Raw genomic sequence first — 256203 nt, 5'->3', positions numbered from 1 at the left:
CACAGCGGGCTCACAGTCTAGAAGGCTCATTTTATTCTCATTTTATTAAGCGCTTACTCTGTGCAAAGCACTGTTCTAAACCCAGTACGAATGAACGAACTAGACTAGACTGTAAGCCCACTGTTGGGTAGGGCCCGTCTCTACATGTTGCCGACTTGTCCTTCCCAAGCGCTTAGTCCAGTGCTCTGCACGCAGTAAGCGCTCAGTAAATACAACTGAATGAATGAATGAACTAACGGTTAAGGCAGCGTTGGAGGGAGTGGCGGCAGGGGGCGGCAAGGGCCGGAAGCCTGGGAGAGCCCGGAGGGAGGGGAGGGGGGGCGCGGAAGAGCCGGCGGGCCCCGGATGAGGAAGCGCGGGCGGGAACCATAGAGAGGAGGGGGCCGGGCAGAGCGGCCGGCTCCCGCGGAGAAGGGGGTGGCCCCGGATGGGGTGCGCATGCGCGCAGGCGGCAGCCAGCCGGCCGGGCGGGAGGGCGAGCAGGGGGGCGGGCGGGCGGCTGGACTCGGAGGGTAAGTGGGGCCTGAGGCGGGAGGGCCGGGGACGGCTTGGACCCGCACCACAAATCCTCCCTCACCCTCCTCACCCCCCTCATCCTCTTCACCCCCTTCATCCTCCTCACCCCCCTCATCCTCCCTCACTCCCTCACCCTCCTCATCCTCCCTCACCCCCCTCCTCCCCCCTCACCCCCCTCACCCTCCCTCATCCTCCCTCACCCCCCTCATCCTCTCTCACCCCCCTCAATCAATCAATCAATCGTATTTATTGAGTGCTTACTGTGTGCAGAGCACTGTACTAAGCGCTTGGGAAGTACAAGTTGGCAACATAGAGAGACGGTCCCTACCCAACAGTGGGCTCACAGTCATCCTCCCTAACTCCCCTCACCCTCCTCATCCTCCCTCCCCTTCACTCACCCCTCATCTCCCCTCACCCCGCATCCTCCCTCACTCTCCTTCACCCTCCCTCACCCTCCCTCACTCCCCCACATCCTCCCTCACCCCCCTCATCCTCCCTCACCCCCCTCACTCCCCCACCCTCCCTCACCCCCTCACTCTCTTTCACCCCCTTACCCTCCCTCACCCCATTCTCCTTCACCCTCCCTCACCCCATCCTCCTTCACCCTCCCGCACCCCCATCCTCCCTCACCCTTCTTCACCCCCTCACCCTCCCTCAATCCCTCTCCCTCCCTCACTCCCCCACCCTCCCTCACCCCTTCACCCCCCTCCCCCGTCCTCCCTCACCTCCCTCATCCTCCCTCATCCCCACCCATCCCCTCATCCTCCCTCACCCCCCTCATCCTCCCTCACCCCCACCCTCCCTCACCCCCATCCTCCCTCACCCCATCCTCCCTCACCTCCATCCTCCCTCACCTCCATCCTCCCTCACCTCCATCCTCCCTCACCCCCCTCCTCCCCCCGCACCCCTTCATCCTCCCTCACCCCCCTCATCCTCCCTCATCCCCGCCCATCCCCTCATCCTCCCTCACCCCCATCTTCCCTCACCCCATCCTCACCCCCATCCTCCCTCACCCCCATCCTCCCTCACCCCCATCTTCCCTCACCCCCATCCTCCCTCACCCCCATCCTCCCTCACCCCCATCTTCCCTCCCCCCCATCCTCCCTCCCCCCCATCCTCCCTCCCCCCCGCCCCGCTGCTGGCCCACACCTTCCCCTCCTCCAGGAGGCCTTCCTTCCTTCCTTCCTTCCTTCCTTCCTTCCTTCCTTCCTTCCTTCCTTCCTTCCTTCCTTCCTTCCTTCCCTCCCACACTGAGGCCCCCTTTTCCTCTCCGCCTCCTCCCCATCCCCCTCCCCCTCTGCCCTTCCCCTCCCCACAGCACTTGGGTATAGTTGTACAGGTTTACTATTCTATTGTACTAATCATTCATTCATTCAATCGTATTTATTGAGCACTTACTGTGTGCAGAGCACTGGACTAAGCACTTGGGACATACAATAATAATAATAATATATAATAATAATTTGGACAAGTCACTTCTCTGGGCCTCAGTTACCTCATCTGTAAAATGGGAGGGTGAAGACCGTGAGCCCCCCATGGGACAACCTGTCATCATCTTGTATATATGTATATACGTTTGTACATATTTATTACTCTATTTTACTTGTGCATATTTGTTCTATTTATTTTATTCTGTTAATATGTTTTGTTTTGTTGTCTGTCTCCCCCTTCTAGACTGTGAGCCCGCTGTTGGGTAGGGACCGTCTCTAGATGTTGCCAACTTGTACTTCCCAAGCACTTAGTACTCTGCACGCAGTAAGTGCTCAATAAATACAATTGAATGAATGAATGAATCTTGTAATAATGATAACAATGATACCATTTTATTAAGTGCTTACTATGTGCGAAGTACTGTTCTAAGCGCTGGGGAGGTTACAAGGTAATCAGGTTGTCCCACAGGAGGCTCACAGTCTTAACCCCCATTTTACAGTTGAGGGAACTGAGGCACAGAGGAGTTAAGTGACTTGCCCAAAGTCACACAGCTGGCAATTGGCGGAGCCGGGATTTGAACCCATGAACTCTGACTGCAAAGCCTGGGCTCTTTCCCCTGAGCCACGCTGCTTGGGTATAGTAGTACAGATTTACTGTCCTATTTTAGTAATCATTCATTCAATTGTATTGAGCGCTATGTGCAGTCCTTGCTCCACATAGGGCTCACAGTCTTAATCCCCATTTTACAGATGAGGTAACGGGCACAGAGGAGTCAGTTGACTTGCCCAAGGTTGCACAGCAGACAAGAGTGGGGATTAGAACCCAAGTCTTCTGACTCCCGGGTTCCTGCTCTTTCCACTAGGCCACACTCCTTCCTTCCACTCCTTTCCCCCCTTCCTCCATCTCTCCCCTATGGGAAATCAGATTTCCCACACTTTTTATTCCTCTTGTTAAGTTGTAGAATCTCCTTTCCCACTTCAATTGTTTGAAGTACTTCTTAGGAAATTCCTTCTTCCAGTTCCTTTGTGGAATAGCAGCGTCATCTTCAATTTACCTAAATCTTGGGGAGATGCACCCCTTTCCCCTGTTTCTCTGTTTAGAGACAAGGCCCAGCCCTTGAGGGCCTGACCATCGTGAGCATTTTTCATTTGGTTTGATAAGCAGCAGAGAAGCAGCGTGGCTCAGTGGAAAGAGCCCGGGCTTGGGAGTCAGAGGTCGTGGGTTCTAATCCTGGCTTCGCCACTTGTCTGCTGTGTGACTTTGGGCCAGTCACCTAACTTCTCTGTGCCTCAGTTACCCCATCTATAAAATGGGGATTAAGACTGTGAGCCCCACGCGGGACAACCTCATAACCTTGTATCTACCCCAGGGCTTAGAACAGTGCTTGGCACGTAGTAAGCACTTAACAAATGCCATCATTGTTACTGTTATAAGTTCACTTTATGATTTGGGCAGTAATAACTGACATCAGTCAATTGTTCAGTGGTGGTGCTGGATGCGAAACACTGTACTAAGCATCTAGGAGAGTACAGTACAGTAGAGTTGGTGGATAATAATAATGGCATTTATTAAGCGCTTACTATGTGCAGAGCACTGTCCTAAGCGCAGGGGAATTTGCAAGGTGATCAGGTTGTCCCACGTGGGGCTCACAGTCTTCATCCCCATTTTACAGGTGAGGGAACTGAGGCCCAGAGAAGTTAAGTGACTTGCCCAAAGTCACACAGTTGACAAGTGGTGGAGCCGGGATTTGAACCCATGACCTCTGACTCCAAAGCCCGTGCTTTTTCCACTGAGCCACGCTGCTTCTCTATCCCTGCCCTCATGTAGCCTACATTAGGACTCTAAAGGTCCCACTCTACCTATTCTGCTATGGATTGGTGTATGACTATACTGCTGCATGTAGTTTATTTTCTTTTTAGTGTTCGATAATCTTGTGGTATAATTTGTTACCTAAATTCAGAGGTGGCTTCTGCCCATCCTTTGAGATGTCTTCTGTTGCCACCTAATGAAACTCCCAAGAAAAGTTGAAGACAAAGAAGAGAGAGCCAGGTAGGAGGGAGATGACTTGAAAGAGTAAAATCATCATCAATCGTATTTATTGAGCGCTTACTGTGTGCAGAGCACTGTACTAAGCGCTTGGGAAGTACAAGTTGGCAACATATAGAGACAGTCCCTACCCAACAGTGGGCTCACAGTCTAAAATGAAAGGAGGGGAGAATAGAATTTGAGACAGTTGACTGGGAACTATGAGTGGCATCTGAAGAGTTGGTGTTTTGGAGCAGTTCTTGGTAACTCTGAACCCTCCACACATCTTAACATCAAAACCGCAATCCTTTCCGATACGATTTGTGAGCTGCTGCAGATTTTCTATAGCTCCATAGGTCTTTTGACTGAAAATAAATACCAGGTTGAGAGGATTTGTTTAATGTTTATAAAATGGCCTGTAATTCCCTTTTGTAAGTAGTGGGGGATCGCCGTGTGAAGTGGGTAAATAATATCTGACACGACCTCCTCACCCGGCTTCTCTCCCACATACCTCCTCCCCGCAAATCTGTCCTGTTCCCCCCCTGAGACCTCAAATTTTTTGACCCCATCAAGTCGTCATGCTCCACTTAGCCTCCTTACCCAAACTACTTTCCCATGATGACCAAATGGACAATGTCAGCACCGCCCTCTCCACTGAACTCAGCACACTTTCTCGAACCCCTATCCCTTCATCAGTATCATACCACAAACCCACAGTCCACTTCCTTCACTCCAGAGGATAAGCTGCACACCATTGCTGGTGGAAATCTGCATATCAGGCTGACCTGATCAGGCTGAAGCAGCGTGGCTCAGTGGAAAGAGCCCGGGCTTTGGAGTCAGAGGTCATGGGTTCAAATCCCGGCTCTGCCAACTGTCAGCTGTGTGACTTTGGGCAAGTCACTTAACTTTTCTGTCTCTGTTACGTCATCTGTAAAATGGGGATTAAGACTGTGAGCCCCCCGTGGGACAACCTGATCACCTTGTAACCTCCCCAGCGCTTAGAATAGTGCCTTGCACATAGTAAGGGCTTAACAAATGCCATCATCATTATTATTACCTCACCCACCCCAGGTTCATCCTTGCAGGCTTTAACTCTGCCCAGAAAAATTATTTTTTCATTGTTATTGACAGCCATGGCCGTTACCCTTGCCAGTCGCTCCAGATGTTTAACTCCCTCCTCAAACCCCTTGTCCTCCCGCCCCCTCAGCCCCTGCCCCTAATGACCTGGCTACCTATTTTATTGGGAAAATTGAAACAACTATAATGTGTGATCTCCCTAAAATCTCCCCTGCTCCTTTCCAGCCCCTCCTTATGCCCCTTCTTCAACTCTCTTGTCCTTCCCAGCAGTATCTCAAGAGGAGATCTCCTGCCTTCTCTCAAAATCCACCCCTTCCACCTGCACATCCTACCCCATCCCTTTGCATTTAATCAGAACACTTGCCCCCTCCCTGACCACCATCTTCAGCTGTTTGCTCTCTAATGACTTCTTCCCCACTGCTTTTAAACATGCTCACATCTTCCCATCCTAAAAATAAAAACCCTCCCTTAACTGCACAGCTCTCTCCACTTATTGCCCCTGTCTCCCACATACCATTCCTCTCCTTAAGCGAGTTGTCGGCACCCACTATCTCAAGGTCCTCTCCTCCACTTCTCTCCTCGACCCCCTCCAGTCTGACTTCCATCCCCCTCCCTCGAAGGCTGCAAATGATTTCTTCTTACCAAATCCAGTGGCCTCTACTCATTCCTCATCATCCTCGACCTCTCAACTGTCTTCGACCCTGTTGATTACCCCCTTCTCCTAGATACGTTATCCATCCTCGGCTTCTGCTCCTATCTCTCTGGCCGCTCATTCTCCTTCTCTTTCACGGACTCCTCCTCTGCCTCCCACCCCCTAACTATGGGGGTACCTCAAGGTTCAGTTCTGGGTCCCCTTCTAATCTCTACCTACACCCACTCCCTTGGAGAACTCATTCACTCACATGGCTTCAACTGCCACCACAGTGTGGGTGATTCGGAAATCTAAATCTGTAGCCCTGATCTCTGTTCCTCCCTACAGTCACACATTTCCTCCTGCCTTCAAGACATCTCTACTTGGATGTCCTGCCATCACCTTCAACTAAACATGGCCAAAATATGAACTCCCTTTACTTCCCACCCAAACCCTGTCCTCTCCTTGACTTTCTCATCACTGTAGACGGCCCCACCATCCTTCCTGCCTCACAAAGGTTATCCTTGACTCCTCTCACTCATTCAGGCCACATGTTCAGTCTGTCACTGCATCCTGTCAGTTCAACCTTCATAACATTGCTAAAATCTGCCCTTTCCCCTCCTTCCAAAGTGGTACCACATTAATCCAAGCACTTATCGAATCCTGCCTTGATTGCCGTGTGAGCCTCCTATCTCTCCCCTCTCCAGTCCATACTGCACTCTGCTGCCCGGATCATTTTTCTACAAAAAGGTTCAGGACATGTTTTCCCACTCCTCAAGAACCTCCAGTGGTTACCTATCCACCTCCACATCAAAAAAAACTCCTTACCATCATCACCTTGTCCCCTCCTATGTCACATCGCTACTTTCCTTCCTTCCAGCTCGCACATTTTTCTCCTCTAGGACCAACCTACTCACTAAACCTCAATCTCATCTCATCTGTCTTGCTACTGACCTCTCGTCCACATCCTACCTTCCTTTTCATATCCGACAGACAATTATTCTCCCCACATTCAAAGCCTTACTGAAGGCACATCTCCAAGAGGGCTTCCCTGACTAAGCCCTCATTACTTCTTTTCCCACTCCCTTCTGTGTTATCCTGACTTGCTCTCTTTATTTACCACCCCCAGCCCTACAGCACCTGTGTGCTTATTTGTAACTTATTTATAATAATAATGATGATGGTATTTGTTAAGCACTTAATATGTGCCAAGCACTGGGGTAGATACAAGGTAATCAAGTTGTCCCGCGTGGGGCTCACGGTCTTCATCTCCGTTTTACGGATGAGGTAACTGAGGCACAGAGAAGTTAAGTGACTTGTCCAAAGCCACACAGCTGATGTGGTAAAGCTGGGATTAGAAGCCACAACCTCTGACTCCCAAGCCTGGGGCTCTTTCCACTAAGCCAAGCTGCTTCTCAATAATAATTATGGTATTTGTTATTAGTGTCTGTCTCCCTCTCTGGACTGTAAGCTCGTTGTTGGCAGGTAATGTGTCTGTTATATTGTTGTCTTGTCCTCTCCCAAATCCATAGTACAGTGCCGTGCCTACAGTAAGCACTCAATAAATATGATTTGAATTACTGATTGATTGAAATAAGGGGGCTTTTGACAGACAGTTTTTGTAACCCTAGCCCTGTCCCTAAACACCTCCAAAGTGAATAAACTTTAAGACTCTCTGATTCTTAAAGGCAGCCATTACTATTGGTAACTTTTTCATTTAATAGACCCCCATACTAATAAAAATGGAGAGGTCTTAAAACTTATTTTCCCCCAAAACATAAATGGCCAGGGATTAAGTTGCCAGTCATTGTCAGTGGGTAGTTATAGTGATGCGTATTTGTTGCTTTGCGGTTAGCTGCCTTCTGTTTTTATGTAATTTTCCTTCGCTTTTGGTGTCTTTATTGAAATCCCTGGAACTCCCTCCACCTTCAAGTCCACCAGATGACAAATCTCCCCATTTTCAAATTCAGTTTGCTTCCGTGATTCATTTTTTTTCCTCCCCAGGACGTATCCTCCCGCCTACCGCCTCCACACTTTCATCCACCTGTCGTGCTTCTGTTCATATCAACTTACAGACTCCGTTGTTATCCATATTTACATCTTTCCTTTAATTTTGTCTAGCTGTAATTTATTTTGTGGGCAAGTCCCTCACTAAACTGTAAGCTTCTAACTCGAACCCTCGTAAGTGCTTCGTACAATGCTCTGCACTCGGTAAATCCTGTTGAGTATTATAGATACCTAAAAAACAACTGTGATACTGTGAGAGTTGCTCCTTGTGATCTGGAATTGTCTATACCTTCTCTTTTGTATTGAAATCTCCCAGCCACTTAGTACAGTGTTCTGCACACAGTAGGCGTTCAGTAAAAACCGACTGATTTTGAGCTGTAGTTGGCATGGCAACAGCTCTAAAATGGTGATTAGTTAGGAAGACTCTCCCTTCAGCCTGCCACAGCCCTTACTAACAGTGAAGAGGCCTATCAATCATTTAGTCAATCGGCGGTATTTATTGAGCGCTTTCAGTGTCCGGAGCACTGTACGATGCAGTCAAAATGTAGAGCATGTAAAATGTTATTTTCAGAAGCGCAACGAGAAGTATTGAGTGCAGAAATGGTGGTGCTGAGATGATAACAGGGAGAATGTGTCCTGGGGAGACTAGAAATGCTTGGAAAACCTCCTGGAAAAGGTGGGATTTCAGAAGTAGCTTTGAACAGGGAGGGAGTTCCTGGCAGGAGGAAAGACATACTCATCATCATCATCAATCGTATTTATTGAGCGCTTACTATGTGCAGAGCACTGTACTAAGCGCTTGGGAAGTACAAATTGGCAACATATAGAGACAGTCCCTACCCAACAGTGGGCTCACAGTCTAAAAGGGGGAGACAGAGAACAAAACCAAACATACTAACAAAATAAAATAAATAGAATAGATATGTACAAATAAAATAAATAAATAAATAGAGTAATAAATATGTACAAACATATATACATATATACAGGTGCTGTGGGGAAGGGAAGGAGGTAAGATGGGGGGGCTGGAGAGGGGGACGAGGGGGATGCATGCAGGATTTAAGTTGTCTAAGAATATTATTGACTTATTCAATCATAATTACCTCATCTCCATATGAGGATTGGTTTTGGATGTCAATCTTTGCGAAGTGGGAATGGACCCACTTGTATTAGAGGGTATTTGTTAAGCCCTTAGTATGTGCCAAGCACTGTTCTAAGCACTGGGGTAGATAGAGGGTTATCGTGCTGTCCCACGTGGGGCGCACGGTCTTAAATCCCCATTTTACAGATGGGGTAGCTGAGGCACAGAGAAGTTAAGTGACGTGCCCGAAGTCACACAGCTGACAAGTGGCGGAGTCGGGATTAGAACCCACGACCCCTGACTCCCAAGCCCGTGTTCTTTCCGCTAAGCCAGTCGGAGATGGAAGGGTTGAGAATGAGGCCCAGTGAGAAGGTGAGCTTGGGGGTGAACGGAGGGTGTGATCTAGGGTACAGTAGGATAGGAGAGTGGAGCGGTAAGAGAAAGAGAATTGACAAAATGCCACAAAGCCCCTGGTCAGGATTTTCTGTATGAGACAGAGATGAATGGATAATCATTGAAAGATTTGGAATAGTGGAGAGGTGAATGCAGATCGTTTTAGAAAGAATCGAGCAGCAGAGGGGAGAGGCTAGAGACAGGGAGACATGTAAGCAATCGGATATAGTAGTCGAGGCACAAGAAGCAGCGTGGTCTCGTGGATAGAGCCTGGGCATGGGAGAAGGACCTGAGTTCTAATCCTGCCTCTGTCACTGGTCTGCTGTGTGACCTTGGGGAAGTCACTTCACTTCTGTGAGCCTGTTCCCTCTTCTGTACAATGGGGATTAAGGCGGTGAGCCCGACGTGGGACAGGGATCGTTTCCAACCTGATAAGCTTGTATCTATCCCACTACTTAGTACTGTGCCGGGAGCATGGTCAGTACTTAACAGAAACCATTAAAATAAATACATAAATATGGGACTACTGCCTGGACCAGGTATGACCATCTGGATAGAGAGGAAAGGGCGGATCCCAGAAATTTTCTGGAGGAAAAACCAACAGGATTTAGCTGCACTTTGGATGTGACTGTTGAAAGAGAGGGAGGAAGCAAGGATAATGGCAAATTGATGCAGATAAGAGGAAAAGGGAATGGGAAGATGGATAGCTGAGTTAAATGTTTAAATAGAGTACATAAATCAATATATACAAAAGTGTGGGGGGCCTGAGTGTGTGTGTGATGAAGCAATATTTGATACCACCCATGGAGAAGAAAATCAATCAGGGAGAACCTCCTGGAGGAGATGGGATTTCAGGAGAGCTGTAGTTTAGTGAATTTGAAGCCCCTCCATGAGCAAAATCACCCATCTAACCAACTCTGTTGATGTCTCCCAAGTGCCTAGTACAGTATTCGACTCACAGTGAGCACTCAGTAAATGCAGTTGATTGATTTGAGGAGCTTAATCAATCAGTGGTACTGATTGAGTGCTTACCGTGTGCAGAGCACTGCACTAAGCACTCAAAAGAATACAATACAAGAGAGTCAGTAGACGATCTCCCTACCCACAAGGAGCTTACACGTTCTGGAGGTCCCCAGGAGGACTTTTCTTGAGCCTTCTGTGTTGTTATATAAAACCCACCTCTGCTCAGCCCTCACTCTTAGTTATCCAGGATTTTTGACCAACTCGAGGATGCCAATCAAAGCTTTGTCATATTTATTGAGCGCTTACTGTGTGCAGAGCACTGTACTAAGCGCTTGGGAAGTACAAGCTGGCAACATATAGAGACGGTCCCCCCCCACAACAACGGGCTCACAGTCTAGAAGGGGGAGACAGACAACAAAACAAAACATGTGGACAGGTGTCAAGTCGTCAGAACAAATAGAATTAAAGCTAAGTGCACATCATTAAAAATATGGAACGCTTCACGAATTTAATAAGAGTGAGTTCTGCCATAATGCCAGTTGACAGTCTGCATTTCGGGTGGAACAGTTGGGGATTTAAAACGTTCTTCCGACAGAGCGAGGCTGTTTGGATTCAGTGCAGTGTGCCGGGCACACGTGCACAGTTTCGAAAAAGGAAAGGACTTCGAGGTAAATTCTCTTTAACTGTGGCATTTCTCAAGAACGCAATCCCCTGCGTTACAGGAGAACTGGGGGTACGTGCTGTCCTTCTTTATCGTGTCCCTTTCTTTAGGGTGGGTTGCTTGGTGCTCAAGGTAGAAGACCCCCTGAAAAGCCATCTAGCTTAGAAGGCTAGGCAGTAATAGGAAGGCCGGGACTGAGACTTCTCATCGCAGATCTACCACTCACTTGGCTGCGTGAGTTTAACCTTTCTGAGTTTATATCAGCATGGGGACAGTCGAGCTATAAAACAGTGCTTGGAACATTCATTCATTCATTCAGTCGTATTTATTGAGCGCTTGGGAAGTACAAGTAGGCAACATATAGAGACAGTCCCTACCCAAAAACGGGCTCACAGTCTAGAAGGGGGAGACAGACAACAAAACAGGTAGACGTGTTCCCCTCCCCACAGCACCTGTATATATGTTTGTACAGATTGATTACTCTATTTTGCTCATACCTATTTACTATTCTATTTATTTTATTTTGCTAATTTGTTTTGTTGGCCGTCTCCCCCCTCTAGACTGTGAGCCCGCTGTTGGGTAAGGACCGTCTCTAGATGTTGCCAACTTGCACTTCCCAAGCGCTTAGTACAGTGCTCTGCACATAGTAAGCGCTCCATAAATACGATTGAATGAATGAATGAATGAATACCATCAGAATAAATAGAATTACAGCTGCTTAGCACATAGTAAGCACTTAACAAATACCATTACTATTAATAATAATAAGAAGAAAATTATTTCCAAGCATTCAATAAAGCATTCTCAAAGCTTTATTGAAGGCACGTCTCCTCCAAGAGGCCTTCCCTGACTAATGATAATAATAATAATGATGGCATTTATTAAGCGCTTGCTATGTGGAAAGCAGTGTTCTAAGCGCTGGGGAGGTTACAAGGTCATCAGGTTGTCCCACGGGGGGCTCGCAGTCTTCATCCCCATTTTACAGATGAGGGAACTGAGGCCCAGAGAAGTTAAGTGACAAGCCCAAAGTCACACAGCTGACAATTGGCGGAGCCGGAATTTGAACCCGTGACCTGTGACTCCAAAGCCCGGGCTCTTGCCACTGAGCCACGCTGCTTTTCTAAGCTCTCCTTTCCTCCTCTCCCACTCCCTTCTGCATCACCCTGACTTGCTCCCTTTATTCATCCCCCATCCCAGCCCCACAGCACTTACGTTCGTATCGTAATTTATATTAATGTCTGTCTTCCCATCCAGACTGCAAGCTTGTTGTGGGCAGGGAATGTGTCGGTTTATTGTTGCATTGGACCATCCCAAGCGCTTATGGTAAGCACTCAGTAAATACAACTGGCTGACTGAAAAGAAACCTCATTCGACTGTGTGTCTCCATAATAAATCCTCAGGTGTGGTTGAGTGAGAAAGAATTAAAATTTGGTTTGAACTGTTTGGATCGATCAGCCAAGCAGTGGTATTTATTGAGTGCTTACTATAAGCAATGCACTGTACTAAGCACTTAGGAGAGTACAATGCATTGGAGTTAGACACCACCATCATCATCATCATCATCAATCGTATTTATAGAGCGCTTACTATGTGCAGAGCACTGTGCTAAGCGCTTGGGAAGTACAAATTGGCAACATATAGAGACAGTCCCTACCCAACAGTGGGCTCACAGTCTAAAAGGGGAAGACAGAGAACAAAACCAAACATACTAACAAAATAAAATAAATAGAATAGATATGAACAAGTAAAATAAATAAATAAATAGAGTAATAAATATGTACAAACATATATACAGGTGCTGTGGAGAAGGGAAGGACACGTTCGTTCCCTGCCCACAACAGTCTAGGAGGGGAGGGAGGCGTTCATATAAGTAATTTATAATATATAAAATAAAGCGATGTACATAATGCTGTGGGGTTGAGGGTGGGGGGAATATCAGATGCCGAAAAGTCAAAGATCCAGGTGCGTAGACAATGCAGAAGGAGAGGGACCTGGGGGAAAGAGGGTTTAATTAGGGAAGGACTCCCTTAGGAGAGGTGACCTTAATAATGCTCTGAAGATGGGGAGAGTGGTGTACATAGACTTTCTTCATCTCCCACTCCCTGCTGTGTCACCCTGACTCGCTCCCTTTGCTCTTCGCGCCCCCCAGCCCCCCAGCACTTATGTAAATAACTGTAATTTTATTTATTTGTATTGATGTCTGTCTCCCCCGCCACTGGTGACTTAGTCTGATGATTGACACCTGTCCACATGTTTTGTTGTCTGTCTCCTCCTCCTAGACTGTGAGCCCGCTGTTGGGTAGGGACAGTCTCTATATGTCGCCGACTTGTTCATTCATTCATTCAATCAAATTTATTGAGCCCTTACTGTGTGCAGAGCACTGTACTAAGCGCTTGGGAAGTACAAGTTGGCAACATATAGAGAGGGTCCCTACCCAACAGTGGGCTCACAGTCTAGAAGGGGGCGACACAGAACAAAACATATTAACAAAATAAAATAAATAGAATATGTACAAATAGAGTAATAAATATCAATCAATCGTATTTATTGAGCACTTACTGTGTGCAGAGCACTGTACTAAGCACTTGGGAAGTACAAGTTGGCAACATATAGAGACAGTCCCTACCCAGCAGTGGGCTCACAGTCTAGACTTGTACTTCCCAAGCGCTTAGTACAGTGCTCTGCACACAGTAAGTGCTCAATAAGTACGATTGAATGAATGACTGTGAGCTCACTGTGGGCAGGGAATGTCGCTGTTTATTGTATTTTACTTTCCCAAGCTCTTAGTATAGTTCCCTGCACAGGGTAAGTGTGATTGATTGAATGAATGAATCCTTTGAGAGATTCATTCAGTCAGTTGTATTTACTGAGCGCTTACTGTGTGCAGAGCACTGTACTAGGCGCTTGGGAAGTACAAGTTGGCAACATATAGAGACGGTCCCTACCCAACAGTGGGCTCACAGTCTGGAAGGGGGAGAATGAATTATGTTACCATTTTCTGCCCTTACCATTAGAACTGAAACTCATTGTTGAGTACCACATACTTTATTAATCAGTGGTATTCATCGAACACTTACTATGTGCAGAGCACTGTTCTCAGTGCTTGGGAGGGTACAATACAATAGAATTAGCAGACATGTTCCCTGCCCATAACAAGCTTACGGTCTAGAGGGAGCTTCTAATATAAGGGAAATATGGGTTGAGGGGAAAGTAGCTTATGCTTAGATTCTATAACGTCCTATATCTACCAAGACTAATTGATGATGATGATTATGGCATTTATTGAGCGCTTACTATGTGCAAAGCACTGTTCTAAGCGAAAGGGATCAGGTTGTCCCTCGTGGGGCTCACAGTCGTAATCCCCATTTTACAGATGAGGTAACTGAGGCCCAGAGAAGTGAAGTGACTTGCCCAAAGTCACCCAGCTGACAAGTGGCAGAGCCGGGATTAGAACCCACGACCTCTGGCTCCCAAGCCTGGGCTCTTTCCACTGAGCCACGCTGCTTCTTTAGTGATTGGAATAATGTATTTAGCAGAGTGCATTGGAAACAAAATCCAAAGCACTTGAGAGCAAAAAGGAAAGATGTCTAGGCTTGAAAAACAAATTCCTGTGTCCTGCTGGTTTAGCCTTTAGCCAGAAATCCCCAGATAGTGAAGTCAACCCTCCCCGTCGTCCCCCTCTCCATCCCCCCATCTTACCTCCTTCCCTTCCCCACAGCACCTGTATATATGTATATATGTTTGTACATATTTATTACTCTATTTATTTTACTTGTACATATCTATTCTATTTATTTTATTTTGTTACTATGTTTGGTTTTGTTCTCTGTCTCCCCCTCTTAGACTGTGAGCCCACTGTTGGTTAGGGACTGTCTCTATATGTTGCCAACTTGTACTTCCCAAGCACTTAGTACAGTGCCCTGCACACAGTAAGCGCTCAATAAATATGATTGATGATGATGATGAATCAAAACTGTGTAAATGAAGAGTACATGTCTGGGAATTCCTGTATAGAGCAACAGAGTTTTGTGCCCCTGATTTCACGGATTAGCTGTTAGAGTCCTGGGTTTCCACAGACCGTCCAGAGAGATTTTAGAAAAATGGAAAAATGCCCAGAATTGGCACTGCCCTTGACTAATTTGGGCAGCCAGCCTAGCATCAATCCCAGCCGGTCTTGTGCACTCTAAATGCTTGGACTAGCGCCGCTCAGTTTGTGCTCACTCCAAGACCTGTGGCATTTAATAATAATAATAATAATAATAATGATGATGGTATTAATTAAGCACTTACTATGTGCAAAGCACTGTACTAAGCGCTGGGGAGGTTACAAGGTGATGGAGTTGTCCCACATGGGGCTCACACTCTTCATCCCCATTTTACAGATGAGGTAACTGAGGCACAGAGAAGTTAAGTGACTTGCCCAAAGACACACAGTCGACAAGTGGTGGGGCTGGGATTTGAACCCATGACCTCTGACTCCAAAGCCCGTGCTCTTTCCACGGAGCCACACCGCTTCTGACTTATAGTACAGGGCCCCCAGATTGGCAGGCGGATAACCTTCAATTCCCCCCCGCCACCAAGCCCACTGTTGGGTAGGGACTGTCTCTATATGTTGCCAATTTGTACTTCCCAAGCACTTAGGACAGTGCTCTGCACACAGTAAGCGCTCAATAAATACGATTGATGATGATGATGCTGTCTTGCTTACTCAGAAGAGGAAAGTATCCAAGTTTGGAGTACTGGTTTCCAACAACCATAATGCGAGTTCTTTTGTTTTGTTTTTTTTTTTATGGTATTTGTCAAGCACTTACCATGTGCCAGCGCGGTACTAAATGCTGGGGTAGATACAAGCTAATTGAGTTGGACACAGTCCCTAGCCCAAACAGACTCACAGTCTTAATCCCCCCTAATCTGGAACTCCCCCTCTACCCCTCTCCCCAAATATACCAGACCACCACTCTCTCCACCTTCAAAGCACAATTAAGGTCACATCTTCTCCACGAGGCCTTCCTTGACTAAACCCTCTTTTCCCCGGTTCGCGCTCCCTTCTGTGTTGTCTGTGCCCTTGGATCTGCGACCTTTGGGCATCTGATAGTCACTCCACCCCCAACCCCACACCACATATGTACGCATCTTTGAGTAATTTATTATAAATTGCTTATTTATTCACATTAATGATAGTCTCCACGTCTAGAATGTAAGCTCATTCTGGGCAGGGAACATATCGGCTAATTTTGTGGTATTATACTCTCCAAAGTGCTTAGAACAGTGGTCTGCACGTAGTAAGCACTCAATAAATCCTTTTGCCCAAGGAGTCCAACTTTTGTCCAAGACTCAATAATAAGTCCTTTTAGACTGTGAGCCCACTGTTGGGTAGGGACTGTCTCTATATGTTGCCAACTTGTACTTCAGCGCTTAGTACAGTGCTTTGCACCAGGTAAGCGCTCAATAAATACGATTGATTGATTGAATAAATACCATTGATTGACTGATTAATCGTTTCCAACAGGGGAACTTGGATTCTGCCCATTCATGTACCCCGAAATGCACATATTCTAAACCCTGCTAAGCCGTATCTGGGGCAAAGTCCCTAAGAGCCTTTAAGCTTTGCTCTTATTTTGTAGGAAAATATAAGCTTCTTTCAGGTGTCTTAAGACAAACCCAGAGGCGATAGGAAGGTAAAATCGGGTCATTTTCCACTTTTGCTTTATAATGTGGCTGTCCACTAGCGTTCAGCATTTGCACAGTCGCTCTTCCCCGTGTACCAGCTTTCAGGTGTAGATGGAGGCGAGGGAGAGAGGTTTTGCAAGGCATAATTCGAATTAAAATCTGACAGTCTTTGCTGGGTAGCTTAGACAGTGCTGACTCTAGCTGTCAGAACTGCCGAAGACCTTTGACGTCCAGGTTTCCTTTCGACCATCGTGACAGCATTTGACGTTACTGTTTTCCGGGTTTTAACATCAGCTCTAACTCCCCTGTTCCCTGTTGCTCTGTTTCAGGGTGAGAGACCTTTGTCTCGGGGTCACCAGCTGCTCTAATGCTGACATCCGGAGCCGGAACCAGGCCAGCCCCACTTGAATCCTCCATGTCTGGCGGGGCCCAAGAATTGTACAATGAACTTCCTGTAAGCATCTCCCCCGAGCTGCCTGCTGAGCGCGAGCCAAGTGTTAGTCCCCGTGCAAACCCCGAAGCCTCAAGCTCTCCGGTTGGGCCTGGCAGTAAACTGCCAGCAAAGCAGCACAAGACTCATGTGGTGAAAAATGGCGCTCAAAAACCCGAGACTCTGGACCGCGGGGACAAAGCCGGGGGTCCTCAGCTGGCAGAATCCACAGCCGGAGATCCGGTGGCTTCTGGCGACTTGGACAGTAAAGATTCCGAAACGTGGAGCGTGGAGAAGCCATATTTGTGGAATGGGGGGGAGCGGGAGGAAGGCCCTGGAATCGCAGAAGTCAGGAAGGAAGGCCCATCTGGGGACCATCTCAAACAGCATTCCGTGGATGCTGAGGAAAAGTGTTGTTCAAATCAGGTAAGATGCTGCGCTGGTAATATTACCAGGGAGACACTTAAGGGCCAAGCAAGGGCCAGACTTCTATTGGAGCGTAAAAATCAATCAATCAGTCGTATTTATTGAGCGCTTACTGTGTGCAGAGCACTGTACTAAGCGCTTGGGAAGTCCAAGTTGGCAATGTATAGAGACAGTCCCTACCCAACAGTGGCCTCACAGTCTAGAAGGGGGAGAGGTCGAATGCTTTGATCAAGGCCCTGAGGATTTGAAGGGTGCTCAGTCACCCCAGTAAGTTCCAGGTTCTCTGTTCCCTGCTGCTTGCATCACAAAAGCCCCGACTTCCATACTTAGGACTTTAAGGGTGCACATTAGAGTACCCCATATGAGTACTCTATACTCTGCCTTCCCTCATGTTGGAGAGAAGCAGCGTGGCTCAGTGGTAAGAGCACAGGCTTTGGAGTCAGAGGTCATGGGTTCAAATCCCGGCTCTGCCACTTGTCAGCTGTGTGACTTTGGGCAAGTCACTTCTCTGTGCCTCAGTTACCTCATCTGTAAAATGGGGATTAAGACTGTGAGCCCCAGTGGGACAACCTTATCACCTTGTAACCTCTGCAGCGCTTAGAGCAGTACTTTGCACATAGTAAGCGCTTAATAAATGCCATCATCATTATTATAGCACTAGGATGTTTGGGACTCATTCATTCATTCAATCGTATTGAGCGCTTACTGTGTGCAGAGCACTGTACTAAGCGCTTGGGAAGTACAAAGTTGGCAACATATAGAGACAGTCCCTACCCAACAACGGGCTCCCCGTCTTAGAAGGGGGAGACACACAACAAAACAAAACATGTAGACAGGTGTCAGAATCATCAGAATGAATAGAACTATAGCTATATGCACATCATTAACAAAATAAATAGAATAGTAAATATGTACAGGTAAAATAGAGTAATAAATCTGTACAAATATATACAAGTGCTATGGGGGAGCAATGGCTCATCTGGCCCAAGTCCTGCTTGGAAGTTGTCCCGCTCCTGACTCTGTCCACCTGAATCAATCAATCATCATCAATCATATTTATTGAGCGCTTACTGTGTGCAGAGCACTGTACTAAGCGCTTGGGAAGTACAAATTGGCAACATATAGAGACAGTCCCTACCCAGCAGTGGGCTCACAGTCTAAAAGGACTGAACCAAATCTGCGCTCTTAGCTCCAGTCAGTTTTCACTCCCTAATGATAACTTTTTCTGACCAGAATCCACGCAACATACGTTAAGTTCTTTTACTTTCAAATAGTTAATTTGAGTCCATGCGTGGAAGCTGAAGATGACCACCCCAATATTTCATTAGAATTTATTTGTGGTTCTTGGTTGATTTTTCTAGCTTAGTTATGGTGCTGATTAAGCACTTACTATATGCAAAGCACTGTACTGGACACCTGGGTAGATAGATCACAGTCGCCGTCATTTATTCATTCAATCGTATTTATTGAGCGCTTACTGTGTGCAGAGCACTGTACTAAGAGCTTGAGAAGTACAAGTTGGCAACATATAGAGACGGTCCCTACCCAACAGCGGGCTAACAGTCTAGAAGGGGGAAACAGACAACAAAACAAAACATATTAGCAAAATAAAATAAATAGAATAGATATGTACAAACATATATATAGGTGCTGTGGGGAGGGGAAGGAGGGGAGAGGGAGGAGGGGGAGAAATGATGACTATTATAATTAGTATCCTCATCATTACCTATACATATTCATTCATTCAGTTGTATTTATTGAGCATTTACTGTGTGCAGAGCACTGTAGTAAGCGCTTGGGAAGTACAATTCAGCGACAAATAGAGGCAATCCCTGCCCACAACGGACTCACAGTCTAGAAAGGGAGGAGACAGACAGCAAAACAAGTAAACAGGCATCAGTAGTATCATTATAAATAAACAGAATTATAGATATATATATACACATCATTAATAAAAATAAATAGAATTATAAATACCTATATACACAAGTGCTGTGGGGCAGGGAGGGATTAGAGCAAAGGAGCAGATTGGGGCAATGGGGAGGGGAGGGGAGGAGAGTAGTACTACTATTACTACTACTACTACTACTAATAATAATGATAACAATGATAGTAGTAATATTTGTTAAGCTCTTACTATGTGCCAGGCACTTTACTATGGGGCTTTGAGACCAAGGGTATGCTCAGTACCAGTGTAAAACCAGAAAGGGTTCTAATCCCAACTCTGCCATTTGTCAGCTGTGTGACCTTGGGCAAGTCACCCCACTTCCCTGTGCCTCAGTTACCTCATCCGCAAAATGGGTACCAAAACTGTGAGTCCCACATGGGACAACCTGATAGCCTCGTATCTACCCCAGCGCCTAGAGCAGCGCTTGGCACATAGTGAGCACCCAATAAATACCATAATTATTATTATTAAAAGCAACAGAAGAGAAGGAAAAATGGGTGAATTTATTTTCCTTCCTCTTATTCCACTTCCTATTTTCTTCCCTACTCAATGATATTTATTGAGCACTTACTGTGTGCAAAGTACTGTACTAAGTGCTTCTTTCCCTCCCTCTTTTCTGCTTTATCTGTCTTCTTTCTTCCTTTTCTCCCACCCCGTCAAAGCTCTACCTCCTAATGGTCCAACATACTATGCTACTGAATGTGCATTTAAGAGGAGAGAAATAATGATCATAATGATGGCATTAATAATAATAATGATGAAGGCATTTGTTAAGCATTTACTATGTGCTAAGCACTGTTCTAAGCACCGGGGGGGATACAAGGGGATCAGATTGTCCCACGTGGGGCTCACAGTCTCAATCCCCATTTTATAGATGAGGTAACTGAGGCCCAGAGAAGTTAGGTGACTTGCCCAAAGTCACACAGCTGACAAGTGGCGGAGCTGGGATTAGAACCCATGTGGGACTCGCAATCCAGGTGGGGGAAGGTAAGTGAAGACAGTGGTAGCAATGGATTGCAGCAACAAGAAACAGAAGGTGCGATAAACTTAGCCAACAATTCATCGGAACAGGATCTCCCCTGAATATTCTTTTTAGAACCTGGCGACAGCTCAGACTGATGCCCCCACTTCAAAAGTAGAGAGGTTGAAAATGAAAAGGCAACCAAATGAGGAGGCAGGGGACTCGAAAATCAAGGAAAAATAAGAGAAGAAACTGAATCGCGGGGAAGTTTTCACTAGTCGTACCACCTAGCTGATAATTTCAGTTCGATAAGAGATTTCCTTCGCCGGTCTGGGCGTGTTAATTCTGGTCATTTCCAGCAGCTGGGGCTGCAGGAGTTTTCCCTGGGGTCAGAGAAACTTCAGATGAAATGATCAATCGAAGCTTTAGCTGACCCTGAAACCCGGGTGACTCGCAAACTTTCTTATTTTAGGAGGAGCCTCTAACACAAAGAAGGACAGGATCTCTTTCAAGCACATTCTGTTCAGAAGGCCCTCTGAAGCGTAAAGGTATGTATGTCTCGAGGCAGTCTCCTCTTTCCCCATCCCATTGTACTCATTCAATCGTAGGACAGTGAGCATTAATGTCATTTTATTAATAATTCATTTTTTATCGTGATCCTTGAAATTGCTAATGCAATTTGAAGAGTTACTTGCCTCAGTCAGGACATGTTGGATTGCCACTGTGCAGTGCATCCCTGCTCAAAGGCGTGCTCATTCGATCAGTTGTATTTATTGAGCACTTGCAGTGTGTAGAGCACTGTACTAAATGCCTAGGAGAGTTAATAATTCATTTTTTATCGTGATCCTTGAAATTGCTAATGTAATTTGAAGAGTTACTTGCCTCAGTCAGGACATGTTGGATTGCCACTGTGCAGTGCATCCCTGCTCAAAGGCGTGCTCATTCGATCAGTTGTATTTATTGAGCACTTACAGTGTGTAGAGCACTGTACTAAATGCTTAGGCGAGTACATATAACAGAGTTGGTAGACACATTCCCTATCTACAATGAGCTTCCAGTCTCAAGGGAAGATAGATGTTAATATAAATTAATGATTTATGATTAAAGGGTGAACAGATGTTAATATAAATTATGAGTAAGTACTTAAGTTCTGTGGGGCTGAGGAAGGGGTGAATAAAGAGTGCAAATCCAAGTGCAAGGATGATGCGGAAGGGAGTGGGAAGAAGAGGAAACGAAGGCATAGTTGGGGAAGGCCTCCTGGATGGGATGTGGTTTTAATAAGGTTTTGAAGGTGGAGAGTGTGATCATCTGTCGGATGTGAAGAGGGAGGGTGTTCCAAGACGGGCAGGATGTGGGCTAGAGGTTGGCGGCGAGATAGAAGAGAATGAGATACAGTGAGTAGGTTGTTATTAGTGGAGCGAAATGTGCGGCCCGGGTTGTCTGAGGAAAGCAATGAGGTAAGGTAGAAGGGGACAAGGTGATGGAGTGCTTTTAAAGCTGATGGTGAGGAGTGTCTGTTTTATGCAGAGGTGGACGGGCAACCGCCGGAGCTTCTCGAGGTGTGGGGAGATGGGAACTGAACAGCTTGGTAGAAAAATGATCCAAGCAGCCGAGTGAAGTATGGACTCGAGTGGGTGAGACAGGAGGCAGAGAGGTCAACAAGAGGGCTGATCCAGTAGTCAAGGCATCTTGAGTTGAATACTTTCATTCAATTGTATTTATTGAGTGCTTACTGTGTGCAGAGCACTGTACTAAGCGCTTGGGAAGTATAAGTTGGCAACATATAGAGACGGTCCCTACCCAACAGCGGGCTCACAGTCTAGAAGGGGGAGACAGACAACAAAACAAAACATATTAACAAAATAAAATAAATAGAATAAATATGTACAATTAAAACTGGCTCACTCACGTTTGACATTTTTGTCCTAGGAATCTTAAAATGCGTATTTGAAAGTATAGAGCTAAAAGGGATGCTGGCCTCAATTTCAGAACTCTAATTCATTGTTGAGTTCTTGGTTAACGTTTTATACATCTGTCCTAGAAATCTTAAAGTGCTAGTTTTGAAAGGATAGACCTGAACGGGATGCTAGCCCTAGTTACAGAAATCTAATTCATTGTACTGAAGAAATGCTTGACATTAAGTCTACACTTTTCCCGGTAGTATTCTGGAGAGAGAGGGAGAGAGAGAGAGAGAGGAGAGAATGAATATGAATGAATGAATGAGAATTTTCTCTGGACAATTTCAGACCATCCGATTCTTACCCCAGACAGAAAGGCCCAAGAATTAGGCTGCTACTTGTACATCAAATGAACTTTGTGGAGGGAGACTATCTTTGGGCTCTCACTGTTCTGTGTTAGCAGATCAGAGTTCTTTTCCCCCCATCTCTACAAATTTTTCTTAGTTCTCACAGTGAGCTAAGCTTTTCTTGAGGCCTGATATAGGCCGCTGAGCCCATGTGCTAAAGGGAAATTTGCTAGGTCATCCTGCCTGGCATTCCAGCCTTTACCTATGTCAGTTGTTGCCATTTGTGATGCACTTTTAGGCTCTTCCCTTCCCTCTGCTTCTGCCATTTTCCCAGGCCTTCTGTCACTCTCCCCCAGCTCTCCCTGTCCTGTGGCAGGTCTAACATGGAGGCCTGAGAACAGAAGAGCAGGTGGTTCCAGTAGCATAAAAATCTGGAAGTGATACTGGCTACCACTCTGAACTTAGCCTGAACACACTCCCCTCACCCCCTCAAGGTCATCGTAACAACATGAAAATATAGTCTGTGCCATGCTTCATCAGGGCTCTAAGCTGGAAGATTTGAAATATGTTTTGGGTTTTTATTTAGAAGTTTCAGTCACTTAACTAATTTTGATCCGTGTAAGGACGTAACAATTGAATAGCAGTGTGTGTTATGGATTAATATTTATTTTCAAAAATCAAATCTTGACCCATTATGATGTTTTCCCCTTCAGAATGCTGAATTGCTGTAGCTGTTCTAAGAGTCCGCTTCAAACAGGGCTTTTAGCAACAAGAAGGCAGTAAGGATTGCTACTTCTCCAGGTTCATTTGTGACAGAGAAGAAGTAGGAACGAGGGAAACGAACATAAAACTTAGAGAAACCAGAGAAGCTTAGAGAAGCAGCGTGGCTCAGTGGAAAGAGCTCGGGCTTTGGACTCAGAGGTCATGGGTTTGAATCCCGGCTCCGCCACTTGTCAGCTGTGTGATCTTGGGCAAGTCCACTTCTCTGGGCCTCAGTTCCCTCATCTGTAAAATGGGGATGAAGACTGTGAGCCCATGTGGGACAACCTTATCATCTTGTATTCTCCCCCAAGCGCTTAGAACAGTGCTGCACACATAGTAAGCGCTTAATAAATGCCATTATTATTATTATTATTATTATAAAATTGGATTTTACCCAGGAATTGATCCCATGAGGGGAAGGGAATGTTGGTGAGAGGAAAAGGACAACGGGAAATGTATCTGCAAAGATGATCAGACTTTGCCTTTTATCTCACCTGGAGAGACTTCCATTATAGGATCACTTAGGAATCACAAACATTGTGCGCGCCACCCCAAGAACAAGGAAGAATGGGACTCAGTATTATAGGAAATAACCACCAGGGAAAGAGGAATGGGGTAGTTCAAGATGGATAGAGAAATTTTCCTTTGAATCAGAAAACACAGAATGTCTTAGAAAATGATAGCGAGAGACTCTGGGAACTCATACCCAATCATCTACAGTGCTGAAGATTCCAGTATTAACAGATGAGGGACTATTGAAATATGAAAGATGAGACATTACTGGGGCGTCCACGAGAAGCAGCCTGGCCTAGCCTGGTTAGAGCAGTGGCCTGGGGGTCAAAGGGATGTGGGTTCTAGTCCTGGCTCTGGCCATTCGTCTGCTGTGTGACCTTGGACAAGTCATTTCACTTCTCCGGGTCCCAGTTACCTCATCTGTAAAATGGGGATTAAAATTGTGAGCCCTGTGTGGGACAGGGACTGTGTCTAACGTGCTTGTCTTATATCTTTCCCAGCACTTAGTACAGTTCCTAGCACATAGAAAGTGCTTAACAAATACCATAAAAAAATTATCTGTCTCCCCCTCTTGTGAGCAGGAAATGTATCTGCCAACTTTATTGTATTGTACTCTCCCAAGTACTTAGTACAACACTTAGTAAGTGCTCAATAAATACCATTGATTAATTGATTGGTCCCCAACAGAATGGTAAAGTTTTGTAGGGATACTGGAGCCCCCTTCTGCCACCCACCTTTTATTTACAGTTTGAATAGGGCTGCATTTTGGACAACTCTGGGCAGCGACTCCTTCAAATTATTATTGGTACCCTGAGTTTCACACCCCACCGACAGTAGTGCCTAGACAAAGGAGCCGTTGTGCCGAGCCTCCCAAATCACTGTCTCTTCCAATTTTCCACTTCCTTCTAGGTAAGTTATAAAACGAAGACTCGAAAGCTGTTTCCTTGAAGCTGGAGAACAGCCATATCAAAAAAAACCTAATGGATCAATCAGTCAGTCATATTTATTGAGTGCTTCCTGTACAAGGCAGTATACTAAGCACCCGGGAGAGGACAGTGTGACAGATCTGGTAGACATATGCTCCCTTCTCTCAAGGAGTTTACAGTCTAGAAGATTTACATGAAAATAAAATAACCAGAACACTGTGGAAGGAGAGCTCTTAGTAAGCTCCTCTCCTGCACCTCTTTCCTCCCCATTTTCCGTTCCCTTCTCTTCCCAGATATAGGGAATTTGGCACTTTGAAAACAGGGGGCCATAGCTTTTACTCCTGAATAATTCCAGATGCCTAGTGCAGTGCCCAGTAGATAATGAAGATGGAATAGAAAGAGAATTACGAGTTGAGGTGTAGGGCAACCTAAGGGGGACAGAAAGAAGGGTGGTGAAATAGGGAAAGCCCAAGTTACTGTAGTTGGTAAATTTGAAAGATGACTTTTAGTATACATTTTTATAGGATTATATTCCTCCTTTAGGAAAAATGGGGCCTGTAAGATAAATCCGATATTTAAAACAGCCTCTTAAATCTAGACAAGTGCAGCATTATTGAGAAATTAGCGTGAATAAAGCCAATGTGTCGCTCTGTCCCTAGCATCAATCTCTATTTCAATCCTCTTCAATATTGCACCAGTTCAAAATAAGGTCTGATAACGATTTTGGAATTCCTTTCAAAGAATTAAGTATATCCTTCACGTAAGGATGTCTTCTCACTTATTCGTATCTCCTCTTTTGGGGGAGGAACTAGAGTCCAGTCCAGAACTAGAACTGAATGTAAAGTTTTTAAGATGGGGTCTCTAATGAGGAGACTCTGGATGTAAATATTGCATCCTAGAGCTGGAAAGAACTCCTGAGAAGACTTTAAGTCTATTCCCCTGTCTCCAATCTTCTCATTAGCCTTCTAGAAAGAGACAATTCATAAAATACCTATTGATTCCCATCCACTTTAAAGCATTTCTCTTCTAACAAAGTAGTTAAGAAGGAACCAAGAAGAAGTCATGTCTGTTTGTGATGAAATAATGGTAATTGGGATTCAATCATTACTAAAATAGAGCCTACGAAGCAATGATGGACATTTTAAATTTATATCTGGTGAGTCATGGCCCCTTTCTCACAGGATCTGCAAGTCTCTTCTTTAGATCCCTTTTTATTGGTAGGAAAGAAGTACTTTCAAATCCATTTTTGAAGAAATCTTTTAACTGCATGAATCTGTCGTACGACACAATTTCTGTTGTACTCTCCCAAGTGCTCGGTACAGTGCTCTGGACTTAGTGCTCCATAAATGCAATCGATTGATGAATATGAACATATTCTAAAAATGCAACTTGTGCTAGAGAACCAAAGGGTATTCTAAAGATTATAGGACATGGTTTTGTCATTATCAATAATTACTACTTTACAACTTAAAAAGAACCAAGAACTTACTGGTCCAGGCAGTCGCCTTCCAATCCAGTCTCATGGCAGCCACCTGACTCGCAAAACAGATTCAGATCAAGCTCCACTTTTTGTGAAAGCTTCCAAACCAAGTGCGTTGGGATTTTTTGTGTTCAAGAGTCACCTTGATGGTAAAAATTATATCGGGAGCAAGGTAGTGAACATTTTAAATGAATTCTCATGGTCCAGTTGCCTCCACTGTGCTGGCCATCTTCAGCCGGTTTCACAGTCTTGTCTTTACTGACAGGCCTAATGCTGAAAGTACATAGAAATTGGATTTCCCGATCAATATCCAGATCTTAACGGCACTTAAAAAATCCCAGAATATTTCACAGTGGGGGAAATAAACAATTTGCTTTCAGATGGGCATTGGCAGATCCTTTATTCCTCTTTTCCCACTCCATTCTGTGTCGCCCTGATTTGCTCCCTTTATTCACTTCTCCCTCAGCCCCACAGCAATTAGGTACATATCTTTAATGTATTTATTTATATTAATGTCCATCTCCCCATCTAGACTGTAAGCTCATTGTGGGCAGGGATTGTGACTACCAACTCTATATTGTACCCTCCCACTCACTTAGTACAGTGCTCTGCACACAGTAAATATGATTGATTCAGTGAAATGTGGTAGTAGAAACTGCCCGACAAACAAATAAGTAAATAATTGAGGCTAAAGGAAATGTTTATGTTGGAACCTAGTGGAAGCTCTTAAATCAGATCCATTTGGGCTGGCATAAAACCTCATATTTAAAAATTGATGGAGTTGGGTACTTCAAAGAGTTTGCCACATTCTCTTAACCCTCCTGTGGGAAAAGTTCACCCCTCAGTCCCCACCCAAGATGTTATAGAAGATCAGAGCTGGAAGGAACCACAGAAAATCATTTGGTCCAACCCGTTACCCCTAAACCATTCAGGACTGGTGGTTATCTACCCTTTACTTAATTTTAGATATCCAAGTGTGGAAACATCACAGTGTACCCTCAGGGCTTTTGTCTCACTGTTTGTCACCCTTCTGATGAAGGAGTTCTTCCTCATGTTTAAACCAAACTCCTTCTTGGTGCAATCTCAACCCGTTTCTGAGGAGGAAACCCCAAGTGTTGTCATACTCACCCTTTCCATATTGAAGACAGTTAAGTCTGTCAGTCGTATTTACTGAGTGCTTACCATGTGCAGAGCACTGTACTAACTGCTTGTCACCTCTTGGCCATAACTTCTAGGCTAAACAAATCTCGGTACTACCAGCGGTTTCCTCAAGACCCATTAGTCATATATCTCGATTCACTTCCATTTTCTTCAATTTTGCCAGCGACACTCCATTCAGAGGATTTCCTCTGCCCTCTGATTCCAAGGGCAGACAGTGTCCACAGGTGTCTCATAGCACAAATGGGGTTTTGTAGGTCTCAGAGCAGGTTTATTGAGGCCATCCCTGTAGGTGGACCGCATATATGACACTTTAATATCTGTAGAATTACTACAAAATTCTTTGTAAAATTATTAACTGGCCCACATCATCCCCCTGGCCTGGAATGCCCTCCCTCCCCACATCCACCGAGCTAGCTCTCTTCCTCCCTTCAAGGCCCTACTGAGAGCTCACCTCCAGGAGGCCTTCCCAATGAGTCAATCAATCAATTGTATTTATTGAGCGCTTACTGTGTGCAGAGCACTGTACTAAGCGCTTGGGAAGTACAAGTTGCCAACATATAGAGATGGTCCCTGCCCAACAGTGGGATCACAGTCTAGAAGGGGGCTCCCACACTGAGCCCCCTCCTTCCTCTCCCCCTCCTTTCCCTCTTCATCCCCCCCGCCTTACCTCCTTCCCTTCCCCACAGCACCTGTATATATGTATATATGTTTGTACATATTTATTACTTGTACATATTTATTCTATTTATTTTATTTTGTTAATATGTTTTGTTTTGTTGTCTGTCTCCCCCTTCTAGACTGTGAGCCCACTGTGGGTAGGAACTGTCTCTCTATGTTGCCAACTTGTACTTCCCAAGCGCTTAGTACAGTGCTCTGCACACCGTAAGCGCTCAATAAATACGATTGAATGAATGAATTAACAACCTAACCTTGTTATTAAATAGAACAATTTAAATGAACTTGATGAATAAAACCATGGGTTCTAATCCCGGCTCCGCCACTTGTCTGCTGTGTGACCTTAGGCAAGGCACTTCACTGTTCTGTGCCCCAGTTACCTCATCTGTAAAATGGGGATTAAGACTGTGAGTCTTATGTGGGACAGGGACCGTGTCCAACCCGATTTGCTTGTATCCACCGCAGTGCTTAGTACAGTGCCTGGCACGTAGTAAGCGCTTAAGAAATACCATAATTATTATTAATATTATTATTATGGGAAGCAGTATGGTAGAGCATGGGCCCGGGAGTCAGAAGGTCATGGGTTCTAATTCCGGCTCTGCCACTTGTCTGCTGTGTGACCCTGGGCAAGTCACTTCACGTCTCTGTGCCTCAGTTACCTCATCTGTAAAATGGGGATTGAAACTGTGAGCATCCCATGCGACAGGGACTGTGTCCCAGCTTGATTTGCTTATATTCATTCATTCATTCATTCAATCATATCGAGCGCTTCCTGTGTGCAGAGCACTGTACTAAGCACTTGGGAAGTACAAGTACAGAGAAGCAGCATGGCTAGAGAAGCAGCGTGGCTCAGTGGAAAGAGCACAGGCTTTGGAGTCAGAGGTCATAGGTTCGAATCCCGGCTCCACCACGTGTCTGCTGTGTGACCTTGGGCAAGTGACTTAACTTCTCTGGGCCTCATCTGTAAAATGGGGATGATAACTTTGAGCCCCACGCGGGACAAGCCGATCACCTTGTATCCCCCCCCCCCCAGTGCTTAGAACAGTGCTTTGCACATAGTAAGCACTTAATAATTGCCATCATTATTATTATTATAAGTCGGCAACATATGGAGACAGTCCCTACCCAACGACGGGCTCACAGTCTAGAAGGGGGAGACAGACAACAAAACAAAACATGTAGACAGGTGTCAAAATCGTCAGAACAAATAGAATGACAGCTATATGCACATCATTAACAAAATGAATAGTAAATAAGTACAAGTAAAATTAATAGAGTAATAAATCTGTACAAATATATATACAGGTGCTGTGGGGAGGGGAAGAAGGTAGGGCGGGGGGATGGGGAGAAGGAGAAGAAAAAGGGGGCTCAGTCTGGGAAGGCTTCCTGGAGGAGGTGAGCTCTTAGTAGGGCTTTGAAGGGAGGAAGAGAGCTAGCTTGGCTGATATGTGAAGGGAGGGCGTTCCAGGCCAGGGGAAGGACGTGGGCTGGGGGTCGACGGCGGGACAGGCGAGAACGAGGTACAGTGAGGAGGTTAGCGGCGGAGGAGCGGAGGGTGCGGGCTGGGCTGTAGAGGGAGAGAAGGGAGGTGAGGTAGGAGGGGGCGAGGGGATGGACAGCCTTGAAGCCCAGGGTGAGGAGTTTTTGCTTGATTCGTAGGTGGACAGGCAGCCACTGGAGATTTTTGAGGAGGGGAGTGACATGCCCAGAGCGTTTCTGCACAAAGATGAGTGAAGTATAGTGAGTGAAGTATAGACTGAAGTGGGGAGAGGCAGGAGGATGGGAGATCAGAGAGGAGGCTGATGCAGTAATCCAGTCGGGATAGGATGACAGATTGAACCAGCAAGGTAGCAGTTTGGATGGAGAGGAAAGGGCGGATCTTGGCAGTGTTGCGGAGGTGAGACCGGCAGGTTTTGGTGACGGCTTGGATGTGTGGGGTAAACGAGAGACGGAGTCGAGGATGACACCAAGGTTGCGGGCTTGTGAGACGGGAAGGATGGTAGTGCCGTCTACAGTGATGGGAAAGTCACGGAGAGGGCAGGGTTTGGGAGGGAAAATAAAGAGTTCAGTCTTGGACATACTGAGTTTTAGATGGTGGGCAGACATCCAGATGGAGATGTGCTGAAGGCAGGAGGAGACACGAGCCTGGAGGGAGGGAGAGAGAGCAGGGGCAGAGATGTAGATTCATTCATTCAGTCAGTCATATTTATTGAGCGCTTACTGTGTGCAGAGCACTGTACTAAGCGCTTGGGAAGTACAAGTTGGCAACATATAGAGACGGTCCCCACCCAACAGCGGGCTCACAGTCTAGAAGATGTAGATCCACCCCAGTGCTTAGTATGGTGCCTGGCACATAGTGAGTGCTTAACAAATACCATCAATATCATTATTATCCTATTTGCTTGTAGATATGGTGTTAGTGGACTCATAGGGCCAGGTACAGTGGTCTTAGAAAAGGGGAAAGAGAGTGGCAGGAAAGGGAGAAACAGATCTTACTGGTTAAAGGAAACAGACATATGGAGAGAAATACAGATCCTGTCCTTCCAACTACTACCTCAGCACATATACTCACAGCCACCCAAAGCACTTACATACATTTGCTTTTCTTTCTCTATCAATCAGTCCATCAATTTATTTATTGAGCACGTTCTATGTGCAGAGCACTGTACTAAGTGCCTGGGAGAGTACAATACAACAGAGTTGGTGGACAAATTCCCTGCTCACAATGAGCTACTAGCTACAGCATGGCTCAGTGGAAAGAGCCCAGGCTTTGGAGTCAGAGGTCATGGGTTCAAATCCTGGCTCCACCAATTGTCAGCTGTGTGACTTTGGGCAAGTCACTTCTCTGGGCCTCAGTTACCTCATCTGTAAAATGGGGATTAGGACTGTGAGCCCCCCCGTGGGACAACCTGATCACCTTGTAACTTCCCCAGCGCTTAGAACAGTGCTTTGCACACAGTAAGCACTTAATAAATGCTATTTTAAAAAACCTGATTTATACACTTATCCATCTTTCTATAGTTTTGTGTTTATTTCCCCCATTCAACTGTTAGCTCCTTAATAGCTTGGAAAGGTATTTACCCAGGGTGTGCACCTATTTCTGTTGGACTCTTCCCTTCTTCCTCATCTTTCCCACTTGCCTTATGTCCCACTCAGTGTGAAAGGGAAAAACAGAAGGAGCAGAGGCATCAGAATGCAGGACCAGCTTAGGAGGTTGTCTTTATTTTCTCTTCTCACAAGTTCTAGGCCTCTCTGCCCTGGAGGAAAGGAGAGCAGAAACACCAAGCTATGTGAAAGTGTAAATAATAGAGTGAAAGAAGTTGGACCTTTTTTTTTAAAAAAAAAGCAGATACGAAGTAATGATTTGTGTTTTGTTTTGTTTTTTGTGCAGAAGATAATCAAGGAAGTGAACAGGTTACAACAGAAACTCCATTAAAACCTACTGAAGAAGTACAAGGTACCAAGGTCAATGGGACTGGGACGATTAATAATTCAGGATGCAGGAGTAACAAAGTGAGTAGAGAATGCCCAGCTGAGCCCAGTGAATGCCCAGATGTAGACAAAACCATGGCCACTGGTGAGGTTTCAGAAACCAGCACCTTAGTTTCCCCAGAGCCTTTAACCTTTGCAGAAGCTGGGTTAACAGAAGCACCTTCCGAAGAAGAAGAAGAACGTGAAGCGGAAACAACACATCCTCCCTGTCTACTGCCAGTAGGAGATCGGAGTGTTCCTGCCATGGAGAGTGAAAAAGATTTGTCTAAATCGATCCTTCTCTCCGAAGCACTTGACAATCATCAACAAGATCCTTTCCTCCAGACTGAAGGCAGCCATTCTGCTCCTGCCGCCAAGACCAGTTCTGCGACTGTACTGTCTTTAAAAGGAAGCTGTTCAGTTGCCTGTTTAGCATCAGGGGAAGAACAGCTCCCGCATCCCACATGTGAAGATGGAAATCTGCTTAGTGCTGTTGCTGAGCAACGAGGAGGCAGCAATTTAGGCCACTCTGGCAATGGGGAAACCACTGACACCTCAGAAGTAATCAGCCCAAGGAACCTCCCTGCCAGGCAAGAAAGACAAGAAGGCGCCCACTTGAAGAACTCATGTATTCCCGTTGCTGAATCCACCGATAAAATTTCAGAGGAAGATGACAAAATCGTTCTAGAAAAGCAAGATAATTTGAAAAAGCAAGAGTGCCAGAGAAAAATCTGTACCAGCGGTACTCATCAAGTCAAAGACCTCAAAGAAGGAAATTTTTCAGCCAGTCACCAGAAGCGTTTGGATAACGGCTCTAAGTTAAAAGAAGCGTCTTCTAGCGAGCTCCCATTTCGAAAAGAGCCCCCTGCCAGTATAGGGGCAGACGAGCCACTCATTTCATTAATTAAGGTAGTGGAAAACAATCGAGCAACTTCCCAGTTGGAAGCATATAAAAACACTGACCTTGATGGCAGTCCTAAATCGAATGAAACTGGTATTCCAGAAATTGACAGACTAAACCTTACTAATGAAATGAGTGAACTTTCTTCCTGCCCTGTGGAGTCAGTCTCTAGTGGGATGAAGAACACAGATGCTTCAACTAGAGAAAAGTCTCCCCAAAACTCTGTACATCCGAAGTCCCCAGAGGACTCGCTCCTTCGTAACAGGGAGGAGTGGTCTGTAGAAAGTAAGTTAAAAGAAGTATATAATGAAGGAAGTATGGATTTTAGCCAAAACAGTTACTCTGCTTTAGAAGATAGTAAAGAAGTAATCACTCACCAGCAAGCCACCCTTATCAAAGCAAGTAGTCTAAAAGACCACTGTTCACCGGTTGTTAAAACTTGTTCCGTTCTTTCAAGTGGTCCCAGGGATGATAATGTCATACCAGTCAATAATTCTTCTGTAAAGGGGCTCGCCAGTATAGAGACAATTATCGATTCAGAGAGTGAAGACCCAACTTTAAATAACAGGGAGACATTTAACCATTTCCAAGAGATTTCTGTCAAGGAATGTGAAGCTTCTCCATCTGAAGATAATTTTGGCTACTTTGGTGGGGTTCAGAATGTACCGGATAGAACGTGTGTCTTTAGGGCCACGGGTTCCATTTCTGAGACCGGCAGAATCTTATCAGAAGCTGAGAATTCTTCCAAATGGACACCTAAGCATGCCACAGCATCCAGTGAACACTTCTGTGAAAGAACAGAAGACAGCTCGGATATCAATACTCCTGAAACTAGGAACCATACAAAGAACACAACAGAACAAAGTAACCAATGCACTTTAGGAAAAGATGAACTTGAGAGAATCAAAGTGGAAAATGATGTTCAGGAAGATCCCACCAGAGATGCAATGGGCGTGTGTTTAGTGGGCAGCCAGGCTGTAAACAAAGCCAAGTTTTCTGCCTCTCCAGCTCATTTCCTAGAAGGAGCAAAGGGAGAAAACCCAGAAAATAGACAGACTATAAATGGGAAGAAGACTTGTGAATTTAACCTCCCTAAGGGTGATATTTCAGAGAACGGTGAATCCTCTGGGATTCCAAGTCCGAAAATGTTGTTGGACCCATCTCTTCAGTTGGAATTCTTAGGCTTTAACAATGTGAAACAAGCAGATGGATCTATTATTCAGGTGGCAAATTGTGGCCTTGATGACCGAAGTGACCTCCTTAACCATTCAGCTGCCTACAGAAATGAAAATGAAGCATCATCGTCCGGTAAGCAGTCTGACCCGAGTGCCTGTGAAATAAAGCCGAAATCAAGTGATGTTAAAAGAAAGCGAGACGCAGTTTGTTTTGAAGAACCTACAGAAGGGATAAGCCTTATGCAGCAAGAACTGCAAGTTGCTAGAGATTTCAATAGCATGCAGCTGCCGCGTGACCTTTCGAATGCAGATATTCAAGGAAACCTTAAAACTGAGCTGACTTGTGAAAACTCAACATTTGGCAAGGTAAATATTCATCACCTAGATTGTATCAGGGATAACTCTGAAGAAGAAACATCAGAAGTAAAACTGCCCGATTCAATTGGTAGTAGGGCGGAGCAAGATGAATCTGCAGGGGCTCAGTTAGATGAAACGTCGAGACTCAACTGGCCTCAAAGAAATGAATTTAGTATTGTAGTTGAAAGTATGGTTGAGCGAGATTCAGATTTAACAGCTACTGTTTCTTCCAAGACTGAATCTCTTGAAGTAATACAATCATGGGAAGTCACAGGATCGTGTGAAAGAAGAACAAAAGATTCTGATAATGAATCGATGTCGAAAAGTGCAAAAAAAGTATGTGATAGTGTAAAAGAAGTGAAAGCTGAAATGCACAGAGATGCTCACGTGTCGAAGGTAGAATCTTTTCCCAATCATGAGCCAAGAAGAAAAAATTTGGGTACAGTTAATATTTTATTAAATAGCCCTCATCATGGAGAAATGCTTAGGGGCACACCTTCAGAAGAAATGCCAGGAACCCCTGACACACCAGGTCTTCATATTCATTCTGGTTGTGATAAAGAAGATTCTGTAACGATCTCTTCGAAAGAGTCTACATTTTCTGGTTGCCAGACTGAGAGAACTGTTTCCGACAAGAATTCACAACTGGTTGAAAATGAAGCTCGTGAAATACCTTCACAGTTCTCCTCCTCAGGGAAGAATTCGGAAACCAGTTTAAATAGAATCTGGATTGATAAAGTTGGACAGACAGGGTGTTCTGTACAAGCAGGTGACCGAACGCTTCCTGAAAACTCAGAGGTTAATGAAAAATTGCCGGAGGAAATGTTGAAAAGCTCCACAGCCGCACTCTGCGTAGGCAACGGAATACCTTCGAAGAGTGATAATTTAGAAATAACTGGTATTCATTTGCCTTCTGAGTTGAATTTGAGGAGCAAAGCAAATAGGAAAGAGATTGAAGGAACGCAACTGGGAACAGCGAATCATTCATCAGTTGGAGAAGTAGCTAGAGAAAGAATCACTAGAAAAGATGAATGTGATAAATGCAAGCAAACAAAGATAGGTAAAGACATTGCCCAAATTGCTTCCACCGGCGAGTCACAGGTAGCAGGCCGGGAGTCCACAATCCCCGAGAAATCTAAAGAACTGCAGCAGCAGACTGTGTTTAGTGCCGAGCCTTTCAATCAGGTATCCAGAGATATATCATCAGCCGACAAGGAGCCTGAGCATCTTTTAGGACAGGACTTTTGTAGCGGGAGTCACCGGAAACATATAAACAATACTCTGAAGGATATTCACAGGGCCAAGATTTTCAAGGATGATGCTGCGACATGGTCTCTGAGGATCAGAAATTCAGAAATGGCCTCTCTGGACCGCCGACTAGCGAATTGCGTCGATTTCCCCGCAGATCCTGGCCTCCCGGCTTCCCAGATGATACCTCAAAGCGACAACTCCGCAAGGGGTGATGAAAATCAAGGTGCCTTTGGGACTACCCCAGTTCCGGTAAAGAAACAGCCCGGTCGAAAATGTAAAAAAGTGACGTCTCAAGAGCCAATCAAGACCGTAAGAAAAAGGAAGATTCGAAGTTCAGGTTTTTTAAGAAGTTCTTCGGAAACGATTCTTAAAAGGGAACACGAACTCTTCAGCTGTTCTCTTGGGGCATCTAAGCCACCAGAAATAAACGCAGATACAGCCATAAGTTCGGTCGACCACATGCCAAAGCAGAGGACCACTAGCTGTAGCCTGTGGGCCAGAAGGAGACACAGGGACTCTACCAAAGAGCCGGCGTTGCTGAAGAAGTTGTCCGTCCTTGCCAGTAAACTACTGAATCCCGCCAAAAACACCTACAAGCCAACGCCTTCGCAGCGTTCCTCCGGGACTCTTCCAGTGGCCGAACGACACAACCAGCTCAGATTGAAAAATCTCCTGGATGTCTTTTCATGTATTAGTATGCGGTTGAACTCTCATCGGGCTGATGACAGGTGCAGCAAAATGCCTGACTTTCAGCCTCTGGCACTTTATCCCCCTGAAGCCATCCAGATATGCTTCTTAGACTTGAACGACAAACCGCCACCGTTGCTCTTCGATACCCCGATCGTCCCAATTTCCTTTCACATAAAACTGGAATCAGATCCCGCGGCCGAGATTTCGAGGACTGCTTCCGAGCACTGTGCACCCCCTAGACCTGCCTTAGGAGAAGCCCCCGCGAACTCACCTCAGCCGCCGAAATGGACCTTTTCTTTTCTCCTGTCCCGAAGTTCTTCAGGGGCAGCCACCGTCAGGGAAGAAATTGGCTTCAGCGGTGATTTGCAGCCCCCTGCTACTCGAGAGCCCCCACTTCCTGCTCAAGTCTGTAGAAGAAACACCGGAGCAACAAACAGAGCAAGTTGCTCCGTGCTTGGCCTTCATACCTTTTTAGCACTTTCTTCCCCTGGATGTTACAGGATCTGGACAAGAAGAAGAAGAAACTTCTCCAGTCACACCCTTTCCATCCAGAGGTTCTTCTTGCGGGGCTTAAAGGGGTTAAGATCGGCAGCTTCCGTATCAAATGATCTCGTCTCTTCACTGCCCTACTCCCTGGGAAGGGTCCTCTCCATATGGAGCCAGCATGGTCCTCCCACCTGCCCCCTCAATATCACTACTCTCCATTCCAGTCACAGCGAGTGGCAGCCAAGTCTGCAGCCAAGTCAGACCGCCGAGAACAGGTAAAATCTGTCCCTGTTCTTATGCCAATAGACGTTCTTTGTTTTTTGGAGGAAAGAGAGGCAGACCTTCCTTCTTTGACGGTGCTTTTTTGGTTAATCTTAATTCCCAGCCAAAAGGGACTGAACGAGAATTTGCGCATGGAACCGTCTTACTGAATCACTAATCTTCCTTGTGCCTGTTGTTCATCTCTTTGATTCTTTGCTTTCTATCCTCTCCCCCCTCCCCTTTTATCCACATACACGTATTATGCCACAGTATATGCTAGGAAAACTCAACTTATGTGGTGTGGTAATAATAATATTTCTGATATTTGTTAAACACTTACTACATGCCATGCAGTGTCCAGCCGTCGACCCCCGGCCCACGTCCTCCCCCTGGCCCGGAATGCCCTCCCTCCGCTCATCCGCCAAGCTAGCTCTCTTCCTCCCTTCAAAGCCCTACCGAGAGCTCACCTCCTCCAGGAGGCCTTCCCAAACTGAGTCCCCTCCTTCCTCTCTCCCTCCTCTCCACCCCCCCACCTCCTTCCCCTCCCCACAGCACCTGTATATATGTCTGTACAGATTTATTACTCTATTTATTTTACTTGTACATATTTACCATTCTATTAATTTTGTTAATATGTGTTGTTTTGTTGTCTGTCTCCCCCTTCTAGCCTGTGAGCCCGCTGTTGGGTAGGGACCGTCTCTGTATGTTGCCAACTTGTACTTCCCAATCGCTTAGTACAGTGCCCTGCACACAGTAAGTGCCCAATAAATACGATTGAATGAATGCACTGTACTAAGCGCTGGAGGAGATACGAGATAATCAGGTCTCTCATGGGGCTCACAGTCTTTAAGGAGGGAGACCAGGTATTGAATCCCCATTTAGCACATGAGATAACTGAGGCATAGAGAAGTCAGGTGACTCGCCCAGAGTCACACAGCAGTTACGAGGTAGAGCCGGGATTCGAATCCAAGTCCTCTGACTCCCAGGCGCCTTCCTCTAGGCCACACTGTTTCTGCTTTGCGGTTGAATTAGTACCTGTGCTCAGGACCCCACAAAACCTATCTTCCAAGCTAAATCAGCTAAATCCTCTCGCAGTCCTTAGTACAATCTCTGCAAACAATAAGTACTTAATAAATGTTATTACTACTACTAAACCTGAGGCATATGAACAACCCAAAAAGTGAAATACATGTTTTCTTTTACTGCCATTTGGCCTTGAATCTTCAAAAGTAGACCAGATTATTTCTGTTCCATTTAGGAACTACTGGAGAAAACCAGAATTACTTATTAGCACCATCAGTGATATTTATTGAGCATTTACTGCGTTCAGAACACTGCACTTAAGCATTTGGGAGAAAACCAGAATTACTTATTAGCATCATCAGTGATATTTATCGAGCATTTACTGCGTTCAGAACACTGCACTGAAGCATTTGGGAGAGTACGATGCGTCCAAGTTGGCAGATACGTTCCCTGCCCACAATGAGCGTTCAGTCTAAAGGAGTAACCCCGACCCTCCCTCCCTTTCCTCCTCGGCGGGACCCGGCTGGAAAAGTATTATTACTCTATTTATTTTATTTGTATCTATTTATTCTATTTATTTTATTTTGCTAATACGTTTGGTTTTGTTCTCCGTCTCCCCCGTCTAGACTGTGAGCCCACTGTTGGGTAGGGACCGTCTCTCTATGTTGCCAACTTGGACTTTCCAAGCGCTTAGTCCAGTGCTCTGCACACAGTAAGCGCTCAATAAATACGATTGAATGAAATAATGATAAAGCGTGCATTCATCCAGGTGAATAAGGCTCCGCCAGCCTCCTCCAGGCTTTGCCTCGTTGTGTTTGGTCATCTCATACAGGCTTCTTTTTGTACGTCCCGGACGTCGCTGGCCTGCTCAGCAGTTTTTACGGGCTCCTTGGCAAAACCTGCTGGGCTGTGCATAAAAATGGGGTAAGCGTACTTGTCCGAAGCAGGAAAATCCATCTTTGACTGAAACGTGCCCGGGCCAAAACCTCAGACTGAGATGTGTGTTGCAGTACGTTGGTTAACCCTTACAGACGAGATCAGTGATTTTTTGGAGCCGTGAACCACCAAGCAAGCCCTCCCCGGAAGCCCTGAAATCCATATACCTTCGTAATTACCGGACAGGATGCCACACTTTACCACATCCCTGACTCTCACCAACCCTCCTGGGTAGCAGTTGTCAGTTAGGCCAGTTCCCACTCAGGCTAATCAGAAGTGATTTGTATCTATTTATTCTATTTATTTTATTTTGTTAATACGTTTGGTTTTGTTCTCTGTCTCCCCCTTCTATCAATCAATCAATCATATTTATTGAGCGCTTACTGTGTGCAGAGCACTGTACTAAGCGCTTGGGAAGTACAAGTTGGCAACATATAGAGACGGTCCCTACCCAACAGTGGGCTCACAGTCTAAAAGACTCACAGTCTTCATCATCATCATCATCAAGACTAGAATAGTCTAGTCACTAGACTGTGAGCCCACTGTTGGGTAGGGACCGTCTCTCTATGTTGCCAACTTGGACTTCCCAAGCGCTTAGTCCAGTGCTCTGCACACAGTAAGTGCTCAATAAATACAATTGAATGAATATATACCTGTATATATGTTTGAACATATTTATTACTCTATTTATTTTACTTGTACATGTCTATTCTATTTTATTTTGTTAATACGTTTGGTTTTGTTCTTTGTCTCCCCCTTCTAGACTGTGAGCCCACTGTTGGGTAGGGACCGTCTCTCTATGTTGCCAACTTGGACTTCCCAAGCGCTTAGTACAGTGCTCTGCACACAGTAAGGGCTCACTAAATACAATTGAATGAATATATACCTGTATAGATGTTTGAACATATTTATTACTCTATTTATTTTACTTGTACATATCTATTCTATTTATTTTATTTTGTTAATACGTTTGGTTTTGTTCTCTGTCTCCTCCTTCTAGACTGTGAGCCCACTGTTGGGTAGGGACCGTCTCTCTGTGTTGCCAACTTGGACTTCCCAAGCGCTTAGCACAGTGCTCTGCACACAGTAAGCGCTCAATAAATACGATTGAATGAATGAATGAATGAAAGTGATGCCCAGGATGTTTCCTCATGGAATAATCCCAGCTTAATCTTGTTTATCCAGATCGACATTGTCAATATCAATGGTATTTATTGAGCACTTACTGTGTTCAGAGCACTGTACTAAGCACTTGGGAGAATGCAATACAACAGAGTTGGCAGACGTGTTCCCTGCCCACAGTGAGCCTACAGTCTAGAGATGGACAGGAATGGGCAGAACTTCGGCTACAGAAACCCAAATCAATCAATCGTATTTATTGAGCGCTTACTGTGTGCAGAGCACTGTGCTAAGCGCTTGCCCAAATAAGCCAAATAATAGACATTTAAATGGGTCCTAATAGGGTGAGATTATTTTCTTAACATCCAGGCAGGACAAAGCAAACTAACGACTCCTTGCTGGCAGTAGGTGATATCTGAGAATTTTCTTCTTATTATTATTGTAATATTTGTTAAGCACTTACTATGTGCCAAGCACTCTACTAAGCGCTGGGGTGGATACAGGCAAATCGGATTGGACGCAGTCCCTGTCCCGCATGGGGCACGCAGTCTTAATCCCCATTTTACAGACGAGTTACCTGAGGCACAGAGAAGGGACTTGCCCAGGGCACACAGCAGACAAGCGTCTCCCCCTTCTAGACTGTGAGCCCGTTGTTGAGGAGGGACCGTGTTGTTGCCGACTTGTACTTCCCAAGCGCTTAGTACAGTGCTGTGCACACAGTAGGCGCTCAATAAATACGATTGAATGAATGGAAGTGGCGGAGCCGGGATTAGAACCCATGACCCGTTGGCTCCCAGGCCTGGGATCTCTCCGCTGTGCCAGGCTGATCCGAACACGCTGTAAGGTACAAAAAATGATAGCAGCAACGGGCTTCCCGATAAATAAGGGCTGGTTTAACAAGGTTGTAGTGTGCTCTGCCAGCGACACTTCAACTTAACGTTTCCAAGGCTTCAACTTAACATTTCTATCCTATTTATTACATTTCTATCCCATTTATTTTATTTTGTTGGTATGTTTGGTTCTGTTCTCTGTCTCCCCCTTTTAGACTGTGAGCCCACTGTTGGGTAGGGACTGTCTCTATGTGTTGCCAGTTTGTACTTCCCAAGCGCTTAGTACAGTGCTCTGCACATAGTAAGCGCTCAATAAATACGATTGATTGATTGATTCTCGGTCCTGCGCTGAATTGCAACTGAAAGACAAGTTTTCAAGTCCCTCTCTCATCAACTTGCCGATAATAGTAACAGCATTTATTAAACGCTTACTGGTGGTGGTATTGTTAAGCGCTTAGTACGGTGCTCTGCACACAGTAAGCGCTCAATAAATACGATTGATGATACCACGTGCCAGGCACTATACTAAGCACTGGGGTTGATACACACCTAGGAGGCTGGACACAGTCCCCCACGGGGCTCCCATTTTACAGATGAAGGAACCGAGGCCCAGAGAAGCGAGGTGACTTGCTCAAGGTCACGCGGACATAAGCACCCCAACAACGCACCCCTCGGCCCGTAGCTCCCTGGTTTTCCCTTCCAGACTGTGAGCCCACTGTTGGGTAGGGACCGTCTCTATATGTTGCCAACTTGGACTTCCCAAGCGCTTAGTACAGTGCTCTGCACACAGTAAGCGCTCAATAAATACGATTGATTGATTGATTGGTTTTCACCGCCAAAGGGCTCTTTGGATTCCGACTCGACGTCCTGCCAGGATTGAACCTTATAAAGCCCCAAAACTGCAAGAACACCTGCCCGCGCCCAGCCTTACTTTACCTTGCTGTAACTTTACGGACGTTCCTCTTGAATCTAAGCTGCTTGTGGGCAGGGGACGTGACTCCCGACTCTGTCCTACTGTAATAACAACGATGGCATTTGTTAAGCTCTTACTATGTGTGAAGCACTGGGGGGATACTTGCTCTGCAAGGAGCAACTATACCAAGCCCTGGGAAAGAATATACAGCTGGAAATTGGTACATCAGCTGTCGTCACAAACAGCAGCGGGCCTGACGCTATTTCAGATGGGCATTACGTTTGCCGCAGTGAGACTAGAACTCAGTGCTCTGCACATAGTAAGCGCTCAATAAATACGATTGATGATGACTAGAACCCGAGAGTTATACTAGGAAACAGTTTCCGACTAGGCTAATTGTTGCTGGGGAAATGAAAGCCGAATTCCGGTTATGGGGCAGTCTTTGATTCAAACAAAATCGTATTTCATGAGTTGGGGCTACCATCTAAGAATGGATTTGGATATGTACTATAGTTTTAAACTCTTCTCAAAACTGCTGTCACCTATATATTGTTTAGGATTGAAAATTATGTGTTATGAGTCTACGGATATTTTGGGAAGGAACAGCTGTGAGCCTTTTAGACTGTGAGCCCACTGTTGGGTAGGGACTGTCTCTATATGTTGCCAGTTTGTACTTCCCAAGCGCTTAGTACAGTGCTCTGCACATAGTAAGTGCTCAATAAATACGATTGATGATGATGAACGGCTGAGCTCAATGTAGTGTAAATCAGGCATTTGGCAAATTTCCTTTCCCTATCTTCCGACCCTTTCTTCTGACTCCTTCCCCCAAGCATTCTCCCTTTCTTTCTCTCCTCTTCCTCTCCTCTTCCTCTCTCAGCCCTCCCCTCTTTCCCCACTGCTCTTCCTCTCATGGCCCTGAGTTCCTCCTCCTCATCAATCGTATTTATTGAGCGCTTACTATGTGCAGAGCACTGTACTAAGCGCTTGGGAAGTACAAATTGGCAACAATTTGTTGCCAGCCTTTCTTGTTTTTGCACATCCCTTAATTTAGAAAAAAGAAAAGCCTTTTGTGAATTTTTTTCATCCTGAAGTGGGACTGAATCCAAGGGATTCCTAGCCTTCATTAGTGATCCATTAAAGCAGCTGGGCCTTGGTCCCCGATAGGGAGGTTTTAAAAAAAATTATGGTAATTTTAGTTTTGTGCTTCAGTCAGTCAGTTGTATTTATTGAGTGCTTACTTTGTGCAGCGCACTGTACTAAGTGCTTGGGAGAGTACAACAATATAACAGACACATTCCCTGCCAAGACGAGCTTAAAGTCTAGAGGTTTCTTATCCTGGACATTTTCGTTTGTTTCCTGGGAAGGAATGGTTTCCCACTTTTTCAAAAGACTGGAAAAAGGTAAATCTTAGTGAGCATCTGGTAAACTGGTTTTCAATAGGTTCACTTCTGACGTGGTTAATCAAGCGATAAATCAGTGGTATTTAGTGAGCAGAACACTGTGTGCAGAACACTGTACTCAGCATTTGGGAAAGTACAGTACAATAAAGCCGATGATGGCGTCAACTAACCTAATTTATAAAGTGTAAAATGCATGTGTCATTGAGAGCATGCAAAATAACTGTAAGTGTACAAAGAGGGTACTAGTTTATAGTTTTCGGTGGCAGAAGCAGTCATATAATGGAGAGCAAAGAAGCCTGAAAAAGTTGCTAGGATCAGTTCTGTGATAAAGTACCAGCCTTTGTGGCTCAGTGAGCAAACAGAATTACTTTTTCTTTTCCCGTTTTTCATTATATCTTTGCTTTCCTCCATCCTTAAAAATAGAACGCAAAAACTAGTCTCTGGTTCACACAGGATTACCAAAAGTCTGGTCCATTCTGCAACACTTAGGCACACTGATATCAAGGAGCCCAGAGCACTTTTAGCCAAACTAGTATCAATTTTATCGCTGGGGCATTTATAACCTTCCAGTTAAAATTTTTCAGAGTATAATAATAATAATAATGGCATTTGTTAAGCGCTAACTATGTGCAAAGCACTGTTCTAAGCGCCGGAGGGGATACAAGATGATCAGGTTGTCCCACGTGGGGCTCACAGTCAATCCCCATTTTACAGATGAGGTAACTGAGGCTCAAAGAAGTTAAGTGACTTGCCCAAGGTCCCACAGTAGACGTAGCGGAGCCGGGATTCGAACCCATGACCTCTGACTCCAAAGCCCGTGCTCTTTCCACTGAGCCACGCTGCTTCTCTATACTTTGTATACTATGGCAACGGCTGTTCTGATTGTTTTCTTATACATGACACTGACATGACACTGGTGGCCCTGCTGAGAGCTCACCTCCTCCAGGAGGCCTTCCCAGACTGAGCCCCTTCCTTCCTCTCCCCCTCGTCCCCCTCTCCATCCCCCCCGTCTTACCTCCTTCCCTTCCCCACAGTACCTGTATATATGTATATATGTTTGTACATATTTATTACTCTATTTTACTTGTACATATCTATTCTATTTATTTTATTTTGTTAGTATGTTTGGTTTTGTTCTCCGTCTCCCCCTTTTAGACTGTGAGCCCGCTGTTGGGTAGGGACTGTCTCTATATGTTGCCAATTTGTACTTCCCAAGCGCTTAGTACAGTGCTCTGCACATAGTAAGCGCTCAATAAATACGATTGATTGATTGATTGATTGGTGCTATTTCTGCCACCTGGTAGTCTTAGAAAGATCAGTCATTGAATACATCAGCATGCATGCCCTCAACCCAGAAATCGGTTTGTGTCTATCAGCGTTTCGGGGTTAGGTGAAAGATTTTGTGAGAACAAATGAAAGAATACACTGCTTCTAGCACCCGAGGTGAAATTCAAGATGGTTGTGTAAATTGAAAAGCCTCCTAAATAAAGCTTGCTTCAAGTAGCTGGTGTTTTCCAGAATTTTCTCTGACATTCCTCCAGCACATTAACTCAGACCAATTTGCAACAGCTTAAAGTTACATCGGGATGCCTTTAATTCAGCTCGAAACAAAGAAGCATTCCTGTGTCATATTCTAACCATTCCATGGCTACGTTAAGGGGCTATGTTCTTCTGTTGTTTTTTGTCCAAATTGCCTGTTAAAACATTGTATTCTTCCAGGAATGCCTGTTTTCAGAACTGTTTGGTCTGTCGCCTTCTTGCCAATACTAACGATGTTATTTATCAAGCGCTTATGTGCCAAGCATTGAACGAACTAGAGAGTGGATACAAGATAAATCAGATCAGACACAGTCCTGGTCACACATGGGGCTCATAGTCTCTGAGAACACGCACCCTCAATCCTCTTTACCTGCAATTTATGTATGGTGGAATGATTTTTACCCTCTTTTAACTCTCAACACAAATTACAGAATTCCTGTATTAGACATAGCCCTAAGTACTGAGTAAGTAATGATACTGGTGCGCCCTTTGCAGAGCAACAGAAATCTGCTTTATCAATCAATCAATCAGTTAATCGTATTTATTGAGCGCTTACTGTGTGCAGAGCACTGTACTAAGTGCTTGGGAAGTACAAGCTGGCAACATATCATCATCGTCATCATCAATCGTATTTATTGAGCGCTTACTGTGTGCAGAGCACTGTACTAAGCACTTGGGAAGTACAAGCTGGCAACATATAGAGACAGTCCCTACCCAACAGTGGGCTCACAGTCTAGAAGGGGGAGACAGAGAACAAAACCAAACATACTAACAAAATAAAATAAATAGAATAGATAGGTACAAGTAAAATAAATAGAGTAATAAATATGTACATCATCATCATCAATCGTATTTATTGAGCGCTTACTATGTGCAGAGCACTGTACTAAGCGCTTGGGAAGTACAAGCTGGCCACATCTAGAGACAGTCCCTACCCAACAGTGGGCTCACAGTCTAAAAGGGGGAGACAGAGAACAAAACCAAACATACTAACAAAATAAAATAAATAGAATAGATATGTACAAGTAAAATAAATAGAGTAATAAATATGTACAAACATATATACATATATACAGGTGCTGTGGGAAAGGGAAGGAGGTAAGATGAGATTAGTGTGAAGGATTTTAATTCTAGGAATTACACAAATGTGCTATTAATTTCTAGGTTCAATAGTCCTAGTCTACGGTTTAGTCCCCTCGACTGTAAGATCACTGTGGGCAGAGACAATGCCGGTTATATTGTTTTATTGCACTCTCCCAGGCACTTAGTTACAGTTCTGTGCACACAGTAAGCGCTCTATAAATACAACTTACTGATTGAATAAGATGTTAATTTTTTATGTAGCTAGTGGGAAAAGGAAGATACTGAATCCTGAAGTGCACTGTATGTCTAGCAAGTAAGCAAATAAGTCCATTGCTAGACATACCAAACTATAGATGAGATTTGTGTGTGTGTGTGTAAGCACTCTTGGTGTACTTACAAAACCTGCAGCTTAGCAGTAAAGCCATAAAAACTTTTAAAGTTGCCTGCCCACTCTTACCCGAAACATTCAGCACACTTCAAAGAAAGGATTAAAATTGTTTCATCAGGGTAGAGAAATGTATACAAATTCCAATTTTGGAATTGGGCAGATTTCCCTTGTTAGGCAGTGAGAGAAATAAGTATTAGGATTTGGAGTCAGAGGTCATGGGTTCAAATCCTGGCCCTGCCAATTGTCAGCTGTGTGACTTTGGGCAAGTCACTTAGCTTCTCTGTACTTCAGTTACCTCATCTGTAAAATGGGGATTAAGACTGTGAGCCCCCCGTGGGGCAACCTGATCACCTTGTAACCTCCCCAGCGCTTAGAACAGTGCTTTGCACATAGTAAGCGCTTAATAAATGCCATTATTAGAGAAGCAGCGTGGCTCAGTGGAAAGAGCACGGGCTTTGGAGTCAGAGGTCATGGGTTCAAATCCCAGCTCCACCACTTGTCAGCTGTGTGACTTTGGGCAAGTCACTTCACTTCTCTGGGCCTCAGTCCCCTCATCTGTAAAATGGGGATGAAGACTGTGAGCCCCACATGGGACAACCTGATTACTTTGTATCTACCCCAGCGCTTAGAACAGTGCTTTGCACATAGTAAGCACTTAACAAATACCAACATTATTATTATTATTAATGGAACTTGATAATATATGTGGAGCTTTAAATTTACTTGATTTTTTTTTTGAGTTGGCCAAAAGAAGGCGTAGCTCTATTAGAAATGCTCGAAAGCTCAATGCTGAATTAATACCTCCTTTTCTCCCCACCTCTTCCCTTTGAGTTTCTGTTTGCCATCTTCCTTCTCCGTGGGTTGGAAGACAGGTGTATCCAAGCCTTCCGTCATATAAGGGGCTGTTCAGGGGGTTCTGTTTCTCTAGGTGACTGATATTTCTTGCCTTTTTAGGATTGTCAATTATGGTACATTTTTAAGAAACAACCCATGCCAGTTGTATTGTTGTTAGCCCTAACCTGCCATTTTTGTGCTTTTTCCTTTCTCCTTCAGCTTTGTTGTGTTACCACATGTGCCTTCCCCAGGCGTAGATGCTCCCAGCACCGAAGGCAAGAACATGAGGTAAATCTAGGCTCTCTGCTCTGGACAGAGAGAGATATTCATTCATTCATTCATTCATTCAGTCGTATTTATTTGAGCGCTTACTGTGTGCAGAGCACTGTACTAAGCGCTTGGGAAGTACAAGTTGGCAACAGATAGAGGTGGTCCCTACCCAACAGCGGGTTTACAGTCTAGAAGGGGGAGACGAACAACAAAACAAAACATATTAACAAAATAAAATAAATAGAATAAATATGTACAAGTAAAATAAATAGATTCTTTTAGACTGTGAGCCCACTGTTGGGTAGGGACTGTCTCTATATGTTGCCAATTTGTACTTCCCAAGCACTTAGTACAGTGCTCTGCACATAGTAAGCGCTCAATAAATGCGATTGATGATAAATAGAGTAATAAATCTGTACAAACATATATACAGGTGCTGTGGGGAGGGGAAGGAGGTAAGGCAGGAGGGATGGGGAGGAGGGGGAGAGGAAGGAGGGGGCTCAGTCTGGGAATCTATCTCACGGAAATGTGAAAAAGTCAGCTAGGAAATGATTATTGCAACAGTGTGACTGGTGGAGGGGTTTTGTTGGTTCTTAAAAAGCAAACGGACCAGCCACGGTAATAGATATCCTCTGTTATGCAGTTTTTCAACGTTATTTGTACTTATTCGGTCTCCTTCGTTCTCAGAAAGCAAAAAGACTTCACCTGCCATTTGTTCAACCACACCTTCAAAATAAGACTTCGGCCTGCACCTCAACTGGGGGCCAATAAACTGGAATTACTTCATTCAATCGTATTTATTGAGTGCTTACTGTGTGTAGAGCACTATACTAAGCACTTGGAAGGTACAGTTCCGCAGTAGAGACAATCCCTGCCCACACCAGGCTTATAGTCTAGAAGGGGGAAGACAGACATCAAAACAAGTAAACAGGCATCAATATAAATAAATAGAATTCTGCTTACTTAGAACTATTCCGGAATTACTAACCTATACCTAATTGAAGTCACTATCCAAATTCCAGAAGGGAACAAAAAGGGGTTTAGATTGTAGCCACTCTGTCTGAAACTAGGCGTGAACATAGGACAGGTGGGATAGATAAAGCAGCTTAATTCCATACTGTTCTCAGCCATATGCAAAATATATTTGAGGTGTGTTTCTTGCTGAGATTAGGGTGGATTGTAATCTGTAATGCTTTTTTTTATCTCTTGTTCCCCTTCCGTATATTTCAGGCTGGAACCTCCATTCTCTGCTGTGGTACCAAAGTCGTGTTTAGCTCCAGAACCAACTTTAATAACACATAGACTTTCAGCCTCCAACTTCCAGGTTCCTCCATTTGACGAGCTTGATGTCTCCACTACTGAGTGCCCCGGGCCGCAAAATGGTACCGAACAGAAAGAGGTGAATGGACAATGTTTCAGGCCCTTATCCGTGGTAGTATGTATTGTCATGGTCCTGTGAGCCCACTATTGGGTAGGGACCGTCTCTATATGTTGCCAACTTGTACTTCCTAAGAGTTTAGTACAGTGCTCTGCACACAGTAAGCGCTCAATAAATACGATTGATGATGATGATGAATTGTGGCAATAGGAGGGTTCAACTGAAACCAAACATAATCTGTGCTTTATGGGCCCTCAGATTTACCGATGTTTGAGGGTTGTTATGCCAAATTTAGTTTGCCAAAAAGTTCACGGGCATTTTTGATAAAAAAGTTTTTCAGTTCCTAGACTCTCAAGTACACCATTTGGAAAGTGTCAGGAATTCAGAGAGAGCTTTCAGTTTTGCCCTTATCAACTTCCTCCATGCCTATCGTCTCCCCAAATGCTAATGCGCTTAGTACAGTGCTCTGCACATAGTAAGCGCTCAATAAATACGATTGATTGATTGATTAAAGGGACACCCTCTGGCCTGCTTCCCCGTAAATTTGCGACCTTTTGTTTGTAGTACAGATCATAAAGGTTTCACGATCCATACTGAAGTTCATGGTGGTTTTCTCGACTGACCTCAAATTAGAGCCCCACGCAGGCCTGGCATTTGGCTTTTTTTATGGTATCTGTTAAGCACTTACTCTGTGCCAAACACTCTTCTAAGCGCTGGGGTAGGTACAAGTGAATTAGGTCGGACACAGTCCCTGCCCTGAATGAGGTTCCTGGTCTCCGTAGAAGGGAGAACGGGTATTTAATCCCATATTACGGTTGAGGAGACTGAGGCACGGAGAAGTTAAGTGGCTTGGCCGAGGTCACCCGGCTAACAGTTGGCCGAGCTGGGATTAGAACCCAGGTCCTTCCAACTCCCTGGCCTGTGGTCTTTCCACCAGGCCACACTGCTTCCCCTAGGCTTCGGACCAGAGAGCGGAGAAATGATCGAGGCTATCTGGGTTTGGGGGGCTTATGTCCCCTTCTGTTCAGTGTGCTGGGATTCCCAAGACCTTCAGATCAATCATTTGTATTTATTGACCGCTTGCTGGGATTCCCAAGATCTTCCAGATCAATCATTTGTATTTATTGACCGCTTACTGTGAGCTGTGCGCTGTGCGCTGTATTAAGCACTGGGTTGAGTACAGTATAACAGAAGCAGCGTGGCTCAGTGGAAAGAGCACAGGCTTTGGAGTCAGAGGTCACGGGTTCAAATGCCGGCCCTGCCAGTTGTCAGCTGTATCACTTTTGGGCAAGCCACTTAACTTCTGTGTGCCTCCGTTCCCTCATCTGTAAAATGGGGATTAAGACTGTGAGCCCCATGTGGGACAACCTGATCACCTTGTATCCTCCTCAGCGCTTAGAACTGTGCTTTGCACATAGGAAGCGCTTAACAAATGCCATCGTTATTATTACCCTCAGCGAGCTTCCAGTTAAGAGGGAGATACTTTGGATTTTACCTGGGGTCTCTCACTTGGGCTCTCCAACACTGCTTCTAGCACTCAAATCACCCAGGTAATTGTAGTACAGACTAGGATGCCATTGCCGGCTTTCTCAAAAACAGGGACAAGCGCCATCGGAACTGTGACTCTCAGATCGCTCTGATGGCTGGAGCCACATGGATAGGAATTTCCTTCCCAAGCGCTTAGTACAGTGCTCTGCACACAGTAAGCGCTCAATAAATACGATTGATTGCTTGATTGATTCAACCACGGTTTCCCTGGGGTCCTTGGGCCCAGCACTCAACTTGTTCCCTGTCTCCTGAGCCGTCATTTGATTTTGATTTCTTTTTCCTCAGCACCCCCCAGCCTGAGGATTCTAATAATAATAATAATTATGGTATTTGTTAAGCTTACTATGTGCCAAGCATTGTTTTAAGCACCGGGGTAGATACAGATTAATAAGGTTGGACACAGTCCCTGTCCCACGTGGGACTCACACTCTTAATGCCTATTTTACCGGTGAGGTAACTGAGGCACAGAGAAGCTAAGTGACTTGCTCAAGGTCACACAGAGCAGAGCCGGGATTAGAACCCAGGTCTTTCTGACTCTCAGGCCCAAGCTCTATCCACTAAACAGTGCCGCTTCTCAGGGGGCAAATAATTGCTTCACACACAGTTAAACTGTTTTCTTTTTCTGATCCCGTCTCTCCTCCATGCTCCTTGAAAATAGATGGAGCCCAAGAAGAAGCCCAAGAAGGTCTCTCAAATCCGCATCCGGAAGACAGTTCCCAAGCCAGACCCGAACCTCACCCCCATGGGGCTGCCTCGACGCAAAAGGTGAGCTCCTTCTCTGATCCATATACAAGACCGAAAAACCTAGAATTTCCTTTACTTCAAAATGCCACCGGTCCTTTCTTCTGTCTCAGCAGTTAAATATTCATTCATTCATTCATTGTCGTATTTATTGAGTGCTTACTGTGTGCTGAGCACTGTACTAAGCGCTTGGGAAGTACAAATCGGCAACATATAGAGACGATCCCTACCCGACAACAGGCTCACAGTCTAGAAGGGGGGGACAGACAACAAAACAAGTTGATAGGTGTCAATGCCATCAGAATAAGTAGAATTATAGCTATATATACATCATTAACAAAATAAATGGAGTAATAAATAGGTATAAATAAAATAAATAGCATAATAAATATGTACAAATATATTCAAGTACTCTGGGGTGATGGGGAGGAGGAGGAGGAGAGGGAAAAGGGGGGGCTCTGTATGGAAAGGCCTCCTGGAGGAGGTGAGCTCTCAGTAGGGTGGCAGACATTTCAGTGGCGAACCTCAGTCAATCAATCAATCAGAGGTATTTATTGAGCGCTTACTTTGTGCAGAGCACTGTACTGATACAACAGAATTAGGGGACACGTTCCCTGCACGGCGCTTGGCACAGAGTAAGCGCCCAACAAATACCATTCAAAAAAAATACGCAACACGAGTTTACAGTATAGAGGGGGAGACAGACATTAATACAAATAAGTAATTTATAATATATTTATTGAGCGCTTACTGTGTGAGTGGCACTGTACTGTACTAAGCACTGTAGTGTACTAAGCAGATGTGCGGTGGAGGCCGGATTAGAACCCAGGTCCTCTGACTCCTAGGCCTGTAGCCTTTCCGTTAGCCCTGCTGCTTCACTTACTCTACCGTCCTCTCCTCAGTGCTCTATACGGTGCTCTTCACACATCAAGTGCTCCTCAGGTAGCATCAGCGGATCGATAGACGCGTGGTAAGCTCCTAGAGGGCAGGATCTGGGTCTTCTACTTCCATTGTAGGAGTCCAAGGACCAAGGACAGTGCTCTGAACTCAGCCTTGTCTTGTCTTATGCCGTCGAGTCGTGTCCGACCCGTGGCGACCCCACAGACCCATCTCTCCCCGAACGCCCCGCTCTCCGTCCTCAGTCGTTCCGGTAGTGGATCCAGAGAGTTTTACACTCTAGAGCAATCCGAGCTTGAGACACTCCACTTCCCATTGTGGAAAAACCCTGGAGCTGTGAGTTTGGGGTTGAAGGAACAACTCTGAAGTACAGAGCTTCAGCACTTACTACAGTGTTTGGCACATGGTAAGCGCTTAACGAGCTTGAGAGACTCCATTTCCCATTGTGGAAAAACCCTGGAGCTGTGAGGTTGGGGTTGAAGGAACAACTCTGAAGTACAGAGCTTCAGCACTTACTACAGTGTTTGGCACATGGTAAGCGCTTAACGAGCTTGAGAGACTCCATTTCCCATTGTGGAAAAACCCTGGAGCTGTGAGTTTGGGGTTGAAGGAACAACTCTGAAGTACAGAGCTTCAGCACTTACTACAGTGCCTGGCACATAGTAAGCGCTTAACAAATACCATATAAAAAAAGGAAAAAAAACCTTCTGCTGTTCCTCTGTGCTCTCTTACACCCCACCAAGAGGAGACGTAATTTTCAGCAAATACCACATAAGAGGCTGGGATCTGGCAATTTAGATAATATAAGGAGGAAATTTTGCCAATATCCTTCCTAGGGATATGACCCAATAATAATAATAATAATAATAGTTGTAGTAATGGAAGTAATAGTAGCTGTATTTGTTGTTACGCACTTACTAAGTGCCAAGCACTTAGTTCAGTGCCAAGATAGATACAAGATAATTAGGTGAACACAGTCCTGTCCCACATGGGGACACATTGTACTTCCCAAGCGCTTAGTACAGTGCTCTGCACACAGTAAGCGCTCAATAAATACGATTGATTGATTGATGGGGCTCACAGTCTAAGGGGGAGGGAGAAATGATGATGATGGCATTTGTTAAGTGTTTACTATGTGCCAAGCACTGTTCTAAGCACCGGGGAGGATACAAGGTGATCAGGTTGTCCTACAAGGAGCTCACAGTCTTCATCCCCATTTTCCAGATGAGGGAACTGAGGCCCAGAGAAGTTGTGACATGCCCAAAGTCACACAGCTGACAAGCGGCAGAGCCGGGATTAGAACCCATGACCTCTGACTCCCAAGCCTGGGCCCTTTCCACTTAGCCACGCTGCTTCTTGGATCCCCATTTTACAGATGAGAAAATTGCAGCCCAGAGAAGATGAGTGACTTGCCCAAGGTCACAGAGCAGTCAAAAGGCAGAGCTGGGATTAGAACCCAGTTCCTCCAACTCCCAGGCCTGTGCTCTTAAGAAGTTGATGATGATATAAACTGCCTTTTCCATGAAAGAGAAATTCATCTGTTTCTGTTCTTTCAGGTTAAAGAAAAAAGAATTTAGTCTGGAAGAAATATACACCAACAAGAATTACAAGTCCCCTCCTGCAACCAGGTGAATTGTCCATGACTGAAGAGAGAGAAGAAGGGAGCCCATATTGTTATATGGCACTTTCCCAAATGCTTAGTACAGTGCTGTGCACATAGTAAGCTCTCAATAAATATGATTGATTGACCAAGATTAGTGGTTCTGAGGCCCAGGGAGATCGAAAATATCCACCTCTGTAACTCTTGAGTATATTCTGTTCTGTAGGTTCTGGCCCTGGGAAATGCAGAAATGGATTTGAAATCCTTCCAAGCTTCCATCCTTACGCCATGCTACTTGAGAGGTGGCAGATCAAGCAGAAAAATCTGTTTGAGAAGTTCCTGATTAATTTCGTGTTTGCTTGGAGCTAAAAATAAGGCTTCGTTTGAGCTAAATTATCTGCTCCCTGGGACTGACGACCCTTTGAGTAGAAAGCGATTCTGCTCAGTTTCCTTCTAGCCTGTAGGCATCTATCCACTTAGAAATGTCCCCCGACATTCCTTGGAACAAGCACAAGAGGTTTAAATCATAACGTGTGAAACCATACGTCATCATCCAGGCCAACTTGAAGTCCGGGGGTCTGAATGAAACTCACGGATGAGTCTCATCAGTCCTGCTTTTGTCTCCTCAATCCAGATGCTTAGAGACCATCTTCGAGGAGCCCAAGGAGCGAAATGGAGCGCTGATCTCGGTGAGCCAGCAGAAGAGGAAGCGGATTCTGGAGTTCCAAGACTTCACCATCCCTCGGAAGAGGAGGGCCCGTGGGAAAGTCAAGGTGATGGGCAGCTTCACACGGGCCAAAAAGGCCGCACTGCAAGGCAGAGAGCTGGATGCCCTTCTGCTTCAGAAGCTGATGGACCTGGAAGCTTTCTTAGCCGAAGAAGAGGGGAGGGAGCAAGGAGCAAGTTGCTGAGAAGAGTCGGTTGGTTGGGAACAGATGAATTGCTTTAGGGTTTTGTTTTTAACGTACCGGGGAAAGGTTCCGAAAATCCCCATCCCAGAATCCTCACTATCCAAATATCTAGTGCGCAAATTTTGACCCTTCTGAGTGGACAGTGGAATTGGGTTGCCGACGTCCACTGCTGAACCTCAAGAATGCTCTCCTCCTTCCCTGACCTCCACTGATATCCAACTCTCCTCCAACAGTCATGTCTCTGGGAGAGGGAAGGAGCCAGACCCTCAATAACACTGGGTGTTTAGGACTCGGAGGAGATTTTGCACGTCCATTTAAAAGCCCAACATGGTTCATGACAGTGTTTTTTATTCCAAGTATTTTCATTAGAAGCAGCTTACGTGGGAGGTGGACAAAAGAGTTTGCTCTGGGGGTACCACTAGCTCATTTCTGAAGGTGGAGAAAGACTTGGAGTTACGTTTTTTAATCCTTTGAGTCCATCCGCCCAAAACCCGTTTGTGGCTTCCCAACCCACCTTTTGGAGTTTTGGGTCAGTAGTGCCGGAGAAACCGGAGAAAGTCCCTTTCTGAATAAGTTGCACTTTTTTATGTTGTGAAGGTAGATTTTTAAATTATAATTATTGGGGCATGTTGGGAGCCTTTTAAACGTGACTTTTGTTTTTTAAACCATTAAGGGAGATAGTTCCATATTTTAAGCAAATATATTTTTTTCCAGTTTGTGCCATGTTTGACCCAGTTTATTGATGCATCATCACGGGGAACTGGAAACAAACTGTCATTATTCATCGATTTTTTAACAATCCTCTTGCCACCTGCAGAATTGCCTGGGTAAATGTTTGGGACTTGACCCAGAGAAATGGGCTCCCACAGTGGAATTGAGCCGACCCACTAATAATTTTATTTGCATTGGATTAGGGCCGGGGTTTTCTTTTTTCCTGTTCATTCATGAAAAACGAGTATTGGGCGAGAGTTTTGTCCCCGAACTGAACTCAAGACAGATGTGTAACTGAGTTGTACTCAGTGATGGGGAGTTTGTGGAAGAATTACCCTCCCAGATGATTGAATGAATGAATGAATGAATGACCAATAGGAGAGCCATCTGTTTCCAGTGTAAGGTCAGGGATCATTAATGGCTTAAGATCCACTAATAATTATTAGTCATGGCACCAGGAAATCAGGCCTTCGCCCCACTCCAGGGGAACTGGGCTGTCCTCTGGCTGCCATGTTAGATCTTTCTTGAAATGTCCTAGAGGCAGCACTGGCGTTAGTGGTAGTTCATTATTCAGAACCTGCGAGTGTCTCCCAGGTAATGTCCACTCTCTAATTCAATTAAGTCCCCAGTTTTTAATTCTCCGCTTACGCTAAGTATTTTTCTCCTCCAAAGTGGCTTTTCCTACCTGCATGCAGGACAAGAGCGCTCAGAACTGCTACTCCTGAGGTCACGAGGTGAACCTGGTTTCCTCTTAAATCCTCGGGAGGCTCCGACGTTGAGGACTCACGGTGCTATAGAATGAGCCTGCCAGAGGCGAAAGACAGTTATGGTCTGTCCATCCGGAAGCCCGAGCAGTTTGAATCTAGTTTTTCTTCTGTTCCTAGCCGTCAGCTGGGGCTCTGATCCCCTTGGGCCTTTCTTTCGTGGGTTGACCGAATGCCGTACTGGGGAAACTGGAAGAATGAGGAGGATAAAATGTCGAGGCCTTCTCCTTGAGTAAAGAAGGACAGGGACTGTTTGTGCCCAGGAACCCTAGCATTTGGGCTACTGAAGTGCAATCCCAGTTAATCCACAAGAGCATCTATGTAATCCCTCCAGACCTCTCATCTTCCTAAATCAGGGTTCCGTCCACAACACTAAAGCGCTCTTGTGGGGAGGAATTGGCTGGGCCGGCAGGCGGTTTATTGTCTTTTCAAGATGTCTCCAACAAGGTCCTGCTGGTTCCTGCTCCAAATGGCCAAATGTCTCTTGGGGTGACGTGGTCCAGCTTGTGAGCACGTGTGGGCGTGCATAAGTACACGTGCGTGTGTCAGGGGAGATTGCTTGGGGATGGAACTCCTTCAATTGGTTTGATGGATAGTAATGGGGAAGGAGGGAGAAATCTCAGGTCCAAACAGGGTTCTGCCTTTCGTCTTTTTCTCAAGGTTTTTATTGTCTGTCCGATTTTTACCTCCCCAACTAATCGTGTGTTGTCCCTTTCATTTCTCCTGGCTTCATAACTTCATTTTTCTGGTAGCTGCAACGTCCAGTACCTCATTCCTTCATTACAAGAGACTGTATATTTTTTTTCCTTACTGACCTTACCTCGAGAATTTGAACAGAGTGAGGTGCGGGGAGGAGATATGTAGCATTTGCCTTATTCGGAGCTGGACTTGCTCAGAAAAATCATGCTGTGAATCCCAAAACACGCTCCACTGAGCTGTGAAAGTCACGATCCTTCGTCGCGATTTTGCCTGAAGGGTTCTCCTGCATGGGGCAAGCTGTACTTACCGTTAGCTGAATTCTAAACCATCTTAACAATATAAACTTCTGGCCTGATCCTCATTCTGCCAGCGGGACGAGGTTACAGGCTGTTGTTAGCAGCAGCCTTAGGCTGCTTTAGATGCAGCGTTAGAGAGAGCTCCAAGCAGGAGCTCTCAGCCTCCAAGCTTGTGATTTCATCCTTCGTGATTTCATCGCGGGGGCCTAGAGAAACCACGGAGGACCGACTTTTAGGCAGCAATCCTTGTGTGCCCCTTCCGTCCCCCTTGAGTAAACATTTTGCTTTTCGGTGAGGTTTCCTCTGAGGGCTGTCGAAGGTCCTCGTCCGAACGACGTCCGGAGCGCGTAAAAAAAAATTGACAGAAGCTGCCAGGGTTCTTTTCTGGGTCTCCTCCCAGCAGAGAGCTCTGCCAAGTGAACTGAACTCCTTATTTACATCATAAGCTAACAAAACAAGGCTTCATTTGACCAGAATCCAAGTTCAATATTTCCACCTCGCCCTCAACCCAAGTAAGTGGCAAAGGCTACTCAGCGCATGCTTCCGCCCGTCCAGCACTCTGTACAGAATGGATGCCTGTAAGAGTTTTCACCGGGCCGGTAGCTGCCTGAACAAAGCGCTTCTGTGATGCGGTAAAGAGTTCAGTGAAATCTGTACAATTTTTTTGGTCACATGGACCTGAGTCACTCCCCCGCAGTTTCATTTCTGTTTGGTAGTTTGTGACTCAGATTCCCTCTGTGTGTGTTAATTTATGGAAATAAATTTTGGGGGGAAACCTTTCTAATAGCACCCTCAGTCTGTTCACGTTTGTGGATGAGAAAATAAGCGTGTTATCCTTTGTTCATCATCATCAATCGTATTTATTGAGCGCTTACTGTGTGCAGAGCACTGTACTAAGCGCTTGGGAAGTACAAATTGGCAACACATAGAGACAGTCCCTACCCAACAGTGGGCTCACAGTCTAAAAGACTATGTGTTGCACCCATACGGACACAATCTCAACGTCGGCAATGGTGTGCTTTTAATTATCTAAAAATTCCTAACAAAATCAAGAAATTAAATCTAGATCCCAGGAAAACGTGGCTGTTACATGAATGGCTCTATTGTGGGGAACGCATTATGAATTGGGATCTGTTCTGAGCCAAGGTCAAGAAGAGGAAAGAGTTTCCCCTTCATCATCACCAATTGTGTTTTTTGAACTATGTGCACAGCAGAGTACTGAGTGCTTGGGGGAGTACAGAGTCGGCAGACGCATACCCTCCCACGACTTCTGCATTCGTCGGAAGCCGTTGGAAAGAAATTCAAGCGGGAGCACCTAACGCTATAGCTGCAGTGAGATACAGCAGATGGACTTGCATCTATAATGCAGAGAATAGTTTCCAGGCAATTAGCTTTTATCAGCGTGGTCATGGGTTCAAATCCCGGCTCCGCCAACTGTCAGCTGTGTGACTTTGGGCAAGTCACTTTACTTCTCTGGGCCTCAGTTCCCTCATCTGTAAAATGGGGATTAAGACTGTGAGCCCCATGTGGGACAATCTGATTACCTTGTATCCCCCCCGTGCTTAGAACAGTGCTTCGCACCTAGTAAGCACTTAACAAATGCCATTATTATTATTATAGAGAAGCAGCGTGGCTCAGTGGGAAAGAGCACGGGCTTTGGAGTCAGAGGTCATGGGTTCAAATCCTGGCCGCGCCACTTGTCAGCTGTGTGACTTTGGGCAAGTAACTTCACTTCTCTGGGCCTCAGTTCCCTCGTCTGTAAAATGGGGATGAAGACTGTGAGCCCCACATGGGACAACTTCATCACTTTGTATCCCCCCAGCGCTTAGAACAGTGCTTTGCACATAGTAAACGCTTAATAAATGCCATCATCAGCAGCAGCAGCAGCATCTTTAAGACGGTAACCATGTAAACCGTAGTCCAGAGGTAACTCACTTTGCCATGGTAACGGGCTTAGGGTCTTGGCTTCGAAGGTGGGACCCTGCCACTGTTCTCTCCTTACCGGAAGGTCACAACTAGAGAAGCAGCGTGGCTCAGTGGAAAGGGCCCGGGCTTTGGAGTCGGAGGTCATGGGTTCGAATCCCAGCTCCACCACAAGTCTGCTGTGTGACCTTGGGCAAATCACTTAACTTCTCTGAGCCTGAGTTACCTCATCTGTAAAAATGGGGATTAAGACTGTGAGCCCCTCGTGGGACAACCCCAACGCTTAGAACAGTAATTTGCACATAGTAAGCGCTTAACAAATGCCATCAAAAAAAACCAACCAAAAAACTAATGACTGCACTTTTGTTTAGAACTCTGTTTCAAAGATAATAATAATTTTAATAATTTTGGTATTTGTTAAGCGCTTACTATGTGCAAAGCACTGTTGTAAGCGCCGGGGAGGATACAAAGTGATCAGGTTGTCCCACGTGGGGCTCACAGTCTTCATCCCCATTTTACAGATGAGGGAACTGAGGCACAGAGAAGTGAAGTGACTTGCCCAAAGTCACACCGCTGACAAGCGGCGGAGCTGGAATTTGAACCCATGATGATGATGATGATGATGATGGCATTTATTAAGCGCTTACTATGTGCAAAGCACTGTTCTAAGCGCTGGGGAGTTTACAAGGTGATCAGGTTGTCCCATGTGGGGCTCACAAGTCTTAATCCCCATTTTACAGATGAGGGAACTGAGGCACAGAGAAGTTAAGTGACTTGCCCAAAGTCACACAGCTGACAAGTGGCAGAGCCAGGATTTGAACCGATGACCTCTGACTCCCAAGCCCATGCTCTCTCCATTGAGCCATGCTGCTTGGGAGTCAGTTTTTCTGATAAGTTGAGTTTTTCTTTGGCAATGAAAATTAGGTGTTACCTCTGCAGAGATAAGCGTGGGCCTCATCAGATACTCAGTTTTCGTATGACCGGAGGACTCGGGAAACTCCCAAAGCTGCCTTTGGAGAGAATTGGAACCCGCTCGGATTCCCCTTCGCCCTTAGCCGGCCGGGAAGGAAGTTCACCTGGTAGAACAGCTTCCTCCCTTCCAGTCTCCTCTGTCGTCTTTGGCAGATGGAAGGCAGCGTGGTTGAGTGGAAAGAATTAGGGGTCAGGAGACCCTGGTTCTCATCATCATCAGTCGTATTTATTGAGCGCTTACTATGTGCAGAGCACTGTACTAAGCGCTTGGGAAGTACAAATTGGCAACGTAACCTCATCCTACCTCTGCCATTGGACGTCGCCCAAGGTCACACAGGAGAAAAGTGGCGGAGCAGTGTCATTGTCAACAGTTGTCGGGGAGCACCTTGGGCTTGTAAAAGCGCCTTACTGCTTTAAGGTTTGAGAGAAATTCATTCCTTTGTTCTCAGGGGTTCCTCGGGCCGGCTTCGGATCTATAATCTGCAAACTATACAGTGTTGAAAAGCCCAAAATATCTCCGTTGGGTCATGCAAGCCGCCTGTGAGACTGCTGGAAATAGCTCCTTCCCTTGGGAGATCCCTCCCCTCAACATCATCAATCGTATTTATTGAGCGCTTACTGTGTGCAGAGCACTGTACTAAGCGCTTGGGAAGTCCAAGTTGGCAACATATAGAGACAGTCCCTACCCAACAGTGGGCTCACAGTCTAAAAACAGAGCCAGGGGCTTTGGGTCTCCTCGCTCTACCATGGCCAATCCTCAGAGGAGCTTCTAATCAGCTGAAAAATCAATCAGTCAATCAATCGTATTTATTGAGCGCTTACTGTGTGCAGAGCACTGTACCAAGCGCTTGGGAAGTACAAGTTGGCAACATAGAGAGAAAACTGAAAAAGATGGTGATCGCCTCACTCCCTTCTGGTTATTGAACTGAGCTTCCCTCAGCTGTGCTTGAGGTGCTCAAAGTAATACTGGGGTCCTTTCATTCATTCATTCAATCGTATTTATCGAGCGCTTACTGTGTGCAGAGCACTGTACTAAGCGCTTGGGAAGTCCAAGTTGGCGACATATAGAGACGGTCCCTACCCAACAGCGGGCTCACAGTCTAGAATCAATCAATCAATCGTATTTATTGAGCGCTTACTGTGTGCAGACTACTGTACTAAGCGCTTGGGAAGTCCAAGTTGGCAACATATAGAGACGGTCCCTACCCAACAGCGGGCTCACAGTCTAGAAGGGGGAGACAGACAACAAAGCAAAACATATTAGCAAAATAAAATAAATAGAATAAATATGTACAAATAAAATAGAGTAATAAATACGTACAAACATATATACAGGTGCTGTGGGAAGGGGAAAGAGGTAAGGCAGGGAGGATGGGGGGTGGTCTGCTCCATGACCTAAGCATTAATTCCATCCCAAACAAGCAGGATGTTTTCTTTTTTTTAATCTTCCTTCTTCCTGAGATATGCCCTGCTCCATGACCTAAGCATTAATTCCATCCCAAACAAGCAGGATGTTTTCTTTTTTTTAATCTTCCCTCTTCCTGAGATATGCCCTGCTCCATGACCTAAGCATTAATTCCATCCCAAACAAGCAGGATGTTTTCTTTTTTTTTTAATCTTCCTTCTCCCTGAGATATAGAAAAGAATAGTAATAGAGGGAAAAGAGGAATGAAAGAAAGAGGGAGTGGTATTTATTGAGCACTTCATTCAATCGTATTGAGCGCTTACTGTGTGCAGAGCACTGTACTAAGCGCTTGGGAAGTACAAGTTGGCAACATATAGAGACGGTCCCTACCCAACAGTGGGCTCACAGTCTAGCACTTAACTGTATTCCGAGCACTTGCATCTTTTGAAGCAGCGTGGCTCAGTGGAAAGAGCTCGGGGTTTGAAGTCAGAGGTCATGGGTTCAAATCCTGGCTTCACCGATTGTCAGCTGTGTGACTTGGGGCAAGTCACTTCACTTCCCTCTGCCCCAGTTAACCTCATCTGTGAAAATGGGGATGAAGACCGTGAGCCCCCCGTGGGACAACCTGGTCACCTTGTAACCTCCCCAGCGCTTAGAACAGTGCTTTGCACATAGTAAGCGCTTAATAAATGCCATTATAAATAAATTATAACAGTCCTGTGCACATGGTAAGTGCTTAATAAATGCCATCATTATTGTTATGGATGAATGAATGATTAGCACTTAGAACAGTGCTTTGCACAGAGTAAGCGCTTAATAAATGCCATCATTATTGTTATGAATGAATGATCAGCGCTTAGAACAGTGCTTTGCACAGAGTAAGCGCTTAATAAATGCCATCATTATTGTTATAGATGAATGATCAGCGCTTAGCACTTAGAACAGTGCTTTGCACATAGTAAGCGCTTAATAAATGCCATCATTGTTATGGATGAATGAATGATCAGCGCTTAGAACAGTGCTTTGCACAGAGTAAGCGCTTAATAAATGCCATCATTATTGTTATGGATGAATGAATGAATGATCAGCGCTTAGAACAGTGCTTTGCACAGAGTAAGCGCTTAATAAATGCCATCATTATTATTATGGATGAATGATAGGCGCTTAGCACTTAGAACAGTGCTTTGCACATAGTAAGCGCTTAATAAATGCCATCATTGTTATGGATGAATGAATGAATGATCAGCGCTTAGAACAGAGCTTTGCACAGAGTAAGCGCTTAATAAATGCCATCATTATTGTTATGGATGAATGAATGATCAGCGCTTAGCGCTTAGAACAGTGCTTTGCACAGAGTAAGCGCTTAATAAATGCCATCATTATTGTTATGGATGAATGAATGAATGATCAGCGCTTAGCGCTTAGAACAGTGCTTTGCACAGAGTAAGCGCTTAATAAATACCATCATCATTATTATGGATGAATGAATGAATGAATGATCAGCGCTTAGCGCTTAGAACAGTGCTTTGCACAGAGTAAGCGCTTAATAAATGCCATCATTATTGTTATGGATGAATGAATGATCAGCGCTTAGCGCTTAGAACAGTGCTTTGGACAGAGTAGGCGCTTAACAAGTGCCATCATCATCATTATTATTATTATTGTTATTAATTGGGAGTCCCCCCTCACCGCCGCACGCCTGTCTCCTCGCGCCCAGCCGGCAGAGGGCAGCACCGAGGAGGCCCCGCCCACTTCCGGTGAGGCTCGGCGGCCCCGCCCAGCCCCGCGGCCCCGCCCCCTCAGGGACTGGCGGCTCGTGATTGGTCCCCGCGGCCTCGGGGGCGTGGCCTAGAGGAGGCGGGGAGGGGGTGAAGGGCGGGGCGGGGGGAGGAGGAGACAAGATGGCGGCGGCCGCGGGGTCGCGCGCCTGGCTGCTGCGCGGGGTCGCGCGCTGGACCACCAGGTACGGACGCCTCAGGGGCGGGAGGAGGGGGAGGAGCAAGAAGAAGATATTAATAAATAATAATAATGATAATAATAATGGTATTTATTAATAGCTTACTATGTGCCAAGCACTGTTCTAAGCGCTGGGAGGGGATACAAGGTGATCAAGGTTGTCCCACATGGGGCTCCCAGTCTTCATCCCCATTTTCCAGCTGAGGGAACTGAGGGCCAGAGAATAATAATAATAACAATAATGGTATTTGTTAAGCGCTTACTCTGTGCCAAGCACTGTTCTAAGCACTGGGGAGGGAAACAAGGTGATCAGGGTTGTCCCACCTGGGGCTCCCAGTCTTCACCCCCATTTTCCAGCTGAGGGAACTGAGGTCCAGAGAATAATAATAATAATAATGGTATTTGTTAAGCACTTGCTATGTGCCAAGCACTGTTCTAAGCGCTGGTGGGAGGGGATACAAGGTGATCAAGGTTGTCCCACATGGGGCTCCCAGTCTTCATCCCCATTTTCCAGCTGAGGGAACTGAGGTCCAGAGAATAATAATAATAATAATGATAATAATGGTATTTTTTAAGCGCCTACTTTGTGCCAAGCACTGTTCTAAACGCTGGGGGTGGGGGGATACGAGGTGATCAAGGCTGTCCCACCTGGGGCTCCCAGTCTTCATCCCCATTTTCCAGCTGAGGGAACTGAGGTCCAGAAAAAAATAATAATAATAATGGTGTTTGTTAAGCGCTTACTACGTGCCAAGCACTGTTCTAAGTGCTGGGGGGGGGGATGCAAGGTGATCAAGGTTGTCCCACGTGGGGCTCCCAGTCTTCATCCCCATTTTCCAGCTGAGGGAACTGAGGTCTGGATAATAATAATAATGGTATTTGTTAAGCGCTTACTATGTGCCAAGCACTGTTCTAAGTGCTGGGTGGGGATACAAGGTGATCAAGGTTGTCCCACATGGGGCTCCCAGTCTTCATCCCCATTTTCCAGCTGAGGGAACTGAGTTCCAGAGAATAATAATAATGGTATTTGTTAAGTGCTTACTATGTGCCAAGCACTGTTCTAGGCGCTGGGGGGGGATATGAGGTGATCAAGGTTGTCCCATTTGGGGCCCCCAGTCTCCATCCCCATTTTCCAGCTGAGGGAACTGGGGTCCAGAGAATAATAATAATAATAATGGTATTTGTTAAGCGCTTGCTATGTGCCAAGCACTGTTCTAAGCGCTGGTGGGAGGGGATACAAGGTGATCAAGGTTGTCCCACATGGGGCTCCCAGTCTTCATCCCCATTTTCCAGCTGAGGGAACTGAGGTCCAGAGAATAAGAATAATAATAATAATGGTATTTGTTAAGTTCTTACTGTATGCTAAGCACTGTTCTAAGCGCGGGGGGGGGATACAAGGTGATCAAGGTTGTCCCACATGGGGCTCCCAGTCTCCATCCCCATTTTTCAGCTGAGGGAACTGAGGTCCAGAGAATAAGAAGAAGAAGAATGGTATTTGTTAAGCGCTTACTATGTGCCAAGCACTGTTCTAAGCGCTGGGGGGGGGGGGGGGAATACGAGGTGATCAAGGTTGTCCCACATGGGGCTCCCAGTCTTCATCCACATTTTCCAGCTGAGGGAACTGAGGGCCAGAGAATAATGATAATAATAATAATAATAATGGTATTTGTTAAGTGCTTACTCTGTGCCAAGCACTGTTATAAGTGCTGGGTGGGGGATACAAGGTGATCAAGGTTGTCCCACATGGGGCTTCCAGTCTTCATCCCCATTTTCTAGCTGAGGGAACTGGGATTAAGAGAATACTACTACTACTACTACTACTAATAATGGTATTTGTTAAGCACTTACTATGTGCCAAGCACTGTTCTAAGCACTGGGGGGGGGATACGAGGTGATCAGGGTTGTCCCACATGGGGCTCCCAGTCTTCATCCCCATTTTCCAGCTGAGGGAACTGAGGCCCAGAGAATAATAATAATGATATTTGTTAAGTGCTTACTATGTGCCAAGCACTGATCTAAGCCCCACGGAGGTTACAAGGTGATCAGGTTGTCCCACGGGGGGCTCACAGTTTTCATCCCCATTTTACAGATGAAGGAACTGAGGCTCAGAGAAGTGAAGTGACTGGCCCAAAGTCACACAGCTGACAGTTGGCGGAGCCGGGATTTGAACCCATGACCTCTGACTCAAAGGAGGGAAATGACTTGCCCAAAGTCACACAGCTGACAAGTGTGGCTCAGTGGAAAGAGCTTGGGTTTGGGAGTCAGAGGTCATGGGTTCAAATCCCGGCTCCGCCAACTGTCAGCTGTGTGACTTTGGGCAAGTCACTTTACTTCTCTGGGCCTCAGTTCCCTCACCTGTAAAATGGGGATTAAGACTGTGAGCCCCATGTGGGACAATCTGATTACCTTGTATCCCCCCAGCGCTTAGAACAGTGCTTCACACCTAGTAAGCACTTAACAAATGCCATTATTATTATTATTGTTATCTATTTTGATGGTGTTGACACCTGTCTACTTGCTTTGTTTTGTTCTCTGTCTCCCCCTTCTAGACTGTGAGCCCATTGTTGGGTAGGGACCTTCTCTAGATGTTGCTGAATTGGACTTCCCAAGCGCTTAGTCCAGTGTTCTGCACACAGTAAACGCTCAATAAGTACGATTGAATGACTGAATCTGACAGATGTGGGAACTGAGGCTCAGAGAAGTGAAGTGACTTGCCCAGAGTTGCACAGCAGACAAGGGGAAGACGAGGGATTAGAACCCATGCCCTCTGACTGCCAAGCCTGGGCTCTTTCCACTAAAGCCATGCTGCGAAAATCGACTCCAAAATAATAATAATAATAATGGTATTTGTTAAGCGCTTACTATGTGCTAAGCCCTGTTCTAAGCGCAGGGGTAGATACAAGGTAATCAGGTTGTCCCATGTGGGGCTCACAGGCTTCATCCCCATAATAATAATAATAATAATGATATTTGTTAAGTGCTTACTATGTGCAAAGCGCTGTTCTAAGCACTGGTGTAGATATAGGATAATCAGGTTGTCCCACATGGGGCTCCCAGTCTTAATCCCCATTTTACAGAGGAGGGAACTGAGGCACAGAGAAGTGAAGTGACTTGCCCAAAGTCACACAGCAGACAAGAGGCGGAGTCAGGATTAGAACCCATGACCTCTGACTCCCGAGCCCAGGGTCTGTCCACTAATCCACGCAAAATCCTTTCCTCTGTGTCGGTTAGGAGACAGCGCAGACGGTCACTCCGGGCCTTTAACCGAGGACCTCCAGCTTCCTACCTGTTAGCGGGGATTTTTTTTCCGTTTTATCATAAATGGTATTTGTTAATCCTTACTGTGTGTCAAACACTGTTCTAAACGTTTGGGATGTCCATTCAGTCGTATCTGTTGAACGGTTACTGTGTGCCGAGCGCTGTACTAAGCGCTTGGAAAGGACAAGAAGCAGTGTGGCATAGTGGATAGAGCACAGGCTTGGGAGTCAGAAGGTCAGGGGTTTTAATCCCGGCTCCGCCACTTGTCTGCTGTGTGGCCTAGGGCAAGTCACTGCACTACTCTGGGCCTCAGTTAACTCATCTGGAAAATGGGGATTGAAACTGTGAGCCCCTAGTGGGACGGGGACTGTGTCCAACCCGATTTGCTTGTATCCATGCCAGCGTTTAGTATAGTGCCTGGCACATAGGGCACTTAATAATGCCATTATTATTATTATTACAATACAGCAGTGAAGTATTGTATGTATGTATATACGTTTGTACATATTTATTACTCTATTTTGCTTGTACATATCTGTTCTATTTATTTTATTTTGTTAGTATGTTTGGTTTTGTTCTCTGTCTCCCCCTTATAGACTGTGAGCCCACTGTTGGGTAGGGACTGTCTCTATATGTTGCCAACTTGTACTTCCCAAGCGCTTAGTACAGTGCTCTGCACACAGTAAGCGCTCAATAAATACGATTGATTGATTGAATCCCAACTCACAATGGGCTCACAGTCTAGAGATAGGTACAAGTTAAGTAGGACGGACACAGTCCCCGTCCCACATGGGGCTCTCACCCCGAGTAGGAGGGAGAACCGGTATCCCTCTTTGACAGTCGGGAAACTGAGGCACAGAGAATTTAAGTGACTCATCCAAGGTCACAGTGCAAACAATTGATAGAACCGGGATTAGATCCCAGGTCCTTCTAACTCGCAGGCCCGGGCTCTCTGCACCAGGACACACTGCTTCTTGATATTGGATATTGATATTGAATATTGGTTATTGAAGTTTTGTACATGGTAGAATTCTTGTCTTGATGATCCTGGAGAATAGCGCGGCTTAATGGAAAGAGCACGGGTTTGGGAGTCCGAGGTCTTGGGTTCTAATTCCGCTCCTGCCACTTGTCAGGTGTGTGACTCTGGCAAATCACTTCACTGCTCTGGGCCTCGGTTCCCTCATCTGTAAAACGGGAATGAAGCCTGTGAGCCCTACGGTGGGACACCCTGATTACCTTGCATCTACCCCAGTGCTTAGAATGGGGCTTGGCACATAGTAAGCGCTTAACAAAAACCATCATCATTATTATTATCTTATCTGAAACGGATCAGGTTCAGCAACTCAATAGAAGATTCTTATGGCCAGCGCTTAGTAGAGTTCCTGGCACATAGTAAGCGCTGAACAAATATCATTATTATTATAGCTATGGGTCAATTTACAGAGGCTACAGAAGCTCTAGGGAGAGTACTATATTACAGACTGAGCCCCCTCCTCCCCCTTCCCATCCCCACACCTTACCTCCTTTCCCTCCCCACAGCACCTGTATTTATATATATATATGTATATATGTTTGTACATATTTATTACTCTATTTTACTTGTACAGATTTATTCTATTTATTTTATTTTGTTAATATGTTTTGTTTTGTTGTCTGTCTCCCCCTTCTAGACTGTGAGCCCGCTGTTGGGTAGGGACCGTCTCTAAGTGTTGCCAACTTGTACTTCCCAAGCGCTTAGTACAGTGCTCTGCACACAGTAAGCGCTCAATAAATACGGTTGAATGAATGAAAGCTGATTGGAGTGCAGTTTCCAATAGTGTTTGGGGGCTACCTTTTTGGGAAGGAGAATGAAGTGGGTTTGGGAAGAAAGGGAGCAAAAACTTTGTGTTCTCAAATGAAGTGACCTTAATTCTTTTCACACAAGGTGCACTGATACCTGAGATCGGTAGTTGAGTCTTTTCCTCTCGAAGTTATGTCAGTGTAGTTGTACGTGGTAGGATTAGAGAATCCCTGCTCTGACCTTGTTTGCGGTTTATGAGGAAGTCAGAATCAAGTCTGACGTGAACGGTGAGTTGTTGGAACAGGGAACGTGTTTACTGAAAGTGTCGTGTTGTATCCTCCCAAGCACTTAGTACAGCGCTCTCCCCACGGTAAGCCCTCACTAAATACCATTGATCGATTGTTGGCAGAACTGAAAAGTACAGTGGTTACAGTCAAGGCACGCACTTGTGTGCAGAGCACTGTCCTAGGGTCCGGTGTGGGTGGGAAAGAGTATAGTTGTTAATGTCAAGGAGTTCATAATTCATTAGAGTATTGTATTTTTTGAGACAGTGCTGGGGAAATGCAGGGGTGATATTTCAGATACGTGTCATTCGTTCATTCAATCGTATTTATTAAGCGCTTATTGTGTGCAGACATTGTGTGTGTTCCAAGCACTTGGGAAAGTACAGTATAGCAATAGTGACAATCTCTGCCCACACCGAGCTCACAGTCTAGAGGTGAGGAAACAGACATCAATACAAATAAATATACAGATATATACATAAGTGCTGTGATACTGGAGGTTTGAGGAAGAGCAAAGGGAGCAAGTTAGGGCCATGCAGAAGGGAGTGGGAGATGAGGAAAAGTGGAGCTTAGGCTGGGAAGACCACCTGGAGGAGAAGTGCCTTTAATAAGGCTTTGAAATCAGGGGAGAGTAGTTTTCTGTCGGATTTGAGGAGGGAGAGTGTTCCAGGCCAGAGATAGGGTGTGGGAAAGAGGTTGGAGGCGAGATGGAGGCCCCGTGAGAAGGTTAGCACCAGAGGAGCAAAATGAGCGGGCTGGATTGTAGAAGGAGAGAAACGAGGTGAGGTAAGAGGGGGTGAGGTGTTGGACTGCTCTTAAAGCCAATAGTGAGGAGTTTTTGTTTGATATGGAAGTGGATAGGCAACCATTCGAGATTTTTGAGGAGGGGGAGGCGCCACGTCCTGAACGTTTTTGTAGAAAGATTATCCGGGCAGCGGAGTGAAGTACGGACTGGAGTGGGGAGAGATGGGAGGTTGGGAGTTTATCATCATCATCATCATCAGTCGTCTCTCAGCAGGGCCTTGAAGGGAGGAAGAGAGCTAGCTTGGCGGATGGGCAGAGGGAGGGCATTCCAGGCCCGGGAGAGGACGTGGGCCGGGGGTCGATGGCGGGACAGGCGAGAGCGAGGTACGGTGAGGAGATTAGCGGCAGAGGAGCGGAGGGTGCAGGCTGGGCTGGAGAAGGAGAGAAGGGAGGTGAGGTAGGAGGGGGCGAGGGGATGGACAGCCTTGAAGCCCAGGGTGAGGAGTTTCTGCCTGATGCGCAGATTGATTGGTAGCCACTGGAGATTTTTGAGGAAGGGAGTGACATGCCCAGAGCGTTTCTGGACAAAGACAATCCGGGCAGCAGCATGAAGTATGGATTGAAGTGGGGAGAGACACGAGGATGGGAGATCAGAGAGAAGGCTGATGCAGTAGTCCAGACGGGATAGGATGAGAGCTTGAACGAGCAGGGTAGCAGAATGGATGGAGAGGAAAGGGCGGATCTTGGCAATGTTGCGGAGCTGAGACCGGCAGGTTTTGGTGACGGCTTGGATGTGAGGGGTGAACGAGAGAGCGGAGTCGAGGATGACACCAAGGTTGCGGGCTTGTGAGACGGGAAGGATGGTAGTGCCGTCAGCAGAGAATGGTAGTGATCAGTAAATCAATCATATTTATTGAGCCCTTACTGTGTGCAGAGAACTGTACTGAGTGCTTGGAAGGAGGCTGATGCAGTAATCTGCAGTGCAGACATTGGATGGAAAGGAAAGGGTGGATTTTAGTGATGTTGTGAAGGTGGGACTGACAGGACTTGGGGATGGATTGGTGACTTGTCTGGCCCAAAGGGAGCTAACAGCCTATAAATAAGATCGGTGATGGATGCAGAAAGAAATATAAAAATATTTTAATACAGCAATGCAAATTAAGAAAGCAAGAACAAGTGTTTATGATGGCCAAAGGACTGGTTTTCCAGGTCTTCCACTGCTCCATTAGGGCAGTCCAATAATAATAATAATAATAATAATAATAATGGCATTTGTTAAGCGCTTACTATGTGCTAAGCACTGTTCTAAGCGCTGGGGGGGATACAAGGTGATCAAGTTGTCCCACGTAGGGCTCACAGCCTTCATCCCCATTATCCAGATGAGGTAACTGAGGCTCCGAGAAGTTAAGTGACTTGCCCAAGGTCACACAGCCGACATGTGGTGGAGCTGGGATTCGAAGCCATGACCTCTGACTTCAAAGCCCGGGCTCTTTCCACTAGGCCATGATGAGCTTCCCAATGTCCTAAATGTTGGGAAGGTGAATTGCCAGTGTGTCACCTGAAGGGAATCGAGGACGTGTACAGTGATGCTCAGATGCACAACGTGTACGTTACTTTCAGATGTACCACATATTGAATCGATGCACTCAGTTCTGCCAGAATGTTTGTTTTCACTAAGCATTTTGGATTAAGTGCATCCGAGAACCAGTGCAAGCACTTCTCCCAGGCAGGGGGCTTCCTGGGGTGGGCATGGGGAGGGCAGAATAGTAAATGGTATTGATCGTTTAACTATTATTTAACCTCTGCTTTCAGCAATGCCAGGAATAACTGGGTAAGAGCAGGCAGCATCCTGTGGAGCCCTGTATCTCCTCCCCTTCTTCCATCACCTTCTCACATCTCTGCCCAGAGATGTTTCCTGCTTCCCAATCAATCAATCAATCAATCAATCAGTCGTATTTATTGAGCACTGACTGTGTGCAGAGCACTGTACTAAGCGCTTGGGAAGTCCAAGTTGGCAACATATAGAGACAGTCCCTACCCAACAGTGGGCTCACAGTCTAAAAGTAAGGTCAGAGTCTGAGTGGATGTACTGAGAAGCAGCTACAAAGAAGCAGCGTGGCTCAGTGGAAAGAGCACGGGCTTGGGAATCAGCGTTCATGGGTTCGAATCCCGGCTCTGCCAATTGTCAGCTGTGTGACTTTGGGCAAGTCACTTAACTTCTCTGGGCCTCAGTTACCTCATCTGTTAAATGGGGATTAAGACTGTGAGGCCCCCATGGGACAACCTGTCACCTTGCAACCTCCCCAGCGCTTAGAACAGTGCTTTGCACATAATAATCGTTTAATAAATGCCATTATTATTATTATTATGTACTGGTACATCATTCCCTCATGTTTCTCCAATCAGTCAGTCAGTGGTATTTACTGAGTTCAAAGCAGTATACTAAGAAAAAGGCTGTGCATAAAATTCTAAATAAATTCAAATCAGCACAGTTATTGTAAGAATGAGTTGAGGTGCGTAAAATTATAAATAAATTCAAATCAGTACAGTTATTGTAAGAATGAGTTGAGAGGAAGAGTGGGCCGTGGACGATGCTGGTTGGTTGAGTCCGCATAGGAGCTTAAGCAATGCCCTTATTAGCTTCCTAAATTACCCCCTAGGAGCACATCATGGGCCTCAAATCTATGAATTTATTTCAGCCTTTTTTGAACCTAAAGCCTTGCCTGCACAATTTTATATAGACATGAATTCCACGTTTATTGTTTGTTTTGAACCTACCACCTTCAAGCTTCAAAGAAGGTCCCATTATCTTGATATTGTGGGTTTTAGTGAACTAATAATAATAATGATAGCATTTATTAAGCACTTACTATGTGCAAAGCACTGTTCTAAGCGCTGGGGAGGATATAAGGTGGTCAGGTTGTCCCACGGGGGGCTCACAGTCTTCATCCCCACTTTACAGATGAGGTAACTGAAGCCCAGAGAATAATAATAATAATAATGATGACATTTATTAAGCGCTTACTATGTGCAAAGCACTGTTCTAAGCACTGGGAGGTTACAAGGTGATCAGGTTGTCCCACAGGAGGTTCACAATCTTAATCCCCATTTTACAGATGAGGTAACTGAGGCCCAGTGAAGTGACTTGCCCAGTCACACAGCTGACAATTGGCGGGGCTGTGATTTGAACCCATGACCTCTGACTCCAAAGCCTGGGCTCTTTCCACCGAGCCACGCTGCTTCTCTAATTCTATAATTAGACTTAGAGAAGCAACTACAATTCTGGTTTCGTCCATTGAACACGTAGGATATTGGTCATGATGGCAAAGTAAAGCTGTGTAATAAGGGGCTGTAGGTGACACTGATGGAAAATATTTGGGAACTTCGGATGTAATTAAGTGGGTCTGAGAAGGCGTGTGTTGTGATGGCCAGTAAAGTGGCTAATGCATTTAGCTTCTTGACTTCCCGGAGACCGTATTAATCATGGCGTCTTCTCCCCTAGAAAAACAAGTTTTTCTAGCATATGCAAAGCCTCACTGTTCTGGTATATTAGATTGGAGTGCAAACTCTAATTGACAGTACAAGTCTTCCCGTAAAGATGTGGGCGAAATGATTTCTTGACGTTGAACCAGACCTTCCTCTAATCTATCGTGCCCTGCCCAGACCCGCCCAATCCCCGGGTCATGGTACTATCCCTGGCATGGAGCCGAAATGTACTTTGATTTGCTTTTATCAAAACCAGAACAATGGACATGTTTGTCGTTTTTGTTTGCTGCCGCTGCTGTTTGTTCCTGAATCAGGGCAGCTCATTGCAGAACTCAGCTCCCAAATCCCAAATTTGTAAAAGGGAAAAACTTCCAGCCCAGCAACAAATCTTTAAAAGCAGCGAGTCAGACTCAGATAGTTTTTACAAGAGTAATTATCATCAATCATCATCATCAATCGTATTTATTGAGCGCTTACTATGTGCAGAGCACTGTACTAAGCGCTTGGGAAGTACAAATTGGCAACATATAGAGACAGGCCCTACCCAACAGTGGGCTCACAGTCTAAAAGGGGGAGACAGAGAACAAAACCAAACATACTAACAAAATAAAATAAATAGAATGGATATGTACAAGTAAAATAAATAGAGTAATAAATATGTACAAACATATACATATATACAGGTGCTGTGAGGAAGGGAAGGAGGTAAGATGGGGGAGATTTACTAAAGAATTACTAAAGAATCGGTATGAACAAAAGTTTTTCCCATTTATGATCTTGTTCAAACACACCCAGTCCCTTCGTTTTATGGTTACTAATCCTCAAAGTGCACTAGTTTGGGCTTGGCAAACAAGAGGATCAATCTATCAGTGGTATTTATAGCATGCTTACCGCGCCTGCTTGGGAGAGTACAGTGTAATAGAGTTGGTATTCAATGCTCCCTGCCCACAAGGAGTTTGCAGTCTAGAGGGGGAGGCAATCATTAAAATAAGTTACAGATAGTGGAAATGGCAGAACCCAAGGATATGTTCATAAGGGCTGGGTTGGGGTGACTAACAAAGTGCTTAATCAATCAATCAATCAATCGTATTTATTGAGCGCTTACTATGTGCAGAGCACTGTACTAAGCGCTTGGGAAGTACAAATTGGCAACACATAGAGACAGTCCCTACCCAACAGTGGGCTCACAGTCTAAAAGGGGGAGACAGAGAACAAAACCAAACATACCAACAAAATAAAATAAATAGGATAGAAATGTACAAGTAAAATAAATAAATAAATAAATAGAGTAATAAATATGTACAACCATATTAAGCTTAAGGGGTAGAGACCTCCGTTCATAGGCGATGGAGAAGGGAAGGTGAATTAGGGGAAATGAGGAGTTTGTCGGGGAAGGCCTCTCTGAGGAGATGCGATTTAGGAAGGCTTTGAAGATGGAGAGAGTGATGGTCTGTCGGAAATAAAGGGGGAGGGAATTTCACGCCAGAGGAAGGAGTTGGCAATGAGACAGACAAGATCGAGATTGGGTTGTAGTGGGAGATGTGAGGTAAAATAAGAGAGAGACAGAGCTCTTTTTTTATGGCATTTGTTATGTGCTTACTATGTGCCAGGCACTGTATTAAAGGCTAATCAGGTTGGACACGGTCCCTGTCCCACATGGGGCTCACCGTCTTAATCCCCATTTTACAGGCACAGAAAAGTTAAATAACTTGCCAAAAGTGATCTGACAGGAGCACCCATCTCTCAGTTCCCTGTAGTGGTGGTGCAGATAAAAGATTAACTGGTAACTAGTTGTGAATTGGTGCTTCGTCAAAAATTGTTCTAGTATATTGTTCTAGTAATATAGTATATTCTTGCACAGCTGTGCGCCTTTTTGTGAATGAAATAGTGTCTTCAGTCCAGTTCCTAATTAACTCATGACATGACACGGTGTTTCCCCAAAGACTGACTGGAATTGTTCAGCAGCTTTAGGAGATTATTCAAGGGCCAAACAGACCAAAGACAAACCTCCTTTTCTCTTCTTCAGAGGTAATCATTCTAGGATAAGGTTGTGGCATGTTAATAAATGAATGCCATAGTCATGGCAACATTTAATAAATATCAATAATAAAAAATAGCTTGTGGAAACCTTGTACTGCTTACTTTGTTCTTCTTTTTGGGAAAAAACCCCCAACAGTTTTCAATGATTTGGGGGTTTTTTTGCACTGCTAGTCCTGCCTCTTTCAATAGCATTGAACAACTAATATTGCATATTTTTACTATCAAATCCATGTGAGGTTATAGTTTACACTTTTTGCAAATTCTGACAAAATATAAAATATTTTAGCCTTTTCAACTGAGAATACTTTTAGCAGAGAGACAGTGCCTCTAAAACACTGAATTCAGTGTCTCTGAATTGCTCCGTGAAAGAGCAGTTTTCTTATTTGATATTTCTCCCCCATCAGCGTATCCCTACTTAGAAAAGTTTCTTGTGCTTTGTGCATGCTGCATCTTGAAAATCCTTTTTCGTTTTTTTCTTTTCTCGGTTCCGTTTTGGCTGGTTAGCCTCCGGCAATCCGAAGCTACTTCTCTGACCCGATTTCTGGTTTCCTGGAAGCAGCTGCCTCTCCGAGGCTTTCACTCAGGTGAGTAAATGCTCTTTCACTTGAAGGACAGAGCTCCGGCCAGGCATTTTGAGATAGATCTAGATGTCTCGAAATCCAGAGCTTCTGGTATACCTTGATGCTTTCTTAAAGGATTGAGATTCGTAATATCTTATCCTCGTCACAGTATCAAGTCAGTTACCATTACTTATCTAGAAATTGAAGTCCAAGACTCAGTTTTTGGAAAAGGTGATGTTTAGTCAGTAACCGTTTGGGGAAAAAAAACCCACCCGTTTTCAAAGCAGATCTTTCTGGCTTGTCTTACCATGTCAAATTACTTTTTGCGATGCTATAGCCCAGGGCTAGATGCAGACGCATGATTACCTGAGACAGGAAAAACTCACCACCATTCCCTCCTCATGAGGCACAAGGTGACTACATTATCCCTTTTTTATGGTATTTGCTCTACTAAGTACTGAGGTAGTTACAGTTAATCAGGTTGGACACAGTCCATGTCCCACAGTCTTAATCCCCAATTTACAGATGAGGTAACTGAGGAACAGAGAATGTAAGTGACTTGTCCAAGGTCAGCCAGGTGACGGAGCCGGGATTAAAACCCAGATCCTTCTGACTCAAAGACCCGTGCTGTGTGCCCAGGGTTTCTCACAATACCTGCAAGAGTACACATCATCCTGTGAGTCATCATTATGTTGTAAGAGACGCCACATGTGTGCCCATATCATAAGATAATGATGTCACGCAGAAGCCTCTTGGAGCCCTTTAACGAGAGCATTTCTCTGGAGAAACCCCCACTGCTCCAGAGCCATGGTGATCCCTCTTCACACTTGCACCACTTCTGACTTGGACTTAATTAATTAAGTCCAAGTTAATTGCCTCTATATCCACGCCCGCTCTGACAAAACCCTTCTGAAGGTGTTCCCTGAAGCCGCTGCTTACCTCAGATATCCTCTGAAGCTGATGTCCTGATGTGGCCCATCATTAGCACATTTGGGATAAAACCCCAAGGTTAATGAGGAAGAAACAAATTATTGCTTGTGCATTAAAATGTATTGAAATGGTGGTTGGGTATTTTTTGTTGATTTTTTTTTTTAATGGTATTTGTCCAAGTGCTTACTATGTTCCAGGCACTGCACTAAGCTCAGGTGGCTTCAAGATAGGTTGGACAAAGTCCATGTCCCACATGGAGCCCACAGTATTTAACCCCCATTTTACAGATGAGGTAACTGAAGCACAGAGAAGTTAAATAATAATAATAATAATGGCATTTATTAAGCGCTTACTACGTGCAAAGCACTGTTCTAAGCACTGGGGAGGTTACAAGGTGATTAGGTTGTCCCACGGGGGGCTCACAGTCTTAATCCCCATTTTACAGATGAGGGAACTGAGGCACAGAGAAGTGAAGTGACTTGCCCAAAGTCACACAGCTGACAATTGGCAGAGCCGAGATTTGAACCCATGACCTCTGACTCCAAAGCCCGTGCTGTTTCCTTTGAGCCACGCTGCTTCTCTTAAATGACTTGCCCAAGGTCACACAGCAGACAGGTGGTGGAGCCAGAATTAGAACCCAGGTCCTTTGGGTCTAATAGGTCATGGGTGTTTGTGGAGTACATTATGTTACTATATAAAATTCTGCTTTATTTCTGGCTCTGAAGACCAGGAATGCATCATGACTTTATGAAGTAATGAAGTTGAGGATATGGAAAGAGTGGAAGGGCGGGGAATTCAAAAAAACTGAAAAGGCTCTGATTTTTGCTATATTTAAAAAGATCATCATCATCAATCGTATTTATTGAGCGCTTACTATGTGCAGAGCACTGTACTAAGCGCTTGGGAAGTACAAATTGGCAACATATAGAGACAGTCCCTACCCAACAGTGGGCTCACAGTCTAAAAGGGGGAGACAGAGAACAAAACCAAACATACTAACAAAATAAAAGATCATTCATTACCCTTTTTCTGGAAAAAGAAAACATCCTCAGACATGCCAAATTAAAGGATGTGCGGGTGCTTAGGAAAGAGTAAAGGAACCGTGTTTAATGCAAAGGGAAAAATACAGGCAGAGTCCGTCAGAATTCTTGAAGAAGAAATAGAGCTGAGGCACCTATAAATTAAATTGTCTTCCAACTCTGTTGTATTGTCCACATTCATTCATTCGTTCAGTCGTATTTATTGAGCACTTACTGTGTGCAGAGCACTGCACTAAGCACTTGAGAGAGTACAATATAACAATAAACTTCCTTGCCCATAACGAGCTCACTGTCTAGAGGGGGATACAGACATTAATACAAATAAATAAACTACAGATAGCTACATAAGTGCTGTGGGGCTGGAAAGGGGGGATTAATGAAGAGTGCAAATCAGGGTGATGAAGAAGGGAGAGGAGGCTTAGTGAGGGAAAGAAGGAAGGCTTAGTGAGGGAAGGGCACTTCCAAGGGCTTAGTACACTGCCCTGCACCATAATAAGCGCTGAATAAATTGAGTGATTGATTGAAAAATATAGACAATACTAAAAGTGAATGGATCAGTTTATGGGGAAAGTCTTATCATCCTTTTTAGAAGTGGTGGCTCCTTGTGGGCAGGGACCATGTCTACTGACTCTGTGATACTGTATTCTCCCAAGCGCTCTGCACACCGTAAGCGCTCAGTAAATACCACTGACTGATTGACTGCACAACCCCTGCTGCCCCTGGCAGGAGTGAGGCAGGGCCAGATTGGTATGGGACCGTGGAGAGCAGGGAGCAGAGGGGTCTGGAAGGAGTCCTTCCCCTCCCCACAGCACCTGTATATATGTTTGTACAGATTTATTACTCTATTTTACTTGTACATATTTACTATTCTCTTTATTTTGGAGAAGCAGTATGGCTCAGTGGAAAGAGCCCGGGCTCTGGAGTCTGAGGTCAGGGGTTCAAATCCCGGCTCCACCAGTTGTCAGCTGTGTGACTTTGGGCAAGTCACTTTACTTCTCTGTGCCTCAGTTCCCTCATCTGTAAAATGGGGATTAAGACTGGGAGCCCCTCGTGGGACAACCTGATCACTTTGTAACCTCCCCAGCGTTTAGAACTGTGCTTTGCACATAGTAAGTGCTTAATAAATGCTATTATTATTATTGTTATTTTGTTAATGATATGCATTTAGCTTTAATTCTATTTATTCTGACGACTTGATACCTGTCCACATCATCATCATCATCATCAATCGTATTTATTGAGCGCTTACTATGTGCAGAGCACTGTACTAAGCGCTTGGGAAGTACAAATTGGCAACACGTAGAGACATGTTTTGTTTTGTTGTCTGTCTCCCCCTTCTAGACTGTGAGCCCGTTGTTGGGTAGGGACTGTTTCTATATGCTGCCGACTTGTACTTCCCAAGTGCTCAGTACAGTGCTCTGCACAAAGTAAGCGCTCAATAAGTACGATTGAATGAATGAATGAATGAAAGTGGTGGCAAGCTGGGGCGGTGGGGGCCTCACCCACTTGGAATTGTAACTGTGGTGTCACCCCACCCACCCACACAACTTTTGGGCTTGCCCTTCCCAACCCTCGTTATAAAATGGGGTCCATCTGGTAACTACAGACACAGCAGGACTCCAGGTTGTGATGACATGATAGTCCTGCCTTCAGTGGTGAACGTGCACCCTACCAAGCCCCAGTGCCTTTCCCTGTGTTTCGTCCTGCCCAGGCTGGGTCTTTTTTTACCCCTTCTCAATCAATCAATCGTATTTATTGAGCGCTTACTGTGTGCAGAGCACTGTACTAAGTGCTTGGGAAGTACAAGCTGGCAACATCTAGAGACGGTCCCTACCCAACAGTGGCCTCACAGTCTAGAAGGGGGGAGACAGAGAACAAAACCAAACAGATTAACAGAATAAAATAAATAGAATAGATATGTACAAGTAAAATAAATAGAGTAATAAATATGTACGATCATATATACGTATATACAGGTGCTGTGGGGAAGGGATGGAGAGGGGGACGAGGGGGAGAGGAAGGAGGGAAGTCCAAGTTGGCAACATCTAGAGACGGTCCCTACCCGACAGTGGGCTCGCAGTCTAGAAGGGGGAGACAGAGAACAAAACAAAACATATTAACAAAATAAAATAAATAGAATAAATATGTACAAATAAAATAGAGTAATAAATACATACAAACATATATACAGGTAAAATAAATAGAGTAATAAATACATACAAACATGTACGTATATACAGGTAAAATAAGTAGAGTATTAAATACATACAAACATATATACATATATACAGGTGCTGATCACCTTGTATCCCCCCCAGCGCTTAGAACAGTGCTTTGCACATCGTAAGCGCTTAACAAGTACCATCATTATTATTATTATTATAGCGCTCTGCGCACAGTAAACCCTTCAGTACGATGGATTCTCGGCCCCGTGTGTGCATGTTTTCATCCCAAGCTATACTGACCACCGTAAAACACCTACATATCTCTAAGGGCAGTATATGTTCATGCTATTGTGATAATTCCGAGAAGTCACGGACGGGAAGGAATCTTAAAAGAGACGGCAAGACCATTTCAGTGTCCTCCACAAGGTCTTGAAGGTGAGGCCTTTGAACATATACAAAGCCTTCCAACGTGTAAATTATCGCACTTGTCCCAGCTATTGGGGAAGTCACTGCGGGGGTCAAAGCTGGGAAAAATAGAAAAACATCTGGGTCAGGGAACACGTCTGTCAACTCTATTATGTTGTACCCTTCCAAGTGCTTAATACAGTGCTCTGCACACAGTAAGTTCCCAATAAATGATTGATTTCTGAGGCCTTTAAGCCTGAAGTGGGCACCACTCTACAGCACTTACATAGGCTCTTTAACAATAATAATAATAATAATAATAATAATGGTATTTCATTCAGCCATATTTATTGAGCACTTTGTGCAGAGCACTGGGAAGTACAAATCATTTGTTAAGCGCTTACTACGTGCCAGGCACTGTACTAAGCACTGGGGTGGACATAAGCAAATTGGGTTGGACACAGTCCCTGTCCCGCATGGGGTTTACAGTCTTAATCCCCATTTTACAGATGAAGTAACTGAGGCACAGAGACGTTAAGTGACTTGCCCGTAGCACAAGGAACTTGGGGAAAAGATGATGGCATTTGTTAAGGGCTTATTATGTGCAAAGCACTGTTCTAAGCGCTGGGGGGGGGAATACAAGGTGATCAGGTCGTCCCATGTGGGGCTCATAGTCTTAATCCCCATTTTACAGATGAGGGAACAGGCTCAGAGAAGTGGAGCCCGCTGTTGGGTAGGGACCGTCTCTATATGTTGCCAACTTGTTCTTCCCAAGCGCTTAGTACAGTGCTCTGCACACAGTAAGCGCTCAATAAAAACGATTGAATGAATGAATGAAGTGACTTGCCCAAGGTCACACAGCAGACATGTGGCAGAAGTGGAATTAGAACCTGTGACCTCTGACTCCCAAGCCCAGGCTCTTTCCACTGAGCCACGCTGCTTCTGTATGCCATGGGATCTCAGAAACATCAAGAATAAAGGGGAAAAATCAGATCGTGACAATTATCAAGGCCTCTCGATACTCTTCTTTGCTGGTGAAATCCTAGCCAGAGTAGTCCCAGATTGACTACTAAAGAGTGAGCCCACTGTTGGGTAGGGACCGTCTCTATATGTTGCCAACTTGTACTTCCCGAGCGCTTAGTACAGCGCTCTGCACACAGTAAGCGCTCCATAAATACGATTGATTGATTATCATCACCAGAAAGCTTCTGGCAATAAACTTCTCTGTGCCTCAGTTACCTCAACGGTAAAGTGGGGATTAAGACTGTGAGCCCCCCGTGGGACAACCTGATCACCTTGTAACCTCCCCAGCGCTTAGAACAGTGCTTTGCACATAGTAAGCGCTTAATAAATGCCATTATTATTATTATTATTATTAAATAATAATAAACAGAAAGCGCTCAATAAATACAATTGAATGAATACTAAAGGTGTTTGAGTGCCCTCTAGGTGCAATGCACGGTACTGATAATAATAATAATAATAATGGCATTTATTAAGTGCTTACTATGTGCAAAGCACTGTTGTAAGCGCTGGGGGGATACAAGATCATGAGGTTGTCCCTCGTGGGGCTCACAGTCTTCATCCCCATTTTACATATGAGGGAACTGAGGCCCAGAGAAGTGAAGTGACTTGCCCAAAGTCACCCAGCTGACAAGTGGCGGAGCCGGGATTTGAACCCATGACCTCTGCCTCCAAAGCCCGGGCTCTTTTCCACTGAGCCACGCTGCTTCTCCAGCTACTGATCCCAGCATGGCACAGTCCACGCCATCTTGGCAACGTATTAGCTTCTGAAATAGTGCAGAGAACAGCACAAAGACCACCACGTGTTTGGGGTTTTTTTTTGTTTTGTTTTTTTATGTAAAAGCTTCTAATACCATTGATAGATCTGGAATTAACTTGGGAAATTTGGTTGTCCAGAAGAGTTCTTCAAGGTTCTGAGACCAGTGGAAAGAGCCCGGGCTCTGGAGTCACAGGTCATGGGTTCAAATCCCGGCTCCGCCAACTGTCAGGTGTGTGACTTTGGGCAAGTCACTTCACTTCTCTGGGCCTCAGTTACCTCATCTGGAAAATGGGGATTAAAAAACGTGAGCCCCCCGTGGGACAGCCTCAGCACCTTGTAACCTCCCCAGTGCTTAGAACAGTGCTTTGCACATAGTAAGCACTTAACAAATGCCATCATTATTATTATTATGACTCCACATTGTGGGCAGGGAGCGTGTCCACTAATTCTCTTCCAAGCTCCTAGTACAGTGCTCTGCATATTGGAAGCGCTCATAAATACCATTGATTGGTTGATTAAATGGCTGGCCCAGTCAGAACTAGGGGTGTAATAATAATAATAATGATGGCATTTATTCAGCATTTGCTATGTGCAAAGCACTCTTCTAAGTGCTGGGGAGATTACAAGGTGATCAGGTTGTCCCACAGGGGGCTCACAGTCAATCCCCATTTTACAGATGAGGGAACTGAGGCACAGAGAAGTTAAGTGACTTGCCCAAAGTCACATAGCTGACAATTGGCGGAGCCAGGATTTGAACCCATGATCTCTGACTCCAAAGCCCGGGCTCTTTCTACTGAGCCATGCTGCTTCTCTGTAATATCTGATCCATTGCCCATCACCAATGATAATAATAATGATGGCATTTATTAAGCGCTTACTATGTGCAAAGCACTGTTCTAAGCGCTGAATGGAGTAAAGCACAGGGCTGGTCCTGTTCCATTCACTCTGTGCAGTTATGTTGGAAGATAAGAATATGTTTCCATTCCTCTGGGAAACTCTTCCAACTCAACAGACTTCAGGTTTTTATTTAAAGTCCATCGGGCCATCATTCAAGAATTGATTTGTCCAGGTGACGGCATCCTAGAAGAACAAACCCAAGAGGATAAGAGAATTATTGTAAACCACTTAATTTAATCAGCCAGGTGTTAACACACTTATGGTCAGTTAAAAAAAAAAAATCAAGGTTATGTACCAGCCTCCACAAGGAAAACAATGAAAAATTTATATTGGCAACACAGAACTATACACCAATTCAGTTACCTAACCAGCCTCCACAAGGAAAACAACCAAAAATTTATATTGGCAACACAGAACTATACACCGTCACAAAATTCAGTTACCTAGGCAGCAACCAAAGATGCAGTGATAGAAAAAGATTAAATACCATTTATTGAAAGGAAAAAGCTGAATCAAAGACCAGCACATTGTCCAAGAGACTGAGAGATCTTCTTACCCACATCCTTGGCTGCTGGGGTTTGTGTGCCTCTCTGCCTCTTTGGACCTCATGTGTGTGTCTGTGTATCTTTCATTCAGTCATATTTATTGAGCGCTTACTGTGTGCGGAGCGCTGTACTAAGCGCTTGGAGAGTATCAACTTTCCCATCCCCAAATATGTCTTTCTATTTTTCCCCAGCCCTTTCCCTCTGGGTGTCCCACCTCAGAAGTACCCAAGTGGGCATTCCTCATCCTTTCTGTCAAATATTTTAGTAGTAAGAAGAAACAGTCACAGAAAAAACATCTTGTTATTGCTAAAAAAAAAAGTGTTTTGTCTTTGAACAGATGCAAGAAATTTCCACACTGCCCCTGCCCGGGCATTTCTCCGTCTGCGCCCATTCCACTTTCTAGTTGCCACGGGAGGCGGGTACGCAGGATACCGTCAGTATGTGAAGTACCGAGATCATCAGTTGGAGAAACTGGGAATTGAAATACCTCCCCAAATTGCAGGGGAATGGGAGGTAGGTTGCTTTGATGGGTTTTATCCATTTTCTTTCTAAATCTCTCTCTTCCGTCCAGCAGTGTTGACTTGCTTTTATAAATTGAGTATTGTTTTGGGGGTTTTGTCTGCTGTTTGACTTTTAGAGTATTTTTTTTTGGTCTCCTCTGATTCAGATTTGGCTGGATTTGGATTTAGAGGTAGTGCAAGCTTTCCTTGCATGTACATCTTTCTAACCTAATGCAGGTCTAGTCTCAGATCACTGCTAAAAGATCTTACTGCTGGTCACCTGCTATTTCATTCTTCTGGGTATATGTGGCTCTGTCAGTGCCCAAGTGTTTGCTGTTAGCCCCTCTGGTTTTTCTTTCTTGGATTTCAAACTGTTTGAGCTCAGTTTGTTGCTTTGTGATGTGGATAAGCGTCCAGGGGTACTAGAATGAAATCACCAAATTCCTTTCCTTTTAGCGCTTACCTCTGACAGCCCCAGGAGTCCTTATGTAAATGCTTTCATCCTTCTGTTGTTGGATCTGGATAGCTGTGTAGACAGTGGTCTCCATAGGACCTGAAAAAAGAGTTTTGATGTTTTGGATAGAATACAGAACCGTACGCTTGAGGTACGGCATTCCCAGTTTCCAAGTTATTGTTCCTCCTTCATTGTTATGTCTTAAAACTGCACTTGCTTTTTCGTTGCTTTGCTCCATTGCTAATCATTCTAGTTACCAGATGAAGGGTTCAGTTCCTGGACTGAAGAGCCAATAAAGTGGAATTTAGCCGAGAATTCTAGCCAAAGACTGTTGAGAAAAGCAATAGAGTTATTAGACTTTTGCCGGACTTGAGTGGTATATGGGCCTGTTATATGTGAAAGGATTTCTGATTGACAAAATCCTTCTTGAACAATTTTAAAAGGAAAACAAAAGGTAAGGTTGAAAAGTGGCAGGTTCGGATTTAGACCATTAAGAGAAGTAAGACACATTTCTCCATTTGGTGGTTTGGCTGGTAGGATCTGTTACCCCGTGTTTTCCCATGGAGTATTGCTGGTGTATCTGGAGAAGGGTTGTGTTGAAAAGAGGAACAAGTATGGGTCACCGTCTTGCTTCAGACAAAGATGAGCATGTGGTTAATCGGGACAATGATGGATAATATAGTTTCAGCCTCCCAAAAACATTTTTGAATGAATCATCCTAATATGCCTCCTTTCTCAAGGGTGTGTGTGCTACTGAGAGCATTGAGGTGTGGACTTGGTAGTTTCATGCAAAATATGCCATAAAATGATGGATAATAAATAAATAATAAATAAATAATAAGTAAAATAGCACATGAGCAGGCTTTCCTGTAACCAGCTCCACTGTGCCAAGAAACATTAGGGAAGGAGCGTGGCCTAGTGGAAAGAGCATTGGCTTGGAAGTCAGAGGACCTGAGTTCTAATCCTGGCTGTGCCATATGTCTGCTCTTTGACCTTGGGCAAGTCACTTAACTTCTGTAGACCTCAGTTACCTCATCTATATAATGGGGACTAAGACTTTGAGCCCCATGTGGGACAGAGACCACGTCCAACCTGATCAGGTTGTATCTACCCCAGCTCTTAGTACAGTGCCTGGCACAAAGTAAGCGCTTAATATACCCAGACTGAGCCCCCTCCTTCCTCTCCCCCTCCTCACCCTCCCCATCTACCCCCTGCCCTACCTCCTTCCCCTCCCCACAGCACCTGTATATATGTTTGTACAGATTTATTACTCTATTTTACTTGTACATATTTGCTATTCTATTTATTTTATTCTGTTAATATGTTTTGTTGTCTGTCTCCCCCTTCTAGACTGTGAGCCCGCTGTTGGGCTATATGTTGCCAACTTGTACTTCCCAATCGCTTAGTACAGTGCTCTGTACACAGTAAGTGCTCAATAAATACGATTGAATGAATGAATGAATGTGCCATTGGGGGAAAAAAAACAACCTTGCCACCCAAACTGAAAGAACTAAAAGAAGAGGAAAGATATCTGACCGTTACTGTTACTAAATAAATTCTGGTGTTGGTGAGTTTCAGGATGAATAAAATAAATTTGAAAACTGGAGCAGAAAAAATAAACTGTCATCCCAGAAAGTCATTAAAAAATTTGCTGAAGGTATTGGACCTTTCTACAGCTAGGCAAACTTGTCCATCAATCCTTACGTCCCCAAAGGGCAAGGCCGAAGTCACTTTAACAGTAAGATGAGAGGCAGCATAGCCTAGGGAAAATAGCTTGACACTGGGATGCTAGACACCCAGGTTCTAGTTCTTCCTGGCTCAACCACTTGCCTGCTGGGTGACCTTGTGGAAGTCACCTACCTTCTCTGGGCCTCATTTTCCTCATTAAAATAACAATGGTATTTATTAAGCGCTTACTGTGTGCTAAGCATTGAGGCAGATAAAAGAAAATGAGATAGAACACAGTCATTGTCTGACAAGGAGATCTAAGAAGGTGGGAGAAGTGGTCTTTTATCCCCATTTTACAGGTGAAGAAACTGATGCCCAGAAAAGGTAAGTGGCTTCCCTGAGTCTCACAGCAGGTAATGGTGGAAAATACTTGCTCTCCCTTCTTTTTATACCGTGAGCCCCAGGAGGAACAGGGACTCTGTCAGATCTGATCATCTTGTCTCAACCCCAACACTTAAGAGAAGCAGCGTGGCTCGGTGGAAAGAGCCTGGGCTTGGGAGCCTGAGGTCATGGGTTCTAATCCCAGCTCTGCCACTTGTCAGCTGTGTGACTTTGGGCAAGTTACTTAACTTCTCTGAGCCTCATTTACCTCATCTATAAAATGGGGATTAAGACTGTGAGCCCCACATGGGACAATCTGATCACCTTTTATCCCCCCTCAGTGCTTAGAATAGTGCTTGACACATAGTAAATGCTTAACAAATGCCTTCATCATTATTATTATTATTAATGCCATCATTATGATCAGTATTTCTCGCCTCTTAAATGCACCTTCGGTAGCATAGTATGTTGCACCATTAGGAGGTAGAGCTTTGTGGAGGTGGGAGAAAAGGAAGAAAGGCGACAGATAAAGCAGAAAAGAGAGAGGGAAAGAAGCACTTAGTACAGTACTTTGCACACAGTAAGTGCTCAATAAATATCATTGAGTAGGGAAGAGAAGAGGAAGTGGAATAAGAGGAAGGAAAAGAAATTCACCCATTTTTCCTTCTTCTCCTCTGTTGCTTTTAATAATAATAATTGTGGTATTTATTGAGTGCTCACTATGTGCCAAGCACTGCTGTAGGTGCTGGGGTAGATACAAGGCTATCAGGTTGTCCCACGTGGGGCTCACAGTTTTGGTCCCCATTTTGCGGATGAGGTAACTGAGGCACAGGGAAGTGGGGTGACTTGCCCAAGGTCACATAGCTGACAAATGGCGGAGTCGGGATTAGAATCCTTTCTGGTCTTACACCGGTACTGAGCATACCCTTGGTCCCAAAGCCCCATAGTATAGTGCCTGGAACATAGTAAGAGCTTAACAAATACTACTATCATTGTTATCATTTTTATTGTTAGTAGTAGTAGTACTCTCCTCCCCTCCCCTCCCCTCCCCATTGCCCCCATCTGCTCCTTTGCTCTACCCCCTCCCTGCCCCACAGCACTTGTGTATATATGTATGTATTTATAATTATAATTCTATTTATTTTTATTAATGATATGTGTGTATATATATATATACCTATAATTCTGTTCATAATGATACTACTGATGCCTGTTTACTTGTTTTGCTGTCTGTCTCCTCCCTTTCTAGACTGTGAGTCCGTTGTGGGCAGGGATTGCCTCTGTTTGTTGCTGAATTGTACTTCCCAAGCGCTTAGTACAGTGCTCTGCACACAGTAAACGCTCAATAAATACGATTGAATGAATGAATGAATATGTATAGGTAATGATGAGGATACTTATTATAATAGTCATGATAATAATGGTATTTTTTAAGCACTTACTATGTGCCAGGCACCGTGCTAAGTGCTGGGGTTTGATACAAGCAAATCGGGTTAGACACATTCCCTTGTCCCACGTGGGGCTCACAGTCTCAATCCCCATTTTACAGATGAGGTAACTAAGGCACAGAGAAGTGAAGCGACTTGCCCAATGTCACACAGCAGACAAGCATACAAGAGAAGCAGCATGGCTCAGTGGAAAGAGCCCGGGCTTTGGAGTCAGAGGTCATGGGTTCGAATCCCGGCTCTGCCAATTGTCAGCTGTGTGACTTTGGGCAAGTCACTTAACTTCTCTGGGCGTCATCTGTAAAATCAGGATTAAGACTGTGAGCCCCCCCGAGGGACAACCCGATCACCTTGTAACCTCCCCAACGCTTAGAACAGTGCTTTGCACGTAGTAAGCGCTTAATAAATGCCATCAGTATTATTATTATTTTTAGTGTCAACAACATCATTCATTTTTGAGAAGCAGCATAGCTCAGTGGAAAGAGCACGGGCTTTGGAGTCTGAGGTCATGGGTTTGAATCCCGGCCCCACCACCTGTCTGCTGTGTGACCTTGGGCAAGTCACTTAACTTCTCTGAGCCGCAGTTATCTCATCTGTAAAATGGGGATGATGACTGTGAGCCCCACGTGGGACGACCTGATCACCTTGTATCCCCCTCAGCGCTTAGAGCAGTGCTTTGCACATAGTAAGTGCTTAACAAATGCCATCATTATTATTATTATTTTTAGTGTCAATGATATCATTCATCCTGAAGTCACTGAAACACTCCTAATTGTAAATTTCCAAATCCATCCTGGCACTGTATATTGAAAGTGTTTTCTGTTGCTGACTCACAGGGAACCCGTTCAGTTTCCCAATCAATTTCTTCTTTCTGCTCTTGCTCGGAAAGCTCAAATCTCTGCAAGAGATTTTTCGGACCTGGATTTCTTTGGGGCCAGGAATGCTGTCAACGTAATTGAGGCCTTCAAAATGCTGGACAGGCGTCTCTGGGTGTTTGAACTAGCAGCACCACTTCATGGGATGCTCATTCTCTTCCATTTTCCACCATTCTTCCAGGAAGAGTTAACCTGAGAAAGTAAGGTTTAGCATAAAATTTGAACTCTGATCTGCAGAGCAGACTTCAGATTCAGAAACTCTTGCATAAGACGTGCTGATAATGTAAGGAAATCTGCATCTTGGCTCATTTCAAATGCTGGAGATACCATGATGAGCCGCATTACAGATTTAACAGTGGGATTATTAAATTCTCACGTGCCAGCAAAGGGTGCCCCTCTGATTGGAGTACTGAGAAGCTGGTATTAATTTGTGTAAGGACTGTACCGATAAATGAAAGAGCACAAGTCCCGAGCAGCAAATCCTCCGGCTGCATGTTACGATCCTGGGGATGGAATTTCAGTCAGTCATTGGTATTTATTCGGCACCTAGGGTACCTTGAGCCCTATACTAGAAATTTGGGAGAATGCAGCTGATGCCTAAAACCCATTCCCAACCCTCTAAGAGTCTTACAATCTAATGGACAGCTTGAATACAACTTGCCATAATAATAATTATGGTATTCGTTAAGCACTTACTAGGTGTCAGAGACATCTAAACACGTGTGTGTTTACTATTCTACTTGTTAATGATGTGCATCTAGCTTTATTTCTATTTATTCTGATGACTTGACACCTATCTGCATGTTTCTAGACTGTGAGCCCACTGTTGGGTAGGGACTGTCTCTATATGTTGCCAACTTGTACTTCCCAAGTGCTTAGTACAGTGCTCTGCACACAGTAAGCGCTCAATAAATACGGTTGATTGATTGATTTTGTTTTGTTGTCTGTCTCCCCCTTCTAGACTGTGAGCCCATTGTCGGGTAGGGACCGTCTCTATATGTTGCCAACTTGTACTTCCCAAGCGCTTAGTACAGTGCTCTGCACACAGTAAGCGCTCAATAAATACGACTGATTGATTGATTGATTTTATTTTGTTGTCTGTCTCCCCCTTGTAGACTGTGAGCCCATTGTTGGGTAGGGACCGTCTCTATATGTTGCCAACTTGTACTTCCCAAGCGCTTAGTACAGTGCTCTGCACACAGTAAGCGCTCAATAAATACGATTGAATGAATGAATGAATGTGTCAAGCACTATTCTAAGTGCTAGGGTATATACGAGTTTATCACTTGTAGACAGGTGATTGAGGACTGCAGGGATAGAAAGTGATGTAATAATTGTGGTATTTGTTAAGCACTTACCATGTGCCAGGCATTGTACTAGGCGCCCGGGGTAGAGATGAGCTAATCAGGTTGGACACGGTCCTTGTCCCACATGGGGCTCACAGTCTCAATCCCCATTTTGTGAATGAGGTAACTGAGGTGGAGAAATGAAGTGACTTGACCAAGGTCACACAGCAGACAAGTGTTGGAGCCGGGATTAGAACTCAGGTCCTTGCCACTTCCAGGCCTGTGCTCTATCCACTAGACCACGCTCCAACTGGGGAGATGGTTACAGGGGTGAAGGTGAAAATAAGTGTGTATAGAGGAGATGGTATAGTGATGGCTTTATAGAGCCCCCTCGTCCCGCTCTCCATCCCCCCCATCTTACCTCCTTCCCTTCCCACAGCACCTGTATATATGTTTGTACATATTTATTACTCTATTTATTTATTTATTTTACTTGTACCTATCTATTCTATTTATTTTATTTTGTTAGTATGTTTGGCTTTGTTCTCCGTCTCCCCCTTTTAGACTGTGAGCCCACTGCTTGGTAGGGACTGTCTCTATATGTTGCCAACTTGTACTTCCCAAGCGCTTAGTACAGTGCTCTGCACACAGTAAGCGCTCAATAAATACAATTGATTGATTGATTTAAAGCCAGTACGTTGAAGGCCCGGATCGTGTATTTGATTCAAAAATTTAAGAAGGGACTTGCCATGGTTAAATTAGTTCATGTGGTGGTTTGCTGTGGCTGCAGCACTGTGGATTGATAGAGTAAAATTGAAGGGGAAAGAGATTGGAAATGGAGAGTCCAGTGAGGAAAGATTTTAAGCCAAGGACTAGTTAGTGGATGTTCCCTATTTATTCCCTAATTGCCTCCATCGCATATTTCCCCCTCCCTAAGCTTTGAGGAGGAAATAAAATATTATCTTTGTAAACAGTTACCTCATCTCTAAGGATTTAAGAGAGTTAAATATAAGATTTTACTTATTTTAAGATGGGTTCCCTGGTTTGTTCCTCTCTTTCCCTCATCCACTTAGGTCATTTTGATCATTTCAATAGGACTCCATCAAGCTATCAATAAGTATTCCGTTTCCCGGGGGTATCTCATTTAGGGCTGGGAATGGCTGATTTAGGCTTCCAAACCCCTGAAAATGAGTTTGCTGTTTTACAAACTCTGGGAAGTGCCAGAGAGGAGTCTGGGGGAAGTGGAAGGAGATGACATCATGGGCTTAGTCCTCAGTTTCTTTCAGTTTTCCCTCCCTCGTCTCCTCCTCTTAAAGGGGAAAGGGTCGGTCGTAGCTCTGAGAATGAAGCCTCTTTGGGTTCGGGCAGACTTGTAGTGGGGCGTCTTTAACGATCTCCACCCTACCCCCATTCCAGAGCCTGAATGGTTGAAATACAAGCTGGACATAGAGGTTTCCTTATTGTGCAAGCTTCTTAAGCCAACAGCCTAGGAAAGCCGGGACCGAGAACCGCTGGAAGAACGGATCGGAGAAGCCGGTCTCCTGGAATCTTCTCTCCGAGGGTGTAGAGGCTGCCCCTGATCATCAGTAGCTGCAGGTGAAATAAAGGCAATTATGGGGAGGAATGAAACCAGAATATTCGTTTAAACTCAACTTTGAGGAATGATTTCTGGTGGGCTGCTTTCGCTCGGCCCAGGCTCGGTTTCCATCTTACCATTTCTAGCGTCCTCATCGGTTAGAAAATGATGCGTAGGTTCTCTGGACCCGGCTAGAACCAGAGTCCCGCGGCTCAGAATTGCGGAAGGAATTTATTTTTGGCTTCTCCGGTAATCAAGATTGATTACCGAGCCACAGTGTGGGTTGGAGCTACGAACAGAGGCGGGCGAGAGCCACTCATTTTTAATTCATCCCCAGTTTATTTGTTAAGGATGGTGAAGAAACATTACCGAGCCACAGTGTGGGTTGGAGCTTCGAACAGAGGCGGGCGAGAGCCACTCATTTTAAATTCATCCCCAGTTTATTTGTTAAGGATGGTGAAGAAACACGGAAATTGATGGCGTACATCTGTCACTTAAATGTAATTTTGCACATTCCAGAGAAGTTTGGGAGATGGATGAGGGTGGTTAGAAGTCTTTCTCTACCAGTCGGGGGTGAGGGGAGCGAGGGAGGGAAAGAGGTATTTGAGGCCAGAGTTGGGACCCTGACAAAGTTTCCTTCATCCCTATTTGCTTGTCAGACACATGGCTGAGCGGTGGTGACGAAGAGGGTGGGGCGGTCGTCTCAGAAGTTTTAAAAACCGTTTTTCTGAAGCCCGTTGCCGAAGAGGAGGGCCTACATTTTCCTGGGGCTCCTTTTTTCCCCCGCTGCTGCCTGGCAGCGTAGATGACGAGAATGCAAAATTCTAGTTTCCTTTTTGTAAAATCGAGGGGCTCAATGGGGAATCATTCCATCATTTTTGTAGATGACGAGAATGCGAAATTCTAGTTTCCTATTTGTAGAATCAAGGGGCTCAATGGGGATTCATTCCAAAACCCACTCCTTATTTTGCTCCTAGGTAAAGGGAATCCAATTGTTCAGACCCCTGCTTGATGCATCCTTGCCATTTTTTAAGTCTATTTACAGCTCAGGAAACAGAAAATGCTTAGCAAGTTGTGGGTTTTTGTTCTTCCTTCTAAAATGGAAGAACAAAAGCCGGCAGTTAACCCCGACTTTTACCAGTGAGTCAGGATTTCCCTTCCCACCCCGGGGGAAGCAGCATCTCCAAATTCAAGGTATATGTGAAACAGCCCATGCTGTTGGGACTGTAATAAGTTGTGAATAACTTTTTTTTTATTTCTACAGTTATTCAGCTTTCTAGACAGCAGTGTCAGTGTCTTCCTGAGGCCGAAGATTTGTTTTGGTTAGTTATATTCTCCCCCAAATCCACTTTAAAAAATTACAAGCAGTATGGAACTCTACACAATTCTCCTCTTGAGAGTTGAGTTTGATTGAGATGAGTAATCAGATAAGTAGTGCTCTGCTAAGTCTTCAGAGGAAGAGTTGGGCTATTCCTTGATGACTTCCAAGTGCCTTTTCCAAATCTGAATTGCCAAATGACTTGCTGCCTTGTCAGCTGGGGATGTTTGCTATTCCTGTGCTGCTGTTAAACCTCTGCTGTTTCCCTCCAGGGCTAGCCAATTTTAGTGGTAGTAGTTGGTGAATCAGTCATCCTATGCTTTAATTATCTACCCTAGGGGTGCTGAGGCTTTACTTCGATTGGGACTGGGGGGAGAAAAACCCCAGTTGAAAGGTTCTTTGGGTTTTGAGCAAAGCATAGAGGTACAGTTAGACCTTGATATCTGTCAGATTCCCCCAGCCAGTTGTCTTAGGCAATAGGAATCCCAGGATTTATCCATTCCAGTTGATTGTCGGGTAGGTTGAGGTGCCTCCATTTGGGATTTTCGACTTGCACTGAGGGCAATAGTCATCATTTACACCGTTACAAACCTGAATGCAGGAAATATTCAAGAAAGAGGTGAAGCACGCTATAGGGCTTACAACTGACTCCCTGATAGAGGATCAGTGCCATTGCGGTTGCACTGGGTGGGGGGGGGGGTCTTTTCCTGTTTCCTCTTCACTGGGTGCTTTGAACCTTAAAAAACAAAAAAAAAAGTCCCTAACCCAGCATGGGAGTGCATTGTACAAGGCCAACGTGCCATATTGTTTCTGGCTGGGAGTAGGGTAGCCTCGTGATTTTAAATCTGCTACTCCAGTGTACAGAATCACGGCACATTGGTCTTGGTCTCCAGTTGCCCACTTTGGGGACTCTTGCATCCTCTTTGAGACAGGGCCTAGGGCAAGGATAGAAGAAAGGTGATTTGTGACCAGTAAAGATACTTCGCTGATGAATGAACTTTTTAGTATTATTAGATCATCAGCCACACTTTTTACCCTTAGAACTTACTGTTGCTTTCCTTCCCCTAAAATGGATCTAGACAGGGACAAAGGGGAACTTGGTGACCAGCCCTCCAAGATTGGCAATCTAAATCTATATTGGTCTCAGAGGTGAGTTTCCTTTCACACCTTGGGTCTGGGCCTGGATGAACCAGATGTTAGCTTCTCTTTCCTCTGTGGCAAAAGACGTACAGCAGGTGGGCCCAGGAACCCACTAGGACACTTGCTTTCCTCTGTTCTGCCTCAGAACCTGGGAGAAGAGTTGGGCAAAAGGAGGCTCAATAGTAATAATAATTATAATGATTGTGGTATCTGTTCAGTGCTATGTGCCTTGCTAAGCGCTGGGGTGGATACAGGTGAATCAGGTTGGACACAGTCCTTGGGCTCACACACCTGGGGCTCAGTCTCATTCCCATTTTCCAGATGAGGGAACTGAGGCCCAGAGAAGTGAAGTGATTTGCCCGAGGTCACACAGCAGACAAGTGGCAGAGCCAGGATTAGGACCCATGACCTTCTGGCTCCCAGTCCCTTGCTCTAGGCACTAGGCCACGCCAGGTTTTAGCATCTTTCACTCTGGCGTTTCCTTACAGAATTTATGTAGTGCTGAGATTTTGGTACTGTGGGATTGTGCCTGAAAGAGACTCACTATATCCAGTGGGCAGATCCCTAATGGACCTAAAAAACAAAACCAAAAAAACCCAGCCCTACTCACGACTGCCACCCAAGCCTTGAACCAAAAGGCGTGAGGTTTGTTAAGCGGCATCAGAGAAGCAGCGTGGCTCAGTGGAAAGAGTCAGAGGTCATGGGTTTAAAGTCTGGCTCCGCCACTTGCCAGCTGTGTGACTTTGGGCAAGTCACTTCACTTCTCTGTGCCTCAGTTACCTCATCTGGAAAATGTCTTAATCCTGTGACCACACATAGGACAACCCTGAATACCTTCTAACCCCCCAGTGCTTAGAACACTGCTTGACACATACTAAGTGCTTAACAAATACCAACATTATGATGATTATTATTATTATTATTAGAGAACAGGAGGAAGATCCTCTGCTCCACCCCATCAAGAATCAGTTGGCTCTCTGCTGCCTTTTATGACTGGAATTTCGCAGTTTCATGTACAGTGGGAAGTGGAGGAGGAAGGAAAGTTAGAGGGGTTAAGCAATCCTCCATTTGCTGAATATGCCGCTGGGGAGAGAGCAGGAAAATCCCAGATTCTGGTTCCAAATTCCGTTTGTTAAACATCTGACGGTACATCTCTTCTCCCCCTCGTCTCCTAGAGATTGTCTGTGCGGCAGCTGTCCGTGTGTGTTTGCGTGTCACTGTATAAACAGGTATCTGCGGGAGGAGGCGCAGGCTCATCTCTATGCTAATACCCAGGTATTTGAGTTTTTGAAAATGCAATGAGGTCGGTAGCATGCAGCCTTCTTAGGGTGTGATGCCTGATCAGGAGGAGGGGCAACTTCTCTGGAAATGAGTAAGTGCAGCAAATAGGATGGGGCCACAGCAGATCCTGTGATTGTCCCTGAGGAGTGGCAGTAATGCCTAGGCTTCCCCCTCCAATTCCCTCAAGCCTCTCCATGTTTTCCTTTCATTTCCTTGCACTCTCCAAACCCCGCATCCTACAGCACACACTCCTCTTCATTCTCAGTGAAACCGGAGCTGAATCCCCGATCTCTAGGGCAGTGCTCAAAATAAGGAGTGACTGAGCCATAAACTCACCTTGGGACCCTAGAGAACATAACCACTTAACGTTTCTCAGGCCAGGATAGAGGTGTGAGCCAGGAGCTTTAGGAAGTCAGTCCCCGTGGATGCTGGACTGGGACGAGTCAGAGAAAGATGCTCCTGGGCTTATCTCCGGCCCTGATTGCTGATTCTACCCCCTCCTCATTGCTGGTCCATGGCCATTTTCCTTTTCTCTCGCCCCATCGGTGTGGAGACTTGAAATTCAAATATTACAGTGGGTCTCAGACCAATTTTAATAATGAAGGCAGGAACAAAGATCTATCAGGTAGAGCCAAAGTGGCAAGTTAACACTGGAGAGCTGGTTGGGTGGGTCTTGTGGACTGGCGGTCAAGGAGAATAAAGGATGGGTAAAGCGTGATGATCCGTCATCCAGGACCAAGAGAAGCTTGGAATCTTCCCCTCCAGAAGGGTCAGATTCCAGCTGGGATACCCCAGAGGAAAGGAATCTCAATTCTAGGGAAAAGCCGTGAGGAGCCTTGATTGTGTTTATGTGATGTGATCGTAGTTGAGGTACTGTAGGCGCATTAAGAAGGGAAACGGGCATATACCATTAAAGCACTCCTGATTTTCTGTGCATCTGATTAGGAGTCAGCTCATCAACATTGTATAAGCTTTAAAATGAATATAGAACCGAATAGATCTTCCCAGGTTAACTGTGACTTAGGTAACACGTGACCTAAGCAAGAGGGATTTCTTGTTTTTGGGTCTAAGTGGAATGATATAGCTCTAGTACCCCTCCTGAATTAGGGTTGATTTCCACTTCCCCATTTTACTAACCTTCCTTCTAAAATTGCAGTCCATCAATGGTATTTATTGAGGGCTTACTATATGCAGAGCACTGTACTAACTGTTTGAGAGAGTCTAATGCAAGGGAAGTAGCAGGCACGTCATTCCCTGCAGAAAACGAGTTTAGATTTGACAGGGCGAGGATCTCCGGATGTCTAATGCGGATCTAAAAAAAGGGAGCCACAAGCCCCAATGGAGCCTATTTCTATATATCTTGGAGAATAAGGACAGAAAATCAGCAGCTCTACCCTCCACCCAGTCTAGTTTCCCTCCCTTGGTGACCTGAGATTCTTTCTGGCAGTGGGGAATGGGGCGGGGGTATCTTTTGTCCACGGCTCTTCCGCTAAGGACTTTACATTCAGCTTCAATATTTTGGAGGTAAACGGAGAGTCACGTCCCTGTGTGGAACCCCAGTCTTGTCTGAGACGTGGAGTGAGTTGTGCATTTTTAGTCCCGTGTTGCTGAAAATGTGCAGAATGCGGTCCCGCCCCCCCCGCCCTATAATTTCTGGGGCGATCTAGGCATCTTCCTGACCCTGCCATTGATTTAATCAATCAATCAATCAATCAATTTAATCTGTTCCAAGCCTGGGCAGTGCAGGCCCACCCACCTATCCTGAGAAGCAGTGTGGCCTAGTGGCAAAAGCACAGGCTTAAAAGTCAGAGGACGTGGGTTCTAATCCCAACTCCGCCACTTGTCTGCTGTGTGACCTTGGGCAAGTCACTTCACTTCTCCGGGCCTATCTGTAAAATGGGGATTGAGACTGTGAGCCCCACATGGAGACAACCTGATTACCTTGTTTCAACTCCAGCACTTAGAACAGTGCTTGGCACATAGTGCTTAACAAATACCGTAATTATTACTTTCAGTGCTGTGAACATAGTAAGCGCTTAACAAATACCATCATTACTATTTTCAGCACTTAGTACTTGAAGCATTGTGGCTCAGTGGAAAGAGCCCAGCCTTGGGAGTCAGAGGTCATGGGTTCTCATGTCTAGACTGTGAGCCCGCTGTTGGGTAGGGATCGTCTCTATACGTTGCCAACTTGTACTTCCCAAGCGCTTAGTACAGTGCTCTGCACACAATAAGCGCTCAGTAAATACGATTGAACGAATGAGTGAATGTCGGCTCCGCCACTTGTCAGCCATGTGACAAGTCACTTCCCTTTTCTGGGCCTCGGTTACCTCACCTGTAAAATGGGGATGAAGACTGTGAGCCACATGTGGGACAACCTGATGACCATCATCATCATCCATCTGGCTGCCAAGGCAGCCCAGACCTGGGACAACCTGATGACCTTGTACCTCCCCGGTGGTTAGAACAGTGCTTGGCACATAGGAAGCGCTTAACAAATCCTATTATTATTATTATTATTATAGTAAGCGCTTAACAAAAAACATCATCATCATCCATCTGGCTGCCAAGGCAGCCCAGACCTGGGACAACCCTATGACCTTGTATCTCCCCGGCGGTTAGAACAGTGCTTGGCACATGGGAAGCGCTTAACAAATACCATTATTATTATTATTATTATAGTAAGCACTTAACAAAAACCATCATCATCATCATCCATCTGGCCACCAAGGCAGCCCAGACCTGGGACAACCTGATGACCTTGCATCTTCCCGGGGGTTAGAACAGTGCTTGGCACATAGGAAGCGCTTAACAAATCCCATCATCATTATTATTATTATTATTATAGTAAGCGCTTAACAAAAACCATCATCATCGTCCATCTGGCCGCCAAGGCAGCCCAGACCTGGGACAACCTGATGACCTTGTATCTCCCTGACGGTTAGAACAGTGCTTGGCACATAGGAAGTGCTTAACAAATACCATCATTATTATTATTATTATTATTATAGTAAGTGCTTAACAAAAATCATCATCACTGGAATGCCCTCCCTCTGCCCATCCGCCAAGCTAGCTCTCTTCCTCCTCCTCCAGGAAGCCTTCCCAGACTGAGCCCCTTCCTTCCTCTCCCCCTCGTCCCCCCTCCATCCCCCCATCTTACCTCCTTCCCTTCCCCACAGCACCTGTATATATGCATATATGTTTGTACATATTTATTCCTCTATTTTACTTGTACATATCTATTCTATTTATTTTATTTTGTTAGTATGTTTGGTTTTGTTCTCCGTCTCCCCGTTTTAGACTGTGAGCCCACTGTTGGGCATCATCATCATCATCAATCGTATTTATTGAGCGCTTACTATGTGCAGAGCACTGTACTAAGCGCTTGGGAAGTACAAATTGGCAACACACAGAGACAGTCCCTACCCAACAGCGGGCTCACAGTCTAAAAGGGGGGGACAGGGAACAAAACCAAACATATTAACAAAATAAAATAAATAGAATAGATATGTACAAGTAAAATAGAGTAAAAAATATGTACAAACATATATACAGGTGCTGTGGGGAAGGGAAGGAGGTAAGATGGGGGGGATGGAGAGGGAGAGAGGAAGGAAGGGGCTCAGTCTGGGAAGGCCTCCTGGAGGAGGTGAGGGAGGGCAGGGACTGTCTCTGTGTGTTGCCTGTACTTCCCAAGCGCTTAGTACAGTGCTCTGATGATGATGATCTGGCCGCCAAGGCAGGCCATCCCTGATGGAGCTGCGGCTGCTGCAGTGCAGACTCCAAGCTGGGAATTGCTTCTCATCCCTCCCCCTCCTCCTGCTCCTGCTCCTTCCCCTCCTCCTCCCCTTCCCCTCGCCGGGCCTCAGCTGGGCTCCGGGGACTATCGCACCGCAGCCCTTCCCGTAATAGACGCCCCCGGGCGAGGTGGGGTTTTGGCGGGCAGGCAATCCCCGCCCACCCGGGCCTCCGCCGGTGACCCGGCCGCCTGTGTGTTTGCAATATAGCCCGGGAGCCGAGCCTCGGGGGCCTCACCATCAAACCACCGCCGGGAGCGGGAAGAGCCGGGAATTCGGGAGCTGAATCCGGGAGCCGGCCGCTTGGCCCCGAGCCGGAGGGGGAAGGGGCCGAGAAACCCACCATGTGTCAATCCAACAGCCCGCCGGGCCCCGACCTGCACGCAGGGAAATGGTGAGATGCCGTCGGGGTTTTTCTTTTGTATCTAACCCTCCCCCCCCAATTGCTACAACCTCCGCAAAGTTTACCGTTCCCCGGCCGCGCCCGGGGAAGGGCAGCAGCTGGCCAGGGGAGGAGGAGGAGGAAGAAAGAGGAGGAGGAGGAGAGGCTCTTTCAGGTACCGGGCCCGGGGTGCGGGCCTCTGCGGGCTGGGGAGGGGGATGGAGGAGCCCCAGGGCCCCCCGCCAAGCCTTTGTTGGGCCTAAGGACAGTCAACCCCCTTAGGGGCCCGATGGGGAGACGCTTGCTTAGGAGTAAAAAGGTTCCCGAAGGAAGGGCCTCTTGGGGAACCCCCCCCCCCCCGCCTCCTTCCTTAGGATCAATCAATCAATCGTATTTATTGAGCGCTTACTTGGTGCAGAGCACTGTACTAAGCGCTTTGGCAACATATAGAGACAGTCCCTACCCAACAGTGGGAACCCCCCCCCCCCCCGCCTCCTTCCTTAGGATCAATCAATCGTATTTATTGAGCGCTTACTTGGTGCAGAGCACTGTGCTAAGCGCTTTGGCAACATATAGAGACAGTCCCTACCCAACAGTGGGCTCACAGGCTAAGAGGGGGAGACAGAGAACAAAACCAAACATGCTAACGAAATTAAATAGAATAGATATGTGCGAGTAAAATAGAGTAATAAATATGTACATAGGTGCTGTGGGGAAGGGAAGGAGGTAAGATGGGGATGGGGGGGGAGAGGAAGGAAGGGGCTCAGTGTGGGAAGGCCTCCTGGAGGAGGTGAGCTCTCGGTAGGGCCTTGAAGGGAGGAAGAGAGTGAGCTTGGCGGATGGGCAGAGGGAGGGCATTCCAGGCCCGGGGGAGGACGAGGGCCGGGGGGTCGAGGTTCTTCCTCCCTTCAAGGCCCTACTGGGAGCTCACCTCCTCCAGGAGGCCTTCCCAGACTGAGCCCCTTCCTTCCTCTCCCGCTCGTCCCCCTCTCCATCCCTCCATCTTACCTCCTTCCCTTCCCCACAGCACCTGTATATATGTATATATGTTTGTACATATTTATCACTCTATTTATTTATTTTGCTTGTGCATATCTATTCTATTTATTTTATTTTGTTAGTATGTTTGGTTTTGTCTCCCCCTTTCAGACTGTGAGCCCACTGTTGGGTAGGGACTGTATATGTTGCCAACTTGGACTTCCCAAGCGCTTAGTACAGTGCCCTGCACACAGTAAGCGCTCAATAAATACGATTGATGATGATGACGATGCAAGGCCTGGAGTGGGGGGGGGGCAACCCCCCTCTGAGGGTGGTCCCCAGCCGGGGCCGAGCCCTGGGGGGGGGGATTTGGAACAAGGAGGCAGGATGCAGCTCTGCGGGGATTGGTCCGTTATCTTCTGCAGTGAAGAGGGAACCTCGGAGAAGAAGCCCTCCCTTTTCCTTTCCCCCCCCTTTCCAGCCTGTTACCAGGTGGTCTGCCCACCCCCTAAGCCGTCCTCAGGCCCTTCAGGGGCAAAAGTGAGAGAAAATTCGTTAGAACAGAAACCCCGGACAAATCCTAGCATAAGAAACTGGTCACAGAGAAGCCTCAGCAGCTCCTGACTCCATCTTTTTTTTTTTCCCTCTCTCTCTTTCCCCTGGGGCGAGAGCAGCCGGCGGAGCAGGGCTGTCAGACCCTAGCTTTACTGCTCCGTAAATTAATCAATCAATCGTATTTATTGAGCGCTTACTGTGTGCAGAGCACTGGACTAAGCGCTTGGGAAGTACAAGTTGGCAACATATAGAGACAGTCCCTACCCGACAGTGGGCTCACAGTCTAGAAGGAGGAGTCAGAGAACAAAACATATTAACAAAATAAAATAAATAGAATAGAACCTGATCACCTTGTAACCTCCCCAGCGCATAGAAAAGCGCCCTGCACATAGTAAGCGCTCAACAAATACCACCATTATTATTTATGATTATTATTCTCTGTGCCTAAGTTCCGTAGGGGTATTTGCTGAGTGCACAGCCCTGTACTAAGCCCTTGGGAGAGTCCAATATAACTGATAAATTAATCAGTCAATCTATCAAACGTATTTTATTGAGCACTTACTGTGTGCAGAGCACTGTACTAAGCGCTTGGGAAGTACAAGTTGGCAACATATAGAGACAGTCCCTACCCAACAGTGGGCTCACAGCCTAAAAGGGGGAGACAGAGAGCAAAACCAAACATACTAACAAAATAAAATAAATAGAAAAGATATGTACAAGTAAAATAAATAGAGTAATAAATATGTACAGACATATATACATATATACAGGTGCTGTGGGGAAGGGAAGGAGGTAATTGTATTTATTGAGCGCTTACTGTGTGCAGAGCACTGTACTAAGCGCTTGGGAAGTACAAGTTGGCAACATATAGAGACAGTCCCTACCCAACAGTGGGCTCACAGTCTAAAAGGGGGAGACAGAGAACAAAACCAAACATACTAACAAAATAAAATAAATAGAATAGATATGTACAAGTAAAATAGAGTAATAAATATGTACAGACATATATACAGGTGCTGTGGGGAAGGGAAGGAGGTAATCAATCAATCAATCGTATTTATTGAGCGCTTACTGTGTGCAGAGCACTGTACTAAGCGCTTGGGAAGTCCAAGTTGGCAACATATAGAGACAGTCCCCACCCAACAGTGGGCTCACAGTCTAAAAGGGGGAGACAGAGAACAAAACCAAACATACTAACAAAATAAAATAGAATAGATATGTACAAGTAAAATAGAGTAATAAATATGTACAGACATATATACAGGTGCTGTGGGGAAGAGAAGGAGGTAAGATGGGGGGGATGGAGAGGGTGACGAGATGGAGAGGAAGGAAGGGGCTCAGTCTGGGAAGGCCTTTCTGTGTCCTTCCCCCTCCCCACCCCACTCAATCCCTCGGTTTTGTTTATATATTTTTTCTACCTGAAGGGAGAGGGAGCATCAGGCTTTCTTGTGCTCACAAAATGCGGATTTTTCCCCTCTCCGTGGCTTTGGAGGAAGTACGGGAGGAAAACTCCAAATCCACAAATTCTGAGTTGCCGGCACTTCTGTTTTATTTCTCTTTGGTTCATTGGTTTTCCTCACCTTCTATCTTTGATCTGTTTCCCTGAGCGGGAGGTCGGCTCCACAGATCTGGCCCTTTGCATACAAATGGCTCCTCACCGCCCGGCGACCCCAGCCAGCCAGTCAGGAAATCCCTACCCCAGGGGGCCAGGAAAGAAAGCACAGTCACTCTGGCTGAAAAGCTTCAGCTTTTTCTCACCTTTTTTCCTGCCCCCATTCAGGCCCCAGCCCTGTGCCTTATTTCCTGTAGCAGTTTCATGTGACAGCCAATTGCCCCTTACCTGCCGTCAGGACGCATCCGTCTCTGCTAATGCCGCCTTTTCGTTACTCCCCAGGTTGTTCCTAGTTCTCGGAAAACAGTTTAGGGAAAAATCAAGTTTGCCCTCCCCGCAGAAATCTTTTTTAAACACAACTGTTTGCAGGGACAACTCGCACAGCTGCAGCTGACAAACCCACTTTGGTTACATGAGCTGTGTGGCACTCAGTGAGCCGAATTACACATGCTAAATAAATTGTGTTGGGGATTTTTAAAAAAATCAATACTGCAGCCTTCCTTAATTAGCTCCCTGTCTTCTGAACACTGACAGTCCCCAAAATGGCCCCGGACCGCCACAGTACAGTGCTTTGCCCACGGTAATCGCTCAATAAATACGATTAATTATAATAAGTGTAGAAAGTTGTAGAGGACTAGCTCGGCCTACTGGATAGAGCACGGGCCTGGGGGTCAGAAGGACCTGGGTTCTAATCCTGGATCCTCCATGTGCCTGCTGAGTGACTTTGAGCAAGTCACTTCACTTCTCTGTGCCTCAGTTACCTCATCTGTAGAATGGGGATTAAGACTGTGAGCCCCATGTGGGACAGGGACTGTCTCCAACCTGATTTGCTCATATCCAGCCCCAGCTCTTAGTACAGCGCCTGGCACATAGCGCTTAACAAATACCACAATTATTATTATTATTGTTTTCATACTCCTTTTCTTCAAGGGACTATAATAGTAATAATGATGATGGCATTTATTAAGCACTTATCATGTGCAAGGCACTGTTCTAAGTGCTGGGAAGGTTACAGGGTGATCAGGTTGTCCCACATGGGGTTCACAGTCTTAATCCCCATTTTACAGATGAGGTAACAGGCACAGAGAAGTGAAGTGACTTGCCCTAAATCACACAGCTGACAAGTGGTGGAGCAGGGATTTGAACCCATGACCTCTGACTCCAAAGCCTGTGCTCTTTTCACTGAACCACACCACTTCTCTATACTGTGGTGGTTTATAAGGACTCATTAGCGGCCATGACTAATCAATAGGCCCTGCCCTATTTACGGAATAGCTTAGTGCAGGGGCTGGGATTTAATTTCTACCTAGTTTTTTAATCCAGTTTTCAGTGTTCTTAATGATAGTGTTCCTTCCATTTATCAGAGGCTCCTTTTTGAAGTGCTTTCAGTGTTATTTTGATACCAAACTCTCATATGATCAGCAGTTGCGGGATGGCGGTCAACGCATTCTCTCCAGTCAAAACCCCACTGCTGGGTAGGGACTGTCTCTATATGTTACCAACTTGTACTTCCCAAGTGCTTAGTACAGTGCCCTGCACACAGTAAGCGCTCAATAAATACGATTGATGATATTTGAGAGAACCGCCGTAATAAAAATCTCCCACTCCCCGTATTTCTAGTCCACCTCCCAAGAAGCAGTTAGGAAGGACCCATACCATCATGAATTTGGAACTTAGGCAGTTTTCTGTTTCACTGTAGAGCCATGGGGGCATAAATAGTCAAGAAACAAGAGATTAAGACTCAAAATACTGGTTTTCCTCTTCTTTCCTGCTCCTCCAGGGCCTTTTTGCATTTTGGAGGGGCCGGCTACGCAGGCTGTGGTGCGCGTTGCCTTGGTTTTTCCCCTTTAGCCGGAGTCTCAGCGTTATATCTAACGGAAGGGCATCCTCAGGATGCACACTCCTCTGAGTACTAAATTCCTTTCACTTAAGTGCCAGTTTCAAGTGTGACTCTCCATTAATGTTTCTACGGCGAGAATTAGAGATGTGCTAGACCTGTCAAAGCAGGCTGCCCTGGAAGACCTGAGTTCGACAAGTGATTACCAAGCTGAGCCCACAGGCTGACCCTTACTGTGTGTATGTGTGTGTGTGATTCTACAGGTTGCAATTTCCCCAGCTGGCCCTGAGACGGAGGTTGGGCCAGCTAAGCTGTATGTCTAGGCCTGCCCTGAAACTCCGCTCCTGGCCTCTGACAATTCTCTATTACCTTCTGCCTTTCGGTGCATTTAAGCCTCTGAGCAGAGGATGGAGGCCTATGAGCAGGGTAAGTGTGCATCCAGGCCTCTGAGGGGCTTTCTTGCTCTTTTGCCTTTTGCAGGGGTGGGATTCTTTGCTCTGGCAGTGGGAAAACCGGCACTCGGGAGAGAAGTCCAAAGATAAGCTGACGGGCAGAGTTGTGAGCTTGGAATTACAGTAGATGGTCCTGTGTTCTCTCACTTTGTGAAGGGGGGGGGTGACCAGACCTTTAGAGGGGACAGTTTTGCCCCAGCCTGTGACTGGTAAGAACGGAACAATTCATTGATTGCATTGTGGCTCCTCTCCAGTTCGAAAGCACACGCATGTAGGGCACAGAATGACAATGCCCCTTTCTCCTAGTCCTCAGTCACCCAAACCCACATATCAGAGCTCCAGGCCATAAGAAGGGACTGCTCTATTACTTTTTCTCCTGAATCATTCATGCTGCTGATTTTTTTTTTACTGGAGTGGGATTGTGATGGCATTCCCAAAAGCTGGGTTTCCTAAGACATCAGTTGAACACTCCTTCTTAGCGGATTCCTCAGGGCTCTTGGTTGTCTGCCCTACAGCCTGACTTCAGGTGGCTGAGCTGGGTGAGCCAGAGAGCACAGAGACAACTATCGAGTCTGTTTGCCTCACAGGGGAAGAAGCGAGGAGCCAAAGTGGGAGAGGATGGCAAGAGATCCCCTCCCATTTTGCCCTTTCCTCTTCACTTCAAAAACTCTCACTTTCAGTGTAAAATTGAAAGGCATTCCACTTCTTGTGCTCAGGCAGACACGTATCTTATATACCTCTCCATGAAACAGAAAGGTGGAATTTTCTGAAATTCTGAACAATTTTCCAAATGGGAAACTGGCAGCGGAGCCGGTACCTGACAGTGGAAACAAGGGCACTCCAATGATTCCATTTACTTAATATAATGGGGAATGCTTGCAGGTAATAAAACATTTTGTCCTAAGGGGCCTGGACAAATCAGTGACTTGTAGAAGCGTTTAAAGTGTGAATAAAATTACTCCCTAAACCTTGGGGATTTAACACAATGGCTGCCAAAGACGGGAGGCTAACGTGGCTGAATTTGTATTTTAGGGGAATACATTTCTTCAGGGCAGTCATCTACAGACCCACCATAAGTGAGGAGATCTGAATCTCATTGTCCAGCTAAGACATTATCCCTGTTCCTCCAATCATGGATTGGGCAGAGGGCCTCCTGGCTCTCCCCAGATGCTTCAGTTTTTGTAACTTAGGCACTGCTGTGGTCTGGCTGCTAAACAGTGTTTCTGTTTTGTTTTCTGTTGGCCCTTACCTTGCCTTCCTACTTCAAGAACCAAAGTGGCTTCAGAGCCCAGAAGTTATAGGTGTAAACCACTTATTGGAATCACCCACCCAGTAAATTGAAACTTTTTCTGGTGACCAAGAGGCAACAGCACCAAGAGAGAGGCTGGTAGAATTGAACTCGTCAGGTTGGGAAGCCAGAATAAAATTATAATTAGAAGGTTAGGGATTTTTTTTTATGATTAAGAAGGGCAAAAATAAAACTGTAATTATAAGTCTTAGCGGACGTCCTAAATGCCCTGTTATCTCTGCCAGTTTCAGGGAAAAGTATGTGTGTTTGAGATGGGAAACGTCTAAGGGGATTATGATGAAAAATACTGTAGTCTGGTGGCTGGAGTGAGTCTTTCTTCTGCTTTTTGTTGGACGACAGATTGATGTTAGCACAATGACTTCCCCTCCCCGGGCCCTCATTTCTGTCTTATAAAAGAAGGAAATTGTCATACCACTTGCCTGTGGCACTGGGGTATAGGAAGAAATTGTGAACTAAGGTTATAACATTTTTCTTGACCTTTGACTGAAATCAATAAATGGGACCCAATATTTGAAATTAAGCTGTTTTCCAAAGGCATTGTCTTCCAGAGGATTAAGCCTTACTAAGAAATGAATGGTGACTGCAGGTGGGTTCCCAGAGGGCAGCTATCCACATCACAAAGCCATCTTTTTAGGTTCTCAAAGGGCTACTCTGCAGGGATTATTTTGGCAAAATTGTTTTGTGACTTGCCAGGGTAGCAGGTTGTTTGGGTAACATGCTTACGGTGCATACACCTGAGTGGCTCTTCTGCCATGAAAATGGAGGTAGCCATGGCCTCTAAATAGTAGTATCAACTAAATGGGATGTGGTGTAACATTACAGGAAAAAAGTTATAACTGATGGAATACCTGGAAACTTGCTTTCAATTGTTGGGGAGGAGATTGGCACATTAAATTCCCACTTTGAAACTGGGGAGAATAGATTCTGTGTTGTGATTGGTGGAAAAAAATTTTCCAGCGTTCATTCAAGGATACACAGTTTTCCTAATTGGTAAACCAAGTTAATGTTCTGAAAAAGGGCAGGTATCTGATTATCTCATCTATCTGACTGAATAAAATGGAGGCTCATTCAGATCCTCAAAACTGTGGTGAACCAAGCAGTGTTAGTCACCTCGCCCTCTCCTCCCCACACTCCCAGGGCAAGTAGCCCCGAGTCCCTGCTCAACTTTGGACAAGTGATCGGGAGACAACATTTGGAGTACTGATGTTCCACTCTGTTTCAACTTGGTTTACTACACCTGAGCTCCTCTCCCAGGCCCCTTAGAGGTGGGGAAATGGGGGTTGGAGTTGGAGGTAGTCCCTAATTTCCTCCTGCAAGTGAACAGTTACGTTGACTGACCTCCCCCTCCACTCCGCATCTTCCCTTCTCCTCACGGACGGTGGTTGCAGGTTGCCCTGTACAAATCAGTACCTACACGGCTGCTGTCCCGGGCTTGGGGACGTCTGAACCAAGTGGAGCTACCCAACTGGCTCCGGAAGCCCGTCTACAGCCTCTATATCTGGACGTTTGGGGTGAACATGAAGGAGGCGGCCGTGGAAGACCTTCACCACTACAGAAACCTAAGCGAATTCTTCCGTCGGAAACTGAAGCCACAGGCCCGGCCGGTCTGTGGCGTGCACAGTGTGGTGAGGAACTGGGAACGTGTCGGCTTGGGTTCTTCCCGGGTGGGCCGCTGAGATGGCTTTTAGGCAGGGGCCGAAGTTGTAAGCTGTGATCAGAGCTGCTGTGGTTGGGGGGTGAGGGGCCTGGGTCCGTCCCGCCACCAAATCCACTACCCCCCCACAGCATTTAGGTCCCTATCCATCTGTAATTTCTTTGCCTGTCACCCCCTTTAGTATATAAACTCCTTGTAGGCGGGGATCGTGCCCACCAACTCTGTTGCATTGGACTCTCACAAGCGCTTAGTGCAGGCCTCTGCACACAATAAGTGCTCGGTAAATAGCACTGATTGCTTGGTTGGCTCGTCCCATAGGTGGGAATGCCCCTGCCCTGTCCTAACCCCTTTTGGGAAAGCTGGACCGGCTTCGCATTAAAGGCCAACTCCAGAGGTTTCATTATAGCCCAAGGTTCAGTTCTTGGAATATTGAATAATTGTTACTGGAAAGTTCCTCAGCTGTCTCTTCTGAGGGTAGAAAAGCCCTGAACTGAGGGAAATTTGACCAGTTCTTGGGAAGAGTTGGAATTTAACATGGTACTTTTGGACCAGGCTGAGGAGGGCAAAATATATCCTGGAATCCTTGTTTTTGCTTCTTTGTGCGTTTTAGATCAGCCCGTCTGACGGAAAAATTCTCAACTTTGGACAAGTGAAAAACTGTGAAGTGGAGCAGGTGAAGGGAGTTACCTACTCCTTGGAGTCCTTCTTGGGTCCACGCACCTATGTTGATGATGTATCATTCAACCAAGGTAAGCGTTTGTGGGACACAGGCATGTAAAGAGTGGAGTATGTTTTGGGTTCTTGTCAATCTACTCTTCAGGGCCCCTGCCAACTTAGTATATGAATCTGAGACACTCCAGGACTACATCAAGCACATGACGTCCCGATTTGTAAATTTCTTCTGACTCGCTATGTTTCTCATTTGACTCTCTCATTTTGCCTGTTTTTCGAGAGTGTGGGCTTTGTGGCCATGTGGGAAAACATTTCTTTGGCAGTTTCAAGACCTCGTTATAGTATGTTCAGAATCCCATCGCTTATACCTGGTTATCCAGCCCCGCTATGCAAAGAAGTCGGTTGAACTGTGGGTGAGCTTTGTCTCCAATGAATGGATCCTACAGGGGAGTTTTGATTTGTTTTGTAAATAATTGAGGTCTCCTCCCCCACTCCTGAAAGCCGGAGGCAAAATGAATATCAGGAAAAAGAAAATGAGGTTCAAGCTAGGAGGCCCAGGCTCCTCCCAGGGCTCGGCTAGGCCCCTTAGACCTGAGTTGTTGGGAGGGCAAACATTGGTGAGAAATTTCTTCATTCAGTCGTATTTATTGAGCACTTACCTTGTGCAGAGCACTGTACTAAGCACTTGGAGAGTACAATTCGGCAACAAATAGAGACAATCCCTACCCAACGGGCTCACAGTGAAGTACCGTAGGTTACCCAAGCCCTTGAACCTGGGCCTGGAAATAGCTTTAGAAACACATATTTTGGAAACACAGTCCTCTAAACTGTAAATACATTATGGGCAGGGAACCTGTCCACTAATTCTGTTGTATCGTACTCTTCCAACTGCTTTAATACAGGGCTCTGCACATAGTAAGCACTCAGTAAATACCATCGATTGATGGATTGATAATGGACGGGACATAGAAATATTTGTTGACTCGGAGTCAGCTTCATCTTTCAACTTTAGCTCCCTTGGGTGTAGAGTGGACACCATTAATGCCCACCTTCCCTGTAACAAGAATAATATTGGTTACGAGGGAGGGTAATGATCAAGTAGTGACGGAAATGGGTTCCTCCAATGCTCTGCAGGTTACTTCTGGTAGTGTCTTCCTCGGGAATCAAAGCCCTTTCCCCCCCTCCATTCCCATTTCTGGAAGAGTGAGGTCAGCTGATGGGAACTTCCCCTCTATTTCTTCATCTTCAGCTAATTGAGAAGTAGCATGGCCTAGTGAATAGAGCTCGGGTCTGGGTTCTAATCTTGTCTGCTGTGTGACCTTAGGCAAGTCACTTCACTTCTCTGTGCTTCAGTCACCTCATCTGCAAAATTGGGGATTCAATATTTGTTCTCCCTCCTGCTTGCACTGGGAGTCCCTTGTGGGACCCGATTAACTTGTATCTACCCCAGTGCTTAGAACGGTGCTTGGCACACAGTGCTAATAATAATAATAATAATAATAATAATAATAATGGCATTTATTAAGCACTTACTACGTGCAAAGCACTGTTCTAAGCGCTGGGGAGGTTACAGGGTGATCAGGTTGTCCCATGGGGGGGCTCACAGTCTTAATTCCCATTTTACAGATGAGGTAACTGAGGCACAGAGAAGTTAAGTGACTTGCCCAAAGTCACACAGCTGACAGTTGGCAGAGCTGGGACTTGAACCCATGACCTCTGACTCCAAAGCCCGGGCTCTTTCCACTGAGCCGCGAAAACGTATCACATAAAACCATTGTCAAGCACTCTTTTTAATCACTATTATAGAACCACGGGTTTTCCCTTGCGAAACATTCATTGCTTGTCTCCATAGAAAATACAAATCTGGTGCAAAGATCCAAGAACCTGCATATCCTCCTGCTCTCAGAGACTGGGGGAATGTTTTTTTTGTTTGTTTTTAAGTGGAATTTGTTAAGCACGCCCTGTGTGCTAGGCACTGTACTAAGCCCTGAGGTAATCAGGAGAGACACAGTCCCTGTCCCACATGAGGCTCTCAGTCTTAACCCCCATTTTACAGATGAGGTAACTGAGGCTCAGAGAAGCTGAGTGACGTGCCCAAAGTCACACAGCAGACAAGTGGCAGAGTCATTTGTTTATTTGCATACTCTGTGGCCTTGCCCCTGACTACTAATCCCAAGACAAGAGACTGTTAGCCAACTCTGGGCTCAGACTATCCCTTTTTAGGAGAAGCAGCGTGGCTCAGTGGAAAAGAGCCCGGGCTTTGGAGTCAGAGGTCATGGGTTCAAAGCCCGGCTCCGCCACTTGTCAGCTGTGTGACTTTGGGCAAGTCACTTCACTTCTCTGGGCCTCAGTTCCCTCATCTGTAAAATGGGGATGAAGACTGTGAGCCCCATGTGGGACAACCTCATGACCTTGTATCCCCCCAGCGCTTAGGACAGTGCTTTGCACATAGTAAGCGCTTAATAAATGCCATCATTATTATTATTATTATAAAGTCTTTTAAATTCCTGGAAAAACATAACCCCACTGGAGCCCCAATTTTTGCAACTCCTTTGTAGAATGAAGGGTTTTGCTCCTGGACTGGGGCAGCAGAAAGAGCCCCGTGTAGATTGGAAGTGATGTTCAGGCCTCAGCCCAACCCATCCTGTGGCTTTAGTCCCTCCTGACTTGGGCCTCTCAGCTGGGACTGGACTCGCATCGTTTGAGAACTTACACCTGTATAGTGGAATCCTTTCACATGCCGAGCTAGCAGACTCCAATGTCCAGCAAGCTCTGCGTATTGACTGGACTAAACTACTGTGGAGGATTGAATCACCAGAGGTGCCCTCCCCAACTCCTGAAAGCCAGAAGCAAAATGAATATCAGGAAAAGGAAGATGAGCATCAAGCTAGGGGGCCAGGCAGCCCTTCCCGGGGCTCAACTAGACGCTGTGACCCCAGGGGTTTTGGTAGGGCACAGACGTTGGGGAGAAGCAACGTGGCATAGTGGATAGAGCACGGGCCTGGGGCTCTGATCCTGGCCCTGCTGTGTGACTTTGGGCAAGTCATTTCACTTCTCTGGGCCTGTTACCTCATCTGTAAAATGGGGATTGAGACTGTGACAGGGACTGTGTTCAACCCGATCTACCCAGTGCTTAGTACAGTGCCTGGCACATGGGAAGGGCTTAACAAATACCAAACAGATATTATTATTATTAGGCTGTGAGCCCACTGTTGGGTAGGGACTGTCTCTATATGTTGCCAACTTGTACTTCCCAAGCGCTTAGTACAGTGCTCTGCACACAGTAAGCGCTCAGTAAATACGATAGATGATGATGATTATTAACAAAATGATGCTGTGGGTTGCCCAAGTGCTTGAAGTTTGGCCTGAAAATAGCTTTAGAAATACATCGCGATCAATCCCTTCCACTGCACTGGGGTGGGAGTAATGATGTCCCGACAGAACCCGCTACCCGAGGGGTAGAGGGTGGTCAAGTTGAGGTCCACTGTTTCATCTAAATAGGCAAAGGAAATCATGTTGAGCCCCCACTCTCCTCCTGTGGAATCCAACTGTTTGTTCAGCACACCTGAGAAAGAGGCCTTGCTCTCAGCGGGTTGGGGGTTGGTTGGGAATGAAAGCCGTTGGTTCTCTACTGCCTGGGTGCTGAGGATCTGTTTGACCCGGGCCTCAAACCTCTTCTGCGTCGGGGGAGAACGAGTGCCCGACCTAAATCAGCTGTTCCCGCTTTCCTCCCTTTCTCTCCCCAGCCACCTCCTGCAGTTCTTTCCAAAACCAGCTGGTCACCAAGGAAGGAAATGAGCTCTATCATTGCGTGATCTACCTGGCCCCCGGAGATTACCACTGCTTCCACTCTCCGACCGACTGGAGGGTGTCTCACAGGCGGCACTTCCCAGGTAGGTCCCCGTCTGTGGAAACTCAAAGCACCGAGGGCAGCAGTGATTCACTCATTCATTCATTCAATCGTATTTATTGAGCGCTTACTGTGTGCAGAGCACTGTACTATGCGCTTGGGAAGTACACGTTGGCAACGTAAAGAGACGGTCCCTACCCAACAGTGGGCTCACAGTCTTGAAGGGGCAGACAGAGAACAAAACACAACATATTAACAAAATAAAATAAATAGAATAAATTTGTACAATTAAAATAAATAGAGTAATGAATACGCACGAACGTATATACATACATACAGGTACATATATACAGGTCCCTCAGGGGGCTCACAGTCTTCATCTCCATTTTCCAGATTGATCCAAGGTGGGTGGTAATACCTCAATGCCTATTTTAATTTGTACCATTGGGCATCAGCTATACATCTGTATTTCTGCATGGCATTTGGCACATTGGTGGTATCCAATAAGTATTACCATTATTTAATAATAATAATAATAATAATAGTGGCATCTGTTAAGCACTTACTATGTGCAAAGCCAGTGATGGCGGTGGGAGTCGCCAGGAAGCCCTCCTCATTCGGTTGGGCAGGTGCTTAGTACAGAGTTCTGCCCACAGGAAGCACTCAAGAAATTGGAGGGATTGATTGACAGCTGTCTCTAATAGTGAAGAAGCTCAGACTGGCAGTTGTCATTTTTCACAGGGTCACCTGTAGAGCCAGAAACGACTAGTGGATCAGCTCCTGAGACGGAAAAGGAAAGGTTTTGGAAAGAACTAGTTCTGTAATGCATGAAATGGGATTCCCTCGCTGGGAGAATGGGCAAAGGATTTGATCTGTTAACATGAGAGAGGAACGATAACTGTGCCATCTTCCTTGTCACTAGAGGTAACAGTGGTTTACCTCTAGTGACAATATCTAGTGATATTTATTATTCTATTTATTTATTTATTTTACTTGTACGTATCTATTCTATTTCTTTTATTTTGTTAGTATGTTTGGTTTTGTTCTCTGTCTCCCCCTTTTAGACTGTGAGCCCACTGTTGGGTAGGGACTGTCTCTATATGTTGCCAATTTGTACTTCCCAAGCGCTTAGTACAGTGCTCTGCACACAGTAAGCGCTCCATAAATACGATTGATGATGATGATGATGAGTGCCTTGAAGTCAACAGAAGGGGAAACCCGTGTCCAGTGTAGAGTCTTGGGGCCGAGCTCCCGAGGACCGCTCGCTTGAAAGCAGAATAGAGAACTTGAGAGTGCCTGGTGCGCCTTTCCAAACCCACCACCCCCTTCATCATCATCATCATCATCATCAATCGTATTTATTGAGCGCTTACTATGTGCAGAGCGCTGTACTAAGCGCTTGGGAAGTACAAATTGGCAACATACAGAGACAGTCCCTACCCAACAGTGGGCTCACAGTCTAAAAGGGAGACCCCTGGGGAGGTCTGCGGAGCCGTCTCTCACACTGGCATTCTGATGGATGGAGTGTTTTCCTCAGACTGGCTTTGATTGTCTTCCGTTACTTCAGGTTCTCTGATGTCTGTGAATCCAGGGGTGGCACGCTGGATTAAAGAACTCTTTTGCCACAATGAGCGAGTTGTCCTGACTGGCGACTGGAAGCACGGTTTTTTCTCCCTCACTGCCGTCGGAGCCACCAATGTGGGCTCTATCCGCATCTACTTTGATCGGGTGAGTAGATAGCAAGCTAAGGAACCAGACGGCTTGTACTTGCAGGGTGAAAAGGGAAAATCAATCAAGCAATCAATCAATCGTATTTCTTGAGCGCTTACTATGTGCAGAGCACTGGACTAAGCGCTTGGGAAGTACAAATTGGCAACATATAGAGACAGTCCCTACCCAACAGTGGGCTCACAGGCTAAAAGGGGGAGACAGAGAACAAAACCAAACATACTAACAAAATAAATAGAATAGATATGTACAAGTAAAATAAATAAAGAAATAGAGTAATAAATATGTACAAACATATATACATATATACAGGTGCTGTGGGGAAGGGAAGGAGGTAAGACAGGGGGATGGAGGGGAAGGAGGGGGCTCAGTTTGGGAAGGCCTCCTGGAGGAGGTGAGCTCTCAGCAGGGCCTTGAAGGGAAAAGAGACGGCAGGTCGACACGCGGCGTGTCAGAGCTTGTTCAAACGGGATTAACCTTTCTAACTAGCATGGTGATCTTTATGCTTTGCACGTAGTAAGTGCTTAACAAATGCCAATTATTATTATTATATTACACTTGGTTATGGTGGGGATGGCAAAACAGAATTACTAATCCATTAGAGCAACTTTGGCTCTCATTTTTTTATTCATTCATTCAGTCATATTCATTGAGCACTTTGTGCAGAGCACTGTACTAAGCGCTTGGGAGAGTAATAATAATAATGGCATTTATTAAGCACTTACTACGTGCAAAGCACTGTTCTAAGCGCAGGGGAGGTTACAAGGTGATCGGGTTGTCCCATGGGGGGCTCACAGTCTTCATCCAAGTTTTACAGATGAGAGAACTGAGGCCCAGAGAAGTGAAGTGACTTGCCCAGAGTCACACAGCTGACAAGTGGCAGAGCCAGGATTTGAACCCATGACCTCCGACTCCAACACCTGTGCTCTTTTCACTGAGCCATGCTGCTTCTCTATAGTACAATATAACAGTAAGCAGACACATTCTCTGAGGATGGTGTTAAATAGGCTGCAACTGAAAACTCTAATTTTCAGTTCTAGTTCTAATTTTCCAGGTTGTGGATCAGCCATTTCAGGGCTGCCCTCCCTGTTAGAAGCAGCGTGGCTCAGTGGAAAGAGCCCGGGCTTGGGAGTCAGAGGTCGTGGGTTCAAATCCCAGCTCTGCCAATTGTCAGCCGGGTGACTTCGGGCAAGTCACTTCACTTCTCTGGGCCTCAGTGACCTCATCTGGAAAATGGGGATGAAGACTGAGCCCCACATGGGACAACCTGATCACCTTGTAACCTCCCCTGTGCTTAGAACAGTGCTTTGCACATAGTAAGCGCTTAACAAATGCCATCATTATTATTATTATTATTACTTTTGGGGGTTGAGGAAGGAGTGGGAAGATTGAGATAATTAGCAAAAGAGAATTTGAGGAATACCTGTTCACTTTTGGTTGTCCCTGTCCCTCACTGCCATCCAAGATGGTTCTGTATTTGGTTTCTAGTTGGCATCTTACTGCCCTGGAAAAGGAGATTATCGTCCCTGTTGGTGAGTGGAAGAGAGAGGATGCTAACTCCCTCACTATTGTCTTTCTTTTCTTCTGCGTTCAGGACCTTCATACAAACAGCCCGAGGTACAGCAAGGGTTCCTATAACGACTTCAGTTTCATAACCAACAACAACAAGGAAGGGATCCCCATGAGAAAGGGAGAGCATCTGGGAGAGTTTAACCTGGGCTCCACCATCGTCCTCATTTTTGAGGCTCCCAAGGACTTCAACTTCCACCTGAAAACCGGCCAGAAAATTCATTTTGGAGAGGCCCTGGGCTCGCTATAGAAATCCCGATGACTACAGGAGTGCTACTGCTGCTGCTGCCAAAGGGTCTTTCCTTAAATCACCCAAAAGAATGTAAGTGTTTTTGACGTAGAGAGAGGTAAGGGGTTCTGCTCAGCGGGACCGGGGTGAGGAAAGAATCCGGAACACCATTCCTGGCTTCAACCAGTGGATGAGCATGGGCCCGAACCAGCTCAGTCACGTTCCCACACAAAGACGGTAAAAAGAATCGACTCCTTTACGTATCAGGTGCGGCCTTTAAGAATGTAGAGCGGAGCATCCCGGCCTGCCGTGTTCACGTTCCCAACATCCTTCCCCCCCGTCATTCCCGTCCCCTCTTCGGTCAGGCAGCCGTAGCAGGGGCCTTCAGAAAGCGCAGGCCGAATCCCACCGCTTTCTATCGGGGGGGACTGTGGCGACGGCAAAGGCTGCAATGAGCTATACGTACGATTTGGACTTCGCACTCACCTATAAACTGGAAACACTGTGTCTACAATCCTTCGGGTTCAATGGTCAGTCACTCTGTTTTCCTCGGGAGGCAGCAAAAATTAGAAAGATTTCCTCATTGGTAGCGATCACCCGCGCACTAAAACTCTCAACTCTCCTTCCCTCTCCCGCCCCACTCGTCCCTGCGGACATTTCAGGCCTTAAGCCCACTTGACTTGCCTCCCAAACTAACCCACCCAAAAGCGTCACAGGAAAAAGGCCAGTCCTCCCCATAAACATGTGTTTTTTTTCCCCCCCCCTGCAGTGTGGGGGAGGTGAGGTTTTTTTAAAGTGGATATTTTTTAAGTTAACTGAAACAGATCCTCATCATTTCTAATGCACAGAATGAAATGCCTTCGGCATTGACTGTGTTGTCTAAAAACCTGGCTGCTAAGGGGCAAGAGTTGGGCTCGGTGTGCACGGTTTCAAGGGTTGTTTTTTTTTTTTTGGTGGTGGTGGTACTATTCTGGTGGTGGTTTTTTTTTTTCCTGTTTGTTTTTGTTGTCAATTTGTCTGGCGGCGAAAAGCCAAATGTTATTTTTGCATTGGTCGCTGGAAACTTCAGACCAGGGTCTACTTCGGAAACGCTAATGTTACTCCTCCATAAAGAGCTTGTGATTTAAATGGGTTTCGAATTGGGTTGCCGTCGGAGGGATTACGTAGCCACACTGGCGATTTTCAGGTTTAGCCCTAACTGGGAAAGGCGGTTCCCCTGGGAAGAACGAGCAAGAACGGCAGCTTTTATCTTTCAAGGGTTGGCCTAACTGCAGGCCGAACTCCGTCCTTTAGGAGCCTAAGGCAGTGATTGGCTCCTGCTATAAAATAGACCAGACCTTAACTATGCATATGAGGAAGACCAGATGGGAAAGGTCCTATATCTCTTTGCCATGGAGTTCAGGTGACCATCGGAGTTGCTTGTTTACTGCCCCAGAGCCGGGGAATAGCCAACACTGGATGCCTTGTTGCCAGCAGTATAGGTTGTTGTGATGGCTCCATGAGAGTCCGTTTGGACTCTTCTGTACTTCTCCCACCCTGTCCTTTATAGGTTACTTGAAAAGTGTGACACGGGCCTGGAACGAGCCTTCAGGGGTGAGTAGCTATTTGGGTCCCACTAAGCAGGTGGAAAGTCATTTGCCAGGCTAGGATCACCCCTTTCCATTCAGTCGGAGGGGGAGAATCACATTCCCTGGGCTTTCTTTGAGTGGCCAAACGGCGTCGAGCAGCTTTAATTCTCTCATTCAACAGCCATAGTCATCACCACCGCTAAGCAGGTGGAAAGTCATTTGCCAGGCTAGGATCACCCCTTTCCATTCAGTCGGAGGGGGAGAATCACATTCCCCGGGCTTCCTTTGAGTGGCCAAGCGGCGTCGAGCAGCTTTAATTCTCTCATTCAACAGCCATAGTCATCACCACCATTAGAAAGCCTTCTTTGCACTAGTTACGTGGAGGTTGCTGCTATTGACTTCATCCTAGGTTGAAAGAGGCAGATTGTGCAGAATGAGCCAAGTCAACTTTTGCTGTCATCGTCAGAGCCCTGGCTGGGCACCGGGTAAGACGGCCCGGGGTCAGCACTGTTCGCGGGAATTAGAAGCGGGTTTCCTGTAGACACTGGTGACGCTGTGAATTTCTCCTGCCCGGAGAAGCCATTGAATTTTTCAACTGTATCAGTAGCACGGTATTTTTGTATGTAAAGTGTAAGACTTATGAACGGTTTACTCATTTAATTGCAAAACTTTTGAAATAAAAGATCTCATTTCAGCTGCTCATGGTTCGCCTAGAATCAGTGTTGGAGGCAGCATTTGTCATTGATTGAAAGAAGTCCTATAGCTCGTGTGCTCCATTCACTGTCTCCCCCTTCTAGACTGTGAGCCCGCTGTTGGGTAGGGACCATCTCTATATGTTGCCAACTTGTACTTCCCAAGCGCTTAGTACAGTGCTCTGCCCACAATAAGCGCTCAATAAATACGATTGAATGAATGAATTCACTGAGGGCTATTGAGGTCCCAAACTGTCTATTCAGTGACACCAAATGGCACCTGCTTCCCTTCTAGCCCCCACTGACTGCCTTTGGCCGTAGAGGGCCAAGCAAGAGCTCACTGCTAAGAAAACCCTCCCGCCAACAGAATAGCCTCCTCCTAAGCTAACGTGCTGTGTAAGTAAGGTAGTCCCACACTGGGTCCTTAGTTGTTGAGGAAGAAACAGCTAATAATAACGGTAATTGTTAAGCACTCACTATGTGCCAAGCACAGACAGATACAGGGTAATCAGGTTGTCCCACATGGGGCTCACAGATGAGGTAACTGAGGCACAGTGAAGTTAAACTGGCTTGTCCAAGGTCACACAGCAGACAAGTGGGGGAGCAGGCATTGGAACCCACATCCTCTGACTCCCATTCTCTTTTCACTAAGCCACGCTGCTTCACCTCCTCCAGGAGGCCTTCCCAGACTGAGCCCCTTCCTTCCTCTCCCCCTCGTCCCCCTCTCCATCCCCCCATCTTACCTCCCTCCCTTCCCCACAGCACCTGTATATATGTATATATGTTTGTCCATATTTTTTTTTTTTACTCTAATTTATTTGTACATATCTATTCTATTTATTTTATTAGTATGTTTGGTTTTGTTCACTGTGAGCCCACTGTTGGGTAGGGACTGTCTCTATATGTTGCCAATTTGTACTTCCCAAGCGCTTAGTACAGTGCTCTGCACATAGTAAGCGCTCAACAAATACGATTGATGATGATACCCTGCTCCCACCCCTCTGCTGTCTGTGCCCAAACTGTAAAAAAAAGACAACTGCAGTCCCCCACACAGATGAACCTCCTCCCTCTTCACCTATGATGCACAGGGAGTCACATATCAGCCGTTTTTATTTTTACAATTTCACCTGACCCCAATTTAAAACAAAACAACTCTCCGCTGCAGCTTACAGAAGGAGAGAGCCGCCTGCGCAGAGCGACTGCGACTGTGTCGGGGCTTCCAACGCGCAGTGCTTGGACCAACTCCAAGAGTGATGCTACCATCTTAATCACTCTTGGTCCTTCAGGGAGGGGCCGAGGGGGCTAACAGAAAGCTACCCGAAGGTCCTGGACGCGGCTGATGTAATGCTGAACTTGAGGCCTCTCTTCTTGCAGCTCCTTGGCGAGTCGGCTGATTTGCAATTCAATCTGCAACGGTGAAAACAATGTGCTCAAGCAGGCTTAATCCTCCACCTCTCTAGGGAAGCTTTCATTAATAACCGCTGCCCTGCAAGCCCCATTTGAACTCCTTTGCTTCGGCAGATGGCATCTTAAGCTACCCACAGGAGAGACACCGAGTCACCCAAGCGGTTGAGCCAAGCTTGCAGGCAGGCGCTTTGTCACGGGGCAAAATCTTTACCTTTTGGAGATCCTTTTGAACTTGCTGCACTGCTTCTCGTTCCTCAGGCCGTGAATCTTCCGTGCTCAGTTCCAGCCATCTGCGTAAGCTCTTTGCCTGCCTTTTCCAAGACCTAAGGGGCCGAGATGAATACAGCCAGTGACGATGCGGGCACAGCTCCTTAAACACCCAGTCCCCTCGGTCCCTCCCTGGCCAACCTCAATCCCCCGGAATGTGTCCACAGGCTTATGAATTTGATTTGAATACAAAAAAACCACTGGATTTGCTACAATTTGCCCCCCCGAGCCCCAACCCCTTCCGTCACACGAGCCTTGCAAATGGGGAAAGGGAAAAACATGTGAACTGATCCATTTTACCCTTGCTTGAACCCAACGCAGAAAGCTGGGGGTGGAGAGATGTAGAAGGAATCAAAGGTGACCAGCACTTAAATACTCTGGCCACTGAGAAGCAGTATGGCCAACTGGAAAGAGCATGAACCCGGGCCCTAATCCCATCTCTGCCAATTACTTGCTGTGTGACCTTGAGCAAGTCACTTTTTTACACCTCAGCTTCCTCATCTGTAAAATGGGGATTCAATACTTGCCCTCCTTCCTTAGATGCGAGCCCCATGTGGGACAGGGACCATCTTACATGATTAACTTGTATCTATCCCAGCGCTTAAAACCCTGCTTGACACAAAGTAAGCACTTAGATACCAATACCATTATTATCATTGCCATTCAAAATGCATTCCCATGCCCATTTGTTTTACCTGTGCATTCATCTTTACTCCGATTGAGTTTGTTCTTGAAAGTTATCGTCTTTTTCAGCTCTATCTGCCCTCAATGGGACTGAGTGCTCATTGTGTGAGTGCTTGGGAGACTACAATGTAACAGTTGGTAGACACAGTCCCTGCTCATAAAGAGCTTACACTGTCCTTCATCTCCTTCCTCAATTCATTTCATAGTCAACCCCCTCCTCATCTTGCACCAAAATATTCCCTCTGTCTCCTAGAAACCAAACAGGGGCCTTGGATTTAGGAACTGAAACTTGGCGTTCAGAAGTGGATAAAGTGAAGTTCATCTGGGCCTGATTTTGTTATCTTGCAAGGCTGGACTACTAACTCTCAATTTTACCCTAATAAATCCCTGGGGAAAAGGGACTGATAGGCAGCACAGATCATGTCCACCCAACTTCAACAAAGTGGTGGAGTATGAATAATTATATATATATATATATATATATATATATATATATAATATATATATACATATATACATATATAATATATACATATATAATATATACATATATGATATATATATAGACTAACATGGTCAGTTTTTAGAGGACGTAGTGAATGAATATATATATTATATAAGACTAACATGGTCAAACATTGTTTTTAGAGGATGTAGTGAATGAATAATTTTATTATATACATAATATATAATATATACATATATAATATATACATATATGATATATATAGACTAACATGGTCAGTTTTTAGAGGACGTAGTGAATGAATAATTATATATATTATATAAGACTAACATGGTCAAACATTGTTTTTAGAGGATGTAGTGAATGAATAATTTTATATATATAATATATATAAATATATAAAACATTATATAAATATATATATTTGCAAATGGGGAAAGGGAAAAACATGTGAACTGATCCATTGCCCAGTCCATTTTACCCTTGCTTGAACCTAACGCAGAAAGCTGGGGGCGGGGAGATGTAGAAGGAATCAAAGGTGATTATACATATACATTATACATATACATTATACATATACATATATGTTCACATAAAAGACCAGGGAATCAGGAGGTACTGCATTAGGGAAAGTCATCCCCTTACTGAAGTCTACAACATCCCTTTTGATAACCACGAAACATTATTTTGGTAAACATGGCAGGGATAATGAGAGTTTCTGAAGTTTGTAGATACCAAGGAACTAAAAAGTGGAGCTACTGCCGCTTTTTATTCAGCTGCTAAGAACTTCCAAGAAGTTAGTTATTTCTTACTTGCTTGACTTTTCCCCCAGATCCTCCAATTTGGGCTGAAAAAGCATGTTCACTTACTTGAGATTCTGCTTGTTGGCGTGATAGCACTGTAGGTTCTGTTGGATCTCTTGCAGCTCAGCCTCTAGTTCTCCTTCTGTGGTACAGCTTTCCCATCTCTTGGCATCCACTGGATTCATTTGGAAGAAAGAGGAATATCTCTTAAGGTCTCTTCTGTTATTCACTCTAACGTGCTGCTGCCTTAATGGCTATAAAGGAAACGACGAACCCCCCTGCGTGGCAACTGACTGTACAATAAAGCGGTTCTGATTCAGGACATTACTTGAAGTTACATGTTTTGGTTTGTTGTCTGTCTCCCCCTTCTAGACTGTGAGCCCGTTGTTGGGTAGGGACCGTCTCTATATGTTGCCAACTTGTACCTCCCAAGCGCTTAGTACAGTGCTCTGCACACAGTAAGTGCTCATAGGGACCGTCTCTCTATGTTGCCGACTTGTACTTCCCAAGCGCTCTGCACACAGTAAGCGCTCAATAAATATGACAATGAATGAATGAATGAATATGACTGAATGAATGACAGGAACCCGGTGTCATTTCAGCCCTTCACTTTTCCAACATATAGAGACCAAATCTGCACTTAGAAAATGGAAATTTAGAGCTATAAACGGATTAAAAAGCTGAGGGACACTTTTCCAAAGTGTTTGACTAGAGGCTCTTTCCCACTTCGCAGGGCAGAAATTGAACTTTATGTTTCCAGTGTGGTAGGAAAGAAGCAGCATGGCTCAGTGGAAAGAACACAGCCCTGGGAGGCAGAGGTCATGGCTTCTAAATCCCAGCTCCCCCATGTCTGCTGTGTGACCTTGGGCAAGTCACTTAACTTCTCTGAGCCTGTTACCTCATCTGTAAAATGGGGATTAAGACTGTGAGCCCCTCGTGGGACAAGGTGATCACCCTGTATCCTCCCCATCAATTTGAACAGTGCTTTGCACATAGTAAGCACTTAACAAATGCCATCATCATCATTATTATTATTATTACTAAAGCAGCATTTGGAGCAGCTGATCTGAAGCTCTGAAGTAACAGCTTTCAGATACTTGGTTAATGTGATTTGAGGACACGGCCATTCTAGCCTCAGCTTAGTCATTGCCTGAGCAACTGAGAAGGCCCCTATGAGCGGATCCTAGCCCCACCTCATCATTATTATTATTATTGCATCGGTTAAATGCTTACTACGCGTCAAGTACTGTTCTAAGCTCTGGAATCGCAAAGTAGGGAGCCTCAGGAGTGGAGGTTGGAGTAAGGACTGCTTTGAGGAGCGAGGGATAGTGGCAAGGACCCTGGGGTCTCCGGCGGCACTTCCCTTTCCCCCCATATTTCTGGGAATGAGCATTCTGGAAGGGTAGGGCATGTAGCCATCGGGAACGCCCAGGTTGCGATTAGAGCCCCCGTGCCTTACACCAAATACACCTACCTTTCCCTTCAGAGACAGGCTGGGGATTTCTCTTCCTTCTTGTGAAGTCCTGGGGCAAGAGCAAATGACAAACAGGCTGGTTCCTCTCCTGCTCAGGAGAGATCCTTGGACCTTCTGGGGGACTAAGCCCCAGGTGAGCAAGCAGAGAACGAGTTGTACCCTGGAAAGGAAATAAGACGGTCTAAGTTAGGACTGTCTTGAGGACAGGGACTGGATCTTCTTCCCTGTGTTTTCCCAGGTGCCCAATAAGGGTTTCAGGTATTCCGCCAACGCTACTGATATGAAGACTAACATGGTCAAACGTTGTTTTTAGAGGATGTAGTGAGAAGGGAGTGTAAAGGCGGGGGGATCTCTCCAGCGGGCATTTGCAGTCCGCTACTTCCGAAGCTCTGAAAAACTCACCATCTCTAACTCCCCTTTCGCACGAGGCAAGAAGGAGGAGGGAGGCAGGAGCAGTTCTGGTCCTGGAGATTTTGCGCTGTGGTCCCCGGAGCTCCAGACCCTGCCCGCCGCATTAGGAAGAGGACCTGGACCACTCGAAGGGTCCAGCAAACAATTCCCAGCCTGAGCCCGGGGCAAGTCACGGCTGCCACTTGGCCTGGTCTGGGGGGATGCAGAGGAGTTCCCGGTCTCTTCAGGACTAACGTTTGAGGCTGTTTTCTGAGACGGTCCCGCTGGCTTCTCTGGTCTGAAAGGCAAGGGAAAGTCCCGGGTCTCACCCTCGTTAGGTTAGATCATCAGCAGGACCACCTAATTTAGGATTAGGCTAGGTGAGGACCCCAACAATAACCAGTCCCATTCCACTTCTTCCCACCTTATCCGGAGACAACTCAGGAATCTGGGTGGTCCCTCCCCTGGCAGGAAACCTACAAACCTGACTTCACCCCTTTTCTCCCACCCCCCCCAGCCTGAGGAAGGGGGTCTGATTCCTACCCAGGACAGGGAAGCCCCAGAAGCTTCTCCCTCTGCAGAGACGCTATCAGAAAGTCAGGGCAACGAGGCTGCTTTCGCACAGGCCAGATAGGATTCCTGGGAAGAGATGGACACACAACTGTTTAGGCGGGCACTTTTCCTCCCCATCTGCTATCAGGGTTTCTGCTGGAGTGGGCAAATCAGGCCAGAGGCACGCTACTCGACAGCACAACATGAAGGACTGTACAAGGGCAGTGAAACTGAGCAAACATTTCAAATCAGCAGAACCCATAAAGAGTGGGAGGAGCGGGGGCACAACCTGATTTCACAGAGGCCTCTTCGCGGGAACTGACAACTAAATCAAACAGGTCAGAAAGACTGAACGAAGGCAGGCATATACTTATACTGAGCAGTGGGTGAGTCAATCAATCGTATTTACCGAGCGCTTACTGTGTGCAGAGCACTGTACTAATCAATCAATCAATCGTATTTACTGAGCGCTTACTGTGTGCACAGCACTGTACTAAGCGCTTGGGAAGTCCAAGTTGGCAACATCTAGAGACAGTCCCTACCCAACAGTGGGCTCACAGTCTAAAAGGGGGAGACAGAGAACAAAACCAAACATACTAACAAAATAAAATAAATAGAATAGATATGTACAAGTAAAATAAATAGAATAAAAAATATGTACAAACATATATACATATATACAGGTGCTGTGGGGAAGGGAAGGAGGTAAGATGGGGGGGGATGGAGAGGGGGACGAGGGAGCAGTGGGTGAGTCAATCAATCGTATTTACTGAGCGCTTACTGTGTGCAGAGCACTGTACTAATCAATCGTATTTATTGAGCACTTACTGTGTGCAGAGCACTGTACTAAGCGCTTGGGAGAGTACACTATAACAAAATCACATTCCCTGCCCACGACGAGCTTACATTCTAGAAGGGTGAGAGGGAAAGTGAGTGGGAATGGGGCAGGCAGGCTTGTGTTTGACCCAACAGAGGTCTCCTCTGTCAATCAGAGCTCAGAGACTCAGCACCAGGCCAAAACCTGACAAAGGCGAGGGCTAAACTAGGTTAGGGGAATGGAAGTCATAATTTAGGAGGCTTTTCTGTATAACTGACAATCACGGTAATGCTGCATCACTGATTGATTGATTGATTGATGACGGCATTTATTAAGTGCTTACTATGTGCAAAGCACTGTTCTAAGCGCTGGGGAGGTTACAAGGTGATCAGGTTGTCCCACATGGGGCTCACAGTCTCAATCCCCATTTTACAGGTGAGGTAACTGAGGCCCAGAGAAGTGAAGTGACTTGCCCGAAGTCACACAGCTGACAATTGGCAGAGCAGGGGTTTGAACCCATGACCTCCCGGGCTCTTCTCCACTGAGCCACGCTGCTTCTCATTGGGAGGGGGGGGAAAACAGCTTTCTGATTGCGGGCCTCAATCCTGGCAGGAACCACCAAAGACTTGGGGATGAAGAAGTGCAATTTGAAGTTGACGTCTCAGGTTCGTTCTTCTACAGTTACTCACGGGTCAGAGAATGGCGACTCCAGGCGAGCCAGCGCTGGCAAAGCTTGTGCCTTCCGAGAAAAACACGAGGGTCTCGCCCTTTCGGACTCCAAAGAGGCTTCTGGACTCCCACCGGCCTCACCGAGAAGCAGCCCATCCGATGTCACGGTCTTCCTGGGGCCGGGGAAGCGGGGTCGGCCTTTGCCAAGAGCCTTCTGCTTCCAGAGCACGGCACAACGCTGCACCGTCCGGTGCAGTCGATCCGCCACCTGCACACGAAAGATGTCAAAGAAGAGGACAGGCTGGCCCAGCACGAAGTGCAATCGCTGCTTTGCGTGGCTCAGTGGAAACAGCCCGGGCTTTGGAGTCGAAGGTCATGGGTTCTAATCCCGGCTCCGCCAATTATCAGCTGTGTGACTCTGGGCAAGTCACTTCACTTCTCTGGGCCTCAGTTCCCTCATCTGTCAAATGGGGATTAAGACTGTGAACCCCCCGCCGTGGGACAACCTGATCACCTTGTAAACTCCCCAGCGCTTAGAATAGTGCTTTTGCACATAGTAAGTGCTGTAATAAATGCCGTTATTATTATTAAGTGCCAACTCTTTGCCAGGCACTGCACTAAGCGCTGGGGTAGATGTAAGCTAATCAGGTTGGACACCTGGACATCTGCACATATTTCTTACTCTATTTTACTTGTCCATATCTATTCTATTTATTTTATTTTGTTAGTATGTTTGGTTTTGTTCTCTGTCCCCCGCTTTTAGACTGTGAGCCCACTGTTGGGTAGGGACTGTCTCTAGATGTTGCCAACTTGGACTTCCCAAGTGCTTAGTACAGTGCTCTGCACACAGTAAGCGCTCAATAAATACGATTGATTGATTGATTGATCGATTGACACAGTCCAGGACCCACATCCTCCATCCCCATTTTACAGATGAGGTTAATCGAGGCCCAGGGAAGTTAAGTGACTTGCCCAAGGTCACACAGCAGACAAGTGGTGGCGCCAGGATTAGAACCCACGACCTTCTGATTCCAGGCCCGTTCTCTATCCACCGGGCCACGCTCCTTCTAGGCCACTACTGGGGGCTCTCTTAGGTGACACCACGGCAAGATGGCTGTGAGCCCCACCTGGGACAGGGACTGCCTCCGACCCGATTAGCCTATATCCGCGGTAGTACTTAGTACAGTGCCTGGAGCATAGTAAGCGAGAGAAGCAGCGTGGCTCAGTGGAAAGAGCCCGGGCTTTGGAGTCAGAGGTCGTGGGTTCAAATCCCGGCTCCGCCACTTGTCAGCTGTGTGACTTTGGGCGAGTCACTTCACTTCTCTGGGCCTCAGTTACCTCATCTGGAAAATGGGGATGAAGACTGTGAGCCCCCCGTGGGACAACCTGATCACCCTGTAACCTCCCCAGCGTTTAGAACAGTGCTTTGCACAGAGTAAATGCTTAACAAATGCCATCATTATTATTATTAGCCTAAAACAGTGCTTTGCACTAAGTGCTTAATAAATGCCATCATCATTATTATGCTTAATAAATGCCATCATTATTATCATTAGCCTAGAACAGTGCTTTGCACTAAGTGCTTAATAAATGCCATTATTATTATTATTAACAAATACCACAATTATTATTATTATGGCACATCCCATAAGATGCCGTGAGGGAGGTATTTCGGTGCCAACTCTCAGGAAGAAGAGGAGTCTCTCAAAGGGTGGGAAGGTGTAGCAGCTTTTTAAAAAGGGAAATGCCCAGCCAGTAGTGCCAACACAGACGTACGCCACCTAATCTCTCCATGGGCAACGGACTGCAGATCTTTCCCCTGCTCCCCACCCGGTGAAACGAGCGCTTAGTACAGTGCTCTGCACACAGTAAGCGCTCAATAAATACGATATTGATTGAGAACCACTGGTAATCTTGGACAGACTGCCAGCCTTTTGCAGCAACGTTATAAGAGCTGGGGCCGAGCACATGGAGCGGTCATTACCTGGGCCTGCTGATGGGCCCGGAGCTGCCTGCGGAAGCTTTTCACGCCCGCCGTGAACCTCAGGAGGCGGGTGACTCCCTCTTGGAGCAGATCAGCCTGATAGGCCTGCATTGCTTGCTCAAGCCTGCTTCTCTTCCTTCTCTGCTCCAGCACAAATCCCCCCCAGGCATCAAAAACCTGCGGAGGGAGCAGCCCATCGGTGATTCCCAGTCCCGCGCTCTGGCCCTCCCACCCTTCTGCCTCGGTGTTCCAAGACGACAGTTCCCGGAGGCCTGGACCCAAGGGTCCATATGGACCTGGGAAATGCCAGTATCATTATCCAAAGGCACACCCCACCCTGTCTCTCCTTTTAGACTGTGAGCCCACTGTTGGGTAGGGACTGTCTCTATGTGTTGCCAATTTGTACTTCCCAAGCGCTTAGTACAGTGCTCTGCACATAGTAAGCGCTCAATAAATACGATTGATTGATTGATTGACATATGTCCCTGTATATATGTTTGTACATATTTATTACTCTATTTATTTTACTTGTACATATCTATTCTATTTATTTTATTTCGTTAGTATGTTTGGTTTTGTTCTCTGTCTTCCCCTTTTAGACTGTGAGCCCACTGTTGGGTAGGGACATATGTCCCTGTATATCTGTTTGTACATATTTATTACTCTATTTATTTTACTTGTACATATCTATTCTATTTGATTTTGTTAGTATGTTTGGTTTTGTTCTCTGTCTTCCCCTCTTAGACTGTAAGCCCACTGTTGGGTAGGGACATATGTCCCTGTCCCTGTATATATGTTTGTACATATTTATTACTCTATTTATTTTACTTGTACATATCCATTCTATTTATTTGATTTTGTTAGTATGTTTGGTTTTGTTCTCTGTCTTCCCCTTTTAGACTGTGAGCCCACTGTTGGGTAGGGACATATGTCCCTGTCCCTGAATATATGTTTGTACATATTTATTACTCTATTTATTTTTTTTACTTGTACATATCTATTCTATTCATTTGATTTTGTTCGTATGTTTTTGGTTTTGTTCTCTGTCTTCCCCTTTTAGACTGTGAGCCCACTGTTGGGTAGGGACATATGTCCCCGTCCCTGTATATATGTTTGTACATATTTATTACTCTATTTATTTATTTATTTTACTTGTACATATCTATTCTATTTATTTGATTTTGTTAGTATGTTTGGTTTTGTTCTCTGTCTTCCCCTTTTAGACTGTGAGCCCACTGTTGGGTAGGGACATATGTCCCTGTCCCTGTATATATATGTTTGTACATATTTATTACTCTTTTTATTTATTTATTTTACTTGTACATATCTATTCTATTTATTTTATTTTGTTAGTATGTTTGGTTTTGTTCTCTGTCTTCCCCTTTTAGACTGTGAGCCCACTGTTGGGTAGGGACATATGTCCCCGTCCCTGTATATATGTTTGTACATATTTATTACTCTATTTATTTTACTTGTACATATCTATTCTATTTATTTGATTTTGTTAGTATGTTTGGTTTGGTTCTCTGTCTTCCCCTTTTAGACTGTGAGCCCACTGTTGGGTAGGGACATATGTCCCCGTCCCTGTATATATGTTTGTACATATTTATTACTCTATTTATTTATTTATTTTACTTGTACATATCTATTCTATTCATTTGATTTTGTTCGTATGTTTTTGGTTTTGTTCTCTGTCTTCCCCTTTTAGACTGTGAGCCCACTGTTGGGTAGGGACATATGTCCCCGTCCCTGTATATATGTTTGTACATATTTATTACTCTATTTATTTATTTATTTTACTTGTACATATCTATTCTATTTATTTGATTTTGTTAGTATGTTTGGTTTTGTTCTCTGTCTTCCCCTTTTAGACTGTGAGCCCACTGTTGGGTAGGGACATATGTCCCTGTCCCTGTATATATATGTTTGTACATATTTATTACTCTTTTTATTTATTTATTTTACTTGTACATATCTATTCTATTTATTTTATTTTGTTAGTATGTTTGGTTTTGTTCTCTGTCTTCCCCTTTTAGACTGTGAGCCCACTGTTGGGTAGGGACATATGTCCCCGTCCCTGTATATATGTTTGTACATATTTATTACTCTATTTATTTTACTTGTACATATCTATTCTATTTATTTGATTTTGTTAGTATGGTTGGTTTTGTTCTCTGTCTTCCCCTTTTAGACTGTGAGCCCACTGTTGGGTAGGGACATATGTCCCCGTCCCTGTATATATGTTTGTACATATTTATTACGCTATTTATTTATTTATTTTACTTGTACATATCTATTCTATTTATTTGATTTTGTTAGTATATTTGGTTTTGTTCTCTGTCTTCCCCTTTTAGACTGTGAGCCCACTGTTGGGTAGGGACATATGTCCCTGTCCCTGTATATATGTTTGTACATATTTATTACTCTATTTATTTATTTATTTATTTATTTATCTGTACATATCTATTCTATTTATTTGATTTTGTTAGTATGTTTGGTTTTGTTCTCTGTCTTCCCCTTTTAGACTGTGAGCCCACTGTTGGGTAAGGACATATGTCTCCGTCCCTGTATATATGTTTGTACATATTTATTACTCTATTTATTTTACTTGTACATATCTATTCTATTCATTTGATTTTGTTAGTATGCTTGGTTTTGTTCTCTGTCTTCCCCTTTTAGACTGTGAGCCCACTGTTGGGTAGGGACATATGTCCCTGTCCCTGTATATATGTTTGTACATATTTATTACTCTATTTATTTATTTATTTTACTTGTACATATCTATTTATTTGATTTTGTTAGTGTGTTTGGTTTTGTTCTCTGTCTTCCCCTTTTAGACTGTGAGCCCACTGTTGGGTAGGGACTGTCTCTATGTGTTGCCAATTTGGACTTCCCAAGCGCTTAGTACAGTGCTCTGCACATAGTCAGCGCTCAATAAATACGATTGATGATGATGATGATGACTGTCTCTATATGTTGCCAACCTGTACTTCCCAAGCGCCTGGTGCAGTGCTCTGCACATAGTAAGCGCTCAATAAATACGATTGATGATGATGATGATGATGACTGTCTCTATATGTTGCCAACTTGTACTTCCCAAGCGCTTAGTGCAGTGCTCTGCGCTCAATAGATACGATTGATGATGATTCCCACTTTCCTTTTCCCAGTGGGAAGAGATTTCCCGCTCCTGGGCCAATTGCAAATTGAATTCATTCTGCCCCTTTGTTGGCCTTGTAAGCACCGAGGCAGGTGGGGCCGACGAACCTTTTCTGCAATAAGGTGATGTGCAACAATTACCTTCCCCTTCAGAGAAAAGGACCAGAACCACAAGGCTTGCACTGTTGCCTGGTGTTCCCGCTGCTTCTCCGCCAGCTGGAAGCCAAACAGAAGTCAACATCAGTGATAATAATAATAATAATAATAATAATTGGCATTTGTTAAGCGCTTACTATGTGCAAAGCACTGTTCTAAGCGCTGGGGAGGATACGGGGTGATCGGGTTATCCCACGTGGGGCTTACAGTCTTAATCCCCATTTTACAGAGGCCCAGAGAAGTGAAGTGACTCGCCCAAGATCACCCAGCAGACATGCGGCGGTGTCGGGTTTCGAACCCACGACCTCTGACTCCAAAGCCCGGGCTCTTTCCACTGAGCCACGCTGTGATCTCTTACTTGCTGACCAACAAGCTCACGGGACACTCGTGAACAAGAACAGTGCTTGGCACATAGTCAGCGCTTAACATATACCATGATTATTAATTATCATCCCTCCCTCTGCACATCCGCCAGAGAAGCAGCGTGGCTCAGTGGAAAGAGTCCGGGCTTTGAAGTCAGAGGTCATGGGTTCAAATTCCGGCTCTGCCAATTGAAAGCTGTGTGACTTGGGCAAGTCACTTAACTTCTCTGTGCCTCAGTTACCTCATCTGTAAAATGGGGATTAAGACCGTGAGGCCCACATGGGACAACCTGATCACCTTGTAACCTCCCCAGCACTTAGAACAGTGCTTTGCACATAGAAAGCGCTTAATAAATGCCATCATTATTATTATTATTATTATCCGCCAAGTTAGCTCTCTTCCTCCCTTCAAGGCCCTACTGAGAGCTCACCTCCTCCAGGAGGCCTTCCCAGACTGAGCCCCTTCCTTCCTCTTGCCCTTGTCCCCCTTTCCATCCCCCCCGTCTTACCTCCTTCCCTTCCCCACAGCACCTGTATATATGTATATATGTTTGTACATATTTATTACTCTATTTATTTTACTTGTACATACCTATTCTATTTTATTTTGTTAGTATGTTTGGTTTTGTTCTCTGTCTCCCCCTTCTAGACTGTGAGCCCACTGTTGGGTAGGGACCGTCTCTATATGTTGCCAACTTGTACTTCCCAAGCGCTTAGTACAGTGCTCTGCACGCAGTAAGCGCTCAATAAATACGATTGATTGATTGATTGATTGACTGATCATCATCATCATCAAAGACCCTCCTGGAGGTCTGGCTACAGTCCGCCATTCCCACCCTGCATCCAGGCACGCAATACCACCGGGACAGAAACAATGTAGCTGTTATCAAAATTATTTTTCAGTGGAAACTGATTTTAGTATGGGAAATCTCTGTAGCTAGTAGTTATTCATTCATTCATTCATTCATTCAATCGTATTTATTGAGCGCTTACTGTGTGCAGAGCACTGTACTAAGCGCTTGGGAAGTACAAGTTGGCAACATAGAGAGACGGTCCCTACCCAGCAGTGGGCTCACAGTCTAGAAGGGGGAGACAGAACAAAACCAAACATATTAACAAAATAAAATACACAGAATATGTACAAGTAAAATAAATAAATAAAATTAATTAATTAATAAGAATAAGCCACCGGCCCAGCCTGGATTCCCCGACGTGGGTTCCCCCCTTGGGGCTCGAAGCAGGCACAGAGGGAGGAGACGCCCCGGCCCCTGATTCCATCCTGAGCACGATCAAAGACACCCGATAATTCTAGGACTGTCTGTTAGGCAAAGCCTTAATGAAGGCACATCTCCTCCAGGAAGCCTTCTCTGACTGAGCCCTCCTCTCCTCTTCTCCCACTCATCATCATCATCATCAGTCGTATTTATTGAGCGCTTACTGTGTGCAGAGCGCTGTACTAAGCGCTTGGGAAGTCCAAGTTGGCAACATCTAGAGACGGTCCCTACCCAACAGTGGGCTCACAGTCTAAAACGGGGAGACAGAGAACAAAACCAAACATACCAGCAAAATAAAATAGAATAGGTATGAACAAGTAAAATAGAGTAACAAATATGTACAAACATATATACATATATACACTCCCTTCTGCGCTACTCATACTTGCTCCTTCATTCATCCTCTCTCCCTTCTCCGTGGCACATCCGTATATATCTGTAATTTATATCTACTTATATTAATGTCAGTCTCCCCCCCCCCCCCAGATTGTGAGCTCGTGTGGGCAGGGAATGTATTTGATGTTACATTGTAATAATAATAATAATAATGATGGCATTTATTAAGCGCTTACTACGTGCAAAGCACTGTTCTAAGCGCTGGGGAGGTTACAAGGTGATCAGGTTGTCCCACGAGGGGCTCACAATCTTAATCCCCATTTTACAGATGAGGTAACTGAGGCACAGGGAAGTGAAGTGACTTGCCCAAAGTCACACAGCTGGCAATTGGCGGAGCCGGGATTCGAACCCATGAACTCTGACTCCAAAGCCCGGGTTCTTTCCATTGAGCCACGCTGCTTCCCCCAAGCTTGTACTCTCCCAAGCGCCAAGTACAGTGCTTTGCACCCAGTGAGTGCTCATATACGATTATTTCAACACAGATCATGGGCTGCTCCTGAACCTAAATCACTTCCCTTTCCTCCATTCCTTGCCCGGAGGCTAAAGAGATAAGCCAGCTCTTCACCAGTGCCACCCAGAAGCATTAAGGAGACTCTTCCCAAGAGTCTCAACTGCAACATGCCCACCTGCCCCAAGCCTGAGGAACAATACCCCAGTGTTTCCCTCTTTCTTTGTGCAGCACTAAATTCTATAAAAGGCTTTCCATAGCTAACTGTAACAGCAATGCACAAATGGGAGGCAAGAGAAGCATCTTACTACTACTAATAACGGCATTTATTAAGCGCTTACTATGTGCAAAAGCACTGTTCTAAGCGCTGGAGGGGATACAAGGTGATCAGGTTGTCCCATGTGGGGCTCACAGTCTTCAGGCCCTATTGAGAGCTCACCTCCTCCAGGAGGCCTTCCCAGACTGAGCCCCTTCCTTCCTCTCCCCCTCTCCATCCCCACCTTCTTACCTCCTTCCCTTCCCCACAGCACCTGTATATATGTTTGTACATATTTATTACTCTACTTATTTATATTTTTATATATATATATATATTTATTTATATAATGGCATTTATTAAGCGCTTACTATGTGCAAAGCACTGTTCTAAGCGCTGGGGAGGTTACAAGGTGATCAGGTTGTCCCACGGGGGGCTCACAGTCTTAATCCCCATTTTACAGATGAGGGAACTGAGGCACAGAGAAGAAGTGACTTGCCCAAAGTCACACAGCTGACAGTTGGCGGAGCCTGGATTTGAACCCGTGACCTCTGACTCCAAAGCCCATGCTCTTTTCCACCGAGCCACACTGCTTCTCTATTTATTTATTTATTTATTTTACTTGTACATATCTATTCTATTTCTTTTATTTTGTTAGTATGTTTGGTTTTGTTTTCTGTCTCCCCCTTTTAGACTGTGAGCCCACTGTTGGGTAGGGACTGTCTCTATATGTTGCCAATTTGTACTTCCCAAGTGCTTAGTACAGTGCTCTGCACATAGTAAGCGCTCAATAAATACGATTGATGATGATGATGAAGAAGCAGTGTGGCCCAGTGGATAGAGCCCGGGCCCGGGAGTCAGAAGGACCTGGGTTTTACGCCCAGCTCCACCACTTATCTGCTGTGGGACCCTGGGCAAGTCACTTCAATCAATCAATCAATCAATCATATTTATTGAGCGCTTACTATGTGCAGAGCACTGTACTAAGCGCTTGGGAAGTACAAATTGGCAACATATAAAGACAGTCCCTACCCAACAGTGGGCTCACAGTCTAAGGCCCACTTCTCTGGGCCTGTTACCTCATCTGTAAAATGGGGATTGTGACTGTGAGCCCCACGTGGGACAGGGACTGTGTCCAATTTGACTAACTTGAATCTGTAGTACAGTGCCTGCAACATAGGAAGCGCTTAATACCATTATTTTTTTTTAAAAAAAGGATGAATTTGCCAGAACAACACTTAGAGAGAAAATGCAATTCCCACCTGATGTTTCCACTGGGAGAAACAAGACCGGCTGAGTCTTCGAGCCATCAGCTGAACTCCCTGCCTCTGCAAGAGCTAGGAGAGGAAACAAAAGGATGAGAGGAGCTCCGGGATGAACACAAACTGGGGTGGGAATCTTAGGCCTGGCCCAACCTAGTACCTCACCATGACGTAGTAGTAGTAGTAATAATAGAGTTTATTAAGTGCCTACTGTGTGCAGAGCATCTTACTAATAATAATAATAATAATGGCATTTATTAAGCGCTTACTCTGTGCAAAAGCACTGTTCTAAGCGCTGGAGGGGATACAAGGTGATCAGGTTGTCCCATGTGGGGCTCACAGTCTTCATCCCCATTTTACAGCTGAGGTAACTGAGGCACAGAGAAGTTAAGCGACTTGCCCAAAGTCACACAGCTGGCAAGTGGTGGAGCCGGCTTTCGAACCCATGACCTCTGACTCCAAATCCCGGGCTATTTCCACTGAGCCACGCTGCTTCTCCAGCGTGCTTCCACGCTGCTTCTGCTACTAAGCACTGGGATTAAAAGAAAAAAAAATACAGGTTAGAATTAGTCTCTGGCCCTCTAGGGGTTCACAATCTAAGAACCAGGAGGGGCAGGGTTTGCCAGAAGACAAAAAGAAAGATGATATAAATTGAAAACAACATAAAAGACAAAGTTCAGAGTCCAAAAAGTCGGGTGGTAAAAGGGACTAATCAGTGAAGTCCCCAGGGTTCAGCTGCCCAGGTCATCGTCCGTTCCTCCTTCCCCTCCCCACGGCACCTGTATATATGTTTGTACAGATTTTTTGCTCTATTTATTTTACTTGTACATATTTACTATTCTATTTATTTTGTTAAGGATGTGCATCTAGCTTTATTTCTATTTATTCGGACGACTTGACACCCGTCCACATGTTTTGTTTTGTTGTCCATCTCCCCCTTCTAGACCGTGAGCCCGCTGTCGGGTAGGGACCGTCTCTAGATGTTGCCGACTTGTACTTCCCAAGCGCTCAGCCCGGTGCTCCGCACTCAGTAAGCGCTCAATAAATACGATCGAATGGATGAATGAATAGAGAGTCCAGGCATAACCCTAGCTTCCCAACATTTTAAAATGTGTAGCGGCCTCACGCCGCTGCAGCTTAAATCCCCCAGCTCCACTTGGTACACAAGACATGATGGGAGTAGGGGCCCTGGGTGGCAAGATGGCAAGAAAGCCCCAGCCATAGGAAGGTCATCATCATCATCAATTGTATTTATTGAGCGCTTACTACGTGCAGAGCACTGTACTAAGCGCTTGGGAAGTACAAATTGGCAACATATAGAGACAGTTCCTACCCAACAGTGGGCTCACAGTCTGACTGGCTTTTTACCCCACTGGTCGTAGACAGGGTCCTCTAAGTACGGCGGCTAACTGGGTCACTACACTGGGTCTTACTTGTACATATCTATTTATTTTATTTTGTTAGTATGTTTGGTTTTGTTCTCCGTCTCCCCCTTCTAGACTGTGAGCCCGCTGTTGGGTAGGGACCGTCTCTATGTGTTGCCGACTTGTACTTCCCAAGCGCTTAGTACAGTGCTCTGCACACAGTAAGCGCTCAATAAATACGATTGATTGATTGATACATGAGACAAACTATGTGTGGGCACCAGCAATCCCAAAGAAGGCCCCAGGAGGTCAACCAATATGGCTCAGTCTAGATTGGATTTGGCTCTGTGCTGGCCCAACGGCAGGCCCAGGCCAGCCAATGCAGGAGGGCTCTACAGCCAACTGCAACAGGAGAACGCTTGTCTGCTGTGTGGCCTTGGGCAAGTCGCTTCACTTCTCTGTGCATTCATTCGCTCCATCGTATTTATTGAGCGCTTACTGTGTGCGGAGCACTGGACGAAGCGCTTGGGAAGGACAAGTCGGCAACATAGAGAGATGGTCCCTACCCAACAACGGGCTCACAGTCTCGAAGGGGGAGACAGACAACAAAACAAAGCATGTAGACAGGTGTCAAAATCCTCAGAACAAATAGAATTAAAGCTATATGCACATCATTAACAAAATAAATAGAATAGTAGATATGTACAAGTAAAATAGAGTAATAAATCTAGATCTAGAGTAATAAATAAGTCAGAGGTCGTGGGTTCATTCATTCATTCAATCGTATTTATTGAGCGCTTACTGTGTGCAGAGCACTGTACTAAGCGCTTGGGAAGTACAAGTTGGCAACACATAGAGATGGTCCCTACCCAACAGTGGGCTCACAGTCTAGAAATATATATACAAATGCTGTGGAGAGGGGAAGGAGGTAGGGCGGGGGGGATGGGGAGAAGGAGAGGAAAAAGGGGGCTCAGTCTGGGAAGGCCTCCTGGAGGAGGTGACAGAAAAAAGGGGGCTCAGTCTGGGAGGCCTCCTGCGCACCAGTTACCTCACCGGTAAAATGGGGATTGAGACTGTGAGCGGGACAGAGACCTTGTCCAACCCAATTCGCTTGTATCCACCCCAGTGCTTAGTACACTGCCTGGCACACAGTAAGCACTTAAATACCAGAATTGTTATTATTATTAAGAGCACTACTTCACCTTAACCAAATCTTATTCCCAGCTGATAACTTTCAGGGACCCTGATGACAAAACTAGGAAGGACTCCTGGCCTGGGGTTTTAGGGGATTATTAACAGTCCCTCAGAGATGCTTCTCTGCTTCAGACCCTCCCTGCCCAGCACCGTTCTCCCCCTCAACCTCGTGGATTTTTCACCCTCAGCACCATCAGCCATGTTTCACTATTGGAGCTGCATTCTAACGGTAGGCTCCCTCAAATTACTCCGTGGCAATACAGGTAAGGCCCAAAAGCAGCAGCTTCTGCTTCATCGCCACAGGCGACAAAAGCCAAGCAATCCGGCACGGAGTGTGGTGCAGTGCCTGCTGGAAAACGGCCTGTGAAACCTCCGGGAGAAGGAATCTTTCCTTTCAGCGACATTCCAGGGGCCTGGTGCTCTCAGCTCTCACCATTTTTCTGATGCAGTGGAGATGGTGTTGCTTCCATCGGGACATACACTCCTGCAGCAGCCTCTTCCCGTGATGCCGGGCCGCACAATCCAGCTGGGCTCTCTGTAGCGAAGTCCTCTGGCTAAATTCCCTCCAGTATAAAAACACAGACCGAAGAAGGCCTAGTGCAACCCAAAGCCACAGGAAAAGAACAGTAAGTGCCCGTTGCTAAATTCCAGCAAACCTCGAGAATCTATATAACCCATTCCCTCGGGAAGTGACCTAGGGGGTCTAAAATAACATGTAATAGAAAACTGGGGGACTCGTTGGAGACTGGACAGAACCGCAGTGTGGACTGTGGTGTCATTCAGGATGAGTGAAAGACGAAGGAAAGGCAGTCACTGAGCTGGTAACATAAAAATCTGCCACAAATAACGCTCTCGCAGATAATGTAGTAGTCTGCTGCTTGGGGGAAAGACAGACTTGTGAGGGAGAGTGCAAGCAGGAGGACAGAGAGAAGAAATCCAGCAGCTTTTGTGTCACCTCATCTTTCTACTCCATCCTATACCCACCCCAGAAGAGAAGAGCGGCATCCTAGGACGCTACATGGAATCTGTATCCCATAGGAATTCAGCAGGCGGCTGCAATCTGGTCAAATGTCACCTGGATTCCCTAAGGCTTCACCTCTCAAATTCATTCATCCAATCGTATTTATTGAGCCCTTTCTGAGTGCAGAGCACTGTACTAAGCACTCGGGAGAGTACAATACAACAATAAACAGACAAATTCCCAGCCCACAATGAGCTTCCAAGGTAGAAGCCAGCGAGACAGACATCAGTGCAAATAAATAAATCACAGATAAGTGTTGGACCTCAAATGGAGATGAGCCATTAGAGAAGCAGCGTGGCTCAGTGGAAAGAGCACGGGCTATGGAGTCAGAGCTCATGGTTTCAAATCCCGGCTCCGCCACTTGTCAGCTGTGTGACTTTGGGCAAGTCACTTGACTTCTCTGGGCCTCAGTTCCCTCATCTGTAAAATGGGGGTTAAGACTGTGAGCCCCCCGTGGGACAACCTGATCACTTTGTAACCTCCCCAGTGCTTAGAACAGTGCTTTGTACATAGTAAGCGCTTAATAAATGCCATCATTATTATTATGAACATGGTTTAATTCCTACACCTACAGCCTTTGTCCAAGGTGTTGGCACTTTTCACTGTGATTACAAACAGAAGATTTTCCTGCAACATCAGTTTGGGGCCCTGTGAGAAGCCTCTTTTCTAGGCCCAGAGAAGAGCGTCACCAACCACACCGGGGAAATGAGCAGAAACCAGAAACTGGGGGGCCGGGCCAAAGCCCCACACAATTTGGAGGGATCCTGCAAAGGCTGCAGACTCCAGCCAGAGTGGGTCTGGCCTCTTTGAGCTATTCTCTGGTGCTGTGCCTGGAAATCCCTCCTGGCCACTGTCATTCATTCAATTATATTTACTGAGCACTTACTGTGTGCAGAGCACTGTACTACGCGCTTGGGAAATACAAGTTGGCAACATAGAGAGACGGTCCCTACCCAACAGTGGGCTCACAGTCTAGAAGGGGGAGACAGAGAACAAAAGAAAACATATTAACAAAATAAAATAAGTAGTGATGAGCTCGTCCCTCTCAGGAGCATCAGGAGACAGTCCCTAGCCCGGCTCAGCCTCCTGGTTCTTGCTCACCTCGATCCAACTTTTTTCTGGCATCCATGACCACAGCCGCTTCCTGTTGTCGGCAATAAACCTGCAAGGCCGCGGCATCCCTCCAATGCACCAACACCTATGGAGTCAGGCATCAAGACTTTCAAGAAAGACTGCTGATGTCGAACTCACAGGTTGAGGAGAAAAAGGACCCTGGGTGGCTACTCCCCAGGAACCCAGCACCTGACCCCTCAGAAAATCAATCATATTTAATAATAATAATAGCATTTGTTAAGCGCTTACTATGTGCAAAGCACTGTTCTAAGCGCTGGGGAGGATACAAGGTGATCGGGTTGTCCCATGTGGAGCTCACAGTCTTCAACCCCATTTTACAGATGAGGGAGCTGAGGCACAGAGAAGTTAAGTGACTTGCCCAAGGTCACACACCTGACAACTGTTGGAGCTGGGATTTGAACCCATGACCTCTGACTCCCAAGCCAGTGCTCTTTCCACTGAGCCACGGTGCTTCTTTATTTCTTTGCATTCTCTGCAGATGTTCTTTACTGAGGGCCTACTGCGGGCAGAGCACTGTACTAAACGCTTGGGAGAATACAAAACAAGGCTCAAACAGGGTTCGCAGATGAAGAGCTCCTTGGTCGACTTCCACGACTGCTGGCACATACTAGATGAAGCGTATTAGAACCATAACTGTGGTATTTGTTAAGCATTTACTATATGCCAGTGCTGGGGAAGATATAAGCAGATTAGACACAGTCCCTGTTCCACATGGGATTCAGAGTCTAAGGGGGAAAAGAGATCCCAAGGTATTTAATCCCCATTTTACAGGTGAGGACACTGAGGCACAGGGAATTTAAATAACTGAGGTCACACAACAGGCAAGTGGTGGGGCTTGGGTTAGAGCACGGTGTCTCTTGACTCCCGATCCTCTGCTCTTCCCATTAAGCCACACTGCTTCTCTATCCAGATCACTACAGTCAGGTTGATTTTCCCCTTTTTCACTTGAAAAATTGTTTCCCCCCCCGCCATACAACCATCATTACAGCCATGAGAAGCAGCGTGGCTCAGTGGAAAGAGCCCGGGCTTTGGAGTCAGAGGTCGTGGGTTCAAATCCCAGCTCCACCGACTGTCAGCTGTGTGACTTTGGGCAAGTCACAACTTCTCTGGGCCTCAGTTCCCTCATCTGTAAAATGGAGATTAAAACTGTGAGCCCCCTGTGGGACAACCTGATCATCTTGTAACCTCCCCCGCGCTTAGAACAGTGCTTTGCACATAGTAAGCGCTTAACAAATACCATCATTATGATTATTATCATCATTACCCAAAACACAGGTTGGGAATGGCCAAGTCTAGCAAAATAGTATTACCGATCCTTCCTACAGCAATTACAGCTGGGCAAGGTGAACATCTAAATTTTACCAGCCCGCTCCAAAATCACCTTTGAAACGACTCTTCTCCTGAGATGCTCAACCGCTTCGGCTGTTTTCTCTGCTTCAATCACACATTCCGTGGAATGTTTCTTCCAGGTGTGAAATACCCGCCTGAAGGCAAATCAAGAAATATTTACTCCAAGATCTCCTGATGGGGCGAGAGGGAAATGTCAGAGGAACAAAGATGTGCATGCCCAGTGTCAGAATCAGACAATGAGCGACAAGATGAATTCCCCAGTGAAGGAAGATAACAAATACTGCCTGTGAGGGGCCTGGGCTCCAGACTCATCCTCACACCAGCCTTGAACAAACTTGCTAAACTCTCTGATCTATACAAGAATGAGAAAGCAGATTCCAGCCTTGTAACTCAGACTAACACACACACACACACATATATATATATATATATATATATATATATATATGTATTTATATATATGTATTTATATATATAAATATAAATATAGCCAGTTGCAGGCAGCACAGAGATAATGAGACAGCCCAGCAGACTCTCTAGGGACCAGGAAAAGAAGCTTTAGGAGAAGCAGGAGTAATTTACCTTTAATCAATCAATCAATGGTATTTATTGAGCGCTTACTGGGAGAGTACAATACGACAGAGGTGGTAGGTTTGTTCCCTGCCCACAAAGAGCTTACCTTAACAGTTGCCTTTTATGTTGTTTCTCCTTCTCAGCTACATGTTCCAGAACAAGCTGTACTCTATGCTGGTAGGTCTGAAAGAAGGCATTAGGGACAGCAGAGTTGGGATTTATCATGACGGAAGACACGACAGAGGCCTGCAAGATCCACTATCCTCCCCTAATCCTTTGATGATTCAAGACTAATCCACCAGAGCAGTGTAAAGGAATGCACTCTGTATTTTGTCACTTGGCCCTATATGGACTAAAGGATCACACAAGACTTATTAGATTCATGTCCCCTCTGACAATCAATTATATTTATTGAGCACTTACTGTGGGCAGAGCACTGTACTACACGCTGGAGAGAGTACAACCCAACAGAGTTGGTGAACACGTTCCCTTCGAACAGTCTAGTGGGGAAGGCAGACATTAAAATAAATTCCACACAGGGGAAAATGGCAAGAATAAGGATATGTACATAGAAGCTGTGGGGCTGGGGGAGGAATATCAAGAGTTTGAAGGGTACAAGTCCAAGTACATAGGCAACACAGAAGGGAAAGGAAATAGGGGAAATGAGGGCTTAGTCAGGGAAGGCTTCCTGGAGGTGAGACTGTAATTAGTTCCTGAAGACAGGGAGAGTGGTGGACTGTTGTATAGGAAAGGGGAGGGTATTACAGGCCTGGGGGCAAAGGCCCCCAAAGGATGGCAAAGGATTGGTGACAAGTTAGAGGTGACAAGTTAAGAGGCAGAGTAAGTTAGATGGACATTAGAGGAGCGAGGCTGTAGGAGGAAATCAGTGAGGTAAGGAAAGAGGGGGATTACTGACTAATGCTGATAAGATGCTGATGAGGAGGTGGATAGGTGACCATTCCTCTGAAGGACAAGTCCTGAGGAGTGGGGTAATGTGGACTGAATGATTTATTTTAGAAAAACGTTCCAAGCAGCAGACTGAAGTAAGGACTCGAGAGGGGTGAGTTGGGAGGTAGGGTTGGTCAGTGCAGAGGCTGATGCAGGATAGGGTAAATACTTGGATCAGTGGGGGAGCAGTTTCAATGGAAAGGAAATGGCAGTTTGGAGATGTTATGATGGTAGAACTGAAAGGATTTGGTGACACTGAATATGTGAGTTGAATGAGAGAGATGAATCAAGGACAATGCCAAGTTTACAAGCTCAAGAGACAGGCAAGACAGTGGGGTTATTTACAGTTCCTGGAATGCTACCAAGGGCAGGTGTGGGGATAAAGAACTTAAATGTCCAGGCTAATCAATCAGTGGTATTTGTTGAAAGCTTACTGTGGGCAGAGCACCATATTAAGCGCTTGGGAGAGTACACTAGAGTTGGTAGAAACAATCCCTGTCCTCAAAGGAATTTATAATCAAGAGGGGGACCCCAGCTGTTGGGAAAACCCCCTTTTGCAATCTATGGACGTCAATCTCTCGGATACTGAGAGTGCTGGTTTCACACAACCTACTACTGTTTGTTCCTTCCCAAATGACTGCCGCGTAAAGCAACCTTCAGCACAAATGCCTTAACCTTTCACTCCAGTTCTGTGCTCTAGGCTCGTCCTTCTGCCTGTGGGACATTTGAACTGCAGTCACTCCAACTCAAAGCACCAGTCAAAATGCTTAGATTCATTCCAGGACATTCATTTTGGGCCCCTGTTCAGTTTATGACCATCAGGATAGTTGTCACGTAGGCATGAGGGAGACAAATACAGGAACTGCAATCAACAGTTCCCTAAATGTTTTTCATTTAATAAAAATTACAAGTCAATAGAGTTTTCCCAGAAGTCTTCAGACATCCATGGAAGCTTCTCCTTAGCTAAGACAGTTGCACAAATAAATCCACTGAAGATTTGTGGGTTCTTTTAATATTTCTCAAGCACTTACTATGTAACAAACACTATTCTAAGCGCCGGGGTAGATACAAGTTAATCAGATCACACACAGTCCTTATCCACATGAGGCTCATAATCAAAGCAGAGGGAGAATAGGTATTGAATCCCCATTTTTGCAGTTGAGGAAACTAAAGCACAGAGAAGTTAAGTGTCTTGGCCAAGGTGAAAAGCAGGCAAGTGGCAGAGAAGGGGTTAGAACCCAGGTCGTCTCCCAGGCCTGTGCTTTATCCCCAAGGTTACACTTCATCCCAGTTCTGCCAAAAGGCATGTTTTCGGACACATTTTGGGTAGGACATTATTAGAGAACTAGGGACAATTTGTCTAACAACCTGATCCACTTGGGGAAATTATGCAATGAAGAAATGCAGCGTGGCTTAGTGGAAAGAGCACGGGCTCGGGAGTCAGAGGACGTGGGTTCTAATTCTGACTCCGCCACTAGTCAGCTGTGTGACGTTGGGAAAGGCACTTAACTTCTCTGTGTCTCAGTTCCCTCATCTGTAAAATGGGGATTAAGATGTGAGCCCCCCACACCTTGTATCTACCCCAGTGCTTAGAACAGTGCTTGGCACATAGTAAGCGCTTAACACATACCATCATCAATCAAACGGCTTCTGTGCATGTTTGTGTGCGTGAGCAGTAATGGCTTTTTCGCATGCTTCCAAGCCCCGATAACTACAGGGCCAGGCTCCTTACTGTGAGATTTGTGAGAGTTTGGGGAGAAGTAGATGTACCGAAAGTTTACCCAGCTCTTAAAAATATTTTTTCCGGTCCCACACATTCCTTTCAAGAAGTACTCAGGAATAAAATGCACGACATCCAGATGCTTTTCGACTCTTTCAGTAAAAACTGGATAAATGAACAAGAGGCTGCCTACCATCCAGGCCCTCAGGACCCTGCTCAGCAAGGCGCGTCGGTAGTGCAGGTCTGCACACACGAGCTTCTGCCACTTTGCACTCCGCCGAGCCACATACTAAAAATATAAAGGAAAGAAAGGCAGGTGAATGGAGAAAGAGACCCATGAAGAAAGCTGGAGCAGGGAGATCCAAACCCAGTCTTTTACCATATAATAATAATGGCGGTATGTGGTGTTTGCTAACAAATTATTATTATAATAATTTCCATAAGGTAGATACAAGGTAATCAGCTTGGACACCATCCCTGTCCCACATGGGACTCACAATCATCATCAATTGTATTTATTGAGCGCTTACTATGCGCAGAGCACTGTACTAAGCGCTTGGGAAGTACAAATTGGCAACACATAAAGACAGTCCCTACCCAACAGTGGGCTCACAATCTTAATCCCATTTTATGGATGAGGTAACTGAGGCTCAGAAAAGTGAAATGACTTGCCCAAGGTCACACACAAGACATGGCAGAGCTGAGATTAGAACAAAGGTCCTTCGACTCTCAGGCCTGTGCTCTTTCCACTAGGCCATGCTGCTTCTCAGATGTTCTTATCTGCAGGAACATCACCAGCTGATACTGGAAGGTGTCAGACTGGAACCAGAAGGTTCAGATAAGGATCTTTTGTCAGCTGGAAGATAAAAAGCTATTTCCCCCAGTCCTGTCAGAAAAGCAACTTCCTAATCTCCTTGGCTCCCCCCACCCAGAGTGCTTTTACCTGCACTCTAAGAAATCAGATTAACTGTTATCACCAGCAGAAGGTACAGCAGTTACCAATCTTGCTCTATCAGCCAAATGCTTAATCTGGAGGACCTCACCTGCCTCCACTTGCTCCAAGAATACCACAGGACCTGTTGAGAGTAGAACTGGCTAGCCATCCTCAAACCCGTCCTCCTATGGAAGAAAGAGTGCACACAGTCAACTGAAGCCTAGACCCAATCCTACCATTCTCTCATACCATCATTTCCCTTCTCCCAGTCACCCCAAATTCACCATAATTAGGGTACTAATTAAGCACTCTCTCTGTACCAAGCTCTGAGGTAGGTCACGAGATCAGAAGCATTCTCGGTCCCACAAGGGACAGGTTACAAGCTATCTAGTGAGGAACTTGTGGCCCAGGGAGAATAAGTGACTTGCCCCAGCTCAGTAAGCCAGTGGCAGAGCTGGGATGTGAATTCACAATCCTGTGCTCTCTCTATTATTATTAATATTTGTAAAGCACTTACAATGTGCCAAACACTGTTCTAAGTACTGGGGTAGATACAACGTTACCAGGTAGTCCCACATGGGGCTCAAAGTCTTAGTCCCCATTTTACAGATGAGGTCAGAGGCACAGAGAAGTTAAGTGACTTGCCCAAAGTCACCCAGCTGACAACGGGCAGAGCCAGGATTCAAACCCACGACCTCTGACTTCCAAGCGCACGCTCTTTCCAACTAAGCCACACTACCTCTCCTGTGAGAAATGCCAAGTGTGGCTGCATTTGAGATGCAATAGCTTTAACCATGGTACGTACATAAGACCCAGGAAAAAAATTACAGGCAACAAATGTCCAACTCCTAGAGAAGATAGAACTAGGTGACTTCCTTAGGTCGCTCCTAAAACCAACCCTAAATGACTCCTTGAAGCCAGCTATACCTGCCCTGGGATTGAGCACTTAGGATTTATGTTTGAGAAGCAGCGTGGCTCAGTGGAAAGAACGTGGGCTTTGGAGTCAGAGGTCATGGGTTCAAATCCCAGCTCTGCCAATTGTCAGCTGTGTGACTTTGGGCAAGTCACTTCACTTCTCTGGGCCTCAGTTATCTCACCTGGAAAATGGGGATTAAGACTGTGAGCCCCCTGTGGGACAACCTGATCACTTTGTAACCTCATTAGCGCTTAGAACAGTGCTTTGTACATAGTAAGCGCTTAATAAATGCCATTATTATTAAGAATCTATTCGAGTGTTACAGCTAGTGCACATTTCTAGATCTTCCCTAGGTAAAACAATTGGCCATCAAAGGGGCCCGATGATGGTAATATATAGGGGGGAATGTTTTTTCTTCCTTCCCCTAAAGCCATTAATGCCCTAAGGCAGTAACAAAAATGCGAGTGTAACATATTACATTTTACACACACACATACACTCCCTCCTCCCCACCCCATCCCTCTTTATCAGTAGTATTTGAGTGTCTACTGTGTACTGACTGTACGAGAGGTTGGCCACATTTTTGTGAAAGAGCTAATCGTACAATTTCAACACACCTTAACCTAGTTCACTGCGTCATGAACGGTACAAGGAGCAATGAGTCCAACTCCACCCAGGCCCCACTCCAGGCCCAGAGTCCCCGAAGTGTCTGGGACTTTCTGGGAATTAGCTCCCCTTCCCTCGGCAGAGGTCCCCAAATGGACTATCTGTTCCTGCCTGCGCCCTCCCTCCCTACTTGGTCCCAAAAGGAATGGATTGGATGGAGCCCAGCAGACCCTGCTTCATCAGCTGTAGTTCCTAGGTAGGTTAGGGCAGTGTTGCATTGCACACTGTGGGGTGTTTGGTGAGAACTCCCCCTCCCCGCTACTGCTCCTGAGGCCCTGAGTGGCAGATATAAATAAATATATGTATAAATATATATAAATATATATATACAATAATATATAATATTATATATAATATATATTATAAATAAATACAAATGCTTTGCCCTCCTTCCCTGGCTTGAGATCCCCATTTGATTCCAAGAAGAACTAGATATGGCTCCCAAACCATGACATGGTAGACCCTCAGTATATACAATATACCATGGAAGACTCCGCTTGGGTCTTTCAGCCTCTGGTCTGGGGCTGAAATAAGGGTCCAACTTTAAAAAAGGGCATTGGGTGAATGGGTACGTAACTACAATGGAGAGCTTAGAGATAATAACAACCGTGTTATTTGTTAAGCACTTACTATGTGCCAGGCACTGGGGCAGATCCAAGCAAATCGGGTTGGACACGGTCCCTGTCCCACATGGGGCTCACAGTCTCAATCCCCATTTTACAGACAAGGTAACTGAGGCACAGTGAAGTGACTTACCCAAGGTCACACAGTAGACAAGTGATAGAGCTGGGATTAGAACTGAGCCCACTGTTGGGTAGGGACTGTCTCTATATGTTGCCAACTTGTACTTCCCAAGCGCTTAGTACAGTGCTCTGCACACAGTAAGCACTCAAATACGATTGATGATGATGATGATTAGAACGCATAAACTTCTGATTCCCAGGCCCATGCTCTCTCCACTATGCCATACTGCTTCCCTGATCTTCTGCGGCTGGCTGATAGCTGATTTTACCACCAGGAGGGCCTCATGGAGTGTTTGTGGGTTTACTGCAAGTCACCTCCGTTATTAACAATTTGAGTTTTAACGAAGGACAGCTGCCGCAGGAAAGAACCCAGGCAATGCCTTTGAATAGGAAGGGCAGGGTTGTACTTAAGTGAAGAAGAGCGGAATCCATTGAATGGTGCTATGAAATAAGCCCGGCTTCATCCCAGCATGTTTAAAATGACAAGATGTGGTTCACTGGAAAGGCTAAGAGGGGCAGTGGCCCAAATAGCCACCCACTCTGTTCGGAGCTCCTGAACGTTTTCCTTCCAAAGCTGGAAAGCCTTCAGCAGTTGCCTGTGACGGTAATGATTATCAGCCACGACTTCTCCCTCCCTCTCCTTAGTACGCACCGCCACGCGGGTGAGCCACACAGACCAGAAACGATGCAACAGCAGCTGTTCAGAGTGAAGAATAGCCTGTATTGGAAAGGGGAAAAGTAGAGGGAGGGCAGTGGAGAGAGGAGAGAAACACATCAGTGAAGACTATTAACCAAAGAGAAAAATGATCATCGATACAATAAGCTACCTCATTCCTAAAAGAAGCCTGGCCAACTCCAGAGAAGCAGCATGGTCGGGTGGAAAGAGCATGGGCCTGGGAATCAGAAGGACCTGGCTATGTACACTTGCCTGCTGTGTGACCTTGGGCCACTCACTTAACTTCTCTGTGCCTCAGTACCTCATCTATAAAATGGGGAGTAAGACTAAGTTCCATGTGAGGCAGGGACTGTGTCTAACATAACTAGGTTGAATTTACCCCAGCATTTAGTGCCTGACACATAGTAAGTGCTTAACAAATAACACTTGGGAAGGGAAAAAAAAACAACCTCCCACTCAAACTAAACCATCAGAACTCCGTCCAGTTGCTTGCGGCTGCCCAGGGTGGTAGATTAAATCTAAGGCAGGGAGTCAGAGTACTGCTGGCTCACTTGTGTGGCTTTGGACTAGTCTCTTCTCATTTGTGAAACACAAATCAGGACTGCCAGACTTCACGAACAAGGGAGACTATGAAATGCCGCGCAATCGAGATGACGAGACTGTCTTATTGAAAAGCTCTTTAGGCAGAGTCCATTTACCATTCTCTCTGCCAACTGGTTTTCTTGCTGCTGATGCATCCTCTGCCACCACGTATCAAACACCTGCCTCTCCACCACCTCCCTTAGGAAAACAAATGAAGAATATCCATGAACCATTACACTCTGTGCGGGAGGGCCAGGTTTATAAATAACCAAACATTTTAATTTGAGACGGTAAATTCGCTAATGTCCAAATGCATTTTTTTAATCTGCCATAATCATTCTTTTGCCCTGCTTTGGCTGCTAACTGTTGGTGAAGATGTGGGTTCTGTATTCTTGGGCAAGCAAACAGTAACTGATTTGAATGACTGATTGACTAATTCCCAAAATTTGAGAAGTCAAAGATCTATCCCACTAGCCAAGATCAAGGTTCCTCAGAGATATCTGGCACATCATTCGGTATTGGGAGATAAAACTTTTTGTTTTAATTGCCTCCTGAACATTTGCCAGCAAGGTTTATTATTTTGATTCACAGGAGATGCATAAAATGAAGCCCACCCAGTTTATTCAGGCCTGGATTTAAAAAAGAAAAGCCTCTGATAAAGGAAATGAATGGTAGAAGGGAAAACAGTTGGATTTTTGTTCTGTTTTTTTTTTAGCCTGGATACTACTAGGGAAGAAAGGAGTACGGGAAAATGGAGGAAGGACACAGAAATGTCAAGCCCTCCCACCCCCCACCCTCCCCCGCAAAAAACCTCAGAAGGAGTAAGAAACAAACTGCAGCAGGAGAAAATGCTGCAAAGAGAACACTCCTCATTTTCATGACCCAGAAAAGAAAGAATTTGTGTTCCTTAATGTTCAATTTTATTTAATTCTGTTCTCACTGCTTGTGAATACTTGTTTCTGTCTCCCTCAGTAGAGTGTAAATCCTTGTGGGCAGGGAATGTGTCTGGTGCTTCCCAAGCATGAGTACAGTGGTCTGCATTCAAGCACTCAATAAATGTCATTACTACTTCCACCAAAATTTTGTGAACTTTAACACAACCACGTAAATAAGCACTGGCTCACAGCCTTAAAAAAAAAAAATCAGCCAGGTGACCTAGAGGAAGGGTACTGAATCCCTTTAGGCTATTTAAAGTCAAAAACATCTCCCAGCAGCCATGGGTAGGGCTGGTGACAATTAGCTGGCCAGGAAAAGTTATGGTGGAATTTTATTTTTTATTTTTTTAAAGAAAAAAATTTTTCAGAACTGTTGAATTAATGGAATTCCAAGGGTCACAAGTAGAGGGAAAGACAAGGCCTGGAGCCATTTTTTATACCTTAGTCCTCATCTCTCCGTTAGCTGGGTATATGTTTTTAAGTTGCAACATCTCTCTCTTGGCCATGGGTGGGTTCTGGCTATGTACACTAGCTATACAAACAGATAGTCCTTTGCTGCTCACCAACTATTTAATGCTGACATCCTAATATATCTAGGAATGGAACAGGAATACCTCAGGCAAGGCAGTAATAATAAGCCATGTACACGCTTTACCATTTAATCACTTATTTATTCACCTATCCATCTTTCCATTCTCATCTTTCCCTCAAATCGGCGATTTATTCTATGTCTGTCTCCCTCGTTAAGCTGTAGCTCCTGGAGGGCAGGGACTACCCTCTACCATATTCTCTTGAGTGTTTAGTTCAGTGCCCTGCTCATGGCAGGCACTCAAAAAATCAATCGCATTTTTTGAGTGCTTACTGTGTGCAGAGCACTGTACTAAGCGCTTGGGAAGTACAAGTTAGCAACATATAGAGACAGTCCCTACCCAACAGTGGGCTCACAGTCTAGAAGGGGGAGACACAGAACAAAGCCAAACATATTAACAAAATAAAATAAATAGAATAGATATGTACAAGTAAAATAGAGTAATAAACATGTACAAACATATATACAGGTGAATAAGGTCAATAAACACAACTGATTGTTTGAGGACCTGGGAAACGTCCCTAAAAACATGTGCCCGTCTGGATAGAACGCAATGTGATGGCGGAAGAGATGGAGTGCAGATCAGTATGGCCCCATAAAAAGGTAAATGTACTACACTGCAAGTTTTCCTGAAGGTGGGAGTCAGCTGGAGCTCAGTATGGGCAGGGAATGTGTAGGCCAATTCTGTTGGATTGTACTCTCCCAAGCGCATAGTACAGTGCTCTGTAAAGAGCAAGCACTCGATAAACACCATTGACTGACTGATGAGAATTGTGTGTGTATCTATCATTTACCTTTAGATTTAATAGCTTGCTTCTGTTTCCTGTCATTTGTACCTATGCTCTCACTTTAACCATTGGATATCAATCAGTGGTATTTATTGTGTGCAGAGCACTGTACTAAGTGCTCGGGAGAGTACTATACAAAAGAGTTGGTAGACACATTCCCGGCTCACCACGAGCTGATAGTCTACAGGGAGATCATCATCATCATCAATCGTATTTATTGAGTGCTTACTGTGTGCAGAGCACTGTACTAAGCGCTTGGGAAGTACAGATTGGCAACATATAGAGACAGTCCCTACCCAACAGTGAGCTCACAGTCTAAAAGGGGGAGAAAAGGGGGATATCTGGCAACTTGTGCCTGCTTATCTCTCCCATTAGATTGTAATCCCCTTGACTTTGGAGACCATATTTTTTTACTTCTATTGGATATTCCCAAAGCCCAATACAGTGTTCTACACTCAAAAGGCATGCAACTGATCAACTGATCAACCAAAATTATCCCCTAGGATAAATAATAATGATAGCATTTATTAAGCGCTTACTATGTGCAAAGCACTGCTCTAAGCGCTGGATAAAGCCTGTAAACTTCTTAATGGCATGTGAAGAAATAATGGAGAGGAATATGGCCCAAGGACCATTACAGTTTGGGAACCATGCTTTAGAAAACGCTTATTGTTGCCCACAAGATTGCAGCAAGCGCCTCTTTGCTCAGGTCATAAGAACTCTCCAGGTACCTGTGGAAATGCAGTGCTGTTTCCTTCATCTCTCTTTGCTGCTGCTGTCGCTGCCTGAATCTTCTCCAGGCTTGGAAGCTGGAAGGCAGGACTTTCCTCCGGAAATGAGCTTCAGCCTTTGCATACTGCAGCTGAAAGAAAGCATCAGGCTGTGTTTCTGCAGAGACACTCTCAGGGCTGGGAAAAACAAAGGCTCCTGGCCATCGGTGGCTTCTACTACACCCCAGCTTGTGTTCCTCATAACTGACCCTCCTAGTTGACCTCCCCACCTACTGTCCATTTGCTCAAGCCTCCCCCCAACCCCATTTCAGCTTCACGCCAAGTCCCATCACTCCTTTTAAGCCTTCCCTAAAATGTCACCTCCTCCTCCAGGAAGCTTTCCCTAATACCCCACCTTCCCAGAGCTAATTAACTTTCAAGACACAAGCTTACACCATTTCATGTAATGTTTATCGAGCATCACTGTACCATCAGGTGTACCCAAAAATGAGGTCCTTCAAGTTAATAATTCAAATCATCACACACCACAGCTCCCAAAGCCATCCTGAAATCACGTGCCCTCCAAGAGGCCTTCCCCAGCCCTTCAAGCACTTGACTGTAAGCTCATTATGTGCAGGAAATGTAACTATAGTTATATTATTCTCTCCCAAGAGCTTAGTATAATAATAATAATAATTATGGCATTTATTAAGCACATACTATGTGCAAAGCACTGTTCTAAGCACTGGGGAGGTTACAAGGTGATCAGGTTGTCCCATGGGGGGCTCACAGTCTTAATCCCCATTTTACAGCTGAGGTAACTAAGGCACAGAGAAGTGCCTTGCCCAAAGTCACACAGCTGACAATTGGCGGAGCTGGGATTTGAACCCATGACCTCTGACTCCAAAGCCTGTGCTCTTTCCACTGAGCCATGCTGCTTCTCAGCGTGGTGCTCAGTATAGTGCTCTGCACAAAATAAGCGCTCAATAAATATGACTATCTTGATATCCCCACCCTATCATCAGCCTTACATATCCTTAACCCTTGCCACATCCCTATCTGTAATTTATTTTAATGTCTGTCCCCTCCTCTAGGCTGTAAGCTCCCTTTGGACAGGGATTGTGTCTACCAATTCTATTGTATTGTACTTTCCCGAGCATTTAGCACACAGTAAGCACTTAAATATTATTGACTGATTGACTGATGACATATATTCAATTCGTGATTTTACTCAGTACAGTATATGGCACCCAGTGGATGTTCAATAAATACTACTACTAATCATTTTAATTGAGGACAGAAAATGTACAATAATTAGATCCACAGGTAGTCCAAAATCCTCATTTTGGCCAATATAATTCCACCTCTCTTTGCTGCCCACCCTCTGGATCTAATGAACAACTAAATGGAGGACTACCCATAAGCTGCATAATCTTCCTCTAAGAGCTAGATGCCTATGCAACTCACTCACTCACATTTGTTCTTTTCTACATCCACCTCACAAAATGGAAAGTTTCAGGTTCAGGATATTTTTAACTGTGTATTCTAACAGTCAATCCGTCAATGTATTTATTGAGAGTTTACCGTGAGCAGACCACTTCAGCACTTTGGAGGGTACAACACTATACAGTTGGGTTTTTTTTATGGTATTTGTTAAGCACTTACTACATGCAGGACACTATACTAAGCGCTGGGGTAAATACAAGGTAATCAGGTTTGGCAAAGTCCATGTCCCACATGGGGCTCACTGTCTTCTGTACTAATGAGGTAACAGACACAGAGAAAGTTAAGTGACTTGCCCAAGGTCACACAGCAGATGAGGACCCAGATCTTTCTGAATTCCAGGCCGTGCTCTATCCACCAGTCCACGATGCTTTTCTACCGATAGACACGATTCCTGCCCTCACAAGACAGGAAGAAAGAAAGGAAAATAGAGATGGCAGGAAAGTTATAGCTGCTAAGTTAATAATAATATTTATAATCATTTCTGATAGAAAATGGGCCAAGGAATCAGAGGAACCTGGTTTCTAATCCCAGCTCTCCACTTGTCTGTTGTGTGACCCTGGGCAAGTCACTTAACTTCTCTGTGCCTCAGTTACCTCATCTGTAAAATGGGGATTAAGACACTGAGCCCACTGTGGAACAGAGACTGTGTTCAACCTGATTAGCTTTTATCTACCCCAGCACTTAGTATAGTGCCTGGCACATACTAAGCACTGAAGTACTATAAGAAAAATAAAAAGGTCATAGAGACAAGAAGCACTTAAAGTACTACGGAGTCAGTAGAGGGAGAATGAAGGGAGCAAAACAGGTGGAAACCACCTCTAGAAATACACAAAAAGGGCTAAAATCATTCCTCCTCATGGTCAGTGGTGAGGGCTACATCTTCAGGAATGTCCTCTCCTTCCGCATATCTTTGACTTCTGGATCTGAATGGCGTCTACCACTGTTTGCTACTTAACTAGATTTGCTTGCTTCATTTTAAATTTGTGGGCTGACTCATTTTTAATCTCAGACTAAGAGTTTTGGGTTGTAATCTTGGTGACACATGAATATCCTTTGAAGTTTACGTGGGAAGAAAAAGATTAAAGTAGCACCTATAAACTCAACAGCCCAGAAACAGCGCTTAAGATTTCTATCCCAGTGCTGCAAAGCTTTCAGATCAATCGTATTTATTGAGCACTCACTGTGTGTAGAACATCATCTTCAGGATGTGAGCAACTTCTTATGCAGACCACAAAGCATTTGGGAGAGTATATGAGACACCAAAGACGTAGTCTTTGTTCTCTTTGGGCAAGCAATCCAAGGGGAGAGATTATTCATGCAGTTTTCCTGCACAAAACTAAGCCCTCTGCAAATATTCATTCATTCAATCGTATTTATTGAGCGCTTACTGTATGCAGAGCACTGTACTAAGCGCTTGGGAAGTACAAGTTGGCAACATACAGAGACAGTCCCTAGCCGACAACGGGCTCACAGTCTAGAAGGGGGAGGCAGACAACAAAACAAAACAGGTGGACAGGTGTCAAGTCATCAGAATAAATAGAAATAAAGCTAGATGCACATCATTAAGAAAATAAATAGAATAGTAGTAATGGTAATGTTGAGGACCAAAAATCAACTAGGGAGCACTTTGCAAAGATCTTCCCAAGACCATTCACTGTCAAAGGACAATGAAAGCTGACAACTACATTAATCAATCAATCAATCGTATTTATTGAGCGCTTACTGTGTGCAAAGCACTGTACTAAGCACTTGGGAAGTACAAGTTGGCAACATATAGAGACGGTCCCTACCCAACAGTGGGCTCACAGTCTAGAAGGGGGAGACAGAGAACAAAACCAAACATATTAACAAAATAAAATAAATAGAATAGATATGTACAAGTAAAATAAATAGAGTAATAAATACGTACAAACATATATACATATATATAGGAGTCAGAGGTCATGGGTTCAAATCCCGGCTCCACCAACTGTCAGCTGTGCGACTTTGGGCAAGTCACTTCACTTCTCTGTGCCTCAGTTCCCTCATCTGTAAAATGGGGATTAAGACTGTGAGCCCCCCGTGGGACAATCTGATCAGCTTGTAACCTCCCCAGTGCTTAGAACAGTGCTTTGCACATAGTAAGCGCTTAACAAATGCTATCATTATTATTGCTACTCATAGACCCAAAGGTTTAATTGGCCTCCAGCCCTTTTATTTAGGTAATATGGGAAGCTACTTTCCCATATACCAGGGCCTGGAACTGAACTATCAAATGATCCCTGTGATTGTTTTATCCCCCTCGAAGAAAGTTTTCCAAGCTAGGTAAACATCAGTCATTTCCTTGGAAGTCTTTATACTATAAGCTTGTGTTAAAACCTCAAGATGACCAATGGTGCCCTTTCTGGAAAAAACAAAACACCAACCACCCAAAAATAGCAACTTTTACACTATCAAGAATACAACTCTTCTTGTTTTAAGGGGCAGTTTCCCTTCTCTGGAGAGGTGAGGGAAAAGTCAAAGAAAGATTTCAGGGTACCCAGGTCTAGCCAACATCATAACTCCAGATCACGAGAGTCCTTTCTGAAGCAACAGCCCAATCAAGTGAGGTTAAGGAGCAGCAGCACAGCACTCTGATCTGAGAGAAAGGACCACAGAGGGGGTTTTCAGCACTCGTGTCCCACACTCCTTACCTGCTTGGACCTTCTCCTCTGAGCATTCTGGAACCAGCCTTCAAAATACTTTTGCAGCAGCATTTTTCTGAAACCAAAAACAAAGCACCATCAAGGGATTAACAGCCAGGTTGTGATTTTCCGGCCTCTTTTAAAGCTTCTCACCACATCCTGAACTAATTTTAATACTGCAGAAAAAGGGCCAAAGGAGGAGAAAGCCCCGACTACCCATCTGCTGAAGGAGCCCAGATGAGATGGCAGCAAGAGCAGTTCTTCTCAGACTCTGTTGGAGCTCACCTAATTCCCCTCCCAGCCGCCCTTGTCACTATGAGTGGAGGCTAAGAGTAGAGAAGGAGTTGCTTCATTAGAGAAGCAATGTGGCTTAGTGGAAAGAGCACGGGTTTGGGAGTCAGAGGACGTGGATTCTAATTCACTCATTCAATCGTATTTATTGAGCACTTACTGTGTGCAGAGCACCGTAGTAAGCACTTGGGAAGTACAAATTGGCAACATATAGAGACGGTCCCTACCCAACAACAGGCTCACAGTCTAGAAGGGGGAGACAGACAACAAAACAAAACATGTGGACAGGTGTCAAGTCATCAGAACAAACAGAATTACAGCTAAATGCACATCATTAGCAAAATAAATAGAATAGTAAATATGTACGAGTAAAATAGAGTAATAAATCTGTACAAATATATATACAGGTGCTATGGGGAGGGGAAGGAGGTAGGGCGGAGGGGATGAGGAGGAGAGGGAACAGGGGGCTCAGTCTGGGAAGGCCTCTTGGAGGATGTGAGCTTTCAGTAGGGCTTTGAAAGGAGGAAGAGAGCTGGCTTGGCGGATGTGTGGAGGGAGGGCATTCCAGGCCAGGGGGAGGACGTGGGCCGGGGGTCGAGGGCAGGACAGGCGAGAACGAGGCCCGGTGAGGAGATAAGTGGCAGAAGAGTGGAGTGTGCGGGCTGGGCTGGAGAAGGAGAGAAGGGAGGTGAGGTAGGAGGGGGCGAGGTGATGGACAGCCTTGCAGCCAAGAGTGAGGAGTTTTTGCTTGATGCGTAGGTTGACAGGAAACCACTGGGGATTTTTGAGGAGGGGAGTAACATGCCCAGAGAGTTTCTGCACAAAGATGATCCGGGCAGCAGCATGAAGTATAGACTGAAGTGGTGAGAGACAGGAGGATGGGCGATCAGAGAGGAGGCTGATACAATAATCCAGTTAGGATAAAATGAGAGATTGAACCAGCAAGATAGCGGTTCTAATCCCTGCTCTGCCACTTGCCTGCTGGGTGGCTTTAGGCAAGCCACTTCATTTCTCTGTGCCTCCGTTAGCTCATCTGTAAAATGGGGATTAAGACTGTGAGCCCCATGTGGGCCAACCTGATTACCTTGTATCTACCCCATCGCTTAGAACAGTGCTTGGTACATAGTAAGCACTTAACAAATACCATTATTATTATTATTCATTATTCACAACCTAGCAGGTCCTTCTCCTGTTTTCTCCAACACTTACTCCCACCACCCAGGTCAATTCTGCAAGTTGCCTGCTTCTTATGAGGGCAGGTACCTAAGATTTAGGATGCCCAGCTGGGGCCAGCATGCCTATTAAGCAACCTATCTGCAAGAAAAAGTAACTTCCATTCTTCAGAAATCAAAGGCCTGAGCCCCAGGCCCAGGATTCCTTTCACTAGGCCATGCTGCTTCTCACAGTAGGCAAGGAACGTGTCTACCAACTCTGTTATATTGTACTCTCCTAAATGCTTAAAACAGTGTCCTCTACACAGTAAGCACTTAATAAATACCATTCATTAAAAAAAAATCAGCCTGGGAGATAGCACCTCTAAACTAAAAGGCAAATTCAGGCTCAGTAACTAGTGATTTCCAACAATTCTCCATTTTCTGGCTTTTCAGAATCAGAAATGGTATTTATAAGGCCGCACCGAAGGTGGTTTCTTTTTGAAAAACAGACAAAAAAAGCAAAATTTGCTGGACTTTCTGCCAGAATGAAGAAGGTTTACTCAAGCAAATCCCATTAACTCCCAGGGAGTGTTCCTGGAAGTTGCAGTGTAATACCTGAAATGACTTTGGGCAACTGAGGTCAAGGGTCTCTGTTTCTCTTCTTCCTTTTGTTCTACCCGATACTGCCAACGATTCCAGAACCTCTGCAACAACTGAAATAGAACAGAAACTAACCAAGGGAAAAAGATTAAAAAAAAAAAATCCAAGAGGGGAAAAAGATGACCCCATTTCACATTCCAACTATAGGCCCCAACTCAGCATTCCTCAAATTGTGCCATGCTGAGATAATTCCATTCAGAAATGCAAGTTAAGAAGTTACATTCTTCAAAAGCAACCGAAGAAATGGAAACATTTTAGGTCATTTTGCTACATAAACCAAATGTGGAAACCAGGTGAAATGATAGGCTTGAAACAAACTCCAAGGACTTTCATCATTCATGACCTTCAATTTGTACTTGGGCCACTACACTCCCTTGGTCAAGCTCAAAGCTGATAGCTTCATATCTGAGAAAAAATTATCAATTTCCCTAGCAGTCAGCATTGTTTGAAAAAGAAAAGACTAGGTCAGTCTTTCAGAAGGTATTGCTTTTCACAGTAATCTAGAGAGTTGAAGATCATCTCAAAGTACAAGGAGGAAGGAGAAGAAAAGCATTTTGATGCAGTTTCTGCAAACAGTAAAACTAAAAGCGCACCATGACATGATGCTGCCGATGAGCCAGATTCTCATTCATTTTATGGAGATGAGAATTCTTCACATTTTCCTTCAGTGCACCGAAACCACAGCTCTGTGGAAAAAAAGTAGGACAGAATCGGATTCAGCACAAAGCCTGAAGAGTAAAAAGATACAGAGCAGTCACGGACAATAGTATCCCTGTAACTCGTGGCTTAGAGCTGGCTGGTTAGGAAGTAATTTTCCTTAACCATTAGTTCCGCTCAGTCCCCTAATTTGGAATTTAGTATCAAGTGACTTGGATAAGTTGAACTGAAAAAAGGCTCAGCTCTCAGCAGACACTGAAAGCACTCAAGAATATCACAGATGAGACTTGAGAAACCAAACCAACTTCTCAAAATACTATAGGTGGTGGTGGGTGGGAACAATGATAATTTACACTTCTATAGTGGATTTCACACTAAGGTCCCCAAACTCTATACAGACAGATCTGCGACTTTTCCATGGTGATCCTTTCATTCACCCCTGAAGTATATTCTAGGTTGGAAAAACGCAATTGCTTAACTGCAGTGAAGGCAATTGTGAGCAAACAACAGGGAGTGTGTGTGTGGAAATGGATGGCATGTGTACGTGCAGAGAACTGGTCAGGAGAGGAGGTTGAGAAAGACCTGGTCACAATGCCCCCCACTATCTGCAAAAGGAGACTGAATGTGAAGGCAGGAGGAACTGTTTCAGCAATCACAATCACTGGGTAACTATCAGCCAGTGTACTCAACTTCAGCCCAATTATCTGTCAAGAAGCCTGGAATCTCTGCAAATTGATTCCAAGGCAAATTCAGGACTCCCAAGGGGAATTCCTAGAAGTCCTTAGTAGCCAACTTGGAGGATGTGAGACATCTGAAAACAACAGAGAAGCTTCAGGAGGAAAACTATGACTATAAATCCTCTAAAAAGTGAAAATTATGACTGGAAGAGTTTGTGTAAGTGTAGATCTTGTTACTGGCATCTGCATTTAAGTGAGGGTACTCTGTGTCATTGGCCAGGGTCCGAGGTTTAGGGTTGGTGACCTGCTTGAACCACCAAGGGTTGCCAATTGGGACCTGATGGGGATTTAAGGAGCCAAACTCTGAGACTAGCAAGTACTTCCATTACTTAAACCTCTCTCCCTTCCCAGGAAAAATGGGTCAAAGCAGAAATGCTCTGCCTGGATCCCCAACTTGCTGAATCAATCAATTGATGGTATTTATTGAGCGCTTACTACTGCAGAGGAGTGTACTAAGGGCTTGGAAGAGTACAGTATAACAGAGTTAGCAGACACATCCCCTGCCCTCAACAACCTTACAGCCTAGAGGACCAGAAGACCTGCTAGAAATTACATTTGGTTGGCTTTAGAGTTTCTCTGATCAATCCAAAAAGTACCTTGGCTGATTTTTACAAGGCCCATTAAATCATCAGCTCCTCAACAGCAGGGACTGTATGTTCTGAGTATATGTTCCCAACCGCTCAGTACAGTGCTCGGTACCCAGCAGGCACTACACAAATTGTAAGAAATGAATGAATGACTCCTGTTGACTAAGATGGAAGGGGGCATCTGGAAGGACATCAAGTAAAACGCACAAAAGGTGAGAAGAGCAAGTGAAGGCTGCAACCAAGACAATCAGAAGGTGGGGGGTGAATTAACTAATTTAAATGTGTCCAAGACACCAAGACCACTGCAACCTGGCAAGCCCCTGACAACTAATAATTTTATATTGCTGCTATTGATGCCCGTTTACTTGTTTCGATGTGTCTCTTCTCTTCTAGACTGTGGGCCCGTTGTTGGGTAGGGATTGTCTCTGCTGCTTTCCAAGTGCTTAGTATAGTGCTCTGTACGTAGTAGACACTCAAATCCAATTGAATGAATGAATAGTAATGATAATTATGGTATCTGTTAAGCGCTTACTATGTGCCAGGCACTGTACTAAGCACTGGGGTGGATACAAGCAAATCAGGTTGGACATAGTCCCGGTCCCTTGTGGGGCTCACAGTCTCAATCCCCATTTTAGAGATGATGTAACTGAGGGGCAGAGAAGTCAAGTGACTTGCACAAAGTCACACAGCAGACAAGTGGCGGAGCCAGAATTAGAACCCATGACCTTCTGACTCCCAAGCCCATGATCTAGCCAGTAGCCACGCTGCTTCTCGAACCCTTCCACCACAGGAGGAGATTAGCAAAGCTCTTACCAGCAAATGATGCCTGTGATGCTGCTCTGCGAGGCTATACTGGGCAGCTTCTTCTGCACAAAGTGCAGTATCTTCCATCAGCTTATAAGAAAAGTTTCCTTAACAGACTCCTCTTCATTTCACGGCTAGCTTGATGCCCAGCCTTCTCGGCGGTGGGAATCAGCAGGGGTGGGAGAAAGGAGAGTTGGGGCCCGTGGAACAGTTGTCTTATCTCCTGCCTCTCCTAACTGCAGCAGAAGACTAACTGCTGCATAACTGAGGTCTATTCTCGCCCCAATCTGCTAGGCGGCCACCAGTACTGAGAGGTGAGGAAGAAATGACTTGATCTCCCATTTTCAACCCTCTATCCTTAATTGAAACCAGCCCCCACCCCCTTCTTAAAGAACAACCAGGGGAATGATAATAATACTAATTATGGTATTTGTTAAGCGCTTACTATGTGTCAAGCACTGTTCCCATTCATCATCATCATCATCAATCGTATTTATTGAGCGCTTACTATGTGCAGAGCACTGTACTAAGCGCTTGGGAAGTACAAATTGGCAACTCATAGAGACAGTCCCTACCCAACAGTGGGCTCACAGTCTAAAAGGGGGAGACAGAGAACAAAACCAAACATACCAACAAAATAAAATAAATAGGATAGATATGTATAAGTAAAATAAATAAATAGAGTAATAAATATGTACAACCATATATACATATATACAGGTGCTGTGGGGAAGGGAAGGAGGTAAGATGGGGGGATGGAGAGGGGGACGAGGGGGAGAGGAAGGAATTCCCAGATTGGCCACTCCCAAGCCTGAGAAGAAACAGAATGGGAGTGCTTAGTACAGTGCTCTGCACACTGTAAGCACTCAATAAACACAATTGACTGATACTCTCCGAAAAAACCTAGGACTGGCAGAGTCACTTCAAACTCCGGAAGGAACACAGTCTGACCCAAGCTGGTCTCATTAGCCACCAGTGGGCTCATACCCCATTCCTCTTAGTCAAAAGAGCTGTTGTTTATTTCAGGTGTGTTGAATCCTGATTTAAATCCAGTGGAATTAGTGGAAAGAGCACGGATGTGAGAGGGGACTTGGATTCTAATACCCATTTCACCAACTGCCTGCTGTGTGACCTTGGGCAAGTCACTTTTAACTTTGCTCCTCAATTTCATCTATAAAAAGGAGATTCAATACGTGTTCTTCCTCAGCCAATCGTATTTGAGTGCCTACAGTGTGCAGAACACTGTACTAAGCACTTGGGAGAGTACAATGTAACAATAAACAGACACCTCGGGTAGGACAGGGATTGCTTCTACCTAATTATCTTGTATCTACCCTAGCAAGATGAACAGTAAGCACTCATATACCGTTATTAAATGCATTTACTTTTATACGTTTGTATTTGAGGACTTGTAATTCAATATGCAATAGGTTATATGCCTAATAGATCATCCCTGAATTAACGAGACAAACATCTGGAAATTTGAATGACGGACACAAAAACAATGCTGGTCGCCCTGGGTAAAGTTCCAGGGCTCAAGCTAGTTTTGCTAATCGATTAAGTTGTGATTTCACAGAAGCGCTTAACAAGTACCACAATTATTTCCCCCCTTTAGACTGTAAGCGCGGTGTGGGCAGGGATTGTTCCTCTTTATTGCTGAATTATACTTTCCAAGCGCTTAGTACGGCGCTCTGCACACAGTAAGGGCTCAATAAATACGACTGAAGGAATGACTGAATGAAATGTTTTGCTAGGGTCTTCTTGCACCGCAACCCACTTGCCCTTCCCCATCTCCGAAATGCGAATAACTAAGGCAGAGATATCTAGGACTAGCCAACAAAAAAGGATACAATGTTTCCAGTGTGTGAAAACCCGCCGGAGAGTTGTCCTTGCTGCCAGCTCCTTGATGCATTCTTGGTATGCATGAAAGTTCTTCCTTTGCTCCCAGGCACCCTGCCAGCCAGAAAAGCATCTCTGGGCCAGAGAGATGTGGTAAAACTGCAGAGCCAGCTCTGGTGGGGAAGAAAAAGAAAAAGAAATCACAAATCTTGTTCTGTCTGCTCTTACTATGTGGGGCTAAATCAGAAGGCAGGGGATGAATGCTAGCCTTTCAGGGAAAAGAGAAAATCTAGCACAAATAGGGGTGGGGCTGCAGCTCCCAAGAGTTTTGTAAACACTCCAGTGTGGTCAAAGAAAACTGACCGATGATAAATCAAATGACAACTGCCTAATGGGGGAAAAAAACAAAATGCTAATTCTTATTGGGTGGTACAAGACTGTTAGAAACAAGAAAAACTAATGGTATACACTAGTTCAACCTACTTTTTATGTGAGAGTGAATTTCTGTTCACTGCTTCAATGCTTTAAGCTACATTTCTTAAAGGAGGAAATAAATAAAATATGGGCTTCTTTGTCTTAGGCCACCCTAAGCTGTCGGGCATATAAACTCTGTCAAGCAAGAGATGTCACAAAATATCACATTGGTCACATTAACGGGCTGAGCCTACAATTTAGAGATTAGCTAGTGAATGTCTGATGCCTTTTACTCTCCAATGATCTGAATTTCCGTTATTATTTTTACCAGCACCTCACAGGATAAGCTGCGGACACAAAGGGTTTTCAATGACAGTCACTCTCTTTAGGTGAGCCAAAATACATTTGGCAAGACTTCTAGCTGGTCCTGATTCTCACTATCTGCCTTGTTTTCCTTAAAATGCCAATTAACTGTTTAGTACAGATGAGCTGAGGCCAGTATGGCAGCTAGAACACTTTCCTGGGCCCTTTCATTTACAAGATAACAGGAACAAAAGCACTCTATTCACTTTTTCTGAATGGCTCAGCCCCCCCATCCCTCAGAATCTAGGGCACAAGTACTCAGAATTTTGCAAAGGCCCAGAGACCATTTAAATAGAGTAGCCAAAGGGCTTCTATTACTCAAACTATTACCCATATGATCAATCAATCACTGGTATTTATTAAATATTAAGTGTTTGGGGAATACAACATTCATTGATTCACTCAATCGTATTTATTGAGTGACTCCTATGGGCAAAGCACTAGACACTTGGGAGAATAAACGTAACAATAAAGAGACATTCCCTTCCCACAACGAGCTCAGTCTAGAGACAAGCTTACAACAGAGTTGGAAGATCAACTTTCCTGTCTCAAACCATCTTCCTCAACATCCTCCCTTCTTCCCTTTCCCACACTCATCATCCACCTTCTCCAGTCAAGTATCCCTCATGCTACCTCAGTGAGCGATAGGAGAAGCATACTGCTGCTTCTGGTTTACTTCCAGGTTGCTACTGCAAGGTTCCCTGGGGACGAACACATTAGGGAACAGCAAAGGAGCTTCCTACTTTCCTGCTGTGCCTGCTCCATGGAGAGGGAAAAAGGGAAGAGTGATAGGGTGTATTCCAAAGATTCTTCCCTTTGAAGGAAGTAGATGAACCACCCCGTCCCCAGTGGGATATTTCAGTCATGCTGTCGCTGGATTAATGTGTTAATTCATCGTTGTTTATTAACTTGTGCTTGCTATTTATATTTATTCATTTATAACTACTGTCAATCAATCAATCAATCAATCGTATTTATTGAGCGCTTACTATGTGCAGAGCACTGTACTGTCACCCTTATTAGATGGTAAGCCCCTTGAAGGTAGGCAGTGCATCTTTCATTTCATTTGTGTATTATCCCAGCCCCTAGTGCTGTACCCTTTAGGCACTTTCACCCCCCCTTCAGTGCCACAGCATTTATATGTACATATCCTTAATTTCCTTTAATGTCTGTCCCCTGCTTCTGGACTATAAAGCTCCCTGTGGAGAGGGAACATCTCTACCCACTCTGTTGTACTGTATTCTCCCAAGTGCTTTGGACAGTGCTCTGCACAAAGTGCTAAATACCACTGGTTGACTGATTTTTTTTATGGTATTTGTTAAGCACTTACTATGTGTCAAGAAATAGAAATAAGCTTAAATAAGAAATAAGCTTACAGAAATAAGCGCTGGGGTAGATACAAATGAATTACGTTGGACAGAGTGCCTAGCCCAGTGGAAAGAGCATGGGCTTGGGAGTCAGAGGACATGGGTTCAAATCCCAGCTCTGCCGCTTGTCAGCTGTGTGACTTGGGGCAAGTCACTTAACTTCTCTGTGCCCCAGTTCCCTCACCTGGAAAATGGGGATTAAGACTGTGAGCCCTATGTGAGACAGGGACCGTGTCAAACCCAATTACCTTGTATCTACCTCAGTGTGGAGTACAGCATGGCTCAGTGGAAAGAGCCCGGGCTTGGAAGTCAGAGGTCATGGGTTCAAATCCCGCCTCTGCCACCTGTCTGCTGTGTGACCTTGGGCAAGTCACTTAACTTCTCTGAGCCTCAGTTACCTCATCTGCAAAATGGGGATTAAGATTGTGGGACAACCTGATCACCTTGTATCCCCCCCAGCGCTCAGAACAGTGCTTTGCACATAGCAGGAACTTAAAGGCCATCATTATTATTATTACATAGTAAGCGCTTAAATACCACAGTTATCATCACTACTCTCTTTTGGTCTTCATAGAGAGGCCTTCCAAAACTTCAGCCCTCCTCTTGGAGTGAAAGTTGGCGTGCATTTCCTACTCACGGCCTTGACGTCTCTTCTGTCTGCGGTGATGCAGATAGACCAGCCAGGTCTTCATGAACTTTCGCCGCTCTCCGTGCTGATGGTGTCTCACGGCCTGGACCTCCTTCTGCCTATTAGCTTGCATGTGCAGGAACAGCTGCCGCCACTGCAGAAACGCCTGAAACCCCAGAAGAAAATGGAAATACGCTCCTGAGCGCTTAGTACAGTGCTCTGCACACAGTAAGCACTTAATAAATACCACTAATTGACCGATAGGACGGAACGATAAAAGAATAATGGAGGCTTAAGGGTGGTCTGAGGATAAGCCTGCTTTCTAAAGGGGAAAAACACCCTTACCTCCTTCCCCTCCCCAGAGCACCTGTATATATGTTTGTACAGATTTATTACTCTATTTATTTTACTTGTACGTATTTACTATTCTATTTATGTTGTTAATGATGTGCTTCTAGCTTTATTTCTATTTATTCTGATGACTTGACACCCGTCCACCTGTTTTGTTTTGTTGTCTGTCTCCCCCTTCTAGACTGTGAGCCCGTTGTTGGGTAGGGACCGTCTCTATATATTGCCAACTTGTACTTCCCAAGCGCTTAGTATAGTGCCCTGCACACGGTAAGTGCTCAATAAATACGACTGAATGAATGAATGAAAAACAAGTAAACCCATGAGAACAGGCAAGTTTGATGCCAAGAACTATAACCTGTAGGAATTGAGCCTAAACACACAAAAAAAGGATCTCATACCATAGCATTAAAAGAGAATAAGCGTGTTTACGCAGATAATATTAGGAGGAATTTAGAATTTTAAAATCTGTGGGCATGCAAAAAGGCTGAATTTTTTTTAAAAGCTGACAGCGAATAAAATCGATTTTAATCTTATGAAGACAGGAAAAAGAAAAACCAAATGGGCCTTCCTTTATGAATAATGAGTGAATGGTATATATATATTTATGTTTGTACATATTTATTACTCTATTTATTTTACTTATACATATTTATTCTACTTACTTTATTTTGTTAATACGTTTTGTTTTGTTCTCTGTCTCCCCCTCCTAGACTGTGAGCCCACTGTTGGGTAGGGACCGTCTCTATATGTTGCCAACTTGTACTTCCCAAGCGCTTAGTACAGTGCTCTGCACACAGTAAGCGCTCAATAAATACAACTGAATGAATGAATAAAAGAAGACAGTGGATGAATACAGTAGTTATGCTAGAGATGGGAAAGAGAAGAAATCAAACCAGTATATTCCACCCTGCAGACTAAAGGCAAGTAATATCAAAATGAGTTAACAATTGCAAAAGGGGTTACGGTAAAAGGGTTGTTGTAAGCTGGAAAAGGTCCACTGCAAAGGAAAAATTTAAGTGACGGAAAATCAATGATTTGAGGAGAGATGGAAAGAATCAGGTTGTTTAGCCAGGAGAAGAAAAGGCAAAATTCACTACATATCCCCACTCTTCTCACGCTAGACCCCAGCTCGTACTCTCAAGCTAACCTCCAGGTAGGGCTAGATGAGGAAGTCAGAGAGTATACAAGACATGTACAAAATATGAGGGTTACAAAAACTTAAATGTTTAAGATGACACAGAGGGGGTGAAGTGTGCTTTGCACATAGTAAGCGCTTAATAAATGCCATCATCACCAAGTGGCAGTTGGGGGACATAAGGTGGAGAGATTAGCAAGTAAATGGGGATGGTCTCCTGGAGATGTGCTATCAAAAGGCCTTGAAGCTGGGGAGCTATTCACTCAATCATATTTATTGTGTGCTTACTGTGTTCAAAGCACTGTACTAAGTGCTTGGGAGAGTACAATATAATAAACAGACACACTCCCTGACCACAACGAGTTTATGTTAATGATGTGCATCTAGCTTTATTTCTATTTGTTCTGATGACTTGACACCTGTCCACATGTTTTGTTTTGTTGTCTGTCTCCCCTTTCTAGATTGTGAGCCCGTTGTTGGGTAGGGACCGTCTCTATACGTTGCCAACTTATACTTCCCAAGCACTTAGTCCAGTGCTCTGCACACAGTAAGCGCTCAATAAATACAACTGAATGAATGAATGAATGAATGAAGAGGAATACAGCTGGAGTACAGTGGGAGAAAAGAGTGGATACGTAGGAGGGTGAGAGAATTTTTGCCTTTCCTTCTCTGGACTACAAAACCCCAAATGTTTCCATATTTCCTCAAAGGATTTATTTTCCTGTATTTGCCATTTACTTTGCTCACATTCTGAGTAGGTATATATTTCTGTTCCAACTTGTTTACATTCCTTCCTCTCCCCCTCGTCCCCCTCTCCATCCCTGCCATCTTACCTCCTTCCTTTCCCCACAGCACCTGTATATATGTATATATGTTTGTACATATTTACTACTCTATTTTACTTGTACATATCTATTCTATTTATTTCATTTTGTTAGTATGTTTGGTTTTGTTCTCTGTCTCCCCCTTTTAGACTGTGAGCCCACTGCTGGGTAGGGACTGTCTCTATATGTTGCCAACTTGTACTTCCCAAGCACTTAGTACAGTGCTCTGCACACAGTAAGCACTCAATAAATACGATTGATGATGATGATGATGATGATGATGATTAAAAGGTACAAGGTATAGGACTTAAATCTAAGATATAATGCCCAAAGCCCATAAAATCCCAGATCCATAGAAATCCAAGACCTACTCCTAGCTAAAATCTTGACATGTGCGCTCACTGAGTGACGGCAAGTTGTTTTTAGCTTCCTTAACTTATTTTATTACTTTCACCCCAAATATATGCGCATCCTTTATTTACCTGGGTGACCTCCTTCCAATTCCCACAGCCTATGAGGAGTTGGCTTTTCTCAGTAATGGTAACAATCCTCTAGGCTGTAAGCTTGTTGTGGGCAGGGAATGTGTCTGTTTATTATTGTAGTGTACTCTCCCGAGCACTTAGCACAGCACTCTGCACACAGTAAGCACTCACTAAACATGACAATGAATGAACCTTAGAAAATGAGAAGCAGCATGACCTAATGATGGCATTTGTTAAGTGCTTACTATGTGCAAAGCACTGTTCTAAGCGCTGGGGAGAATACAAGGTGATTAGGTTGTCACACGGGGTACTAACAGTCTTAATCCCCATTTTACAGATGAGGGAACTGAGGCCCAGAGAAGTGAAGTGACTTGCCCAAGGTCACACAGCTGACAATTGGCAGAACCGGGATCTGAACCCATGACTTCGGACTCCCAAGCCCGTGCTCTTTCCATTGAGCCACGCTGCTTCTCAAAAGGACATGTATTCTAATCCCGGCTCTGACATTTGTCTGCTATGTGACCTTGGCCAAGTCATTTAACCTCTCTGTGCCTCATTAATCTCATCTGTAAAATGGGGATTAAGACTGTGAGCCCCATATGGATGTGGATTGTGCCCAACCTGATTATCTTGTATCTACCTCAGCACTTAATACAGTACCTGGACCAAAAGAAGGGCTTATCGAATACCATTAAAAAGCAAACAAAAAAAAGAAAACAGTCTCCAGAAACTGGTCAGTCCAACACGCTCGCCCACCGCTTCTTTGTCACTAGGTGCCATTTCAACAGAGGATACAGTTTCTGCACATAGTAAGCGCTCAATAAATACGATTGATGATGATACAGTTTACCTTATTTTCTAGGATGCCACACAGATTATTAGTAAAATAGCTGTAAACACCACACATTTTTCATGGTATTTAAGTGCTTACTGCATGCCAGGCACTGTACTAAGTGCTAAAGTAGATGCAAGCTAATCAAGTTGGACACAGTCCCTATCCTACACAGGGTTCAGAGCCTGAATCCCCATTTTGCATCCGAGGTAACTGAGGCAGAGAGAAGTTAAGTGACTCTCCCCCTTTTAGACTGTGAGCCCACTGTTGGGTAGGGCCTGTCTCTATATGTTGCCAACTTGTATTTCCCAAGCACTTAATACAGTGCTCTGCACACAGTAAGCGCTCCATAAATACGATTGATGATGCTGATGACGACTCACCCAAAGTCACACAGCAGACAAGTGCTATGTATTTCCTGTTCTGGAGGTTTGTGACCCTAAGAGAGTGCCGAGTTCAAAGCAGAAAGACTCACCCGAAACTGCAGGCTCAGGGCCCAGTGATGGAGAGCTGACACATCCAGTTCGTACCTAATTCGGATCTGTTGCAATTGCTGGGTCCAGGCACTCCATGCCACCCTGTCAAAGAGCAGACCAGTGACACAATCACATCACCATCTCGGGGAAGGGACGACACGAAGGAGCAAAGCCCTGGTCTTGTCCGGCAAAGCAAGGCCTGAACTGCTCTTCGTCTAATGAATTTGGAACCGATATTTACGACTCTGAACCCTGTTTGCCCAGAAACCTGGTTTCTGTATTAAATACGGCGCTCCAGCCTTAATATCATGCCAGGCAAGAACTGGCACCCTAGGAGTCGATTTTTGGTTGCAACGGCAGTTATTAAATCAGAGCGGAACTAATTTGCTCTCACCGTAGGGTGCTCTGCTTCCTGAATGCCAGTGAAGCAGCCTGCATCTGCGCTTTGGTCCGACGAACTTCCACGTAGATCAGCCAGTGTTGCCAGGCCCGGTGAGTCCTCTGCTTTGCCGCTAGGACCATCAAAATGATTTTAAAGAAATAAAAAAGAAAAGAAAAAAGAAGAATAGAGGCCTTCCCAGACTGAGCCCCTTCCTTCCTCTCCCCCTCGTCCCCCTCTCCCTCCCCCATCTTACCTCCTTCCCTTCCCTGCAGCACCTGTATATATGTATATATGTTGGCACATATTTATTACTCTATTTATTTATTTATTTTACTTGTACCTATCTATTCTATTTATTTTATTTTGTTGGTATGTTTGGTTTTGTTCTCTGTCTCCCCCTTTTAGACTGTGAGCCCACTGTTGGGTAGGGACCGTCTCTAGATGTTGCCAATTTGTACTACCCAAGCGCTCTGCACATAGTAATCAATCAATCAATCATATTTATTGAGCGCTTACTATGTGCAGAGCACTGTACTAAGCGCTTGGGAAGCACAAATTGGCAACATATAGAGACAGTCCCTACCCAACAGTGGGCTCACAGTCTAAAAGGGGGAGACAGAGGAAAAAAAAGAAAAAAGGCAAACATACTAACAAAATAAAATAAATAGAATAGATATGTACAAGTAAAATAGAGTAATAAATATGTACAAACATATATACAGGTGCTGTGGGGAAGGGAAGGAGGTAAGATGGGGGGGATGGAGAGGGGGACGAGGGGGCTCAATAAATACGATTGATGATGATGATGATGATGAAGGATTAGCCATTTTACAGGGCTCAGTATGCTCCCTTAGCTTGGAAATCTCCAAGTGACCCCTGCTGGGAGATTCTAAAGCTCCTACAGCTGCGTGACTGAGTAAACCGCGCTGGCGGCTTTTTTCATCCTCCAGCCCATCGAAGCAGGTGGAAATGCCTACAACCCAATTAAATCAAAGGATGTTTATTAATAAAGGAACCAAATCACGCAGATTAGAAGCTAATGGAGTGCTACAAAACAATCGTAAATTCCGGGGGTATTTAATAGAATGCATGATTTAACAGGTGTTCAAATCCCGGCTACTCCAACTGTCAGCTGTGTGACCTTGGGCAAGTCACTTCACTGCTCTGGGCCTCAGTTACCTCAACTGTAAAATGGGGATTAAGACTGTGAGCCCCCCCGTGGGACAACCTGATCACCTTGTAACCTCCCCAGCGCTTAGAGCAGTGCTTTGCACATAGTAAGCGGTTAATAAATGCCATCATTATTATTATTATTATGTGGCTTTAGTAATAATAATAATAATGGCATTTATTGAACGCTTACTATGTGCGAAGCACTGTTCTAAACACTGGGGAGGTTACAAGGTGATCAGGTTGTCCCACAGGGGGCTCACAGTCATAATGCAGCGTGGCTCAGTGGGAAAGGGCCCAGGCTTTGGAGTCAGAGGTCATGGGTTCAAATCCCAGCTCGGCCAACTGTCAGCTGTGTGACTTTGGGCAAGTCACTTCACTTCTCTGTGCCTCAGTTCCCTCATCTGTAAAACGGGGATTAAGACTGTGAGCCCCCCCGTGGGACAACGTGATCACCTTGTAACCTCTCCAGTGCTTAGAACAGTGCTTTGCACATAGTAAGCGCTTAAAAAATGCCATCATCATCATCCCCATTTTACAGATGAGGCAACTGAGGCACAGAAAAGTTAAGTGACTTGCCCAAAGTCACACAGCTGACAATTGGTGGAGCGAGGATTCGAACCCGAGACCTCTGACTCCAAAGCCCGGGCTCTTTCCACTGAGCCACGCTGCTCTTTACACACAATAAACCCTAAATAAATACTGATTGAATAGAACAAAAAACCCCACCTCCTTCATAAATGCCCCTCTAGACTGTGAGTTCATTGTGGGCAGGAATGAGTCGGTTTGTTGTTATATTGTACTCTACCAAGAGACGTGGCGTGGCTCAGTGGAAAGAGCCCGGGCTTTGGAGTCAGCGGTCATAGGTTCGAATCCCGGCTCCCCCACATGTCTGCTGGGTGACCTTGGGCAAGTCCCTTCACTTCTCTGAGCCTCAGTTACCTCATCTGGAAAATGGGGATTAAGACTGTGAGCTTCCCCTCTGTGGGACTGTGGGACAACCTGATCACCTTGTATTCCCCCCAGCGCGTAGAACAGTGCTCTGCACATAGTAAGTGCTTAACAAATGCCATCATTATTATTACAAGCTCCCAAGAGCTTGGGAGTCAGCGGTCATGGGTTCAAATCCCGGCTCTCCCACTTGTCAGCTGTGTGCCTTTGGGCAAGTCACTTCACTTCTCTGGGCCTCCAGTTCCCTCATCTGTAAAATGGGGATGACGACTGTGAGCCCCACGTGGGACAACCTGAACACCTTGTATCCTCCCCAGCGCTTAGAACAGTGCTCGGACTGTTCTAGACTGTGAGCCCACTGTTGGGTAGGGACCGTCTCTATATGTTCCCAACTTGTACTTCCCAAGCGCTTAGTCCAGTGCGCTGCACACAGTAAGCGCTCAATAAATACGATTGATGATGATGATGCTTGGCACATAGTAAGCGCTTAACAAACACCAAAATTATTATTATTACTACAGTGTTTTGCATACAGTGAGTGCTCAATAAATACAACTGAATGAAAGAACGAATAAATGAAATGCCAACTCTGATCCAGAGAGGGGAAGTGCCAAGTTTCTTGCTTGAGGATGGACGCAATGACGCCTAATGGTGTTGCTTTTTTCCAGAGTAGTCATACAGGCCGGGAGAGCTCTCAGCCTCGGCCCCTCTATAGAAGCAATATCTTTCCACGACTAGCAGTTGGAAATACGCTTTTCAGTGTCCTCTACATATGCACATTCTTGTTCTCTCACCATGGCTTTCTGCTCTGCGGCACTTGCTCCTCTTCGCTCGCCGCTGGTGGATATAGGTCTTCCAAGACTGGAACATCAGGTTGTACAAGAAATACCTAAGTAGCAAAAAAACACAAAGTATTCCAGCACAAAAATATTTACTCCGTAGCCCCAGACACTATTTTCAGCAAACCCCTTATAGAGCTAATTTTGATTTTTTATGGTATTTGTTAAATGCTTACTTATGTGTCAAACACCATTCTAAGTGCTGGGGTAAATACAATTTTTTTACTATTATTTTCATGATATTTGTTAAGCACTTACTTTAATATAATAATGATAAATATAATGATGGCATTTATTAAGCTCTTACTATGTGCAAAGCACCGTTCTAAGCGCTGGGGAGGTTACAGGGTGATCAGGTTGTCCCACGGGGGGGCTCACAGTCTTAATCCCCATTTTTCAGATGAGGGAACTGAGGCACAGAGACGTTAAGTGACTTGCCCAAAGTCACACAGCTGGCAATTGGCAGAGTTGGGATGTGTTAAGCACTATTCTAAGTGCTGGGATAGACACGAGTTAATCAGGTCAGACACAGTCCCTGCCCCTCATGAGGCTCAAAGTATAAGTGGGGGAGAATAGGCACTGAATCCCCATTTTACAGCTGAAGAAAGTAAAGCGCAGAGAAGTTAAATGACTTGCTCAAGGTCACATAGCAGGTACTATAAAGAGTTGGGATTAGAACCCAGATCCTATGACTTTTAGGCCCATGTTCTTGCCATTAAGCCATGCTACTCCTCAGGTTGGACATGGTCTCTATACCACATGGGACTTCCAGTCTAAGTAACGGCATATTATAGACATTTTTGCTATAGAACCTCAATTTACAATTGATCACTGCTGAGAGTTTATCCCCAACAGTTGGATTTATTGAGCACTACTTTGGTGCAGGCAATTGTAGAAGCAGAGTGGCTCAGCGGAAAGAGCATGGGCTTTAGAGTGCTAGGCTATGGGTTCAAATCCCTGCTCCGCCAATTGTCAGCTGTGTGACTTTGGGCAAGTCACTTCACTTCTCTGTGCTTCAGTTACCTCATCTGTAAAATGGGGATTAAGACTGTGAGCCCCCCGTGGGGCAACCTGATTCATTCATTCAATCGTATTTATTGAGTGCTTACTGTGTGCACAGCACTGTATATTTATTGAGTGCTTACTGCGTGCACAGCACTGTACTAAGCGCTTGGGAAGTCCAAGTCGGCAACATATAGAGACGGTCCCTACCCAGCAATGGGCTCACAGTCTAGAAGGGGAAGACGGACAACAAAATCAAACATGGAGACAGGTGTCAAAATCGTCAGAACAAATAGAATCACCTTGTAACCTCCCCAGCACTTAGAACAGTGCTTTGCACACAGTAAGTGCTTAATAAATACCATCATTATTATTATTATTGTTATAGGAATGTACCATTGATGAGAAGAAAATCCAAACTCCTGAGGAATTCACAACCAAAGGAGATTAAGAAAAGCAGACATCAGAACCTGAACAAACAATTAGATAAGAGCAAGGACATAGACAGAGAGTAATGGATACATACACAAGTACTCAACATCTCTCATCCTATCCCGACTGGATTACTGCATCAGCCTCCTCTCTGATCCCCTATCCTCCTGTCTCTCCCCACTTCAGTCTCTACTTCACATTGCTGCCCAGATTATCTTTGCACAAAAACGCTCTGGGCATGTTACTCTCCTCCTCAAAAATCTCCAGTGGCTGCCGTTGTTGGGTAGGGACCGTCTCTATATGTTGCCGACTTGTACTTCCCAAGTGCTTAGTACAGGGCTCTGCACACAGTAAGCGCTCAATAATTACAACTGAATGAATGAATGAATGTAGAATGAGGGCAGTGGGAGAATTAATCAAGGAACGCTTATTATTAGGAGACCATAGAAAGGAAAAACAAGGTTTGGGAAATTTGCGGGGAAAAGGAATTCCAAGCTGGCCATGAACAGATCAAAGTCAATCAAGTCCAATGCAGGCAGAGGAGAAGATCATGGGATGGGTAGGGTAGAGAAGAAATAGAACACATTATTAGGAGACCTCTGAAAGGAAAAACAAGGTTTGGGAAATTTGAGGGGAAAAGGAACTCCAAGCTGGCCATGAACAGATCAAAGTCAATCAAGTCCAATACAGGGAGAGGAGAAGATCATGGGATGGGTAGGGTAGAGAAGAAATAGAACACTTATTATTAGGAGACCTTTGAAAGGAAAAACAAGGTTTGGGAAATTTGAGGGGAAAAGGAATTCCAAGCTGGCCATGAACTGATCAAAGTCAATCAAGTCCAATGCAGGGAGAGAAGATGATCATGGGATGGGTAGGGCAGAGAAGAAATAGAACACTTATTATTAGGAGACCTTTGAAAGGAAAAACAAGGTTTGGGAAATTTGAGGGGAAAAGGAATTCCAAGCTGGCCATGAACAGATCAAAGTCAATCAAGTCCAATGCAGGGAGAGAAGATGATCATGGGATGGGTAGGGCAGAGAAGAAATAGAACACTTATTATTAGGAGACCTTTGAAAGGAAAAACAAGGTTTGGGAAATTTGAGGGGAAAAGGAATTCCAAGCTGGCCATGAACAGATCAAAGTCAATCAAGTCCAATGCAGGGAGAGAAGATGATCATGGGATGGGTAGGGTAGAGAAGAAATAGTGGGCTTTAACAAGAGAAGAGGTGTGCAGGTACGCAACAGCCAACCTGTGAAAAGACTCGAAGGCACTGGTCAAGAGTTTTAGAAACAAAATCACATTAAAACAAATTACTGAGGTTTGGAAAAGGGCAAATCACCCACTTTTAAAAAGGGAGGAAAGGCTTCCTTTTGGAAACTGAATGAATAAAAACCATGAATTATCACATCTTCTATTACCTGTAGTGGCAATCAGCTCTAACACAGAGTTTCCACTCTCGTTGGAAAATCCACCACTCCTCTTTCCACTCTCCAAAGGTCTTCTGCAGCACCTTCCGCTCATAATGAGATCTACAACAGTAAACGAATGAGCCCAAGTCAATGTGAAGATATTAATCAATCAATTGCATTTACTGAACATTTACTGACGCAAAATGGAACAAAACTCTTGAGAGAGAGCAATGTAACAGAATTGGTAGACACGTTCCCCGCCCACCGTGAGCTCACATTCCAGAGAGGGAGCCAGACATTAAGATAAATAATGTCATTAAATAAGACATTAAGAGATGCAGCATTCCTAGTGAATAGAGCAGGTTCACTTCTCTGTGCCTCAGTTCCCTCATATGTAAAATGGGGATTAAAAGTGTGAGCCCCATTTGGGACAGGGACTGTGCCCAACCCGATTATCTTATATCTACCCCAGCACTTAGAACCGTCCCTGGCACATAACAATAATAATAATAATGATGGCATTTATTAAGCGCTTACTATGTGCAAAGCACTGTTCTAAGCGCTGGGGAGGTTACAAGGTGATCAGGTTGTCCCACGGGGGTTCACAGTCTTAATCCCCATTTTCCAGGTGAGGTAACTGAGGCACAGAGAAGTTAAGTGACTTGCCCAAAGTCACACAGCTGACAACTGGTGGAGCCGGGATTTGAACCCATGATCTCTGACTCCAAAGCCCGGGCTCTTTCCACTGAGCCAAGCTGCTTCTCTGTTAAACACATAGTAAGCGCTTAACAAATACCACAATTATTATTATTATTATAAATAAATAAATTACAGATGAGGGAGGAGTCAATAAAGGGCGCAAATTCAAATGGAAGGGTGACACAGAAGGGAGTGGAAGAAGAAGAAATGAGGATTTAGAGATGGCCTCTAACTGGACTTCCCTTCCAACTGGGAGCTAATCCCAATTTAGAGTCTCTCATTCCATTTTCTTATCCTAGTCATTTATGGTACTAACCTTCCTAATCTGCTTAAATGGGATGTATCACCAGTCTGAGCCACATGAAATAGGCAGAAAAATTACATTTGAAAAAGGAACAGTTCAAATCAGTTGCAAACAGTATGCCCTTTGTGCATACTATGTGCTCTGCACATAGTAAGCGCTCAATAAATACGATTGATGATGATGGTCATCATCATCAATCGTATTTATTGAGCGCTTACTATGTGCAGAGCACTGTACTAAGCACTTGGGAAGTACAAATTGGCAATATATAGAGACAGTCCCTACCCAACAGTGGGATGATGATGATGCCCTCAAAAATTAAACATCAAAACGTGATTTTTCTAAAAACTACAGGTCTCTGGATCGTGAATGAGGCCAAATCAAAAATTTAGTCTTTATTTTGAATCTCCAGAGAACATATAGTTATGGAGCAGGCTAAAAAATTAGGAAGGTAGGTTAAATACTATTGATTGATTATTTTAGCAATATTTACCTGGTAAACAAGTCAAAGGCTGCAACTAGCAATACAAGGATACAAGAATTGCTCTACTACCTGACTGGGAAAACAATTTGACATACAGCCTTATTCCAACTATCATTTCTGGTGGATTTTGCTTTTATAGGTATTTCTCCACTGTGTCTTTTTTTCTTTTCGTTTTTATTTGACTGCGTTCTTCTCTCATTGCATCTTCCCATTTCCTGATCTAATAATCCTCTAGTATGACCTGATCCGATCTTGCGGGGACATAGATCTTTTCTACTGGACCTACAGAGCACTCAGTTATTTTATCCAGTTGGGAATCTGTTACTATTTGTCAAGATCTAGAATTCAAAAGTACACCCTGCCCACCTAATCAAACAAATCTGCAAAGCTAATGTAGACAGTCAAGAGGAGACAAAAGCCAATTTTTATCTCTTTAATTGAGAGAATCATTCCAGAAGAAACTATTAAAACAGAAAACTATGGACTTGAGACCCCTTTTCTTTCAAATAAAACAGTCTGTGCTAAAGATAGAGGTGATACCAGCAAAAGTCCTGTTCTTCTCATACCAGATTTGCCCATTTTTTGTTTATTTTCTACAACCTTCTTCATCCTGCTTGGAAATAGAGAAATGAGCTAGATGAATTCTATAGATTTTTTTCTAGCCCTAAGGTAATTTCCCTTCCAACTCTTTTCTGTTTCCTTTCGCCATTTCCACAGATCTCTTTCTTCCTCTTTACACCCTCATTTCATATTAACCCTTTATTTTTTCTCTCTTCTTTGCTGCCCTTTCCACTCTTTCTCTGTGCTAAACCTCCCCATCAAGACCCAGTTACCATCCTATCAGAAAAACCTGGGATGCTAAAATGACGGGAAAGGGCAAGTGCAGATAATCCAAGCTGATGTGAAAATTCCAGGGAGGGGTAAAACTGAATCCTAGTTCTACCAGTTAAGCTGGCTCTTTGTGTCAGGGGCATTTGGGGAACAGGAGTAATATATATAAGAAAATATTACAGAATGTAAATGTTTCTGGATCTTAAAATACATTTCTTGCACATGCTATAAACGAGGTGGAGTCAATAGCCCCTTTTCTTTACCCTCTCTTCACCCTATACTGCTACTAAATGCATTGTGCTACAGCTGCTAACAACTTCTGGAGGTAAAGATTGTGATTATTAACAAGAATTGTGACATCTGTTAAATTCTTCTGTGGAACACACTGTACTAAGTACTGGGTAGATACAAGACAATCAGATCAGACAGTTCCTGTCCTACTTCATACACACAGTCTAAAGGGGAGGGAGAACAGGTATTTAATATCCCCAGAGAAGTGATGAAATCAAGGTCGGCACAGCAGGCTTATTATTAACATCAATTAATGATTACAATGTGCTTTATAAAGCACTGGGGTGATTATATGAAATTCAGGTAAGGCACTTCCCCTGGCCCTTAGGTGACACCCAGTCTAAACAGGGGATGACCGCGATAAACAATGAGTACATAATCTGAATAATAAGGAACTGTTCAAAGTTCAGCAAGTAAAAAACTAAAAATGCCTGAGACTCATTCAATCATTTACTGCGCACTTACTGTGTGCAGAGCACTGAACTAAGCATTTGGGAGAGTACAATATAACAATAAACAGACACATTTCTTGCCCATTACGAGTTTACAGTCTAAGCTTAAAGTCTGAGAGTCAATCAGGAGCAGTCAGGCAGCTCACTACTTCTGGTGAAAACCATCCTGACTGGGAACTGCCACAGCTTTCGCTGGGTTCTCTGTGTTCAAAAGTTTCCACCCGCCCTGTGCTCCTGCAGGGAAGCTTGGGAAAAGGGGAATAGGCCATCTCTCCAATGATGGTGGCAGGGAAGGAAGCACCTGCGTATATGTTTGTACAGATTTATTATCCTATTTATTTTACTTGTACATATTTACTATTCTATTTATTTTGTTAATGATGTGCATTTTCCATTTGTTCTGATGACTTGAACCTGTCCACATGTTTTGTTCTGTTGTCTGTCTCCCCCTTCTAGACTGTGAGCCCATTGCTAGGTAGGGACCGTCTCTATATGTTGCCGACTTGTACTTCCCAAGTGCTTAGTACAGTGCTCTGCACACAGTAAGCACTCAATAAATACGATTGAATGAATGAATGAAAGAGAGAGAGAGAGAGACAGAGAGAGAGAGAGAGGGCCCAACTGGTCTTCAGATTTAAGTTCACTCCTGTCTGGAGGTGGTTGGTTAGATGATATTCTCTTGGAAACCCATCCAGCCTTTTAAATCTAGGCATTAACCCAAACTCCGCTTCCTGGACAAGGGCAAAGGCCTAACAATTATTGTAGTGGATGTTGCTCTATGATGCAATGGATATCGAATTGGATTTTTAGTGTGGAGGAAGACATTCAAAGGTTGTGAGTTCACGTCCCATACGACTCACTGTTTCTTCTCCTCACTCTCAGCTTCAAGGCCGTCCATCACCTCGCCCCGTCCTACCTCACCTCCTTTCTCTCCTTCTGCAGCTCAGCCCGCACACTCCACTCTTCTGCCGCTAACCTCCTCACTGTGCCTTGTTCTCGCCTGACCCACCATCGACCCCGGCCCACGTCTATCCCCTGGCCTGGAATGCCCTCCCTCCACACATCTGCCAAACTAACTCTCTTCCTCCCTTCAAAGCCCTACTGAGAGCTCACCTCCTCCAGGAGGCCTTCCCAGACTGAGCCTCCCCTTTTCCTTTGCTCCCCCACCCTCCCCCCAACTCTGCCCTATCCCCTCCCCTCCCCACAGCACTTGTATATATTTGTACATATTTATTACTCTATTTTACTTGTACATACATACTACCCTATTTTATTAAAGATGTGCATATAGCGCTAATTCTATTCATTCTGACAGTTTTGACACCTGTGTACTTGTTTTGTTTTGTTGTCTGCCTCCCCCTTCTAGACTATGAGCCCGTTGTTGGGTAGGGACCGTCTAATATGTTGCCGACCTGTACTTCCCAAGCGCTTAGTACAGTGCTCTGCACACAGTAAGCGCTCAATAAATACGATTGAATGAATGAATGAATGTAAAAGTCAAAGATGGCTCTACAATTATCCTGGAATACAGAGACACTATGCTTTCCTCTTGTGGACAGACCATGACCTCAATTTCCTAACAGGCACTTTGTTTCACTTGTCACTGAGCCTCAAGGGCACAAGTATAAATGACCATTACTTTGAATAACTTAGTTCTAAGGCCCATTAATAATATTAGGTTCATTCATTCCATCATATTTATTAAGCGCTTCCTGTGTGCAGAGCACTGTACTAACCGCTGGAGAAAGTACAATACAATAATGAACAGTGACAATCCCTGCCCACAATAAGCTCACAGTCTAGAGGCAGGGAGACAGACTTCAATACAAATAAATAAAATTACAGATATATACATTAGTGTTGCAGGGCTGGTTTGCGGGGAAGAACAAAGGGAGCAAGTCAGGGCGACACAAAAGGGAGTAGGAGATGAGGAAAAGTGGAGATTAGTTTGGGAAGGCCTCTTGGAGGAGATCTGCCTTCAATAAGGCTTTGAAGAAAGGGAGAGTAAATTGTCAGATTTGAGGAGGAAGGGCATTCCAGGCCAGAGGCAGGACGTGGGCCAGGGGTCGGTGCGAGACAGGCGAGATCGAGGCACAGTGAGAAGGTTAGCACCAGAGGAGTGAAGTATGCGGGGTTGTAGGAGAAAAGCAAGATGAGGTAGGAAGGGGGCAAGATGATGGAGTGCTTTAAGGTCAACAGTGAGGAGGTTTTGTTTGATATGGTGAATCCATTATGGCCGCTCCTTCCTAGTGTCTTTTTCCAGCTCCTCTTCCTCCCACCCCTTAACTGTGAGCATCCCTTATGGCTTAGTTCTGCGTCTCCCTCTATTCTCCATCAATATCCACTCCCTTGGAAAACTCATTGACTCCCACAGTTTCAACTACCTTTTCTACGTTGGTGATCCCCAAATCTACCTCTCTAGCCCTGACCCCTCTCCTTCTCTGAAGTCTCACATTTCCTCCTGTCCTCAATACACCCCTACTCAGATGCCACGCCAACATCTCAGACTCAACATTTCCAGAACAAAAGTCATCCTCCCACCCAAACCCTGCCCTCCCTCAGACTTTCCCAAGGCTGCAAACACCACCACTGTGCTCTCTGTCTCATAAGCTCATAACTTTGGCATCATCCTCGGCTCGGCTAATAATAATAATTGTGGTATGTGTTAACCACTTACTATATGCCGAGTACTGTTCTAAGTGCTGGGGTAAAGTAATCAGGTTGGATGCGGTCCCTGTCCCACATAGGGCTCACAGTCTTAATCCCCATTTACAGATGAAGTAACGGAGGCACACAGAAGTGAAGTGATTTGCCCAAGGTCACACAGCAGACACGTGGCAGAGCTAGGATTAGAACACAAATCCTCTGATGCCCAGGTCCGTGCTCTTTCCACTAGACCATGCTCCTTCAACTCTCATTCAATCTGTCATCAAAATTTCCCCTGTTTGTCCTACCTTCACAAAAAAACACAACCTTTCCTCTCCATCCAAACTGACACTACACTGTTCAAGCACTAATCATATCTCACCTTGACTACTGCATTAGCCTCCTCGCTGACCATGCTGCTTCTGTGTCTCCCCACTCTAATCCTTACTTCACTCTGTTGCACAGAATTTTTTTTCTAAAAAACCTTAGAGGTCAAATCTTCCTGTTCCTCAAAAACCTCCAAGGGTTGCCCATCTACCTCCCCATCAAACAGAAACTCCTTACCATTGGCTTTAAAGCACTCAATTAGCTCTCCCTCTCTTATCTTACCCCACCAATTTCCTCCTTCAACCCAGTCCACACGCTTCACTCCTCCAACACCAATTTACTCGCTGTGCCTCGATTTAGTCTAGTTCGCTGCCGAATCCTTGCTCGCATTCTCCCTCTAACCTAGAACTCCCTCCTCCTTCAAATACTTCAGACCACCACTCTCCCCACCTTCAAAGCCTTATGAAAATCACACCTCCTCTAAGAGGCCTTCCCCTACTCTCTCTCCCTTCTGCATTGTCTATGCGCTTGGATCCGTACCCTTTGGGCACTTGATATTCACCCCACCTTTAGCCCTACAGCCCTTATGCACAAATCCATAATTTATTTTAATGTCTGTATTCATTCATTCAATTGCATTTATTGAGCGCTTACTGTGTGCAGAGCCCTGTACTAAGTGCTTGGGAAGTACAAGTTGGCAACATACAGAGACAGTCCCTAACCAACAGTGGGCTCACAGTCTAGAAGGGGAAGACAGACAACAAAACAAAACATATTAACAAAATAAAATAAATAGAATAAATATGTACAAGCAAAATAAATAAATATTCATTCATTCATTCAATCGTATTTATCGAGTGCTTATTGTATCCCCAACTAGACTGTGTGTCTATCAAATCTGTTGTATTACATTCACCCAATCTGTCACATTATACTGACCCAAGCATTTAGCATCTTCTAGACTGTGAGCCCACTGTTGGGCAGGGACCGTCTCTATATGTGGCCAACTTGTACTTCCCAAGCACTTAGTACAGTGCTCTGCACACAGTAAGCGCTCAATAAATACGATTGGATGAATTAATTTAGTGCAGTGCTCTGAACTAAGCACTAATCAATTCAAAAACTGTGGGAAGGGAAAGAATAAATTTAAACCGACCCTACCGTGCTTTAGAAGGAAGAATCCGCCCAAAAGTCTTTTTCACCCACAAATAGAAGAACTTCCTGGCCAGGCACCTGTAAGATAAAGAAATTACTTTCAGTAACAATTTCTTTTAAATTACTGTTCGATGTCTGTCACTGACAGTTGAAGAAGAAACAAATTCAGATCTGAAATCTTTATATGAGCCTTTGGGTTTTTGTAGGAGAAAGTTACTTTATCTTTGGTTTATGCAAAAATATTTTTAATTGTTTTGCCATTATTTAATGGAATAGAACCCTAATTGAATAGCACCAAAAATTCAAATTGTCCTGAGGAAATAGTCTGTATTTACTAATAATAATAATGGTATTTGCTAAGCACTTACTATGTGCAAAGCACCATTCTAATCGCTGGGGAGGTTACAAGGTGATCAGGTTGTCCCACAGGGGACTCACAGTCTTAATCCCCATTTTACAAATGAGGGAATTGAGGCACAGAGAAGTTAAATGACTTGCCCAAAGTCACACAACTGACAGTTGGCGGAGCCAGGATTTGAACCCATGACCTCTGACTGCAAAGCCCGGGCTCTTTCTACCGAGCCATGCTGCTTCTCTAATACATTTGAAAAATATATTCAGAGTCCAAGAGATTACTTTAGGAGCTGCAGTCTATCACGGTATTAGTAGCTGTGGAGAAACAAAACTCAGTCAGGGAAGGTGAGTACATTGTCATCCACCCCACCATTTTCAACTCAAATTGTGCTTACAATACTCAGCCACCCAGCAGTTAAGAAATAGGAAGCATCCAATTAGATTGCACTTAACAATGGTTATGATCCCATCTGTGTTTCCTATCAAACAAAAAGGATCTGGCAATTAGTTTTTTTGTGTGGTTTTTTTAAACATTCGAGTTCACATTGAGAATATTAGGTTGTACAGACAAGGCACCTGTTCCATGGGATAGCTTTATGATGTAAGCCTGCTAATTGGCTTGAAAGTCCACTCAATTGACAGCAGATGATTCGAATCTCCCCACCACCCACACATTCACCCAGATCTAGTCTGCCTGGGCTCAGCCGAATACCATTAGTTTACCCAAGTCAGCAGCAGGGGAGAGGAGTGTATGTTTCTCTGTTAATCGGTCACCATAGTGACCTCAGGATTTTTTTTTATTTTTTTGGCAACAGATTCCCAGGCTACTAGTATGTGCATGGATTACTACATCTCCCCAGCCCAAATTTTAGGGGAGTGAGTTAGATCTTGGGCATCAGCGCTTGCCCTAAATGGGCTTGTGGTTAAAATGCATCTTTCTTATGAAAAATTCAGTCGGGAAAAATCTATTTTCAAATGGAGACGTATCACCAGAGAGTCTCAATAATCATCACTGAGATTCTCCTGCAACTCAAAAATGTCAAGCTCACCCACACAAAAACCAAAGGGCGTCAGCGCTGGTGATTTTTCTCCATTCATTTTCCTGGAATATACTACATCTAAGACAAACTCTTTAGAATGTACACTGTGGGCCAGACTGGAGTACAAGCCGGTACATGTTTAAGACAGTGAATTGCTACATATTTCCTCACCTGGAATTCCTTCCTGAAGAACATGCAATACAACATGGTTGAGATAATTAGTTTAGGAAGCCAACTCACTGAATTAAGCAATAATAGGAGCCAAATAGTCATCAGCATCAGAGAGTTCCCTCACTACTACCTGATGTGCAATTCTTTTAACCTGCCACCACGACTCCTGGTATTTGTGACCTGATGTGGAATTGGATGACCTCGCCGGGAGACAGAAGGCATCTTGCACGTTGTCCCCTTCAGAGAATGGGGATTGCAAACCACATCTCTTCTCAAAGACCTAAAAGTTCTCAAAATAAAGAAACAAACAACAGGAGAGCCTTTAGGTTCCTGACAGATGACGCTAAACATGGAAATTAACTCAATATTTCAATGATGAGAAGCCTAATAATGTTGTTGCTGTACATTATCAGCCTTTACTACCTTCTCCCTTCCCTTCCTCCTTCAACCCCATGTGCTCTGCCCCACCTTACCACTTTGAATGCTTTCACCCTTTTCCACCTCATCGCCTCCCACACGGCTCCATCACATCCCCCACTAGCTCACTTCTGCTGGGTCTCCTCTTCACCAGTCACCTGCTAGTTGTTGAGCTAGATTGGGCCCTAGGTGCCCGAAAGGCCTAAAAGAAGGGAGAATTTAGCACTTCACCCCTCCCCATCCCCCTCTGAATCAGCTCCATCTCCATTCCCAACCCTACCCCTGTCCCTGTAGTCCTTAAAATAGCTCACAGTGAGCCCTAAGATTCAATTCCATAGCTAGTTTTACCCCAGACAATGGCAGAAGTGAGGCTGAGTTAAGCCCGGAGGAGGTAAAGTGGAGCCCTAGGGACAGTTTCCAGACTAGGTTTCCTCCACTCAAGAGTTGGTGGGGCTCCCTCTCTCCTCTCTGGATATTTTTCGCCTTCAAAAGTAAGAATTAGGACTAAGAGGTGGTTGTGAAGGGCCTGAGGGGTGCCTCACACCCCACCTCGCCGCCCTCTCCTCTCTACCCAGTCTTGATGATCAGATTACTGCTCTCAACTCTACCCTTTCTACTCAGCTAGACTCGCTCGCTCCCCTTTCCCTTCGCCGCTCTCGCACCACTAACCCACAGCCCTGGATCACTGCCACTGTCCGCCTCCTTCGCTCTTATGCTCGAGCTGCCGAACGCTGCTGGCGAAAGTCTAAACACCATGCCAACCTCGTTCACTTCAAGTTTATCCTTTCCTGCCTTAACTCAGCCCTCTCTTCTGCCAGACAAAACTATTTCTCCTCCCTTATTGACACCCATGCCCATCACCCCCGCCAGCTCTTCCGTACATTCAACTCCCTTCTCAGGCCCCCGGTTCCTCCCCCTCCTCCTTCCCTCACCCCCAACGATCTGGCCTCCTACTTCATTAACAAAATTAAATCCATCAGGTCCGACCTCCCCAAAGTCTCTTCCCCCCTTTCTCCAACCCCCCGGCTCTCAACACTCTCTGCTACTCTCCCATCCTTCCCAGCGGTATCCTCAGAGGAACTCTCCTCCCTCCTCTCAAGTGCTACTCCGGCCACCTGTGCTTCTGACCCCATTCCCTCTCATCTTATGAAATCTCTCGCTCCATCCCTTCTCCCCTCCTTAACTTCCATCTTCAACCGCTCACTCTCCACTGGTTCCTTCCCCTCTGCCTTCAAACATGCCCATGTCTCTCCCATCCTAAAAAAACCCTCTCTTGACCCCACCTCACCTTCTAGTTATCGTCCCATATCCCTCCTACCATTCCTTTCCAAACTCCTTGAACGAGTTGTCTACACGCGCTGCCTAGAATTCCTCAACAACAACTCTCTCCTCGACCCCCTCCAGTCTGGCTTCCGTCCCCTTCATTCCACGGAAACTGCGCTCTCAAAGGTCACCAATGACCTCCTGCTTGCCAAATCCAACGGCTCATACTCTGTCCTAATCCTCCTCGACCTCTCAGCTGCCTTTGACACTGTGGACCACCCCCTTCTCCTCAACACGTTATCTGACCTTGGCTTCACTGACTCCGTCCTCTCCTGGTTCTCCTCTTATCTCTCCGGTCGTTCTTTCTCAGTCTCTTTTGCAGGCTCCTCCTCCCCTTACCATCCCCTTACTGTGGGGGTTCCCCAAGGTTCAGTGCTTGGTCCCCTTCTGTTCTCAATCTACACTCACTCCCTTGGTGACCTCATTCGCTCCCACGGCTTCAACTATCATCTCTACGCTGATGACACCCAGATCTACATCTCTGCCCCTGCTCTCTCCCCCTCCCTCCAGGCTCGCATCTCCTCCTGCCTTCAGGACATCTCCATCTGGATGTCCGCCCGCCACCTAAAGCTCAACATGTCGAAGACTGAGCTCCTTTGTCTTCCCTCCCAAACCTTGTCCTCTCCCTGACTTTCCCATCTCTGTTGACGGCACTACCATCCTTCCCGTCTCACAAGCCCGCAACCTTGGTGTCATCCTCGACTCCGCTCTCTCATTCACCCCTCACATCCAAGCCGTCACCAAAACCTGCCGGTCTCAGCTCCGCAACATTGCCAAGATCCGCCCTTTCCTCTCCATCCAAACCGCTACCCTGCTCATTCAAGCTCTCATCCTATCACGTCTGGACTACTGCACTAGCCTTCTCTCTGATCTCCCATCCTCGTGTCTCTCTCCACTTCAATCCATACTTCATGCTGCTGCCCGGATTATCTTTGTCCAGAAACACTCTGGACATATTACTCCCCTCCTCAAAAACCTCCAATGGCTACCGATCAATCTGCGCATCAAGCAGAAACTCCTCACCCTGGGCTTCAAGGCTGTCCATCACCTCGCCCCCTCCTACGTCACCTCCCTTCTCTCCTTCTACTGCCCAGCCCGCACCCTCCGCTCCTCCACCACTAATCTCCTCACTGTACCTCGCTCTCGCCTGTCCCGCCATCGACCCCCGGCCCACGTCATCCCCCGGGCCTGGAATGCCCTCCCTCTGCCCATCCGCCAAGCTAGCTCTCTTCCTCCCTTCAAGGCCCTGCTGAGAGCTCACCTCCTCCAGGAGGCCTTCCCAGACTGAGCCCCTTCTTTCCTCTCCCCTCGTCCCCCTCTCCATCCCCCCGTCTTACCTCCTTCCCTTCCCCACAGCACCTGTATATATGTATATATGGTTGTACATATTTATTACTCTATTTATTTATTTATTTATTTATTTTACTTGTACATTTCTATCCTACTTATTTTATTTTGTTGGTATGTTTGGTTCTGTTCTCTGTCTCCCCCTTTTAGACTGTGAGCCCACTGTTGGGTAGGGACTGTCTCTATGTGATGCCAATTTGTACTTCCCAAGCGCTTAGTACAGTGCTCTGCACATAGTAAGCGCTCAATAAATACGATTGATTGATTGATTGATTGATTGATCCCCAAAAGCTAATATCAGCAGTGGTGGTAGGGTCTGACTACTGGTATTCACCTTCAGCTTTTAGACCAAAATGAAGGCTGCTGAAAAGCGGCGTGATGTAATGGAAAAAACACAGGCCTGGGAGACAGAAGACCTGGCTTCTAATCTTGCTCCTCTGCTATGTGACTGTGGGCGAGTCACTTAATAATAATTTTGGTATTTGTTAAGCGCTTAGTATGTGCAAAGCACTGTTCTAAGAGCTGGGGAGGTTACGAGGTGTTCAGGTTGTCCCATGTGGGGCTCACAATCTTCATCCCCATTTTACAGATGAGGGGAACTGAGGCACAGAGAAGTTAAGTGACTTGCCCAAAGTCACACAGCTGACAAGCGGCGGAGCAGGGATTTGAACCCATGACCACTTCACTTATGTGGGCCTCAGTTAATCTTGTCTGTAAAATGAGGATTAAGACTGTAAGCCCTATGTAGAAGAGGGGCTGTAACCAATCTGATTATTTTATATCTATCCCAGAGTTTAGTTCAGTGTCTGGCACATAATAATAATATAATAATAATGATGGCATTTATTAAGCGCTTACTATGTGCAAAGCACTGTTCTAAGCGCTGGGGGAGATACAAGGTGATGAGATTGTCTCACGGGGGGCTCACAGTCTTCATTCCCATTTTACAGATGAGGGAACTAAGGCCCAGAGAAGTGAAGTGACTTGCCCAAAGTCACACAGCTGACAAGTGGCGGAGTCGGGACTTGAACCCATGACCTCTGACTCCAAAGCCCTGGCTCTTTCCATTGAGCCATGCTGCTTCTCACAGTAATACTAATAATAATGATGACATTTTTTAAACACTTACTATGTGCCAGGCACTGTACGAAACACTGGGGTGGATACAAGCAAATCACATTGGATAATGTGTGGGACTCACATTCTTCAATTCCCATTTTACAGATAAGGTAACTGAGGCACAGAGAAGTGACTTGCCCAAGGTCACCCAGTAGACCAGTGGCTGAGCTAGGATCAGAACCCATGGTTTTCCAACTCCAAGGCCCATGGTCTACCTACTACACCAGGCTGCTTTTCTAGTAAAAGCTTAATAAATATCATTTAAAAAATTAAGCCCTCACCAGCATTTGGGCCAAGAGTTAATGTTTAAATCTAAACTTACTATGAAACCTTACTAACTGACTTTTCACCATAATTCACACTAGAACATTACAATGTTGGCTAATTACTTTCCTTTCAAAATCAACGAATTTGCATTTTTACTATATTCATTTTTAAATTGTGGACATTTTTGTCATTCATCAGATTCAAAATTTAAGAGTAATTCAATTTACTCCTTCACTAAGAGTGAACTTTGCCATACCTGGCCTCCGGCTTTTTCTCCATCATGCAAGTCAACTTTTTCAACGGTAAGGAAATAGATAACTATTTTTACAGGTCCTGTTTGAAATATTTTTAGTACCTTTATTTGCCTGAAAAAAAAAAAAAGAACAAACCATTACATCACTTAACATATCTCAGGGGGGTATCCTGTTGGTCCCCAGCCCCTCCCCCGACTTTCTAACTCAAAAAACAATAGAAAATTTTGTTAGAGAAATATAGAAACTGTTTTTCCTATTAATCTCACCCCCACTTTGAGATACTTTTGCCTTTTTTGTTGCCCACGATTTTTGACAGTTGGATTCGGAGTCACGAGGAGCCTTCTGAAACTTAGATCCTCTAGCCACAATACTTCGGTTTTTTTTTTTAATATTTTGTATTTATCCTTGTTTCTTATGCTTTTTAATTGTTCCACCTTTCCTTATATTTAATAAATGCCATTATTATTATTATTATATTCATTCATTCAGTCGTATTTATTGAGTGCTTACTGTGTGCAGAGCGCTGTACTAAGCGCGCTTGGGAAGTACAAGTTGGCAACATAGAGAGATGGTCCCTACCCAACAGTGGGCTCACAGTCTAGAAGGGGCAGACAGAGAAGAAAACAAAACATATTAACAAAATAAAATAAATAGAAAAAATATGTACAATTAAAATAAATAGAGTAATAAATATGTACAAACATATATACATACACACAGGTACATATATACAGGTCCCTCAGGGGGCTCACAGTCTTCATCCCCATTTTCCAGATTGATCCAAGGTGGGTGGTAACACCTCAATGCCTATTTTAATTTGTACCATTGGGCATCAGCTCTACATCTTTATTTCTGCATGGCATTTGGCACATTGGTGCTATCCAATAAGTATTACCATTATTTAATAATAATAATAATAGTGGCTTTTGTTAAGCACTTACTACGCGCAAAGCACCGTTCTAAGCGCTGGGGAGGTTACAAGGTGATCAGGTTGTCCCACAGGGGGCTCACAGTCTTAAATACCCATTTTACAGATGAGGGAACTGAGGCACAGTGAAGTGATTTGCCAAAGCCACACAGCTGACAATTGGCGGAGCAGGGATTCGAACCCATGACCTCTGGCTCCCAAGCCCGGGCTCTTCCCACTGGTTTCTCCCTGGGCCACTACTTGCCAATTTTTTAGGATGACACTCATCATCATCATCAATCGTATTTATTGAGCGCTTACTATGTGCAGAGCACTGTACAAAGCGCTTGGGAAGTACAAATTGGCAACATATAGAGATCATCATCAGTAGTATTTAATGGTTGTCTTTGTTGTGCAGAAAACTTTCCTATGTGTCATCCCGGCTCTGCCACTTGTCAGCTGTGTGACTTTGGGCAAGTCACTTAACTTCTCTGGGCCTCAGTTCCCTCATCTGTAAAATGGGGATTAAGACTGTGAGCCCCCTTGGGACAACCTGATCACCTTGTAACCTCCCCAGTGCTTAGAACAGTGCTTTGCACATAGTAAGCGCTTAATAAAAGCCATCATTATTATTATTATTATTATTATTACACATATGACAAAGACCTTGTCTTCGAGGAGTTTCTGGCCTAATGGGGGAGACACACTGCCAAATACACAAAAGGTAAAAAAAAAAAAAAAGCATAAGCACTGAGTGAGGGGACAAGCGGAAGCAATTAAATTAAGAGACTAAAAACAACAAAAAAAATCAGATATGCAAGTACCTACATAGTTAACAGGGTAGTCTGACCAGTAAAATGTGGGATTAGGGAAAATATACCTAGATATAAATATACCATAATATGGTATATATTATATATATATATCATTATATATATATATATATATATATACACCATTATATATATACCATTATATATATATATATATATACACACCATATACCATATACCTAAAGCAACTCTTTAGGGGGGGCTTTGAAAGTGGGAAAAGATGGAAAAGGTCTAATTTAGCAGATTTGAACGGAGAGGGAGTTTCCCATAAGGGAAAAGGTATGACCAATGGGGTTGGTACACCGGAATTAACAAGGTACAATTAGGAGATGAATTTGGGAGGAGCAAAGACTGAGCTGAGGTGTGGCAGAAGAAGAAGGAAGTAGGTAAGGGAGACAGCCACTGGTTAGTATTCTGTTTTTGTTTTTTTTTAACCTATCTTCAAAGTATCTATAAAATAATCATTATTTTTAATATGGTGTTAGGCGCGTACGAAGCGCTGGGGTAGATTCCAATTAACTATGTCGGATCAAGTTCACGCCCCACAAGGAGCTCACGGTCTAAGCAGGAGGGAGAACAGGCACTGACTCCCCATTTTACAGTTGGGGAAATTGAGGCACAGAGAAATGAACTGACTTGCCCCAAGTCCCACAGAAATTAACTGACTTGCCCCAAGTCCTTTAGACTGTGAGCCCACTGTTGGGTAGGGACTGTCTCTATGTGTTGCGGACTTGTCCTTCCCAAGCGCTTAGTACGGTGCTCTGCACACAGTAAGCGCTCAATAAATACGATTGATTGATTGACTCCCAAGTCTCGGTTCGTTCCAACTAGGCCCCAGCGCTCCTTACGTCAAAAGGTTTTACTTGTGATAATTTAGATTATTCATCATCATCATCATCAATCGGATTTATTGAGCGCTTACCATGTGCAGAGCACTGTACTAAGCGCTTGGGAAGTACAAATTGGCAACATATAGAGACAGTCCCTACCCAACAGTGGGCTCACAGTCGAAAAGGGGGAGACAGAAAACAAAACCAAACATACTAACAAAATAAAATAAACAGAATAGATATGTACAAATAAAATAAATAGAGTAAAAAATAGAGTAAAAAATATGTACAAACATATATACATATATACAGGTTATTCCTCTTCTAAACCTAAGCACAGGTTGAACATTTTGCGCAGACTCTTTGTATTTACAATGCTGAGAACACCAGATTTGGGAGAAGCGGCTTTTAGAGAGATTTGCTACCAGAACTTCTTCCTGAAATTGAACTCGGCGGGGCTGGAAAATGATGGATACATGGGAACATTTTTTTTTTCCGTGAGATTCCATCACCGGGAGAGCCTTCGTACATCACTCCACCTCCCAACTGGCCTGGCCTCCAGCTACTGCTCCGAGGCAGGGAAGACGACGAGGTAGAAACTTGAATGATCCGTCGGTTCAAGATCATCATCATCATCATCATCAATCGTATTTATTGAGCGCTTACTGTGTGCAGAGCACTGTACTAAGCGCTTGGGAAGTCCAAGTTGGCAACATATAGAGACAGTCCCTACCCAAAAGCGGGCTCACAGTCTCTGCTTGACCCAAAATATCATGTGTCATATGTTTTGTTTTGTTCTCTTTCTCCCCTTTCTGGACTGTGAGCCCACTGTTGCGTAGGGACCGTCTCTATGTGTTGCCAACTTGGACTTCCCAAGCGCTTAGTCCAGTGCTCTGCACACAGTAAGTGCTCAATAAATACGATTCAATGAATGAATGAATGTGCTAACCCACCCTAGGTTCCTAGGCGCTTAATAAATAAATGCCATCATTATTATTACAAATTGGGAACATATAGAGACAGTCCCTACCCAACAGTGGGCTCACAGTCTAAAAGGGGGAGACAAAACCAAACATGCTAACAAAATGAAATAAATACGATATGTACAAGTAAAATAAATAAACAAATAAAGAGATGTCAGTATTTCTGGGGTGTGGCTTCAGGAGCTTAGAACAGTGCTTGGCACATAGTAAGCACTTAACAAATACCAGCATTATTATTATTATTATGTATAATAATATTATATATCTACTACTGCAGAAAAGACCTTTTCTGAATCTTTTTAATGTAATTCACCTAGATTCTCCCTATTCCCAGGGAAGGAGAGTATTTCCCAAAACGTCTTAACCCACCGTCGCCTAGGTTTCAAACCTCCCTCCTGGAACTTCTCTGTGCCTCAGTTCCCTCATCTGTAAAATGGGGATGAAGACTGTGAGCCCCATGTGGGACAACCTGATCACCTTGTACCCCACCCAGCGCTTAGAACAGTAGACTGTGAGCCCACTGTTGGGTAGGGACTGTCTCTATATGTTGCCCACTTGGGCTTCCCAAGCGCTTAGTACAGTGCTCTGCACACAGTAAGCGCTCAATAAATATGATTGATTGACTGATTGCTTGGCACATAGTCAGAGGTCATGAGTGAGCCCATTGTTGGGTAGGGACTGTCTCTATATGTTGCCCACTTGGACTTCCCAAGTGCTTAGTACAGTGCTCTGCACACAGTAAGCGCTCAATAAATACGATTGATTGATTGATTGATTGATTGGCACATAGAGGTCATGAGTGAGCCCACTGTTGGGTAGGGACTGTCTCTATATGTTGCCAACTTGTACTTCCCAAGCGCTTAGTACAGTGCTCTGCACACAGTAAGCGCTCAATAAATACGATTGATTGATTGATGAGTTCTAATTCAACTCTGCCACCTGTCAGCTGTGTGACTTTGGACAAGTCACTTCACTTCTCTGTGACTCTTCTAGACTGTGAGCCCACTGTTGGGTAGGGACTGTCTCTATATGTTGCCAACTTGTACTTCCCAAGCGCTTAGTACAGTGCTCTGCACACAGTAAGCGCTCAGTAAATACGATTGATGATGATGATGACTCAGTTCCCTCATCTAGAAAATGGGATGAAAATGAAGACTGTGAGCCCCCCACGGGACAACCTTGATTACCCTGTATCCCCCGCAGTGCTTAGAACAGTGCTTGGAACATAGTAAGCGCTTAACAAATACCAACATTATTATTATTATTATTATTCTCTGGGCCTCAGTTCATAAGGAGGGTAACCTCAGTTCATAATGAGGGTATTTGTTAAGCGCTTAGAGAAGCAGCGTGGCTCAGTGGAAAGATCCCGGGTTTAGGAGTCAGAGGTCGTGGTTCTAATCCCGGCTCTGCCACTTCATCAATCGTATTTACTGAGCGCTTACTGTGTGCAGAGCACTGTACTAATCAATCAATCAATCGTATTTATTGAGCGCTTACTATGTGCAGAGCACCGTACTAAGCACTTGGGAAGTACAAATTGGCAACATGTAGAGACAGTCCCTACTCAACAGTGGGCTCACAGTCTAAAAGTACTAAGCACTTCACTTGTCAGCTGTGGGACTTTGGGCAAATCCCTTCCCTGGGCCTCAGTGACCTCATCTGTAAAATGGGGATTAAAGACTGTGAGCCCCACATGGGGCAGCCTGTTTACCTTGTATCTCCCTCAGTGCTTAGAACAGTGCTTGACACATCGTACACACTTAATAAATACCAACATCATTATTCATCATCAATCGTATTTATTGAGCGCTTACTATGTGCAGAGCACTGTACTAAGCGCTTGGGAAGTACAAATTGTTCTCTGGGCCTCAGTTCATAATGAGGGTATTTGTGAGCGTGGCTCAGTGGAAAGAGCCCGGGCTTTGGGGTCAGAAGTCATGGGGTCAAATCCCGATTCTGCAACTGTCAGCTGTGTGACTTTGGGCAAGTCACTTCACTTCTCTGGGCCTCAGTGACCTCCTCTGGAAAATGGGGATTAAAGACTGTGAGCCCCACATGGGACAACTTGTATCTCCCTCAGTGTTTGGCACATCGTAAGCACTTAATAAATACCAACATTATTACTATTATTCTCTAGGCCTCAGTTCATACTGAGGGTATTTGTGAGTGTGGCTCAGTGGAAAGAGCCCGGGCTTTGGAGTCGGAGGTCGTGGGTTCAAATCCTGACTCCGCCACTTGTCAGCTGTGTGACTTTGGGCAAGTCGCTTCACTTCTCTGGGCTTCAGTTCCCTCATCTGTAAAATGGGGATGAAGACTGTGAGCCCCCCGTGGGACAACCTCATCACCTTGTACCCTCCCCAGCGCTTAGAACAGTGCTTTGCACATAGTGTTTAATAAATGCCATTACTATTATTCTCTGTGCCTCAGTTCCCTCATCTGTGAAATGGGGATCAATCAATCAATCAATCAATCAATCGTATTTATTGAGCGCTTACTATGTGCAGAGCACTGTACTAAGCGCTTGGGAAGTACAAATTGGCATCACATAGAGACAGTCCCTACCCAACAGTGGGCTCACAGTCTAAAAGGGGGAGACAGAGAACAGAACCAAACATACCAACAAAATAAAATAAGTAGGATAGAAATGTACAAGTAAAATAAATAAATAAATAAATAAATAAATAGAGTAATAAATATGTACAACCATATATACATATATACAGGTGCTGTGGGGAAGGGAAGGAGGTAAGACGGGGGGATGGAGAGGGGGATGAAGACTGTGAGCCCCCCGTGGAACAACCTCATCACCTTGTAGCCTTCCCAGTACTTAGAACAGTGCTTGGCACATAGTAAATGCTTAATACTTTATTATTATTATTATTATTATTATTATTATTATTATTATTATTATTCTCTTTGCCTCAGCAACCTCATCTGTGAAACGGGGATGAAGACTGTGAGCCCCCCGTGGGGCAACCTGATCACCTTGTAACCTCCCCAGCACTTAAAACAGTGCTTGGCACACAGTAAGCGCTTAATAGTGGAAAGAGCCCGGGCTTTGGAGTCAGAGGTCATGGGTTCAGATCCCAGCTCCGCCAACTGTCAGCTGTGTGACTTTGGGCAAGTCACTTCACTTCTCTGGGCCTCGGTTACCTCATCCGTAAAATGGGGATTAAGACTGTGAGCCCCCCATGGGACAACCTGATCACCTTGTAACCTCCCCAGCGCTTAGAACAGTGCTTTGCAAATAGTAAGCGCTTAATAAATGCTATTAAAAAATGCCATTATTATTACCATTATTATAATTCTCTTTGCCCCAGTGACCTCATCTGTGAAATGGGGATGAAGACTGTGAACCCCCCGTGGGGCAACCTGATCACCTTGTAACCTCCCCAGCGCTTAAAACAGTGCTTTGCACATAGTAAGCGCTTAATATATGCCATTATTATTATCTTTGCCTCAGCAACCTCATCTGTGAAATGGGGATGAAGACTGTGAGCCCCCTGTGGGGCAACCTGATCACCTTGTAACCTCCTCAGCACTTAGAACAGTGCTTTGCCCATAGTAAGCGCTTAATATATGCCATTATTATTATTATCTTTGCCTCAGCGACCTCACCTGTGAAATGGGGATGAAGACTGTGAGCCCCCGGTGGGGCAACCTGATCACCTTGTAGCCTCCCCAGCGCTTAGAATAATAATAATAATAATAGCATTTATTAAGTGCTTACTATGTGCCAAGCACTGTTCTAAGCACTGGGGAGGTTACAAGGTGATCAGGTTGTCCCTCAGGGGGCTCACAGTCTTCATCCCCATCTTACAGATGAGGTAACTGAGGCCCAGAGAAGTTAGGTGACTTGCCAAAAGTCACCCAGCTGACAATTGGCGGAGCCGGGATTTGAACCCATGACCTCTGACTCCAAAGCCCGGGCTCTTTCCCCTGAGCCCCGCTGCTTCTCGCTGCTCACTGTTCTTAGAACAGTGCTTGGCACATAGTAAGCACTTAATAAATGCCACTATTATTATCTTTGCCTCAGCAACCTCATCTGTGAAATGGGGATGAAGACTGTGAGCCCCCCGTGAGGCAACCTGATCACTTTGTAGCCTCCCCAGCGCTTAGAACAGTGCTTGGCACATAGTAAGTGCTTAATAAATGTCGTTATTATCATTATTATTCTCTTTGCCTCAGCAACCTCATCTGTGAAATGGGGATGAAGACTGTGAGGCCCCCGTGAGGCAACCGGATCACCCTGTAGCCTCCCCAGCACTTAGAACAGTGCTTGGCACATAGTAAGTGCTTAATAAATGCCATTACTACTATCATTATTATTATTCTCTTTGCCTCAGTGACCTCATCTGTGAAATGGGGATGAAGAGTGTGAGCCCCCCGTGAGGCAACCTGATCACCTTGTAGCCTCCCCAGCGCTTAGAACAGTGCTTGACACATAGTAAGTGCTTAATAAATGTCATTACTATTATCATTATCATTATTCTCTTTGCCTCAGCGACCTCATCTGTGAAATGGGGATGAAGACTGTGAGCCTCCCGTGGGACAACCTGATCACCTTGTAGCCTCCCCGGCACTTAGAATAATAATAATAATGATGGCATTTATTAGGTGCTTACTATGTGCAAAGCACTGTTCTAAGCGCTGGGGAGGTTACAAGGTGATCAGGTTGCCCCATGGGGGGGCTCACAGTCTTAATCCCCATTTTACGGATGAGGTAACTGAGGCACAGAGAAGTTAAGTGACTTGCCCAAAGTCACCCAGCTGACATTGGCAGAGCAAGGATTTGAACCCATGACCTCTGACTCCAAAGCCCGGGCTCTTTCCACTGAGCCACGCTGCTTCTCGCTGCTCACTCTTCTTAGAACAGGGCTTGGCACAAAGTAAGTGCTTAATAATAATAATAATAATATTATTATTTGGCACATAGGAAGCACTTAATAATTATAGTAATAATATTATTTGGCACATAGTAAGCACTTAATAATTATAATAATACTATTTGGCACATAGTAAGCGCTTAATAATTATTATAATAATATTATTTGGCACATAGTAAGCACTTAATAATTATAGTAATAATATTATTTGGCACATAGTAAGAGCTTAATAATTATAATACTATTTGGCACATAGTAAGTGCTTAATAATAATAATAATAATAATACTATTTGGCACATAGTAAGTGCTTAATAATTATAGTAACATTATTTGGCACATAGTAAGCGCTTAATAATTATAATAATACTATTATTTGGCACAGAGTAAGCACTTACTAATTATAATAATAATATTATTTGGCACATAGTAAGCACTTGATAATTATAATAATAGTTTTATTTGGCACATAGTAAGCGCTTAATAATTATAATAATACTACTACTTGGCACAGAGTAAGCGCTTACTAATTATAATAATAGTATTATTTGGCACATAGTAAGCACTTGATAATTATAATAATAGTATTATTTGGCACATAGTAAGTACTTATTAATTATAATAATTTTTGGCACATAGTAAGTGCTTAATAATTATAATGATAATAATATTTGGCACATAGTAAGTGCTTAATAATTATTATTATAATAATATTTGGCACAGAGTAAGCGCTTGATAATTATAACAATAGTATTATTGGGCACATAGTAAGTGCTTATTAATTATAATAATATTTGGCACATAGTAAGCACTTCATAATTATAATAATAATATCTGGCACATAGTAAGTGCTTCATAACTACAATAATAATATTTGGTGCTTAATAATTACAATAATAATATTATTTGGCACAAAGTAAGCGCTTACTAGTTATAATAATAATGCTATTTGGCACATAGTAAGCGCTTACTAGTTATAATAATGCTATTTGGCACATAGTAAGCACTTACTAGTTAAAATAATAATGCTATTTGGCACATAGTAAGCGCTTACTAGTTATAATAATAATGTTATTTGGCACATAGTAAGCACTTGATAATTATAATAATAGTATTATTTGGAACATAGTAAGCGCTTAATAATAATATTATTTGGCACATAGTAAGCGCTTGTTATAGTAATAATATTATTTGGCACATAGTAAGCACTTACTAGTTATAATAATGTTATTTGGCACATAGTAAGCGCTTACCAGTTCTAATAATAATGTTATTTGGCATATAGTAAGCGCTTACTAGTTCTAATAATAATGTTATTTGGCACATAGTAAGCGCTTGATAATTACAATAATAGTATTATTTGGCACATAGTAAGTGCTTAATAATATTATTTGGCACATAGTAAGCGCTTATTATAGTAATATTATTTGGCACATAGTAAGCGCTTAAAAATAATATTATTTGGCACACAGTAAGCGCTTATTATAGCCATAATGTTATTTGGCACATAGTAAGTGCTTAATAATAATATTATTTGGCACGCAGTAAGCGCTTAATAATTATAATAATACTATTTGGCACATAGTAAGCGCTTGATAATTATAATAATAGTATTATTTGGCACATAGTAAGCGCTTAATAACAATATTATCTGGCGCATAGTAAGCGCTTATTATAGCCACAATATTATTTGGCACATAGTAAGCGCTTAATTATAATATTATTTGGCACGCAGTACGCGCTTAATAATTATAATAATACTATGTGGCACATAGTAAGCGCTTGATAATTATAATAATAGTATTATTTGGCACATAGTAAGCGCTTAATAACAATATTATCTGGCACATAGTAAGCGCTTATTATAGCCATAACATTATTTGGCACATAGTAAGCGCTTAATTATAATATTATTTGGCACGCAGTACGCGCTTAATAATTATAATAATACTATTTGGCACCTAGTAAGCGCTTGATAATTATAATAATAGTATTATTTGGCATGTAGTAAGCGCTTAATAATATTATTTGGCACATAGTAAGCGCTTACTATAGCCATAATACTATTTGGCACATAGTAAGCGCTTAATGATAATATTATTTGGCACGCAGTAAGCACTTAATAATTATAATAATACTATGTGGCACATAGTAAGCGCTTGATAATTATAATAATAGTATTATTTGGCACGTAGTAAGCGCTTAATAATATTATTTGGCACATAGTAAGCGCTTACTATAGCAATAATATTATTCGGCACATAGTAAGCGCTTAATAATAATATTATTTGGCACGCAGTACGCGCTTAATAATTATAATAATACTATTTGGCACCTAGCAAGCGTTTGATAATTATAATAATAGTATCATTTGGCACGTAGTAAGCGCTTCATAATAATATTTGGCACATAGTAAGCGCTTACTATAGCAATAATATTATTTGGCACATAGTAAGCGCTTAATAATAATATTATTTGGCACATAGTAAGCGCTTAATAATGATATTACTTGGCACGCAGTAAGCGCTTAATAATTATAATAATACTATGTGGCACATAGTAAGCGCTTGATACTTATAATAATAGTATTATTTGGCACGCAGTAAGCGCTTAATAATAATATTATTTGGCACATAGTAAGCGCTTATTATAGCCATAATATTATTTGGCACATAGTAAGCGCTTACTAGTTATAATAATGTTATTTGGCACATAGCGCTTACTAGTTCTAATAATAATGTTATCTGGCACATAGTAAGTGCTTGATAATTATAATAATAGTATTATTTGGCACTTAGCAAGCGCTTAATAACAATATTATTTGGCACATAGTAAGCGCTTATTATAGCCATAATATCATTTGGCACATAGTAAGCGCTTAATAATAATATTATTTGCCACATAGTAAGCGCTTATTATAGCCATAATATTATTTGGCACATAGTAAGCGCTTAATAATAATATTATTTGGCACGCAGTAAGCGCTTAATAATTATAATAATACTATTTGGCACATAGCAAGCGCTTGATAATTATAATAATAGTATTATTTGGCACGTAATAAGCGCTTAATAATATTATTTGGCACATAGTAAGCGCTTACTATAGCCATAATACTATTTGGCACATAGTAAGCGCTTAATGATAATATTATTTGGCACGCAGTAAGCACTTAATAATTATAATAATACTATGTGGCACATAGTAAGCGCTTGATAATTATAATAATAGTATTATTTAGCACGTAGTAAGCGCTTAATAATATTATTTGGCACATAGTAAGCGCTTACTATAGCAATAATATTATTCGGCACATAGTAAGCGCTTAATAATAATATTATTTGGCACGCAGTACGCGCTTAATAATTATAATAATACTATTTGGCACCTAGCAAGCGTTTGATAATTATAATAATAGTATCATTTGGCACGTAGTAAGCGCTTCATAATAATATTTGGCACATAGTAAGCGCTTACTATAGCAATAATATTATTTGGCACATAGTAAGCGCTTAATAATAATATTATTTGGCACATAGTAAGCGCTTAATAATGATATTACTTGGCACGCAGTAAGCGCTTAATAATTATAATAATACTATGTGGCACATAGTAAGCGCTTGATACTTATAATAATAGTATTATTTGGCACGCAGTAAGCGCTTAATAATAATATTATTTGGCACATAGTAAGCGCTTATTATAGCCATAATATTATTTGGCACATAGTAAGCGCTTACTAGTTATAATAATGTTATTTGGCACATAGCGCTTACTAGTTCTAATAATAATGTTATCTGGCACATAGTAAGTGCTTGATAATTATAATAATAGTATTATTTGGCACTTAGCAAGCGCTTAATAACAATATTATTTGGCACATAGTAAGCGCTTATTATAGCCATAATATCATTTGGCACATAGTAAGCGCTTAATAATAATATTATTTGCCACATAGTAAGCGCTTATTATAGCCATAATATTATTTGGCACATAGTAAGCGCTTAATAATAATATTATTTGGCACGCAGTAAGCGCTTAATAATTATAATAATACTATTTGGCACATAGCAAGCGCTTGATAATTATAATAATAGTATTACTTGGCACGTAGTAAGCGCTTACTATAGCCATAATATTATTCGGCACATAGTAAGCGCTTACTAGTTATAATAATACTATTTGGCACCTAGTAAGCACTTGGTAATTATATTATTATTATTATTAGATGCAAAATATGATTCGATATGCTAATTATAATACTGATTATTACACTGTGGCGGGGCTGAGGGGCTGGGACGACGAGAGGCGCCACACTGTGCGCGCCACACTCTGCTCACCAAGCTGCGGCCTCCCTCCCTCCCTCGGGGCTGCCCGCAGACAGCGCCCGAAGGCCCCCCCTCCACCCACCTCCCCTCGAACCGCAAATCGATGGGGAGAAATGGGGGAGGAAAAAAAATAAATGTTATTCCTGCTCCAGACGGAGGGAAGGGAGGGAGGGAGAGAGAAGGGGAGGGTCCCGTGTTCAGCCGTTTTGGTTTTTTAAACAGGCACAAACGAGGACGGCTAACATCCGGGTCCGCGGCGGCGTTGGGTTATTAGAGACGAAGGGTCGGAGAGAAAGGCCCCCGCGTACGGCGGCCGGGAAGGGCCGGATTGAGGAGGGAAGGGGCGGCCGGCACCAAGCGGAGCCGGCGGGGGCGCGCGCGCGAGGGGCAGCCGGGCGGCGCCACCTCGCCCGGCGGGGGGGGTCCGGGCGAGCTCGGGGAGCCGTGGCTACGACGGAGCCGCCGCGGGAACGGGGATTGGGTTCAAAAGGGACGGAGAGGGGGTGTTGTGGAGATTCACGCCGACAGCCGCCGTTTTCCGCGGGGTGAGTGCGGGCTCCGGGCCGCGGGCCGAGGGCGGCCCCCCCCGCCGCCGGGCGCAGGGTGGTGGAGCCCCCGCGCCGGAAAGGCCCGGCCCAGCACGACGCCTGGGCTCCAGTCGGGCCGCGGGCTGAGGAGGGAGGACGACGCTCGGCCCGCCCGCCCGCCCTCAACCAGGGAACGGGCCGTCGTCCTCACCCCGACCCTCCCTTCCTTTCCTCCTCGGCGGGACCCACCTGGAAAAGTATTTTTACTCTATTTATTTATTTTATTTGTATCTATTTATTTTATTTTGTTAGTATGTTTGGTTTTGTTCTCCGTCTCCCCCTTCTAGACTGTGAGCCCCCTGTTGGGTAGGGACCGTCTCTCTAGGTTGCCAACTTGTCCTTCCCAAGCGCTTAGTCCAGTGCTCTGCACACAGTAAGCGCTCAATCAGTACGATTGAATGAATATATACCTGTATATATGTTTGTACATATTTATTACTCTATTTTACTTGTACATATCTACTCTATTTTATTTTGTTAATGCGTTTTGGTTTGTTGTCTGTCTCCCCATTTTAGACTGTAAGCCCGCTGTTGGGTAGGGACTGTCTCTCTATGTTGCCAACTTGGACTTCCCAAGCGCTTAGTCCAGTGCTCTGCACACAGTAAGCGCTCAATCAATACGATTGAGCGAATATATACCTGTATGTATGTTGGTATATGTTTATTACTCTATTTTATTTTGTTAATGCGTTTTGGTTTGTTGTCTGTCTCCCCATTTTAGACTGTAAGCCCGCTGTTGGGTAGGGACTGTCTCTATATGTTGCCAACTTGGCCTTCCCAAGCGCTTAGTCCAGTGCTCTGCACACAGTAAGCGCTCAATCAATACGATTGAATGAATATATACCTGTGTGTATGTTGGTATATGTTTATTACTCTATTTTATTTTGTTAATGCGTTTTGGTTTGTTGTCTGTCTCCCCATTTTAGACTGTAAGCCCGCTGTTGGGTAGGGACTGTCTCTCTATGTTGCCAACTTGGCCTTCCCAAGCGCTTAGTCCAGTGCTCTGCACACAGTAAGCGCTCAATCAATACGATTGAATGAATATATACCTGTATGTATGTTGGTATATGTTTATTACTCTATTTTATTTTGTTAATGCGTTTTGGTTTGTTGTCTGTCTCCCCATTTTAGACTGTAAGCCCGCTGTTGGGTAGGGACTGTCTCTCTATGTTGCCAACTTGGCCTTCCCAAGCGCTTAGTCCAGTGCTCTGCACACAGTAAGCGCTCAATCAATACGATTGAGCGAATATATACCTGTATGTATGTTGGTATATGTTTATTACTCTATTTTATTTTGTTAATGCGTTTTGGTTTGTTGTCTGTCTCCCCCTTTTAGACTGTGAGCCCACTGTTGGTTAGGGACCGTCCCTCTATGTTGCCAACTTGGACTTCCCAAGCGCTTAGTCCAGTGCTCTGCACACAGTAAGCGCTCAATCAGTACGATTGAATGAATATATACCTGTATATATGTTGGTATATGTTTATTACTCTATTTATTTTACTTGTACCTGCCTATTCTATTTATTTTATTTTGTTGGTATGTTTGGTTTTGTTCTCCGTCTCCCCCTTTTAGACTGTGAGCCCACTGTTGGTTAGGGACCGTCTCTCTATGTTGCCAACTTGGACTTCCCAAGCGCTTAGTCCAGTGCTCTGCACGCAGTAAGCGCTCAATCAATACGATTGAATGAATATATGCCTGTATATATGTTGGTATATGTTTATTACTCTATTTATTTTACTTGTACCTGTCTATTCTATTTATTTTATTTTGTTAGTATGTTTGGTTTTGTTCTCCGTCTCCCCCTTTTAGACTGTGAGCCCACTGTTGGTTAGGGACCGTCTCTCTATGTTGCCAACTTGGACTTCCCAAGCGCTTAGTCCAGTGCTCTGCACGCAGTAAGCGCTCAATCAATACGATTGAATGAATATATACCTGTATATATGTTGGTATATGTTTATTACTCTATTTATTTTACTTGTACCTGTCTATTCTATTTATTTTATTTTGTTAGTATGTTTGGTTTTGTTCTCCGTCTCCCCCTTTTAGACTGTGAGCCCACTGTTGGGTAGGGACCGTCTCTCTATGTTGCCAACTTGGACTTCCCAAGCGCTTAGTCCAGTGCTCTGCACACAGTAAGCGCTCAATAAATGCGATTGAATGAATATATACCTGTATATATGTATATATGTTTGTACGTATTTGTTACTCTATTTCACTTGTATATATCTATTCTATTTATTTTATTTTGTTAGTATGTTTAGTTTTGTTCTCCGTCTCCCCCTTTTAGACTGTGAGCCCCCTGTTGGGTAGGGACCGTCTCTCTAGGTTGCCAACTTGTCCTTCCCAAGCGCTTAGTCCAGTGCTCTGCACACAGTAAGCGCTCAATCAGTACGATTGAATGAATATATACCTGTATATATGTTTGTACATATTTATTACTCTGTATATTTTACTCGTACATATCTATTCTATTTATTTTATTTTGTTAGTATGTTTGGTTTTGTTCATCTCTCCATCCCCCCATCTTACCTCCTTCCCTTCCCCACAGCACCTGTATATATGTATATATGGTTGTACATATTTATTACGCTATTTATTTATTTATTTATTTTACTTGTACATTTCTATCCTATTTTATTTTGTTGGTATGTTTGGTTCTGTTCTCTGTCTCCCCCTTTTAGACTGTGAGCCCACTGTTGGGTAGGGACTGTCTCTATGTGTTGCCAATTTGTACTTCCCAAGCGCTTAGTACAGTGCTCTGCACATAGTAAGCGCTCAATAAATACGATTGATTGATTGATTGATTGATTGATTTTGTTCTCCGTCTCCCCCTTCTAGACTGTGAGCCCGCTGTTGGGTAGGGACTGTCTCTCTATGTTGCCAACTTGGACTTCCCAACTGCTTAGTCCAGTGCTCTGCACACAGTAAGCGCTCAATCAGTACGATTGAATGAATATATACCTGTATATACGTCTGAACATATTTATTACTCTATTTTGCCTGTACATATCTATTCTATTTATTTTATTTTGTTAATACGTTTGGTTTTGATGTCTCCCCCTTTTAGACTGTAAGCCCGCTGTTGGGTAGGGACCGTCTCTATATGTTGCCAACTTGGCCTTCCCAAGCGCTTAGTCCAGTGCTCTGCACACAGTAAGCGCTCAATAAATACGATTGAATGAATGTATACCTGTATATATGTATATATGTTTGTACATATTTGTTACTCTATTTCACTTGTATATATCTATTCTATTTATTTTCTTTTGTTAGTATGTTTTGTTTTTGTTGTCTGCCTCCCCCTTCTAGACTGTGAGCCCGCTGTTGGGTAGGGACCGTCTCTCCATGTTGCCAACTTGGACTTCCCAAGCGTTTAGTCCAGTGCTCTGCACACAGTAATCGCTCAATAAATGCGATTGAATGATTATATACCTGTATATATGTTTGTACATATTACTCTATTTTACTTGTACATATATATTCTATTTACTTTATTTTGTTAATACGTTTTGGTTTGTCGTCTGTCTCCCCCTTTTAGACTGTAAGCCCGCTGTTGGGTAGGGACCGTCTCTAGATGTTGCCAACTTGGACTTCCCAAGCGCTTAGTCCAGTGCTCTGCACACAGTAAGCACTCAATAAAGACGATTGAATGAATTTATACCTGTATATATGTATATATGTTTGAACATATTTATTACTCTATTTTACTTGTACGTATCTATTCTATTTTATTTTGTTAGTATGTTTGGTTTTGTTCTCCGTCTCCCCCTTCTAGACTGCAAGCCCCCTGTTGGGTAGGGACTGTCTCTGTATGTTGCCAACTTGCACTTCCCAAGCGCTTAGTCCAGTGCTCTGCACACAGTAAGCGCTCAATCAGTACAATTGAATGAATATATACCTGTATATATGTTTGTACATATTTATTACTCTATTTTACTTGTACATATCTATTCTGTTTATTTTATTTTGTTAGTATGTTTGGTTTTGTTCTCTGTCTCCCCCTTCTAGACTGTAAGCCCACTGTTGGGTAGGGACTGTCTCTGTATGTTGCCAACTTGTCCTTCCCAAGCGCTTAGTCCAGTGCTCTGCACACAGTAAGCTCTCAATAAATACGATTAAATGAATATATACCTGTATATGTTTGTACATATTTATTACTCTATTTATTTATTTTACTTGTACATACCTATTCTGTTTATTTTATTTTGTTATTACGTTTGGTTTTGTTCTCTGTCTCCCCCTTCTAGACTGTGAGCCCACTGTTGGGCAGGGACCGTCTCTATAGGTTGCCAACTTGGACTTCCCAAGCGCTTGGTACAGTGCTCTGCACACAGTAAGCGCTCAATAAATACGATTGAATGATTATATACCTGTATATATGTTTGTACATATTTATTACTCTATTTTACTTGTACATATCTATTCTATTTATTTTATTTTGTTAGTATGTTTGGTTTTATTCTCCGTCTCCCCCTTCTAGTCTGTGAGCCCCCTGTTGGGTAGGGACCGTCTCTCTATGTTGCCAACTTGGACTTCCCAAGCGCTTAGTCCAGTGCTCTGCACACAGTAAGCGCTCAATAAATGCGATTGAATGAATATATACCTGTATATATGTTTGTATATATTTATTACTCTATTTATTTTACTTGTACATATCTATTCTATTTTATTTTGTTAGTATGTTTGGTTTTGTTCCCTGTCTCCCCCTTTTAGACTGTGAGCCCCCTGTTGGGTAGGAACCGTCTCTCTATGTTGCCAACTTGTCCTTCCCAAGTGCTTAGTCCAGTGCTCTGCACACAGTAAGCGCTCAATAAATACGATTGAATGAATATATACCTGTATATATGTATATATGTTTGTACAATTTCACTTGTATATATCTATTCTATTTATTTCATTTTGTTAGTATGTTTTGTTTTGCTGTCTGTCTCCCCCTTCTAGACTGTGAGCCCACTGTTGGGTAGGGACCGTCTCTAGATGTTGCCAACTTGGACTTCCCAAGCACTTAGTCCAGTGCTCTGCACACAGTAAGCGCTCAATAAATACGATTGAATGAATATATACCTGTATATATGTTTGTACATATTTATTACTCTATTTTACTTGTACATATCTATTCCATTTATTTTATTTTGTTAATACGCTTTGTTTTGTTCTCTGTCTCCCCCTTTTAGACTGTAAGCCCACTGCTGGGTAGGGACCATCTCTATATGTTGCCAACTTGTACTTCCCAAGCGCTTAGTCCAGTGCTCTGCACACAGTAAGCGCTCAATACAATTGAATGAATATATACCTGTATATATGTTTGTACATATGTATTACTCTATTTTACACGTACATATCCTATTTATTTTATTTTGTTAGTATGTTTGGCTTTGTTCTCTGTCTCCCCCTTTTAGACTGTGAGCCCGCTGTTGGGTAGGGACTGTCTCTATATGTTGCCAACTTGGACTTCCCAAGCGCTTGGTCCAGTGTTCTGCACACAGTAAGTGCTCAATAAATACAATTGATTGATTCCCAAGCGCTTAGCACAGTGCTCTGCACGCAGTCAGCGCTCAATAAGTACGATTGCGTGAATGACTGAGCCCACTGCTGGGTAGGGACTGTCTCTATATGTTACCAACTTGGACATCCCAAGCGCCTAGTACAGTGCTCTGCACACAGTAAGCGCTCAATAAATACGATTGATTGATTGAATGACTGTGTGCAGAGCACTGTACTGAGAGACGGTCCCTACCCAACAGCGGGCTCACAGTCTAGAAGGGGGAGGCAGGCAACAAAACATAGGAACAAAATAGAACCAGTGGGGACTGAGAGATTCCCCCTTTTCCTAGCTAGCTCTCTTCCTCCCTTCAAGGCCCTACTGAGAGCTCACCTCCTCCAGGAGGCCTTCCCACACTGAGCCCCCTCCTTCCTCTCCCCCTCGTCCCCCTCTCCATCTCTCCATCTTACCTCCTTCCCTTCCCCACAGCACCTGTATATATGTATATATGCTTGTACATATTTATTACTCTATTTTACTTGTATATATCTATTCTATTTATTTTATTTTGTTAGTATGTTTGGTTTTGTTCTCCGTCTCCCCCTTTTAGACTGTGAGCCCACTGTTGGGTAGGGACTGTCTCTTTGTGTTGCCAACTTGTACTTCCCAAGCGCTTAGTACAGTGCTCTGCACACAGTAAGCGCTCAATAAATACGATTGATTTTTCCTCTGCCCCTCCCCACACCACTTGTGTCTCTTTAATACTCTCTTGATTTTATCAGTGGTGTGTACGGGAGCAGTACTTGCGTCTCTTCAGTATTCTGTTCAGGTTGTGTATGGAGCTGTATTTACGTCTCGTAATAATAATAATGATAGTATTTGTTAAGCGCTTACTATGTGCAAAGCACTGTTCTAAGCACTGGGGAGGTTACAAGGTGATCAGGTTGTCCCACAGGGGGCTTACAGTTTTAATCCCCATTTTTCAGATGAGGTAACTGAGGCCCAAAGAAGTGAAGTGACTTGCCCAGAGTCACACAGCTGACAGTTAGTGGAGCTGGGATTTGAACCCATGACCCCTGACTCCAAAGCCCGGGCTCTTTCCACTGAGCGATGCTGCTTCTAGGGATGTGTATGGAGCTGTACATGTGTGTCTCTTTAGTACTCTATTAAGGATGGGTATGGAGCTGTACTTGTTTGTCTCTCTGTTAGGGTTGGGTATGGAGTTGTACTTGTTTATCTATTAGGGAGGATGATGATGATGGCATTTATTAAGTGCTTACTATGTCTAAAGCACTGTTCTAAGCGCTGGGGAGGTGACAAGGTGATCAGGTTGGCCCCCGGGGGGCTCACAGTTTTAATCCCCATTTTACAGATGAGGGAACTGAGGCACAGAGCAGTTAAGCGACTTGCCCAAAGTCACACAGCTGACAGTTGGCGGAGCCGGGATTTGAACCCATGACCTCTGACTCCAAAGCCCGGGCTCTTTCCACTGAGCCATGCTGCTTCTAGGGATGTGTATGGAGCTGTACATGAGTGTCTCTTTCGTACTCTATTTTATTAGTGATGTGTCTGTAGCTGGACTTGTGTCTCTAGTATTAAGGATGTGTATGGAGCTGTACTTGTGTGTCTCTTTAGTATTAAGGTTGTGTATGGAGCTGTACTTGTGTGTCCCTTTAGTATTCTATTAAGGATGTGTATGGAGCTGTACTTGTGTGTCCCTTTAGTATTCTGTTAAGGTTGTGTATGGAGCTGTGCTAGTGTGTCCCTTTAGTATTCTGTTAAGGATGTGTATGGAGCTGTGCTTGTGTGTCCCTTTAGTATTCTGTTAAGGATGTGTATGGAGCTGTACTTGTGTCTCTTTAGTACTTGATTAAGGATGTGTATGGAGCTGTACTTGTTTGCCCCTCTATTAGGGATGTATATGGAGCTAACTTGTGTGTCTCTTTAGTACTCTATTTTATTAGTGATGTGTCTGTAGCTGTACTTGCATCTCTTTAATACTCTAGTCTCTTTATTAGGGATGTGTATGGAGCTGTACTTGTGTGTCTCTTTAGTACTTTATTAAGGATGTGTATGGAGCTGTACTTGTTTGCCTCTCTATTAGGGATGTGTATGGAGCTATACTTGTGTGTCTCTTTAGTACTCTATTAGTGATGTGTCTGTAGCTGTACTTGCGTCTCTTTAATACTCTAGTCTCTCTATTAGGGACGTGTATGGAGCTGTACTTGTGTGTCTCTTTAGTACTCTATTAGTGATGTGTCTGTAGCTGGACTTGTGTCTCTTTAGTATTCTATTAAGGATGTGTATGGAGCTGTACTTGTGTGTCACTTTAGTACTCTATTAAGGATGTGTATGGAGCTGTACTTGTGTGTCTCTTTAGTACTCTATTTTATTAGTGATGTGTCTGTAGCTGGACTTGTGTCTCTTTAGTATTCTATTAAGGATGTGTATTGAGCTGGACTTGTGTGTCACTTTAGTACTCTATTAAGGATGTGTATGGAGCTGTACAGTACTCTATTAAGGATGTGTATGGAGCTGTACCTGTGTGTCTCTTGAGTACTCTATTAAGGTTGTGTATGGAGCTATACTTGTGTGTTTCTTGAGAACTCTATTAAGGATGTGTATGGAGCTGTACTTGTGTGTCTCTTGAGTACTCTATTAAGGATGTGTATGGAGCTGTACTTGTGTGTCTCTTGAGTACTCTATTAAGGATGTGTATGGAGCTGTACTTGTCTCTTGAGTACTCTATTAAGGATGTGTATGGAGTTGTACTTGTGTCTTTAGTACTCTATTAAGGATGTGTATGGAGCTGTACTGGTGCCTCTAGTACTCTATCTTATTAAGGAGGTGTATGTGTTTGTGTCCATTTAGTACTTTGTATTGACACCTGTTTACTTGTGTTGTTGGCTATTCCCCCACCCCCTCAGACTGAATGCATTGTTGGGTAGGGATTGTCTCTGTTGGCAATTTGTACTTCCCGAGCGCTTAGTCCAGTGCTTTGCACACAGTAAGTGCTCCCTAATTACGATTGAATGAATGAATTTGTATTTCCCAAACACTTAGTCTAGTGTTCTGCACCCAGTAAGCACTCACTAAATATGAACGAATGAATTTGTACTTCCCAAGCGCTTAGTTCAGTGCTCTTGACTCAGCGCTCAATAAATACAAATGAGTGAATGAATTTGTACTTCCCAAGCGCTTCGTCCAGTGCCCTGCACTCAGTAAGCATTCAGTAAATCCGATTGAGTGAATGAATGAATTTGTACTTCCCAAGCGCTTAGTCCAGTGCTCTGCACACAAGTAAGCGCTCACTAAATACGATTGAATGACTGAATTTGTACTTCCCTGCACTCAGTATGCATTCAGTAAATCCGATTGAGTGAATGAATGAATGAATTTGTACTTCCCAAGCGCGTAGTCCAGTGCTCTGCACACAAGTAAGCACTCACTAAATACAATTGAATGACTGAATTTGTAGTTCCCAAGTGCTTAGTCCAGTACTCTGCACTCAGTAAGTGCTCAGTAAATGCAATCGAATGAATGAGGGGCAGCTGGAGGGGGACAGGAGAAGTCCTGTCCAACGAGGGGCAGCTGGAGCCTTTAAAAAGTGACGTCTTTGTAAAAACCTGCCTTCCATTGAAAGTGGGTGCAAACCCCGGGGGCTGACTGGGTTTGGGGACTTCGTCGTTGACCCTTCAGCCTCACCCACTTCCCTGGAACTTCTCCACCGTCCCCCTAAATGATCCTCTTTTGGTGGCAGTGACTAATCTTGGTTTCTTGTTGTATTAAGCCCGTTGAAAAGGGCTTTACCCTAGTCTCCGGGTAGGACAGCTATTAGTTTGCTTTCCCTCCCCCCCACCACTTTTGTGTTTTATTATGACAAACAGCTGAGTGCTACTGGCATGCTCTGCGTGGCAGGCCCTGGCACAGACATGGTGGTGGGGGGGGGGGGGGGCTTAATGTTCAGTGTGGCTCAATAATAGTAATAATGGTATTTATTAAGTGCTTACTGTGTGCAAAGCACTGTTCTAAGCACTGGGGAGGTTACAAGGTGACAATGGAAAGAGCCCGGGCTTTGAAGTCAGAGGTCATGGGTTCAAATCCCAGCTCCGCCAATTGTCAGCTGTGTGACCTTGGGCAAGTCACTTAGCTTCTCTGGGCCTCAGTTACCTCATGAGAGCTCAATTCCTCCAGGAGGCCTTCCCAGACTGAGCCCCCTCCTTCCTCTCCCCCTCCCCATCCCCCCCGCCTTACCTCCTTCCCCTCCCCACAGCGCCTGTATATATGTATATATGTTTGTACGTATTTATTACTCTGTTTATTTTATTTGTACATGTTTATTCTATTTTATTTTTTAATTTGTTTTGTTCTCTGTCTCCCCCTTCTAGACTGTGAGTCCACTGTTGGGTAGGGACTGTCTTTATATGTTGCCAACTTGTACTTCCCAAGCGCTTAGTCCAGTGCTCTGCACACAGTAAGCGCTCAATCAATACGATTGAATGAATGAATAAGACTGTGAGCCCCACACGGGACAACCTGATCACCTTGTATGCTCCCCAGTGCTTTGCACATAGTAAGGGCTTAACAAATGCCATCATTATTATTATTATTATTAAAGGAAAAGAGAGTGCTTCTGAAACCTTTTAGTAGGGTCCTACTGAGAGAATAGGGCATAGCTTCTGAAACAGCTGTAGAACGCAGAAAGGTAAACTTGTACTGGCTTTTCTTCCAGGTGTGTAGTGTTAAAACTCCTGCAAATGGCCATGGATAGGAGAGGTGCTGGGGGAGAAGCAGAAAATGGTGATGCCTTCCTTGATCTGAAGAGGACTCCAGCATCAAAATCCCCCCATCGTTACACAAAGGTAGGTTTAATTCGCGACAAAATGGAGTTTATTTTGCGGGTTACTCGGGAATAAAACTGGGCAAGCTTTTTAATTGAGAAGACCATTTAACATGCTGCCTGTAGGTTGCTTCTGAGTAGTTTTGTAAGGTGCCCAGGCACTTTGGAATGATATTTAAAGGTGATGTGTGGTTTAGGATTGAGTAGTCAAAATTGTGGCTTAACAAAACCTTAAAAATAAAGCCACTAAAAGTCAACCGAAAGGGGCTTTTTAAATAACTCCTCTCCTGTGGTCTCAAAGTTTCACTTGAAGAACCTTCTTCCTCCCCACCCCTCCTCATTCCCACCCACACATAAGAATACTCAGAGTTGAGAAAACGGATTAGCAGCAAAACAGGTACGAAGAGAAACCCTTTCCTAGTGCTGTCAACCACCGTCTCTCCAGAGTTCATGCCAGTAATACCGCAAAGCTGCTTCTTGCTGGATTCCTAGCGGAGGGACTGCCTCTTCAGCTGCCTTGCCTTGCTTCTCGTTGGACTCCCTAGTCTGTGAAGGAGTCTGGTGATAAATTGCTCGGCCTTGGCAGAAACTGCCACCTCTAATGGCCAAAGTCCGTTGATACCTGTACTCTTGATTTAAAGTTTATTTAAAATCTAGCACATCCAGTTTCCTGGCGTGAAACCAAAAGAATGATGGAATGCCACTTTCCGCTTTGTCTTCTGTGATTTTTCCAAAGATGATTGGCTTTTGAGTAGGGCTGATTTCTATTTCTGGAATCTTCAAGGATTTTGAACTTGGGGTTTTTGATTTTTTCCATCAGGCTTACCAGAACTGCTTTGACCATCTTATATGAATGCATATTTTATTGACAGTGCTCTGTGAACTGTGGCCTCCATACCTTTAGAAAAAGTGTAGTTTTAAGGACACTAAAGAAGGAATGCTATTCCATATACTTAACCGGATTGACTAAGGGGTTTTTTTTCCACTTATTACAAGTCGTGAGGAACTGAAATATAGTGGTTGTGATTTCAGAATTAAGGCACATGATGGGCTCAGCTACTGAATCCTTTTCCTCAAGAAAGAAGAAATTCCCTTTTTCTTTCAAGAATGTTATCCTGCAGCATTCTTTTGTTGTAATTGCTAGTTGTATCGATTGTGCTTAATTCAGTTTTTTTACTAGGCCGATGATTCATTTCGGGGCCCAGGTATTTCTCATTTGGTTCTCCTGACTTTAAAGGCACAGTTAATCAATTAACATCAAACAGAAAGCTGCATAAAGTTGGTGTAACACCAGCCAAAGGTGTTACACCAAAGTAAATTATGGAAGACAGGCTTCATTTTTATCTGGATTAATAAGTGTTGGTATAGTCAGAGGACTCGAATATATTTCCTTGTTCCATGTAATGAACATACAATACAATAAAAAGTTCTGAATTTCTACTCACGTGGGAAAAGAGCAGGCTTAGTCTTGAGGCTGTATACTGAAACTCTGTGTCTCTGTGACCTTGCTCTACCAAACCCATTCATTTCCCTTTGATTTTATTGTTCATTTTAGACTCTTCAACACCATTTGTTTTTGCTTTAGGATGCAGACTTCTAATTTCCACAATCCTTTTTAACAGTTATTCTTCGTCAAAACTACTAAAGACCTCACTAGTTGTTTGGGATGACAGATTTTTATTTCCAAGTGATTTTTGGACATGGCTTAAGCTTTGCCACCTAGAATTAGGAATCACAGCTATATGTAACAAGAGTTAAGCATTGTTCAGTGCTTTAAATCTCAAATTATTTTTATACCAAAAAGCAACATCCTACAGAAATTAAGGTTTTTAAAATTATGGAGAAACATTCAAAATTCTGATAGCTGCCCTAATCATGAACAGACTTAAATCTAGGAAGAAAAGTAGTTCATTTTAAATCATATTTTTCTTGAACATGGCTCTTGTGTGATCTGAGGGATATACAGTGTATGAATTTCTTAGCCTTTTATTTTTTGGTCCCTTTGAAGATTTAATAATAATAATAATAATGATAGCATTTATTAAGCGCTTACTATGTGCAAAGCACTGTTCTAAGCGCTGGGGAGGTTACAAGATGATCAGGTTGTCCCATGGGGGGCTCACAGTCTTAATCCCCATTTTACAGATGAGGGAACTGAGGCACAGAGAAGTTAAGTGACTTGCCCAAAGTCACACAGCTGACAAGTGGCGGAGCTGGGATTTGAACCCCTAACCTCTGACTCCAAAGCCCGGGCTCTTTCCACTGAGCCACATTGCTTCTCTGCTATGTGTAAAAAAACATTTCCTTCTGAAAGCAAAATCATCCCAGAAATGCCTTACTCTCTGAGCCCAGTGGATGGTTGCTTTAAGAAACATGAAATCGAAATCCAGTTTGTTAAATCTACTTAAATCAGATCTCTCACTAAATCCTTGCAAAATGTGACAATTTCAAGTACAAGGAGCGCAACACTTATATTAGTGACCTTTTTCTGACCATATTTTAGGTGATGTGTCTGGCCCCTCTTGTTGAGTTTTCTTGATTTCCCCTAGATGCATTTTTAAAAATCTTTGTGTATCCCATTATTGAGCATATATTTTATCCAAAAACTACATAAGCAAGCTATGCCTACTTTATAACCAAACAATGCATTTTTTTAAAAAAAATACACTTTGCTTTGGCGTTCTGCTGACTTCAGAGACCATTTTGCTCTAAAACCTCATTAGAATAAAGTCTAAATTTTAAAGTAGTTCTGACAGACAGATGATACTGGGGGGAGGGGGGAAATCCAGTTTTGATCTCTGACAACTAGCTCAGGGAATGGGGGTTCTTTATTACGCTGTTCCAAGTTGAGTTTGGAGTGCAGAACGGGGCAGGGAAGCTATTGCGTTCAAAAATTAGCCAGGCCCAAAAGATGTAGGTTTGAATAAGAAATTGAACCTTAAATAGTATTTAATTCAATAGTATTTGACTTAATTTTCTGTTGACGTACCATGATTTGATTTTTGGGTTGTTACTGAGAACTTGTTCGAGAGTGTAATTGATGCGACACAGACCACTGTCACTCATCAGTTCCTCACGTAGGTTCTTGGTCCTAAAGCCTCATCCGTCGTTTCCAACAGGAGATTACTGAAAACAGTGACTTGTTTTCAAAATTTTCAGAATTTTAGCAATAGGTGTAGAATCTGACAGTGGCCAGTAACAATTCTTTGAAGGGCAGTATACTAACAGTACTCAGTAATGGATCATTGGGTACAAAAATCTGGGGGATTTATATCTGTGTCGAACTTTCTGTTAGGAAAAGCGAAGAGCAGATTTTGCAAAGCAAGCTTCAGCGTCATCCAGCATTAAGTATTCCTCAGATCTTCCTATCAAAATTGAGATAGTACCACTGGTCAGTGTGGTCTCAGATCAGCCAGCTTGATATTAAGTTTTTCCATTGTCTCAACAATTAATCATAGCTACTGAGTTGCTTTCAAGGCCTTAGAGGTAGAGTTCCATTAAAATGACTTTAGTCTTCGGAAGATATTCTAGAGGATTAGCTGCACTTCAGTTGCTTGGTTTTGGTCCTCCTAAGTGGTTTATGGCCTGTTTTTGCCTATACCCTTCTATCCAGTTCGTGTATGAAAATATTGAAAAATCAAATAGTGCGTTTGAGGACCTAGTGATGGGCATTATTGTTCTTCTCTGTTCTCTGCTGTCAAAATGAGTGCCTCAAAGGGGGATTTATAGCTGAAAAGAAACTGGTTTAATGACCAGCTAAAACAGAAAAGGGTGATACTGAGAGTTCTCAACGTAATTACTTCCTCATTTCAGATCTTGAAGTTCCTTCAGATTCTCTTGGTCTAGTCTTTAATCTTTGAAACACATTACTGTAGCTAGAACTTGCTATGCATTTTAGATGTTTTCCCTTTGCCGCTGCTTCAGTACCTTGATTTTGAGGTTGTCAGGGTAAACAAAAGATAATAATCCCACCTGAAAATTAACAGGTCTTAATGGTGAGGCTGAAACAATGGGCCCTACAAATTCTTGGGATTTCAGGTTTTTTTATGCTCATATGGTTCCTCTACCTTAGATCAAGAGTTTAATATAATTGAAATAGATCAGGCCTATGTAAAGGATATAGTAAATATACACTTGCAAATTCCAGTTTGATGCTGGATTTGACTGCACTTCATTTGGCCAGAATCTTTTCTCTTAATGGAAATTTCCATGCCAACTTCCCCTTTCCACAAAAATCAACCTTTTTGTAATAGTGTATAGAAGTTTTTTGTGTTTTTTTTTTTATTTTTTTAAATGCCCTCATGCTAGCTTTTAACTGATAAAGTATTCTCAAAAAAGCCTGGCAGGAGGACTTGTCTTGCTTTATTTTTTTGGTAATGACAGATCACTAAGAAAATAAGTGCTGTTGCTAGTCACAGATTTGACTTGCACCTGATAAATGGGCCTAATAATGCTGGGATTCAGAGAACCTGGCTTCTAATCTCAGGTCCATCACTTGTTTGCAGGGTGATCTTGGGCAAGTCATTTAGCTTCACTCAGTCGTATTTGAGTGCTTACTGTTTGCAGAAAACTGTACTAAGCACTTTGGAGAGTATGATATATTGAGGCACAGAAGTTAATTACTTCATCTGTAAAATGGGGATTACACTTCCTCCCTTAAATTTAGAACCCCATGTGGGATCGGAACTGTGCCCAGCCTTAGTTATATCTACCCCAGCACTTAGCACAATGCCTGGCGCGTAGTGTTTCACACATACCATAAAAACAAGCAAATCCTATATTGGGACTTATAATGTATCATAGTTCAAATTTGGTCATTTCTGCTGAATATGCTTCCTTTGGTTTCATAGTCTGTCAGATTTGGCCCGGCAAAAGCCCCCAAATATTTAGGAGCAGATTCTGGGCATAAATATAGATGTATTACTATTGTTATTTTTAAAGTTAAACTGATAAATATCAGCCTTGGTACTAGTGTAATTTTGGAGATATTTAAAAACAAGGGTCAGTAGCCCATCTAAAACAGTTTTTTTTTCTGTGAAGAGTGTAGTTTAACTGTTAATCATTGAATTTAGCAGTTACTCCATTCTTTCAGGTTGAGTGTGAACTACTATTCCTAGGAGAATTTAGTCATTTCAATTTAGAGCTATAATAGCTTGGCACTGTGCTAAGGAATATTGATGTCTACAAAGTGGTAAAGCGTCTTTGGAATTCTCCCAAGCATGTTTCTCTTCAGGAATACTTAGATTGACACAGATTTTTTAAAGAGATATTCTTGTTATACTTGTGAGTTTCGAGAGTACTGTATTTCAGGGAAGTCTTCTGATTAGTATCAGGTTATATATAGGTGTACAGGCATTGAGAGAGCCCCTCCAAAATGAGTTAATTTAATCCTGCATTTTTTGCTTGGTGTCCTGCCCGGGCCCCCCCACCAAGTATGTTTGGTAGGTTCATCACTTTATAAACTGGATAGCCTTTTCTCTTCCTGTAGTTTGCTAAATCCTCTTCTGCTCATTTAAAGATGAATTTTAATTCCATCACATTTTAATCACTAGGACATATTGAATGCCTACTGTATGCAGAGACCTGTATTATGCTTGTTGATTGGGAACGTTGCATTGTACCTTCTCGAGCGCTTACTACAGTACCTTTTCAAAATTGATTTAGGGCTGCTACACATAGAATTTTAATTGCGTTTTGCATCTAACTTGGAGATGTAAATACAATTTGTAAACCCCTAAAAAGGACATTTAAAGAGCTGAATAATTTACAACGAAAGCAACTCTCTCCAGTCTAAATCACCTTCATTTTAGTAGAACTGCAAAAAGCAATGCAACTTAAGTAATGATGGCATTTAAAGTGTAGAACCTAAGTTGCTTTCAGGTGGTCAAGTGTAAAGAAGTGGAAGATATCAGAGGCTGGGCTAATCACTGTTTCTCAGTCGAACAGTGGATTTATTAAGCACTCACTCTGTGCAGAGCACTGTACTGACTGAGTGCTTGGACAAGTAAAACACGAGTTGGTAGGCACCATCCCTGCCCTCAAGGAAGTTACAGTTTAGGATTCTTTCTTAAATCAATGTTTTATTTCACTTGTTGGTAGGCATTGCCAATTACAAGCTGCCAAACATCCATGTTAGAGAAAACATACTGCAATATGGTATACCCAGTTCTCCCATAATGTAGAGGTTGCTTTCATATAAAGCCCCATTTCATTCAGGAAAGTAGCGTAGTCTAGTGGATAGAGCACAGGCCTGAGAAGAACCTGGGTTCTAAACCTGGTTCTGCCATTTATCTGCTGTCTGACCTTGGGCAAGTCACTTCACTTATCTGTGCCTGTTACCTTGTCTGTAAAATGGGGATTAACAACATGTAACCTATGTCGGACAGGGACCTTGTCCAACCCCAGCGATTAGAACAGGGCTGGGCACGTAGTAAGCGTTGAACAAATACCACAGTCATCATCATCATCATCATCACCAAAACCCCACTGAGGAAAACTCACAGCACTGACTGTCTGATGCCATGCAAATGTACACTCATGCATATATATCATTTCTTTTGTCACCCCATTCATTCATTCAGTCGTATTTATTGAGCGCTTACTGTGTGCCGAGCACTGTACTAAGCGCTTGGGAAGTACAAGTCGGCAACATAGAGAGACGGTCCCTACCCAACAGTGGGCTCACAGTCTAGACGGGGGAGACAGAGAACAAAACCAAACATACTAACAAAATAAAATAAATAGAATAGATATGTACAAGTAAAATAAATGGAGCAATAAATATGTACAAACATATATACAGGTATATATTCAACAGGTTATAAATGTGTGGTTCAATTTCTAAGTTGCTTATTATAACAATTAAAGTTGCCTATTAGAATTTTTTAAAACAATATGCTACTGACTTTGGCTTGAGTTCTACAGTATATGTCAACAGAAGAAGTGGTAACTCCCATTTCAGTAGACTTATTTTTCCATGCAATTTTTGTGGATTTTTGGAGGGGGGTGTGATAAAGGAAATTTAACACAGTTGTTTTTATCCTCTTTTCCAGATGTTCACCTTCAAATATCCCAGACTCAGGCCAAATCTCTTTCCTTAACTCTCCCCTGTAAGTGGTAGAGTGAGGGGATTTTAGTGGACCTGAGAAGTCCAGCAGCCTAGGGAATCTAGTAGTAGTAGTAGTAGTAGGGAAGTACTCCAGGATACTGGCCACTGACCCGTTTTAAGAAAAATAATAATAAAACACCCCAAGACAGTCATGGTAGAATGATTTTAAATTGTATGCCCATTTAGAATCATGAAAGACAGTGGTCCTCTGTCCATAGAATCTTGGGTGATGCCAATAATTCATTTAGGTTTTTATTTTAAAAAAAACATGTTTGCGTTGAGATGTCCACATTGGTTTCTAGATGCTTAACTGCAGTAATTTTCTTAAGTTGGAAGAGTTCAAATCATTAACTTGAAATTCAGCATTTAAATTATGTATTAAAAGCAACCTCATTAAACTTTAAATGGGGTCACTTTTAAAGGACCGTTATGAAATTGGAAGCTTCCTATAGCCTCCTTGCTGTTAGTAGCTTCCATTCAAATAAAGGAGCAGTGAATCTTTTAGCCAAAAATGAGTCATTTTTAATATTGCTGTTATATCCTTCAACTTTGTACATAAATTACAGTAGTAAGACAAACTAGAATACATTCTTTTAGAATGTTTTATGAATCTGAAATAAGACACTGAACTGTTTGTTTTCTAGGAAGAGCTCTTGGATATTAAAGAACGCCCCCACTCTAAACAGAGACCTTCATGTCTTTCTGAAAAATATGACAGGTATGTGCGCATGTCATTAGACTTCTCAACATTTTTCATCTCATTATAGACATTGCAGTAACTTCAAAAAGTCCCTTCAAGGCCCTGCTGAGAACTCACCTCCTCCAGGAGGCCTTCCCAGACTGAGCTCCCTCCTTCCTCTCCCCCTCCACCCCTTCTCCATCCCCCCCACCTTACCTCCTTCCCTTCCCCACAGCACCTGTATATATGTATATATGTTTGCATGTATTTTTTACTCTATTTTACTTGTACATATTTATTCGATTTATTTTATTCTGTTAATATGTTTTGTTTTGTTCTCTGTCTCCCCGTTCTAGACTGTGAGCCCACTGTTGGGTAGGGACCGTCTCTATATGTTGCCAAATTTTACTTCCCAAGCGCTTAGTACAGTGCTCTGCACACAGTAAGCGCTCAATAAATGCGATTGAATGAGTGAATGAAAAAGGAGGGAGAAGAGAGAATTTATATATGTAAATCTCCACTGTTAACGCAGTATATTTTTGCAGGGTAATGGAACTTTTTTAGATTTTTCTTGGAATAAGTGCTGAGTGACTGGAGTTCTAATACCTAACTTTTCATGGTTTGATTAGTTTATCCTTATATTCTCTTTTCACTAGTTCTGCCAAAATTTAGGAGTAAAGAGATGATTTATCCTAAAAACTAAGTACTCAGCACAATGTCAGTAATTGGCACTCGGTCATATAGCCTTGCCATGAATTTCTTGTCGATTGCTATTTCAGCACAGGGTTCTCTTAAACATTGCTTGCATTAGAGAAGCAGTATGCCTAGTGGGAAGAGCACAGGCTTAGGAGTCAGAGGACCTGGATTCTAATCCTGGCTACTCCACTTAACTGCCGTGTGAACTTGGGCAAGGCACTCAAGTTCCCTGTGCCTCAGTTTCCTCACCTGTAAAATGGAGATTCAATACCTGCTCTCCCTCCTTCTTAGACTGTGGACCCCAGGAGAGCAGGGACTGTCTGACCTATCTTGTATTTCCTCTAGCATTTTTATATATTGCTTGGCACGTTATACCTAAAATGTTAATTTTGTTATTGCTTAAATTGTATAATTCTGAAGTGATGCATGATACCCCTTGGCTAACCATTTTTATTTTAGTCCTTGTAAAAATTCTTCCTTTGTGTGGTGACTTTTGGTAGTTGAAAGTTATTTGAAAACTTTAGTTTGAAAGGAAACATTAGAAGTATCAATCAATATTTGAGTGCTTACTGGGTGACAAGCACTGTTATTAAGCACCTAGTAGTTCGGAGACATTTTCCCTCCCCACAAGATGCTTACAGTCTAACAAGGGAGGCAGACACACAGCAATTCACAGGATGAAGTGCTGAAATAGTGTAAATTGACATATGTACAGAAGTACATTAGGAGATTGTGAGTGCAGAAGCTCTAGGATGATAGCTTGGGATTGTATAACTTGGGGAGAAAACAAACTAATGCTCCCTCTGCCCTATCCCTCCTCCCAGCACTTGTGTATATTTGTACATATTTATTACTCTATTTATTTTTATTAATGATGTGTGTATAGCTATAATTCTGTTTATTCTGATGGTATTGACACCTGCTTACTTGTTTTGTTTCGTTGTCTGTCTCCCCCTTCTAGACAGTGAGCCTGTTGTTGGGTAGGGACTGTCTCTATATGTTGCTTACTTGTACTTCCCAAGCGCTTAGTACAGTGCTCTGCACACAGTAAGAGCTCAATAAATACGATTGAATGAATGATACTACTGCCCAAAGTTTGTAGTCATTAATATTGATCTAAATAAACCTATTTTGTGCAGTTGCAGGGTGAATAATTTATTCCGTTTAGGAAAGACCACTTTATTTTTCTCTTAAACCTGCCTTCCCTCCCTTCGGGGAGGGCAGGAGTAAGGAAAAAAGGGTTTGTGGGCCAATAAATTTTTGTTGTAGTAAAGCATTGGCATTCAAAATGAACCCAAATAATAGTGTGGCTCAGAGGAAAGAGCACGGGCTTGAGTCGGAGGTTGTGGGTTCTAATCCCAGCTCTGCCACTTGTCTGCTGTGTGACTTCGGGCAAGTCACCAAGCTTCTCTGTGCCTGTTACCGCATCTGTAAAATAGGGATTGACTGAGCCCCGTCTGGGACAACCCAGTGCTTGGCACAGTGGTTGGCAACATAGTAAGCGCGTAACAAATGTTATTATTATTATTATTATCATCATTATTTATTATTATTATCATTACTTGTTAAATACTGTAAACCAGGCATTGGGGTGAGTACAGGATACCCAGATTGCCTAAGGTCCCACAGCAGGCAAATGGTGGAGCCAGAATTAGAACCTGGGTCTCCCAACTTTCCACATGGAATACATGTGAAAATGTTCTGGCTTTTTTTTTCTCCCTATGCCAGATTTTTTTTTGTTTTGTTTTATTTTGTTTTAATAGTAGCATCTGGAGGCCAGCCCTGCCATCCTGCTTCCTTGGGATGAAATCAGGCACAGTGGGGAGGCCAGGAATTGTTCTCATTCTCACCAGGAGTAGATGCCAGTATAGTTATCACCTTTTCCCTCACTTCTACGTAGGGTGGTGGTCATTCATTTAATCATATTTATTGAGCGTTTACTGCATGCAAAGCGTGGTACTGAGCGCTTGGGAAAGTACAGTGCAACAAGAGACACATTCCCTGCCCACGACGAGCTCACAGTCTAGATTGGGAAGACAGACATGTACTATAAATTACGGCTATATACATATGTGCTGTGGGGATGGGAGGGAGGATGAATGGAGAGGGCAAGTCAGTGTGACGTAAAAGGGAGTGGGAGAAGAGAGGAGGGCTTAGTCAGGGAAGGCTTTTTGGTGTTGCTTCCAACAGGTTGGGGGAGAGGCGCGGTGAATCACTAATGAGGGATCAGCACAGACTCCACTATTCAGCTGCAACTAAGGGGACCGTTTTACTCATCCACTGTACCCACTTCTTGTCCCTTCCTGGGACAATAACCCTATCAAGCCAGAAGTTGCTATTCTATTAAAATTTACCAGTTCTTCCTTCATGATATCCCTAGATCCATTACTTCCTCTCCATTCTTGTCCAAGCTCTGATTCTATCCTAGTCTACTACTGCATCAGCCTCCTTGCTAGTGTTCCTGCCTCACCCCAATTAAGTCCATTACTCCATGCTCTTGCAGTTTTGCTCAGCATACGTCTCTCTGCTCCTTAAAAACCTAAAATGGTTACTTTTCTTCCTCCACATCAAGCAGAGACTCCTTAGTTTTTTGGCTGTCTTCATCACACTCTCATCAGCTGTCTTCACCTGCTACTCCTTAGCTCACATCCGTTACTCCTAATCTTACTCTTAACTGCATCTTTGTTTCATTTCACCCGCCTCCAACCCCTTGCTCAAATTAGCACCCCCACAAATTAGCAAACCACAGTTCCACACATCTTTAAAACTCTCTTGAAATTCTACCTCCTCCAGGAAACCTTCCCCTCTAAATTCACACCTCAGTTGCTTCAGCCCAACACCCGCTCTTAGCACTTGCATACTTTATTCTTGTTCCTCAGCACCAGTGTATATATGTACATCTCTGTTCGTATGTTCAGTTCATCTGCTTTGTCCTGATGTTTCTATACTGCTACTTTAATAATTGTTCCTTCTGCTTTCACTCTTTGTAAATAATTTTCACTTTTACCCCAGTTAAAATGTAACATCCTTGAGGGCAGGGGATGCATGTCTCGTTATTGTTGCACCCTCCCACATAGCTAGCTCTCTAGATCCTCAAATACCATTGAATAAATTTATCCTCACTCATTTAGACCGGTGAGAATGCTGGACATGTGACTGTTTTCAACCGCTGCTCTCAGTTGACTCAGAACATTGATATCTTGTTAACTGTAAATTGTACATGCAGGATTTAAGTTGTCTAAGAATATTATTGACTTATTCAATCATAATTACCTCATCTCCATATGAGGATTGGTTTTGGATGTCAATCTTTGCAAAGTTGGAATGGACCTTTGAATTTTGCTGCAAGTTTTGTGCTTTGATCTAACAATTTAAAAAACTTAAATATAGAGAACATGATTGCATGCAAAAAAGTAATTAGAATTTAAGCCCACTCCCATTTTGCTAGAGTTCACTCTAACTGGTTACCAACTTGGGAAACAATCTTTTGACAAGCAATTGAAATTTAATAAATAAAGGTTATAACTAACCAAGATCAATTTTCCCAAAAGCTTTCTATTCAGAGAGGTTTAAAAGTTGATTAGAACTTAAATAAACTAATGTAACTTTCTTTTTCTCCTTTTTTTACTTCCTTTTCTTAGTGATGGTGTCTGGGACCCTGAGAAATGGCATGCCTCTCTTTACCCAAGTTCAGGGCGCAGTTCTCCAGTGGAAATCTTCAAAAAAGATTTGGATTCAGACCGGACTCCCCTTATGCGTCGCCTCGTGGGTGAGAACATTATTGTTAATTTATCATATCAGTGAGGTATAAAGGTAAGATAAGGGCTGCACCTACTCAGGTCAAGTGAGTATTCGATGAAATGGTTTTATTTTTGTTTTGTTTTTGCTTGGAAAATTTGGTTTTGACCCTCTAGACTGTGAGCTCACTGTGGGCAGGAAATGTCTGTTGTTATATTGTCCTGTCCCAAGTGCTAAGTATGGTGCTTTGCACACAGTAAGTGCTCAAATACAGTGATTGAATGAATGACCCAAAGTTGTGTAGTACAAACCTGAAGAACAAATGAGTGTTTGGGATTATGCCGTAGGTAAGGCAGATAAATTTGGAATTAGTACCACTAAGTCATGCTTTTGAATCTCTGGGAAACCTCATTCGACAAGATCAATGCGGGGCTAATGTTTTTGAAGAGTCCTACTTTTAGAAAGCCTTGAGTTTTAAAACGTATACCTAGACTACATTTGTCATTGATTTCTTCCACTGTTGCATTTCTATCTAAACTGTGGCACTTCAGAAGAATGTTCCCTAATTCCCCTACGACACTCTCTATTCAAAACACATGTTGTAGGACACTGTCTTACATTTTGGCCTTCTCTGTCCCGTATATTTTTTTTAACCAACTGCTGCACTTCAGATCTGCCAGAATTCTCAAGCTGTAGTTGCTAATGAGTACATTTATTAGATGAATCAAGAAGTATATTTGTGGATGTAACAACTACAAATTTTCTGCCTGAGCCAACGCTTCCTAAAACTTGTTTGCTCGTATCAGTGTTCTTTAAAAACTTTAGTATATATTAATGTTAGCTGGCCACCAAATCAGTTGTAATTAGTGTTTTAAGGTTCAGTTTTTAAACTGCCGTTGGTTGTACTGTATTCCTTTCAACCAATTCCTATTGGTTTTCATTTGAGATGAAATAAGCTTATTTACAAACATTGAGTTTTCAATTACTTAAACGTTCTCTAAAAGACGTGTAATAAAGCAAACTCCTCATCCCAGTGTTTTGTTGTACTTGGTATATTGAAAAGCATTTGTCACTGGTCAATTTTTTTTTATTTAAGTGGGTCGGGGGGTGGGCAATTGGGGAAGAACACTGCCACTTATGTGTAACAATTTTAAATTGAAGTATATTAGCCTGACTATATAGAGACTAGTCCTGAGAATTGGTAATTCTTATAGCACTTGTAAGGGGAAAAAAAGTAACATTTCAGTTATTTGAAATCACCAAGTTGAATTTAGTAATCACATTCTTTAGTTCCTATATCTACAGGCCCTTCTGTGTATGCCAGATACGTTGTAGTGGAAAAACATTATGGTGTCTATAAGTAATGTTTCCTCTCTGGAGAATCAGTATGGCCTAATGGAAGCAATCATAGGCCTGGGACATGAGTTCTAACTCTGGCTCTGTGGCTTGCCTGCTGTATGACCCTGGACAAGTCATTTAACTTCACTGTGCTTCATTTCCCTCATCTGCAAAACTGCGAATTCAATAACTGTTCTTTTGCCTGCGTAGACTGAGTCCCATGTGGGACCTGATTATCTTTTAGCTACCACAGCACTTAGTACAGTGGTTGGCATTAGGTAAGCGTTTAACGTACCCCAATTATTATTACCACCTGAGTTCTAATCCTGGCTTTGCCACTTGCCTGCTGTGACCTTGGGCAATTCACTTGACTTCTCTCTGCCTCAGTTTTTTTATCTGTAAAATTGGAATTAACTGTTCTCCCTACCCTCTTAGGCTGTTGTCCCTAAGCAGGACACGTATAGTGTCTGATCTGATTATAGTGTATCCATTCTAGCATTTAGCACAGTGGTTGGCACAGAGTAAACATGTAACAAATCCCTCCTTCTTCCTCTGCAGATCCCAGAGAGCGAGTAAAAGAAGATGATTTGGATGTAGTCTTAAGCCCTCAGAGGCGCAGTTTTGGGGGAGGTTGTCATGTAACAGCAGCCGTTAGCTCACGACGATCAGGGAGTCCTTTGGAAAAAGAAAATGATGGTGTGCGAATTATTGGAGGGCGTAGAATTGGCAGCGGAAGAATAATATCTGCCCGTAATTTTGATAAAGATCACCGTGGTGAAAAGGACTTGAGAGATTCCAGAGACAGAGATCGCGAGAGGGACTACAAGGACAAACGTTTTAGGGTGAGTTCTGGGTGGTTTTTGTTGTTTGCTTTTTGTTTGTTTGTTTTAAATTCTCTTCAATATCAAACATACTTAGAACACTTAATTCCCAATCAGCTCTGGCCTGCTCCTGGTCAGAGATCTCGGCTAAAGGGTCTTGGAGATCTAGACAGGGCTCGTGCCAGGTGCATTCATTTACATATTTTTTTAAGGCTAGACATTTGACATTTTTACTCCTGAAAATTTTCCTTTCTAAACTGAACTTTGTTCCTGCTCTTTCTTTTTTCTTTTCCAGAGAGAGTTTGGGGAAAGTAAGCGTGTCTTTGGAGAACGTAGAAGAAATGATTCCTATACTGAAGAGGAGCCCGAATGGTTCTCTGCTGGGCCGACAAGTCAGTCTGAAACTATTGAGCTTACAGGATTTGATGATAAAATACTAGAAGAAGATCATAAAGGACGAAAACGAACAAGACGGCGCACAGCATCCGTGAAGGAAGGTTAGTGTGTGCCATTACAAGGGAAACATTCAACTTCAGAATTGTAAAGTGGGAGGCCAATTCAGTGGCTTATTGGTTATGCAAGTGGGGCATAAAAGAGTGGAAATTTTGAGAAACTAAATATCATTAAGCGTGATTCAAGACTTAGTTCTCCAAATCTCTGTAGAGACTATAAGTTTTGTTTTTAATTTTTTCCGAAACCACTTCTGTGTTGGCCTTAATTTGCTGATAACTGTAAAAGTTAAGACTGTCTTTGGCCAGCTTGTTGCAGCCACAGTGTGGCGAATTAGGTCAAGTACCATCTTGGGTTTCCTGGAGAGATTAACCTGATGGTGATTAGCCTCTGAAAATGTAAAGCTGTGAAGAGCCATCAATTAACTCTAGCTTCCTGAACCTTGAAGAAGGCCACAGGGCCAGTCATATCCTTCTTTCCTACCATAAGAGAAGTCATTTTTACATTCAGAATGCTTTTCAGGAAAGCAGCATGGCCTAGTGGATAGAGCACGGGCCTGGAAGTTAGAAGGACCTGGATTCTAATCCTGCCTCTGCCACTTGTCGGCTACGTTACCTTAGGCAAGTCACTTCACTTCTCTGGGCCTGTTACCTCATCTGTAAAATGAGGATTAAGATTGACCCCCATGTGGGACAGGGGCTGTTTTCAGCCTAATATACCTGAGCCCACTATTGGGTAGGGAGTGTCTCTATATGTCGCCAATTTGTACTTCCCAAGCACTTAGTACAGTGCTCTGCACACAGTAAGCTCTCAATAAATACGACTGATGATAATATACCTTGTATCTGCCCCAATTTTATTATTTTGTCTTTGTTTTATCAAATCTCTCTTGCCCAAGTCACCAGTTGGGATGAGGAGCATGCCTAGAATCCCCAAAGTTTTCTTGAACTTCTAGCCTCTAAAAGCACTACCTCAAACTCTGAGCATCAGATAATGCTGAGAGTTAGCAATATGATAGGATGTTAAGTCTGGGACACTTTGAGGGAGCTAAAGGATGACATCTCTAGTGCCTCTTACCTGTGGGCTTGCACCACAAGGCTCCAAGGGTAGAGACCTATCCCAGCTGGATTCAAGCTAGATTTGTTTAGCCAGCATCTTCAAGTGAGTTTCAAGTTACTTTCAGTTTAACGATGCCCCTGACTCAGCTTAATGACTGCTGCTGGATTTTCACCCTTAAAACTAGAGGTGGAAGAAAGGGAACTTCTAGTGAAGCAACTGATCAACCACAAGTAAAATATATATATATATGACAGACATATACATAATTCCTACATAAAAGCTGCCACACAAATTTTAAGGCTTCTTTGCCAATGTTTAATATGCCATTCTAGAAGTGTGTATATACATACAATATATATAGTATATACGTTCATATATATGTGTGTATGCACACATATGCACACACTTCTAGAATGGCATATAAATATTGGCAAAGGAGCCTTAAAATTTGTGTGGCAGTTTTTATGTAGAAGTTATGGGCAGAAGGCATGGCAAAACATGTTTAATAGTTTATCACAAGGGAATTTATTTGACAAGCTTCTAATCTTGTTAAGCGATTTGTTTCCCAAGCCTTTAATAATGTGTTCAATAGTTATCATTAATAGTGATGACTGTGAAGTACTTACTATATGCCAGGCACTAGAGTTGATGCAAAATAATCAGATTGAACTCTGTCCTTGTCCCACATGGTGCTCACAGTCTCAAAGGGAGGGAATACCAATATATTTATGCCCATTTTACAGGAAAGGAAACCAAGGCGTAGAAAGGTTGTGACTTAGTCTGAGGTCATACCGTAAAAGTGATGAATCAGAACTAGAACCCACGTCTCCTGAATCCCAGGTCTTTGCTTTTTCTATTAGGCCTGGCTGCCTCCCTGAGCATTACAAGTATACAGTATGGAGAAATATTTTACGATTTCCCTAAACCTGTAGGAATCCTTAATGAAATGGGATAACTCAACCAATATTTTCCAGTAGCTTTCTTTGCGAGTGGAATGTAATTGAATTGTGGTTTGAACTGATTCCACCCCCCCCATCCTCCTTGTCCTAAGGAATAGTAGAATGCAATGGTGGCGTGGCAGAAGAGGATGAAGTGGAGGTCATTCTTGCTCAAGAGACAGCAACAGATCAGGAAGTGCCCAGAGAAGCAGTGCTGCCAGAACAAGCACCTGGAGAATTCGATTTCAATGAGTTCTTTAACCTCGACAAAGTCCCTGGTTTGGCTTCGGTGAGTGAACCAGCTCCACAATTAAGGCAGAATCAGCCAGTCTTGATATGGGTGCTAACTTTCCTTATTGTAGTCCTATTAAAATAATGTTTTAAAAATAATTAGAGAAGACACTGGAGAATCTTCTTGGCCTAATCTAATTTAGAAATTGCTTTTTTTCACTATTCCCTTTGACTCACTACGCTGTTTCCTTTCATTTTTGACAGGGGAATAGAAACAGTTGTAATATTAGCTGTGACTTTTTTTTTTTTTCTCAAGCTTCATCAATGATTGCATGAGTCTCTCTTTTTTAATACCCTTTGAGTAATGGAAAGTCTTTGGACGCATTATACCAAGTAAAATGTCTGACATCTGACATTATCCAGAAATGAAACAATAATAATAATAAGCCTTTTTAGTCTTGAAATTAAGAATATCCTTCAAATTGCCGGTGAATATGATGTAATCAATAGGACTAATAGATTTCAATGCAAGTTATTCATCATTAATAACCTTTCTTGCCTTGGAGAAGAGAATAATTATCCAATGTCTGATTATATGGATTTTTTTTTTTGGTTTTGATATGGAATTAGTGACAGAGTTGAGTTGATATTACAAATGTGGTGGTTTGAATGTCTAATCTGGGGTACATGTGAGTGTTCCAGGAACAAATAACACATTAGAGCAACATTGGAATTATAAGAATTTGTTGCAAGTCCCCTTCTTACCCCACCCCCAAATTTTCTTTTTTTTTCCCAGCAGATCCCTATTGGAGCCTATATAGTACAGCACTTTACTGTCTTTATTTTGTGTCTTTAATGAGAAGGATCACAACGATATATTCATGCTCTCTTTAAAGATCAGAAAACGTGGTAGAATATAATCCTAAAATTAAGCCTGCTGGCAAAAGTAATACAGATGTGCCAAACAAAATCTTGTCTTGTATCTTCAGAATTCTCAAAAGTTTGCCCCTTTTCTTTGGTCTTGGACCTCTTATTAATAGTATAATAATGGTGCACCTGCAGAGAAACTGTCCAAATGTATGTACGTATTTTTTATATATCACATTTACCTATAGGCCCTTTGTATTTGACGATATTGACTAATACTATGACAAGGTGTCAGTGGTAACTAGACTGTGTGACTTAGCAAACCTTCCACACTTACTGAAAGACACCCTCCAACTTGACTTGCACCTGCTCTCTTTGATATCTGTCACTGTTTTCCACTCTCTCCCAGTTTGTCTAATACTCCTGTTCAGAGATGCACCATTCTTGATTTAGATGTACAGAACTATGCTTAATTGGCCATGCTCATCTGGGTAGGTGGGCAGTGTAGATCACCGAGGTCAGTCAATCCATGGCATTTATTGAGCACCTGCTGAGTGCAATGCATTGTACTCAGTACTTGGAAGAGAACAACAAAAGCAACATACATATTCCCTGCACTCAAGAACCTTACAATCTAATGGAGCCGACAAACTTAACAATAGTGGGAGCAGGAGAAGGGGGGAATAGTTGTAAACTGGTACAAATACATCAGAATTCTATAGCTGAATATATAGAATCTACAAATATTCAAGTACATAAAAGCTGAGGCTAAAAATTAAATTCATAAGTCTTAAGGGTGGCTGATGAGTTGAAGTGACTAAAGTGTTGTGAATTAACCTAGGAAAGCTTCCTTTCAGTAGGTGGTGGATTTTAGGAGCGGTATAGAGAAGGAATTCTAGGCCAGGTCCCAGGTAATACATGGAACTAGAGCTTCTTTGCTATTCAGCTACTGTAGCCAGCAGTGTGTTCAGATTAGAACAGCTATTTGTTCATTTACTAAGCTGTTAAACTCCTACCCGACCAAAGGAATTTGCTCGTCATCCATTCCTACGTAGTACCTAGTACAAAGTTGTCATTTAGCGTTGGTTATATTATCACAGTTCCCAAGAATCCAAATTAAGGCTCATTCTGTTTAACTCAAAATAATGAATATACAGCATAGAAGACATCTTACATCCTGAACAGAAAACCTGAAACTCAATTTTCTGCATTTAATTTTCCATCAACTTACTAATAGCCTAAAGAATAAGTAATAATTGTGGTGTTAAGCACTTAAAGTACCAAGCACTATAATCAGCCTTGGGATAGATACAATATAAGCAAACAGCACCTGACATTTGAAATTGAATGCTACTTCACCACATCATCATGGTAGAGAATGCAAGTGCACATTTCCCTGTATTGTAACATTTAATGTTAAAGCTACTGATTTTATATAGCTGAAGGAAGTCTGGGCATCTCATCCTGATAACATAAAAACATTTAAGGCCTTAGATTAGGCTTGCCAGTCACTGACTAGCCTTTGGAAGTACGTGAATATTGAATTGCTCAATTCTAAAGAATACATGTAGTGAAAATGCATTTGTAAAATGAAATGTGCTTTTGATTAAGTGCCCTTTTATTTCACCTGTGCCTTCTAGACACATTTACAGAACTAAAATTCTATGATTCCGGGGAGTTACTTCCTTGACAAACCCTGCATTAAGGAAAACTTGCATTTATAATCCACCTTGACCATATATCAGTGGTATTTATTGAGTGCTTACTATGTGTGGAGAACTGAGTTAAGCGCTTGGGAGAGTATGATAGCATTGACAGATGCGATCCCTGCCCACAACAAGCTTACAATCCAGAGGGACTGTGCATACACATGTTCTCAACTATTCTAACATTGTAACATTGTATGACATTCTCTCCAGGCAGGTTTATGTTATTGGAAGAATATTCCCTTACTCCCCAACCGAGTCTTATCCAAAATGAGAGAACTGACGTGTGTGTGTGTGTGTGTACATACATGGGTATACACACATAGACACACACATTCTCCCCAAGGACTGCTGCTGAAGGCTCAAATACTTAACAGCCTATGTAGTAAATTTCTCTTGAAACTTCTGCTTTTAGAAAGCTAATATCCAAGATCTAAGCTAATATATAAGATTAAGGTTATCTATTGGTAAACTAATTGCAAGCCACAATTTAAATCAGTTGCAGTTGAAACTCTTGGTGTGGCAGCATAGCTCGTAAAGACAAGTAGCAGTTATCTTGCTTTAATTGGAACTGGAGAGATTACCTCCTATAAAAGTCAAGATAATTCAGCTCTTATTCCCATCAGACTTGGGACCCTAAAAGTAACCTGGCAATGTAGTCGTCAAAATTGGGTTTTGGGCTCTGTTCATCTTCCCACAGAGAACTAACCTGCAAAACTAACAATCCTGGAAAAGAAAATGTATCAACCAGGACAAGATTAAGAATTTCATTGTCGTTAAACACCTACATTCTCACAGCTTAGTTCAAGATCTCTGAGTAGTTTGGCAAGCAAATCTTTGTCTCACATCTTTTCTGGTATTGATTAACCACTTCGGCCATACAGCTGTTTAAAGATCATGCTAGAAGGTGCATGGTTGACTCTGCCCAAATGTGGGCTGCCCAGAAATGGTACAGCTCTGGGAAGGAAAGTAAATGGTTTAAAAGATGCTGGAAAAGCCTAAATTCTGAGAAAGTTTAACTGCAGGTCAGCAGCATCAGAGGAAGTAACACAGTAAGTGTCCCTTTTTTGTATAAACCTTGTCCTCTGCTCACCGCTACATTTGGACTCCTGTCTACAGCTTTTTATTTTCTTTTTGGTTTAGATGATTGAAGATGTTCTGGGAGAAGGTTCAGTCTCCGCCAGCAGGTTCAGTAGGTGGTTCTCCAATCCTAGTCGATCTGGAAGCCGGTCCAGTAGCTTAGGATCAACACCACATGAGGAATTAGAAAGACTAGCAGGTAAAGTTTCATTTTAACTAATCACTGATGTATGGGTTTGTCTTAATTTCTTGTTTTGAGGAGAAAGGAGGGAAATACCTCATCTTTGGAGCAAATAAGCTAATTATAAAACAGTGAGCCTACACCTGAGAACTAATATATTTTGGTCAAAGCGGCTGGAATCTGGTTTTAATTGCCTTCTAACGTGACCTATCGATTTTTGTTTTATTATTCGTGGGAAGTATGAACTCTTCCCTCTTTGTTCTAAAAGGTCTATATTAAACCAGTATATGTATGAAGGAAAAATCTATTGGTTCCCAAGCTAATGCGGTTTTACTCATGGTTTGCTGTTTCAGGTCTGGAGCAAGCTATTCTCTCCCCAGGCCAGAACTCGGGAAACTACTTTGCTCCTATACCATTGGAAGATCACTCTGAAAACAAAGTGGATATTCTAGAAATGCTACAGAAAGCAAAAGTAGACTTAAAACCTCTCCTCTCAAGTCTCTCCGCCAACAAGGAAAAGCTTAAAGAGAGCTGTAAGTGTTCCTGGTGGCACACTTCAGACAATGTAAAAGTTTTTTCAGATTCCATTCCTGTAGATTTTCATTCTGATAGTCTCAGGGCTAAATCTAGGAAGGACTATAATTTACTTTCAAACCCTCCAGTGTGCATATCTGGTTCCTGCACTTTTTCTTCTAAACTTGCTTTTTTCAATTAAGCTTTGTGTTCTGCCACCTTTAATGAATCTTAATGAACAATTTAATCCTATAAATCATCCCTGAATGAAAGGATGGGACTCCTCTTCCTATCATAGATTCCTAGTAAAGGACTTCACACTTCATATTATTGAAAGGCGAGAGTAAGGCCAAAAGTCATTTACTATATGGCAGAATTTTAGTAATCCTGAGATTTTAATTTTGTATTGTCTTGAACAAATGGAACATAAATGCCTTAACTGAGTTAGACCGGTAATTCCACCTCCATTGGGTAGCTTGGTTGGAGGAACCTGTGATGGTGGCTCTCTTAGATATCAGTCTTATTTAGGGATATTCCATTTTTAAATTCTCTAACTCTCCCTTTAGTAAGTCGCCATTGTGGGCGACTCATCCATGGAATTCACCTCAAGCCTTCTGAACCTACTTAGACTTCTTTCTTATCGTAGCAAATTACACCTGTATGAAGTGTTCTCTTTTTTGTTTTGGACCACCTACCACCTTCAAGCTTTCCCTTTTTTATTTTTTCTAATGGTATTTGTTAAGCACTTACTCTGTTGCAGGCAGCCTACTAAGCACTAGGTTGGATACAAGATGCAGGACACAGTCCATGCCCTACATGAGGCTCAAAGTCTTAATCTACATTTTACAGATGAGGTAACTGAGGCACAGAAAAGTAAAGTGACTTGCCTGAGGTTACACAGCAGTATTAGAACCCAGGTCCTCTGACTTCTAGGCCTGTGCTTTTTTCCCCCTTTCCCTTTTCCTGGTGTAGCATTTGGTGGAAAAATAATTTTGTCCTCACTCTACATATTTGGGTACCTGTAACATGGAATAGAACAGTAATGGTTTTCTTATCTAATTCTTCCCCTGTAATTGAATCATTCCAGACAAGGCAATGACTAGTGTATTATCTCAAAAAGATCACTCAGCCATCTACCTTATTAGTCTGTTGTGATAAGGAAGAACCTCTTGTTCATAAAACTCGAGTCTACTGCAAATAATTTGGTAAAATCAATCTTATATCATGTTCCATTTTCAGGGAGGGACACTGTCACCATCCTTCCTATAATAATTCATTATGCATATTTTAAAATTAAAGTTGTGTTATTTTTAACATTAGCTAAAACTTTAAGTGCTTAATAGACAGGGGCTTGTTTATGGACAACAGTCCTACTCTTAACATCATGTGCACAGCACAGTCATGTATTTTACTTTGGCTCAGTCTTACCTTCTATTAACCTAAATTTCTTCTATCTTTTCTCAAAAGGCAGTCTTTGTGACCTGTTAATCAATTTTTTTTATGCTGGACTTTCTCAAATTATTCTATATGCCTTTTAAATTAGTGAGCTCTTAACAGAATATGGTAAATTACTTCTTGGACTATACACTAGAATCACGTTGGCTATTTGGCAAAATAGTGCTGCTGATCTAGAGTTAGTAATCCTCAGGCTTTACTGCCATCCAACTAGGCACTTGCCAGGTGGCCAGTCCTGCACTTATGCCTCTTTATCCTCATCCTCTTTATTCTTTAATCCAAAGTTTTCAACGAGGTTAAAACAGCCTCTGAGAATGCTTTGACACATTGTTGAGGATGTGGTCATTTAGTTGCAGGAGTAGCAGTAACAACTCTCAGGTGGTAAGCAAATACTTCATATAAAATCTTAGGACTCCTGGAATATAGTTTTGTAAAATTCCCTCTTCTGACTTAAGTCCTTTTTAAAGTTTTAACTCTAGCCTCCAAGATTCTTGCTTCCCTAAACAATTTGAGTTTAGTGGTAAAGTAATATAAACTCCTGTGGGAAAAATAATAGTGTCTATCTTGATTTCTGCTAAAACTCGAAGCTTGAAACCCTAACTGTTAGTATAGCAAAAAATGAGCTTTTACCTTGAGTTTGGCCTTCTGTGGCAGAGTATTTTGAATTATAAAGTCAGTGCCTCATTTTAAATGGTGATATTTGTTAAATCAACAGCGCATTCAGGAGTTGTGCTCTCAGTCGAAGAAGTAGAAGCTGGGCTTAAAGGCCTGAAAGTGGATCAGCAGGGGAAAATCTCTACGCCTTTCATGGCAGAGCATTTGGAGGAGGCACTAACTGCGGTTGCTAGCTCTAGACAACTCAAAAAAGACGGTGATATGTCTGCATTTAACAAGCTAGTGAGCAGCATGAAGGCAAGTGGGACTTTACCTTCACAGCCCAAAGTCAATGTAAGTAAAACAAAAGATACTACATGGCACATAAATGGATCCATAACAAATTACACTTAGTGAACAACTGTCATACTGTTCTCTCCCAAGCGCTTAGTACAGTGCTCATTAAATACCATTGATTGTTTAATTGGGTGTTCTATAGTGATGGTATTGGGTTAATATTTTCTTTTCTAAATATGGTAGGTGGAGGGGGATGTGAACAAAGCAAAGCCTAAATGACTGTTGTTGACTACCACATTGTGGTTTTTTCAATTTGATTACATTATAAATGCTGGTGAGAAGTAGAAGCTTTACTTGGTTAGTACTGGAGGAATACTTTGCCTGATAGGCCTTCACACTGATAACTATAAAAAAAAAAATCATCCATCTTTAGAGTGATTTCTTTTTTCTTTTTCTCATTTTCCTGTTTTTGCCCTGCCTGCTCTTTTCTGCCTGCTCCTGAAACATCTGGGCTTAACTGACTTAATAGGATTTGACAGTCATGAAATCAATTTCTAGGCATTGAGATCTTAAAAGCTTAAATGGGTGGTAGAATGCAGTAATGAGTTCTATTCTTGAATCATTCTACTCGGTTTATGCATTAATACCAAATTTTAAGAATTTGACTCAGGATTATATATGGTTAGTGCAGATTTATGATTTAAGTAGGCATCCAGTAATTGTCTAAAACCGACACCAATTTGGCCTTCATTTTGTCTTCCCGTACACCCCATGAAATAAAGGCAGCTGTCTTCCCTCTACTAGTGCTTCTTCCTTTTTCACACACCGGACAATCTTGGTGACCCCGTAGATGACCTGAAGACTAGGAACTGGAGGAAGCAGGTATAAAAGACCTTTGTGCTAAGTTTTCCAGCTCCACCTTTGCTTTTTCTTCTTCCTAATGAAAGGGGAAAGCCTCAGGTTTGACAGGTCCTTCCTCTACTTAAAAAAGGTTATTTTAGACTTAATATAAAATGCTCTTTGGAGAAGATTTTAGGATTATTTCCCTAAAAAGACCCAATTCACATCATGGAAGAAGGCTTATTACTGCAAGTGACCACTTCTGGTATTTGGAATTGCGTGGGCTCACGTTCCCTCACTAATATTAAAACTTACAAGCATGTGTTTGCTGATTGAATTCTTCAGTAGAACATTTTGAGTTACAAAAACACCCCAGACAATTTGAGCCTCAATACCTAAAGAACAGCAGATGAGTGTTTTATAGATGTAACAAAACCTTGTTATGGCTAGAGAATGCTTGCTAATTCTGTTGTACTGTGTTCTCCCAAGTGCTTCGTGCTGTGGTGCTCAATAAATACCACTGATTGGTACAGTGTAATATTCCAGTGTCCCCCAGGAATCCTGAACATGTGAGTTCTGATTTCCATATCCGTGCTCTAGGACCCACTGGCACTGCATGTACTCCAGGCCTAAGAGGAGACATACCCAAATGGGATAGTTCTTTGGAAACATTTACTTTGACTGTTTCCAAGCTTTTGATTGACATAACTGTTCCTGTACCCTGGTGTTATATCTGCTGTGTATCATCTGTAGTGTCAGATTCCTTGGTCATCCTCCTAGTTCAGTTGTGCACATTGAGCCGTAACCACTTGCACCAAAGAACTGATTACTTAAATAGCCGAATTTTATAGAGCACAGTTTTGAGATAACATGATTGACATACTCCACCTACATCTTGACACTCATGGGTATTCCCTTGCCTAGCACCATCTCTGACTGTGGGAATAGACTCTAAAAATATCATTGAAAATGTGGAAAATAAAGGAAGCCTTCAGCACAACTAGTTTTCATCGTACAGTACACTGTCAATCACTTCTGGATGGTTTTTTTGAAAACCAGTAAATCAGGACCAGGAAGATATAATGTAGAAGTAGAATATAAAGTAGAAACCAGTCAGGTGACAGTAAATTGGAAGCGTACAATACAGATCGGGGCACACACACACACAAGATCAGTAATGGAGTGTGATTTTCATGCAGAGCATGGCAAGTTATGCTTATGAATAACCAAAGCAAAAAGTACGGTCCCTACTCTTGAAGTGCTTTCAGTCTAATGGCCCCTACCCTGAGAGCCCTCAACCTAATGGGGGGAGGCAAGTAGTCCATAATTGCCAAATGCACAATAAGGTAAGAGGGTACATGCAAAAGTAAGCAAATACATAACAAATATACAGACATATCCATGCTAGAGTAACTGTTGGGTTGGCCCCACCTCAATTAGTTAAATTGACTCTTGGGAGCCAGGGTTCTTTAGGAAAGCTTTTAAGGTGGAGAGGAGACGTGGTTTGTCATAGTCAAGAGGAGACGTTCCATCAGGATTGAGGGGTAGATGTGTTCCCTCATATTGTCCATGTATTTACTGACAGAAATCTGATTCTTGCACATATAGTTTTCAGAGCATTGTAAAATGTCTTCACTATACTGTTTCATAAAACTGATTAGATCTGTAGTTGAAAATTACCCTGCTCCAGCAGGCTGTACATCAATCCTAGAACTATGATCATTCAGTAAAGGAAGATGATGTTGCATTCAGGTAAATGTTATTTTTACAGTTAAAATTTGGGTATGAAATGTGTTTAACGATATCCACGTTTAAGTTTCTTCATTTAAATCCTTCCCTCTAATTATGAAAAAATTGAAACCCTAACCTAATTTGTTGACTGACTCAAATATTGTTTCATACAGAATAGTGTTCCGAGAGCAAAAGCCTTAGTGTTCAGCAAGGTTTACGGTAGTTCTAAAGCTTTTCTTCAAAATGTTATACAGAATTCAGTCCAAATTGAATTGATCCTTTGAGGGAGAAATTCCAGATAGTGATAAATGGAAATAGGGAACGATGTTTCATTTTAATTGATATAAGAATATTCCACAGAAGGGATTGAAAAGTTATAAAAACTTTGCTACCTAGCTATAAACCTTAAAACTAATTCATGTTTAACCATATTCTAAGCATGAATAATTCGATACATTTCTTTCCAGAGGATTCGTTTCTAAAGAACCATGATAGGTGGCTAACATTGAAAATGGAAATTACATCTATGAGGGGTTTTTTCTGTGTGTGTGTGTTCTGATCAAGTTGTCTTAATTCACTCTTGCTGGAAAATAAAGTTATTAGTGCTTTATTTCTCCATTGAAACTATCAGTACCAGTTATGGGCACTAGAAAGAAAATTTACCTAGATGCCAGGAACCGAGCTATTGATAGGAGCCTGTTTTTGGTATTTGCGTAGTAACCTAACAGGGAGATTGTCCTAAAGGAAGCACTTAAAATGCTCTGAATCATGATTTTGAAAGACCTGCTGAATTTATGGAGACCCAAATTTTGTGACATATGGAGGAGTTGTTGGGAGACTTTGAATTTAATGCAGAGTAAAGAATCTGTGTAACACTTGCCTATTTCTGTATAGATTTACTAAATAGGTGAGTGTAAAGAACTGAACTCCTCCAGAATACTTGGTGTGTAGAAGTCTATTTTCACTCCATTTACTCAGAAGAATGTTAGTTTCTGACTGCTTTTTGGGTACCAAATGTAGCCAGATGACACTAGGAAGCAGCATGGCCTAGGGGAAGAGCATGAGTCTGGGAGTCAGAGGACCTGGGTTCTAATCCCATCTCTGCCAGTTGCCTGCTGTGCCTCTGGGCAAGTCATTTTACTTCTCTGAGCCTCAGTTTCCTCAACTGTAAAATAGTGATTCACAGTCTATTCACCCTCTTACGTAAACTGTGAGCCCCGTGTGGGACAGGGACTGTGTCCAACCTGATTAATTTGTATCTACCCCATTGTTTAGAACAGTGCTTGACACATAGTGTTTTAACAAATACCATAATGTCAGCTCTTGATTTACTCATGGACGTGGGGGACAGGGTTACTGAAATTTACATAAAGCTAACTCCCCACACCACACTGTTAATAAGTAGCAAAATTCATTGATTTGTTTTACCCTCTTTCATTTTTCCTGCCCCCTCTTCCCCATCCCCCCCGTGGTGGCAAGAATAAGTAGTAAAATGGCCATGAATTGCTGTTGAGCAGAGAAGGAGAAACAGTGCGGGCTAGTTCATAAACTGAATGAATCATCCTCTACAGAAACTGCCTTACCTGTCCATGCTGGCTGTTGGTACTTTTTCACTTGTGAAAGAAACCCAATTGAATCATGGCTTAAATATGCTTTAATAGGGATGAATTAGCTTTTCCTGCTGGAGTGTTTTTACAGGAAGAAAAGGAAACTTGAACAGTGAACATCAAGACTGGACTCCTTGAGCTTAATTTCTCAGTTTCTAATTTACATATTTAAAAGGAGGGGGAGAAAGGTTAACATCAATTTTTCTTTGATTTCATAGAGAAATCTTGAAAGTCATTTGATGTCACATCCAGAGATCCCAAGTCAGCCTCTTCCGAAGAACATCTTGCAGGTAATTTTACTATTTTGTGTAGAGGCTGTAGAGCCATGCCCCCCACTCTTAACTCTAAAGCAGTCCAGATTATTGCTTGATTGCTTGTTGTTTCCTAATGACCCACAGTGTGACAGCACAGTTTGCTTTGGCTTTTGGATGAGACTAAAGCTATTGAGCACCCAGGAGGTAGACAGCATGTCTTGGGGGCCTTAATATTCTGTACTGAGAGGTAAAAAGTTTAAGGTGCTAGAGGTAAAGGGTGTTTCTTCCTGAAAATTGCTGTGACCTAGCCCCTATAAAACTATAGAATAACTCGTGGAATTATTTTGTTGACTTAGATATATGTTATCTGTATACAGAGGTGATAACATCAAGTTCATTTGTTGAAAGCAGTGGATTTTTCCATTGTAGTCGGAATGTCTTAAGCATTTATTGTGTGCAGAGCACACAGTTCTTGGGACCCAGGGATGGAGCTGCAAGGGTCATAACCTAAAAAATTGTTAGTGTAACTATGAATAAGGACTCATCCACTGGGTCACTTCACTTTGGAGCAATTGAGGCGTTTTTGACACTATATCTTCTCCTTAGGAACTTCTAGGTCCACCAGTCACCAGACCTGCTTCATCTAATCTTCTTAGTGGCCTGATGGGGAGTTTGGAACCTACAGCAAGTTTACTGGGCCAAAGAGCATCCTCTCCCCCCATCTCACAGGTGTTTCCAACTCGTGCTTCTTCAGCAGACTATCTTCGACCCCGAATTCCTTCCCCAATTGGTAAGCACATGCCTGCTTATATTTCTTTCTACGTCGTGAATGCGGTTGCCGTTCACATACTAGCATTTCAAAGCATAAATAACTCTAGAGACTATCTTGTAAAATCCCACCAGGTAATCTAACTGAAATGTACTGTTGCTTTTAATTTTAATAGGCTTTGGCCCAAGTTCTCAACAGTTGCTTGGGGATCCATTTCAAGGACTGAGGAAACCAATGAGCCCTGTTGCTGCACAGGTTAGGCTTAAGCTCCTTCTAAAACTGATTGCTTTTGATTGTAAGATTCAGTTGCACCTTGATGATTTTCTTAGACTGAAATGAAGTCAAGAACCACTTTTTAACACATCTCTTGGAAAATACTCTGGGCCAAAGTGTCAAGACGAACACAAAGCAAACATGTCATTAAATTGATCTACGATAGAAACACAACATCATTTTCCAACTTTCAGCTAAAGTAGCTATAGAAAATGTGGCTGCTCCTGAGGGAATGTGCCTGCTCTTGTGTGAATTGACCACGGATGCTCAAGACCCATGATGAAAGGAAAATGGCCTTCAGTTTTTACCAACTCCAATTAACTTCATTTTTCCTTCAGCAGATGAGCCAGTTAGAGTTGCAACAGGCTGCCCTAGAAGGGCTCGCATTGCCTCATGAACTAGCAATGCAGACGACTAATTTCTACCAGCCGGGCTTTGGCAAATCCCAGATTGACAAAAACAGAGATGGCTTTAAGAACAGGTGAGTAGGGGGGTTTTTTTGTTTGTTTTATTTCTCTTTGGGATTTTGGGTAGGGAGCAGGGGACGTAGGAAATTTGTGTTTTGTAAATGCTCCTTAAGACATTTTGCAGTATTGAGAGAGAAGAATACATAAATATTCTCTCCTCCACAGTTTCCTGGTTATGAAATTATGGCTCTGACTGGTTATAGGTCAGTGAAATTCGTGGATAATCTCACATGACCTCCCTTTTTAGCCAAGAGCTCTGCTCTCTACAAATTAATTCCTCTTCTCCACCATTCATGGAAGTGTCAACAAATAGTAATGCGGCCAAAAAGAAGGCTAATGAGAAGAGAGGGGAAGAATAGGATATGGATAACCCACAAACTGGATACCCAGTCCTGGAATAACCGAATGGTTGGTTTCTGTATTCTGGTACTGCCTAGAAAATCTAGTGGGGAATAGGTTTGTGTATGGATTATGGCTCATCAGTATGGTTCCTAAGCAGCTATATGTCTGCATAATAGAGGGGACTGATTCTAGTTTAGGAATTGTGATTGTTAATGTAGGATAATAGAATTTGGAACTCATAATTTGATTTAGCATCAGTCTCCCTCCCCTACTAGATTATAATAACTGTAGTATTTACACTTACTGTGTGCCAAGCACTGGGGTAACTACTCCTTGAAGGCAGGGACTATATCTAGAAACTCTTTCTCAAGCACTTAAAACAATGCCCTGACCAGAGCAACCTCTCATATTCTTTGGTTTGGGTAAGTGAGGGCCTAGTTCACTCTCCAGTGCCAATCTACATGCTGTGCCTGTATTGCGCCAACCTCTTTCCCATATTCTCCCTCTGACCTGATACTCCCTCCCACTCCATGTACCACAGGCCACTATTCTCCCCACCTTCAGAGCCCTCCTAAAATCACTCTCCCCCAGGAGGCCCTCTCCGATTTAAGCCCTGTATTCTATATTCCCTCTCTCTTCTTTGTCACCTGTGCATTTGACTCTGTACTCTTAGCACTTGATAATCACTTTACCCTCAGACCTACAGCACTAATGTACTCATCTGTTATTTACATTAATGTCTGTCTCCCCACTCTATACTGAAAGCTCTCTGTGGGCAGAGACTGTTTCTACCAACTGAGCTGCACTGTAGTCTTCCAAGCACGTAGTTACAATGCTCTGTACCCAGTAAGAGCTCAATAAATATCAGATTGACAAAGATAAATTGCCTTTCAGAAAGCAGCCAAGGGACTTCAGATGGGGATTCTGACTCCTTGCCTCTTGGAATTTCAGCCTGACGTGAAACTGTGGGGTTTTTTATTTGTTGTTGTTGTTAAAGAAAAAACCTCAGTTATGGGCCTGTAGCTTCATAGAGCCTTGAAGGGTCCCTTAACGGACAGTTGTTATTGAAACCGTAAATGATTCAGTGACGTGTAGTGAATTTTTATTCGAGTGACAGCTTTTGCTAAAGGGAAGCTTTCACAACAATGTGAATAGTAGTAGTAGTAGTGAATAGTGGTATTTCTTAACCACTTACTATGTTTCAAACACTGGGGAAGATACAAGTTAATCAGTGAGATATATAGTCCCTGAACCACACAAGGCTTAGTCTAGAAGGGAGAACAGGTGTTGAATCCCCTTTTTTTTTTTTTACAAACAAGGTAACCGAGACACAGAGCATTTAAAATATTAACTACAAAAGTCTGGCAAGTCAGCCAGTTAGTAGAAATCTCTTCATCCTACATCCAGCCTGGGCCTTGTATAACTGACCTATACTCAATTGCCCCATAATGTTTGTTTTCATTATGTGTTGTGGCTGGAATGCTACTAGCGAGTATTCTTCTAACAGCATGAGTCCATTTGGACTTGGCATGCTGTGTTCTTGAAAGTAACTGCTTTTGTGCCTGTGACGCTGTAGGTGATTACTGCAGCTTGGGTTTTCTTTAATGTGAGGCTTTGCAAGAATGCAAGCTTGTGACACAGGCAAATTAGGTATTTTTTTTAATGTACTCATTTTTTTGGCATTCAGGACACATTGCTATAACCAAGAGCTTGCTATAGGGAGTCGACGTGGGTTCCGTCTTTGGCTGTCACACAACACTATGGAGAATTAGTTCTAAATAAACTTAAGGCAGTTTGTAATTTTTTGCAGTCAATTTGAAGTGGTTCCAAATTATAAACCAATTCCTGTGAAAGCAGATTTCCTTAAATTTCTTTGCTTGTAACTTTCAACTTCACAGGCAACAGAGAGTGATTAAATCTCCTGCACCTGGACATCGAGGGAATTCAGCTTCTCCTGCTCCCGGTGCATCCATCACTAGCATGGTTAGTACAGCTGGATTTTATAATGAAATACCTAATACTTATGAGAGTACTTTGTCTTATTAAAATGTTTCTTTTAGGTTACTATGTCTTTGTAGTTTTAACACGTGTTTAGATTTCAGTTAAATCTTAATCTTCCCTTCTTTTCTCCCTCCACACCCTGCACCCTGATTAAAGTTAGTGTTAATACAGTTAAATATAGCTATTCCTCAAAATTATATTTTAGTCCTTCTGTATCTGAGCCTCCACAGTGTATATGGTTCTGCACCACACCAGGATATAGTGGGAAGAGCCCACTCAGATGTGACTTTAATGTGAGGAGAAATTGATGGCCATTGCAGGATTTTGCATAGACTATCTGAAAGAAACAGCTTCCTATATCAAAGAGTTTCACCTTGCTCACTTCTAGAGTTGTTGGTCACAGTTGCTATGTCTCACAAGTTTTTTTATATTTCCATAAGACTAAACGGGACTTGTGGTGAAACTTGACTACAAAGTCATGCAGCAACAGTCGTCCTCCTTGTTGTACTGCATACCCTGTATAACTATGGGCATACAGTCTCTTAACCCATGAGGGCTCTGGAACAAGATTAAGCTGGAAGGCAGCAGAGTAGGGTCTAGCAATGGGGACTGCATGGTTGGACCTCACCAAGTGGATTTCCATTTTTTAGACTCGTTTCTACCACAACTCAGCATTTTTGTTGTTAAAAACCCACAAATCTTTTGTAATTGGGCTGAACTCATCCTTGAAGTTGCAAAAGCAAACTGTCCCCAAGTCCATTTTGTCCTGACTCTAGAGACTTGTTACAGGCTGGTTTAGTCCAAAAGCAAAAAATAACCCTCAGCCAGGAACTGTACCTAATGACATGGGTTGTAAAAACCATAGCTTCAGGGCGTAATTAGGGGGTTTCAGTTAGGATTTGAATCTAAAAAATTTGAGCATTATTTTAGCTTTTGATTAGAGAAGAAGTGTGGCTCAGTTGAAAGAGCACAGGCTTGGGAGTCAGAGGTAATCCCAGCTCCACTACATGTCTGCTGTGTGACCTTGGGCAAGTCACTTAACTTCTCTGAGCCTGTTACCTCATCTGCAAAATGGGGATAAAGACTGTGAGCCCCATGTGGGACAACCTGATCACCTTGTATCCCCCCCAGCACTTAGAACAGTGCTTGGCGCATAGTAAGCTCTTAACAAATGCCATCATTATTATTATTATCTGCAAGACAAGTAATCTTACAACTCTTTTCTGGCCCTTGCAAAAGGCAAAATATTTGATAGTCCAGGCATATATAGCAATTCTAGGCCAGCCTTGCCTAATTTAATGCATTAGACTGCAAGTCAGTCCAAAACAAATTAAAATTTGGCTATCTTTGAGATGAGGAACAAGAGAAATGATGTCACTCCAACAACTGTGTAAAAATAGACAAGTGGCACTTACACAAACAAGCACCAGGTTTTGTTTACAAAGTGGGTAAAAGGAAATCCTCCAAGAAATTTGACCCAACTGCCACATCTCCAGATTCATTCGGTTGACAAAGACACTTCACCACACAAATGTACTAAATCAGCTTATCACCTGTAGCAGAATTAAGATGGAATAATAAAATCTTGTATACATTTTCCCTCCCCCACCCCCAGAAAAAAATTGACTCTAGGATAGAAACCAGATCCACTCCCCAATTTTATACCATAATTGACACTAGAACTGAAGTTAGTTGTTAAACATATTTACTTAGCAGACTATTGAATGCCTCAGACCATTTGTTCCCCTCTCCTTCCCTCCTCCCCAACCTCCCCCATCCATTTTTTTTATTTGCTTCACTTTTTTCAGAACCATATTACCTGGAGAGAATTGGTGGCATCACCTTTATTATTAATACTCTTTTCTTGCTTGTAGCTGTCTCCTTCCTTTACCCCTACCTCAGTGATTCGAAAGATGTATGAAAGCAAAGAGAAAAGTAAAGAGGAACCAACTCCTGGAAAACCAACAAGTGATGGGAAAGATGAAAATTCAAGGGCAAATGAAGGTACAGCATGCCACTGTTTGAGAGTCTGTTGCATAAACACACTAAAACTTGATTTTTAGAGGCTTTAAATTTGCATTGATCTAATTTCAAAACAGAGCTGTATTTTCAGAGTGACTGTGCATTATTAAAATCATTAAATGCAGTGCGGGAGTGGGAGAGAAGAGAAATGTTCTTGAAGATGGACGATCCAGCTTTCGGATCCGTACATTGTCACTGGAAAACCATAGAATTGACAGTTTGTATCTTTGCGGCAGTTGCTACATCAGCACATTTCATGATTTTTTTTTCCAGCCTCTTCGTAGCAAATCTTCCTAATATTAATCTTCAGCCTATTTCTTGACCACTAGTTCTTAGTAATAAATTACCAATAGGGGAAATGGGAGAGTATAAGGATATGTACATACGTGCCATAGGGATGGGGTGAATATCAAGTGCTAAGGGATTAAAGATCCAAGTGCATAGGTGACACAGAAGGGAAGGTGAATTGAGGAAATGAGGGTTTAGTTAGGGAAGGCCTCTTCAAGAAGATGTGGTTTTCAGAAGGGTTTGAAGGCAGGAAGCGTGTTGGTCTGCCGGATATGAAATGGGGAGGGAGTTTCGGGCATAGGCGGGTGCGGGATAATGGGAAGACAAGGCTGAAGTACAATGAGAAAGTGGGCATTAGAGGAGTGAAGTGTGTGGGCTGGGTATTGGTAGCTCAGCAAAGTAAGGCAGGAAGGGAAGAGCTAATTGAGTGCCTTAAGGCTGATGGTAAGGAGTTTGATGTGGAGATAGAAGGGCAGCCATCAGAGGCTTTTGAGGAGTGGAGAAATGTAGACTGTACCTTTTTCTGTATATTTTTTTTTATTATTGTGCAGCAGAGTGGAGTTTGGGGAGGGGAGAGACAAGAAGCAGGGAGTTCAGCAAGGAACCTAATGCAGTAGTTAAGGTGGGATCTGAGAAATGATCATATCAGTGTGGTAGTAGTTTAGGTGGGGAGAGAAGGGTGGTTTCTAGGTAGTTTGGCTTTCACTTTTCAATCCATCTTTATCCAGGCTATATTAGCAATCTGTAAAGGAAAGAAATGGTCCTGCTTATCCTAGTTTGGAAAGGTGCTGTGTGATATTGAAAGGGAGAATTAAGACCTCACAGCATTTACCAAGCAGTGGATTGAGGCTGCATATGGGAAAGTTGACCCTTCTAGAATTATGAGCTTCCTGAGCTAAAGAGATTCAAAAAGCTTGTGATTTCTGGAGGTTCCTCAGTATCCTCTGACTTGATGACCAGATTTAGCTATTTCAGTTATCCTGAAGTGAAACTTCTCTCTTACACAAATAGTCCTAATGTCAGGACTATTCAAGAGCTCATTATAAAACTGGAGTTCAGGAGGGCAGCTTTACTAACAGAAGATTCCCAAATTACTCCTTATTCAGAGACTAGGAAGATTAATTCCCCTCGAACACACTAATGGGAGAAGTGCCGAGTGAAGTGCAGTTTGGGGAAAATTGAGTTTGTTTTGAACAGACTGTGAGACTTCTAGACTGTGAGCCCACTGTTGGGTAGGGACCGTCTCTATATGTTGCCAACTTGTACTTCCCAAGCACTTAGTACAGTGCTCTGCACACAGTAAGCGCTCAATAAATACAATTGATTGAATGAACGGTAAAAAGTAGGTTTAGCCAAAACTCTGAGCTCCTCCTTAGCAAAATAAAAATAGGAACCCTGGAATCATTTGTTCATAAAATTAGAAAACTCACGTGACTAGCTTTTGTAGATGCCTGGTGCAAATAGCCTGAATGAAATCTAGTTCTGCACTGGACAATGTTTGAGGGGAAGAAACGGATAGAAGGGGTGTTAGTGTTTATGGTGTAGTTGTAAAAACTGCCTTTCCATAGGCTGGCACTCCCTCTCGGCGTTTGGCTTCTCATCATCATCATCAATCGTATTTACTGAGCACTTAGTATGTTCAGAGCACTGTACTAAGCGCTTGGGAAGTACAAATTGGCAACATATAGAGACAGTCCCTACCCAACAGTGGGCTCACAGTCTAAAAGGGGGAGACAGAGAACAAAACCAAACATACTAACAAAATAAAATACTTCTCGGGAAGTAGGGGCGGCTAACGTTGGAAAAATTCCTGTTGAATCTTTACAGATCACCTCCTTTCGTCGAGTTCCGCGGTGAACTCGGATCAAGATGCTATCCCCCCCATAAGTACCAAACTGTCAGCACTGCAGCGCTCAGCGTGTTCCACCCCACTGTCTCAGACCAACCGTTACACCAAAGAGCAAGACTTTAGGCCAAAATCGACGGGTCGGAAGACTCCTACAATGGCATCCCCAATACCAGGGACTCCTTTTCTCCGCCCAGTTCACCAGGTGCCACTCGTGTCCCACGTTCCAGTCGTGCGCCCTTCTCACCAGTTGCACCCTGGGCTGGTCCAAAGAATGTTGGCACAAGGAGTGCATCCACAACATCTTCCGTCTTTACTGCAGGCTGGTAAGTATCTTACTTGGCAAAAGCAGATTTGCCACCTCTCTGGGGACCGGTTTAAAATGCACAGATATTCTTAGTGGGCACCTGTAATCTAAACTGCGTAGAGCTAAATGGAAGGGCTGTTTCCCAGGAAGGTGGTAGAAGACCCTTCTTTGTAATCAATAGCATTTTTGAACACTTGTGTGCAGAGCACTGCATTAAGCGCTTGGGAGAATACAACAGAGTCGGTAGCCACACTTCCTGCCCTAATAATGTCAACTCTGTGAAAATCAAGTCTGAAAATTTGTAAAAAATGTTACTGAACACACTTACTTTGTCCAACAGGCATGATTCCTCCTGGAGTGGACTTGTCTCACTTGCAAGGAATATCTGGTCCCATTCTGGGACAACCCTTTTACCCGTTACCCACTGCTAGCCACCCCCTCTTGAACCCACGCTCTGGTACACCCCTGCAGCTGGCAATGATGCAACAGCAACTCCAGCGATCAGGTAAGGGGCTAAAATGAAAGACTTAATGTGTTGCCTTTCCAAGAAACTCTCTTCAGTGTGAGAGACTGGCTCTTTGTTTCGAAAACCTTCATCTTCATTGTAACCTTCATTGTAAAGTGCCATGTGGCCTTGGAGATTTTGTTCTTTTGTGGGGTTTTTCCTCCCATCCCACCCTCCTTTGGCGAGACCAGGCCGAAGTTGAGCTACCACAATTCCACTTTCAAGGCTTCCTCTTACTGTCAGGCAGTCCAGAAGGCACTACTTCCTGATCCGTGGAACTTTAACTCCCCAAACGGTAGCTTCTTTCAGGCCCGTCAGACTTCCTGTCACCGGCTTGGAAAAACTTACTCTTTTTTGATCATTTACGTTTAAAAAGATCTGTCCCATGAATCACTGATCTTGTACAGTATCTTCTGTGCGTCATTTAAAGAAGCATCGTGGCTCATTGGAAAGAGCAGGGGCTTTGGAGTCAGAGGTCATGGGTTTAAATCCCCGCTCTGCCAGTTGTCAGCTGTGTGACTTTGGGCAAGTCACTTAACTTCTCTGGGCCTCAGGTACCTCATCTGGAACATGGGGATTAAGACTGTGAGCCTGATTACCTTGTAACCTCCCCTGCGCTTAGAACAGTGCTTTGCACATAGTAAGCGCTTAATGAATGCCATAATTATTATTATTATTATTTAAAAATTTAAAAAATGTTGTCCTTTTTGGCACCGTTTGTCTTCATAAAAGGCAGTCCTAGCCTTATGTTAGACGGTTTCCTTAATTGATAGAATGGGTCCTAGAAAGGGGAGTCACAATGGCTTTCTGATCCCAGAGATCTGGGTCTTGAGTAGCCCTGGCTGATCAGTGTGCCGTGGGACTGGACCGGACTGCCAGGTGGTCTTTTGGGGTCAAAGGTTTCTGTAAATCAGGTTGACATGGCATCCCATTTTGGCGGTGCTTTGCTCCAAGTTCGTTGTCCCTCTTCTGCTTATCGCTGAAGTAAGCGGGCCCTATTTCTTTGAAGTTCTGCCGCGAAGTCACTCTCTCCGGTTTGTTTTAACAGTCCTACATTCTCCAAGCTCCAGCTCCCAGGGAATGACCGGTGGTGGGCAGACCACCTCCCAGAACATGCCGGGTCGTTCTGGACTGCCCCATGTATACTCACAGCTCGACCATCGCTCCAGCCAGCGAAGTGGGTCTCCCGTTGGCCTTGCAAAATGGTTTGGCTCGGATGTCTTGCAGCAGCCTCTCCCCTCCATGCCCTCCAAAGTGATCAGCGTAGATGAACTGGAATATCGGCAGTGAAGTAGGGGCTCCGGACATGGGTGGACCCTTCTGGGTCTCTTTAGACTATTTCGGAGGGTATTTCCAATCGAGACTTTAACACTTCCTCTTTTGTTTGGGGGCTTTTATTTGGGGCACTCTACAAAACTTTTTGAGAACCTGTTAGAAAGCACATGGCACCTGATGTTCTCTGCATCAAAATTAAGAATCTGTTAAGGCCACAGTAGCAAAGCCTGAGAAGATTTAGATGCAAGTTAACACAGGCTCAATCATGGAAATCCTTTTTTCTTCTCCCCCACCCCGACCCTCCCACTTTTTGTAAGATATGTGAATGAATTGCTGATGTCCTCATGTAAAGGTAGCAGCTAAAGGGTTCCTTCTGCAGAAATAAGTGTATAGAACCTGGTGTACAGACTTGTGTATAAACAACTTTTTGTACATAAATTATAGAATAGCTTTTTTGAACTTATACAGCTGTACATAAAAGTAGCTGAAATAGTTAAACTTTAGATGTGCCTACAGTTTGGATTTTTTTTTTTTTGGTTTTGTTTTGTTGTACATGTGGGACTTTCCTCTTTATTTTTTGTTCAAATTAAAGTTGCATATGCGAAGTGTGTGAAAGAAGTTGTTCTGCCTATTTTTCCTCTCCCTCTCTTATAACTACTCTTGTCTTTCCCACTGTTAGTCTGTTCTGTGCAAGCTTGCCGTAACTGGAATTGTGCACTCTTTCCTTTTGTGTTAATAGACTGAGGTACCTTTTGGAAGGAAGGAGCTTATGGTATATTTCTGTTAACCACTCTGAAGCTACAACCTGATTAACTATTTGACGATATTTAGGAAAAGGTTGTGATTATTTTGTTCCCCTTGGTTAAGGACAGATCTTGCAAAAATATTTAAATATGTTTGTCGGAATTTGTGATGGACTACTTGAGGAGCAATGTTTTCCTTATTTGTGTTGCTCTTCTCTAAAGTACCTTTGGGGAAGAAGCTTAGTGGAAAAATATTGAGATGGAGCAATGTTTAAATCCCAATACCTTTTGACACTCCCTCCTACCCAACCTTACTTGAAAGGCATTAAATTCCAAAGTAGATTGACTGGGACAGGAGAGCGTAGTTGCATTCTAGTATTGTCTAGTTTCTTTTGAATTTGTGTTTTTACTTATTACATCCAGAATTTGAATAATTGATGTTCCATCATGTGCTTGGATCTTTTAAATGATACATGGTACCTTCCTTTTAAAACTTGTGCATCCCATTTGCTTCAACTGATTTTTGTTGCCTTCCCTATGGCATAATTGTTCTTTGTTAGTCTTGTTTCACCTTCGATTGTGCAGTTTCTAAAATAAAACAGAGCATAACCAACAAAAATAAATTGCCCATCTGCACGTACTAATATTTCCGGCTAATCTGCCCTCCAGCAGCAGAGAATCACTAGACTGTTCTGACTTGTCACAAGTTACCACTTCTCTCACTCAGATGGTCTTGTGTGGGAAAGAGTTTTAGTAGTTAAGAATGACTGAATTATTCAAGATCACCTTCTTAGCACAAAACTTTCCTTTCCTGGTCCCCTAGAGGAACATGACATTGACCTTTGTTCTGTGCAGCCCTTAGTTCACAACTTGTAAAATTGTTTTCATGCCATTTTTAACTATTCCCTGATAGTGTTCTGTAAATAAAATCAATTCAACCAAGCTTCACCAAGTCTCAAGTGCTCCTCAAGGCAGGTTATTCTGCCTGGATACTTTCTGTCCTTTACTAAGCTTCAATCTCCTCAGGGACAACTAGAAAGTACACTTACTGCCTGAAGCTGGAGGAAATCATTGTAATTGCATTGGTGTTCCTGGCCAATGTATAGTCCAGGGAACATATATGAAAGCCCACTAGTTTCCAATTTACGGGATAAACCAAAGCTTTCTCCATGTTGTCCTCAACTCATCTCTATTCTCAATTTGCTATTTGAAAGCAGCTAGTGCGCTAGGTGTTTGAATAATCAACTTGGTCCATTCCCTAAGGACACAAAGCTAACTCTATTACAACTTTTAAAAAAAACCAACAAAAAAACACCTTAGCCTTTGTGACTCCACCAGTTTAGTATTGCTTTCCAGAAGAAGCGAGTTTGGTACTGTGTACACCTTTTTAGATACGAGTGACTGATACTGTTTTAAACAAAGTAAGGAACAGTCAGTAAGGATTGCTTCAAGCAGAAACAATGTAGGAAAGTGCCAGGGAGGAGGAATTAAGTTTGCTTAAATTGCAATTTGGGGAAAGGGGGATTTGGGGCAGTGACTTTTGAAGTGATTGACGTGGAGAAAGAAGACTGAATTATGGTATTTAAGTGCTTTGCTATTTGTATTAAGCACTGGGGTAGATAAGTTGGACACAGTCCCTGTATTCCCCACGGGAGAAAGAAAGGAAAGGGGTTGGGCCTGGTGAGGAAGCAGCAGGACTTGCACGGTTCACTCTCTTTAGCCTGCCTCTAATTAATAAAACCAAGATGCCATTCTTAGAAAGGGAGGTGAATCTACTTGATCAGTGAACTTTAACAGGCCTCGAAGCGGAGAATGGAGGTTGGGCTGACACATGCAGTTAAAACTAATAGACAACCGAGCAGCCAGAGTTCTGTAAAACCAGATTTTCAGGATTTGGCAGTGCCTGGCCTAAAATTAGAAGAAGGTTCTGCTGAAGCAAGAGGCCTGACATTTAAAGGAGACCTAGCTCCTTTAAATGACTACCGGGGCACCTGCAGTAGAGGGGAGATACAGATTAACATGTTGACGGTTTGGGGTTATTGCTGACCTTGAGATGAAAACAAATCAAGGACAGGGAAATGTGCACTTTATTCCTTTCCTTTTCCCTTGACTGACTACCTTTGCTCAGAGGCAGCAAGGAGAAGTTGAGTATTTAGTTCTAGGCCGTGGAAGCCACAAATGAGTTTGCCAAGTTGTACAGGGAGTCTTGGTAAGATAGGAAGGGGTAAACAGATATTGGTGCCAAAGCAATGATTAGTCTAAGAGCTAATGACCCAAATCAAGAAGGAGTGGTAAAGGTAGACTGTAACAAAACTGGAACCCAATAGTAAGAAAGAAAAAAGAATTAAGAATGAGTAATGTTGGAGAAAGTCTTGAGGGATAATAATAATAATTATATTTAAGTGCTTACTATGTGCCAAGCACTGGGGGGGATACAAGTTTATCAGGTTGTCCCAAGTGGGGCTCACAGTCTTAATCCCCATTTTACAGAAGAGGTAACTGAAGCACAGAGAAGTGAAGTGACTTTCCCAAGGTCACACAGCAGATATACGGGATGAAGTTGTCTGGAAAGCAACAGATGGGTCGCAGACACAAGGATGGAGAGTGGGCTGTGGGATTTAACTAAATAGAACAGTCCCTTGTGAGGTACAAAAACGTATGCTGGCAAAGAGGCACAAGCAATACTTCTGAAGCTTGTATATAAAGGAATCAAAGCAAGTGAAGGAAGGAATGAGTAGACATGTAGGGTGAATTCCCATTTAATGGAGGAATGAAGCTTGCATCATCACAACTCTTACCCATCCTACAGAGTGTTTCACACTACTAGAGGCTGGAGGAAACTGGCAGACGCTGTTCCTGACTTCAACAACTAAAATGGGGAACTGATTAAAAAGTCCATAACAATATAGCAGTAATAGAAGGAATCATGAATTGTTTTCATGGAATTTAAGGGCATACTGTGGGTCAGGCATTGTTACTAAGCACCGGAGTGGATAGAAGGTAATCAGCTTGGATGTTGTCCATGTCCCACATGGGACTCAGGTCTAATCTCCATTTTCAGATGAGAAAACTGAGGCACCGAGTAGTTAAGTGACTTGCCCAAGGTCATACAACAGACAAGTAGTGGAGCCAAAATTAGAATAATAAATAACCGTTATTATGGTACATGTTAAGTGCTTACTATGTGCGAAGCACTGTCTTAAACACTGGTGTGAGCCGACTGTTGGGTAGGGACTGTCTCTATATGTTGCCAACTTGTACTTCCCAAGCACTTAGTACAGTGCCCTGCATACACTAAGCGCTCAATAAATACGATTGATGATGATGGTGTGGATACAAGTTGACCAGGTTGGATACACTCCCTGTCCCACACAGGGCTCACACTCTCAATCCCCATTTTGCAGATGAGGTAACTGAGGCACAGAAATTAAGTGACTTGCCCAAGGTCACACAACAGACAAGTGACGGAACCAAAATTAGAACCCAGGTCCTCTGACTCCCAGCTGCGTCTCTTTCCACTAGATGATGTAGGTTTTTAGAATTTGAGCTAATTGGGTTCAGGCAGAATCAGATCCCTTTTCCCTGCACTGGAAGCCAAATGATGTGATTGAAATCTAAATGGGTAGAAGTGGAAGCAAATAGGAGCTGAAAAGGAATTTGTTTTAAAATTCTGTTGGTATTGTAAGGTCCTTATTTTTTCCCCATTAATTTTTTTTCCTTGTCCACTTATCTGCTATTAATAATGAAGCAGGAATGTAGACAGAGAGGGAAGAGTTTAAGTTGATTAATTGATTGATCTTCCCAGTACTGGAGGTCTTGAGTTGAGGGGTCAATCAAACAATGATATTGAGTGCTTACTGGGTCCAAAACACTGTAGTACTAATAATAATGATGGTATTTGCTAAGTGCTTACTATATGCCATGCAGTGTACTAAGCGCCAGGCTAGTTGCAAGGTAATCAGACTGTCCCATGTGGGGCATTTTAATCCCCATTTTACAGATGAAGGAACTGAGGCCCAGAGAAATGACTTGCCCAAGGTCACACAGCAGACAAGTTGCAGAATGGGGATTAGAACCCGCATCCTCTGAGTGGGTTGGGGTTTGAGGAGCAAAGAGTGTGGACTGGGTTTGTTTTTTTTAATAGCATTTATTAATTATAATAATAATAATGTTGGTATTTGTTAAGCACTTACTATGTGCAAAGCACTGTTCTAAGCACTGGGGTAGATACAAGGTAATCAGGTTGTCCCACATGGGGCTCACAGTCTTCATCCCCATTTTACAGATGAGGGAACTGAGGCCCAGAGAAGTTAAGTGACTTACCCACAGTCACACAGCTGACAAGTGGCGGAGCTGGGATTTGAACCCATGACCTCTGACTCCAAAGCCCGGGCTCTTTCCGCTAAGCCACGCTGCTTCTCTCCGTGCAAAGCACTGTTCTCAGCGCTGTTGTAGGCGATCAGCGAAGTAAGGAGGGGTAAAGCTGATTGAGTGCCTTAAAGCTGAGGGTGAGGAGATTCTGTTTGATGTGGAGACAGACGGACAATCAATCAATCGTATTTATTGAGCGCTTACTGTGTGCAGAGCACTGTACTAAGCGCTTGGGAAGTACAAATTGGCAACATATAGAGACGGTCCCTGCCCAACAGTGGGCTCACAGTCTAAAAGGGGGCGACAGAGAACAAAACCAAGCATACTAACAAAATAAAATAGAATAGATATGTACAAGTAAAATAAATAAATAGAGTAATAAATATGTACAAACATATACATATATACAGGTGCTGTGGGGAAGGGAAGGAGGTAAGATGGGGGGGATGGAGAGGGGGACGAGGGGGAGAGGAAGGAAGGGGCTCAGTCTGGGAAGGCCTCCTCCTCATCATCATCATCAATCGTATTTATTGAGCGCTTACTGTGTGCAGAGCACTGTACTAAGCGCTTGGGAAGTACAAATTGGCAACATAGAGACAGTCCC

At 43.9% G+C, this 256203-nt stretch overlaps 4 protein-coding genes across 9 annotated transcripts; 3 read left to right on the top strand and 1 right to left on the bottom strand.

Moving 5' to 3' along the window:
- The first annotated feature begins 16802 nt into the window (after positions 1 to 16802).
- PRR14L (proline rich 14 like) lies at positions 16803 to 57199 on the top strand. Its single transcript, XM_038762409.1, has 8 exons — positions 16803 to 17311; positions 20693 to 20768; positions 31374 to 36588; positions 46859 to 46927; positions 48140 to 48308; positions 50494 to 50600; positions 53030 to 53101; positions 53708 to 57199. The coding sequence occupies exons 1-8, from the start codon at positions 16823 to 16825 to the stop codon at positions 53982 to 53984; spliced, it is 6474 nt and encodes a 2157-aa protein (XP_038618337.1). The 5' UTR covers positions 16803 to 16822; the 3' UTR covers positions 53985 to 57199.
- A 5456-nt stretch (positions 57200 to 62655) lies between these two features.
- Positions 62656 to 117437, top strand: PISD (phosphatidylserine decarboxylase). Of its 3 annotated transcripts, XR_005455340.1 has the most exons (9): positions 83057 to 83137; positions 98553 to 98736; positions 103970 to 104132; positions 106856 to 107092; positions 107732 to 107870; positions 111540 to 111686; positions 113211 to 113371; positions 114966 to 116792; positions 116945 to 117437. XR_005455340.1 is itself a non-coding variant. In XM_038762514.1 (8 exons), the coding sequence occupies exons 1-8, from the start codon at positions 62656 to 62658 to the stop codon at positions 115188 to 115190; spliced, it is 1227 nt and encodes a 408-aa protein (XP_038618442.1). In that variant the 3' UTR covers positions 115191 to 117437. The 3 variants fall into 3 exon arrangements, 2 of the variants coding, with proteins under 2 accessions (XP_038618442.1, XP_038618441.1); XM_038762514.1 differs by lacking the exons at positions 98553 to 98736; positions 103970 to 104132 and adding exons at positions 62656 to 62717; positions 74804 to 74883 and having other exon boundaries at positions 82962 to 83137; positions 114966 to 117437; XM_038762513.1 differs by having other exon boundaries at positions 114966 to 117437.
- Positions 117438 to 118521: 1084 nt separating this feature from the next.
- On the bottom strand, positions 118522 to 188636 carry SFI1 (SFI1 centrin binding protein). 2 transcript variants are annotated; one of them, XM_038763628.1, is made up of 32 exons: positions 188535 to 188636; positions 183936 to 184085; positions 182247 to 182318; positions 175061 to 175171; positions 172163 to 172257; positions 169260 to 169377; positions 168865 to 168967; positions 164775 to 164931; positions 162005 to 162166; positions 160164 to 160234; positions 157963 to 158055; positions 157325 to 157422; positions 155274 to 155340; positions 151117 to 151247; positions 148190 to 148271; positions 147355 to 147533; positions 144600 to 144675; positions 143750 to 143845; positions 140995 to 141071; positions 140347 to 140449; positions 138933 to 139029; positions 137244 to 137404; positions 134253 to 134327; positions 130240 to 130314; positions 126943 to 127119; positions 124979 to 125226; positions 123464 to 123559; positions 122933 to 123218; positions 122531 to 122690; positions 121123 to 121231; positions 119048 to 119159; positions 118522 to 118836 (listed from the first exon to the last, which is right to left on the bottom strand). In XM_038763628.1, the coding sequence occupies exons 1-32, from the start codon at positions 188558 to 188560 to the stop codon at positions 118732 to 118734; spliced, it is 3768 nt and encodes a 1255-aa protein (XP_038619556.1). In that variant the 5' UTR covers positions 188561 to 188636; the 3' UTR covers positions 118522 to 118731. The 2 variants fall into 2 exon arrangements, with proteins under 2 accessions (XP_038619556.1, XP_038619555.1); XM_038763627.1 differs by lacking the exons at positions 118522 to 118836; positions 119048 to 119159; positions 123464 to 123559 and having other exon boundaries at positions 121087 to 121231.
- A 13154-nt stretch (positions 188637 to 201790) lies between these two features.
- Positions 201791 to 251100, top strand: EIF4ENIF1 (eukaryotic translation initiation factor 4E nuclear import factor 1). 3 transcript variants are annotated; one of them, XM_038762665.1, is made up of 19 exons: positions 201791 to 201842; positions 212100 to 212229; positions 219960 to 220033; positions 224332 to 224459; positions 226325 to 226608; positions 226883 to 227084; positions 229148 to 229323; positions 232982 to 233117; positions 233453 to 233632; positions 235783 to 236015; positions 240355 to 240426; positions 240997 to 241180; positions 241335 to 241414; positions 241774 to 241913; positions 244140 to 244224; positions 246117 to 246246; positions 248380 to 248724; positions 249046 to 249210; positions 250259 to 251100. In XM_038762665.1, the coding sequence occupies exons 2-19, from the start codon at positions 212125 to 212127 to the stop codon at positions 250498 to 250500; spliced, it is 2961 nt and encodes a 986-aa protein (XP_038618593.1). In that variant the 5' UTR covers positions 201791 to 201842; positions 212100 to 212124; the 3' UTR covers positions 250501 to 251100. The 3 variants fall into 3 exon arrangements, with proteins under 3 accessions (XP_038618593.1, XP_038618592.1, XP_038618594.1); XM_038762664.1 differs by having other exon boundaries at positions 241771 to 241913; XM_038762666.1 differs by lacking the exons at positions 232982 to 233117; positions 233453 to 233632; positions 235783 to 236015 and having other exon boundaries at positions 241771 to 241913.
- Positions 251101 to 256203: the final 5103 nt, after the last annotated feature.

This window comes from Tachyglossus aculeatus, chromosome 21, assembly GCF_015852505.1.
Source record: "Tachyglossus aculeatus isolate mTacAcu1 chromosome 21, mTacAcu1.pri, whole genome shotgun sequence".
Lineage (NCBI taxonomy): Eukaryota > Metazoa > Chordata > Mammalia > Monotremata > Tachyglossidae > Tachyglossus > Tachyglossus aculeatus.
This window is presented reverse-complemented; position numbering and strand designations above follow the sequence as displayed.

Bases quoted from the DNA above. Each gene is read 5' to 3' on its own strand.
- PRR14L (XM_038762409.1), top strand. From the start codon at position 16,823: ATGCTGACATCCGGAGCCGGAACCAGGCCAGCCCCACTTGAATCCTCC. The intron at 50,601-53,029 runs GTGAGCTCCTTC...CTGTTCTTTCAG, and splicing joins GGGCTGCCTCGACGCAAAAG to GTTAAAGAAAAAAGAATTTA. The intron at 53,102-53,707 runs GTGAATTGTCCA...TCCTCAATCCAG, and splicing joins AAGTCCCCTCCTGCAACCAG to ATGCTTAGAGACCATCTTCG.
- PISD (XM_038762513.1), top strand. The intron at 107,093-107,731 runs GTGAGGAACTGG...TGTGCGTTTTAG, and splicing joins TCTGTGGCGTGCACAGTGTG to ATCAGCCCGTCTGACGGAAA. The intron at 111,687-113,210 runs GTAGGTCCCCGT...CCGTTACTTCAG, and splicing joins TCACAGGCGGCACTTCCCAG to GTTCTCTGATGTCTGTGAAT.
- SFI1 (XM_038763628.1), bottom strand. From the start codon at position 188,560: ATGATGGAGAAAAAGCCGGAGGCCAG. The intron at 144,676-147,354 runs GTGGGTGGCTAT...TTTCTTCCATAG, and splicing joins GTTCAGGAGCTCCGAACAGA to GAGGACGGGTTTGAGGATGG. The intron at 122,691-122,932 runs GTGAGTTTTTCA...TTTCCTTTCCAG, and splicing joins CGAAAGGGGAGTTAGAGATG to GGTACAACTCGTTCTCTGCT.
- EIF4ENIF1 (XM_038762664.1), top strand. From the start codon at position 212,125: ATGGCCATGGATAGGAGAGGTGCTGGGGGAGAAGCAGAAAATGGTGAT. The intron at 226,609-226,882 runs GTGAGTTCTGGG...TTTCTTTTCCAG, and splicing joins ACAAGGACAAACGTTTTAGG to AGAGAGTTTGGGGAAAGTAA. The intron at 227,085-229,147 runs GTTAGTGTGTGC...CCTTGTCCTAAG, and splicing joins CACAGCATCCGTGAAGGAAG to GAATAGTAGAATGCAATGGT.